Raw genomic sequence first — 242,800 nt, forward strand, 5'->3', positions numbered from 1 at the left:
TCAGGTTCTGAGATGGACACTGGTCCCAGCATCGGGCTAAACACTTGGCAGGCCAATAACCCAGCCTTGGAGATCCCAGTATCGGCCTTGACTCATGGCAGGCTCCCATGCCATCCATTGGCTCTCGTACCAGCCTAAAATCTCGGCAGATACTTATCTTGGCCTCGCAGGCCCCACAACTTGCCATGCCTCACAGCCGGCTCCGATCCTGGTTATTGGCCCCATCACTGCTTTAAGGCTTGGCAGGCTCTAATCCGGACTTCTGATACCACAGCTACGGCGCTGCCTCATGGCAGGCTCTGAGGCTGGACACTAGCCCCAGCATCGGCCTAAACCCTTGGCAGGCCCTATCCCAACCTCGGAGATTACAGTAGTGGCCCTGACTCATGGCATTCTACGATGCCTGCCATTGGCCCCACCACCGGCCTAACCCCTCGGCAGGCTCTAATCCTGGCCTCGAAAAACACAGCCCCGGCCTTGCCCTATGGCAGGTTCTGAGGCTGGACACTGGTCTCAGCTTCATCTTAAACACTTGGCAAGCCCCTATCCTAGCCTCAGATTTCCCAGTAGCGGCCTTGACTCATAGCAGGCTCCTATGCCATCCATTGGCCCTGGCAGAAGCCTAAAATCTCAGCAGATTCTTACTTAGCCTCGGAGGCCCCACCACTGGCCCTGCCTCACAGCCGGCTCCGATCCTGCTGATTGGCCCTGTCACCTGCTTTACCCCTCGTCATGCTCTAACCTGGGATTCTGAGACCACAGATTCAGCCCTGCCTCATGGCAGGCTCTGAGGCTTGACACTGGCCCCAGCATTGGCCTAATCCCCTGGCAGGCCCTATCCCAGCCTCCCAGATCACAGTAGCGTCCTTGCCTCATGGCATTCTCTGATGCAAGCGATTGGCTCCAACACTGGAACTAAACCCTTGACACACTCTTATCTTGGCTTCGGGGTCCCAACACGGGCCTTGCCACATGGCAAGCTTCGATTCTGGCCATTGGCCAGGCACCGCCCTAACCCTTTGGCAGGCTATAATCCTGGCCTCAGAAACACAACCGCGGCCTTGCCCAGTGGCAGGTTCTGAGGATGGATACTGTCCCCAGCATCGGCCTAAACACTTGGCAGGGCCCTATCCCAGCCTCAGAGATCCCAGTAGTGGCTATGTCTCATGGCAGGCTCCTATGCCATCCATTGGCCCTGGCACCAGCATGAAATATTGGCAGATTCTTATCTTGGCCTCGGAGGCCCCACCACTGTCCCTGCCTCACAGCAGGCTCCGACCCTGTCTATTGGCCCCGTCAGCGCTCTATTCCTCTGCAGGCTCTAATCCGGGCTTCTTAGACCACAGCTTCGACCCTGCCTCATGGAGGCTCTGAGGCTGGACACTTGCCCCAGCATTGGCATAAACCCTTGTCAGGCCCTATCCCAGCCTCGAAGATCACAGTAGCGGCCTTGACTCATGGCATTCTCCGATGCTGGCCATTGGCTCCAGCACTGGCCGAACTTCACGGCAGGCTCTTCTATTGGCTTTGGAGGCCCCAGGACGTACCTTGCCTCATGGCAGGCTCTGAGTCTGGCCATTGGCCTGGCACCGGCCTAACCCCTCGGCAGGCTCTAATCCTGGCCTTGGAAAACACAGCCCTGGCCCTGCCCTATGTCAGGTTCTGAGCTGGACACTGACCCCAGCATCGGCCCGAACACTTGGCAGGCCCCTATCCCAGCCTTGGAGATCCCAGTAGTGGCCTTGACTCATGGCAGGCTCCTATGCCATCCATTGGCTCTGGCACCATCCTAAAATCTCTGCCGATTCTTATCTTGGCCTCGCAGTCCCCCCCACTTGCCATGCTTCAGAGCTGGTTCCTATCCTGGTTTTTGGCCCCATCACCACCATAAGGCTTGGCATGCTCTAATCTGGGCTTCTTAATCCCCAGCTACGGCGTTGCCTCATGGCAGGCTCTGAGGCTGGACACTAGCCCCAGCCTCGGTCTAAACCCTTGGCAGGCCCTATCCAAGCCTCGGAGATTACAATAGATGCCTTGACTCATGGTTTGCTCCTGATGCCGTCCATTGGCCCCACCACTGGCCTAACCTCTCGGCAGGCTCTTAGTTTGGCTTAGGGGTCCCAGCACCGGCCTTTCCTCATGGCAGACTCTGATTCTGGCCATTGGCCTGGCACCGGCTTAATTTCTCAGCAGCTCTAAACTTGGCCTCGAAAAACAAAGCCCTGGCCTTTCCCTATGGCAGGATCTGAGGCTGGACACTGGCACCAGAATAGGCCTAACACTTGGCAGGCCCCTATCCCAGCCTCAGAGATCCCAGCAGCAGCATTGACTCATGTCAGGCTCCTAATATATACATTGGCCATGGCAGCAGCCTAAAATCTCGGCAGATCCTTATCTAGGGCTCGGAGGCCCCACATCTGGCCCTGCCTCACAGCCCGCTCCTATCCTGGTTATTGGCCCCGTCAGCGCCTTACCCCTCGACAGGCTCTAATTCGGGCTTGTGAGCCTACAGCTTCGGCCCTGCCTCAAGTCAGGCACCAAGGCTGGACACTGGCCCCAGCATCGGCCTAAACCCTTGTCAGACCCTATCCCAGCCTCGGAGATCACAGTAGCGGCCTTGACTCATGGCATTCTCCGATGCTGGCCATTGGCTCCAGCACTGGCCGAACTCCTCGGCAGGCTCTTCTATTGGCTTTGGAGACCCAAGACTTACCTTGCCTCATGGCATGCTCTAATTCTGGCCATTGGCCTGGCACTGGCCTAACCCCTCGGCAGGCTCTAATCCTGGCCTTGGAAAACACAGCCCTGGCCCTGCCCTATGTCAGGTTCTGAGATGGACACTGGTCCCAACATCGGCCTAAACACTTGGCAGGCCAATATCCCAGCCTTGGAGATCCCAGTATCGGCCTTGACTCATGGCTGCTCCCATGCCATCCATTGGCTCTCGTACCAGCCTAATATCTCAGCAGATACTTATCTTGGCCTCGCAGGCCCCACCACTTGCCATGCCTCACAGCTGGCTCTGATCCTGGTTATTGGCCCCGTCACCACCATAAGGCTTGGCATGCTTTAATCCGGGCTTCTGAAACCACAGCTACGGCGCTGCCTCATGGCAGGCTCAGAGGCTGGACACTAGCCCCAGCATCGGTCTAAACACTTAGCAGGCCCTACCCAAGCCTCGGAGATTACAATAGATGCCTTGACTCATGGTTTGCTCCGATGCCGTCCATTGGCCCCGCCACTGGCCTAACCCATTGGCAGGCTCTAATCCTGGCCTCGGAAAACACAGCCCCGGTCTTGCCCTATGGCAGGTTCCGAGGCTGGACACTGGTCCCAGCTTCATGTTAAACACTTGGCAGGCCCTTATCCCAGCCTCGGAGATCCCAGTAGCGGCCTTGACTCATGGCAGGCTCCTATGCCACCCATTGGCTCTGGCACCAGCCTAAAATCTCTGCCGATTCTTATCTTGGCCTCGCAGTCCCCCCCACTTGCCATTTCCTCAGAGCCGGCTCCTATCCTGGTTTTTGGCCCCGTCACCACCATAAGGCTTGGCATGCTCTAATCGGGCTTCTGAAACCACAGCTACGGCGTTGCCTCATGGCAGGCTCTGAGGCTGGACACTAGCCCCAGCCTCGGTCTAAACCCTTGGCAGGCCCTACCCAAGCCTCGGAGATTACAATAGATGCCTTGACTCATGGTTTGCTCCGATGCCGTCCATTGGCCCCACCACTGGCCTAACCCCTCGGCAGGCTCTTAGTTTGGCTTAGGGGTCCCAGCACCGGCCTTTCCTCATGGCAGGCTCTGATTCTGGCCATTGGCCTGGCACCGGCTTAATTTCTCAGCAGCTCTAAACTTGGCCTCGAAAAACAAAGCCCTGGCCTTTCCCTATGGCAGGATCTGAGGCTGGACACTGGCACCAGAATCGGCCTAACACTTGGCAGGCCCCTATCCCAGCCTCAGAGATCCCAGCAGCAGCATTGACTCATGTCAGGCTCCTAATATATACACTGGCCATGGCAGCAGCCTAAAATCTCGGCAGATCCTTATCTAGGGCTCGGAGGCCCCACATCTGGCCCTGCCTCATAGCCCGCTCCTATCCTGGTTATTGGCCCCGTCAGCGCCTTACCCCTCGACAGGCTCTAATTCGGGCTTGTGAGCCTACAGATTCGGCCCTGCCTCAAGTCAGGCACCAAGGCTGGACACTGGCCCCAGCATCTGCCTAAACCCTTGTCAGACCCTATCCCAGCCTCGGAGATCACAGTAGCAGCCTTGACTCATGGCATTCTCCGATGCTGGCCATTGGCTCCAGCACTGGCCAAACTCCACGGCAGGCACTCCTATTGGCTTTGGAGACCCAAGACCTACCTTGCCTCATGGCAGGCTCTGAGTCTGGCCACTGGCCTGGCACCGGCCTAACCCCTCGGCAGGCTCTAATCCTGGCCTTGGAAAACACAGCCCTGGCCCTGCCCTATGTCAGGTTCTGAGATGGACACTGGTCCCAACATCGGCCTAAACACTTGGCAGGCCAATATCCCAGCCTTGGAGATCCCAGTATTGGCCTTGACTCATGGCAGGCTCCCATGCCATCCATTGGCTCTCATACCAGCCTAAATTCTCGGCAGATACTTATCTTGGCCTCGCAGTCCCCCCCACTTGCCATGCCTCACAGCCAGCTCTGATCCTTGTTATTGGCCCCGTCACTGCCTTAAGGCTTGGCAGGCTCTAATCCGGGCCTCTGATACCACAGCTACGGCGCTGCCTCATGGTAGGCTCTGAGGCTGGACACTAGCCCCAGCATCGGCCTAAACCCTTGGCAGGCCCTATCCCAACCTCGGAGATTACAGTAGCAGCCCTGACTCATGGCATTCTCCGATGCCTGCCATTGGCCCCACCACCGGCCTAACCCCTCGGCAGGCTCTAATCCTGGCCTCAGAAAACACAGCCCCGGCCTTGCCCTATGGCAGGTTCCGAGGCTGGACACTGGTCCCAGCTTCATCTTAAACACTTGGCAAGCCCCTATCCTAGCCTCAGATTTCCCAGTAGCGGCCTTGACTCATGGCAGGCTCCTATGCCATCCATTGGCCCTGGCAGAAGCCAAAAATCTCGGCAGATTCTTACTTAGCCTCGGAGGCCCCACCACTGGCCCTGCCTCACAGCCGGCTCCGATCCTGATTATTGGCCCTGTCACCTGCTTTACCCCTCGTCATGCTCTAACCTGGGATTCTGAGACCACAGATTCAGCCCTGCCTCATGGCAGGCTCTGAGGCTTGACACTGGCCCCAGCATTGGCCTAATCCCCTGGCAGGCCCTATCCCAGCCTCCCAGATCACAGTAGCGTCCTTGCCTCATGGCATTCTCTGATGCCAGCCATTGGCTCCAACACTGGAACTAAACCCTTGACACACTCTTATCTTGGCTTCGGGGTCCCAACACGGGCCTTGCCACATGGCAAGCTTCGATTCTGGCCATTGGCCAGGCACCGCCCTAACCCTTTGGCAGGCTATAATCCTGGCCTCAGAAACACAACCGCGGCCTTGCCCTATGGCAGGTTCTGAGGATGGATACTGTCCCCATCATCGGCCTAAACACTTGGCAGGGCCCTATCCCAGCCTCAGAGATCCCAGTAGTGGCTATGTCTCATGGCAGGCTCCTATGCCATCCATTGGCCCTGGCACCAGCATGAAATATTGGCAGATTCTTATCTTGGCCTCGGAGGCCCCACCACTGTCCCTGCCTCACAGCAGGCTCCGACCCTGTCTATTGGCCCCGTCAGCGCTTTATTCCTCTGCAGGCTCTAATCCAGGCTTCTGAGACCACAGCTTCGACCCTGCCTCATGGAGGCTCTGAGGCTGGACACTTGCCCCAGCATTGGCATAAACCCTTGTCAGACCCTATCCCAGCCTCGGAGATCACAGTAGCGGCCTTGACACATGGCATTCTCTGATGCTGGCCATTGGCTCCAGCACTGGCCGAACTCTTTGGCAGGCTCTTCTATTGGCTTTGGAGGCCCCAGGATGTACCTTGCCTCATGGCAGGCTCTGATTCTGGCCATTGGCCTGGCACCTGCCTAACCCCTCGGCAGGCTCTAATCCTGGCCTTGGAAAACACAACCTTGGCCCTGCCCTATGTCAGGTTCTGAGATGGACACTGGTCCCAGCATCGGCCTAAACACTTGGCAGGCCAATATCCCAATTTTGGAGATCCCAGTATCGGCCTTGACTCATGGCAGGCTCCCATGCCATCCATTGGCTCTCGTACCAGCTTAAAATCTCAGCAGATACTTATCTTGGCCTCGCAGGCCCCACCACTTGCCATGCCTCACAGCCGGCTCCGATCCTGGTTATTGGCCCCATCACTGCTTTAAGGCTTGGCAGGCTCTAATCCGGACTTCTGATACCACAGCTACGGCGCTGCCTCATGGCAGGCTCTGAGGCTGGACACTAGCCCCAGCATCGGCCTAAACCCTTGGCAGGCCCTATCCCAACCTCGGAGATTACAGTAGTGGCCCTGACTCATGGCATTCTACGATGCCTGCCATTGGCCCCACCACCGGCCTAACCCCTCGGTAGGCTCTAATCCTGGCCTCAGAAAACACAGCCCCGGCCTTGCCCTATGGCAGGTTCCGAGGCTGGACACTGTTCCCAGCTTCATCTTAAACACTTGGCAAGCCCCTATCCTAGACGTGGCAGGCCGTCGTGAATGCTTTAAGAAGGACGCGGTCTTGGAGCTGGACGCCGTGGTGCGCACCTGTAATCCCAGGATTTGGGAGTGTGATGGCACACTCCTGTAATCATTCCCAGTATTTGGGAGGCTGAGACACGAGGATCACAGGTTCAAGATCAGCCTCAACAAGGTAGCAAGACTCCTCCGGCAACCTTAGTGAGACCTCGTTTCACAACAAAATTAAAAAACGGGGGTGGGGGGGCTGGGTGTAGAGTTTGGAGGTAGAACTTTCCTGGATTCAATCCCTAGTGCCACAGCAAAATGAAATACAGCTTTCTTGGTTGACATTTTCAGCTCCAAAATTGTGACACCGAGTAGCAGCTTCCTAAAAGACTCAAGGTAGGACGTGGCATCGTGAACTCCTGAGTCTCTGTCCTCTTCCTCCCTCTGCCTCTTTTCACTCCATTTCCCCCCCAGTTTCTTCATCTAGTGCTGGACACAGTGGCAGACTGTTAGCTATAAAGGGTGTGTGTGTGTGTGTGTGTGTGTGTGTGTGTGTGTGTGTGTGTGTGTGTTACTGGGGATGGAACCCAGAGACATTCTACCTCCAAGCTACACCCCCAATCCTACTTTATTTTACTTTATTTTTATTTTGAAATGGTCTCCCTGGGTGGATGAGAGTCTCATACTTGCTGAGCCTGTCCTCAAACCTGCGATCCTCCTGACTCAGCCTCCCAAGTACTGGGGTTACAGGTGTGGGCCACCACACCTGGCTGAAAGGTAAAATTTTAAATTCTTCCTAATGATGTAATTTCCTAAGTGGTGGGTCCCTGTGGCCTGGGATGCTGCCGCACCTCCGCCGTCTACTACAGAGACTTTCCCTAAAGCAGCACTTGTCTCTGGTCTGGTCCTGGTGTCCCTGGTGGGGAGTGGATCTCTGTGACCCTTTCCAGGAGGTCTGTAGCATCAAAACTATATTAACATCAAAACTATATTTATGCCGGGCATGGTGGCGCACGCTTGTAATACCCGCGCTTGGGAGGCAGAGACAGGAAGATCGCGCAGGTTCGAAGCCAGCCGCGCGCGCTGGCTTAGGAGACCCTGTTTCCAAATAAAAATGTAAAAATAGGTCTGGGAGAGTAGCCCGGAGGTAGAAGGGTTTCCAGGAACCCCAGTACCACCACCACCAACAACAACAAAAAAGGTTTGCAGAAGTTCCTGGTTTGGGGATAGATTCCCTAGGTCATGTGGGCAGGTGTTTGCCATCATAGGGACCTTAGGAAGGAAAGGGAGGACAGAAGAGGCTGCTGCCAACCTTGGGAGGAGGGACAGCCCTTAACTTTGGAGCAGAGGAGGGAAGGGGAAGAAGCTTCCCTAGAAGCTCTGGGCAAACCAGCCATGCCACCGACGCCCAGCAAAATGGTTCTGATTATTCCACTAGGTCTGTGTCAATTTGTGTGAACAGTAACAGAACTATGCACTAAAAGCCAGGCTGAGATGGGAGGATTGTAGTTTCAAAGCCAGCCTCAGCCATTAGTGAGGCCCTCAGCCATCTAGCAAACCCTATTTCAAAATTTAAAAATAGGGCTGGGAATTTAGCTCAGAAGTAGAATACCTCTGGGTTCAATCCCTAGTTCCCCCCTCCAAAAAAAAAAAAAACCCTATACAACAAAGTTGGTAATTTGCTTATTTTTTTGTGGTACTGGGGATTGAGCCTAGGAACCTTTCACCTCCAAGTTACACCCCCAGCCCTTTTTTAAAAAAATTTCTTTATTTTGAAACAGTGTCTCACTGAGTTGCAGACGACCTCCCTAAGTAGCTGAGGCTGTCCACGAACCACATCCTCCTGTCTCTGCCTCCCAAATGCTGGGATGACAGGGGTGCACCACCTCACTGGCAGTAGCCCTGGTGTTTGAGGTGTAGGGAAGCTGGGTGACAGCCTCGGCCGCTCACTCCATGCTCTCTGGCACCTAGGGAGGGAGCCTTAGCACTGCCAGGTGCTTGCAGAGCCTGCGACCCGCAGGGCTCAGTGAGAAGGGTGAGGAACAGCCCACCCCTTCCTCAGGGATGGAGACACTGGAGACGCTGAGGAGGGCGCGGACCTCGGGCCTTGGCTCATTATCTTGATCTTCGTGGTTTTATTATATGCCAACAGGTTTTTCTCCTCCTTTGACTCTAGACCAAAAAAAAAAAAAAAAAAGATGGCATCAAGAGATGGCGGTGTGATGATGCAGCCACACCCCTTGGGCACGTCTGCCTGCATGGGTGCCACCACGGCTTCCCGGAGGTACAGGAGCGAATTTCTCTTCACGTCACCTTTCCCCAAGGTATGATTACTCTTTCTCTACAGTAAAGAAAAATCATTGCAGTACTTTTTCCCCTGTGTTCTCATATACAAGATAGTATTCCAGGTTCGTTGTTTTGTTTTGTTTTTTGGTACTGGGGATGGAAACCAGGGGCATTGTACCTCCGAGCCACACCCCCAGCCCTATTTTTTAGTCTTTACATTTTTTTGTTTTTGTTTTTGTTTTTGGTGGTACTGGGGTTCCTGGAAGTCCTTCTACGTCCGGGCTACACTCCCAGACCTATTTTTATATATTTTTTATTTGGAAACAGGGTCTCTTAAGCCAGCAAGGATGGCTTCGAACAAGTGCGATCCTCCTGTCTCCACCTCCTAAGCACAGGGCTTACAAGCGTACGCCACCACGCCCGGCTAGTCTTTTCATTTTTGAAACTGGGTCTCACTGAGTTGCAAAGGGCCTCACTATTAGTAGCTGAGGCTGTCCGCGAACTGCGATTCTCCGAATGCTGGGATTGCAAGCATGTGCCCCCAAGCCAGGCTAATTATTTTGAAACGGGGTCTCACAAGTTGGAGAGGGCCTCATTAAATAGCTGAGGCTGACCACAAACCCGCAGCCCTCCTGTCTGGGCCTCCCAAGCCCTGGGATATCAAGAGCAGATGCTCTATGTATCGGGCTCGCACTCAGCCCAATAGTCCGCGTTTCTACTTGTGTTTAATAGGGGAAGGGGTAGAATCTTGGGTTGAGGAGGAAGGGAGAGGAAGGGGTTGGTAGAATCTGGTGGGTTGGGCGGGCAGGTGGGCGATGGTGCGGAAGGAATTGTAACTTGGGTAGCAGAACATTTTGATGTTAGCTGCCATGTAAGGAGCAACTGTGCTTTATATTTTGTTCAAAACTCATTAATCTAACGATCGAGCACCCTGGGGTCAATACCCAGTAACACACACAGAGAAAGAAAAAAGAAAAGGTACTGAGGCCCTCACAACTTAGACCTTGTTTAAAAACAAAGAATACAAAATAGGGTTGTGGGTGTAGCTCATCCATCCCCAGTACCACCAAAAAAAAAACACAAAAAGATAAATAGGGGCTGGGTGGGGGTGTAGTTTGGCAGTAGAATGCCCTTGGGCTCAATCCTCAGAACCACAAAAGGAAAACACACACACACACACACACACACACACACACACACACACACACACAAACTATCTTTTCTCTGTCTTGGCATCCTCAAAAATAATTTGACCATGTTCCCCAAAGATTATACTAAGTGACATCGTTACTGTACAGGGGGGTTGGGGACAAAATAAAGACAGCGCAGAAAAAGAAATGGCCTTAGATGTGAGGGTTTCTTTTCTCATATTTTTATACCAAGTACTAACTCCAGGGGCATTCTACCTCCAAGCTATGCCCCTCCACCCCAGCCATGTTATATCCTGTATCAGTTTTATTAGTCTTTCCAAGATTTTTTTTTTTGTACTGGGGTGGAACCCAGGGGCTTTTCTACCTCCGGGCTACACTCGCAGACCTATTTTATATTTTTTATTTGAAAACAGGGTCTCAGCCAGGCGTGGTGGCGCACGCTTGTAGTCCCCACGCTTGGGAGTCAGGGAGAGGAGGATCGCGCAGGTTCGAAGCCAGCCGCACACGCTGGCTTAGGAGACCCTGTTTCCAAATAAAAATGTAAAAATAGGTCTGGGAGTGTAGCCCAGAAGTAGAAGGGCTTCCAGGAACCCCAGTACCACCAAAAAAAAAAAAAAGAAAAGAAAAGAAAACAGGGTCTCAGACAGGCGTGGTGGCGCACGCTTGTAGTCCCCGCGCTTAGGAGGCAGAGACAGGAGGATGCGCAGGTTCGAAGCCAGCCGCACGCTCTGGCTTAGGAGACCCTGTTTCCAAATAAAAATGTAAAAATAGGTCTGGGAGTGTAGCCCGAAGGTAGAAGGGCTTCCAGGAACCCCAGTACCACCACCAAAACAAAACAAAACAAAACAGGGTCTCACTAAGTTGTTAAAGAGCCTGAGTAGCTGAGGCTGTCTTTGAGCCTGCGCCATCCTCCTATCTCGACCTCCCAAGTACTGGGTACTGGGATTACAAGCATGCACCACCACGCCTGGCTAGTCTTTCCAAGATTTTAATGGGCCTACTTTACTTTCAAATTCTGCTCTTCTGTTTCTTCCTACTGTCCCTTTTTCCTTTCTTTTCCTTTTTTTTTATTTTTTATTTGTTTTTGTGGTACTGATGATTGAACCCAGGGGCATTCTACCTCTGAGCTACACCCCCAGCCCTACTTTTTTTTTTTTTTTTGGTGGAGTAGGGAAGGAACCCAGGGGCCTTCTACCTCCGGGCTACACTCCCAGACCAATTTTATATTTAATTTGGAAACAGGGTCTCTTAAACTAGCTGAGGCTGGCTTTGAAAACCTCTGCGATCCTCCTGTCTCAGCCTCCCAAGCTCCGGGATTACAAGCGTGCATCACCACGCCCGGCCTCCCAGCCCTATTTTTTATTCTTTATTTTGAAATGGTCTCACAAGTTGTGGAGTCCTCACTAAATCTGAGGCTGGCCCCAAACCTGGATCTTCCTGTCTCAGCCTCCCAAGTACTGAGATTACAAGTGTATGCACTACCAAACCCCGCTGTTTCTTTTTCTGTTTCCTCCTTTTCTTGTTGAACATTTATTAATTTTTACTTTTTTTTTTTTGGTGGTACTGGGGTTCCTGGAAACCCTTCTACCTCCGGGCTACACCAGACCCATTTTATATTTTATATTTTTATTTGGACCCATTTTATATTTTTATTTGGAAACCGGGCCTCTTAAGCTAGTGAGGCTGGCTTTGAACCTGCGTGATCCTCCTGTCTCCCCCTCCCAAGTGCAGGGATTACAAGTGTGGGTCACCATGCCCAGCAATTTTTAGCTTTCTTTTTTTGTGCATGGTACTGGGGATTGAACGCAGGATTGATCATTCTGTCTTTGAGTTACAACCAACCCAGCCTTATTTATTTGTTTATTTATTTTTGCAGTACTGGGGATGGAACCCAGGGGCATTTGTTCTCTGAGCCACACCCCCCAGCCCTATTTATTCTTTATTTTGAAACAGGGTCTCACTCAGTTGCAAAGGGCCTCACTATGTAGCTGAGGCTGGCTGTGAACCTGTGATCCTCCTGTCTCAGCCTCCCAAATGCTGGGATTATAAGCATTTATACCATCTCTCCCGACTAACATATTCATTCTCTCTCTCTCTCTCTCTCTCTCTCTCTCTCTCTCTCTCTCTCTCTCTCTCTCTCTTTTTTTTTTTTTTTTTTTGGTGGTACTGGGGTTCCTGGAAACCCTTCTGCCTCCAGGCTATACTCCCAGACCTATTTTTATATTCTTATTTGGAAACAGGGTCTCTTAAGCCAGCAAGGCTGGCTTTGAAGCTGTGCGATCCTCCTGTCTCTGCCTCCCAAGCGCTGGGATTATAAGTGTGTGCCACCACGCCCGGCTGTTCTCTCATTTTAACACAAAAGTTTGGGTGCATAACCAAGCTGCTCCACAGCAGAGCCCTCTAGAGCTTTTCTGGAGGACCTTGGGAATCTTTGGCTTCCAAATTCAAATATGGTACTCTGTGTGGGTTGGTACCATATCTGCCACCTGGGAAAATTTCTTTGATGTCTTTGATGTTGAAACAATTTTTGCACACCAGGGGTCGCTGTTGTCTCACATGGGACACCAGGTTTGTGCTGTGTAGGAAGCACTGTAGCTTAGGGTATAAACTTTTTTTTGAACTAGGGGCATTCTACCCCTAAACTACACTGCCAGCCCCCTCTTCTTTTGGGGTCTGAAGGAGAACCCAGGGGCATTTGATCTCCAACCTACACCCCTTGCCCTATTTTTTTTTAATTCTTGATTTTTAAACAGGGCCTCATTAAGTAGCTCAGGCTGTCTGTCAACTGTGATCCTCCCGTCTCAGCCTCCCGAATGCTGGGATTCCAAGCGTGCGCCACCACCACGCCGGGCTTTTTTCTTTTCTTTCTTTCTTTTTTTTTCTTTTTTTTTTTTTTTTTTTTTTTGTGTGTGTGTGTGTGTGTGTGTGTGGCACTGGGATGGAATCGAGGGGCACTGTGTTTCTCCAGGAGGATAATGGGGCTCTCTGCCAATCTGAAGACTGACCCTCCCGGGCAGTACCTCTGTAGCCTAAAACCTGCTGTCTACCTGGACAGCACTGAGACAATGGATGGAATGGGATTTGGCCAAATACTTCTTGAAATTCCAGTTGTGGTGAAGGGTGGGGTTCCAGGCTCAGCATGTGTGTGAGAGACAGACAGACACAGTAGGGATGGAACCCAGGGCCCTGTTTTATTATTTAGACAGAGCCTCGCTAGGTTGAGAATCTCAGAACTTGGCAAGGCTGTCCCTGAACCATGATTCTGCTGTCCCAGCCTCCCAAGTACTAAGAGTGCATAGCTCGCAGTACCATGACTGGCTCTTATTCTTTTATTTTGAAACAAGGTCTTGCTAAGTTGCTAGGGTAGCTCGAGCTGGCTGTGAACCTGCGATCCTCCTGTCTCAGCCTTTAAGCACTGGGTTTACAAGCGTGCGCCCACGCCTGGCTATTTTGTGTGTGTGTGAAACTGGGGGTTAAACCCAGGGGCATTCTACTTCTGAGCTATACACCCAGCCCTATTTTAGTTTTATTTGGAAGGTTCTTTCTTGCAAGAGTCTTGTTACTTGTTGAGACTGTCTTGAAACCTGCAATCCTCTTATCTCAGCTTCCCAAGTACTGAGATTACAAGCATGCACTACTCGACCTGGCCTTTTCTTTCCTTCTTTCTTTCTTTCTTTCTTTCTTTCTTTCTTTCTTTCTGTCTGTCTGTCTGTCTACCTAGGAGCATTCGACCTCCAAGCTACACCCCCTGCCTTATTTTTTATTCTTTATTTTGAAGCCGGGTCTCACTGAGTTTCAGACAGCCTCACTAAGTAGCTGAAGCTGTCCATGAACCACGATCCTCTGGGTCTCAGCCTCCCGAATGCTGGGATGACAAGCGTGCCCACCACGCCCGGCTCTATTTTTTTTGTTTTGAAACAGCGTCTTACTGAGGGTCTTGCTAAGTTGCTGAGGGTGGCCTTGAACCTTCAATCCTCCCACCTCAGCCTCCCATGTACTGAGATTACAGGTATGTACCACCATGCCCAGCTCAAAGGATTTAAATTAAATCGCCAATAAATAATTTTATTGTATGGAATGCTAGAAATAAAATCTAGGGCCTTGTGCATGCCAGTCAAGTAAGTGCTCTACCTCTGAGCTTGGTCTCTTGCCTCTAACCTCCGGGCTCTACTCCCAGACCTATTTTATATTTTATTTGGAAACATGTCCCACTAAGTAGCTGAGGTTGGCTTCGAACCTGCACGATCCTCCTGTCTCAGCCTCCCAAGGGTGGGGATTATAAGCGTGCGCCACCACGCCCGGCTAACAAATTTTTAACAACTAAAAAAAGCTGAGCCTGGTGGCACATACTTGTAATCCCAGTACTTGGGAGGTTGAGGCTGGAGGGTCATAGGTTCAAGGACAATCTCAGCAAGAACATAAATCCGGGCTGGGTGTGTAGCTTGGAGGTAGAATGCCCCTGGATTCATTCCCAAGTAATAGACACACACAGCACCTCCTGTGGTAGCAAGTTCATGTAATCCCAGTACTTGGGAAGCTGAGACAACAGGATCACAGGTTCAAGGACAGTCTCAGCAATAATGAGACTCTCCTCAACCTCGTGAGACCCTGTTTCCAAATAAAATAGGGCTGGGGGCATAGCTCAGAGGTACCATGCCCCTGAGTTCAATCCTCAATGCCACAAAAAAAGAATGAGAGATAAATAGCTGGGTATGGTGGCGCACACTTGCGATCCCAGTATGTGGGAGGCTGAGACAGGAGGATTGCAGGTTCAGAGCCAGCCTTGGCAGCTGAGCAAAGCTCTTAGCAACTTTGTGAGACCCTGTTTCAAAAAATAAAATTAAATAAATAAAGCAGTTGGTGTGGCTTGATGGTAGAACGTCCCTGGGTTCCATCCCTAGTACCATAATTTTAAAAAACTGCTCTTTAAAAGCTTACTCCAGTTTTTTTTTTTTTTTTAATCTCCTTTTCATTTTCTCCAACAGAAAAAAAGCAGAACTTGCTAGTCTTCGGTTTTGGGAAATGAGTCACTCCTCTTTCTGCTTCTTAAGTCTATCTTCTTAAGTCTGGCCGGCGAGGGCAGAGCCGGCGCTCACAGGAAGCCGCACGCCCCGCAGAGGCACCTGCGCCTCGGAGCGCTCCGGGCACCGCCGCGCAGACCACGCCAGGAGCCACCGCACACGCAGGTAAGGGGCTTGGGCATCCCCAGCGCTCCCCACGCACCCCGCGGGACCTTGGCCGGCCGACACCCGTGCCTGCACACATCTGCACACGTCCCAAAGAAACATGCTTTGCACTACAAACACGAACATTCTGCTTCTTGCCTCTGTCCAGGCTCTCGGGCCAAGAAACAGCACAGAGACGCAGGCACATGTGCACGCAGCCTGCACGAGTCCAGCTCGCCGCCTGTCCTTCCCGTGTACTCTGCCGAAAACTTCCTAACTCTTCTGCTTGTGTCGTCCTTTCTCCCTGGGTATAGAGCGGAGAAAGAATGCCGGGGTGACCCATTTAACTAACGCTTTGGCAGACCCTGCTTTGCTACCGGTTTTTAGCATCCATTGGCAAGGTAGACCAAAATCTCCGAGAAACGCGCCGCTGGGTCGGTGTGTGGTAGGGAGAAGGGGGAGATTCAATGGCAGTTACCGAATGTGAATGAGGTTTGAGGAGACGTGGCAGGCCGTCGTGAATGCTTTAAGAAGGACGCGGTCTTGGAGCTGGGCGCCATGGTGCGCACCTGTAATCCCAGGATTTGGGAGGCTGAGACAGGAGGATTGCAGTTTGGAGAGCAGCCTCAGCAGTGTAGCAAAAACCTTGTTAGCAAATAAGAAAGCCGGGCATGGTGGTGCACATTTGTAATTCCAGCATTCGGGAGGCTGAGACAGGAGGATCGTGGTTTGAGGATAGCCTCAGCTATTTAGCGAGGCCTTTTGCAGTTCAGTGAGACCCTGTTTCAAAATAAAGAATAAAAAGTCAGGCTGAAGGTGTAGCTCAGAGGTAGAATGCCTCTGGATTCCATCCCCTGTACCGCAAAAATAGAAAAAGAGCAAGGGCTAGAGGTATAGCTCTGAGGAAGAATGCCCCTGGGCCCAATCTCTAGTACCACACACACACAAAAAGGAAGGGAACAACTTTGAATTAGAAAAAAGCCCTCATCTCTTTAAGTCACAGGTGAAGCCGGGCATTGTAGCGCACACTCATAACCCCAGCACTTGGGAGACTGAGACAGGAGGATCACAGATTTGCAGGCAGCCTCAGTAACTTAGTGAGGTCTTCTGCAATTTTGTGAGAACTTGTTTCAAAGTAAAAGAATAAAATAGGGCTGGGAGTGTAGCTTGGAGGTAGACTGCCCCTGGGTTCCATCCCCAGTAACACACACATACAAAATACTATTTCACTGGTGAGTGTGTATATCACTTTAAGAAGGGGTTAACCTCATCATTTGCTAATTTAGATAGGAAACCAGGTGGCTGGGGAGGTGAGATTTTCTTCCTGATTGTGGTATGACTTTTTTCTAGATCTTCAGGCTGGTTCCCCCTCTGATAGGATTTGGGGCCAAGGTTGATCTTTTACCAGTTACTGCAGCCTCTAGACAGGCTTTGTTTTTTGTTTTTTTGTTTTGTTTTTTTTCCTGGTGGTACCCAGGGTGGAACCCAGGGGCTTTCTACCTCCAGGCTACACTCCCAGACCTATTTTATATTTTATTTGGAAACAGGGTCTCACTAAGTTGCTGAGAGCCTCACTAAGTAGCTGAGGCTGTCTTCAAACCCGTGCGATCCTCCTGTCTCAGCCTCCCAAGCGCGGGGATTACAGGTGTGCGCCACCACGCCCAGCTTCCAGACAGGCTTTCAAAACACATTTGCTAGCCAGGCTTATTGATCTCAGTACTCAGGAGGCTGAGACAGGAGGACAGCATGGTTGAAGCCGGCCTCTACAGCTTGGCGAGACCCTGTTTCCAAATAAGAAAATCGGGCTGGAGTCTAACTTGGACGTAGGAGGCGCCTTCTGGGTTCAGTCCCCAGAACCACAGCACATTTGCAGCACTGCTGTAAAGTTGACCTGTGAGTGGCTAGTGATCCCGAGATCAGGCGGCTCCCCAGGGCAGACGCTGTGCTCCAGAGCAAATGCCTCCCTGGCGGTGGGGGTGCTCCAGCCCCCAAGAGCCACTGCTGTGGTCAGGAGTTTCGTGAGCCGGTCGGTAGCTTGGAGTTGGCCGGGGAGGCTAGTACACCACAGAACCGGGCAAGTCCACACCCGCCTCTGAGACCTGGCTTAGCAAATCGCTGGGTTCTGCACACAGCTGCGTGCTCTCCAGAAGTTGCTTACCCTTGGAATCCTTCATGAGTCTATTGCACAGGTCCTGTTTTTTACTCTTTTTTGGAAACAGGGTCTCACTTGAGTTGCTGAGAGCCTCACTAAGTAGCTGAAGCTGGCCACGAACCCACGATCCGCCTGTCCCCAGCCTCCCAAGTACTGAGTTATGAGCGTGTGCCACGACGCCCGGCTTTCATTTGTATATAAAGGCAAGTGACCAGCCTGGTTTCCTTCTAGCAGAATTAGGTTACTGAAGCTGTTACTGAAATGCTCCAGTCACAATCTGGAAAAAAAAAAAAAAAACACGTATAGAGCCAGGCATGAGGTGTAATGCCTGCAGTCTCAATCTCAGGACTTGGGAGGCTGAGGCAGGAAGGCCACGGGTTCAAGACCAGCGGCATCAACTCAGTAAGACTTTTGGCAACCTAGCAAGATTCTGCTTGAAAAAGGGGGCGGAGGTCTGGGGTTGTAGGGTGGAGGTAGAGTGCTTCGTGACTCAATCCCCAGTATCGCACACACACAGCATGTATATAGATGTTCTCTTTGGTGTTGGTTCCAGGGATGAAATCCAGGCTTTGTACCCATGGGCAGGCTCTACCACTGAAGGGTAGTCTCAGCCTCGCGTGTCGGTTTAGCTTTTGAGGTGGGGTTCTTCCTGTATTGCCTCCACTGGTCTTGAAGTCAGGCTCAAGCAAGCCTCAGCCTCCCGAGTAGCTGGAATCATAGGTGCACACCACCACATTCGGCTCTCCATATAGAGGTATTTAAATCCCCCCTTTGCCGGCCGTGGTGGCGCACGCTTGTCATCCCCGCGCTTGGGAGGCGGAGACAGGAGGATCGCACAGGTTCGAAGCCAGTCGCACTGGCTTAAGAGACTCTGTTTCCACATTTTTTAAAAAAATGTGGATAGAAGGGCTTCCAGGAACCCCAGTACCACCAAAAAAAAAAAATCCCCCCTTTTTTTGTTTTGAAACAGGGTCTTGCTAGGTTGCTGAGACTCGCTAAGTTGGAGTTCTTCATCTGAGATCTTGTCATCTCTGAAAGTGAATTTAGTAACCCACATTGCAAAATAATTTAAAAAAATTTTTTTTTTTTTGGTGGTACTGGGGTTCCTGGAAGCCCTTCTATCTCTGGCTACACTCCCACGGGCTACACTCCCAGACCTATTTTTATACTTTTTTATGTGGAAACAGGGTCTCTTAAACCAGAGAGGCTGGCTCCGAACCTGCGTGATCCTCCTGTCTCTGCCTCCCAAGCATGGGGATTACAAGTGTGTGCCACCACACCTGGCCTAAATTTTGTTTTAATTTTTTTTTTTTTTTTTTTTTGCGAGTCTGGGGATGGAACCCTAGGACATTTGATCTCCGAGCTACACCCCCTGCCCTATTTTTTATTCTTTATTTTGAAACCAGGTCTCACTGAGTTTCAGAGAGCCTCACTAACTAGCTGAGGCTGTCCAAAAACCACCATCCTCCTGAATGCTGGGATTACACGTGTGCACCACCACACCCAGCTCAGAATATCTTTTAGAAACAATTTTTTTGAGGGTGGCCTTGGGAATTGAACCTTTAAGCTATATCACCAACCTTTTTTTATTTTAAAACAGTCTAAGTTACCATGTGCTATCCTCCAATCTGCAGTCCTCTTGTCTAAGCCTCCAAGTACTAGATTACAGGTATGAGCCACATATCTTAAAATACACCTCCTCCCGGGCGTGGTGGCGCACGCTTGAAATCCCTGCACTTGGGAGGCTGAGACAGGAGGATCGCACGGGTTCGAAGCCAGCCTCAGCTACTTAGGCTTTTGGCAACTTAGACCCCGTTTCCAAATAAAATATAAAAATAGGTCTGCGAGTATAGCCCCGAGGTAGAAAGCCTCTGGGTTACACCCCCAGTACCACTAAAAAAAAAAAAAAACTCCTTGTAAAGGGGTTTACATTTAGGCACAGTGGTGCACGCTTGTAATCCCAGTACCTGGGAAGCTGAGTTAGGATAATCACTGGTTCAAGACCAGCCTCAGCCATTTAGCATGACTCTTAGGACCTAGGGAGACCCTGTTTCAAAATAAAATAGGACTGGGGGTATAGCTCGGAAGTAGAATGCCCCCGGGTACTATCCTGACTTAGAATTGAGAGAAGAGAGCTGGGCATGGTGGCACATGCTTACAATCCCAGCATTTGGGAGGCTGAGGCAGGAGGACCACGGTTCAAGGACAGCCTCAGCTACTTAGTGAGGCCCTTTGCAAGTCATTGAGGCTCTGTTGCATAATAAAGAATAAAAAAAAGTTCAGCAGAGGGGTAAATACTTGACCCTAATCCGTCCAACCCAAGGCCAAGATTAGGGCATCTGGCTGCTGGGCACATTATGTTCTGTCTGTGCTGCCACCATTTTGATCGCTTTTGGGTTCTTTGCAGCTACGGGAACCTGCCTTGAGGCGCCCGCAGAGTCGAGATGAACCCCACGGACATCGCCGACACGAGCCTGGACGAGAGCGTGTACAGCAACTACTACGCCTACGAGAGCGTGCCCCAGCCGTGCGCCAAGGCGGGCGTCAGGGCCTTCGGGGAGCTCTTCCTGCCCCCGCTCTACGCCCTGGTCTTCGCCCTCGGCCTGCTGGGCAATTCCGTGGTGGTTCTGGTCCTGTTCAAGTACAAGCGGCTCAAGTCCATGACCGACGTGTACCTGCTCAATCTCGCCATCTCGGACCTGCTCTTCGTGCTCTCCCTCCCGTTCTGGGGCTACTATGCCGCGGACCAGTGGGTGTTCGGCCTGGGCCTGTGCAAGCTCATCTCGTGGATGTACCTGGTGGGCTTCTACGGCGGCATCTTCTTCATCGTGCTCCTGAGCGTCGACCGCTACCTGGCCATCGTGCGCGCGGTGTTGTCCCTGCGTGCACGCACGCTCGCCTCCGGCGTCGTCACCAGCCTGGCCACCTGGGCCGTGGCGGTGTTCGCCTCCCTCCCCGGCTTGGCGTTCAGCACGTGCTACACGGAGCGCAACCACACGTACTGCAGGACCAGGTACCCCGCCAACTCCACGGCGTGGAAGGTCCTGAGCTCGCTGGAGGTCAACGTGCTGGGGCTGCTGGTGCCCTCGGGCATCATGCTCTTCTGCTATTCGCTCATCATCAAGACCCTGCAGCGCTGTAAGAACGAGAAGAGGAACAGGGCGGTGAGGATGATCTTAGCCGTGGTGGTCCTCTTCCTCGGCTTCTGGGCCCCTTATAACGTGGTGCTCTTCCTGGAGACCCTGGTCGAGCTGGAGGTCCTTCAGGACTGCACCTTCGAGAGGCACCTGGACTACGCCCTCCAGGCCACCGAGACCCTGGCTTTCGTGCACTGCTGCCTCAACCCGGTCATCTACTTTTTCCTGGGGGAGAAATTTCGCAAGTACATCGTGCAGCTCTTCAAAAGCTGCCGGGGCCTCTCCGTGCTCTGCCAGCCCTGCGGGCTCCGGCTCGACCCGGCCGATGCCTCCAGCTCCACGTACACGCAGTCTACCGCGGATCAGGACCTCCGGGACGCTTTGTAAAAACGGAAAGCCGGCTTCCACCTTGGGAGCTTATGGAAGCCGGTGATTTTTAGTAAGCGTCCACCGAGCAGGCAGCAGGAGGGAGCCTTAGAGCCGCAGCCAAGGCCCTTCTCTTACGGAAGCTAAGTCCCGCTCCACGAGGGGCCGCCCCGGCCGGGCAGCCGATCTGAGGATGCTGAGCAGTGTCTCCACAAAAGACTCTTCCCTCTAACCTAGACTGGCGGGCTTCTCCAGCCGGTGGGATAAATCGCTACCTCCTGCTGCGAAAAATGGACCCGCTACGTGGAGCAATCTAGAAAATTGTGACATGCTGTTTAAGTGCTTTCTTAATGATACAGCTGAAACGTGGCACAGCCCATGAAGCCAGATGTGTACAGAAACCATTACTGAAATCATAAGCCGGGTGCGGTGGCGCACGCTTGTCATCCCCGCACTTGGGAGGCAGAGACAGGAGGATCGCGCAGGTTCGAAGCCAGCCGCGCTGGCTTAAGAGACCCTGTTTCCAAATAAAAATATAAAAATAGTTCTGGGAGTGTAGCCCGGAGGTAAAAGGGTTTCCAGGAACCCCCAGTACCACAAAAAAAAGAAAAAAAAATCATGAGCCTCTGTCTTGATTCTTATATCGTGAAAGATTATTTGTTAATTGAAGCCAAACTTTCTCAAAGCTGACTAACATGTGTGAGGATTTGAAGGCATTAGCGTGGTCTGATGTCTAAGCTTGAAATACAAGGCATTTAAAATCTAAGCCGGGCATGATGGCACGCACTTGTAATCCCAGCATTTGGGAGGCAGGGACAGGAGGAGCACAGGTTTGTGGCCAGCCTCAGCTATTTGGTCCCTCCACAACTTACTGAGACCCTGTTTCAAATTAAAGAATAAAAAAATAGGGCTGGTAGTGTAGCTCAGAGGTAATGCAAATAAAGCATGTGATATAGCTCAGTGGTAGAATACTTGGTCAGCATGTGTGAGGTCCTGGGTTCTAGCCCCAGCTCTGCTAAATAACAGGCCTGAAATACAACATTTATCTGGGTTTTTTACTTGTTTACCAATATGGCCTTCAAAGTTAAGGGCTGGGCATGGTGGTGCACACTTATAATACCAGTACTTGAGAAGCCGAGAAAAGGATTACATGATCACTGCCAGCCTCAACAACTTAGTGAGGCTCTCGGCAACTTGGATGCATTTCAAAAATGAAAAGTAAAATGGGGCTGAGGGTGTGGCTCAGAGGTAGAATACCCCTGCGTTCAATCCTCAGTACTACTCATACACAAAAAAATCACAGGTGATTTAAAAATTTGGTAAATCATATCTTACAAATTATTTTAATTTTCTACTCATAGGATAAATCGCCCCGCCTGTCGGTATAACCTTAATTTAGTCAGAATTAAGAAAAGACTTCAAAGTTCGTGAGACTGCTCTACATGCCAAAAAGCTAATCTTACAAGCTATTAACTGGATTAAAATGTATCTGTTAAGTTTACAAAGTGTTGTGTGTTTTACATTGTAAAGAATATATCTCTAGAAACAAATTACTCTTTTCAGAAAGGGGTTAAGAGGGAAAGTTGGTAATTGCCTTTATGGAAAATAAACCTGTAAATGGTCTTCCAGAGCTTTTTCTTGTCTTTTTTGTTTGTTTGTTTTGTTGTTTCGTTACTGAGGATGGAACCCAGGAACATTCTATCTTTAAGCTACATCTCCAGACTTCTTTTTTTGAGCCCGGGTCTGGGTGTTGCTGAGGTGGTCCTCAAGGCTGTGATCCTCCCGCCTGTCTCACAGGTTCTGGGATTCCAGGCGTGCGCTGCTGCGCCTGGCTCATGGAGCCCTTTTCCCTGATCACGCCCGAGTGTGATCTTGGGTGGACAGGTCGACGCCGCGGCCGCCGCAGACTGGCCCAGACAGGCAGAGTTCACGGTTACACCACAGTGGAGCCAGGCTGTGGTGCGCGCCTGTGATCCCAGTGACTCAGGAGGCTGGGACGGGAGGATCGCAGCTTTGAAGCCAGCCTGGGCAACTTAGACCTTGTTTCAAAATAAAGAATAAGCCGAGCGTCGTGGCGCACGCTTTTAATCCCAGCATTTGGGAGGCTGAGACTGGAGGATCGCGGTTTGCGGACGGCCTCAGCTACTTAGGCCCTCTGCAACTCAGTGAGGCCCTGTTTCAAAATAAAGAATAAAAAATAGGGCAGGGGGTATAGCTTGGAGGTCAAATACCCCTGGGTTCCATCCCCAGACCCTATAAATAAATAAATAAATAAATAAATAAATAAATAAATAAATAAATAAAAACTGGGCATGGTGGCACATACTTGTAATCCCAGCATTTGGGAGGCTGAGACAGGAAGGTCATGGTTCACAGCCTCAGCTACTTAGCGAGGCCCTTTGCAACTCAGTGGACCCAGTTTCAAAATAAAAAATAGGGTTAGGGGTGTAGCTCAGAGGTTGAAAGTCCTGAGTTCAATCCTAAGTACTAGGGCTGGGCAAGATGGCACACGTTTGTAATCCCAGTACTTGGGAGGCTGAGAAAGGAGGATCACAGCTTTGAGGATGGCCTTACTTAGGCTCTCATCAACTGAGACCCTGTTTCCAAATTAAAAAAACAGGGCCGAATGTGGAGGATTGAACCCTGGGTTCAATCCCTGGTACCACAAACAAAACACTCCACTAAAACACAGAAGGGATGGGAAGTCAGTGGGCTGCGGCCCCAGGCAGTGATTCCTTAGAAGAACCTGTGTGAGCAGCTGGACCTGCTCCCCCAGCCCTGCGTCCACTGAGGTCCCCTCTTAACTTTGGTTTCCTCGAAAGAAAGATTATGCACCCAAAGATGAGGTCCCCAGGTCAGCATCTGTTCAACCAGAGCCCTCCTCTTTCCTGATACAGCTTGAGTTTGTTCACTTAACCACGATGCTACAGAAACCCAGGGCACCAAAGACTGGCCGACGGGGCTCGCTGTCCCTCTACCTCCCGGCACGGACAATATCCAGCAGTGGCGAGCCGGGCAAACCTCAGGACTTGGGAGGCTGAGACAGGAAGATCGGCAGATTCAAGGCCAGCCTCGGCAACTTAGGCCCTCCACAATTTAGCAAGACCCTGTTTCAAAACAAAAACTAAGCCAGGCATGGTGGTGCAACGCTTGTAATCCTAGCATTTGGGAGGTTGAGACAGGAGGATCGCGGTTTGTGGCTGGCCTCAGCTACTTAGGCCCTTTGCAACTCAGTGAGACCCTGTTTCAAAAACTAAAAAGAAGCCGGGTGTGGTGACACACACTTGTAATCCCAGCATTTGGTGGGAGGCCGAGACAGGAGGATTGCGGTTCACAGACAGCCTCAGCTACTCGGTGAGGTCCTGTACAATTTAGTGAGACCCTGTTTCAAAATAAAGAATAAAAAATAGCGCTGGAGCTTGGAGGTAGAATGGGTTCCAGACCCAGTACTGCTTTTTAAGCAACCTCTTCTCGAGTAGATAAAATTTATATTATTGCTTCAAGAAATTAAGGTTCAGGAGCTGGGAGTGGCATGGGAGTACTTGGGAGGCTGAGACAGGGGGGGTCACAGGTTCAAGGCCAGCCTCAGCTATTTAGGCCCTCCGCAACTTAGTGGGAACCTGTTTGAAAATAAAGAATAACCCGGCATGGTGGTGCACGCTTGTAATCCCCGCACTTGGGAGGCAGAGACAGGAGGATCGCGCAGGTTCAAAGCCATCCGCGCTGGCTTCAGAGACCCTGTTTCCAAATAAAAATATAAAAAAGGTCTGGGAGTATAGCCCGGAGGTAGAAGGGCTTCCAGGAACCCCAGTACCATCAAAAATAATAAATAAATAAATAAATAAATGAAAAATAAAATAGTTTGGGTGTAGCTCAAAAAAGGATAAAATAGGGCTGGGGGTGTAGCTCAGAGGTAGAATGAACATGACCAGTACTGCTAAAAAAAAAATAAAAAATAAAAAAGGTTCAGGAGCTGGGCGTGGTGGCATTTATTTGTATTCTCAGTACTTGGGAGGTTGAGACGCAGGTTCAAGGTCAGCCTCAGCAATGTAGCAAGACTGTCAGGGGACTCAGCGAGGTCCCGATTCAAAGGCTGGGGGTATAGTTCAGAGGTAGAATGCGCCTGAGCTCATTCCCCAGTGACACATACACACCGAAAAGAAATGAGGTTCAGAGCAAACGTTATTCTGTACATTAACTACAGTGGTCGCCACCTGACTGCACAGACCACCTAGCTCCTAGCTGAGAAAAGACTGCCTTTTACTGAATGAGTTTCCAGTCTCTCGTCGGGTACTCCACCCTGCGAGCGAAGTTTCTGTTTAAATACTCAAAGTTCACTAGTCATCCCTCAAAAATCCCCAGTGCTGCTTCTAATAAAACCTTACGTGCCGGAGTTCAAAGGTGGCCTGGGCTGTTCCAGAAACAGTGGGTGGGTTTGGGCTGGAAGATGACTGCGCTCCGCTTTTGCTATGAACATAACTGCGTTTCCGCCTCCACTGGGGAATTGTAAAGTAGCATGAAGAACGAATTTAAGAGCCCACAAACTGCCTTTTCAGTCAAACCTGGAGAGAGACTCCAGAATCTAAAGCTTAGTGGTACTGAGGATTGAACCCCAGGGCATTCTGCCTTTATGCTACACTCCCAGCTTTTATTTCCCCTTTTTTTCTTCGGTACTGGGGATGGAACCCAGGGGCATTCGACCTCCAAGCTACAGCCCCAGCCCTATTTTCTATTCTTTATTTTGAAATAGGGTCTCGCTAAGTAGCTGAGGCTGCCCTCGACAATCCGGTCTCAGACTCCCAAATGCTAGGATAACAAGCATGTGCCACCACGCCCGGCTTTCATTCTTTATTTTGAAACAGGGGCCTCACTAAGTAGCTGAGGCTGGCCATGAACCCGCAATTCTCCCATCTCAGCCTGCCCAAGTACTGAGACTACAGGCGTTCGCCACCATGCCTGATTCGTGTGTGTGTGTGTGTGCGTGTGTGTGTGTGTGTGTGTGTGTGTGTGTGTGTGTGTGTGTTACTGGGAATAATAGGATAAAACCTAGAGGTGTTTTATCCCTGAACCATTATTTATTTGTTTTCTTTTGAAACAGGTCTCACTAAGTTGCTGAGGCTGGCCTTGAGCCTGTGATCCTCCTGTCTCAGCCTCCCAAGTACTAGGATTACAGGTATGTGTCGGGAATCCAGCCCGACAGCTGGCGGGGCTTGGCGAGATGATGAGTACCGAGGACTCGAACACAAACCCGCGAGCCGGGAGTCAAGTCAAGCGAGATCTCATCTATTTCTCTCCAAGCAGTCCTACATATAGCACCAAGCCACGAGGGGAATTTCCATGAGGAATAGCCTGGCCTATCCGGGATAAAGATCACTAGCACGTAGTTTACAGCCAATCCCAGGCCAGTACATGAGCCATTCATGTGTGCGGAAAGCTCCTTTAAAGGTAGAAAGGGAAAAACCGCTCAGTCTCCCCACCCATAGTGAATGGGGAAACCACGCCTTCCTAGCTTCCTCCAGGCGCCATCTTTGCCCCTTTTCTGCTGAATGACTTTACTTAAAGTTTAGGCCAAGCCGGGCGTGGTGACACACGCTTGTAATCCCAGCATTCGGGAGGCTGAGACTTGGAGGATCGTGGTTCGCAGACAGCCTCAGCTACTTAGTGAGGCCCTCTGCAACTCAGTGAGACCCGGTTTCAAAATAAAGAATAAAAAATAGGGCAGGGGGTGTAGCTCGGAGGTCAAATGCCTCTGGGTTCCACCCCCAGACCCGCAAAAAAAAAAAAAAAAAAAAAAAAGTTTAGGCCGCTCAGGACGAATCTCCTTAGGCGCTGTATGGACACACCCCATCAGGTGTGCATCACCGCGCTCATGTGAGAGCAAGGTTTATAAACAATAAGCCAGGCCTGGTGGCACAGGCTTGCAATCCCAGTACTTGGGAGGCTAAGACAGGAGGATCGGAGTTCATGGCTGATAAGTAAAATAAAAAATTATGCGAGTAAAATAAAAAATAACGTGAGTACGGCGGAGTGTGGAAAGCACGAGAGGTCCGGTACACGTGGCATGTAAAGTTCTCGTTGCACGGCTCTCCCGGGGGTCAGGGCGAAGCACCGTGGGGCCCGCGCGCCTGTCCGAAGCTAGAGGACACGGGCTCTCCTTTTAAAGGCATGCATCTCGCGAGATGAGGGTTTACTCGTGGGAACGCCCAGTTCTCGCGGGGGTTTCGGCCCCTCCCTTGCCCTGCAGAGGTCATGTGACACAAAGTCACATGAGTGCAGGACCCAACTTAACATTCCGGCCTTTTGATGGTAGGGATAAGGGATGACGATTGGACCCTCTAGCTTCTTCCTGCTGTCAAGGGGCGTCGTCAGGGGCCCCAGGCCGGGAGGAGTCGGGAATCCAGTCCCCCAGAAGGGGGTGCAGGTGGGTGCATAGCTGCAGTGCGAATTGGAGGTTACCCTGGACAGCTTAGTGATGTGAGCTTGAGGAGGCTTGAACAGGCAAGGGCTATTAAAGAAAAAAACAAATCGTGAGATTGAGCAGGCGACCAAAAAGGAGACTGGCTTACTCACTACCTAGGTGGGAAATGGGTTTCAGTGGCCCAGGAATAGTTAGGAACTTTTATAAGCGATCTGGTATCCCTCCAATTGCTCTTCCCCATCAGCTGCTATTTATCTTCCCGCCAGCCACCATTTTGTGATGGCGCGCAGTCGCTGCCTGGGGTGACGTCACAGTCGCCATCTTGGCCCCCACCAGACTGCAATTTCGTTGGGCGGCTGCCCGGCCGCTCCGCACAGTCCTAAATGCGCTTGGCTTCTGGCTCCCTTTCCGGCCCGCTTGGACACGCCCTAGGTGCTGCAGGAAATGCCGGGGCCAGGCCGGGGCCAGGGCGACACCCTCTGTCTGCCCGTGGGGAGTCCACGTTGCCATTCTTGCAGGACACCCATCCCGGGACGCACTCTTTGTGTGTGCGTGTAGGGAACCCTCAACCTCCATCCTCCTTGCCAGCTCAGGGTAGCTCTCCAGGTAGTGAGTAAGCCAGTCTCCTTTTTGGTTGCCTGCTCAATCGTTCGGAAATGGAGGTTAAGAGATAGGGAGGAACGTCTTCATCCCTTCTCCAAACCGGAGGATGACCTGGTCAATGGCCAGCTTCAGCTACTTAGTAAGGACCTCAGCAACTTTGTAAGACCTCGTTTCAAAATAAAGAATAAAACCGGGATTGTGGCGCATGCTTGGAAACCCAGCATTCAGGAGGCTGAGACTGGAGGATCGCAGTTCTTGGACAGCCTCAGCTACTTAGTGAGGCCCTCTGCAACTCAGTGAGACTCGGTTTCAAAATAAAGAATAAAAAATAGGGCTGGGGGTATAGCTTGGAGGTAGAATGCCCCTGGGTTCCATCCCCAGTACTACAATAAATAATAAATAAACAAACAAATGAACAGAAACTCTTTCATGAAAAATGAGTGTATAAACCCAAATTCCATGGCCCAAGGAAGAAAAACAACCCCAAAAGAGTAAACAAGATAAAACAAGAGCTTCAACGAGATAAAAGTTAATATAATAAAACAGTGTGGAAATGCTGTTAAATACATATGTGGGTCTACCTTGAGAAAAATAGCACCCACTAAGAGAGAACAACAGACTATAAACACCGGCCATCCTCCCTCGAGGTGTGAGGAGATGCACACGGTGTCAACGCTAAACTTCCGTCGAGAGCTGAACTTGGCGCTTCTCTGAGACCTGTCCCCAGGAGGCAGTGAGTCGGCAGTCCAGCCGCTCCTCCTTTCCCGAGTGACATCTGGCCTGCGGTTTTGAGAGTGGCTCTGACCTTGTTGTTTCTGGATGTCACTCCCAGCCGACAGCTTCTCTCTCCTGTGTGGACCTCAGGCATGACGTCCACGCTAAGTCCATCTCCTCCCCTGCACAGGGCTCCTGCGGCTCGCTTTGTGTGTGTGTGTGTGGTAGTATTAGGGATGGAATCCGGGGCCATTCTATCTCTGAGCGACACCCCCAGCTGTATTTTTTATTCTTTTTTTTTTTTTTTTCTTTTGGTGGTACTGGGGTTCCTGGAAGCCCTTCTACCTCTGGGCTACACTCCCAGACCTATTTTCTGTATTTTTGAAACAGGGTCTCTTAAGCCAGCGCGGCTGGCCGTGATCCTCCCGTCTCTGCCTCCCAAGCGCGCAGGGATTACAAGCGTGCGCCACCACGCCCGCCCTTTATTCTTTATTTTGAAACAGGGTCTCACTGAGTTGCAAAGGGCCTCACTGAGTAGTTGAGGCTGTCCTTGAACTGTGATCCTCCTGTCTCAGCCTCCCGAATGCTGGGATTACAAGCGTGCCCCACCACGCCCAGTTCGCAGCCTGCTTCTTTTTTTTTTTTTTTTTTTTTTACTGTGTGTGGTACTGGGGGTGGAACCCAGGGGCTTTCTACCTCCGGGCTACACTCCCAGACCTATTTTATATTTTATTTGGAAACAGGGTCTCACTAAGTTGCTGAGAGCCTAAGTAGCTGAGGCTGGCTTCGAACCCGTGCGATCCTCCTGTCTCAGCCTCCCAAGCGCAATAGCCCGCTTCTTAATCAGATCTTTAGGCGCCCCTCATGTGGCGCTTATTCTGCTCCACTCTGCGGCCTCGGACGACTGAGTAGGGTTACTTAGGGCCTTTCTATTTCCTGTTCTTCCAGCTGTGGTGGGAAGCCAGCGTCCTGTCTCCATGTCCGGCTCAGGATCTTGGGAAGGCGGCCTTGGTCCACGTGCAGTGACAACCCCGCTTCTGCGCTATGACGGGGACTCGGGAACCTCACTTCCCCTCATGCTCAGCTCCCCAGCCCAGCAGAGTTAGCATTTTTCTCCCTACACCAAGTACGGAAGCGCTCCCGGGACTGTTCCCGACTGTGCCTCTAGCTGCCGACTCCTGCTTCCTTCCCCTCTCGCTCGCACAAGTCTCCTGCCTCTTAAGAAGTTGGACTTGGCCGGGCGTGGTGGCGCACACTTGTAATTCCTGCGCTTGGGAGGCTGAGAGGATCATGCATGTTCGAAGCCAGGCTCAGCTGGCTTAAGAGACCCTGTTTCCAAATAAAATATAAAAAGGTCTGGGAGTGTAGCCCATAGGTAGAAGGCCCCTGGGTTCCATCCCCAGTACCACAAAAAAAAAAAAAAAAAGTTGGACCTAGAAGGACAAAAGCAAGCATGTGTCGTTTCAGGAGTACAGAAGGGGCATGTTCAGTGTTTAAATGATTAGAAATTCAGAAGCCAGCCAGGCCCGTGGTGGTGCATGCTTGTAATCCCAGTACTTGGGAGCCTGAGACAGGAGAACTGCAGGTTCCTGGACAGTCTCAGCTACTTAGTGAGGCCCTCCACAACTTAGTGAGACCTTGTTTTGAAGGACCAAAGTGCCGCCATGACAGGCTTCAGTTAAAGCTTTAAGTAGAGTAGGCCTAAGTTTCTGTCTAAAATTAAGTTTCTGTTCCCTTGTAAGAGCTGCTCACTGCGCTAATCTGACCTTCCCTGAGCAACTGCCAATCCACGTCAAGCATATCTAGGTCTGGAATTTGCAGGTATCCCAGGCAAGGTCATTCTGTCCCACTCTGTCCTAGTAGAAGACCCCACCCATCCTGAACATTCCTGAGATACGCTAAGTGAGGGCCAGACCAATCAACTTAAAGGCCACCTAAAATGGCCAATACTTCCTTGGTGACAACCCCTTTCCAAGGCATGAAAGCTAAGCCAATGGTGGGGGTGGGAAGCAGACTTTTGTTTTTTTTTGTTTTGTTTTTTTTGGTGGTACTGGGGTTCCTGGAAGCCCGTCTATCTCCGGGCTACACTCCCAGACCTATTTTATTTTTGGAAACAGGGTCTCCTAAGCCAGCGCGGCTGGCTTCGAGCCTGCGCGATCCTCCTGTCTCCGCCTCCCAAGCGCGGGGATTACAAGCGTGCGCCACCACGCCCGGCGGAGACTTTTGTTTTAAAATAACCAATCGACGCAAAGGTGGGTTGGGCGGCCTTTCTAAAGGATAAAGGCTCTGTTCTCAGGGAACGCGCGCGCTGCCTCCGTGACCACTGCGTTGGTGCGCGTGGAGAGTCCAAGCTCGAGCTTGAATAAACAGCCCTTCTGCTTTTTGCGTCGGTCGGAACTTCGGCTCCTGGTGGTCATTGGCGGATAACGAACTGGCATTTCAGTTTCAAAATAAAGAATAAAAAACAAGCCGGGCGTGGTGGCGCACACTTGTGAGGCTCTCAGCAACTTAGTGAGACCCTGTTTCCAAATAAAGTATAAAATAGGTCTGGGAGTATAGCCCAGAGGTAGAAAGCCTCTGGGTTCCACCCCCAGTACCACAGAACAAAACAAAACATAAACAGAAAGAAGATAGCAGAGGAATTCATGAAAATTGAAGGGAAACCAGCGAAGGAGAGTGTGGGAGGAGGGGAAGAGGAGCTAATTGGGAAATGAAACTGACCACTGGCCAAATAATCCTATGTGCACGCACAAATGTATAACAATAAAGCCTGCCGTTTTGTACGATTCTAATGCATCGATTAAAAACACGAGCCAAGTCTCAGGTTTCCGGCGTTCGGCAGCACTGAGCAGTCTTGCAGTGTGGACCGCCCCTCCTCCTCCACCGCCTCAAAGCTCGGTGAGGCTCCTACAGGTTCAAAGAGGCCCCGTGCGGGTGACGTTTTGTGAAACTCCAGATCCTCTGTTCCACGTCTTAGTGAGTCAAGAGACTTCAGAGAAACGTGTAGGATGGTAAGATCATGAACCAGACTTGTTTGCCAGAAGAAGAGGCAGAAGATCTAGCCAGAAGAAGCCACAAGAAAGGAAGTCCCCCAGCGCCCACAGAAATCTCCAGAATGGTCTCAGACAAATCTTGGATTTATTTATTTATTCATTCATTCATTTATTCATTTATTTATTCATTTTGGTGGTACTGGGGGTGGAACCCAGGGGCTTTTCTACCTCTGGGTTATACTCCCAGACCTATTTTATCTTTTATTTGGAAACAGGTTCTCACTAAGTTGCTGAGAGCCTCACTAAGTAGCTGAGGCTGGCTTTGAACCCGTGCGTCCTCTTGTCTCAGCCTCCCAATGGCAGGGATTACAAGCATGCGCCACCATGCCCAACAAATCTTGGATTTTTAAAGAGGAGGGCAACCGGGTGTGGTGGCGCACGCTTGTAATCCCAGTGCTTGGGAGGCTGAGACAGGAGGATCGCGCAGGTATACTTAGTGAGGTTCTCAGCAACTTAGTGACACCCTGTTCCCAAATAAAGTATAAAATACGTCTGGGAGTATAGCCCGGAGGTAGAAAAGCCCCTGGGTTCCATAACCAGTACCACCAATAAATAAATAAATAAATAAATAAATAAATAAATAAATAAATAGGAGGGCACCACTGGGCGTGGTTGTGCACACCTGTCATCCCATTTCTTGAGAGGCAGAGACAGAGGATCGCAGTTCAAGGACAGCCTCAGCTACTTAGTGAGGTCTTCTGCAACTCAGTGAGACCCTGTTTCAAAATAAAGAATAAAAATAGAGCTGGGAGTGTAGCTCGGAGGTAGAATGCCCCTGGGTTCCATCCCCAGTACTGCAATAAATAAATAAATAGAAGCCACGCGCGGTGGAGCACACTTGTAATCCTGCACTTGGGAGGCTGAGACAGGTGGATGGCACAGGTTCGAAGCCAGCCTCAGTTACTTAGTGAAGCTAGTGAGACCCTGTTTCCAAATAAAGTATAAAATAGGTCTTGGAGTATAGCCCAGGGGTAGAAAAGCCCCTGGGTTCCACCCTCAGTACCACAAAATAAAAATAACAGCCAGGTATGGTGGACCATGCCTGTAATCCCAATACTCGGGAGACTGAAACAAGAGGATCGTAGGTTTGAGGTTAGTCTTAGCAAATAGTGAGACTTTCATGAACCTAGTAAGACCCTGTTTCAAAGTAAAAATTTAAAAATATAGGTAGGGGTATGGCTTAGAGGTAGAATGCCTCTGAGTTTAATTTCTAGTATCACAAAAAATAAAAAAATAAAAATAAAGTCTAGCCAGCTGTGATGGTGCACGCTTGTAATCCTAGTACCTGGGAGGCTGAGACAGGAGGATCACAGGTTCAAAGTCAGCTTCTGCAACTTAGCGTGGCTCTCAGCAACTTAGTGAGACCATGTTTGCAAGCAAGAAATAAAATCAGAGCCGAGTGTGGTGGTGCACACTTGTAATCCTAGCACTAGGGAAGCTGAGACAGGAGGAGCACAGAGGTTCGAAGCCAGCCTCAGCTACTTAGTGAGGCTCTCAGCAACTTAGCGAGACCCTGTTTCCAAATAAATTATAAAATTTGGGCTGGGGGTGTAGCCCAGAGGTAGAATGCCTCTGGGTTCCATCCCCAGGACCACAAAAAAAAAAAAGAAAGAAAGAAAGAAAGAAAGAAAGAAAGAAAGAAAGAAAGAAAGAAAGAAAAAAAAAATCAGGCTGGGGGTGTGGCTTGGAGGTAGAATGCCTCTGGTTTCAACCCCCAGTACCAATAGATAGATAGATGATAGATAGAGATAGACAGATAGATCCAAGATAAATAAAAATAAAATAGGGCTGGGAGTGTAGCTCAGAGGTAGAAAGCCCCTGGGCTCAATCTCAGGAACACACACACACACACACACACACACACACACACACACACAGGAGATATTAGGCATTTAGTTCCTGGGAATCACAATTTTGGAGAACAAAGACAGGAAGACCCACAGAGGTCTCTGGGAGGCCCTGGCAGCCTCTCAACTGCCTCTGGTCCAGGCACATAAACCCTTTGATGTGGCTTCTTAAGTCCTTTAGCATACTTGTTCTTTCTTTATTCTTTTCTTTTTAAAAATTGTGGTGCTAGTGAGGAGATAGAAAGGAAACAGGCAGATAGAAAAAAGGCCTCCGTAGAAAAAAGTTAATTTCCTGAGTTTCCTGAGGAGTGACAAATACCTGAAATTCCAAAGGCTCTGAGATAAGAAGGCCAGAGCTTCACAAAGCCATCTGTTTACTAATCAACAAACCCACCTAACAAGTCTGGCACTGCTGAAAGGAGATTCTTCAAGGACTTGCAAATTCCCTATGCAAATCCTGACAGCTGCTTCCCAGAATTCCCCAAAGTCACGCTAATCAAAAGAGGACTTGCAAGCGGTCAGGCCTTCGCCTTAGATGGCAAAATGGGGCTTTTCCCTCTCAGGACCCCCTCCCCTTTTGGGGCGCTGTTCTCTCACGCGCAGGTCGTGTTGGCCTGAGAGAAGGCAGAGTGCATCTGAGGTCACATGGCTCGGGCGACTCTCGAGTAGTGACCTGAAGGCCTCTGCTGGACATCAAGGCTGAGCAGGGCCCCTAGGGGTGACCTGTACCTCTTTTCTGGCAGATTGTGTGGACTCTGGGAGAAAGTAGTTTGTAATTGACACTCAGGTAATGACCTGAAGACAGATACTGGACAACAGAGACCCAGGACAGCCCCTTTGGGCTGGAAGAAAGCAGCCTGCACCTGAAGGCAATTTGGCTTGGGCTACTCTCAAGTATTTTCCTGAAGGCAGCTGCTGGACCCAGAGTTCCAGCCCCTTTGGGGTGTTCAGCCACCCTCCCCCCATTCCCTGCTGCTTCCAATAAACCTTTTACTCCCCTTCCTGAGGTCTGCGGGTGTCATTCTAGACCTAGACGTAGACAAGACATTGTCTACGTCATTCGTAGACGTAGACAAGAACCCGGTAGGAAACCCAGTAGGAAACGTCGAGTCCTTCTTAGGGAACTCCGTTTCATCTCGAGGGAACGCCGGGTTTCCTCTCAAGAAACCCCCGTCTCACTAGGAATTTGGGGGTTGAATACAGGGGCATTCTATCCCCGAGCTACACACCCAACCCAATTATTATTCTTTATTTCAAAACAGGGTCTCGCTGAGTTGCTGAGAGCCTCACTAAGTAGCTGAGAATCACTGCAAACCTGAGATTCTCCTGTCTCATCCTCCCCGGCGCCGGGATTACACGCGTGCAACACCACGCCCGGCTCCATACTTGTTCTTACGACTCCTGCAAGCGGCCGTGTCTGACAGTGGACAGGAACCCGGTAGCCTGCGAGAGGCGCCTCTGCTTGGGGCCTCCGCTGATACCGATCTGAGCGCCTGCCCACTCTCCTGGCTCCTGGGCCTCACCTCGGCGAGACGAGAGTTACCGTCTGACTGAGCCTCTGCAATTCCACGTAACTTCTCTCTGCCCACCTCTTTCAGAGAAACCCACTGCTCACGGTGCTCTAAAACCAGCCAAGTTCCTGAGGAATTTACTGAGTGCCAAAGAGCAAGTTAAAGCAGAGAGGGGCCGGGCTCTGGGACCGTGGGATTTGTCCAGGAGGGATGCTCAGCTGTCCCCTGGGACCAGGACCTCACTTCCTAACTGCACCCCGTGGGCTCCCTCACATGCAGGCCATTGGGCCTGATTGCCCGGCTATGAGGGCCTTGACTGGGATATTCTTTTTTTCTTTGTTTTCTTCTGGTGGTACTAGGGATTGAACCCAGAGGCATTCTACCTCTGAGCTACACCCCTAGCTCTATTTGTTATTTATTTGTTTGTTTGTTTACTGGGGACGGAACCCAGGGGGATTCTACCTCCGAGCTATACCCCACCCCTATTTTTTATTCGTTATTTTGAAACAGGGTCTCACTAAATTGCGGAGGGCCTTACTAAGTAAGCTAAGGCCTGTCTCGAACCAGTGATCCTCCTGTCTCAGCCTCCCAAGTACTGGGATTACAGGTGTGCACCACCATGCCCGGCTCAAAGTTTTCTAAGCACCATCAAGGTTTAAGACAGGAACCTAGAAAACTTCAGAAGGTAGCCGGGCGTGGTGGTGCACGCTTGGGATGCTAAGACAGAAGGATCGCACGGGTTCAAAGCCATCCTCAGCTACTTAGTGAGGCTCCTAGCAACTTAGTGAGACCCTGTCTCCACATGAAGTATAAAATAGGTCTGTGGAGCCGGGCGTGGTGGCGCACGCCTGTAACCCCAGCATTCGGGAGGTTGAGACCGAAGGATTGCAGTTCGCAGACAGACTCAGCTACTTAGTGAGGCCCTTTGCAACTTAGTGAGAGCTGCTTTCAAAATAAAGAATAAAAAATAGGGCAGGGGGTGTAGCTCGGAGGTCAAATGCTTCTGGGTTCCATCCCCAGATCTGCACACACACAAAAAAAAGTTCTGGGAGTATAGCCCAGAGGTAGAAAAGCCCCTGGGTTCCACCCCCAGTACCACACACACACACACACAAAGAAAAAGAAACTTCAGAGGGCACATTAGGTGTGAAAAGAACCCATTCTTCAGGATTGTATAACCCGGTGGAAGGAGCTGGGGCCGCCTCTCCTCTGTTCACCCCAGTATCTGGCCAGTGTGAGCGGCCCGAGGTCCTCTCCTAGAGTGCCCGTCCTCTCCAGACCCCGGGGCCTGGCATTCCACTCTCTCTGCTTCACTTCTTGCCCCCCCTACGGCACCTTTTCTCCTCCTCCTCTTCTCCATCTTGCTCAGCTGCAGGATGGTACCTGGCCCGGCCCCTTCACCTAAGTGGGAGAGGAATCCAGCAGGCCCTGGGCACCGGTCCCCTCCTGTCCACTAATGCGCCTGGGTGCTGCTCCCCGAGGGCCAAGAACCCAGCCTTGCTCACGAGCTCCGGTAAGCGCTGCGTGAGCATCTCCTGAGGCCACGGAGCAGCAGTGATAACAACTGCTCTCAGCAAAGCTGGGCGTGGCCGCGCACACTTGAAATTCCAGCATTCAGGAGGTTGAGACAGGAGGATCGCGGTTCACGGCCAGCCTCAGCTACTTAGTAAGGCCCTTTGCAACTCAGGGAGACCCGGTTTCAAAATAAAGAATAAAAAAGACGTTTGGGAGTGTAGCTCGGAGGTCGAATGCTCCTGGGTTCAATTCCCAGTACTGCAAAATAAATAAGTAAATAAAATAATAAAATAAAAGCTGAGAGCACACCTCCACTCAGGAGCAGTGAGACCTAAGCCCGCAGGATTCCTCGCTGGTGATCCTTGGACACGTCATGATTTTAGAGACCAGGAAAAAGACAATAAGTGAGTGAGCCACAGGGCCAGAGCATCATGGGAACAAGAGCACATGGCTAGCAGGGCATGGGGGCGCACGCTTGTAATCCTAGTACTTGGGAGGCTGAGACAGGAGGATCGCGCAGGTTCAAAGCCAGCCTCAGCTACTTAGTGAGGCTCTCGGCAACTTCGTGAGACCCTGTTTCCAAATAAAATATAAACTAGTCTGGGAGTGTAGCCTGGAGGTAGAAGGCCCCTGGGTTCCATCCCCCATACCACCAAATCCAAAACCAAACCCAAACAAAACAAAAACAAAAAACAAAACAAAAAAAAAAAAAAACACGTGGCTTAGTAAAAATTAAAGCAAAGCGGGGTGTGGTGGTGCATGCCTGGAATCCCATACTTGAGAGGGTGAGACAGGAGGATCGCAGATTCAAGGCCAGCCTCAGCCATTTAGAGAGACCCTCGGCAATCCAGTTGTCTCAAAATATAAAAATTTAAAAAAAGCCAAGACTCTGCTTCAAAATAAAAAAATAAAATGGGGCTGGGACTGTAGACGTAGCTGAGAAGTAGAATGCCCCTGGCTTCAGTTCCTAGTATCATAAACAAACAAATAGGCTGAGGGTATAGCTTGGAGGTTCAATGGCCCTTGGTTTAATCCCTAGTACCAATTAAAAAAATGCAATAATGCCGGGCGTGGTGGCGCACGCTTATAATTCCCCGGGCTTGGGAGGTGGAGACAGGAGGATTGCACGCAGGTTCAAGGCCAGCTGTGCTGACTTAGGAGACCCTGTTACCAAATTAAAAAGTATAAAAATATGTCTGGGAGTGTAGCCCGGAGGTAGAAGTGAAACGCCGGGTTTCTTTCCTTACCGGGTTCTTGTCTAGGGTGAGCGAAGAATGACACCCGCAGACCTCAGGAAGGGAGTAGAAGGTTGATTGGAAGCAGCAGGAAATGGGGCGAGGGTGGCTGAACACCCCCAAAGGGGCTGGGACTCTGGGTCCAGCAGCTGCCTTCAGGACAATACTTGAGAGTAGCCCAAGCTGAATTGCCTTCAGGTGCAGGCTGCTTTCTTCCAGAGTCCACGCGATCTGCCAGAAGGGAATAGAGAAAAGTGGCCGAACACCCTAAAGGGGCTGTCGGGTCTCCTGGTGTCCAGTAGTTGTCTTCAGGTCACTACCCGAGTGTCGCCCGAGCCAAGTGCCGTCAATTACAAACCACTTTCTCTCAGAGTCCACGCGATCAGCCAGAAAAGAGGTACAGGTCACCCCTAGGGGCCTGGTCAGCCTTGATGCCCAGCAGAGGCCTTCAGATCACTACTCGAGAGTCGCCCGAGCCACATGCCCTCAAATGCACTCTGCCTTCTCTCAGGGCCAACATGACTTGCGAGAGAGAGAGAAAGAGATGGGGGGGAGGAGAGGGGGAGGGAGGATAGCTCCCGAAAAGGGGAGGGGGTCCTGAGAGGGAAAATCCCAATTTGCCATTTGACTAAGGCGAAGGCCTGATTGTTTGTGACCTCTTTTGGTTAGGGTGACTTTGGGAATTCTGGGAAGCAGATCTCAGAATTTGCATAGGGTATTTGCAAGTCCTTTGAAGGATCTTCTTTTATTCAGTAGGCATGTCCAGACTTGCTCTGTGCTGGCTCCTGGGTTTGTTGATTAGTAAACAGATGGCTTTGTGAAGCTCTGGCCTTCTTATCTCTGAGCCTTTGGAGTTTCAGGTATTTGTTGTCCCTCAGGAAACTCAAGAAATTAACTTTTTTTCTACCGAGGCCTTTTCCCTATCTGCCTATTTCCTTTCTATCTCCTCAGAAGGGCTTCCAGGAACCCCAGTACCACCTAAATAAATAAATAAATACAATAAAACAAAAAAAGAAAGCTGGACATGGTGGCACATGCTTGTAATCCCAGCACTTGGGAGGCTGAGACAGGAGGATTGCCAGTTCAAAACCAGCTCGAAAACTTCATGAGGCTCTCAGCAACCTACTGAGACCCTGTTTCAAAATAAAAATAAAACAGAGCCAGGCATAGTGGCGCATGCTTGTAATCCCAGCACTTGGGAGGCTGAGACAGGAGGATCGCAGGTTCATGAACAGCCTCAGCAATTTATCCAGAATTTCAGCAGAGAGTCCCTGTTTCAAAAAATAAAAACTGTCCCTAGGTTCAATCTCCAGTACCTAAAATAAAATAAAATAAAATAGGGCTTTGGGTGTAGCTCAGAAGTAGAAGGCCCCTGGGTTTAATCCCCAGTACTGTGGGGGGTGGGGTGGGAAAGTGAGCCGGGCATGGTGGCACACACTTGTAATCCCAGTATTTGGGAGGCTGAGACGGGGATTGCTGTTTCACAGCCAGCCTCAGCTACCTAGTGAGGCCCTCAGCAATTTAAAGAATAACAAATAGAGCTGGGATGTAGCTTGGAGGTAGAATGCCCCTGGGTTCAATCCCCAGTAGTACTGGAAAAAAAATGTACCACAAGAAAAAGAAAAAGAATCATACTAGTGTTTAGTAAGTACCTTCTACCTGACAAGTGCTGTGCAGTGAATTTATGATGCTCTGTCTGCCTCTCTATTGGGGGGTGCTAGGGATGGAACCTGCGGCCTCACTCACGCTAGGCAAGTACTGTCCCCGGGCTGCACCCCAGCCCTCAATGACTTAAGAAAAGAGGTAACTGCAGCTCAGACGTGGATTGCTTTCCCTCCACGATGCCACCACAAGGGATGAAGTGAGAGCCAAGGTCTGGGGTCCTGTCCCCAAGCCCATCCTGAGCTTAGAAGTCTGGGGGGCTTTGGTTGTGGGAGGACTTCTCAGCCCTGGGAAAGCCCCTGGGGCGCTGGTCGACCAGCTGTCGCTCAGGATTCTCCCGGCCCCATGTATTTATACACAGCCTGAGAGCTGTCCAGCGCCAGCATCCAGCTCCAGCACAGCTCGGGCGGCTGGAGGGCAAGGGGCGGGCGCAGACTGCTGCTCAGGCCTCAGGGGCAGGTCACCCGCTCCCGCTACGAGGGCGCTGGCCTGCTGCTCATCACAGCCCACACCAGTGACATATCTGACCACAGGCCAGATGGACCCTTTGCCTTGACTAAAAAGTGACTTCAGAAAATGACTTTGTTTTTCATAAAGAGGAGAAACAAAGACCACGCAGGACTGCTTCCTATCTGTGTCATTTGACACAGGCACAAGGCTTGTTGGGGAAACAGTGGAAAAAAACCCAGCCTCAGACGAGAGCTAAACAATTTCATTCTGAATGCGCTGGGTTTACCGAGAAGCAAAGATGGAGAGATTGACAAGGATGGGCAGAGAAAGGCACTAAACAGACCAAAGTACAGAGAAAGAGAACAGACGAAAGGAATGAGAAATCCAGGAACATTTAATAGTGTGTGTGTGTGTGTGTGTGTGTGTGTGTGTGTTGCACTCTACCTCTGAGCTACACCTCCAGCCTTATTTTATTCTTTATTTTGAAATGGGTTCTCACTAACTTGCAGAGGGCCTCACAAGTTGCTGAGGCTGGCTGCGAACCTGTGATCCTCCTGTCCTAGGCTCTCAAATCCTGGGATTACAAGCGTGTGCCACCATACCTGTCTGAAATCCAGGAAATTTTTTTTTTTTTTTTGTTTGGTGCTGGGGTTCCTGGAAACCCTTCTACCTTTGTGCTACACTCCCGGACCTATTTTTTTAAATACATTTTAAATTTGGAAACAGGGTCTCTTAAACCAGCGTGGCTGGCTTCAAACCTGTGCAATCCTCCTTCTCTGCCTCCCAAGCGCAGGGATTACAAGTGTGTGCCACCACACCTGGCTAAAATCCAGAAATTTTAAGTCAGTGCACCTCTTCTTTATTACTAACCTGGCTTCAAAAAAGATGTTCTGAACTTGCTTGGCACTTTCTTTCTTTCTTTCTTTCTTTCTTTCTTTCTTTCTTTCTTTCTTTCTTCTTCTTCTTCTTCTTCTTCTTCTTCTTCTTCTTCTTCTTCTTCTTCTTCTTCTTTTCTCCTCTCTCTCTCTCTCTCTCTCTCTCTCTCTCTCTCTCTCTCTCTCTTTTGTGGTGTTAGGGATTGAACCCAGGGGCATTCTACTTCTGAGCTACATCTCCAGCCCTATTTTTTTCCTTTTGTGCACTCACATGTGCGTGCGTGTGTGTGTGTGTGTTACTGTGGGTGGGACCTAGGGGCTTTTCTATCTCTGGGCTATACTCCCAGACCTATTTTTTTTTAATACTTTATTTGGAAACAGGGTCTAAGTTGCTGAGAGCCTCACTAAGTAGCTGAGGCTGGCTTTGAATCTGTGCGATCCTTCTGTCTCAGCCTCCCATGCACTGGGATTACAAGTGTGCGCCACCATGCCTGGCTTGCAGTACTGGGAGTGGAACCCTGGGGCATTCTACCTCCAAGCTACACCTCCAGCACTATTTTTTTTTTAATTCTTTACTTTGAAACAGACTCTGAGTTGCAAAGGGCCTGAGTATCTGAGGCTGTCCACGGACCACGATCCCTGTCTCGGCCTCCCAAATGCTGCTATTACAAGTGTGTGCCATCATGCTGAGTTGCTGACTACAAACTTAAAATTCTCCTGTTTCAGCCTCTCACGTACTGGGAGCACAGACACGTGCTACCATGCCCAACCGTTTGGCAGTTTTAAAGTTAAACATACGACCACACAAAGAATTGACCAGGAAAGTCTACATCAGCACTATTTGTAATTGTCAAAACCTGGAAACAATTCAAATACTTGTCTGTTGGCCAATAGGCAAACAAGACCTGGTCCATTATCGTACTGGAATACTACACAGAAGTAAGAGTAACCAGTTCCTGACTGTGCTAAAACATGGGCGAGCCTCAAACACATTATGCTAAGTGTAAGAGACCAGAAGTACAAGATGGTGTATGGTACCCAGGCATATGATTTTTTTTTTTTTTTTTTTTGCAGTACTGGAGATGGAAACCAGGAGCATTCAACCTCTGAGCTACATGCCCAGCCCTACTTTTTATTCTTTTGAAACAGTCTCATTACATTGCAGAGGGCCTCCCTAAGTAGCTGAGGCTAGCCACGAACCCAGATCCTTCTGTCCCAGCCTTCCAAATGCTGGGATTACAAGTGTGTGCCATCACGCCCAGCTTTAAAATGTCTAATAATGGCATACCTATAGACAGAAAACAGACTACATGTAGTGGAAGGGGAGATTGCAAATGAGCAGGAGAAAACTTTCTGGGTAATTGAAGAAAGGAAGTGTTGTTTTTTTTTTTTAAGGCTTGTGTCAGGTCTTCTTTATTTTTTTTTTTATACTTTTATTGGTGCACTATAGTCCCATGCCAAAATGTAGTTCTGAGTGACAGTGACATCCTTGCACACAGCACTTGGGGGCTCCGTCCCCACTTCCCTTTCCCCATAGAGGGTATTGAGATCGACATAGGTATTCTCACATATGTATACCATGTCCATGGAAGTGTTTTCTTCATCCATTCTCCCTCTCCCTCCCCTTCCCCTAGACCACCTCCCTGGCTCCACTGCAGTTTCTCCTCCATTATCTGAAGTCCCTCTGGTTTCCTGATGACCCCCTAGCTTCTGCATATGAGAGAAAACATCTGACTCTTTCTGTGACTGGTTAATCTTAGTTATCATAATGTTCTCCAGATTCAACCACTGTCCTGCAAATGGCTTCAGCTCCTCCTCCTCCTCCTCCTCCTCCTCCTCCTCCTCCTCCTCCTACTTCTCCTCCTTCTCCTCCTCCTCCTCTTTTTTTGAGGCACTGGAGGAACCCAGGGGCTTTCTATCTCTGAGCAATACTCCCAGCCCTATTTTTTATTCTTTATTTTTATTTATTTTTGCGGTACTGGGGATGGAACCAATGGGCATTCATTCTACCTCCCAGCTGCACCCCAGCCCTATTTTTTATTCTTTATTTTGAAACAGGGTCTCACTGAGTTGCAGAAGGCCTCACTAAGTAGCTGAGGCTGGCCACAAACCGCGATCCTCTGGTCTCAGCCTCCTGAATGCTGGGATTCCAAGAGTGCGCCACCACGCCCGGCTTACTTTGTTGTTATTTTTTGCAGGTTTGGGGATAGAACCCAGGGGCATTCGACCTCTGAGCTACACCCCCTGCCCTATTTTTTATTCTTAATTTTGAAACTGGGTCTCATTGAGTTACAGAGGACCTCACTAAGTAGCTGAGACTGTCTGCAAACCGTGATCCTTCGGTCTCAGCCTCCCGAATGCTGGGATTACAAGTGTGTGCCACCATGCCCGGCTTGCTTTGTTCTTCTTAATTGCTGAGTAGAATTCCACTGTATGTCTATCCCATAATTTTGTAATCCATTCACCTGCTGATGGACACCTAGATTGCGTCCGTAACTTGGCTATCGTGCATTGTGCTGCTATGAACATGGATGCGCAGACGTCACTATGGTTTTCTGGCTTCAGTCCCTTTGGAAAGATGCCTGAGGTGCTATCACCAAGTAAAGGAAGTGTTCTAAGTGGACTGCGCATCAGTGAACACAGGTGCAGAAGGACGCGCATCTTAATTTGGGGGAATTTTATGATCCGCACGCCACATCTCCGTAAAACTGTTTAAGACAAGTTGTTCTGCAGGTCACATACACCCGCGTCACCTATAAACCCAGGGTTAGAGGACAAGGCCATAATGTGCCTCCGAAGAATGAAAGAGCCAGCGTGGGGAGTGCGCTCGTCATCCCAGCACTCGGGAGGCCGAGACGGGAGGATCCTGGTTCGCGGCCAGCCTCAGCTACTTAGTGAGGCCCTCTGAGACTCAGTGAGACCCTGTTTCAAAATAAAGAATAAAAAATAGAGCTGGGGGTGTAGCTCGGAGGTCGAATGCCCCTGGGTTTCATTCCCAGTACAACACACTAAATAAATAAATAAATAAATAAATAATTGCATGAAAGAAAGAAAAAATAAAAAAGGGGTTGAGGGTATATATAGCTCAGTGGTAGAAGGCCCCTGAGACCAATTCCCGATACCACACACACAATAATACAGAGAGAAAAGATTAAAAATAGTGAAGCATTGCTCAAATACTTGCTGCCCAGGTATCAATCATTAACATATTTTCCCGTGTTATCCCAAAGATTTCCTGTGCAACAGAAGCACCGATTATCATTCAACACATGCAGAATGCATCCCCAGTACTGCACACACACACACACACACACACACACACGCGCGCGCGGGAAAAAAAAACAGGATCACATACTATTCCATGAAAGTGTTTCACATAAATGTGTGTGTGTGTGTGTGTGTGTGTGTGTGTATGGGGATTAAACCCAGGGGCATACTTCAAGCTATGCCCCCAGCCCTTTTTTATTTTTATTTATTTATTTTTGCGGCTCTGGGGATGGAACCCAGGGGCATTCAACCTCCAAGTTATACCCCCAGCCCTATTTTTTATTCTTTATTTTGAAACAGGGTCTCACTGAGTTGCAGAGGACCTCACTAAGTAGCTGAGGCTGTCCACGAACCGCGATCCTCTAGTCTCCGCCTCCCAAATGCTGGGATGACAAGCGTGCCCACCACGCCCGGCTTATTTTTTTTTAATTTTGAAACATGGTCTAGCTCAGTTGCTGAGAGTCTTTGTGTGTGTGTGGTACTGGGGTTCCTGGAAGCCCTTCTACCTCCGGGCTACACTCCCAGACCTATTTTTTATATTTTCTTATTTGGAAACAGGGTCTCTTAGGCCAGCACGCGCAGCTGGCTTCAAACCAGCGCGATCCTCCCGTCTCCGCCTCCCAAGCGCGGGGATGACAAGCGTGCCCACCGCGCCGGCTTGCTGAGTCTTGCTAAATTGCTGAGGCTGGGCTTCAACCTGTGATCCTCCTGTCTCAGTCTCCCAGAGCCTGGGATTGCAGGCACGCACCACTACCTCCAGCTGCACCACCATTTTAATGGCTAAATACTATCCTCCTGGAGAGGTGAGTCACACTGAGCATGGGTGACAGGCGCTCATTCAGGTCGTTTGTTTCACTGGAGCTGTATTTATGGGTGACCTAGCAGATATCACAGAAATCAAAAGCAGTCAAATAAGACCATGAGATCAAACCCAAACTATTTTCTCTCTTTCTGGACCTCAGGCTGGTGAGCGGCTTTTCAGCCCACTCCAGTCTAGTTCCGACTTAAGTCAGACCTACTTTGATGGCTTCTCAGCATTAAAAACAGGCACCTCAGCTGGGCGTGGTGGCGCATGCTTGTAATCCCGGTACTGGGGAGCCTGAGACAGGAGGATCACAGGTTCGAGGATGCCCTCAGCAAGGAGTGAGACTCCCATCAACCTAGTGAGCCCCATTTCAAAATTTAAAAAAAGCCAACGTGGTGGCTCACCCTTGTGATCCCTGCGCTTGGGAGGCTGAGATAGGAGGATCGCGCAGGTTTGAAGCCAGCCTCAGCTACTTAGTGAGGCTCTCAGCAACTTAGTGAGACCCTGTTTCCAAATAAAATATAAAATGGGTCTGGGAGTATAGCCCGGAAGTAGAAAGCCCCTGGGTTCCACCCCCAGTACCACCAAAAATAATAATAATAATAATAATAATAATAATAATAATAATAGCAGCTGGGAGTGGTGGCGCATGCTTGTAATCCCAGCATCCAGGAGGCTGAGACTGGAGGACCACAGTTCGAGGACAGCCTCAGCTACTTAGTAAGACCCTGTTTCAAAATAAAGAATACAAAATAGGGCAGGGGGTGTAGCTCGGAGGTCAAATGTCCCTGGGTTCCATTCACAGACCCACACACAAAAAAATAGGGCTGAAGGTGTAGCTCAGAGGTGGAATGCCCCTGGATTCCATCCCCAGCACTACACATAGAATCAAAATAAAATAAAAGCAGGAGCGTCATCATTTGAGTACAAATTTTATTTAGCAAAAGGACAAGATGATCGTTCCAACATCAAGATGGACATCAGGACCAGCTCACAGCTCCCCCTCCAGCCCCACAGACTCCTCGACGCCTCAGTGCAGTCGGCTCCCGTGGACATCCAGGATGGTCCCCGAGGGCCCAGGGCGGACATCTCAGCGACCGCAAGGAAACCTCAGGTGTAAGACGCGCGCCCGGAGCTAAGATCCCAATGTAATTCTCCTGAGCATGTGGGCGCGCCGAGGAGACCCGCGGGTGTGCGCGGGGCGGCGGTGATCACAGGACGTGCCCCCATGGGTTCAGCCTGGGCAGGTCTGGGGAAGGATAGCCGCTGGTGGCCACCGCCTCCCCGATGACCGGCTTGTCCACCAGCTCCACGACACACGTGTCCAGCAAGGGGTCGTGGCAGGGCGCGCGCTCCAGCTCCAGCACCGTGATGTTGTTGGGCGCTGAGGTTGTCAGGATGTGCTTGGGCACAAACAGAGTCACCTGAGGGCCCTGTGCCGGCCAGTAGCGGCCGAGGTTGAAGCCGTTAATCCACACCTGGCCCTGGGGAGAGACACAAAAGCCGTCAACCAGAAGAACCGCAGGACCGTAGAGCGTAGGAGCCTGGTGCCATCAGAGGCAAGAAATGTCCCCATGAGCTGGGCCATGGTGGTCCATGCCTGTCATCCCAGTACTTGGGGGGCTGAGACAGGAGGATCACAGGTTCAAGACCAGCCTCAGCAATTTAGTGAGCCTCTCAGTAACCTATTGAGACCCTGTTTCCAAAACAAAACACACACACACAACACAACACACAAAAAATAGAGGAGCCGGGCATGGTGATGCATGCTTATAATCCCAGTATTTGGGAGGCTGAGTCAAGAGGACCGCAAGTTTAAGGGCTGCCTCAGCAAGTAGAGACTCTCATCAACCTAAAGAGAGCCGGTATCAAAATAAAAATAAAAGCTGGGAGGGTGGCACAAGCTTGTAATCTCCATGCTTGGGAGGTTGAGACAGGAGGATCACGCAGGTTCGAAGCCAGCCTTGCTGGCTTAAGAGACCCTGTTTCCAAAACACACACACACACACACACACACACACACACACACGTCTGGGAGTGTAGCCCAGAGGTAGAAGGCCCCTGGGTTCCATTCCCAGTATCACTAAAAAAATAAAATAAAAATAAATAAATAAATAAAAAAGGGCTGGGTAGAATGCCCCTGGGTTCAATCCCCAGTACCAAAAAAAAAAAAAAAAAAAAGGACCTAGAACCACAACCCCCCCCACACACACACACATAGACGCAGAATGACTGGGTGGGGATTGTGCTGGGGTCTGCTCCTAAGAGATGGCTGAATGCAGATGGAGAATTCGATTACAAGGAAACACACCTGCCAGAGAGGAAGAGAAAACCTGGGTGGGGGCGGAAGTAAGAAGGGAGAGGATGGGCGCAGAGCGGGAGGGAGGAGGGGAGAAGTCCTTACCCGCAATTATACCGTGTTATATTGTGGTCCAAATAACAGTGGGCCACACTACGCCCCAAGGCACGGGGCGGCCCCCCAGAGCCTCTTACCCTGGGCTCTTCTCAGCCTTCAAGTGTCCCCGTTAATCTAGCTCCTCCCCCACATCTGACCTTGGTGCATAGCTCGGTTCTGCCATGGGTTAGCTGTCTGGCATGGAACAGGTCTTGACTCAATTTTTTTTGGTACTAGGAATGGAACCCAGGGGCATTCTACCTCCAAGCTACACCTCTAGCCCTATTTTTTCATTCTTTATTTTGAAACAGGGTTTATTTTTTGCAGTACTGGGGATTGAACCCAGGGGCAGTCTACCTTCAAGTTATACCCCCATCCCTATTTTTTATTCTTGATTTTGTTTTTTCTGTGTGTGTGTGTGTGTGTGTGTGTGGTACTGAGGGTGGAACCCAGGGGCTTTTCTACCTCTGGGCTACACTCCTAGACCTATTTTATACTTTATTTGGAAAGGGGGTCTCACTAAGTTGCTGAGCGCCTAAGTAGTTGAGGCTGGCTTCGAGCCTGTGCAATCCTCCTGTCTCAGCCTCCCATATGCTGGGATTCCAAGCGTGCGCCACCACGCCTGGCTTCAATTTTTTTTTTTTTTTTATGGTATGAGGGATGGAACCCAGGGGCATTCTACCTCTGAGCTATACTCCCAGCTCTATTTTTCTTATTTGGAAAGAGGGTCTCGCTAGGTTGATGAGAGTCTCACTACTTGCTGAGGCTGGCCTCAAACCTGCAATCCTCCAGGCTTCACCTCCCAAGTATTTGGGATTCCATGTGCACGCCATCATGCCTGAGTTGACTCAATTTTTCATGCCAGTAATGGGAGAGCAATGACAGAGGAAAGTGTCCGTGTCCAGTGGTCAACACGGTGCCCAGGCGGGGGGCATGCTCCCTACGTACAGCTACCTCCTGTCACCAAGCTCTTGGGGCTCTCCACACACGGGAGACCAGTTTCTGCCTGTCTGCCGGGCGTGGTGGTGCACGCTTGTAATCCCCGCACTTGGGAGGCTGAGACAGGAGGATTGCACGGGTTCGAAGCCAGCCTCAGCTACTTAGTGAGGCTCTCAGCAACTTAGTTTAGTGAGACCCTGTTTCCAAATAAAATATATAAAAGGTCTTGGGAGTGTAGCCCGGAGGTAGAAAGCCTCTGGGTTCCACCCCCAGTACCACCAAAAAAATAAAAGTAAAATAAAATAAAACTGCCTGTCTGCCGGGTGTGATGGCGCACACCTGTAATCCCAGCACTTGGGAGGCTGAGACAGGAGGATTGCACAAATTCAAAGCCAGCCTCAGCTACTTAGTGAGGCTCTCGGCAACTTAGTGAGACCGTTTCCAAATAAAGTATAACACAGGTCTGTGAGTATAGCCCAGAGGTAGAAAAGCCCCTGAGTTCCACCCCCAGTACTACCAAAAACCAAAAAAAAAAAAAAAAAAAAAAAACCCAAAAAACAAAAAAACTGCTGTCTGTGGGGCATGGTGGTACATGGGACCACCATAGGAGGCTAAGACAGGAGGACTGCAGGTTCAAGGCCAGCCTCTGAAACTTAGTGAGGCCCTTTGTAATTTAGTGAGACCTTGTTTCAACATAAAATATAAAAAAAGGACTGAGAGCCTGGTGCGGTGGCACACACTTGTAATTCCAGCATTTTGGAGGCTCAGACTGGAGGATCATGGTTTGCAGACAGCCTCAGCTATTTAGTGAGGCCCTCTGTAACTTAGTGAGACCCTGTTTCAAAAAATAAAGAATAAAAATAGGGCAGAGGCTGTAGCTCGGAGGTTGAATGCCCCTGGGTTCCATCCCTAGACCTGTCCCCCAAAAAATAAAATAAAATAAAATAAAATAAAATAAAATAAAACAAAATTTAAAAATAGGGATGGGGATGCAGCTCAGAGTTAGAATGCCCCTGGGTTCCATCCCCAGTACCATACAAAACCAAACCAAAACAACAACAAAAAAATTCTACCTGTCTACCAGGTATGGTGGAGCACCCTTATAGTCCAAGTACTTGGGAGGCTGAGACAGGAGGATCGCAGGTTCAAAAACGGCCTCAGTAACTCAGCTAGGCCCTCCACAACTTACTAAGACCCTGTTTCAACATAAAAAATAAAATGGGGCTTGTGGTGTAGCTTGGGGGTAGAACACCTCTGGGTTCAATCCTCCAGTACCAAACCAAACCAAACAACCCCTCCCCACACCTGTCTGCTGGATTAAGTCATTTAGAAAAAGAACGAGACTTTCTCAGTTCTCAGAACGATTCTACTCTTGTTTTTACTGCGAGGTATGATACTCCCATCCATCCTAAAAGGTATATACCATGGCAACCATACCAGGTTTTTATCATCTTAAAATCTGCCCGGCCCTTATTTTCACAGCATTAGAGAACAGAGACACTTGATGTTTTTGCGGTCAAGGGAGAAGATGGCTTCGTGGCGGATGAGAGCGCTGTGTGAGAAGCAGGAGGATCACGGGTGCTGCACAGGCTACGTGCTGCGTCCACAGGCCAAGCCACACCGGGAGGGAAGGCGGCCATGCCCACAATCCCAGCTGCTCCAGAAGCTGAGGAAGGAGGTTTGTAGGTCTAAGGACAGCCTGGGCAACTTAGCAAGACTATGTCTCAGAAAAACAAAAGTCGGGCGTGGTGGCGCACACTTGTAATCCCCGCGCTTGGGAGGTGGAGACAGAAGGATCGCTCAGGTTCGAAGCCAGCCACGCTGGCTTAAGAGACCCTGTTTCCAAATAAAAATATAAAAATAGGTCTGGGAGTGTAGCCCGGAGGTAGAAGGGTTTCCAGGAACCCCAGTACCACACACACACACACACACAAAGAATAAAAAATAGAGGTGGGGGTGTAGCTCGGAGGTAGAATTAAAAAATAGGGGAGGGGTGTAGCTTAGAGGTAGAATGCCCCTGGGTTCTATCCCCCGACCCACAAAACAAACAAACAAATAAGTATTAAAATTAAAAATCAGTTGGGTGTGGTGGTGCACATTTATAATCCTAGTACTTGGGACACTGAGATAGGAGGATCACAGGTTTGTGACCAGCCTCAGCAATTTAGCGAGACTCTGCTTCAAAATAAAAAATAAAAAAGGCTGGGGTGGCTGGGTTTGGTGGCACACACGTACAGTCCCAGCATTCGGGAGGCTGAGACAGGAGGTTCATGGTTCGAGGACAGCCTCAGCTACTTAGTGAGGCCCTTTACAACTCAGTGAGATCCTGTTTCAAAATAAAGAATAAAAAATCAGGCTGGGGGTGTAGCTTGGAGGTAGATGCCCCTGGGTTCCATCCCCAGTACTGAAAAAAAAGGGGGGGCTGGGGTATAGCTCCAATGTAGGATGCCCTGGGTTCAATCCCCAGTAACAAACAAACAAACAGAATAAAACTCGAGCTTGGGTCTTTCCTGTCTCACACCTAAGTTTCTTTTCATAGGTACATAAAAGAATGTTCCTGATGTCTCTTGAGGTTGATTGAGTTGGAAACATTTCCCCGGAGTCCCCTCCTCGGGGTCTCTGGGTTAGGGGTGGGTGAGCGGGCTGAGACCGGGAAGGCAGCGGGAGCCATGGCATCACCGTGGTAGTCTGCCCAGGTCAGGTACAGCGGCGACCGGGACAGCTGCCCCTGTTTCTCCTCCACGCTGGCCCTGAGGACCAATCATCAGAGCCAACCGTCCCCAAAGGCCTTTCTATTTCCCCAAATCCCATGCCCGGATTTGCCTTTTAGATCCCCCTTCTTTTTTCGTTGGTGGTGGTACTGAGGATTGAACCCAGGGGTCATTCTACCTCTGAGCTATACCCCCAGCTCAATTTAATTTTCAGTTTTTCTTTTTGTCGTACTAGGGATTGAACCCAGAGGCATTCTACCTTCGAGCTATACCCCCAGCCCGATTTTATTTCTTATTTGGAAACAGGGTCTCACTAGGTTGATAAGAGTCTCACTACTTGCTGAGGCTGTCCTTGAACCTGTGATCCTCCTGTCTCAACCTCCCAAGTACCAGGATTATTTTCTATTTTGAAACAGAGTCTCACTAGGTTGCCAAGGGCCTCACTAAATTGCTGAAGCTGGTCTCGAACCTGCAACCTCCTGTCTCAGCCTCCCAAGTACTAGGATTACAGGCGTGCACCACCATGCCCGGCTCAGGTCCCCCTTGAGCTTCTGCAGGAGAGGAATGGAGCGCTGCCCCCCTGGCCCCCACTTGGCCAGCTCCTCCACATCTGTGGAAAGTGGAATTCCTAACGGTAAATACTTCCCAGAACAGAGATTTAGCCCCAGGACAGGTCTGTCTTCTGCAGGGGCTAGGGAGACTCTGAGAGCACGGACACACAGGGCGAGGAGTGCTGAGTTGCTGGGTTTGCTTCCTAACTACAGGAGCCCCCAGTCAGAGAGACCGTGTGCAGGCGAAGCTGGCCTGGGCTTGGAGACAGAGCAACGCAGGCCTGGCCCTTCCCGCCCAGTGCAGCCCAGTGCACTCGGCCCTGGGCAGAAAGTCACAGCCACCAAGGTGCCGCCGGCAATCAGAAGTGATTTTTTATCTCGTGGATCACCCTTATCAGTGACTTCATACACTACATCTAGCCTGTTCTTTCCTTCTTTCTTACTTTCTTTTTCTTTCTCCCTTCCTTCCTTCCTTCCTTCCTGCACTAGGGATCGAACTCAGGGGTGTTTTATAACTGAGATGCATCCCCAGCCCTATTATATTTTTATTTATATATTCATCTGTGTGCGTGTGTGTGATACTGGAGATGGAGCCCAGGGACATTCTACCTCTGAACTATACCCCCGACCTGATTTTAGTTTTATCTTGAAACAGAGCCTCACTAGGTCAATGACAGATTCACTGCTTGCTGAGGCTGTCCTCTAATCTGCAATCCTCCTGTCTCAGCTTCCCAAGTACTGGGATCACAAGTGTGAGCCCCCGTGCCCAGCCGTATTTTTTATTTTGAAACAGGGTCTTGCAAAGTTACTGAGGGGGTTTGGTCTCAAACGCGTGATACTCCTATCTTAACTTCTCAAGTACTGGGACTACAGGGTTGTGTCACCAAGCCAGATTTAACTAAAGTTTTTTTTTTTTAATTATTATTTTTGTGGTACTGAGGATAAAACCCAGGGGAGGGGAGCTCTACCTCTGAGCTACATCCACCAGCTATTTATTTATTTATTTATTTATTTATTTATTTATTTATTTATTGTGGTACTGAGGATTGAACTCAGGGGCATTCTACCTCTGAGCTACGCCCTAGCCATATTTTATTTTTTATTTTGAAACAGGGTCTCACCGAGTTGCTGAGGACCTCAGTAAGATGCTGAAGTTGGCTGCAAACCTGTAATCCTCCTGTCTCAGGCTTCCCAAGTGCTGGGATCACAGGCGTGCATCACCGTGCCTGGCTTTAACAGTCCTGATATCTATCCCTCGTGCCAAATCCTTATATCCGGTCCATCAACACCTCTTAGTTATCTCATTTCAAACATCTCTCAGACAGCTGATGTCGGATCCATCTTAGCCGCCACCATCCGGTCTCCTGGAGAAACTATGGTCCAGACTCCTAAAGAGTTTCCCTGTATCCGCAAGTCCATCGCCAGCCCACTCTGCATGCGTGGCCAGAGGGGCCTGTCGCCTCCAGTGGACCAGGTGACTCACCAACCTCAAAGCTCTTGTCATAGAAACACAATGTTACGGTGGCGGGTGAGGCCCGCCCCACTCTGGTCTGCCTTTTATTTTTATTTTTATTTTTTTGGTACTGGGGATAGAAGCCAGGGGCATTCGACCTCCCAGCTACACCCCCTGCCCTATTTTTATTCTTTATTTTGAAACAGGGTGTCACTGAATTGCAAAGGGCCTCACTAAGTAGCTGAGGCTGTCTGCGAACCTTGATCCTCCGATCTGAACCTCCCAAATGCTGGGATTACAAGTGTGCAACGCCATGCCTGGTTCCTAGGCCTTTTTATTTTGAAATAGGGTCTCGCTAAGTTGCTGAGGCTTAGTGTGAAACGGGGTCTCACTAAGTTGCTGAGGCTCAAGTCAAACCTGAGATCCTCCTTTCTCGGCCTCCCAAGTACTGAGATTATGGGTATGCATCACTATGCCTGGCTAAGCACCATTTTCTTAGATAATTTATTATTATTATTATTATTATTATTATTATTATTATTTTGTGGTACAGGGGATGGAACCCAGGGGCATTCTACCTCTGAGCTACATCCCCAGTCCTATTTTTTCTTATTTATTTTGAAACAGGGTCTCACTGAGTTGCAAAGGGCCTCAGTAAGTAGCTGAGGCTGCCCGTGAACTGCGATCCTCCTGTCTCAGCCTCCCAAATGCTGGGATTAAAAGTGTGTGCCACCATGCGTGGCTTCTTAGAGAATTAATGGAGCAAGGCGGGGGCACCTCTCAGCTGGCCACTGAACCCCTGAAGATCCACTGTAATCCACTCCTGAGGGGAGGAAATGAACCCAGAAAACTGCATCCCCCAAATGATGCAATATCTCATTCAGGGCCCCTTTTGGTTCTTTCTTAGCTGCTGAAAACCAGATGTCGGGCCTGAACCCAAGCTGTCTCCGTGAACATGCGCACCTTGGTCCACCCGGGGAAGTTGATGAAGGTATCCTGCGGCAAGTCTGGGATCCCCTCAGGGATGGAGAAGCTGCCCACATAGAAGGCCGGAGGCGTGTAGTTGATCGAGTCGTAAACCTCGTCTTCATCATGGAGGTTGTTGTGACAGCCACCCCGGCACCCCAGGTGCCTGCGCACCGCATCCTCTGTGTTGAGCGGGAAGATGGTCCAGTTTGTGAGGATCCTGAAGCCGAGGGTCAAGTTCTCAACCAGACCCTGCAAAGCAGAAACGGGGTCGATGAGCCGGGAAGAGAAGGGAAAGGGCTTCCGTGTCTCTGCCTTCAGCCTGGGTAAGGCAAACTGGGCTCCGACCCACCAAGAGGAAGGAAACTCAAACTGTGCATCCATCCAGGCAGTGGAGGCTGGGGTGTTACCTCCATACGCCTGTTCTTTTTGTGTGTGTGCGCCAAGGGGCATTTTACCTCTGAGCCACTTTCCCAGCAACCCCCTCCTTTTTTTATTTTTCTGTTTTGCAGTACTAGGGATCGAACCCAGGGGCATTCTACCTCCGAGCTACACTCCCAGCCTGATTTTTTATTCTTCACTTTGAAACAGGGTCTCCCTAAGTTGCAGAAGGCTTCACTAAGTAGCTGAGGCTGTCCTCAAGCTTGCAGTCCTCCTGTCTCAGCCTCCCAACTTGTAATCCTGCCTGAGCTTCCCAAGTGCTGGGATTTGTGCACCACCTCGCCTGGCTCAAGCCCAGGCTTTCTGCTTCCGCAGCGAGGCGGTTGAGCTGCAAGAGTGCCTGCCTTGGAGCCCCCCAAATCTTCTCAACTTGCTAGAAGAGGAGGAAAGGTGGAAACTGAGCAAAAGTGGGGTGAGTGAGCAGGAGAAGAGAGGTAGTGGGCACCCCACTGGGGACAGGAAGGCACAGAGGGGTGGATCAGAAGGACATTTTGACCTTGAGCCCCAAGGGTCCTCCAGGGGGTCACACCTGAGTCCGCTGGCCTGCTGAGGACCAAGCGAGTTGAGCAAGAATGCCTTGGTATCTGTAAGGAGACCTAAAGGGCCGGGCGTGGTGGCGCACGCTTGCAATCCTGGTACTAGGGAGGCTGAGACCAGGAGGACCACAGGCTGAAGACCAGCCTCCGCAACTCTGTGAGGCCCTATTTCTAAATCACAAATAAAATAGGGCTGGAGGGGCAGCACTGAGGTAGAGAACTCCTGGGTCCAATCTTCAGCACCATGAATGAATGAATGAATGAATGAATGAATGAATGAATGAAATAAAAGGGCTAGGGGTGTAGCTCAGAGGTAGAACGCCCCTGAGTTCAATTCTTCTAGCACCATAAATAAACAAACAAGCTGGCTGTGGTGGCGCAGGCTTGTAATCCCAGACAGGATCACAGGCTGGAGGCCAGCTTCAGCGAGTAGTGAGACTCTTAGCAACCTAGTGAGGCCCTGATTCAAAATAAAAATAAAATAGAACTGGGGGTGTAGCTCAGAGGTAGAATGCCCCTGGGTTTACCCAGTACCACAAACAAACAAGCAAACAAACAAGCAAATAGGCTAGAGTATAGCTAAGAGGTAAAATGTTCCCAATCCAATCTCCAGCATCATCAAGCCGGGCGCGGTGGCGCACACCTGTAACCCCAGTACTCGGGAGGCTGAGACAGGAGGATCGCAGGTTCATGGCCAGCCTCAGCTACTTAGTGAGGCTCTCCGCAACTTAGTGAGACCCTGTCTCAAAATAAAGAATAGAAAATAGGACAGGGACTGTAGCTTGGAGGTCGAATGCCCCTGGGTTCCATCTCCAAACCTGCAAAAAAACAAACAAAACAAAACAAGAGTTTTCCTCCTCTTGCAGATGGTGAACCCTGAGAAAGGCAGCCCGCATCCTCATATTTTGAGCCCCCAAAGCACCTGTGGGGCTTGTGCGAGCTTAACACATGTTCTGCTCACTAACAGTCTGAAAATATTGGTGGAAAAACATATGTATAAGTATGTACTGGGGATCGAATGGCAGGGTGGGGGAGAGGGAGTCTACCTCTGAGTTACACCCCCACGCTTTTTATTTTTTATATTAATTAATTTTGTGGCAATGGGGATGGAAACCAGGGGCAATGGACCTCTGAGCTACACCCCAGATCTATTTTTTTAGTCTTTTTATTTTTTATGATTATCATTATTGTTATTATTATTATTATCAGGTGGTACCGGGGATGGAACCCTTCTACCTCTGGGCTACACTCCCAGAACAATTTTATATTTTATTTGGAAACAGGGTCTCTTAAGCCAGCCTCGAACCTGTGTGTTCCTCCTGTCTCTGCCTCCCAAGCCCGGCTTCTCTTTATTTATTTATTTATTTATTTTTATTTTTATTTTTTGGTGGTACTGGGGTTCCTGGAAGCCCTTCTACCTCCGGCTACACTCCCAGACCTATTTTTACATTTTTATTTGGAAACAGGGTCTCCTAAGCCAGCGCATGGCTGGCTTCGAACCTGCGCGATCCTCCTGTCTCCGCCTCCCAAGCTCGGGGATGACAAGCCTGCACTACCACGCCCAGCTTCTCTTTATTTTTGAAACAGGGTCTCACTGAGTTGCAAAGGGCCTCGCTGAGTAGCTGAGGCTGGCCACGAACCATGATCCTCCAGTCTCAGCCTCCCTAATGAGGAGGTAGAAGGATATAGGCAGATAGGGAAAAGGCTTTGGTAGAAAAAAAGCTATTTCCTGAGTTTCCTGAGGGGCAACAAATGCTCAAAACTCCAAAGGTTCAGAGATAAGAAGGCCAGAGCTTCACAAAGCCATCCTGAGTTTCCTAATCAACAAACCCGAGCAAGTCTGGCATTCCTGAAAGGAGATCCTTCAAAGAACTTGCAAATGTCCTATGCAAATTCTCCTTAAAATCCTAAAGTCACCACAACCAAGAAACAATTCCCAGAAATTGACAAAGCCTTAGTCCCCCCTAGCAGAACGGTTACCCACTCTGGGACCCCCTCCCCTTTTGGGGAGCTGTTTTCTCTCTCGCAGGTCGTGTTGGCCTGAGAGAAGGCAGAGTGCATCTGAGGGCACGTGGCTCGGGCGACTCTCGAGTAGTGACCTGAAGGCCTCTGCTGGACATCATGGCTGACCAGGCCCCTAGGGGTGACCTGCTCCTCTTTTCTGGCTGATCGCGTGGACTCTGGGAGAAAGTGGTTTGTAATTGACGGCACTTGGCTCGGGCGACACTCGGGTAGTGACCTGAAGACAACTACTGGACACCAGGAGACCCGACAGCCCCTTTGGGGTGTTCGGCCACTTTTCTCTATTCCCTTCTGGCAGATCGCGTGGACTCCGGAAGAAAGCAGCCTGCACCCGAAGGCAATTCGGCTTGGGCCACTCTCAAGTATTGTCCTGAAGGCAGCTGCTGGACCAGAGTCCCAGCCCCTTTGGGGGTGTTCAGCCACCCTCGCCCCATTCCCTGCTGCTTCCAATCAACCTTCTGCTCCCTTCCTGAGGTCTGCGGTGTCATTCTTCGCTCACCCTAGACAAGAACTTGGGAGGAAACGTCGAGTCCCTCTTAGGGAACTCCGTTTCACCTCGAGGAGACGTCGGGTTTCCTCTCAAGAAGCCCCCGTCTCACTAATGCTGGGGTTACAAGCGTGCGCCACCGCGCCCGGCCTGCTTTTGATTTTTTAAAACGGGGTCTTGCTAAATGGCTGAGGTTCTCACTAAGTTGCTAAGGCTGGCCTCGAACCTGTGATCCTCCTGTCTCAGCCTCCCAAGTACTGAGATCACAGGCATGGAACACCATGCCCAGCCAAAAACACACCTTTGGGTTTGTCGTCTGGGCACAGAGCAGCCAACGGAGGTTAGAGGCAGCGCAGCCTCCAGCTGTGAGGAAAAGCTTGGCGTGGGCTGCCCGTGGGAGCCCAGGCTGGCTCTGTGGGCAAGGGGTGCCGTTTTAAAGCAGAGGCGCAGCTCGGCGGAGCAGCTCCCTCCTTCCGTTTCTTTCTGCAGGATGACTAAACTCAAATACAAGGGAAGTGACCTGTTTGCAAAGCTCAACCTTGTTAGCACCTGCAGAGGAAAAGAGCTGTTCAAAACAAGCCAGCTTCTGCAGCTCACACACCACGCGTGGAGAGTGCGTGTGCGCTTTATTTTTTTGGCGGTACTTTCTGGAGATTGAACCCAGGGGCATTTGACCTCTGACCTACACCCTCAGCCCTATTTTATTCTTTATTTTGAAACAAGGTCTTGCTAAGTTGCAGAGGGCCTCGCTAAGTAGCTGAGGCTGGCCATGAACCTGCGATCCGCCTGTCTCAGCCTCCCGAGTACTGGGATGACAAGCGTGCGCCACCACGCCCGGCTGTGTGTGTTCTGTTCTGTTTCAATGGCCAGGAGTGGCTACACACGCCTCTAATTCCAGTGCTTGGGAGGCTGAGAATGGAGGACTACATTTTCTAAGACAGCTTTAGCAATGTAGTGAGACTCTCGGCAACCTAGCAAGACCCTGTTTCAAAACAAAACAAAACATCTGCGGGCGTGGTGGCGCATGCTTGTATACCCCCCCCCCCCCGCCCCGCACTTGGGAGGCGGAGACAGGAGGATCCGCGCGCAGGTTCGAAGCCAGCCTCAGCTGGGTTAAGAGACCCTGTTTCCAAATAAAATATAAAATAGGTCTGGGAGTGTATCCTGGAAGTAGAAGGCACCTGGGTTCCATTCCCCAGTACCATAAAAAACAAAACAAAACAAAAAAACATAAACAGGGCTGAGACTTTAACTTGGAGATAGTGCACGCCTGGGTTCAATCCCTAGTACCAGCCAGGCGTGGTGGCGCACGCTTGTAATCCCCGTGCTTGGGAGGCGGAGACAGAAGGATCACGCAGATTCAAAGCCAGCCACGCTGGCTTAAGAGACCCTGTTTCCAAATTTAAAAAAGCATAAAATAGATCTGGGGGTGTAGCCCAGAGGCAGAAGGGTTTCCAGGAACCCCAGTACCACAAAAAAAAAAAAAAAAAAAAAAATCCCTAGTACAAAAATAAATAAATAAATACACAAATGAATAGTTTTCTACTATATTAACTAGGAAAATTGTGGGAGGTGGGAGGCATTTCTTTTCTTTTTTTTTCTTTTTTCTTTTTTGCTGTACTGGGGATTGAACCCAAGGGCATTCTACCTCTGAGCTACACTCCCAGCCCTATTTTTTATGCTTTATTTGGAAACAGGGTCTCACTAAATTATGGAGGGCCTCAGTAAGTAGCTGAGGCTGGCCGCGAACCTGCGATCCGCCTGTCCCTGTCTCCCAAATACTGGGATTACAAGCGTGCGCCAGTATGTCATAGTGCAGACATACGCCACCTGCCTCAGCTACTTAGTGAGGCCCTTTGCAACTCAGTGAGACCCTGTTTCAAAATAAAGAATGGAAAATAGGGTGGAGGTAGAATGCCCCTGGGTTCCATGCCTAGTATTGCAAAAAGAAAAAGAAAAAAAGAAAAGAAAAAATAAAAATATAAAATAGGGCTGGGAGTATAGCTCAGAAGTAGAATGCCCATGGGTTTACTCCCAAGTACCACACACACACACAAAATAAATATGCCAAAAATTCCCTCCAGCTGCTGAGACACAGCCGCGCCGATCCTGGTCCTGACAGCGCACAAGCCCCACCTTGAGGTCGCCGATGTGCGGGCCGTAGTTCACGCGTCCCATGTTCTCCACCAGGACGTCCAGGGCGTCCCCCTCCTTCCCCGAGATGTTCAGAAGGTTCTCTCTTTCTCGCTCAAGGATGCCTTGGGGGACCTGTGGGTCCCGAGCCAAAAGAATCACACAGAAGGTAAGAAAACCAGCAAATGGAGGCGGGTGCCGAGCGAACTCAACTCACGTCCTCGCCCCGCGCACCCTCACATGCCAGGGGCGCTCTGGCGGCCTCGCCCGCATCCCCGGCTGCTGGGCAGCTCCGGGTGCCCGCCTCCCAAACAGCACAGTAGCCACGCACAGCTCAGAGAAGAGGGTCTTAGAAAGACCTGCTGGGTTTCCCTTGCTGTGGACCACTAGGCTGCGCTCCTAATTGATCATCAGTTAATTAATTTGTGTAGCGATTGAACCCGGGAGCATTATCTTTCCAAGCTACACCCCCAAACCTATATTTAATTTTAATTATTTTTTATTGTTTTATTTTTTGGCGGTACTAGGGATTGAACTCTGGGGCATTCTACCTCTGAGCTATATCCCCAGCCCAATTTTTAAATTTTGAAACAGGGTTTCGCTAATTTGCTGACAGCCTCACTAAATCGCCGAGGCTGTCCTGGAATCTGTGATCCACCTGTGCCTGCCTCCCCTGAGATTATAAACCTGCAGCACTGTACATAGCTTCTATTTTTTATTTTATTTTATTTTATTTTGGGGTGGTACTGGGGTTCCTGGAAGCCCTTCTATCTCTGGGCTACACTCCCAGACCTATTTTATATTTTTATTTGGAAACAGGGTCTCCTAAGCCAGCGCGGCTGGCTTCGAACCTGCGCGATCCTCCTGTCTCCGCCTCCCAAGCGCGGGGATGACAAGCGTGCCCACCGCGCCCGGCTCTATTTTTTATTTTGAAGCAGGGTCACGCTAAGCTGCTGGGGGTCTTGCTAAATTGCTGAGGCTGGTCTCAAACCTGCGTTTCTCCTACCTCAGTGTACAAAGTACTGGGATTATACAGGTGTGTACCACTATGCCAGGCTATGCACCTTTTCATTTTATTATATTCTTAATTTTTGGCAGTACTAGGGATCGAACCCAGGGGCATTTTACTTCTGAGCTATACCTCCAGCCCTATTTCTTCGTGTGTGTGTGTGTGTGTGTGTGTGTGTGTGTGTGTGTGTGTGTGTTACTGAAGATTGAACCCAGGGGCATTCTGCTTCCTAAATCAAATCCCCAGCCCCATTTTTTATGCTTTACTTTGAAACAGGGTCTCAGTAAGTTGCAGAGCGTCTCACTAAGTAGCTGAGGCCCAATCCTCTTGTCTCAGCCTCCCAAGAACTAGGATTACAAGCCTGTGCCACTAAACCTGGCTCCATTCTTTATTTCGAAACAGAGTCTCACTAAGTTGCGGAGTGCCTCATTAAATAGCTGAGGCTGGCTGCGAACCCAGATCTTCCTGTCTCAGCCTCCCAAGTACTGGCATTACAAGCGTGCACCACCATGACAGCTTGCACTTGTTTTTTTTTTAAAGAAACAGAATAGTGGGAAATTTCAGGGATGATCTTCTCCTATTAAGAGAAATTGCTTTGTGCTCTCCAAACCCCAAAATAAGTTTCTGGCTGGGTGTGGTGGTACAGGCCTGTAATCTGTAGTACCTGGGAGGCTACAACAGGAAGATCACAGACGAGAAGACAGCTCAGCAACTAGTAAGTCTCAGCAACCTCGTGAGGCCCTCTTTCAAAACAAAAAATAAAAATAAAAAGGGACGGCTGAGTATGGTGGCATACCCTTGTCATCCCAGTACTTGGAAGGCCGAGACAGGAGGATTAGAGGTTCATGGTCAGCCTCAGGAATTTAGAGAGGTCCTCCAAAACTTAGTACTAAGAGACTCTGTTTCAAAATTAAAAATAAAATAGGGTTGGGAGTGTAGTTCAGAGGTAGTAATGCCCCTGGGTTCAATCTTCAGTAACATAAAAAATAAAATTAATGCTCCTGGGTTCCATCCCCAGTACCGCAAAAATAAAGTAAAAGAAAAGGAATAAAATAAATAAATATAAGTAAATAAAAAGGGCTGGGGGTAGAGAAGTAGAATGGCCCTGGGTTCACCAAAAAAAAAAAAAAAAAAAAAAAAGACAAATCACTTCTAAACAACGTGGAGAGATAAGACAAAATCAGATAATAGAGATAGAAATCAGAGTAAGGTGGAGTATTTTCACCTCACCTCAAAGTACCTGATATGATGCATTAACCACGAAAATTATATAACAAAACGAAGGAAAATAATGGGTATTTTTTTAATCAACAACATATACCTATTTTTTTTTTTTTTTTTTTTTTTTTGCGTGTCTGGGATGGAACCCAGAGGCATTCGACCTCTGAGCTACAGCCCCTGCCCAATTTTTATTCTTTATTTTGAAACAGGGTCTCACTGAGTTGCAGAGGGCCTCACTAAGTCGCTGAGGCTGTCCGCAAACCGCGATCCTCCGGTCTCAGCCTCCCGAATGCTGGGATTACAAGCGTGCGCCACCACACCCGGCTTATACCTAATTTTTTAAAAGGTTGTCAAAGTTAGGCATGGTGGTGTACACTTATAATCCCAGCACTTGGTTGGCTGAGACAGAAGGATTACAGGTTCAAAGCCAGCCTCAGCAACTTAGGCTCTCAGCAACCTAATGAGACCCTGTTTCCAAATAAAAAATTAAATCAAGCTTGGGGTGTAGTTTGGATGCAGACTGCCTCTGGGTTCAATCCCCAGTAGCAAACAAATGAACAAAAAACGGCTGTCAGATTTGTTATTAACTGATATTACAATGGTTTCAATTCATTAAGACAACTTCTAGCTGGGGTTGGTGGCGCGTGCTTGAAATCCCAGCATTTGGGAGGCTGAGGCAGGAGGATCACAGTCTGCGGCCAGCCTCAGCTACTAAGTGAGGCCCTCTGCAACTCAGTGAGATCCTGTTTCAAAATAAAGAATAAAAAAATAAGGCTGGGGATATAGCTTGGAGGTAGAATGTCCCTGGGTTCCATTCTCAGTACCGCAGGGAAAAATATATATATGTATAATATAAAAATAATTTTATAAGCCGGGCGTGGTGACACACACTTGTAATCCCAGCATTCGGGAGGCTGAGACAAGAGGATCCAGGTTCGCAGACAGCCTCAGCTACTTAGTGAGGCCCTTTGCAACTCATGAGACCCTGTTTCAAAATAAAGAATAAAAAATAGGGTTGGGAGTGTAGCTGGTGGCGGGGGGGAATGTAGCTCAGAGACAGAACACCTCTGGGCTCAATTCCTACTATAAAAAAGAATTTTTGAGCCAAGTACGGTGATGCATGCCTGTAATCCCAGGGCTTGAGAGGCTGAGACAGGAGGATCTCAGGTTCAACAAGTAGTGAGTGAGATTCTCATTAACGTAGCGAGACCTGGTAGAATGCCCCTGGGTTCAATCTCCAGTACAAAAAAAAAAATTGTTTTCTAAGCAAATTTTCTTGGTTAGGAAAATCTTTTCGTCGGATGTCTTCAATGAGTGGAATGGGCCTCCTGGAATGTATTTGCACTTTTTTTAAAAATTTCTCCCCGTGGTATATTTTCCCCCATGAAACCCAACAGCATTCTACCTTCGAGCTACACCCCCAGCCCTATTTTTAATTAATTAATTTTTTTTTTTTTTTTTTTTGCGGGTCTAGGGATGGAACCCAGGAACATTCAACCTCCGAGCTACACCTCCTGCCCTATTTTTTATTCTTTATTTTGAAACCGGGTCTCACTGAGTTGCAAAGAGCCTCACTAAGTAGCTGAGGCTGTCCGCAAACCGCGATCCTCCGGTCTCAGCCTCCCAAATGCTGGGATTACAAGCGTGCGCCACCATGCCCGGCTCTATTTTTTATTTTGAAACAGGCTCTCACTGCGTTGCAAAGAATCTCACTCTCACTATAGTAGCTGAGGCTGTCCATGAACGGCGATCCTCCTGTCTCAGCCTCCCAAATGCTGGGATTACAAGCATGTGCCACCACACCTGGCTATTCTTTATTTTGAAACAGGGTCTCACTGAGTTGCGGAGGGCCTCACTATCCTCCTCCGGTCTCAGCCTCCCAAGTACTGGGGTTACAAGCATGCGTCACCACGCCCGGCTGTGTTTTGTTACGAAGCCTAGCGTCAGGAGCTTTGCTCTTTTGGGCTGAGGCCCAAGTTCAACACACCCCGTGTGGCAGAAAGTGAACCAGGTCCTCACGACACAGAGCGGGCCTGGACAGCGTGTGGGTCAGGAGGGGAGGAGGACCTCAGGCTGAGAGGCCCAGCGGCTTCCTGGAACTGGGCCTTTGAGCACAGCCCTCAGGGTAAAGAGGGGCCTGGGGTACACTGCAGGCCGACGGAGGGAGCACGAGTCAGGACCCATCAGCTAGGGCCCAATGAGGGGCATGGAAGAGAGGGCCAGGGCGTAGTGGCGCAGGCCTGTAACCCAGTGCTTGGGAGGCTGAGGCAGGAGGACGCTGGCGCAAACTGTGATCCTCCTGTCTAAGCCTCCTGAATGCTGCTATTACAAGTGTGCGCCACCATGCCTGGCCCTAGCCTCAGAATTTTAGTGAGAAGGAGGAGGAGGAGGAGGAAGAGGAAGAGGAGGAGGATGGGGGGTGGGGAGGAAGAGGGCAGAGCCGCCTTCTTAGCAGGTGCACACCCCCCCACCCCAACTGGGGCAGAAGTGCAGGAGGCAGAGAGAATTCTTACCCCGTTCACAGAGACATAGGCCCGATCGTGGACCCCACTCAAGGGTGAACAGAGGCGCTCCGAGTTGCTGTAATTTTGAGGGAGTGTTGTTCGGTACAGCACAAATCCAAAATACTGGTTAGAAAGGGAGTAAAGAAAAATATAGCACTCTTAACTGTGCATTTAGAGGAAACTTGGTTTCCCTTGATCTGTATGCAAGGGAGGTTTTGAAAAGAAAAGCCTCCCCTACCCCCAGGCCAACTCCAATCGTTGAGAAGGGAATGGGCTTCGACTTCCAGATCTTAGAATAACTGTCCCAGTGGGAAGCAGCAGGGACCTTGAACGGTGCTCGCCGAGCTCCCCTCTCCCACGCGGGAGGCAGGGCCCTGGGCAGGTTAAGCCCTTTGTCCAGAGGGACTCAGGGATATCAGCTATGAGGATTGCAGGTTCAAGGACCACCTCAGCAAGTGATGAGACTCAGCAATCCAGCAAGACCCTGTTTCAAAATAAAAATAAGAAAGCCGGGCGTGGTGGTGCACGCTTGTAATCCCAGCATTTGGGAGGCTGAGACAGGAGGATCCGGGTTCGTGGCCAGCCTCAGCTACTCAGTAAGGCCCTTTGCAACTCGGCGAGACCCTGTTTCCAAAATAAAGAATAAAAAATAGGGCTGCGAGTGTAGCTCAGAGATAGAATGCCCCTGGGTTCTATTCCCAGTACCACAAAAAAAAAAAAAAAAAAAAAAAAAAAAAAAAATATATATATATATATATATATATATATATATATATATATGACTGGCTTCCCTAGTACCATAAATAAATAAATAAATAAATAAATAAATAAATAAAAATTAAATAGAGAGCTGGGGGTGTAGCTCAGAGGTAGAATGCCCCCGGGCTCAATCCCTAGCACCACAAAATATAAATAAAAATAAAAAGGATCGGTCAATGTACTCAACTTATAACTTGTGCAGGTTTTAACTGTTGAAGCAGGTCCAACCACCTCCTTTGGCACTGATAATAAGGTCGGAGGAAATTACAGAAAGACAGGAGCCCTGCAGAGAGGCCAGCCCACTGTGCGCCGGAGCCCAGGCTCGGCTCCCGGGCTCTGGGGCGCGTGCTTGGCTTTCTGGCATCTGTGCTCAGAATGGGGCGTGCAAGGCGGAGCAGGATGCACGCGTGTGCGGTGGGACGGAGGTGGCGCGCTTGCCTTGGAAGGCCTACCTGTTTCACCTGGATGAAAGTCAAGGGGTAAAGACTCTTTACCGGCCCTTTGGGACAGAGGACGTCCAGCGCTTCGTCCACAGTCTTTAGCTGAAAAGGAACAAAGGCAGTGCTGGTTTCCAGTTGCCCGTTACAAGTACTCGTGACGTCCAGACTGTCAAGGATGTTCATGGATTTGACCAAACCCCGGAGTAAAGCTGCACCATTCAAACGCCCTCCACTTTCGGTCCACTCCATCTTCTACCCAACTTTTTTTTTTTTTTTTGGTGGTACTGAGGATGGAACCCAGGGGTCTTCTACCTCCAGGTTACACTTCCAGACTTATTTATTTATTTTTTTGGTGGTACTAGGGGTGGAACCCAGAGGCTTTCTACCTCCGGGCTATACTCCCAGACCTTTTTTTTTTTAATATATATTTTATTTGGAAACAGGGTCTTGCTAAGTTGCTGAGAGCCTCACTAAGTAGCTGAGGCTGGCTTCGAACCCGTGCGATCCTCCTGTCTCAGACTCCCAAGCGTGGGGATCACAAGCGTGAGCCACCACGCCCGGCTCTTGCAGACCTATTTTATATTTCATTTGGAAACATGGTCTTTTAAGCCAGCTGAAGCTGGCTTCAAACCTGTGCTATCCTCTTGTCTCAGCCTCCCAAGTGTGGGGATTACAAGCGTGCGCCACCATGCCCAGCATGGTGAAAATATAAATATGAAAAATATAAATGATGCACGTGGTGGTGGATGCCGGCAATCCTTGTCCTTAGGAGGCTGAGACTGTAGGATTGCAGGTTCAAGGCCAGCCTCAGCCATTTAGCAAAACCTCAGCAACTTAGTGGGACCCTTAGTGGGGTGGTATATGCCTGTAATCCCAGTAATTGAGAGGCTGAAACAGGAGATTGCGGGTTGGAAGCCAGCCTCGGCAATTTATTGAGACCTTATTTCAAAATAAAAAGTAAAATAGGGATGGAGCTTGGAGGTAGAATACCATGGGTTGAATCCCTTGTACCACATACACAAAAAAATAAATAAAATATAGCAAATCATGTGCATCTTAAAAGGGTTTCAAAGAAGCCCACTCAAAAACACCACTTCCAGCTGGGCGTGGTGGCACAGGCTTGTAATCCCAGCATTCAGGAGGCGGAGACAGGGGACTGCGGTTCTCAGACAGCCTTAGCTATTTAGCGAGACCCTTCGCAACTCAGTGAGACCCCATTTCAAAAAATAAAAAGACCAAAAAATAGGATTGGGGGTGTAGCTCAGAGGTGCAATCCCCCTGGGTTCCATCTCCAAAAATAAATAAATAAAATAAAAAATCCACAACTTATTTTGCATTATTATATCAGCATCCATTTAATTCAGTCATATGTTGACTTTGTATCTTAAATTGCACACATTTAATTAACAGTGTAAAGCCGTTTTTAGGCAGGCATGGTAGCCCATGCTTGTAATCCCAGTACTTGGGAGGCTGAGACAGAAAGATTGCAGGTTCGTGGGCAGCCTCAGCAACCTAGCGAGACCCTCTACAACTTAGTGAGATCCTGTTTCAAAAATAAAGAAAAGGCATTTTTGCTCACATAAATTTTCCTTCATGGTAAACAGAATGTGCTTGTTTGGGTTGTTGGCACTGAAGATTGAAACAGCTCAGGGGCATTCTACCTCCCAGCTACACCCAAAGTCTTTTTTTTTTCTTTTTTCAGTACTGGGGATGGAACCTAGGGGCATTCTACCTCTGAGCTATAACCCCAGCCCTGTTTTATTCTTTATTTTGAAACAGGTCTCACTAAGTTGCAAAGGGCATCTGCAACCCTCTTGTCTCAGCCTCCCAAGTACTGGGATTACAGGTGAGTGCCATCATGCCGGGCTATACCATCCTTTTGTTGAAAGCCATGTTTTACACCATTTTCAGTTATTTCCTGCAGTATAATTTTCATGGTTTTAAAACAAGTCAGTCAACCTTTCCCTGAAGCAGCTGCAGTGATGAACAAGGACAAAATCCTCCCTTTACAAGCGATTTGAGTCTGATTGAGCTACAGAAAGATTCCTATCAGAGAGCGAGCGAGACCACACACGCTCTTAGCAGAACGGAGCACGTGTGTCTGACCCTGGGTGGAAAATGTTACCCTCATGTCAAAGGGCTGCTTGAGCGGAAAAATTATACAACCCCGTTTGGCATTTTCCTTGAAGATAAAAACTTAAGATGCTATTTTAGAATCTCAACTTTCTTAAGAAATAAGTAACCGTTCTTCTTTTTTTTCTTCTTCTTCTTTTTCTCGTGAGCAAATATATGTAGGAGTTAGGTGTTACAAGAGGGGAAAGCCTAAGGGCACTGATGGTCAAAACAAACCGACTTTGGCCTACGTCACGCCATCTAGTAAATATTTTTTTCTCTTTTCCTAGAACAGAATAGCTTTTTATTTTTATTTTTTGTACTGGGGATCAAACGCAGGTGCATTCTATACTCTGAGCTACACTCCTAGTTCTTTTTATATTTATTTATTTTGGGGTGGTAGTAGGGATTGAACCCAGAGCATTCTATCTCTGGGCTATAATCCCTAGCCCTATTTTATTTTAAAATTTTTTTCCAGTCCTGAGGATTGAACTTAGGGAAATTCTACCTCTCAGCTGCACCTCCAGCCCTATTTTTTATTCTTTATTTTAAACAAGGTCTCGCTAAGTTGCAGAGGGCCTTGCTAAGTAGCTGGGGTGTAGCTTGGAGGTGGAATGAATGCATCTGAGTTCGATCCCTAGTACCTGCTCCCCAAACAAACAAAAACAGGGTGAGTCGTGGGAAACAGTCACCCTGAATCACGAGGTGGTACGTTGCTTCCATAAAGCTTCCAGGCGTTGCTTCTGACGACTGATAATTGGCGCCAAACGACCTGCGTGACCCTCTCCTCCTGTTTACGCCTCCGTTGCACGTCCTGTTAACACGCACACGTGTTTTTCTTATCTTTAATCTCTCTGTTTCCCCAGAAACATCATCTATCCCGCTAGGCTGGCAGAAAACAATTCAGAGAAAGTACCAAATGCATCTCCCCACCCGGCTTTCGGCTTGCTTTCTCGAGGCGGCTGAATCCCACTCCCTCACTCCGCCTTCTGTCACTGTTTCTGGCCCCTTACCTTTTTCAGAGCAACTTTTCCATATGAAAACTTGGGTGTAGATGGAGGGATGGGACCTTCTGGTACTTTTTCGAACTATATACCAGAGCGAGGAGAGAGAAAACAGAAAGAAGTCATTAAACCTTCAGAAACCAATCCATCAGTCTATTTTCTAAACAAAGGTCAGCCAGGCGTGGTGGCGCACGCTTGTCATGCCGGCATTTGGGAGGCTGAGACTGGAGGATGGCGTTTTGGGGACAGCCTCCACTACTTAGCAAGGCCCTTTGCAACTTAAGAAGACTAAAATTTATGGCTGGGGGTGTGGCTCAGAGGTAGAATGCCCTTGGGTTCCATCCCCAATACTGAAAAAAAAAAAAAAAGGTTAAAAAACAAAACAACGAAGGCCAAACTGGGCATGGTGGCTCATGCCTATAATCCCAGTGCTTGGGAGGCCGAGACAGGAAGATTGCAGGTTCGATACTAGCTTCAGCAAGTAGTGAGATTCTCAGCAACCTAGCAAGACCCTGTTTCAAAAAAAAAAAAATAGCATAGGACTGAGGGTGTAGCTGGGAGGTAGAATGCTCTAGGGTTTGATTCCCAATAACACACACACACACACACACACACACACACACACACACACACACACACAATCTCTGAAGGCCAAACACACCAACAGCAGTGCTAGCGATTTGCGGGGAGGCACGGGGTCAAAGCACCTCTTTCCAAATGGTGAGCCCCAAAGCTTTTACTTCTAAATGTGCTTTATGCTCTGGGACTCTTTCAAATAGTTACTGAACAAAATTTCAAAACAAAATAAGCAAAAACAAGTAGAGAAAATGAGGGTAAATTGCAGAAGACTTAGCAAGACCCCGTTTCAAGATAAAAAATAAAATAGGAGCCAGGCGTGGTGGCACATGTCTGTAATCCCAGGACTTGGGAGGCCGAGATAGAAGGATCACAGGTTCGAGGCCAACGTTAGCGACCCAGTGAGACCCTGCTTAAAAATAGAGAGCTGGGGTGTAGCTCAGAGGCAGAATGAACCTGGGTTCAATACCTAGTCCCACAAAGACAAACAAAATAAATACATAAATAAATAAGGAGTGGGGCGTAGCTTGGAGCTAGAATGCTTCTGATTCAATCCCCAATAACCTGCCCACTCCCCCAAAAAGCAGAGGACCAGGGAGGGAGGGAGGGAGGAAGGAAAAAGGACCAAGATGTATGGCAAAACAGAACCTCAAGGGGGACTGTAGGAGCGGACAGCCTGCAGGAGGAAAATTATTCACCTTGTTGGTAGGCTGAAGTTTGGTATCAATGTCAAATATACTGCAGTTCTATAAGGGTATTTCTATAGATTTTTTTACAAAACATACACTGACATGTTTAGGGGTACAGGTTCACTGTGTATGCAGGCCTCCAACGGTTTAGAAAACACACGCACACAGGGCGAGGGGCAGGAGGGAATAAATAAGAAACCAGCAGGTGATGTGGCCGCCAGGTCTGGTGGGGAATATCCTGGTGCACGTGTAGTACTCTTGTTATGGTTAACTCTTTTTTGTAACTTTTCTTTAAATTTTATTATTATTATTATTATTATTTATTTTTATTATTATTATCATTATCATTATTTTCCTTTTGCAGTACTGGGGATTGAACCCAGGAGCGCATAATAGCCTTTTTATTCTGAATGTGCTAAAATTTTTACAAAAAAGAAGAGGAAAGAAAGACAAGAGGAAGACGAGAGGAGGGTGCTGAGTCCTGGAAAGCATCCTGACCCCTCAGTATTTTTTAAATTATTTTAATTTTTTTTGTAGTACTAGGGATGGAACCCAGGGGCATTCTGCCTCTGAGCTACACCCCAGCCCTATTTTTTTAGTCTTTTTTTAGTGTTTGAAACAGGGTCTCACTGAGTTGTGAAAGGCCTCGCTAAGCAGCTAAGGCTGGCCGCGAACTGCGATCCTCTTGCCTCTGCCTCCGGAATGCTGGGCTTACAAGGGTGCTCCACACGCCCACCCCCTTAGCGTTTTAGCAAAACCACTCTGGAAGATGGAAGATGGACTCCAAAAGCCAAGTCTGCAGGACAAGACCAGTGACACAGGGCACAGCCAGACCGTGAAAGGACTTCTGAAATTATTGGATATAAAATACCATGTTCCCATCAGCACCAGGGAGATAGCTTGCCTACCCACGGAGGCTCGGCCATTCCAGTTATAAACGAAGACTAACACATCAGTCAAAGAGACTGATCCTGGGCCAAGTTCCAAACTTCCAGAAGCTTCTGAGGCCTGACGATGACCAGGGCTCCAATCCCCACTCTCCCACCCAGCCCATTTCTACCTTTGGGAATCCCAGAATCCACTTTGGCTGCCAAGGACCTCAACTACCACTTGGTCAATTTCTAGAGAGACCCACCTCTGAGAAGCCAGCGGAACTCTTCCCTTTGATGGAACCCCTATGAAGCACTGCAAAAAACTCTCGAAAAGGATCTTACATGTACTCAAAAGCATACAAAAACACACACTGCAGCCCCGCCAGGAATCGATCCGGAGGAGGAGGGCGCTGCCCGTGGCTCTATGGTTCATCCCTGAGGTCAAAGTGTTAACCATGGTCTGGTTGAGTTTTACCCACACCAAACAGCCAACCTTAGGAACGCAAATGTCAGAAGCTCTGTCGAGCCTTGAAGGGGGGCCTTCGCCACCAGCAGACTCACGTGCTGGGAAATTATTAGTTCTTGAGTGCATTTCCACCATAATCTACTCTACCGTGTGTTCGTTTGTTTGTGTGTGTGTGTGTGTGTGTGTGTGTGTGTGTGTTCATGACTGTGGATTGAACCCAGCGGCATTCCACCTCTGGACTGTACCCCCAGCCCTATTTTATTCTTTATTTTGAAACAGGGTCTCACTAAGTTGCAGAGGGCCTAAGTTTCTGAGATTGGCCACAAACCTGTGATCCTCTTGTCTCAGCCTCCCAAGTACAGGGATTAGAAAAGCACGCGCCACCATGCCTGGCTCTGCTGTACTCTTGAATGGATTAAAAAGGAGATACTAGCCGGGCGTGGCGGCGCACGCCTGCAATCCCAGCATTTGGGAGGCTGAGACAGGAGGATCGCGGTTCGCAGACAGCCTCAGCTACTTAGCGAGGCCCTCTGCAACTCAGTGAGACCCTGTTTCAAAATAAAGAATAAAAGATAAGGGTGGGGATGTAGCTCGGAGGTCAAATGCCCCTGTGTTCCATCAGACCTGCCAAAAAAAAAAAAAAAAAAAAAAAAGATACTTTTTTGATCCTTAAGTCTTTGGCAGAAGGAGGCGACAGGTACAGCTATACATGGGAGTATATCCTATCCAATTTCCTTTCCTCAATGCAAACAAATATTTTGAATACCATATAAAAAATCAGCTACCTCAATGTCTGTAATATCTCATAAGGAAAATCCCACTAATTTTTTTTTTTGGTACTGGGGATAAAATCCACATGTATTCTACGTCTGAGCTATACCTCAGGCCCCCTCCCTCTCTCTGTCTCTCTCTATATTTTTTTCTTTTGGTGGTACTGGGGGTGGAACCCAGGGGCTTTCTACCTCTGAGCTATACTCCCAGATATATTTTATACTTTATTTATTTATTTATTTATTTAGCGGGTCTGAGAATGGAACCCAGAGGTATTTCACCTCCAAGCTACACCCTCTGCCCAATTTTTTTAAATTAATTTATTTTTTAAATTGGTGCATTGTAGTCATATATCAATCACATTGGAGTACAAGACTTGAGAGGATATACAAGCACACATCATCCAATTAGCCCTCCTCCAGCCCCCGTCCCATTCCCTCCCCCTCCCTCCATCCCACACTTCTTTGGTGATTTACTTTGATACATTTGTTTATGTACCTCCTGCGTTTTAAAGAGGCTCCGTCCTCCAGTATTACATACCCTCTGATTGGTCACATTAGTTGCTTCACTATAGGGTCCTTTCTATAGCTCAACCTCTTCCTGTTGCCCTTTTCCTCCTAGTTATTGCTGATTAAGAGAAGCGTCTGATTTATATTTTCTGCGATATTTCTCTGTGCATGCTGCGTTGCAAGTACCAATCCCACTCTTGATGGTCCCAGTAGTGGCCTGGCTACTCAGTGGACTGATCCAGACCTCGCTGGCTCAAGCAGCGGCCTTGCCTCATGTGAGGACCCAGTTCTGGTCTCGCTGGCCCCTGAACCGGTCAAACCGCTAAGCTGGCTTTGGTCCCGACCTTGGAGGCCCCAACACTGGTAATGTCTCACAGCAGGCTCCGATGACGGCCTCACTGGCCCCAGCACCGGCTTAACCCCTTGGCAGGCTCTTATCCTGGCCTCAGAGGCCCCAGTACCGGCCTTGCCTCAAGGCAGGCTCCGATGCCGGCCTAGCTGGCCCCAGCACCGGCCTAATCCCTAGGCAGGCTCCGATCCCGGCCTCGGAGACCCCAGCACTGGTCATGCCTCAAGGCAGGCTCCGATGCCGGCCTCGCTGGCCCCAGCACCGGCCTAACCCCTAGGCAGGCTCATATACTGGCCTGGGAGGCCCCAGTACCGGCCAGGCCTCACGGCAGGCTCCGATGCCGGCCTCGCTGGCCCCAGCACCGGCCTAACCCCTCAGCAGGCTCTTATCCTGGCCTCGGAGGCCCCAGTACCGGCCTTGCCTCATGGCAGGCTCCGATGCCGGCCTCGCTGGCCCCAGCACCGGCCTAACCCCTCGGCATTCTCCGATCCCGGCCTCGGAGGCCCCAGCACTGGTCATGCCTCACGGCAGGCTCCGCTGCCGGCCTCGTTGGCCCCAGCACCGGCCTAACCCCTCGGCAGGCTCTTATCCTGGCCTAGAGGCCCCAGTACCGGCCTTGCCTCAAGGCAGGCTCCGATGCCGACCTCACTGGCCCCAGCACTGGCCTAACCCCTCGGCAGGCTCTTATCCTGGCCTCGGAGGCTCCAGTACCGGCCTTGCCTCACGGCAGGCTCCGATGCCGGCCTCGCTGGCCCCAGCACCGGCCTAACCCCTCGGCAAGCTCTTATCCTGGCCTTGGCGGCCCCAGTACCGGCCTTGCCTCAAGGCAGGCTCCGATGCCGGCCTAGCTGGCCCCAGCACCGGCCTAATCCCTCGGCAGGCTCCGATCCCGGCCTCGGAGACCCCAGCACTGGTCATGCCTCAAGGCAGGCTCCGATGCCGGCCTCGCTGGCCCCAGCACCGGCCTAACCCCTAGGCAGGCTCATATACTGGCCTGGGAGGCCCCAGTACCGGCCAGGCCTCACGGCAGGCTCCGATGCCGGCCTCGCTGGCCCCAGCACCGGCCTAACCCCTCAGCAGGCTCTTATCCTGGCCTCGGAGGCCCCAGTACCGGCCTTGCCTCATGGCAGGCTCCGATGCCGGCCTCGCTGGCCCCAGCACCGGCCTAACCCCTCGGCATTCTCCGATCCCGGCCTCGGAGGCCCCAGCACTGGTCATGCCTCACGGCAGGCTCCGCTGCCGGCCTCGTTGGCCCCAGCACCGGCCTAACCCCTCGGCAGGCTCTTATCCTGGCCTAGAGGCCCCAGTACCGGCCTTGCCTCAAGGCAGGCTCCGATGCCGACCTCACTGGCCCCAGCACTGGCCTAACCCCTCGGCAGGCTCTTATCCTGGCCTCGGAGGCCCCAGTACCGGCCTTGCCTCAAGGCAGGCTCCGATGCCGGCCTCGCTGGCCCCAGCACCGGCCTAACCCCTTGGCAGGCTCCGATCCCGGCCTCGGAGGCCCCAGCACTGGTCATGCCTCAAGGCAGGCTCTGATGCCGGCCTCGCTGGCCCCAGCACCGGCCTAACCCCTCGGCAGGCTCTTATCCTGGCCTAGAGGCCCCAGTACCGGCCTTGCCTCAAGGCAGGCTCCGATGCCGGCCTCACTGGCCCCAGTACCGGCCTTGCCTCACGGCAGGCTCCGATGCCGGCCTCGCTGGCCCCAGCACCGGCCTAACCCCTTGACAGGCTCCGATCCCGGCCTCGGAGGCCCCAGCACTGGTCATGCCTCAAGGCAGGCTCCGATGCCGGCCTCGCTGGCCCAAGCACCGGCCTAACCCCTCAGCAGGCTCTTATCCTGGCCTCGGAGGCTCCAGTACCGGCCTTGCCTCACGGCAGGCTCCGATGCCGGCCTCGCTGGCCCCAGCACCGGCCTAACCCCTCGGCAAGCTCTTATCCTGGCCTTGGCGGCCCCAGTACCGGCCTTGCCTCACGGCAGGCTACGATGCCGGCCTCGCTGGCCCCAGCACCGGCCTAACCCCTCGGCAGGCTCTTATCCTGGCCTCGAGGCCCCAGTACCGGCCTTGCCTCAAGGCAGGCTCCGATGCCGGCCTCGCTGGCCCCAGCACCGGCCTAACCCCTCGGCAGACTCTTATCCTGGCCTCGGAGGCCCCAGTACCGGCCTTGCCTCACGGCAGGCTCCGATGCCGGCCTCACTGGCCCCAGCAGCGGCCTAACCCCTCGGCAGGCTCCGATCCCGGCCTCTGAGGCCCCAGTACCGGCCTTGCCTCAAGGCAGGCTCCGATTCCGGCCTCGCTGGCCCCAGCACCGGCCTAACCCCTCAGCAGGCTCCGATCCCGGCCTCAGAGGCCCCAGCACTGGTCATGCCTCAAGGCAGGCTCCGATGCCGGCCTCGCTGGCCCCAGCACCGGCCTAACCCCTCAGCAGGCTCTTATCCTGGCCTCGGAGGCCCCAGTACCGGCCTTGCCTCACGGCAGGCTCCGATGCCGGCCTCGCTGGCCCCAGCACCGGCCTAACCCCTCGGCATTCTCCGATCCCGGCCTCGGAGGCCCCAGCACTGGTCATGCCTCACGGCAGGCTCCGCTGCCGGCCTCGTTGGCCACAGCACTGGCCTAACCCCTCGGCAAGCTCTTATCCTGGCGTTGGAGGCCCCAGTAATGGCCTTGCCTCATGGCAGGCTCCGATGCCGGCCTCGCTGGCCCCAGCACCGGCCTAACCCCTCGGCAGGCTCTTATCCTGGCCTCGAGGCCCCAGTACCGGCCTTGCCTCAAGGCAGGCTCCGATGCCGGCCTCGCTGGACCCAGCACCGGCCTAACCCCTCGGCAAACTCTTATCCTGGCCTTGGAGGCCCCAGTACCGGCCTTGCCTCACGGCAGGCTCCGATGCTGGCCTCGCTGGCCCCAGCACCGGCCTAACCCCTCGGCAAGCTCTTATCCTGGCCTCGAGGCGCCAGTACCGGCCTTGCCTCAAGGCAGGCTCCGATGCCGGCCTCGCTGGCCCCAGCACCGGCCTAACCCCTCAGCAGGCTCCGATCCCGGCCTCGGAGGCCCCAGCACTGGTCATGCCTCAAGGCAGGCTCCGATGCCGGCCTCTCTGGCCCCAGCACCGGCCTAACCCCTCGGCAGGCTCTTATCCTGGCCTCGGAGGCCCCAGTACCGGCCTTGCCTCACGGCAGGCTCCGATGCCGGCCTCACTGGCCCCAGCAGCGGCCTAACCCCTCAGCAGGCTCTTATCCTGGCCTCGGAGGCCCCAGTACAAGCCTTGCCTCACGGCAGGCTCCGATGCCGGCCTCGCTGGCCCCAGCACCGGCCTAACCCCTCGGCATGCTCCGATCCCGGCCTCGGAGGCCCCAGCACTGGTCATGCCTCACGGCAGGCTCCGCTGCCAGCCTCGTTGGCCCCAGCACCGGCCTAACCCCTCGGCAAGCTCTTATCCTGGCCTTGGAGGCCCCAGTACCGGCCTTGCCTCACGGCAGGCTCCGATGCCGGCCTCGCTGGCCCCAGCACCGGCCTAACCCCTCGGCAGGCTCTTATCCTGGCCTCGAGGCCCCAGTACCGGCCTTGCCTCAAGGCAGGCTCCGATGCCGGCCTCACTGGCCCCAGCAGCGGCCTAACCCCTCGGCAGGCTCCGATCCCGGCCTCTGAGGCCCCAGTACCGGCCTTGCCTCAAGGCAGGCTCCGATGCCGGCCTCGCTGGCCCCAGCACCGGCCTAACCCCTTGGCAGGCTCCGATCCCGGCCTCGGATGCCCCAGCACTGGTCATGCCTCAAGGCAGGCTCCGATGCCGGCCTCTCTGGCCCCAGCACCGGCCTAACCCCTCGGCAGGCTCTTATCCTGGCCTCGGAGGCCCCAGTACCGGCCTTGCCTCACGGCAGGCTCCGATGCTGGCCTCACTGGCCCCAGCAGCGGCCTAACCCCTCAGCAGGCTCTTATCCTGGCCTCGGAGGCCCCAGTACCAGCCTTGCCTCACAGCAAGCTCTGATGTCGGCCACTGGCCCCGGCGCCCGCCTAACCCCTCAGCAGGTTCCGATCACTGTCTCTGTGGTTATTATTTCAAAGGTTCCAGTTGTAATGTATCAGATCTCTGCCTCCCCCGAATATTGGCCACTGGCATTGCCACTGCCTCCACCGTTTCAAATCCTTCTCAGGCTCTTTTTCCACTCTGAATGTTGTCCAGTGTTCCGAAGCATGCGTGATGGTAGCATTCGACATTTGGTGTAATTTCTCCAAAAAAATAAAGTTGGTAAGATCCGGTTTCTGCTTCTCCTGAATACAAGTCTCCACCACCATAGCGAAGAACTCTTTCAACACCGCATTTCTCCTTGGTCTCCGCTAAACTCTCTCCTTATATGTGATGTCTGAGATTCTTAACAATATAGAGAAATAGCAGTCCTCTTTCATGGCGAATTTTTCCATAAGTTCCAGTGCATTTAGATAAGTTTTTTCTGCATCTCCAGTGTCCTGGCATCCATGACGACTTTCTTACCACCTCTCCGATGTTTTTCTTTATCTTTTTCTGTTCTGGGCCCGGTTTCTCCAGGGGTCTGACGTGCTACTCGCAGTTCGGCCGGGACCCAGAGTCCCGCGATCCGGGCCCCAGCTGGCGTGCCCTGTGCTCGACCCCCCGCCCAGAACCCAGCATCTTACTGGGCCTGGTTTCTCCAGGGGTCTGGCGTGCTACTCGCAGTTCTGCCTGGGGCCCAGAGTCCCGCGACCCAGGCCCCATCTGGCGTGCCCCGCCCGCGACCCCCGCCCAGAACCCAGCGTCTTACTGGGCCTGGTTTCTCCAGGGGTCTGGCGTGCTACTCGCAGTTCTGCCTGGGGCCCAGAGTCCCGCGACCCGGGCCCCATCTGGCGTGCCCCGCCCGCGACCCCCGCCCAGAACCCAGCGTCTTACTGGGCCTGGTTTCTCCAGGGGTCTGGCGTGCTACTCGCAGTTCTGCCTGGGGCCCAGAGTCCCGCGACCCGGGCCCCATCTGGCGTGCCCAGCCCGCGACCCCCGCCCAGAACCCAGCGTCTTACTGGGCCTGGTTTCTCCAGGGGTCTGGTGTGCTATGCGCAGTTCGGCCGGGGCCGACCCGGGCCCCATCTGGCGTGCCCAGCCCGCGACCCCCGCCCAGAACCCAGCGTCTTACTGGGTCCGGTTTCTCCAGGGGTCTGGCGTGCTACGCGCAGTTCGGCCGGGGCCTCTGCCCAATTTTTTATTCTTTATTTTGAAACAGGGTCTCACTGAGTTGTGGAAGGCCTCACTAAGTAGCTGGGATGACAAGCGTGCGCCACTATGCCCTGCTACTATACTTTATTTTGAAACAGGGTCTCACTAAGTTGCTGAGAGCCTCACTAAATAGCTGAGGCTGGCTTTGAATCTGTGCGATCCTCCTGTCTCAGTCTCCTAAGCGTGGGGATTACAAGCGTGCGTCACCACGCGTGGCTCAGCCTTTTTATATTTTGAAACAGCCTAGAGTCTAAATTACCTGTTTTCTTTTTGTCTTAGTGGCTTCTGAATGAGGAAAAAAAAAAAAAAAAAAACAACATGTAGGCAAGAAACTTTATCTGATAAAAACTTAGTAAGGCTGGCGTGTTGCTCAGGTAGAGAACACTTGCCTTGAAGGCACAAGGCCCTGGGTTCATTCCCAGCACCGATTAAAAAAAGAAAAGAAAAGAAAAAAAAAAAACCAATGAAGCAGACAGTCCCATGAGGATTTCAACAAAGAATTAAACATATCTTTCTAAGCCAGGGGTGGTGGCGCCGCTTGTAATCTCCGTGCTTTGGGAGGCGGAGACAGGAGGATCGCGCTGGTTCGGAGCCAGCCTCTCTGGCTTAAGAGACCCTGTTTCCAAAAATATAAAAATAGGTCTGGGAGTGTAGCCCCGTGGTAGAAGGGCTTCCAGGAACCCCAGTACCACAAAAAAAAAAAAAAAAAAATCTTTCTGAAATCTAAAGGCTGCCGGGTGTGGTGGTGCACGCTTGTAATCCCCGCGCTTGGAAGGCAGAGACAGGAGGATCGCGCAGGTTTGAAGCTAGCCGCGCTGGCTTAAGAGAGGTAGAAGGGTTTCCAGGAACCCCAGTACCACCAAAAAATAAATAAATAAATAAATAAATAAATAAATAAATAAATAAATAAAATCTAAAGGCTGTAGGTACCCAGGATAAAGGCGGCAGGAATGCTAATGCCGGCAAGCAAACTGAAGCGGGTTGACGATCTCCAAAGGTCCCAGGCGTCAGCCACCGCATCTGACTCCACTCGGAGGGTTTCTGTGAGGGACAAGTTACTTGCTAAAGAGGTTGCAGAACTTCAGCTAATTTAGTTTGTCCTTGTATAGAGCAGTCTCCTGACCGCACAAGCTGACTGCTTTCAGCTAACTGGAACCCCAGACGAGGGTTCCTACCAGGGTGGAAAGTTGCCATTTGAAAATGAAGTTCCCGATGCGTACAACATGGTGCCTCCCAGAGTGAAATACTTGACCGGGACCTGGCACCCCAACATCACAGAGACCGGGGAGGCCGGCCTCAGTTTACTGAGAGAACATGCAACTGACAGCACTGGCTGGGCTCCCACAAGAACATTAAAGGATGTCATTTGGGGATTGAATTCTTTATTTACTCATCTCCTGGACTTTGATGACCCACTGAACACTGAAGGTGCTGAGCACCACTTGCGGGACAGGGAGGACTTCCGGAATAAAGTAGATGACTACATCAATGTTACGCCAGATGACAGGAGGAGAGCCCCGGGCCCAGGGACGTCACAGTCTCAGACCTGAAGCAGCCCGAGTCGCCCTCCTCCGTGTCCTCACGCTCCCACAGCCCCCGGGACCACCCTGCAGAAGGCCGCCCTCCCGCCTGCCCACTGTGGCTGGACACTGTGGCTGGAGAGCCACAGAGATCCAGCAAGAACGTGCGCTTGGGCCTCTAAGAGCTGTCTGCCTCCCCTAACATGTTTACTTTTATGAAACCATACTGGCCACGCGGTCAGTGAAATTCCTGAGAAGCTTTAATGAACTCAGCGTTGAGGCTGGCGCTTGCTTCCCTTTTCCCCAACAAAACTGGTGTCCTGCCTGCTACAAACTGTGAAAAAATAAATAAATAAATAAATAAATAAATAAATAAATAAATAAAATCTAAAGGCTGTTCTAGAACTGAAAAATGCAATCATTGAAATTAGGTCTATGATATATGGGTTTAATTCAGACACGGATGAAAAGCAGATTAGCAAATTAGAAGTTAGGTGAGAAAAAAATACCTAAAGTATGGCCAAGAGAAAAAAAAGGATAAAAAAGAGAAAATCTTCAGAGACCTATGAAATATAGTTTTAAAAAAAAAAAAGGTCTAACATGCATATGGCTGGTACTCCAAAAGGAGAGGTGTGAGGATGGGGTTAACATGACATGTTTTGTGTGTGTGTGGTACTGGGGATTGAACCCATGGATATTGTACCTGTGAACAACATCCCAAATCCTATTTTTTATTCCTTATTTTTTTATTTTTTATTTTTTTGCGGGTCTGAGGGTGGAACCCAGAGGCATTTGACCTCCGAGCTACACCCCCTGCCCTATTTTTTATTCTTTATTTTGAAACCTGGTCTCACTGAGTTGCAGAGGGCCTCACGAGGTAGCTGAAGTTGTCCGCGAACCGCGATCCTCCAGTCTCAGCCTCCTGAATGCTGGGATTACAAGCATGCCACCACGCCCGGCTTTTTATTCTTTATTTTGAAACAGGGTCTCACTAAGTTGCTGAGAACCTAACTAAGTAGCTGAGGCTGTCCGCGAACCTGTGACCCTCCTGTCTCAGACTCCCAAGTACTGGATTACAAGCATGCGCCACCACGTCCGGCTCAGCATAACATCTGATGTGAGAACGGCTGAGAATTTTCTAAAGCCAACAAAGGAAATAATGCCATAGACGGAGGAAGTTTAAAAATCCTCCAACAAGATGCATGTAAAAAAAAAAAATTATGTTTGGGTATATGATAGGAAAATTCCCCAAAATCAAAGATGAGAAAACCTTCAAAGCAGCTAGAGAAAAAAAGACCCAGGACCAAAGGGTCATAGTGCACAACTGCTTGTAAGAGCAGACAGATGACTTCTCAAAAGAAATGATGGAAGTCGTGCAACAGTGGACAGAGATCTTGAAAACGCTGATTAAAAATTACTATATAAGCCGGGCGTGGTGGCGCACGCTTTGTAATCCCCGCGCTTGGGAGGCGGAGACAGGAGGATCGCGCAGGTTTGAAGCCAGCCGCGCGCACTGGCTTGGGAGACCCTGTTTCCAAATAAAAATAATATAAAATAGGCTGGGAGTGTAGCCCGGAGGTAGAAGGGCTTCCAGGAACCCCAGTACCATCAAAAAAAAAATAATAATAATAATAATAATAATAATAATAATAATAATAATACGATATAAATGGATTTAAAGGGGTTGGGGTGTAGCTCAGAAGTAGAACGCATCTGGGTTCAAATTCTAGTATAAACACACAGTTAAATCTGGAATTTTTTTTTTTTTTTTTTTTTTGGTGGTACTGGGGTTCCTGGAAGCCCTTCTACCTCCGGGCTACACTCCCAGACCTGTTTTTACATTTTTATTTGGAAACAGGGTCTCCTAAGCCAGCGCGCGCGGCTGGCTTCGAACCTGTGCGATCCTCCTGTCTCTGCCTCCCAAGCGCGGGGATGACAAGCGTGCGCCACCACGCCCGGCCAAATCTGGAATTTTTTTATTGAACCCAAAGGCATTCTACCTCTGAACTACACCCCAACCTCATTTTATTTTTTATTATTTTCATTACTTTTGTGTTTGTGTGGCACTGGAGATGGAACCCAGGGGTTTCCTACCTCCAGGCTACACTCCTAGCCCTACTTTATTTTTTATTGGAAACAGGATTTCACTATGTTGCCGATAGCCTCAGTAAGTTGCCGAGGCTAGTATCAAATCTGCAATCCTCCTGTCTCAACCTCCCAAATACTAGGATTACAGTTGTGCATCACCATGTCTGGCTATTTATTTATTTATTTATTTATTTATTTATTTATCTTTTGCAGTAATGGAGATTGAACCCAGGGGCATTTTATCCCCAGCCCCATTTTTTTTCTTTATTTTGAAACCGTGTCTCACTGAGTTGCAAAGGGCCTCATTAAGTAACTGAGGCTGGCTGCGAACCTCAACCCTCCTGTCTTAGCCTTCCAAATGCTGGGATTACAAGCGTGCGCCACAACACTCAGCTTTTTTTTTTTTCCTTTTGGAAACGCGGTCTCGGGAAGTTGCAGAGGACCTCAGTAAGTTGCCAGGATCACAGGCATGCACCACCATACCTGCCTGGCATTCATCTACATACTCAAAATATTTTAGAAGATAAATTTTAATTCATGCGTACAAGATTGCATCACACTTAAAGCCTAAGGGGGAAAGAATCATTTAAGCAAAGTAGAAGCCTTTGTTTTTTTAACTTCAAAACTTCAGGTGACTGAGCAGAAAAACTGTGGGTTCTTTCTTCTTTTCTTTTTTTTCAACCCACCACAGAGACAGGAAACCCTACCTGGGAGTGTTAGGTGCCTCAGAAGGTGACAACGCTGGCAGAACTGAGCAGCTCAGAGCAGACGAAAGGAAGCAGCTAGCACTTGCCCCACATAGGAAAACGAAGCTTCGCTCACTTGTGGGGACCTCACATTGGCACTGAGCCATGGACTTTTTCTCGACATACTTAAGTGATTTTAAATGGACACACATTTTCCTGCCTTTAGTATAAGCCAAAGGAATGACTACTGCTTACTGGACATATACAGGTTAGGAGGGCTTACCTTTGTCTTTATGAATCCTTATATTATAGCTGGGAGTCTAATGCCAGCTTTCTTTTACATCTTTTTTTTCGGGGGGGGCTACAACCCCCACCCTGTTATTTATTTATTTATTTATTTATTTATTTATTTATTTATTTTGCTGTAGTAGGGATGGAACCCAGGGGCATTCAACCTTCGAGCTCCACCCCCCCAGCCCTATTTTTTTATTCTTTATTTTGAAACAGGGTCTCACTGAGTTGCAGGGGGCCTCACTAAGTAGCTGAGGCTGTCCACGAACCGCGATCCTCCGGTCTCAGCCTCCCGAATGCTGGGATTACAACCGTGCGCCACCAAGCTCGGCTCTTTTATTTTTTATTTGGAAATCAGGTCTTGATAAGTTGATGAGCCCCTCACTAAATTGATGAGATTGTGTTCCTTCTGTCTCCGCCTCCAAAGTACTGGGATTATAGGCATGTGCCACCATGCCTGGCTTTCACTATATGAATGTATACATACACATGTGTATATACATATACATACATATGTGCACATATATATGTACGTGCGTGCACGCACGTACACACACACACACACACACACATACACACACACACATACACACACACACACACACTTTTTTTCCTTTTCTTTCCAGGGTTGAGGATTGAATCCAGGGCTTTGTGCATGGTGTCAGGCAAGTGCTCTGCCACTGAGATAAATCCCCAGCTCCTGAATCCCAGTTTGCATACTAAAAGATCAGTAGAGTAAATAATTCATAGCTTAATCTTTTTTTTTTTTTTTTTTTTGCAGAACTGGGGATGGGACCCAGGGGCATTCTACCTCCATGCTACATTCCCAGCCCTATTTTTTATTCTTTATTTTTGAAACAGGGTCTCACTAGATTGTGGAGGGCCTCACTAAGCAGCTGAGGCTAGTCACGAACCTGTGATCCTCCTGTCTCAGTCTCCCAAGTACTGGGATTACAAGCATGCGCCACCACGCCCGGCTTGCAGCTTGCTCTTAACTGGGTAGGGCCAAGACTCAAACGCAAAGCCTTCCTTCATCCATTCTTTTTTTTTTTTTTTTGGTGGTACTGGGGTTCCTGGAAGCTCTTCTACCTCCGGGCTACACTCCCAGATCTATTTTTACATTTTTATTTGGAAACAGGGTCTCCTAAGCCAGCGCGCGGCTGGCTTCGAACCTGCGCAATCCTCCTGTCTCTGCCTCCCAAGCGCGGGGATTACAAGCGTGCGCCACCACACCCGGCCATCCATTCTTTTTATTATGGTTACAAATAATGTGTGTGTGTGGTACTGAGGATGGAATCCAGGGGCCTTCTACCTCTGGGCTACACTCCAAGACCTGTTTTTTATATTTTGTTTGGAAACAGGGTCTCACTAAGTTGCTGAAAGCTTCACTAAATAGCTGAGGCTGGCTTTGAACCTGTGTGATCCTCCTGTCTCAGCCTCTCTATTGTTATTAATTTTTTAAATAGGGTTTCACCATGTTGCTGAGGCTGTCCTTGAACCTGCGATCCTCCTGTCTCAGCCTCCCAAGCACTGGGATTACAGGCATGCACCATCACGCCCGGCTCATCCATCCTTTTATGCATGAAGGCTTCAGGCAGGAAGTCAGCTACAGAGCCCCGAGTTCCAGCAGGCTCTGCCCAAGCCCCCCACTCCACGACGCACTCACCTTCTGGATAACCTTTCGCAGAGCAAAATACTTCACGGTGAGGTCCCCTGCCTCGGTCAGCGGTGCGTCGTAGTCGTAGCTGGTGGGCTGGGCTCTGTAGGGCGTGTTGGCCCCTGGAAGACAGAGGTGTGCTGCTGGTTACTACTGGAGGCCAGCCCTGGGTCAAGTTCTTTGGGATTTGGAGGCAGAGGTGGCCCTCAAGATACAAATTTATTTATTTTTGCGATACTGGGGATGGAATCCAGGGGCATTACACCTCCGAGCTACACCCCCAGCCCTGTTTTTTATTCTTTATTAAAAAAAATTTTTTTAACCAGGGATATTTATTTATTTATTTGTACTGAGGGTGGAACCCAGGGACTTTCTACCTCCGGGCTATACTCCCAGACCTATTTTCTATTTTATTTGGAAACAGGGTCTCACTAAGTTGCTGAGAGCCTCACTAAGTAGCTGAGGCTGGCTTAGAACCTGTGCCATCCTGTCTCAGCCTCCCAAGCGCAGGGATTACAAGCATGCGCCACCACGCCCGGCTAGTTCCTATTTTTGAAACAGGGTCTCACTGAATTACAAGGGCCTTGCTAGGTACCTGAGGCTGTCCGTGAACTGCAATCCTCCAGTCTCTGCCTCCTAAATGCTGGGATTACAAGCGTGCGCCACCACGCCTGGCACAAGATACAAATTTAGAGGAACAAGTTTCTTCCAAGCATCCTAGAGTCTTCAAAGCATTTTCCCATCTTCCCACCACAGGCGCATAGCAGTGATTCTAACAGATATCATCCCATGGGCAGGCGGGGATCCGAAGCTCCCTAAGGCCCCACCCAGACCTGCTAACAACTCACAACCATTAATGGCTCACAACATGACCCATCTCTGTAAACCCTATAATCATCGGTGTGTGTGTGCGCACGTGCATGGAAATGTACCCAGGGGCATTCTACCTCAGAGCCACAGCCCGATTTATTCTTTATTTTTGAAACAGGGTCTCATTCAGTTGCAAAGGGCCTCACTAAGTAGCTGAGGCTGGCCATGAACTGGATCCTCCTGTCTCAGTCTTCCAAGTGCTGGGATTACAAGCGTGCGCCACCATGTCCAGCCCCATTTTATTTTAAAACAAGACCAAAGCCGGGCGTGGTGGCGCACGCTTGTGATCCCCGCGCTTGGGAGGCGGAGACAGGAGGATTGCGCTGGTTCGGAGCCAGCCTCGCTGGCTTAAGAGACCCTGTTTCCAAATTAAAAAAATATAAAATAGGTCTGGGAGTGTAGCCCGGAGGTAGAAGGGTTCCATCCCCAGTACCAAAAAAAAAAAAAAAAGACCTAAGTTGCTGAGGGCAGTCCTCGAACCTAAAGTTCTCCTGTCTCAGCCTCCCAAGTCCTGGAGATATTACACAGGCCTGCGCCACCATGCCCAGCTCTCCTGGACCTTTGTCATGTCTGCAAACTGTGTGGCTGAGAATGGTGGGGACTCAGGTGACCGGGTTGATTGAGGATTCCCAGGACACTGAGAGCTTATGGGAGGCGAGTAGTGACAGCAGAAACCCAGCAGCCAGAGATTCACTTACAACCTTGCGGCCCGTGTCGACCTCCAGAGAACAGAGGGACTGCTACGCGCCTCTGTGACCCACGTGAGGACAAAGGCACCCTCTCCTGCTCGCAGCAGGACCAGCTGCTGATGCTGCCCAGATGTGGCCCTCTCTGGGTGTTACCTGCTCCTCAGCTTCCGTATCTGTGGTTATGACTGACTCTCTGGGGATAGCCCGGATCCTACACATGGCCAGTGTGGGGACCTAACAGCCAGCTCCCCTTCCTCCAAGGGCCAGCCCAGCTCAGAGCTCCCTCGAAGGTGGGCTGCCTCCATTAGCGAGAACGCACCAATCCTGCCTCCCGGGCTCTCCTGAGAACGCAGGCAACGAACTTCCTGCCCGGCCATCTCGGAGTCCGTTTCTCTGGAGGAACCAGACCTCTAACAAAAGCCGGTGCACAGCTGTCAACACTGCGTGTACAAAAAGACCAGACAAGCAAAGGTCCTGGACACTGCAGTCCGAGGGGTGCAGTCTACACCAGGGTTTCCTGCTTTGTGCAATGATGCTCACAGGTGCCAGGGTGGTGTTCGCTGCTCTCTGCCACACTGGGCAGCCTTCAAAGACCTGCCGCTGCTTACAGGGAGAGCCTGTTAAACCACGACTGCCCGCCCCGCCCCAGGGCCTCATTCAGCAGGTCTGGGTGGGAGCTGCGGCTGTATTTCTGGCAGGATCCCTGGCGATGCTGAGGTTGCAGTCGTGGACCAGCAGGGCTGTGGGCATCCTCCACCTTCAGAGAGCCCTTTAGGATTAACCTTTTGTCTAACCTAATGTGTAAGTAGGAGAGGGACAAAATGTAACCGTTAACCTCTGACTAATAATACATTCCTTGGTTACAGTTCACGAATGATGGAGCCCAGGTGACCCTACCAGTGGTAGGGCTGACAGATGAGTAAGGCTAAGAATCAGGGCAGCCCCCGAAACACCTTTTCATTCATTCTATGCACAGAATCTCCATTCTGAAAGATGAGGTCAACCAAGTTGATCCCGGCATATGGCTTATCCTTTTTTCTAATACTGGGGATTAAACCCAGGGGCATTCTACTTCCGAGTTATATTTCCAGCTCTATTTTTATTTACTTATTTATTGGTATGGGGTTGAACCCAGAGGCATTCTACCTCTGAGATAAACCCCCAGCCCAATTTTATATCTTATTTGGAAACAGGGTCTCATTTGGTTGCTGAGAGCCTAAGTTACTGAGGCTGCCTTTGAACCTGTGACCCACCTGTCTCAGCCTCCCAAGTACTGGGATGACAAGCGTGTGGCACCACACCTCAGCTCCTCTTTTCCCTCCCTCCCTTTTTCTCTTTCTTTCTTTCTTTCTTTCTTTCTTTCTTTCTTTCTTTCTTTCTTTCTTTCCTTCTGCAGTATTGGGGATGGAGCCCAGGGGCATTCTACCTCCGAGCTATACCCCCAGCCCTATTTTTTATTCTTTATTTTGAAACAGGGTCTCATTCAGTTGCAAAGGGCCTCACTAAGTAGCTGAGGCTGACCACGAACTGTGATCCTTCTGTCTCAGCCTCCCAAATGCTGGGATGACAAGCATGCGCCACCACACCCAGCTATTCTTATTTATTTATTTATTTATTTATTTATTTATTTATTGGTGGTACTGGGGTTCCTGGAAGCCCTTCTACCTCCGGGTTACACTCCCAGACCTATTTTTACATTTTTATTTGGAAACAGGGTCTCCTAAGCCAGTGCGCATGGCTGGCTTCGAACCTGCGTGATCCTCCTGTCTCTTCCTCCCAAGCGCGGGGATTACAAGTGTGTGCCACCACGCCCGGCCCAGCTATTCTTTATTTTAAAAACAGGGTCTAAGTAGCAGAGGGCCTCACTAAGTAGCTGAGGCTGTCCGTGAACCTGCAATCCTCCTGTCTCAGCCTTCCAAGTGCATTATTTCTTCCTTCTCTCTGTCTCTCTTTCTTTCTTGTACTGGGGATTTAACCCAGAGGCATTCTACCTCTGAGACACACCCCTAGCCCTATCTTATTTTTATCTAGAAACAGCATCTAAGCTGTGGAAGGCCTTGTTGAGTTGCTGAGGCTGGCCACCAACCTGTGGTCCTCCTGTCTCAGCCTTCCTTCCAAGTACTCGGCTTACAGGCTTGTGCCACCACACTTTGGCTTCTCCCATTTCTTATTAATAAAAGACAGCTCAGGGCCAACAGGTCTCCTACCTCCAGGGGAAGCACAAGTTAAAACACATCTCTTCCCGTGAGACCTAAAGAAAAGTAAAACCACATCCTTGCTGCAGGAGCTCGCCTTCTCTGTAGCTCCTCTTCGGCCTTTATTGTGGCGAGGGCCGCGCTCTCCGTTTCTCACTTTTGTCTTATTCGGCAGAGCTGTGTGCACCTTGAGGGTGAACTGTGTCTCCTGACCCTTGAGTTCTTGGCCAGAGCCCCGCACAAGGGGGCAGTACAAGTGGAGTCTAGTTGAGTTGAGCGAGGGGGACTTCCCGAAGGAAACTGCGAGCCGAGGGAACCCGGGGAGGGAGCAGGCCCGTGGGCTCGAGGATGCACTGCAAGACCACGTCCCTGGTCCCTGAACTAATTCTATTAGCACAACTGGACCGAGGATGCTTTCAGACCAGGGTGGGGCGGCGTCAGAGAGAAGGGTGCGCAAACGGGCCTTCTCTGGCTATGGAGAGGGTGTGAGGCAGGAACGCCAAAAGAATGGATGGCAAAACAGCGCTCATCGGCGCCCAGGCTGTGCGTGAGCACAGTACGGCCCGGGGCTTGCAGGAGGTGGAGACGCGCTGCCAAACCATGTGCGCATGCGCCCGGGAAGCGTGGACGGTGAGCCCTGCTACAGATGCTTCCCACGGCTGTCCTGAAGAACAGCTGTCGAAGGTACACTGGTCTTCCCTCGCCTTCCCAAAGAAGTCAGGCCAAAGAGCAGGTCCTGATGGGGCTGGGGGACACAGACGGGGGCTGTCCTGGGGCTGGCTCAGGGGCTGCAAGGGCGCTACCCAAGGCGCCGGGGCTGGATGCAGGTTCTGCCCCCTGCCAGCCAACAGGAAACGCGTGGACGTTTTTTGTTTTTTTGGCACCCAGATTCTACTAACTGTGAAGTGGTGTCGATAATCCCTAGCTTAGATGAGACTCACATGAGGAGAACTCAGTGAGAAAATACAGGCAGAAAGTTCTATTGATTGTAGGAGAGGCAGGAGGAAGGATGGGGGGCACCTTCCTTCCTTCCTTCCTTCCTTCCTTCCTTCCTCTTTTTTATGGTTCTGGGGATTGAAGTGAGGGGCATTCTACTTCCAAGCTATATCCACTGTCCTTTTCTTTTCTTTTTTCAGTACTGGGGCTAAAACCCAGGGGCATTCTACCTCCCGGCTACACTCTCCGAGCCCTATTTTTTATTCTTTATTTTGAAACAGGGTCTCACTGAGTTTCCAGGGGCCTGAGTAGCTGAGGCTGCCCTCGGATCCCCGATCCTGTCTCTCTCTCAAGTACTGGGAAGACGGAGGCGCACGAACACACTTGGCTCCTTCCTTAAAAATTTTTTTAAAGTAAAATGATTATATAAAACAATTCGATTAGAGTTTTCGGAAGAAGATAAACGAAAAGAAAAAGTAATAAAATCATCTGTAGATCACCTCTCCCAAATTAAGCAGCAAAAACGTAGCATAAGCGTCTACAAACATGTCAAATGGCTCTTACCATTCCAATAGGCAAAATTGGTCCCACCTATAAACATGTACCTACAGGAGATAAAGAACAGAGAGTACTTCACCGGGGGCCGCGGCGCGCCAGCCCTCCCGCACGCCTGAGCCTTACATGTTCACATTTGCTCCATGGGCGAGTATTTCATAGAGGGAGGAAGCCACGTCTGCCGTCCTGACTGTCGAGTGGTTTTCACCCCAGTGATCTAACCAGCCAGTGTAGAATTCAGAATTGACCTAGAAAGAGGAAAGGGCGCGAGGGTCAGGAGAGACCAAGGTCCTTCAAGTTTCAAGGCGTCCCACCGAGAGAGTTGACGCGAGCCACCCAACCCAGAGCCAGGAACCAAGGAGTACTGAGTACTGTCTATGCTCAGTCCTCAGGAGCCAAGCAACCCTGCCATCTCAGGCACACAATTCAACTGTGGTCGGCCCTCCGGTTCCGCAGGGTCTGCATCCACGGATTCAATCTCAGCAGACCAAAAATTTGAGAAAATGTGTCTGTATTGAACATGTGCAGACTTTTTATTCTTCCCTGAACTCTACAGTATAATAACTATTTTATAATTTTACATTGTATTAGGTATCATGAATGAGTCAGTTAGATGTGTGTGTGTGTGTGTGTGTGTGTGTGTGTGTGTGTTACTGGGGGTGGAATCCAGGGGCTTTCTACCTCTGAGTTACACCTCCAGCCCTATTTTATTTTTTATTTTGAAACAGGATCTTACTGAGTTGCTGAGCCTGGCCACAAACCTCAGCCTCCCAAGTACTGGGATTACAGGTGTGCCACCATGCCTGGCTTTTATATTTTGTTTTGAAACAGGGTCTGCTAGGTTGCTAAGAGTCTCACTAAGTGGCTGAGGCTTTTCTCCAATCTGCAAACTTCCTGTCTCAGCCTCCTAGTACTAAGATTGTAGGCATATATTACCATGCCCAGCTGCTTTTTTTTTTTGTGTGTGTGTGTGGTACTGGGGATGGAACCCAGGGGCATTCTACCTCCAAGCTATACCCCTGGCCCTATTTTTTTTATTCTTTTTTATTTTGAAACAGGACAGGATCTCACTAGGTTACAAATGGCCTCACTAAGTAGCTGAGGCTGTCTGCAAACCACGATTCTCCTGCCTCAGCCTCCCAAATGCTGGGATTACAAAGTGTGCACCACCATGCCCAGCTCCCAGCTAATTTTAAATTTTTTATTTTTTGTGTGGTACTGGGGATGGAATACAGAGGCAGTCCTTAAACCTGAAATCCTCCTGTCTTAGCCTCCTAAGTACTGGGATAACAGGTATGTGCCACCATGCCCATCTGAATTTTGCATTTTAACCAGATGCTCAGATAAACTGTAAACACTTGAAAAGTGGAGAAGCTCGCCACCAAGCACTTTTTTTTTTTTTTTTTGGCGGTACTTGGGATGGAACCCAGGGGCATTCTACCTCCGAGCTACACCCCCAGCCCTATTTTTATTCTTTATTTTCAAACAGGGTCTCCCTAAATTGCAGAGGGCTTCATTAAGTAGTTGAGGCTGTTGGTGAACCACGACCCTCCTATCTCAGCCTCCCACACCAAACACTTTTAAGAAACACACCTGGCAGAGCGTGGCGGCGCACGCTTGTAATCCCAGTACTTGGGAGGCTGAGACAGGAGGATCACACGGGTTCGAAGCCAGTTTCAACTACTTAGTGAGGCTCTCGGCAACTTAGTAAGACCCTGTTTCCAAATAAAATATAAAATAGGTTTGGGAGTATAGCCCAGAGGTTGAAGGACCTTGGGTTCCATCCCCCAGCACCACACACACACAAAAAGAAATAAATAAAATAAAAAAAGAAACACCTGGATAGAACCCTAGCTCAGCCGCTTCCAGGTGGCACAACTTGACCCGGGGCAGGCGATTTAAGTTCTCTGACCCTCCATGAAAATGGAAATAGTAGGGCCACTTATGAGAATCGTGTAGGTCATTCAGGTCAATCCAGTGTGGGGTCCTGGTTTCAAACAAAGCACCATTTCTGCTTCCCATGGGTCTGGAAGGATTCTGTTCCCCAACCCCATTCCTTCTACAGCGTCGCCTCCCTCCCTCTCTTGACCCTGGCCCGGAGCTGGTTCGAGCCTACCGCCCCCACATCGCACCCCAGCGCTTACCAACGGTCCTCTGGGCTCGATGGCTTTCTGGAGTTCGAAAGCGGCTGTGACGTTTTCGCCTGACAATCACAAGAGGGAGAAGGAAAGATGCGTGTGGGAATCACAAGACATTAAATAACAAGAGCCCCTGCTGGACGTGCGGCGGGGAACCAGCTAGGGCCTGGATGCTGGTGTCTCCCCGAATTGTAAACTGGAATCCAATCGACCCCCAAGGTGATAGGACTGAGGTGGGACAACTGAGAACGACTAACTCATGAAGGTCCGCCCGGTGCCCACAGAGGAGGCTCCAGGGAGCGCCGCCCGCCGCCGCTACGGGCGGCACAGCAAGGAAGGCTGGCCGTGGTGCGCTGGTGGTCAAGCCTGATTCCAGCTCCTCAGGAGGCTGAGGCAGGAGCGTCACTCAGTGGAGGACAGCCTAAGCAACTTAACAAGACCCTGTCTCAAAGTGAAAAATAAAAAGGGCTAGGGATGTCCAGGCACAGCAGATGTCATTAATCCCACTACTTGGGAGGAGTTCAGGTTTCAGGCGGCTTCAGCAACTACCCTCAGCAACTTAGCAAGACTGTTTTTTTTTTAATTTATTTTTATTGGTGCATTGTAATCATATATCACATTGGAATACAAGACTTGAGAGGATATACAAGCACATATCTTCCAATTAGCCCTCATCCAGTCCCCATCCCATCCCCTCCCTCTCCCTCTATACCATGCTTGTTTGGTGATTAACTTTGATACATTTGTTTATGTACCTCCTGCATTTTAAAGAGCTCCGTCCTCCCCTATTCCATACCCTCTGATTGGTCACCTTAATTGCTTCACTATAGGGCCCTTTCTATAGCTCGACCTCTTCCTGTGGCTCCCCTTTCCTCCTAGTTATTGCTGATTAGGGGAAGCATCTGGTTTTTATTTTCTGCAATATTTCTCTGTGCATGCCACGCTGCAAGTACCAATCCAACTCTTGACGGCCCCAGTGGTGGCCTGGCTACCCGGTGGACTGATCCAGACCTCACTGGCTCAAGCAGCGGCCTTGCCTCATGGGAGGCCCCGATTCTGGTCTCGCTGGCCCCGACACTGGCCTAACCCCTCGGCTGGCTCTGATCCTGGCCTCGGTGGCCCCAGCACCAGCCTAGCCTCAAGGCAGGCTCCGATCCTGGCCTCGGAGGCCTCAGTAGCGACTTTGCCTCACGGCAGGCTCCGATGTCGGCTGCTGGCCCTGGCACCGGCCTAACGCCTCGGAGGCTGCAGCTCCAGTCTCGCCTCACGGCAGGCTCCAGTGCTGACCGCTGGCCCCGGCATCGGCCTAACACCTCGGCAGGCTCCGATCCCGGCCTCGGAGGCCCCAGCACCAGCCTTGCCTCACGGCAGGCTCCGATCCCGGCCTTGCTGGCCCCAGCACTGGCCTAACCCCTCAGCAGGCTCCGATCCCAGCCTCGTAGGCCCCAGAACCAGCCTTGCCTCATGGCAGGCTCTGATGCTGACTGCTGGCTCCGGCATTGGCCTAACCCCTCGGCAGGCTCTGATCCTGGCCTCAGAGGCCCCAGTAGCAGGCTTGCCTCACGGCTGGCTCCAATGCCAGCTGTTGGCCCCGGCACCAGCCTAACCCCTTGGCAGGCTCCTATCCCGGCCTCGGAGGCCCCAGCACTGGCCTCGCCTCACGGCAGGTTCCGATCCCAGCCTTGCTGGCCCTGGCACCAGCCTAACCCCTCAGCAGGCTCTGATCCTGGCTTGCCTCATGGTAGGCTCCGATCCTGGCCTCACTGGCCCCAGCACCGGCCTAACCCCTCGGCAGGCTCTGATCCCGGCCTCGGAGGCTCCAGCACCAGCCTTGCCTCACGGCAGGCTCCAATCCCAGCTTTGCTGTGTCCGTCACCGGCCTCACCCCTTGGCAGGCTCCAATCCGAGCACCCTCTTCGCCCAACCAATTGTCCCATGTTCTCGAGGGTGCGTGGTGGTAGTATTCTGCCTCTGGGGTTATTATTTCAAAGGTTCCAGGTGTAATGCATCAGATCTCTGCCTCCCCTGAGTACTGGCCACTGCCATTGCCGTTGCCTCCACCATTTCAAATCCTTCCCAAGCTCTTTTTCTACTCTGAATGTTGTCCAGTGTTCCTAAGTATGCGTGACGGTAGCATTCGACATTTGGTGTAATTTCTCAAAAAACAAATAAGGTTGGTAGGATCCGATTTTTGCTTCTCCTGAATACAAGTCTCCACTGCCATTGCGAAGACCACTTTCAACACCACATTTCTCCTAGGTCTCCACTAAACTCTCTCCGTACAGGTGATGTCCAAGATTCTTAAGAATGTAGAGAAGAAGCAGTCCTCCTTCGCGGGGAATTTTTCCAAAAGTTCCAGTTCATTTGGATAAGTTTTGTCTGCATCCCCAGTATCCTGGCATCCGCCCCGGCCTTCTTGACCCCTCTCCGATATTTTTCTTTTTTCTTTTTCTTTTCCTTTTTTTTTTTTTTTTTTAAATAAGAGAAGACAGTATGTGTGGTTTGAGGAGGTTGTGGGCTCAGGCACTCAGTAGCACTGTGACCTGGGCCCAGTTTCCCCAGGGGTCCAGCTTCACACGACTCTGCCTGTGGCCCAGAGTCCGGCAACCTGGGCCCCGGCTCTTCCAGGGGTCCAGCGTGCCCCATCTGACCCCCACCCAGGGCCCAGGGCACAGGGCCTTGCAACCAGGGCCCGGTTTCTCCAGGAGTCTGGCATGCTCCCCGCGGTCCGGCCCGGGGCCCAGAGTCCTGCGACCCGGGACTCTGCTCTTCCGTGGTCTGGCGTGCCCCTGCTGACCCCTGCCTGGGACCCAGGGTCTTACGACCGGGCCCCGGTTTCTCCAGGGGTCTGGCGTGCTCCACGCGATCCTGCCTGGGGCCCAGGGTCCTGCGGCCCGGGCCCCTGCTCTTCCGGGGTCTGGGTGCCCCGCCTGACCCCCACCCGGGACCCAGGGTCTTACAATCGGGCCCCGGTTTCTCCAGGGGTCTGGCATGCTCTGCGTGGTCTGGCCCGGGGCCCAGAGTCTTTTTTTTTTTTTTTTTTTTTAATCCTGGGGATTGAACCTAGAGGCATTCTACCTCCAAGTTACACTCCCAGCCCAATCTTATTTCTTATTTGCAAACAGAGTCTCACTAGGTTACGGAGTCTCTCTAAATTGGCTGAGGCTGGCTTTGAACCTGTGATCCTTCTGTCTCAGCCTCCCCAAGTACTGGGATTGCAAGTGTACACCACCATGCCCAGCAAGACCCTGTTTCAAATTAAAAGTAAATAGCTGGGCATGGTGCACACGCTTGTAATCCCAGCATTTGGGAGACTGAGACAGGAAGATGGCAGGTTCAAAGCCAGCCTCAGCTACTAGGTGAAGCCCTTTGTAACTCAGTGAGACCTTGTTTTCAAATAAAATATAAAAGAGGCCTGGGAATGTAGTCTGGAGGCAGAAGGCCCAGTGCCACAATAAAAATAAATAAATAAATATATATATATATATATATATATATATGGAGCCGGGCGTGGTGGCTCACGCTTATAACCTCAGCACTTGTGAGGCTGAGACAAGAGGATCGTAGGTTTGTGGCCAGCCTCAGCTACTTAGTAAGGCCCTTCACAACTTAATGAGACCCTGTTTCAAAATAAAGAATAAAAAATTAGGCTGGGGTGTAGCTCAGAGGTAGAATGCCCCTGGGTTCCATCCCCAGTACCTGGAATTGAACCCGGCAGTGCTCTACCACTGAACCATATTCCCAGTTCTTTTCTTTTCTTTTCTTTTCTTTTCTTTTCTTTTCTTTTTTGTGGTACTGAAGGTAGAACCCAGAGGCCCTCTACCTCCAGGCTATACTCCCAGACCTATTTTTTAAAATATATTTTATTTGGAAACAGGGGCTCACTAAGTTACCAAGAGCCTCACTAAGTAGGTGAGGCTGGCTTCGAACCTGTGAAATCCTCCTGTCTCAGCCTCCCAGTGCGGGGATTACAAGCGTGTGCCACCACGCCCCTTCCTAGTTCTTTTAATGTTTGATCTTGAGATAGGGTCTAAGTGGCCCAGGCTGGCCTTGAACCTGTGATCCTTCGCATCTACCTCCTGAGTAGTTGGGATTACAGGCATGTGCCAATGTGCCTAACAGTTTCAATCTTACAGAAAGTAGTAAGAATAGGACAAAGAAGTCCTCACGTTTGCTTCCCCAACGTGTCTCAATTATCCGGGCCTGGTGGCACATGCCTGTAGTCCCAGAACTTAGGAGGCTGAGGCAGGAGGACTGCAGGTTCGAGACCAGCCTCAGCAACTTAGCAAAACCCTGTTTCAAAATTTAAAAATAAGCCGGGCATGGCTTATTTTGGGCTTAAGTGTAATCCCTGCACTTGGGAGGCGGAGACAGGAGGATCGCGCTGGTTCGAAGCCAGAGACCCTGTTTCCAAATAAAAATATAAAAATGGGTCTGAGAGTGTAGCCCAGAGGTAGAAGGGTTTCCAGGAACCCCAGTACCACCACACACACAAAAAATCTCCTATTTTGTTGGCTCTCAGTTGAGGATGTGGAGAAGTGGGAACTCTAATACATTGTTGGTGGGATTGCAAATTAGTGCAACCACTTTGGAAAATAGTATGGAGGATCCTCAGAATAATGGGAATGAATTTACCATATAATCCAGCAATACCATTTCTGGGTATCTACCTAAAAGAATAGAAACCAAACTACCAAACTAATGCATGTGTATCTATGTTCATAGCTGCACAATTCACCATAGCCAAACTATGGAACCAGCCAAGATGTCCATCAACAGATGAATGGATTATAAAACTATGGGATATGTACACAATGGAATTTTACTCAGCCATAAAGAAAAACACGATCTAAAGAGAAAGAGACTTTTAGATTCTCTTTAGGTTCTCAGCCATGAAGTGAACAAGTCTCCTCTACCACGTATTCCGGCCATGACGTAGCACCCTGTCACAGGCCCCAAAGCCATGGGACTAACTGAACATGGACTGAAATCTCCAAAACTGTGAGCCAAGATAATCTTCTTTTTCAGTGAGTGCTGTCAGGCATTTTGTCATAGCAACGAAAAGATAACTAGATGCATACAGTGCATCAATAAAAATTAAAAAAAAAAAAAAGAAAAGGTAACTAGGACACCTGATAAAGGAAAACTGAGAAATCTCATTCCATCTGCACCTGTCCCTCAGAGCTGGAGCTGCTGCCCAATGTGACGGCCTGAGCCAAGGCTGACTTTAAGCTGCGTTTTCTGCACCCTCTGACCTGTTCCGAAGTCCACGGTAGCGTAGAGGCCCTGCAGGGTCCCGCATTCCAGGTATTTTTTAGCTGCGCCGTCAGTAGTAAACAGAAGTACATCGGTGCCCAGGTGCTTTCGGAAGCTCTTCTCCAGGAAACGCATGTATTCGTAATCACAGGCAAAGTAGGAGCCGTATTCATTTTCAACCTGCAAAGTTAAACAGGAGGGAGAAATCAGGAGATGCCAATGTAGCTATTTTTCCTGTATGTGCTGGTAGGGATACTCAGGATTGAACCCAGGGATGTCCTACTTCTAAGCTAAACCCCCAGCCTTATTTATTTTGAAATAAGGTCTCACTAAGTTACTGTGTGCTGGCCTCAAACCTGCGATCCTTCTGTCTCAGCCTCCCAAGTCCTGGGATCACAGGTGCGTGGCCAGTGCGGCCAGATGCCGTTATTACGCTTGGGTATGCAGTGTCATAGCCTGTAGGTTAGAGGCTTAGCACCAGCCCGTGTTGCGAGCGGGAAGGAGTTAGGTCATGGGAGGGGTGCCCTTGAAGGCGAGACTAGAACCCCTAGCCCTGCTTCTCTGTGCTTTCTTTTGTGCACCTGAGAAGTAAACGAGCCTACTCCACTCTGTGCTCCGGCCATGACGTACTGTGCGGCCACAGGCCCAGAGCAACAGCACCAAGTGATCATGGGCTGAAACTGCTGAGATCTTAAGCCCAAGGAAAGCTTTCTTCCTCATAAGTTGATTTTCTCCGGCATTTTGTTGCAGTGACAGAAAGCCGACTCAAGCAGCCACCGTTATTATGGGTCTTGCCTACAGGTAGTTTCCTGAACGATTATTTTCTCTGAGAAGACCCCTCTGCCGAGACCTGCGTGTTATGGGTTCCAGAAGCAAAACAGACTGTAGCAATCGCACCTGGTACCTGGGTCTTTGCTGGCTCTGAGGCCATCCTAAAACACAAAGCATCTGCTGCTCACACAGAGTGGAAAACTCCCAAAGGGGGATTCTTCCCTTATCCTTTGATACATCCTGTGAAAATTCATTTTGAAGTAATTGAGATCATACTAAGGGAAGCTTAGTAAATACTGGCGAAGTTCTCTTTTCCTCATTTTCTTCTTCTTTTTTTTTTTTTTTTTTTTTTTTGGTACTGTAGGTTGAACCCAGCGGCATTCTACCTCCCAAGCTACAGCTCCCAGCCCTACTTTTTATTCTTTATTTTGAAACTGGGTCTCATTAAGTTGCGGAGGGCCTCACTAAGTAGCTGAGGCTGGCTGTGAACCTGTGCGATCCTCCTGTCTCAGCCTCCCAAGTACTGGGATTACAAGTGTGGGCCACCACGCCTGGCTGGCTTGGAGTTGCATTTAAGGGTCTAGTAACTAAATAGGTTCAGAGACCCTGTAAGGTTCTGTTCTTTCCATACCCCAACTTTGATTTTATCCCATTAATTTCACTTTTCAATTCCTTTTTAATTAATTAATTAATTAATTAATTAATTTTTGCAGTACTGAGGATTGAACCCAAGGGCATTCTACCTCTCAGCTATATCCCCAGCCCTATTTCTTTTTTTTTTCTTTTTGCGGTACTGGGGATGGAACCCAAGGGCCATTGTACCTCTAAGCTACCCCTAGCCCTAGTTTTTAGTCTTTTATTTTTAAAAAATATGGAACGCTTCACGAATTTGCGTGTCATCCTTGCGCAGGGGCCATGCTAATCTTCTCTGTATCGTTCCAATTTTAGTATATGTGCTGCCGAAGCGAGCACTAGTCTTTTTATTTATTTTTATTTTTATTTTTATTTTTATTTTTATTTTTGGTGGTACTGGGGTCCCTGGAAGCCCTTCTATATCTGGGCTACACTCCCAGACCTATTTTTTTATTTTTGGAAACAGGGTCTCTTAAGCCAGCGCGGCTGGCTTCGAACCTGCGCGATCCTCCTGTCTCCACCTCCCAAGCGCGGGGATTACAAGCGTGCGCCACCACGCCCGGCAAGTCTTTTTATTTTTGAAACAGGGTCTCACTGAGTTGCAAAGAGCCTCGCTAAGTAGCTGAGGCTGGCTGTCTGAGAACTGCGATCCTCCAGTCTGTCTCCCAAATGCTGGGATTACAGGCATGCGCCACCACACCCGCCTTCCTATTTCTTATTCTTTATTTTGAAACAGGGTCTCATTAAAGGTGCAAAGGGCATCATTAAGTAGCTGAGGCTGGCCATGAACCTGCGCTCCTGCTGTCTCAGCCTCCCAAGTACTGGGATTACAAGTGTGCACCACTATGCCTGGCATCTCTGACTATTATCTTAAAACAGTGTCTTGCCAAGATGCTGAGGGCCTTCCTAAGTAGCTGAGGCTGGCTTTGAACCTGCCATCCTCCTGTCTCAGCCTCCCAACGATTGGAATTCCAGGTGTGCACCACCACAGCCGGCTCACATTTCAAGTCTTACTTATCCATTATGACCACTGCATGATATAGCTGAAAGCAAACAGATATGTAGTAAACGCATACATATATATATATATATATTTTTTTTTTTTTTTTTTTTTTTTTTTTTGCGGGTCTGGGGATGGAACCCAGGGGCATTTGACCTCCGAGCTACACCCCCTGCCCTATTTTTTATTATTTATTTTGAAACCGGGTCTCACTGAGTTGCAGAGGGCCTCACTAAGTAGCTGAGGCTGTCCGCGAACCGCGATCCTCCAGGTCTCAGCCTCCCAAATGCTGGGATTACAAGCGTGCGCCACCACGCCCGGCGCATACCTATAATTTGATTTATTTTTGTTTGTTGGTTTGTTTTGGAGATTTTTTGGTGGTACCGGGGTTCCTGGAAACCCTTCTACCTCCAGGCTACACTCCCAGACCTATTTTATTCTTTTTTATTTGGAAACAGGGTCTCTTAAGCCAGTGCCTCTGGCTTCAAACCTGAGTGGGCCTCCTGTCTCCGCCTCCCAAGCGTGGGGATTACAAGCATGCGCCACCACGCCCGGCGGGAGATTTTTTTTTTTGGGGGGGGGGGTTTGGTGCTAAGGATTGAACCTAGGGCCTCATGCATGCTAAGCACCTGCTCTACCAGTGAACTACACTGCAAGTTCCTGGTTAGGTTTATGTGTGTATGAGAGTATGAGTGTGAGAAGGTATGTGTGTGTGTGTGAGAGAGAGAGAGACAGACAGACAGACAAGCATATTTGCAAAAGAGCTTAGGGTCAAGCTCTGCCAAGGCCGACTGTCCATATGCAAATCTAGCTCGACCACTTCCTCTCCACGGGAATCCACCTGCAAAATGTTTGCTCAGCGTGGGAGGCTGCCGGTGCCTCCCTCCCAGGTAGTTATGAGGAGTAACCGAGTCACAGCATCTACTAAGTGCTTGAAAGCTAGCAAGTAAGCCAGGCGTGGTGGCGCACGCTTGCAACCCCAGCATTTGGGAGGCTGAGACAGGAGGATCGCGGTTCGTGGACAGCCTCAGCTACTTAGTGAGGCCCTCTGCAACTCAGTGAGACCTTGTTTCAAGATAAAGAATAGCTGGGCGTGGTGGCGCACACTTGTGATCCCAGCATTCGGGAGGCTGAGACCGGAGGGTCGCAGTTCACAGACAGCCTCAGCTACTTAGTGAAGCCCTCCGCAACTTAGTGAGACCCTGTTTCAAAATAAAGAATAAAAATAGCCGGGCGTGGTGGCGCACGCTTGTAATCCCCGCGCTTGGGAGGCAGAGACAGGAGGATCGCGCAGGTTCGAAGCCAGCTGCGCGCGCTGGTTTAGGAGACCCTGTTTCCAAAATGAAAATGTAAAAAATAGGTCTGGGAGTGTAGCCCGGAGGTAGAAGGGCTTCCAGGAACCCCAGTACCACCAAAAAAAAAAAAAAAAAAATAGGGCAGGGGTGTGGCTCGGAGGTAAAATGCCCCTGGGTTCCATCTCCATACCTGCAAAAAAATAAAAATAAAAAATAAAAAAGATAAAGAATAAAAGATAGGGCTGGGGGTGTAGCTCAGAGGTAGAATGCCCCTGGGTTCCATCCCCAGTACTGGAAAAAAAAAAAAAGCCAGCAAATGAGTGTTATCTTCGGGTTCTATACAACTGTCAATTAGAGGGGGAAGAAACCAGGTGTGTGGAGGTGGGGGGGTGGGGGCAGGAAAACCGCCAAACAGGAAAAAGGTTGGCAAGACCCCCCAGAAAAAGCCACACTGAGGTTCAAAGGACACTGATTTTTCTAGAGTAGAGGTCAGCAAGCTTTTTCAGTGAAAGGCCGGGGAGGAGGAGCTCATTGAGACGCTGGGACTGTGTGGGCTGCTGTCTCGGCCGCTCAACACTGCTTCTGTGGTTCACACGCAGCCTCACCCGGGTGAGATATAAACAGATGCCGTCACCACATTCCAAACGCTCTTATTTTAAAACAACTAACTGGCCAGTTTTGGCCCGTGGGCTGTGGTTTGTAGGCCCTTGTTATAGAGCACAGATTCCCAAGCTTACTGGTTTACCACTCCCATTGCAGGAAAAAAAGAACTCAGTGTCCTCCTGGGTCCTTCTACCACCCTCTTGTTTTTTATTCAATCCCCCAGTTGTGCCCAAAGCTACTACCAGCCCCTCCAGATGGGTCTAGCATCCCACCAGAGATTTGGGGCATCTATGTTCTGGAATAATTATGCCACTCAGGAAGCTCCTTACACGTGGAAACTTCTAAAGCTGTTGGCTTCTGAAACATACCATGAGGCCCACGGTGAATGCCTCATTGATTGGATGAAGAGAGGGAGCGGGTGGAACTCCTAATTATTTTGCACCTCTGATATTACCGACAGGTCTTTGTGGCTTTACATACCTGAGGTACAAATGGCGACACACAGTCACACGTGCAGACCCCCACAGATGGCACTAGTGAGGCTAAGCCCTCCAGAAGAGGAGTCCACAGAGCTGTGGGTCATGGGGATGCAGGAAGGCAGCGGGCGCAGCGTGGCGGCGACGCTGTCATCCCAGTGCTTGGGAGGCTGAGACAGGAGGATGGAGGCCAGCGCCCAGGAACTTAGCCAGACCCTGTTTCACAGTATGATGAAAGGAAAATAGGGCTGCGGTGTAGTTCAGAGGTAGAACGTCCCTGGGTTCGATCCCTAATATGGAGAGGGGGAGAGAGGGAGGACGGGAAGGGGAGAGGGAGAGAAAGAAAAGAGAGAGAGAGGGGAACAAGAAGAGGAAGAGAGGAAGAGGAGGAGGAAGAAGAGAAGGAAGAAGAGAAGGAAGGGAAGAGAAGGAGTAGGAAGAGGAGGAGAAAGAGGAGGAGGAGGAGGAGGAGGAGGAGCAGTAATGGCAGCGGAAGGAAACCAGCTTTCATAGAAACCTTTGCACACAGACACTGTCTCCTAATCCTCAAGACCAGTGTTCTCCAGCTCATTCCCCTCTGTTCAATTCCAGAACCATGTGGTGGATGTGTGACACACACACACACACACACACACACACACACACACACCCTGGCCTTGTGGCTGCCAGCCTGTTGCCTGCACAGCTGAGGAGCCTGGAGACGACGGGCCAGGGATGAAGCCAGATACACTGCCGTGAGCCTCGAGATACGAGTAGGGCGACTGTGAGAGGCTACACGATGTCTGCGGACATCAAGTGACGCCTCTGACACAGGAATGAAGTGGGAAAGCCACCCAGGAAATTTCTCACTCACTATCAACTCTGTAAAAAGAAGGAAAAAGAAACAAAGGCATTCGACTGCCGAGCTACACCCCCTGCTCCACTTGTTATTCTTTATTTTATTTTATTTTATTTTGCGGGTCTAGGGATGGAATCCAGGGGCATTCTATCTCCGAGCTACACCCCCTGCCCTGTTTTTTATTCTTTATTTTGAAACAGGGTCTCACTGAGTTGCAGAGGGCCTCACTAAGTAGCTGAGGCTGTCCGCGAACCGCGATCCTCCAGGTCTCAGCCTCCCGAATGCTGGGATTACAAGCGTATGCCACCACGCCCAGCTTGTTATTCTTTATTTTGAAACAGGGTCTCACTAAGTTGCGGAGGGCCTCATAAGGAGCTGAGGCTGGCGGGGAACCTGTGATCCTCCTGTCTCAGCCTGCCAAGTGCTGGGATTACATGTGCGCACCACCACACCGGGTTTGGAAACGTATTTTTTACAATAGCTAGACTCTTTTGAAAAAGGAAAAAGAGAAAGAAAGGAAAGAGAAATTGTAATGGCTTCTTCAAGTGCAATTTAAGTAGACACCACCTGTGGCATCACCCCTTAAAGGAACAGACTGAGGAGACGCATGTCTACACCAACGCCATCTTGTAGGTAATGCACAGGGATGGAGACCTTCCCCACCACCCACCCTCACACCACCCGGTGGTTACCTGCACTGTTATAATCGGTCCCCCTTTCTGGTATAGGAGCGGTCTCATCTTGGGCAGAAGGACTCCCAACCATTTATCCACAGCCTTGATGTAGTCTGAAAAACAAGACGGGTTTAACGCCATCACGCGCTGTGTGGTACAGAGCCTCCTTATATGGAAGCTGGCGGCGAAGCCCAGGAGGCACCAAGACTCAGCGCACGCCTGCAATCCCAGGACTTGGGAGGCTGAGACAAGGATCGCAGGTTCAAGGACAGCCTCAGCAACTTAGCGAGGCCCTCTGAACTTAGTGAAACCCTATTTCAAAAATAAAACATAAAGCCGGGCATGGTGGTGCACGCTTGTAATCCCGCTCTTGGGAGGCGGAGACAGGAGGATTGCACAGGTTTGAAGCCAGCTGTGTTGGCTTAAGAGACCCTGTTTCCAAAAATAAAAAAGTATAAAATAGGTCTGGGAGTGTAGCCCGGAGGTAGAAGGGCTTCCAGGAACCCCAGTACCATAAAACAAACAAACAAACAAACAACAACAACAACAAAAACATAAAATAGGGTTGGGAGTAGAGCTCATAAGTAGAACGCCAGCCAGGCATGGTGGCGCACACTTGTAATCCCAGTATTGGGGAGGCTGAGACAGGAGGATTGCAGGTTTGTGGCCAGCCTCAACTACTTAGTGAAGCCCTACACAACTTAGTGAGACCCTGTTTCAAAATAAAAAATAAAATGGGGCTGGGCGTGTAGCTCAGAGGTAGACTAGCCCTGGGTTTAATCCCCAGTACCCCCACCAAAAAAAAAAATCAACACCTCTCTCTAAATTGGGAATTGAATTCCTAGCTATACACTAGGAAATTCTGGCAAACACTGTCTGAAAGCTAGGGCCTCCTCAGTGAGCTAACCATGAATAAGGCTCAGCACGCCTGGACTCTGTCCTGGCCAGGGGTCCAGCAGGCATTAGGCGACATTCGCCTACTGAAGAGAAGGGCCACCCGAGCCCTATTTTTTATTCTTTATTTTGAAATAGGGTCTCACTGAGTTGTGAATGGCCTAAGTAGTTGAGGCTACTTTGCAAGACTACTTTTTTTTTTAAAAAGGGTCTTTTTTTTTTTTTTTTTTTTTTTTTTGCGGGTCTGGGGATGGAACCCAGGGGCATTTGACCTCCGAGCTACACCCCGTGCCCTATTTTTTATTCTTTATTTTGAAACCGGGTCTCACTGAGTTGCAGAGGGCCTCACTAAGTAGCTGAGGCTGTCCGCGAACCACGATCCTCCAGGTCTCAGCCTCCCAAATGCTGGGATTACAAGCGTGCGCCACCATGCCTGGCTTGAAACAGGGTCTTGCTAGGTTGATGAGAGTCTCACTATTGGCTGAAGCTGTCCTCAAACCTGCAATCTGATCTCAGTCTCCCAAGTGGTGGGAATACAGGCATGTGGACCACTCCCAGCTTGGCTTTTATACTTGAGACTTAATGGTAGCTTTTTAAGTAACAGGCTCCATAAATGATACCACCTCCATCATCCCCAAGAGAAATTGAAATCTTCAGAAAACAGAAATCCAGCTAAATGGGATCTTCTGATTGTTAGGGATAGAGCTGAAATAATTTTGCATGTGTTAAATAGACAAAAAAAAAAAGTCGTCATTCACAAATCACTCTGTAAAAGTAAAAGAAGCTGGGTGTGAGGGCAGACCCTTGTAATCCCAGCACTTGGGAGGCTGAGACAGGAGGATCGCAGGTTTGCTGCCAGCCTCAGCCACTTAGTGAGACTCTTAGCAACTTAGTGAGACTGTTTCCAGATAAAATATAAAATAGGTCTGGGAGTGTAGCCTGAAGGTAGAAAAAAAGAAGAAGAAGAAGAAAGACTAGGGGTATAGCTCAGAGGTAGAATGCCTTTGGTTCAATCCCCAGCTCCAGAAAGAAAAAAATAAACAAAACAAAACAAAACAAAAAATAGAAGACAACTCAGCTGCCAGGGACCCCATCCCAGAAACAACTCCCGCCAAATTGCTTAGTGAGGTGGGATGGCGGCTGTGTAACAGACTCAGCACTCAGGAAGAGAGGAGAGCTTCGAAGTCACTTGGTCAACCGCAAGCAGGGCTCGATGCCAGTTCAGGGCGGTACCAGTTTATCAGCAAGATCTGGTCAAGAAGCCTTGAACTACCTTCAACAGTGAATGGTAATTCACACAGACTTTCACTAAACTTTCACAAGGGTGTGTGCAGAGAGCTAAAAAATACCTGGCCTTTCTGATACAAGCTGTCTCATCTTTCCCTCCAGAGCATCTTAGAGATGCTTACCTGGGTCAGAGGAACGAAGAATAATGTGTTCTTTCTCTAACAGCCAAGCAGGTAATCCCCCCTAGGACAGGAGAAAGAAAAACAGAAAAGCCATTAGCCTATTTCATAAAAGGAATTCAGAGAGCTGGGCGTGGTGGCGCACTCTTATAATCCCAGTCCTTGGGAGGCTGAGACAGAAAGATTGCAAGTTCGCAGCCAGCTTCAGCTACTTAGTGAGACCCTGTTTCCAAATAAAGAATAAAAATAGGAGCCGGGCGTGGTGACACATGCTTGTAATCCCCGTGTTTGGGAGGCGGAGACAGGCAGATCGCGCTGGTTTAGGAGACCCTGTTTCCAAATAAAAAGTATAAGATAGGTCGCCGGGCGTGGTGGCGCACGCTTGTAATCCCCGCGCTTGGGAGGCGGAGACAGGAGGATCGCGCTGGTTCAGAGCCAACCTCGCTGGCTTAAGAGACTCTGTTTCCACATAAAAATGTTAAAAAATAGGTCTGGGAGTGTAGCCCGTGGGAATGTATACTGGAGGTAGAAGGGCTTCCAGGAACCCCAGTACCACCAAAAAAAAAAAAAAAAAAAAAAAGTATAAGATAGGTCTGGTAGTGTAGTCCAGAGATAGAAGGGTTTCCAGGAATCCCAGTACCACCAAGAAAAAAAAAAAAAAAGAATAAAAATAGGGCTGGGGGATGTAGCTTGGTCCTTAGTACTAAAAAAAAAAAAAAAAAGTGAGTTGAACTTTTTGGTTTGTGATTTTTCAGGGAAATTGGAAATTTGAATTAAGTTTTTTTTGTAATACTGGGGATGGAACCCTTCTACCTTGGGGCTAAACTCCCAGACCCATTTTATACTTTTTATTTGGAAACAGGGTCTCTTATAAGTCAGCAAGTCTGGCTTCAAATCTGCACAATCCTCCTGTCTCCACCTCCCAAGCGCGGGGATTACAAGTGTGCACCACCACGCCCGGCTAAATTAAGTAAATTTAAGTAAAATTAAGATAATTTTTGTGACGGGCCCCGCCCATCAGCCAGTAAGTCCGAGAGCTAAGATGGCGCTGAGCGGAAATCTTCCCCAGAGCACTTAGGTGGTAAACAGCTTTCAGGAAGTGACGACAAGAGCATGAGATACACGGGAACACCGCATGCCATAGGGCAACAGCCAATGGACTGGCTGTTGCCATGAGTTGTGCACGTGAACAGTCTGCTGATTGGCTGTTGGGCTCTATATAAGGGGAAGATTTCTGGGGGGAAAAGAGAGAGAGAAGAGAAGATTTATGGGAAGAAGATTTGCGGGAACTGTACAAGAACCTGGGGTAATAAAACTGCTTGAGGAAGATCGTGTAAGAGTCGTCACTGCGCGCGACAAGTGGTTGGCCCGTACGGGGACCTTCGCTTTGATCAGAACCTCGGCAGTCCAGGGCAGCCGGCTGGTAAGTACTCCTTGACTCCGAAAAGGGAGGAGGAGGCTCCGTTTACGGAGGGTTATTTTCCCCGATCAAAGGGGGCTCCATTAAGGAGGATATTTAGTAAATAAGGCTCGCGGATAAGCGAGGCTCGCGGAAAAGCGAGGAACAGCGCTGTATTTTCCCCGATCAAAGGGGGCTCCATTAAGGAGGATATTTTTTAGTGTAAGTAAGTTAGAGAATCGGGCTGGTCCTGATTCGACAAGATGGGAAATAGTCCATCTCACCCATTGCATAAAGCATTGAAAGCTTTGTTGAAAAGTAGAGGCCTAAAGCTTAGGGACAAGACAATACAAGATTTTCTCGAACAAATAGATAGGGTAGCGCCATGGTTTACAGTATCAGGGAATCTTTCTTTAGCAAGCTGGGATAAATTGGGAAGAGACGTAGAACGCGCCGAAGAACAAGGTATTGTCACAGGAGGGACTCGGCCGCTTTGTCGGCTGATTCGTGCCTGTTTGGAAGAAAGGCGCTTTAGAAAATTTGTGCAGGAGGGCCAGGCAGCTTTAGACGGTGTAAAAGAGGAACGTTCAACTTCCTCTAAAGTGGCCAGTGAGGAGGATTCAGAGTCAGAGGGGGAGGATGAATCTGAGGAGGAATTAGAGGCCATTTGTAAACAAGTGAAAGCTTTTGAACTGATTAAAGAGGAAATTTCGCCTCCTCCGTATAACCCTTCTGCGCCCAGAGCAGGAGAAGGTGTCTCTTTTAGTAGTCAGATGTGGAGAGATGCGGGAATTTTTTTAGCAAATCAAGCTTTCCCAGTTTTCCAGCTGCAGGAGGGGGGAAATCGTTATCATGAGCCTTTGGACTTTAAAATAGTTAAGCATCTCGCAGAGTCAGTTCGCACATATGGGTCGTCAGCTGCTTTCACTATAGCAATAATAGAGAGTTTACATCGCTATGCCATGACCCCAGGAGACTGGCAAAATTTGGTTAGGGCCACCTTAAATCCTGGCCAATATTTGGATTGGAAAGCTTATTATATAGAATATGCCACTGAACAAGCTGCACGTAATCGAGCAGCAGGAAATTCAGCCTGGGATATAGACATGCTGATGGGCCAAGGACGATTTGCTAATCAACAGCTTGGGTATCCACAACAGGTGTATGAACAAATCAACAGACTCGCTACCCAGGCCTGGAAGGCCCTCCCTAACAAAGGAGAGGTATCTGGTAACCTTACAAAGATTACTCAAGGATTGACTGAACCCTTTTCAGACTTCGTTGCCCGTCTAGTAGAGGCTGCGGGAAGAATTTTTGGGGATTCTGACGCGGCCATGCCGCTCATTAAACAATTGGTCTATGAGCAATGCACTAAAGAATGCAGACAGGCCATCACTCCTTACAAACATAAAGGCCTAGAGGTGTGGATGAAGGTGTGCAGGGAACTCGGAGGACCCTTAACCAATTCAGGACTTGCTGCAGCCATTATACAGGCCTCCGGACAACAAAGTAAGAATAGTACCAAAAATGGCAATTGTTTTTCCTGTGGAGCGACAGGACACTTAAAACGAGATTGTCCTAAGTGTAGGGCGTCCCAATCTTATCCTTCTCCTCCTGAGTATTGTCGTCGATGTAGAAAAGGAAGGCATCCTACTTTTGAGTGCCGTTCGGTTAAAGATATCGATGGCAACCCCTTGCCCTATACTGGAAAGCAATCATCAAATACTCAGACAAAAAACGGGAGGGCGGGCCCTCGTTCCCAGGGCCCACAAAAATATGGGAACCCTCAGGTGTATGGGGCCATGGAGACACAGCCACCTCAGTGGCCCAATTTACAGCCTCCGGAACAGTCCGGCGAGCCACTCCAGGTTCGGCAGGATTGGACCTCTGTGCCACCTCCAGGCTGGTATTAACGCCACAAATGGGGGTTCAAATTATTGAAACAGATTTTCAAGGTCCTCTGCCACCTAATTCTGTTGGCTTACTTTTTGGAAGGTCTTCCTCTACCGTGAAAGGACTTGTAGTCCATCCGGGGGTTATAGATGAGGATTATACCGGTATTATCAAAGTGATGGTTTCAGCGCCCCGGGGTATCGTTGCCATTTCCCCTGGGGATAGAGTGGCACAGTTACTTTTGCTTCCCAGTCTACATGGTATGTTTCCTTCAGCAGAGGGACGACGCGGTATTGGTGGGTTCGGTTCTTCAGGAAATGAGTTAATATCTCTTGCCTTTGATATGGGAACTCGTCCCTTGATAACCTTGGACGTGGAAGGCAAGCAAATCCTAGGACTTTTAGATACTGGGGCAGATAAAAGTGTCATCGCCTGTAAAGATTGGTCATCTTCATGGCCCACTCAAAAGGCTACCGGAGAACTTAGAGGTTTGGGTTATGCTAAAACCCCTGACCTCAGTGCTAGGGCTTTACATTGGAAAGATCAGGAGGGACATAAGGGGCAGTTTGAACCCTATGTGCTGGAGCTGCCAGTTTCCCTCTGGGGAAGAGATTTATTAGTGGACATGGGATATTCCTTACAAAATACATCTTATTTCCCCCAAGCCCATAATATTCTCCTTCGCCAGGGCTACCACCCTTCCTACGGGCTGGGAAAACACCTCCAGGGACGTAAAAGCCCAATTCCTACTAAAGAAAAGAGTGGTCGCGAGGAACTGGGTTTTGTGCAGTAGCCACTGAGGAGGCAATTCCCATTACCTGGAAGACGGGAGATCCAGTATGGGTTCCTCAGTGGCCTCTCTCCCGTGAAAAGCTTGAAGTAACAAGGAAATTAGTACAAGAGCAATTACAGTTAGGCCATATCCGGCCATCCACCTCTCCTTGGAATACCCCGATTTTTGTGATAAAGAAAAAATCTGGAAAATGGAGGTTATTACACGACCTCCGAGCCATAAATAGCCAAATGCAGATTATGGGGCCAGTCCAACGAGGGCTTCCACTCCTCTCTGCTATTCCGAAGGAGTGGCCACTTATCAGCATAGATATAAAAGATTGTTTTTTCTCCATCCCTTTAAATCCTGCGGATACTCCTCGTTTTGCTTTTACTGTTCCCTCTATTAATCAAGAGGAAATTGACAGTAGATATGAATGGGTGGTCCTCCCACAAGGAATGGCCAATAGCCCTACCCTCTGTCAATTACATGTAAATAGTGCTCTTGAGCCCGTAAAAACCAAATTTCCAGAAATTCGGTGTATTCATTACATGGATGACATTTTGTTAACCACAAAAAATCCCTCCATACTTGAGGAGGCTTATTGTCACCTTGTAAAGATTTTGGAAACTCATCAATTATTCATCGCCTCAGAAAAGGTACAAAGAGGAGAAAATATACACTTTCTTGGCAACATTGTTCTCCCCCATGCAGTCCTGCCTCAAAAATTAATCATCCGCACTGATCAATTAAAAACCCTCAATGATTTCCAAAAACTGTTGGGAGACATTAATTGGGTTCGACCCTTTTTACAAATTCCTAACCATGCCTTGAAACCTTTATATAATCTGCTCGTAGGCAATCCTCAATTAGATTCTCCTCGCGTCCTTACCGATGAGGCCCGCCATGCGTTACAATTAGTAGAACAAGCACTTACGAAAGCGTCTCTCCGTCGAGTGACCCCTGGACAGCCATTATGGGCTTGTATCCTGGCCACTGAAAAACAGCCTACTAGTGTTCTTTGGCAACAAGGACCCCTTCTTTGGATTCACCCCAAAGTCTCCCCTCAAAAGGTAGTTGAATATTATCCCACCAGTGTAGCAAGCCTTGCCCTTAAAGCCATTCAGCAGTGCATCCAACACTTTGGCAGAACGCCCGATAAGCTGGTGGTACCGTACACTGCTCTGCAAGTACAAACGCTGGTAGCCACTATTGATGATTGGGCTATACTTATGTGCTCTTTCAGTGGTGAAATAGACAATCATCTTCCCAAAGATCCATTGTTACATTTTGTTCTGGAACATCCTCTCATTTTCCCATTGGTCACTAAAAACAAACCTGTAGCTAATGCAATTAACATTTTTACTGATGGATCCAAAACTGGTGTGGGGGCCTACCTAATAGAGGGAAGCGATCCTGTTATCATCCAATATTCACATACCTCTCCACAACTGGTTGAATTAAATATTGTTTTAGAAATTTTTAAGAGAGTTTCTTCTCCTTTCAATTTATTATCAGATTCACAATATGTGGTTAATCTGGTTAGATCGCTTGAATGCGCGGGTCAACTCTCTTTACATACTCCTATTCATTCTATGGCTAGCCAAATCCAGATTTATATACATTTAAGAAAGACACCATTCTTTATCCAGCACGTTAGGGCACATACTGGATTACCTGGCCCTATTACATATGGAAATGATCTAGTAGATAAACTCACCAAGATACATATGATTTTTTCTCTTACTCAAATGCAACAGGCACAGGCATTTCACCGTCAATATCATGTAAATTCTAAAACATTACAACAGCGATTTAAAATCCCTCGACATCAGGCTCGGGAAATTGTAAAAACCTGTAATGCCTGTGCCCCTTTTTTACACCCCCCACATGTGGGCATTTGCCCACGAGGCTTGCTCCCTCTACATCTCTGGCAAATGGATGTAACTCACATATCTGAATTTGGAAAATTGAAATATATCCATGTTTCCATAGATACTGTCTCTGGAATTATTCATGCATCTGCTCATGCCGGGGAAAAGGCACATGACGTCGTCAATCATTGCCTTGAGGCCTGGGCAGCATGGAATATGCCTAAAGAAATAAAAACTGATAATGGCCCGGCTTATACTTCCCAAAAATTCACATCCTTTTGTTCACAGATGGGAATAACTCTAAAGCATGGCCTTCCGTACAACCCTCAGGGACAGGGTATTGTGGAACGCGCCCATCGTACTCTTAAAGAATGCTTGATAAAACAAAAAGAGGGAATTGGAACCAATATGAAACCGAAGCAGCGCCTATCCTTAGCCCTTTTTACTTTGAATTTTTTGCAATTAGATGTCAATGGCAAGACTGCTGCCGATCGTCATTTTGCCCCCTCGGGTACGAGCCAGGGTTTCGTGCGTTGGAAGGATGCCCTCACAGGGCAATGGAGGGGACCTGACCCAGTGCTCACATGGGCCAGAGGCTCTGTTTGTGTGTTTCCACAGAACGGCGCCGATCCTGTCTGGGTTCCAGAGCGGCTGACTCGTCTGGTGAAACAAAAGGATGATGAGCCATCGACTGATTCTTTTGGGGACCATGATACTGTGGAATTCCAAGGATAGGAAGTGATCCACAATGGGGGCTTTTGACTGCTTTTTCTTTTCTATTGCCTTTGAGTCATTCTGCTCAAGTTCTTCCCCGCTTAATCCTTTTACCTTTTCCCCTTAAAATTGGCACAGGAGCAAATTCTACTTTTGCAGGTTATAATTTTACTTATTAGAGCCTGACCATGGCCTTTCATTCTAACCTATTTGATCTGTGGCTTCTTTGTGGGATAAATGGCAGTTGCACGGATTTAGCTCCCCTTGTCATGATTAATGATAATGCGTTTATTGCCGCTAATCTTTCTTGCGAGCTTTCTGCATATCCTACAGATAACCGGTCATCGAAATTTGACAATTTGACAAGACGGTTGCGGTTGGAGATCATCAAAACCAATACTACTCAAGTTGACCCGGTGATGGCCCGCACCTTGATGTCCTGGATCCAACAAGCAGCTCGTCATTTAAAAGAGTGGGCTGGACTGGGTGCTCTTGGTCTTTGTCTGGTCTTACTGTGTATCTTATGTCTCTACTGTCTTAGAAAACTAATCCGTCAGCGCGCTACAGATCAAGTGCTCATAGCTCAGGCATTTGCAGCCATGGAGTTGGGACAATCCCCTCAAATATGGCTTGCGGCGATGGGAAAGTCTTAATGACAGGATGCCAGCTAGGACTGCACTCGGGACCCCGGGAGGGTGCATCCCGAGGAGGGCATGCTCAACTGCATACGGGTTGCCACTGATTCTTGTCCCGTCCCTGGCAAAAGGTGGTGGGCCTAGAAGCCCCTTCCAAACATACAGGGGTTGAGTCCTCTGTCCTCTCCTGTCTGAAAAAACAAAAAAGGGGGAACTGTGACGGGCCCCGCCCATCAGCCAGTAAGTCCGAGAGCTAAGATGGCGCTGAGCGGAAATCTTCCCCAGAGCACTTAGGTGGTAAACAGCTTTCAGGAAGTGACGACAAGAGCATGAGATACACGGGAACACCGCATGCCATAGGGCAACAGCCAATGGACTGGCTGTTGCCATGAGTTGTGCACGTGAACAGTCTGCTGATTGGCTGTTGGGCTCTATATAAGGGGAAGATTTCTGGGGGGAAAAGAGAGAGAGAAGAGAAGATTTATGGGAAGAAGATTTGCGGGAACTGTACAAGAACCTGGGGTAATAAAACTGCTTGAGGAAGATCGTGTAAGAGTCGTCACTGCGCGCGACAAATTTTGTATTAATGCCATGTTTTGAGAATCAAGCCCCTCCTTCACTGGTACTGGAGACTGAACCCAGGGGCACTCTATCTCTGAGCTACACCGTCAGCCCTTTTTACTTTGAAACAGGGTCTCACTAAGTTGCTGAGACGGGTCCTCAAACATGTAATCCTCCTGTCCCAGCCTCCTAAGTCCTGGGATTACAGGCGTGTGCTGCCATGAGTCCTGGGATTACAGGCGTGTGCTGCCATGAGTCCTGGGATTACAGGCGTGTGCTGCCATGCCTGGCCTGGAGGCCTTTCTGTAGAGATAATTCCACTGCGTTTCACAGCTTCCCCACAAAGTCAACCCAACGGGTACTGTTAGCTGCTTTTAAAAGCAGAAAGAAAAAAAGAAGAGGAAGCCACGATCATATCTATTTAATAAAAGGAATTTAGAAGAGATAGAAAATTAAAAGGAAGGAGGGAAGGAAGGAAGGATGGATGGAAGGAGGAACAGTCTTCAGGGAGAAGTATCTGAGTCGAACTTTTTGGCTTGTGATTTTCAGGGAAATTGGAACTTGCAAGGTAGAAAAAGTAAGACCGTGTTGAGCGGTCACCGACGGCCGGGCTTTGACCTGGCCTGCGCCTTCCACCTGGGCCTTCCCATGGGGCCAGACACCTGTGCTGGGCATCGTCACAGGCCCCACGGCAAGCGGGATTACCGTCCTAAGGGCTTTAGGCCACTTTGGCCCAGGCCTGCTACCTGCCCGCCACCCCGCCCCTGCATGCAGAGCCCGTCTAGCTACTCACCATGTCCCACTCTGCACAGATGTAGGGTCCAGGCCTCAGGATGACCAGCAGTCCCAGCTTGTGGGCCAGCCGAAGGAAATACTCCACATCGTGGTCCCCAGAAAACTGATATTGTCCTGGCCGGGGCTCGTGAAAGTTCCAGGGTATATACCTGCCAAAGACACACAGCTCAAAGAGCCAAGAAGAGGGAGGGTGGGGCGAAGGGGTGCCCCGAAACTACTGCTAAGACACGAACAAGAGACAGTGGGAAGAGTGATGAGAAAAATTATCCCATGCCAGGCATGGTGACACACGCCTGCAACCCAGAAATTGGGAGGCTGAGACAGGAGGATCAAAGGTTCAAGGACAGCCTTACTGTGGCCCTCTGCAACTTAGTGAGAACCTGTTTCAAAATAAAGTATAAAAAATACGGGGTGTAGCTCGGAGGTAGAATGCATTTCATTGCTTTTTATGGTATTAATAGGTGTGTGTGTGTGTGTGTGTGTGTATGTTTCTCTCTCTCTCTCACTGGGGACTGAATCCAGACACATTCTTCCTCTAACCTACCCCCTTCCCCAGCCCTATTTTATTTGTGAAATAAGGTTTCACTAGGTTGATGAGTCCCACTACTTGCTGAGGCTGTTCTGTGATTCTCCTGTTTCAGCCTCCAAAGTCCTGGGATTACAGGTGTGTGTCACCATGCTCAGCTGGGATTAACCAATTTTATCTCTAAATACAAATTTATCTCAGCAGGGGCTTGTTGAATGACTGGATAAAATACTCTTCCTCAAAATTTCCTTGGATTTTATTTTATCATCTGGTTCGTTTTCTTAGTCATGAGTTTTGTTTTTGTTTTTGTTTTGTTTTGTTGGTACTAGGGATTGAGCCCAGGGGCATTCTACCTCCAAGTTATGTCCCCAGACCTAATTTATCTGGAAACAGGTCTCTCTAGCTTGCTGAGTCTCACTACTTTGCTGAGGCTGTCCTGGAGCCTGCAATCCTCCCGTCTCAGCCTCCCAAGCTGAGATTACAAGCATGTGCCACCACACTGGTCCCAATTTTAGATCTGAAGCCACCCGTGCCCATCGCAAAGGCCTCTCTGGTGACCCTGGCTTCTGTCCTTCAGAAACTACTAACAGCCGGGCGTGGTGACGCACGCTTGTAATCCCAGCATTTGGGAGACTGAGACCTGGAGGATCGCGGTTCGTGGACAGCCTCAGCTACTTAGTGAGTTCCTCTGCAACTCAGTGAGACCCGGTTTCAAAATAAAGAATAAAAAATAGGGCCGGAGGTGCAACTTGGAGGTCAAATGCCCCTGGGTTCCATCCCCAGACCTGCAAATAAATAAATAAATAAATAATAAAAAATTTAAAAAATTTTAAAAAAGAAACTACTAACAGATGAACTTGGGGTCAGATGAACCTGGGGTTGCCGTCAGTGGCCTTAGACCCAGAATAATGAGCGGGACTCATTTACCAAGCTATCTAAAGTCACTGAAAAGTTATCAGCAATCCACATCAGCGCTGCAAAAACCAGAGTGGCCAGCCTCTGCCACCTTCTTCCCCTATAGTCAGCAGATGAGGAATAGATAAAGGTAATTTTCTACAGCCTGGGCTCCTAGAAGTACTGGGGGAGAACAAACACCAGCAGGGCTTCGGGAATCTATCTAAACACAGGCGTATTCCCCTAAGCGCCGAGAGGAGCAGAGGCTGCCTACAAACACGCCTGTGCTCAGGCCCTCTCTGGACTTTTAGCTACAGATGTGGCCTTGGTCAGTTTTCCGTTCCAAGCCAGGCACGGTGGTGCACGCTTATAATCCCAGTACTCGGGAGGCTGAGACAGGAGGATCGCAGGTTCACGGCCAGCCTTGGCTACTTAGTGAGGCTCTCCGCAACTTAGTGAGACCCTGTCTCAAAATAAAGAATGAAAAATTAGGGCAGAGGGTGTAGCTCAGAGATAGAATGCCCCTGGGTTCAACCCCCAGTACCACACACACACACACACACACACACACACACACACACACACACTTCAGCTCCAGCAGTGTAAATGAGAATGGTAAAGTCAACCTTGGAGACCTGGAATCACTTGTACAAAATGGACTGCACCTAGCCGGTGGTGGCGCACGCCTGTAATCCCCACTCCTGTGGAGACAGGAGGATCGCGCAGGTTCGAAGCCAGCCGCGCTGGCTTAAGAGACCCTGTTTCCAAATAAAAAGTATAAAATAGGTCTGGAGTGTAGCCTGGAGGTAGAAGGGTTTCCAGGAACCCCAGTACCACCTAAATAAATAAATAAATAAATAAATAAATAAATAAATAAATAAATAAATAAATATAAAGTGGCCTGCACCTGCAAAGTGCTCATCCGTGTGTGTGTGTGTGTGTGTGTGTGTATGTAGGGGGGAGAGGGTTCTGGGGAATGAACCCAGGGGCATTCTACTTTTGAGCTACACCCTAAATCCTTTTTATTTATTTTCTGAAACATGGTAAAAGTTGCTGAGGCTGTCCTCGAACCTGCGTTTCTCCTAGTTCAGCCTCCCAAGTACTGGGATTACTGGCGAGCGCTGCCATGCCCAGTTTATTTATGTATTCATTTTTATGGTTTCTACTGGGGATTGAACTCAGAAGCATTCTAACTCTGAGCTACACCCCAGCCTTATTTTAATTAATTAATTAATTAATTAAAAATTTTTGCAGGTCTGGGGATGGAACCCAGGGGCATTCTACCTCCGAGCTACACCCCCTGCCCTATTTTTTTTTTTATTCTTTATTTTGAAACCGGGTCTCAATGGGTTGCAGAGGGTCTCACTAAGTAGCTGAGGCTGTCCGCGAACCGCGATCCTCCAGGTCTCAGCCTCCCGAATGCTGGGATTACAGGCGTGACCCACCACGCCCGGCTTATTTTATATTTATTTTGTAAAAGCGTCTCTCTAAGCTGCAGAGGACCTCACTAAATTGCGGATGCTGTCCTCAAACCTGCCATCCTTCCAAATCAGCCACCCAAGTACTGAGATTACAGGTGTGGGCTGCCACACCTGGATTACCTTTGTCCTTTTTTTTTTGGCGGGTCTAGGGATGGAACCCGGGGCATTTGACCTCTGAGCTACACCCTCTGCCCTATTTTTTATTCTTTATTTTGAAACCAGGTCTCACCGAGTTGCAGAGGGCCTCACTAAGTAGCTGAGGCTGTCCACGAACCACTTCCGAATGCTGGGATTACAAGCGTGCGCCACCACACCCAGCTTTTCTTTTCTTTTCTTTTTTTTTTGCAGTACTGGAGATGTAACCCAGGGGCATTCTACCTCGGAGTTACACCCCCGGCCCCATTTTTTATTCTTTATTTTGAAACCGGGTCTCACTGAGTTGCAAAGGGCCTCACTAAGTAGCTGAGGCTGTGTGTGAACCATGATCCTCCTGTCTCAGCCTCCCGAATGCTGGGATTTAACTTTAGTCTTTTTAAGCTGATATTTATTTTGTGATTGCTGGTGACAAGGTTCACAGTTGGAAGAGGTGGCTAGTTATCTGCAATAGGGGCCTGCCAGCCCGTGACAAGCCCTCCCCGCCACACTGGCTCCTTGGCCACCTGGGAAAGGCGGCTGTCCCCTCTCCCGGCACGGGCGCGGCCCGGGCGGCGCCGGGCCCCTCCTCACGTCTGGATGGCGTTCAGCCCAGCCATCTTCATCTTTAGCAGCCGGTCCATCCAGTAGAAGCGAGGCACGCGGAAGTAATGGATGCTCCCCGAGATGTAGCGGAACGGCTGGCCATCCTTGAGGAAACAGTTCTGCTTGTAGTCGATCTCAAATGTCCTCCGGGTGGCATTCTGCAGAGGAAGGAAAGGGGCGCATGAGGTAGGAGAGGAGAAAGGGGGATGGGTAGGAAGCAGCTGCGAGGGGCGGAACAAGCGTGGTGGGCATTCCAAGTCCACGTTCAGAGCCGCCATGGGGGCCCACTCCTGTCGTGTCAGTACCTGGGAGGCCGAGATGGGAGGATCGTGGGTCTGAGCCCAGCCTCAGCAGTTTATTTTTTTTGTGGTACTGGGAATGGAACTCTGGGGCATTCTACCTCCAAGCTACACACCCAGTCCTATATTTTATTCTTTATTTGGAAACAGGGTTTCACTAAGTTGCAGAGGACCTCCCTAAGTAGCTGAGGCTGGCCTTGAACCTGTGATCCTCCTGTCTCAGCCTCGTGAATCCTGGGATTAAAAGCGCAAGCCACCACACCTGGCTTTTATTCTTTTTTATTTTTATTTTTGGGGGAGTATGGGGGATGGAACCCAGGGGCTTTCTACCTCCGGGCTATACTCTCAGACCTATTTTATACTTTATTTGGAGACAGGGTCTCACTAAGTTGCTGAGCGCCTCACTAAGTAACTGAGGCTGGCTTCGAACCTGTGCGATCCTCCTGTCTCAGCCTCCCAAGTGCTGGGATTACTATGCCCAGCTACCTCAGCAATTTAGCAAAATAAAAAAATAAAGGCTGAGATAGGAGGATCGTGGGAATGTCCCTGGGTTCAATCCCCAGCACCATAAATAAATAAATAAATAAATAAATAAATAAATAAATATAAATGTGGGGTGTGGTTTGGAGGTACAATACCCCTCCCCTGAGTTCAATCCCCAGTGTTAAAACACAAAAACTAAAAATGGGGTAGTGCAGCTGAAAGGGAGAATGCTCCTGGGCTCAACCCTCAGTACCAAGAAAAAAAGTCCAGATTCAAAGTTCACCGTCACACACTCTGATCACAACCAGCCCTACTAATTATTAGACCTTCTCCCCAGGCCACGCGACCACTTCATCAGTGTATCTGCCTTCAGTCAAACCCTCGGTACAGCCAGGCGTGGTGGTGCACGCCTGTCATCCCCGCGCTTGGGAGGCAGAGACAGGAGGATCGCGCAGGTTCGAAGCCAGCCGCGCGCACTCGCTTAGGAGACCCTGTTTCCAAATAAAAATGTAAAAATAGGTCTGGGAGTGTAGCCCGGAGGTAGAAGGGCTTCCGGGAACCCCAGTACCACCAAAAAAAAAAAACCCTCGGTACCACGTCAACATGGTACTTAGGTTCACATAACACCCTGATGGAGAAGTTATTGGAGGTTTTTTTTTTTTTTTTCTTTCATATAAAAGCTTCCAGTAGGTAATAATTAATATATCCAGTGTCCAACACAAAGGAGAAGAAAAAACATCTTAGGTCATTCCCCTGTACTATATATAGAGTGAGTGAGTGAGTGTGCATGTACATTTGTGTGTGTATGTGTGGCTGGGAATGGAACCCAGGGGCATTCTACCTCCAAGCTACACCCTCCAGCCCTATTTTTTATTGTTTATTTTGAAATAGGACCTTAGTTGCAGAAGGCCTAAGAAGTTGAGGCTCTCCCCGAACCTGTGACCCTCCTGTCTCAGCCTCCCCAGTGCTGGGATTGCAAGTGTGCGCCACCACGCCCAGCTCTCCTGTAACTTTTATTCTATGTGCAGATGCAGTTACACAGGTGTGATGCAGAGTTGCATACAAGTATGTGTGTCACCACTGGGTCGCAACAAGATTCACTTCTGGTGATGAATAGAATTTTGAGAAATGCCGTTTGGGGTTATTTCAAGTGCTAGGATTGGACAGAAAAGGGCTCAAAGATGGGGCCTGACTGTGAGGCAGAGTGAACAGCGCACCCTGGTGGACGGAAAAAGCAACAACAGGCAACAGGTGCCACAGAAGAGGGTTATAAGAAACGAACTCATTTTTTAAAGGTACCTAGGCAAATGCAAATCAAAACCACACTGGGATCCCATCTAACCCCAATCAGAGTGGCAATTAAAAAGAAGTAAAATAGGGGCTGGGGTGTAGCTCAGTGGCAAAGTGCCTGCTTTGCGGGTGTGGCGTTCTGGGTTCGATCCCCGGTTCCAAAAAGACAAAAATAAATAAATAAGCTAAGAACAAACAAAAAAGGTAAAATAACAATAAATGTCGGCAAGGCTGTGGGGAAATAGGAACTCTTCTACGTTGTTGGTGGGATTGCAAACTAGTTCAGCCACTCTGGAGATGAGTGCAGAGTCCTTAGAAAACTGGGAACGAAGCCGGGTGTGGTGGCGCACGCTTGTAATCCCAGCATTTGGGAGGCTGAGACAGGAGGCTGAGGACAGCCTCAGCTATTTGTTGAGGCTCTTTGCAGTTTAGTGACACCCTGTTTCCAAATAAAGAACAGAAAATAGGGCTGGGGTGGAGCTCGGAGGTAGAATGCCCCTGGGTTCCATCCCCAGTACCAGAAAGAAAAAGAAAGAAAGAAAGAAAGAAAGAAAGAAAGAGAGAGAGAAAGAAAGAAAAGAAAAAAAGAAAGAAAGAATAAAATAAAGAAAAAAGAAAACTGGGAGTGTATCCACCATATGATCCAGCCATACAACTACTGGGTATTTTTCCAAAAACGCTGAAACCCGAGAACTACGGTAACTACCCGTGTTCATAGCAGCCAATTCCCAACAGCCAAACCATGGAACCAACCTAGGTGTCCATCAACAGACGAAGGGATTACAAAGCCATGGGAAACCCACACAATGGAGTTCTACTCAGCAATAAAGAAAAATAATGTCATTTGGAAAAAAATGGAAGACTCGGAGAACATTATGTTAGGTGAGGTCAGCCAGTCACAGAGGGTGGAGGCCATACGTTTTCTTTAATACATACAGGACAGGGAGTGACTGGGAAACGAGACTCCAGATAAAAGAGGGGAGACCTCCGGGGAGCCGGGGAGGAGGTCTAAAGGTAGGGGAGGAGGAAGACTGAGGTTCATTAATGGAAACACTAACATGGATTACGTGTATACCTGTCTATCTATACCAGCACCAATCTGGGTACCCTGTATTGGGAGGGAGGAAAATGGGGAGGCGGGGGGGGGGGGTACCAAGAGCCCTGTGCATGTATGTTACTGTCAATACGGTTTACATCATGATGTGAGACTGTCACGCACCAATAAAAGCACAAAAATGGTATCTATTCATTTTTTTTTAGTTTACAGTACTGAAGACTGAACCCAGGAACATTCTACCTTTTAGATACACCCCTAGCCCTCCTTTAAAAAACAAAAAACAAAAACAAGGTCTCACTGGGTTGATGAGAGTCTTACTACTTATTGAGGCTGTCCTCACACTTGCAATCCTATTTCAGCCTCCCAAGTACTGGGATTACACCAGGCGTGGTGGCGCACGCTTGTAATCCCTGCGCTTGGGAGGCTGAGACAGGAGGATCGCACGGGTTCGAAGCCAGCCTCAGCTACTTAGTGAGGCTTTCAACAACTTAGTGAGACCCTGTTTCCAAATAAAATATTAAAAAAAAGGTCTGGGAGTATAGCCTGGAGGTAGAAAGCCTCTGGGTTCCACCCCAAGTACCACGAAAAAAAAAAAAAAAGTACTGGGATTACAGTCATGTATAACCACACCTGGTTTAAGTATTAATTTATTACCACTATTCTCTTAGCAAATAAGGTACTGACTTCCGTTCAAAGGCTAAGGAAGCCCACAAAAAGCCAGGTGTGGCAGCACATGCCTGTAATCTTACTACTTGGGGAGCAGAGCGGAGGATCACAGTTGTGTGTGTGTGTGTGTGTGTGTGTGGTACTGGGGATTGAACCCAGGGCATTCTATCTCCGAGCTACACCCCCAGCCCTATAAGTTGCAAAAGGCCTTACTACATTTTTTTTTTTTTTTTTTGCAGGGTTATTCTACCTGTGAGCTACACCCCAAACCCATTTTTTGTTCTTTATTTTTGAAACAGGGTCTCACTAAGTTGTAGAGGGCCTCACTAAGTAGCTAAGGCTGACCATGAACCTGTGATCCTCCAGTCTCAGCCCCCCAAGTACTGGGATTACACCTATACCAAGCTTTTGTGTGTGTGTATGATAGTAGGGGTAGAACCCAGAGGCTTTTCTACCTCCGGGCTATACTCCCAGACCTATTTTATACCTTATTTGGAAACAGGGTCTCACTAAATTCCTGAGAGCCTAAGTAGCTGAGGCTGGCTTCGAACCTGTGCAATCCTCCTGTCTCAGCCTCCCAAGTGCTGGGATTACAAGCGTGCACCACCATGCCCGGTTTGTTATTTTGTTTTGAAACAGGGTCTCACTAAGTTGCTAAGGCTGGCCATGAACCTGTGATCCTCCTGTCTCAGTTTCCCAGATACTGAGATTACAAGCACGTGCCTCTACACCCAGCATAGATTGCAGGTTGAAGCCAGTCCCAGACCTGATTTAAAGTAAGATATAAAAAGCCCTAGGGGTGGCTGGGCGTGGTGGCGCACGCTTGTAATCCCCGCGCTTGGGAAGCGGAGACAGGAGGATCGTGCTGGTTCAAAGCCTACTTCTCTGTCTTAAGAGACCCTGTTTCCAAATTAAAAAATATATAAAATAGGTCTGGGAGTATAGGCCGGAGGTAGAAGGGTTCTATCCCAGTACCACCCCCCCCCAAAAAAAAGGGCTTGGGGTGTAGCTCAGAGGTAGACTGTTCCTGGGTTCAATCTGTAAGACTGAAAAATCAAAATGAAAAATGAACATGAAAGGAAACTCACATCAACATAAAAATTATTCCTTATAGGTGGTTTCAAAAGCATTGTTAAAGTGTGCGTGACTAAGGGCCAGGTAAGGGTTTTCCGCAAGTCCCACGAGGTTGAAGGCAGACGCTGGCCCGGGAACCAGTTTGGGCAGGAAGAAAAGGAACAGAGCAGGTTCAGGCCTGGCAGGGAGAGGGGCAGCTGGAGGCCAGGTGTCTAGGGAGGGCTCAGGGGGCGGGCTCTGTGCCACACATCACCGTCCCTGCCTTCCGGTGACCTCACAGTGCAGCCCCAATACTGCCCCACACCCGCTTATCAACACTGCCGAGCGCCTGTGGGCAGGCAGCCACAGTGGGGAACCCCAGACACGGCCACACTCCAACCAGCTTCCGTCTGGCCTGGTGGAAACCCGAGGGCCAGCACTTAGAGGTCTTGGGGGTGGTAAGGTCAGGGCTAGAGAGGGGAGCACCAGGGCCAACCCCTAGTACCACAAAAACAAAATAGTGTGTAGTAAGTAACCGTGTGTTAGCGCACGCTTGTAATCCCAGCATTTGGGAGGCTGAGACAGGAGGATTGCGGTTCGTGGACAGCCTCAGCTACTTAGTGAGGCCCTTTGCAACTCAGTGAGACCCTGTTTCAAAATAAAGAATAAAAATATCCGGCTGGTGGTATAGCTCAGAGGTAGAATGCCCCTGGGTTCCATTCCCAGCACCGAGAGAGAGAGAGAGGAGAGAGAGAGAGAGAGAGAGAGAGAGAGAGAGAGAGAGAGAGAGAGAGGGAGGGAGGGAGATATGGAGATGTAAAAATGGCCACCAGCAAACCCACCATTAGACTATGTTCCCCAGAGAGCATCCTGGGTGAGGCGCCCACCAGCACGGAGCGCCCCTTGCCCTAGAGAAGCCTGGGGCGCCGTCCTCAGCCGGCCAAGTAGCCAGAGATGCTGCCGTGGTCCCAGGCTCCACATGCAGCAGGGTGAGGAGATCCTGGCGCCATCAGGGTGGGGCCACCAGAGCCACCAGGAGGTGGTGGCCACAGTTGCCATAGTGACCCAAAGACCACGGCGCAGCGAGGCGACCTCAGTGGGGTCCTGGACCACCGCCCTCCCATGGGGTGAGGGCACTGCATAATGTGTTTAAAAAAATAAGTCAAGGACTCGTCAGCCGAGTGATGGAGTCTCATGATGACTTTGTTCAGGTTCCTGATTTGTGCTGGTTTTGACACAGCCAGCTGGCCGAGGGCGAGTTGGATGGATCTCCTGGGAAAGGACCCTAGGATACCCGCAAGTACACGTGAGAAACATTCCCCCAATCCTTCCCTAGTGGGACTTTGGGCACCTGTGTCCTAAGGAAAGAGGTGCCCCAGGGCCTTTTGTGGGCTGCTGGACAGTCTGAGCCGATGCTGATACCAAAGTGGGTGTGTCGCCATCCCTCTACTAAAGTACTTGGGAGGCTGGACAGGAGGGCTGCAGGTTTGAGACCAGCCTCAGCAACTTAGTTGAGACCGTGTTTCAAAATTAAGAAATTAAGCCAGGCGTGATGGCACATGCTTGTGGTCCCAGTACTTGGGAGGTGGAGACAGGAGGATCGCAGGTTCACAGCCAGGTTTAGCAACTTAGCGACCCTGTTTCAAAATAAAGAATAAGAAATAGGAATGGATTATGTAGCTTGGAGTTTCAATCCCCAGTACGGTAAAAACAAAACAAAAAATAGAACTGGGGATGTAGGGCAGAGGGAGAATGCCCCGGGTTTAATCGCCAGTAATAGAAAGGAAGGAAGGGGAAAAAAGAAAAGAGAAGGAAAGGAGGACGGAAAGTGATTTAGAGTTTCTTCCTCCCACAGTAACCCAAAATGTTCCCCATGTGCAAATCCTGCCCGTTCCAAATGAACTGTCACCACAACGGAATACGGAAGAGATACGCTTTTATTTCACACTTGCAGGGCGGGACAGTAGCAGTACTTACGGTGGACAAGGCCACAGAAAACGTACAAACGAAAAAGCGATTCCAGAGCAAAGCAAAAGGCGGCCTCGCGGAGCCGGCACCGCGCCGCTGCAGACGCACACGACGTCTGATGCCCGAGGAGTGAAAACGGCCATCCACGCGAATGCCCTGGGGCCCAACACACGCCAGGGACCAAGGCTGACCAAGCTTATCTTTAAAGTTATTTATTTCAGTGGCAAATGAACATTTTTTTTTAAAAAAAAAAGCATTAAACAATATAGAATTCATATCATCAGAGAATGTGAATACCCCCCCAAGCTGCCTAATCTTCAGGATTAAAAGTAACCACATGGTATTCTGTGTGCACTTTCCCTTGTAAGTGGACGGCAGCTCAGTGCAGTCGTGGGTCACGGGTCATGCGGGTTCATATACCTCGGGGTACCTGGTACGCATCTATTAGGTAGACCTCCGTTCCTGGCCCCCAGGCACCCCAGAAACCCAAGAGTCTGGGAATCGCTGGCATAAGCCGTTTGGCTCCAGGGTGGCCAGTCCCCTTTCTCTGCCACCGCCTGACGGCTAAGGGGAGAGGACTGAGGTGGAGGACAAGGGCCAGAGGGTTTTGCACTCCATGGGCTTCTCAGACCTCTGTTTACGGGCTGAAGAGGAAGAACAATATTGCAGGGATGATAAAACAAGTTCTGACCACGCTCGTCATCCCAGCACTCGGGAGGCTGAGACAGGAGGATCGTGGTTCGCGGACAGCCTCAGCTGCTTACGGAGGCCCTTTGCAGCTCAGTGAGACCCTGTTTCAAAATAAAGAACGAAAAGTAGGGCTGCGGAGGGTGTGGCTTGGAGACAATATCCTTGGGTTCCATTGCCAGTAACACACACACACACACACACACACACACACACACACACACACACAAACAGCCAACAACCAGAAGCAAAAAACAAAACAAACCACTTGCACAGAAGTTTGTAACCCCAAGAGAGGAGGGTCACAGGTTTGAAATGTGCCTCAACAATTTAGCGAAACTCTCAGCAAACTTGCAGACCCTTTTTAAAAAAAAAAAAAAAATTAAAAAGGTTAGGGTGGTAGAATGCCTCTGGGTTCAATCCCCAGTACTACAAACAAAACCAAAACAAAATAACAACAAAAAACCCGTTAGTGGCACACGCTTGTAATCCCAGCGCTTGGGAGGCTGAGATAGGAGAACTGCACAAGTTCGAAGCCAGCCTCAGCTACTTAATGAGGCTCTCAGCAACTTAGTGAGACCCTGTTTCCAAATAAAGTATAAAATAGGTCTGGGAGTATAGCCCGGAGGTAGAAAACCTCTGTATTCCACCCTCAGTACCACCAAAAAAAAAAAAAAAGTTAGTAATTTTCCATTTGAGTTAGAAATACTAGTGTACACCTAACACTGGCTTTTTCCTGCCTCTTAAGAAGTGTCTCATTCCTAGCAACACCTGCTGTAAGAGCTAGAAACAGTACGAGGTGGCACGATCTAATCTAAGCGATCTAACCCAGCACCATTGGACCTTCATGCTCAGACAGCACCTAAACTATGGCCTCTAAATATTTCTCACTATAAGAAACCAGGGCTGCTTCTTCACAAACTTAATCTAAGACGGTGACAGAACAAAATAAGCCCAGAACCATGTAAAAAAAATTATGGTCACATCAAAATAACATAGAAGTCAACTTGAAGAAGTTTTAACTGGCCAAAGGTGGGATATTTTGTACATCAAAAGAGTTATTACTTCAGTGAATAAAAAAATCATATATACGAAAATACTCAAATTCCTAATAGTCCCACCCACCCCAAACAAAGCTTATTGGTCATCCTAAAAGGCTTCTGGGATATCAGCTCATAATTCTAACAACTAATAATTAAGGTGAGCCGGGTGTGGTGGCGTACACTTGTAACCCCCATGCTTGGGAGGCCGAGACAGGAGGATCGCACAGGTTCGAAGCCAGCCATGCTAGCTTAACAGACCCTGTTTCCAAATAAATAAAAAAGTAAAAATAAAATAGGTCTGGGAATGTAGCCTGGAGGTAGAAGGGTTTCCAGAAACCCCAGTACCACCAAACAACAACAACAAAAAGGTGAAATAATCTAGTATCCATCCCACCTTTGCTCTGGACTTTTTCCAGAGTAACCAACTAATGAAGGGAATTCTTGATAGAAGAACCATAGTTAGGAAATGTACAATAAATGACAGAATTCAAAAGACAGCATTTTGTGATGATCTCTGGTGAAATAACGGCTTTAGGCAACCATCACCAACAACGGATAAACAGTAGTTGAAAAGATGCTGTAGAAAGCTGGGTGTGGTGGCGCTGCTTGTGATCCCAGCGTTCGGGAGGCTGAGACAAGAGGACTGTTGTCTGGTTCCTGGACAGCCTCAGCTACTTAGTGAGGCTCTTTGCAACTCAGTGAGACACTGTTTCAAAATAAAGAATAAGAGCCTGGCACGGGCACATGCTTGTCATCCTAGCATTCCGGAAGGGAATGTTGAGACAGGAGGATCACGGTTCATGGACAGCCTCAGCTACTTAGTGAGGCCCTCCAAAATTTAGTGAGACCCTGTTTTAAATTAAAGAATAAAAAATAGTGCGGGGGGGGGGGGTAGCTTGGAGGCCAAATGCCCCTGGGTTCCATCCTCAGAGCCACAAAAAATAAAAATAAAATTAAAAAATAGGGCTGGAGTGTAGCTTGGAGTTAGAATATCCCTGGGTTCCACCCTCAGGACCACACACGCAAAAAAAGAAAATTAAAAAGACTAAAAATAGGGCTGGGGGTATAGCTCGAAAGTACAATGGCCCTGGGTTCCATCCTCAGTACCACAAAAAGAAAGGAAGGAAGGAAGGAAGGAAGGAAGGAAGGAAGGAAGGAAGGAAAGGGAAGAAAGGAAAAAAATAGGGCTAGGGGTGTAGCTTGAAGGTGGAATGCCCCTGAGTTCATCCCCAGTGCCACGAAAAAAAAAAAAAAAAAAAAAAAAGATGTGGCATTGTCTGGCGGAGAGGCCAAGCTGAGGACACGTGGGCCACAGGTCAATCTAAGCATCACTGAGCCCATGATTCCTTCCCGCCCCAAATAAGGGACAAGATGAACCTGAATGTACCTAGCCTCTAGCTCTAAGCTTTACAGAAGGCTAGCTCTGCTGGTCTCCCGACAGCACGAGGGAACACCTTAAACACCACCGCAAGCCCAAGGTGGAGGAGATTCTCGGACACAACCCAGATGGCTTGGACGAAGACATACTGTACAAGGAGAGACGCGTGTTACAGGCTTAAAGACGCTTAAGAAATAGACCGCACACAGGAAAAGGAACTTGTTTTTAGATACTGAGTCAAACAAACAAACTATAAAAATACTGTCGTTTCTCAAGAATTAGACAAAGAACCAGCCCCAAAGCTAGCAGAAGGCAGGGCATAAAAGCCTAGAGCAGAGGTATAATTAAACAGGAAAGACAAAACAGGGTGAGAGCTGGGCTGGCGGTGCACCCTCGTAATCCCAGTACTGGGGAGGCTGAGACAGGAGGATCGCAGGCTGGCGGCCAGCCTCAGCAACTTGGGAGGCCCTCCGCAACTGAGTAAGACCCTTCAAAACAGAAAATAAAATCAGGATAGGGGTGTATCTCGGGGGAAGAATGCCCCTGGGTTCAATCCCCAGTACCTCAAACAAACAAAGAACAGGATGAGGAAATGGACTTAAAAAAAATCAAGAAAATTAACAACCCTTCAGCTAGATGAAGAAAAACAAGAAAATACTCAAATGACTCCAGAACTGAGAAAGGGGACATTACAAATGGTGTCAAAGAAATTAAAAGGTCACACAAGAATATCACGAACAACTCTCTGCCAACATACTGGGTAACCGAGAAGAGATGAAGTGATTTCTAGAAAACCAAGACTGAGTCATGAAGAAACAAAAAACCCGAAGAGACCAATAATTAGTAAGGAGACTGACTAATGAGACACCTTCAAGAAAACCCAGGGCCAGATGATTTCACTGGGGGAATTCCAGCAAACATACATTTATTTATTTATTTATTTATTTATTTATTTATTTATTGGTGCTACTGGGGGTGGAACCCAGGGGCTTTCTACCTCCGGGCTATACTCCCAGACCTTTTTTATATTTAATTGGAAACAGGGTCTCACTAAGTTGCTGAGCGCCTCACTAAGTAGCTGAGGCTGGCTTCGAACCTGTGCGATCCTCCTGTGTCAGCCTCCCAAGCGCAGGGATTACAAGCGTGCGCCACCACGCCCGGCATCCAGCAAACATTTAAAGAAACAATCCCAATCTTTCTGATACTCTTCAAAAGAAAATTCCTATAGGAGGGAACATGTCTAAGCTTTATTCTGTGGGGTTAATTTTATCCTAACACTTAAGATCAGAAAAAGACACTACAAGAAAATCTCCCCAGGGAGTACTAAGACAAATCCTCAACAAAATACTAGTAAACCGAACTTGACAACATATGAAAAGGATTATGTGCCACGATCAACCAAACACCAGTAACCAAACTGGACAACAGGTTAAAAGCATTAAACAACGGTCAACAAATACCAGCAAGCTGAACTCAACAACATTAAAAGTCAGGTGTGGTGGCGCACTCTTGTAATCCCAGCATTTGGGAGGCTAAAACAGGAGGATCATGGTTTGAGGACAGCCTCAGCTACTTAGTGAGGCCCTTTGCAACCCAGTGAGACCTTGCTTCAAAAATAAAGAATAAAAATTAGGTCTGGGAGGGTAGGTCAGAGGTAAAATGCCCCTGGGTTCCATCCCAGTACTGCCAAAAAAAAAAAAAAAAAAGGATTAGACATTATGGTCAAGTGTGGCTTATTCCTGGAATTCAAAAATAGCTCAATATAGAAAAAAATAAAATTAAGCCAGGCGTGGTGGTGCACACTTGTAATCCCAGGATTCGGGAGGCTGAGACAGGAGGATGGCGGTTCGCAGACAGCCTCCGCTACTTAGTGAGGCTCTCTGCAACTCAGTGAGACCCTGTTTCAAAATAAAAGAATAAAAAAAAAAAGGGCAGGGGGTGTAACTCAGAGGTCAAATGCCCCTGGGTTTCATCCCAGACCCGCAAATAAATAAATAAAATAACATAACATAAAATAAAACAATGTAACACAACCACGTTAACAGGACAGAGGGTAAAACCCAAATATCTCTCCACCAATGCGGAAGAAGCGCTGGACGAAGATCCAATGCCCTTTCGAGATTAAAAAATAACAGACTTGGAATAGAAAAAAACTACCTGGACGGAATGCTGGTCATGTATAAAATCCCCGTGGCTAATACACGCTCATGCTGAGAGACTGCAGTCTTCTCTAAGTTCAGGATCCAGGCAAGGACCCCTTTTGCCATTTCTACTCAACCCAATACTGGAAGTTCTATCAGAGAACCGGGACAAGACAGAAATGAAACACATCCAAACTTGGAAGGAAGAAATAAAAGTTGCTGTTTGCAGGTGGCCCAGTCTTATCTGCAGAAAACCCTAAAGATTCCACCAAAAAAAGCTGTTAAAGCCGGGCATGGTGGTGCACCCTTGTAATCCCAGTACTTGGGAGGCTGAGATAGGAGGATGGCAGGTTTGAGGACAGCCTCAGCAAGTGGTGAGACTTTCATCAACCTAGCAAGACCCTGTCTCAAAATAGAAAAATAAAATAGGGCTGGGGGTATAGACTGGAGATAGAATCCCCTTGGGTTCATTCCCCAGTAGAAACACAAGCACATACACACACTATACTCCAGTCTTCATAGTTCAGGAGACTTAACACTGTTAAGACATCTACACCACCCAAAGTGATCTACAGAATCAGCCCAGTCTCTGTTAGGTCTCAAAGTTTGCAGAAGTAGAAAAACTCATCCTAAAATTCATAAGGAATCTCAAAGAACCGGAATAGTCAAATTAATATTGAGGCTGGGCATGAGGATCGCGGTTCGCGGCCAGCCTCAGCTACTTAGTGAGGCCCTCTGCAACTCAGGGAGACCCTGATTCAAAATAATATCTGTATATATTGAAAAGAAGCCAGAATATTCATAGTTCCTGATTTCAAAACATATTCCAAAGCTACAGGAACCCAAACAGTGTGGTAACAGTGGATAGATCAAAAAGAGGCCGGACAGCCCAAAATAAACCTTCGTGGACATGGTCACATCAATTTCAACTAAGGTGCCTTCTTAAGAAAGGACAGCCTCTTAAACACAGGCTGCTGTGAGAGCTGGGTATCCGGAGGTAAACGGGTCAAGTTGGACCCTAATTTTACATCATAGGCAAAAAATTAATTCAAAGAGGGCCGGAGGCGTAGCTTAGTGGAATGGCACTTGCTTAGCGTGTGTGAGGTCCACAAAAATAAAAATGAAGAAAATTAAAGTGGGCTAAAGATCCACCGGGCATGGTAGCACATGCCTGTACGAGTGCTTAGGCTGAGTGAGACAGAAGGATCACGGGTTCAAGGCCAGCACAGGCTCACTTAGACTAAGTTTGGTTTTTTTTGTTTTTTGTTTTTTGTTTTTTGTTTTTTTTTGGTGGTACTGGGGTTCCTGGAAGCCCGTCTATCTCCGGGCTACACTCCTAGACCTATTTTTACATTTTTATTTGGAAACAGGGTCTCCTAAGCCAGCGCGGCTGGCTTGGAACCTGCGCGATCCTCCTGTCTCCGCCTCCCAAGCGCGGGGATTACAAGCGTGCGCCACCACGCCCGGCCCTATTTTATTTTGAAACAGGGTCTAAGCTGCTGAGAGGCTGGCCTTAAGCCTGCAATCCTCTTGTCTCAGCCTCTCAAGCACTCAGATTACAGTCATGTGCCGCTGCCACCACCACTTTTACTGGAGGAAGAAGATTGGCTTCTGCTCCAAGTCTCCTAACTAGGTATTAAGTGCCATTAAGAATCAGTTAATTTTACTGGATATTATAATGACATCTGGTCATGCTTTTTTTTTTTTTTTTTTTTTTTTTGGTTGTACTGGGGTTCCTGAAAGCCCTTCTACCTCTGGGCTACACTCCCAGACCTACTTGTACATTTTTATTCGGAAACAGGGTCTCCTAAGCCAGCACGTGCGGCTGGCTTCGAACCTGCGCGATCCTGTCTCTGCCTCCCAAGCGCAGGGATGACAAGCGTGCCCACCACTCCCGGCTGGTCATGCTTTTTAAGGAAAGGGTTCATATGGAAGTATTTGGGGGGTAAAGTCATGTTTCCCAAGGTTTGCCTTAATATATTCCAGCATAAAGTGATGTGTGTGTATGCCTCTAACATCTTGTACTTTATTAAAGTTTATAACTACAATATTTTATATATATATATATATATATATATATATATATATATATATAATTTTATTGTTGTTGTTGTTGGTGGTGGTGTGGTGGTACTGGGGTTCCTGGGAGCCCTTCTACCTCTGGGCTACACTCCCAGACTTATTTTATATTTTTTAATTTTGGAAACAGGGTCTCTTAAGCCAGCGCGACTTAAACCTGCACGATCCTCCTGTCTCCGCCTCCCAAGCGCGGGGATGACAAGCGTGCGCCACCACGCCCGGCTCTGGGAGGCCCTTTGAAAGAGGAGTGTTTATTGCTGTTGAAGGTCTAAGGCTCTCTTGCCCCCCACAGGGGCTGGGCCAAGTCCTGAGCAGTCACCCCTGACAGTTTTTCCATGGGGGCAGCAAGGGGTGACCCTTTTGTGCTGGGGCCAAAGTCTGGGGGCAGCTAGTAAAGGGTGAGTCAGGTGGATTGGAATCTGCCCAGCAAAGGTACTTTCCAAAGCCCAGCATGGGGAAGTCATCAGAGCCCTGCCCCGCCCCATCCAAGCTTCCCTTCCACACAGTGAACCTCAGTTTTCCACGGTGAGTCAGACCTGAGCCTGGGCGAGGGCTCCTTTCCTTATTTCAGTTATCAGGCAGCCTACAGTAAGACTAGCGACTCGCCCAGAGGCTCCGCTCCCTGTTGCTCTAAGTCAGACTGAAACAAACAACCCTGAAGGGAGGTGGGGTTCTACCGTACTCACTTGCCACCACCAAAGCTACTTAACCATCACCCATGGGAAGACTTTTCAGTGGGAGGCAGAACTGGCTTCCAGCCCCAAGTTTCGGGTTTCGCAATGCTGGGGATCGATCCCGGGTCAAGTGCTCAACGTCCCCAGCCCTCCGGACATAACTTACGGTCCTCCCTGCCTGCCTCATCTCTATACAGGGAAGCTACCCTCCCTAAACACCTCGCAAGGGAGCTTGGCAAAACTACCCCGAGTTCCTAAGCAGCAGCGTCACCCTCAGCTGTCCCAGCATTATTTCCCCCACTTCCCGGAGCCCTGGGACACAGATAAAATCACTCAAAGCTTGAACAGGGGAGGCCCCGGGTTCCAGAGGTTTTTGCAGATTCCCTCCATAAAGGGGAATCCAACAGAATCCGGAAAGAAAACTCCTCCAGCAATCACCCGGCTTCCGACCTGGCCTGTCCTCTCTGTGATACCACCTCTTGGCCAGACAGGCTCTAGAATCTAAAGCCTGTCTAGAATCTACAGCCATAGATTCCCAAATTTATTGGCCCCCTTTTCATGGAAAAAAAAAATTACTCAACACCCCCGTGGAGCCTTCCACTGACCTTTTATTCTTATTCGATGCCCCCCCCATAGAACCTGAGGCTACTACCGCCTCCCACCACCCATGGTTCCAGCACAGACTTTGGGAATTTATATTCTAGAATAAAATAGCAATTCTAGAAACCACCCAAACCCCAAGTGGGGCTCCTGCCCCCTCCCCTGACTCTGTACTTTAAAGGTGTCCCTTCCCAGGAACCCTGGGTCACAGTCTCGCCTCCCTTACGCGCATCTGAAAGAGAGATCTGTGCTGTGTGTTACCTTTGTGGCTTCCCAAGCGCACATTAAAAAGGTAACTGGCCATGAACAAGTTAAATTGGCCTGGACTTGCCAGGCAGCTCCACCGGAAATCACCATTTATGGCAGGCAGCAGTCAAGGGAGTGTCGGCGGCTGCGGGCCAGGCGAGGGAGTGTCAGGGCAAAGCAGGCGGGTTATGTGTTCCATGAGCAGGGCAGAGGGTGAAGGCCGGGCGCCCAGGGGTGGGCCGTCAGGGAGCCCGCTGCAGAATGAGCTCTGTGATCTCCGCCCTGCTCCCCAGTCTCATGGGGATCCCATAGTAGGCCGTGCCCGGGCTCACATAGACAAATGTGGTGGGGGCCACTTGGTAGAGACCAGCAAAGAAAGGGTTCAGGAGATACGCCGCCACATTCAAGGGGAAGATTTGCCCAGCGTGCGTGTGCCCAGAAAGGATCAGGTTGATATCTGGCCGTTCCTGGAGCGCTCTCTTGGCAGCCAGGGGCTGGTGAGCGAGCAAGATGGTGGTGTGGTCCGGGCTGCAGCCCGCCAGGGCCTTGCCAAGATCCATGCCGTGGCCGGCATAGTGCAGGATGTCGGCTTCGATGTCGTCCACCCCGGCTAGGCAGATCCAGTCTCCGTCTCGGCCGGCGCCCTCAGGCTGGGCCCCCGTGGCAGAAATCTTCACGTTCTCATTGTGGAGCGGCCGGACGCGCAGGGATTCCAGCAGGGCGAACCAGTTGCTCACGTCCGAAGTGTAGTACTCGTGATTGCCCGTGACGAAGTAGGTGCCCAGGCGAGAACGCAGCTGGCCCAGAGGTGCGACGGCCGTCCGCAGGACCGAGGCTTCCGAGTCGGAGAGGTCCCCCACGATGACGGTGACATCCGGCTCCAGCGCGTTCACCATCCTGACAAACGTCTCCATCTTGGTCCTGCCCACCGTGGGCCCCAGGTGAATGTCCGACAGCAGCACGATCTTGAGGCGGTTCATGGAGGGGGGCAGCTGGTGCACCGGCACCTCCACGGTTTTCACAGCCGGCGGCTGGGCGGCATTGAGGAGCCCCACCACGCTGAGGACGGCGGTCACCGCCACGGCCAGCATGGGCCTGAGCACCGGCTTCCGCATCTTGTCCAGGCCGCCGGCCACCCGGCCACCACGCCAGGCCACGAGCTGCAGGGCCTGCTCCACGGCGCTCAGGGTGCACAAAAAGAAAAGCATGATGACATAGGCGCCCAGGCAGGCGTAGGCGGCCAGGGAGAAGAGGTAGGGCTCCTCGGCCACCAGAAAGAGCATCGTAAAGAAGCTGGCATGGGCCAAGGCTAGAAACACCAGGACCACCAGCTTCCAGAGGCGGAAACAGGGGGACTCTGGGCCCGTGGAGTGGCCCGGGCTGCTCACAAGGCTCCGCCAGATGTAGAGGGAGCCAATGAGCATTAGCGAGTTGACAAAGAGGGCGAGTTGCAGGCGGAAGAGCCACCGCCAGGCCCCGATTTCCAGGCTCCCGGCCAGACAGGAGCGGGACACTATCATGGACACGAAGACAGTGAGAGCGGCCAGGGCGGCTTTGGAGCCCAGGGACAGCTGCCTGCAGAGTACCATTTCCTCGGTTCCTATGAGAGTCCCTGCCGGTCCTGTGCAGGTGCGCTATGGAAGGCGAGTTTCATAGAAAGGACAGTGGCCAACGAGAGGCTTCCAGGTTTCCAGCTCCGCCTGCAACCAGGAACCGGCATCAGCTTTGTGGGATAGAAAGAGCGTCCTTGTCCCCATTCCAAAACCCGAAGGCCGCTTCAGTCTGCCCGACCCACCTGGACTTCAAGCCACTCGAATAATAGAGGCAGGTGCCACACTTTATTATCAAAATACAAACACACGGAAGCCGGACGCGGTGGCGCAAGCCCGTGATCGTAGTGCTTGGGAAGCAGAGGCAGGAGAATCGCAGGTTCAAGGCCAGCCTCAGCAAGTCAGCGAGACCCTGTCTCAAAATAAAAAATAAAAATAAAGGGCTGGAGGTGTAGCTCGGTGGTAGCACGCCCATAGATTCAATCTGATACCACACAGACGGGCAGTTTTCACTGATAGAGTGTTCTGTAGGTCTCCACAACCAGCTTGCACTGCTTTCATAACAAGAAAAACATTCGTTCTCAGCCGGGCGTGGTGGCGCACGCTTGTAATCCCAGCATTTGGGAGGCTGAGGCAGGAGGATCGCGGTTCAGGGACAGCCTCAACTACTTAGTGAGGCCCTCTGCAACTCATGAGACCCTGTTTCAAAACAAAGAATAAAAACTAGGGCTGGGGTGTAGTTCAGAGGTAGAATGGCCCTGCATCCCCACTACTGCAATAAATAAATAAGTAAATAAATAGTCTCAAAATGTGGTACAGGGACACTCTCAGAGGGTCTATTGAGTCACAGCTATTTTCATAATAATACTAAGTTGTCACCGTCTTTTCCACTCTTACTCCATCGTGAGTGTATGGTGTTTCCAGACACTACATATCATGTGATCCCGCAACAAATGGAACACAGAAGTAGATATAAAAGCTGTCTCCTGTGCTGGGTCAGGTGACATGCCTGTAATCCCAATTGGGAGGCTGAGATAAGAGGATTACAGGTTTGACAACCTGTCATCAACTTAGCAACTGTTTTAAAATAAATAAAAATAGGGCTGGGAGGGTGGCTCAGAGGTAGAAGTTTCACAAGTTCAATCTCCAGTACACACCCACATAATACGTGTGTGTGTGTGTGTGTGTGTGTGTGTGTGTATATATATATATATATATATATATATATATATATATATATATATAATTTTTTTGGGTAGTACTAGGGTTCCTAGAAACACTTCTACCTCTGGGCTACACTCCCAGACCTATTTTATATTTTTTTAAAATTTGGAAACAGGGTCTCTTAAGCCAGCGAGGCTGGCTTCGAACCTGCGCGATCCTCCTGTCTCCGCCTCCCAAGCGCGGGGATTACAAGCGTGCGCCACCACGCTCAACTAAATGTATTTTTTTGCAGCACTGGGTATGGAACCCAGGAACATTCTACTTCCAAGTGACACCGTCAGCCCTATTTTTTTTTTTAATTCTTTATTTTGAAACGAAGTCTCACTGAGTTGCCAAGGGCCTCACTAAGTAGCTGAGGCTGTCCGCAAACTGCCATCCTCCTGCCTCAGCCTCCCGAATGCTGAGCTTATAAGCATGCGCCACCACGTCCGGCTACCAAAGTATATTTAAAAACAAATAGAAATCTGTCTACTATTAAGACAGGCGCAGAATGTAGAACATGTGACTGTACCCTAAAATTGTGGGAGAAATTCTGGTTATCATGAAAATATTGGTTACCATAAAAAGATCTTTCTCATTAACATGTAATAGATTTGTTACTCCTGAAGGAAATTAACTCCCCCTGCCCCCTTTGGCAATACTGGGGATTGAATCAAGAGTCAGTCCACCTTCAAGCTATACTTCAGCGATCCTCCTTTTACTTGGTCCTGGGGATTGGAGCAAAGCACATTCTACCTCTGAGCTACACCCCTGGGTCTATTTTACTCTTTTATTTTGAAACAGGGTTGCCGAGCGTGATGGTGCACGCTTGTAATCCCAGTATTTGGGAGGCTGAGACCAAAGGATTGCGGTTCGAGGCCAGCCTCAGCTACTTAGTGAGGCCCTCTGTAACTTAGTGAGACCTTTTTTTAAACTAAAGAAAAAAAAAAATAGGGCTGGGGGTGTAGCTCAGAGGTCGAATGCCACTGGGTTCCATTCCCAGACCTGCAAGGAAGGAAGGAAGGAAGGAAGGAAGGAAGGAAGGAAGAAAGAAAGAAAGAAAGAAAGAAAGAAAGAAAGAAAGAGGGTCTAAGTTGTATAGGCTCTTGCTAAGTTGCTGAGTCTGGCCTTGAACCCGTGATTCTCCTCTCATGCTCCCAAGTTTTGAAATTACAGACATGTGACACTGAGCTTGGCTAAAAAATAACAATGATCTTAAAATATTGTCTAGGACATTTAAAGCTGTAGAACTACTGTTCTAGCTGGGTGTGGTGGCACACACCTGTAATCCCTATAACCTGGGACGCTAAGGCAGGAGGATCGCAGGTTCGAGGACAGCTTCAGCAAGGAGTGACGCTCATCAACTTAGTGAGGCCCTGTTCCCAAATAAATAAAGTCGGGCTGGGGTAGAGCTTGAAGCCTCTGGGTTCAACCTCTAGTACCACAACAAACAAACAAAAAACAGAAGAACCACTGTTCTAAACAAACGCAAACCAAGAAATGACAAGAAGCTAGCCTCCAGAGGTTTTTCTGAAAGCCAAGGTACACGAGCGTAGGAAGATACTACACACCTAGGAATTCTGGGGGCGAGTGCCAGCCTCCTGTGTGGGTCTCAGACACGGTGGCACATGCACCCCAGAGTCATGGGGCACAAGACTGTGACCTTTCACCCAGAGGAGCCTATAAATCTTTATCTCTCACCCCACACTTTTAGATACTGGTGACGATCTCCCTTCTCAGGCCGGGCGTGATGGCACATGGCTATAATCCCAGCACTCAGAGGCTAAGATAGGAGGAATGCCCCTGGTTCCATCCCCAGTGCCCCCAAATAAATAAATAAATAAATAAATAAATAAATGACAAGTGGAGTGGGTTGAGGCGGCACAGACTTGTAATCCCAGTTCTTGGGAGGCTGAGACAGGAGGATCACGGGTTCAAAGCCAGCATAGGCAACTTAGCGAGGCGCTCAGCAACCTAGTGAGACCCTGTTTCCAAACAAGAAATCAAATCGGGCTGGCGGTGTAGCGTGGAGGTAAAATGCCTCTATATTCAACCCCCAAGTACCACAATAAAACAAAATAAGAAAGGGAGGGAGAAGTAACTACAGACAGGTGGAGAGGGCCTTTCCCCAAGATGCAAACATTTGAACAGTAGCTGTTTTTCAAATACTTGATGTTTCCAATTTCGGTTTTATTTATTTATTTATTTATTTATTTATTTATTTTTGTTAGCGGGTCTGGAGATGGAACCCAGGGACATGTGACCTCCGAGCTACACCCCCTGCCCTATTTTTTATTCTTTATTTTGAAACCGGGTCTCACTGAGTGAGTTGCAGAGGGCCTCACTAAGTAGCTGAGGCTGTCCGCGAATCGCAATCCTCCAGGTCTCAGCCTCCCGAATGCTGGGATTACAAGCCCACCCTGGCTTTTTTTTTTTTTTTTTTTTTTTTTTTGTGGTACTGGGGTTCCTGGAAGCCCCTCTACCTCCGGGCTACACTCCCAGACCTATTTTATATTTTTATTTGGAAACAGGGTCTCTTAAGCCAGCGAGGCTGGCTCCGAACCAGCGCGATCCTCCTGTCTCTGCCTCCCAAGTGCAGGGATTACAGGCGTGCGCCACCACGCCCAGCCCAATTTGGGTTTTAAAAGGATATAATTTTTCCCTGTCTGTGGCACACAGCTGTAGCCTGTTACCGGAACGCAGGAACTTTTAAATCAATGGGTTCGGCCAGCCTTGAAGTTGACAACTCCCCTGCACTCTGGAGCCAGCTAAGCTGATGCAGGGGGGTTAAACCCTGTCACCTGCACAGCCGGCCTCCCCAGGGGGCGCCCCACCACCCAAGCTCCATCCAGGCTGGGCCCACCCCCAGCCCAGATGCGGAGCCCCCAAGGAAAAGGGCCCCACAAGAAAGCGAGGAAAATCCCAACCCCCAAAAAGCAGGTGGCGGAGACTCTGGCCTGTTGGGATTGAGAGTTTGGAAAATGACAATCAAGCCAGGTGTGCTGGGGCACGCTTATAATCCCACCCCCCTAGTACTTGGAAGGCTGAGATGGGAGGATCGCGGGTTCGAGGACAGCCTCGGCAAGTGCTGAGACTCATCAACCTAGAGAGACTGTTTCAAAATTAAAAATAAATAAAATAGGGCTGGGAGGGCCGGGTGTGGTGGCGCACGCTTGTAATCCCCGCACTTGGGAGGCAGAGACAGGAGGATCTCGCTGGCTTAAGACACCCTATTTCCAAATAAAGAAGATATTAAAAATAGGTCTGGGAGTGAAGCCCGGAGGTAGAAGGGCTTCCAGGAACCCCAGTACCACCAAAAATAAAAAATAAAAAAATAAAGTAGGGCTGGGAGGGGGTGTAGCTCAGAGGTAGAATGCCCGAGTTCAATCCCCAGTGCCAAAAAAAAAAAAACAGACGATCACCCCAATGTTCCCTTTACGGGGGGGGGCTCTCCTGACGCCTATTTTTCTCCTCCGGATCTCGGTGGAGCGCAGAACTAAGCAAAGGAGGGCGTCCTCTGGTCCCCCGCGCACCCTGGACCCCCCCAGGTTTCCGCAAAACCGAAGCTGGACAGATTCGCGCACCTGGTCTCCCCACCTCCGTGCACGAACCGGGAAGCAGGTCCCCAGGAAGGAGCGGCCGGGGCGGAACTCACCGCGACCCGGCTGCCGGGAAGGACGCGCCCAGCCCTGCCCGCCCCCGACGGAGGCCGGGCCACCGCCTGCGCCAAGGGCCTGGGGCCACCGGACCCCGCGCTGCGCAGCCCGCCTGGGCCGCCCGGGCTCGGCCTGGCCCGCAGCGCGCCCGGGGAACCTACCTGCCAGCAATGCGCAGACCCCAGCGGCGCCAGCAGCAGCGGCAGCAGCAGGGGGAGGCGGGGAGCCAGGACCCGGGGCATGGCGGCGCTCCAGCCGGTGCGCTGCGCGATGGGCCCGGCTCTGCGGAGCGCACGCCGCCCCTCCCGGCCTCCGCCGGCTCCGCCCCGAGGGCGGGGAGCCAGGCCCTGGTGATGGCTGGCCGCCTTATCTGGCTTTTGTCTGCGCTCCCTGGAGGAGCGAGGGCCCTTAGGCAAAGCCCCGGGAGGCCCAGCTGTCGGCGGCTGGCGACGGCCGAGGCCTGGACGCGGACGAGGATCTCCCGGTTCCCTGGATGCCCGGAGCTGAGAGCTGCTAAACTCAAATGCGACGTGCGATAGCTAGACTCCCCCGCCCTGGTCTCCTAAGACTCAGGCAGAGATGCACCCAGCGTGGACATCAGGCCCGATCCACAGCACCTGCAACTCATTAGAACGCAAATTCTTAAAGCCCGGCGTCGTGGCGCACGCTCCTAATCCCAGCATGTGGGAGGCCGAGGCAGGAGGATCGTGGTTGTGGACGGTCTCTACTTCGTGAGGCCCTTTGCAACTCAGTGAGACCCTGTTTCAAAATGAAGAATAAAGCCGGGCGTGGTGGCGCACGCCTGTAATCCCCGCGCTTGGGAGGCGGAGACAGGAGGATCGCGCTGGTTCCAAGCCAGCCGTGCTGTCTTAAGAGACCCTGTTTCCAAATAAAAATATAAAAATAGGTCTGGGAGTGTAGCCTGGAGTAGATGGGTTTCCAGGACCCCCAGTACTACAAAATAAATAAATAAATAGAATAGAATAAAGAATAAAAAATAGGGCTGGGGTGTAGCTCAGAGGTAGAATACCCCTGGGTTCAATTCCCAACAACAACACACACACACACACACACACACACACACACACACACCAGAGCAGTTACTTACGGGGGTGTAGACATCATTAGGAGCGGCCCCCTCAAGAAGAGGTTGTTCGGGCTCAGGAAAAGTGGTTACAAGGGTGTTTGCCACAATGTAACTCATGAAGCCATTTGTTTATGTTACATTTTGTATCTGAGTTTTTAAAAATAAGCCCACCCAGCTTCTAACAAACTTTTTTTTGTGTGTGTGTGGTACTGGGGATGGAACCCAGGGGCACCCTCTGCCCTATTTTTTATTCTTTATTTTGAAACTGCGTCTCCCTGAGTTGCAGAGGGCCTCACTAAGTAGCTGAAGCTGTTGGCGATCCTCCTCTCAGCCTCCCGAATGCTGGGATTACAAGGGTGCCACCATGACTGGTTGGCTCTAACAAACTGTTAAGTTGGGTCCTGCACTCATGTGACTTTGTGTCACATGACCTCTGCAGGGCAAGGGAGGGGCTGAAACCCCCCGCGAGAATTGGGCGTTCCCACGAGTAAAACCCCCATCTCGCGAGATGCATGCCTTTAAAAGGAGAGCCCGCGTCCTCTAGCTTCGGACAGGCGCGCGGGCCCCACGGTGCCTCGCCCTGATCCCCGGGAGAGCCGTGCCATTAAAACTTTACATGCCATGTGTACCGGACCTCTCTCGTGTTTTTCACACTCCGCTGTACGCACATTATTTTTATTTTACTCGCATTTAATTTTTTATTTTACTTATCATTTGGTGCCGAACCGGGAGAACTCTTGGGTCCCTCCCCATTTTTTTTTCCTTTTTTTTTTCTTTGTTTTCTCTTTTTATTTTTACTCTCTTTTTGAGCCCCGGACTCTCCGACCCGCCAGCAGCTCGACTGTGAGGTCCCACACCAGCGCTCCGCTTGCAGGCGTTGCTCCCACCACTGCCGCCGCTGCTGCCCCGTGCCTGCCCGGACCGTAGGCCATCTTTTCAGCCCCGCGCTCTGCTGAGAGCTCAAGGCCGTCTTTCTGGCCCCGCGCTCTCCGGGAGAGCTGGCGGCCTTCTTCCCGCCCCGGGCTCTGCTGAGAGCTCGCGGCCATCTTTCCAGCCACGAGCTCTGCTGAGAGCTCGCGGCCATCTTTCCAGCCACGAGCTCTGCTGAGAGCTCACGGCCATCTTTTCGGCCCCAAGCTCTGCTGAGAGCCGGTGGCCATCTTTTCCCGCCCATGTGCTCTCTTCCGGAGCGCCGGCGGCCATCTTCCGCGGCCACCACCGCCGGGGCGTGCAGGCTCCACCGGCCGCCAGGCTGCTAGTTCCACCCGCCCGGAGCCAGGCTCCTTGGGTGATGCTGGCACCTGTTCTACTTGCTGACCTCCTGCATGGGCCAGGACCTCTGCCTGCTGCTTGGACCTCCTAAAACCGCCGTTCCCGCCTGCCCACGCCGCCCGCCGCTGGAATGGGACCATGCCGCCCACGGACTGCGCCACACTGCGCGCCTATGTCTTCTCCGCGCCTGGCGTTGCTTAGACCCGCCTGCCGAGGCCGCCTGCCTCCTCCATCTAGGTGGCCGCCACTCTGCTAAACAGCCCCCAGCCCGCCAAGTCCAGCCCGCGCTCCAGCTGGTTCCTCCACTCGGACTCGCGCCCTGGCGCCCTTCACCCTGTGCCTGCCCACCCCTGCTGCCTGGGCCTGGCCATTCCGGTAAGCAGCCACATGGAATTACTGGGGGGGGGTCGCCAGCTTTGGCCCGCCATCTTGGACACGTGGAATCACTGGGGGGCCGCCATCTTGGCCCCACCATCTTTAACCCCTCCCACCTCATGGCCTCACTGGAGGCCTCGCCATCCTTAACCCCTCCCACCTCGTGGCCTCACTGGAGGCCTCGCCATCCTTAACCCCTCCCACCTCATGGCCTCACTGGAGGCCCCCATCCTTAACCCCTCCCACCTCATGGCCTCACTGGAGGCCTCGCCATCCTTAACCCCTCCCACCTCATGGCCTCACTGGAGGCCCCCATCCTTAACCCCTCCCACCTCATGGCCTCACTGGAGGCCTCGCCATCCTTAACCCCTCCCACCTCATGGCCTCACTGGAGGCCTCGCCATCCTTAACCCCTCCCACCTCATGGCCTCACTGGAGGCCTCGCCATCCTTAACCCCTCCCACCTCATGGCCTCACTGGAGGCCTCGCCATCCTTAACCCCTCCCACCTCATGGCCTCACTGGAGGCCTCACAATCTTTAATCCCTCCCACTTTCCACTCCTAACCAATCCTAGGAGTCGGCGGCCATCTTTCCGGCCCGAGCCAGGCAGCTTGGCACTTGCTCTGCCTGCCAACTGCCTGCGCGGGCCAGGACCTCTGCTTGCCGCTTGGACCTCCTAAAGCACCATTCCAGCTTGGTTCTCCGGTCACCGCCGGGACCTCTGGCCGGTTTGCCCCACCCGCCCCGAGCCAGGCTCACTGGCAGTGCTCCTCGGGGCCCAGCCTCAGCGTCTGGCGCGTGCCTGGAAGCCATTTTGTCTCCACGCCGCGGGCCCGGCAAGCCATGCCGCCTGCGCGCCCCCACTGATCCCACCAGCCGCCAGTGCCGTCCACACCAGCCACCGGCATCCGCGCGCCCTGGCTCCACTGCGCCCCCAGCAGCTTCTCAGCGCTTCTGTCACAGCCAGCGCTGGCCGACATCACTATACTCCGGTAAACTGCCTCCTTCCCTTGGTTAGCGGGTTCCGGACTTGGGTCTTCCGGTCCACTGGGACCTAAAAATCCAAGCGCTTGGTGACCCATTGTCCCCCGGTCCACTGGGACCACGCTGCGGATGACCAGGTCATCCTCCGGTTTTGAGAAGGAATGAAGACGTTCTTCCCTATCTCTTAACCTCTGTTTCCGAACGATTGAGCAGGGAAATCGGGGACGCCCATTTCCTGTTCTTCGTTTCCGCCCGCGAACCAATTATGGGGAGTCGAACCTTTATACTAGCAGATGCCCTGAGAGCCTGTCTGCCTTGATACGAGTTGGGAAATAGGTTGCGGTGGCCCAGGAATAGTTAGGAACTTTTATAAGCGGTCTGGTATCCTTCCAAATGCTCTCCCCCATCAGCTTCCATTTATTTTCCCGCCAGCTGCCATTTTGTGATGGCGCGTAGTCACTGCCTGGTGATGTCACAGTCGCCATCTTGGCCCGCGCCAGACTGCAATTTTGCTGGGCGGCCCGCGTGGGCGCGCCCTAGGTGCTGTGGGAAACGCCGGGGCTGGGGCGACACCCTCTGCCCGTGAGGAGTCTGCGTTGCCATTCTTGCCGGACACCAGCCCCGGGACGCGCTCTTTGTGAGTATAGGTCCGTCATAGCTGACAGAACCTTAACATAGCATCTAAGTTTTAATTCCAGAGAGAAACAGGCGGAAATGGAGCATACACTCCGACTTTGCCAAAAAGCAGATCCCTGGTAGCTGCCCTTTGGCTGGCGGTGGCGGCTCAGCCCCCTGGAGCGCCACCTAGGTGTGGAGGACTGCAACAACAACTACCTCCAGGAGCCTGCCTCAAGTGGGGCAAAGCCACGCCTACCAATCAGACTGCTCGGCGTGTGGCCAGGAGGGCCACTGGAACAGTGCCCTTGGAAAAGGGTGAGCCCCAGGTGCCTCAACACAGGGGGAGCACCTTTCCAGACCAGGCCCCGCCGCTGGCCCTACTCAGCCTGGCTGAAGACTGATGGCTCCTGGATCCCTCAACCTCCATCCTCTTTGCCAGCTCAGGGTAGCTCTCCAGGTACTGAGTAAACCAGTCTCCTTTTTGGTCGCCTGCTCAATCTCATGATTTGTTTTTTTCTTTAATAGCCCTTGCCTGTTCAAGCCTCCTCAAGCGCACATCACTAAGCTGTCCAGGGTAACCTCCAATTCGCACTGCAGCTATGCACCCACCTGCACCCCCTTCTGGGGGACTGAACTCCCTACTCCTCCCGGCCTGGGGCCCCTGACGACGCCCCTTGACAGCAGGAAGAAGCTAGAGGGTCCAATCGTCATCCATTATCCCTACCATCAAAAGGCCGGAATGTTAAGTTGGGTCCTGCACTCATGTGACTTTGTGTCACATGACCTCTGCAGGGCAAGGGAGGGGCTGAAACCCCCCCGCGAGAATTGGGCGTTCCCACGAGTAAAACCCCCATCTCGCGAGATGCATGCCTTTAAAAGGAGAGCCCGCGTCCTCTAGCTTCGGACAGGCGCGCGGGCCCCACGGTGCCTCGCCCTGATCCCCGGGAGAGCCGTGCCATTAAAACTTTACATGCCATGTGTACCGGACCTCTCTCGTGTTTTTCACACTCCGCCGTACGCACATTATTTTTATTTTACTCGCATTTAATTTTTTATTTTACTTATCACAAACCTTTTTACATTGTATAAGAAAGTAACTCAAGTCCCACAGGACTCCTCATTGAGGGTCCCAGAAAGCATCTTCGCTGGCTTCTCTTCTGTTTCCTGATAAAGTCCAGTACTGACTGCAAGGGCTCCCGCAGGGGTGGTGGTGCACACCTGTAATCCCAATACCTGGAGCCTGAGACAGGATTGCAGATTTGAGGACAGCCTCAACAACTTAATGAGAACCTTCACAATTTAGCGAGATCCCATTTCAAATAAAATAAAATAAAATGGCTGTGGGTGTGGCTCAAAGGTAGAATGCCCCTGGATTCAAGCCCCAGTTAAAAAATAAAAAAGAGCCGGGTGTGGTGGGGCACGCTTGTAATCCCCGCGCTTGGGAGGCGGAGACAGGAGGATCTCGTAGGTTTGAAGCCAGCCTCAGCTACTTAGTGAGGCTCTCAGCTACTTAGTGAGACCCTGTTTCCAAATAAAATATAAAATAGGTCTGGGAGTATAGCCCGGAGGTAGAAGGCCTCTGGGTTCCACCCCCAGTACCACCAAAATAAATAAATAAATAAATAAATAAATAAATAAATAAAATAATAATAATAAAATTTAAAAAATAAAAAAGAGGCAGACAGTTGTGAATTGGAATTCTCGCTTCACCACTTACTCTTGGGCAAGTCGCCACACAATTTCTGGGAGTCTTAGGTTCTGCATTGGTAAAACTGATATAATAATATCAAATTAACTGAGTAACGAGGGAGAATTAGTAGAGACAATGACTATGAGGGTTGGGAGAGGCGGGCGTGGTGGCGCACGCTGGTAATAACAGTACTTGGGAGGCTGAGACAGGAGGATCGCAGATTTGTGGACAGCCTCAGGTACTTAGTGAGGTCCTCCAAAACTTAAGTGAGACCCTGTTTCAAAATAAATAATAAAAAATAAGGCTGGGGTGTAGCTCAGAGGTAGAATGCCCCTAGGTTCCATCCCCAGTACTGCAAAAAATAAATAAAATAAAGAAGGCTGAGGGTATAGCTCTGAGGTAGAATGCCCTTGGCTTCAATCCCCACTACCCCCTCCACACATACACAGTAAATAGGCAGAATGTTAACAATTGATGAAATGGGTGAAGGGCATATAAGAATTCTTATATCAAAATTAAAATCAGGGGTGGTGGCTCATAGTTGTAATCCTAGTACTTGGGAGGCTAAAACGGGAGGATCGTAGGTTCAAAGTCAGCCTCAGTGGCTTAGTGAGGCTCTCAGCAACTTACTGAGACCCCGTTTCCAAATAAAAATAAAATAGGGTAGGCGCATAGCGCAGATGGGAGAATGCCCCTGGTTTCTATCCCCAGTTTTCACTCACACACACACACACACACACACACACACACACACACACACCCCTCAGCAACTTAGACTCTCATCAACCTAACAAGATTCTGTTTCAAAACAAAAAATCAAAAGGACTGAGGGTGTAGCTCAGAGGCAGAATGTCCCTGGGTTCCATCCCCAGTACTACCAAAAGAAAAGAAAAGGAAAAAAGTGTTTGTAAAGTGTAAAAAATAAAATCCAGGATCTCCAGAGAGGAAAGCCCTGTACCCGTAAGCTGTGCTCGGCCCCTACCTCGCTGCAGGTCCTCAACTTCCTGGTGCAGTCTTGAGCCCCATGTCTTGGGGCTCAGTTGGGCAATCAGCTGACAGGTATGCACTCTAAAACATGATCAAAGTTAAAACTGTGAAACTGCCAAACAGTCGGTCCCCAGGTCCTCATAAAAGTTACAGCTGTGCACCAGGAACTGGACCGTGCCATTTGGCAGTCATGGGTTTAGACAAATGGATTCCAGTTTTTTGTTTGTTTGTTTGTTTGGTTGGTTGGTTTTTTGGTACTGGGGATGGAACCTAGGAGCATTCTACTTCTGAGCTACACCCCCAACCCTATTTTAATTTTTTAATTTATTTTTTATTTTTTTGCGGCACTGGGGATGGAGCCCAGGGGCATTCTACCCTCCCAGCTCCACCCCCTGCCCTATTTTTTATTCCTTATTTTGAAACCGGGTCTCACTGGGTTGCAGAGGGCCTCGCTGAGTAGCTGAGGCTGGCCGCGAACCCGGATCCTCCGGCCTCAGCCTCTGAATGCGGGGATGACAGGCGTGCGCCCGGCTCTATTTTAATTTTTGAACAGGGTCTCCTTAGGTTGCTGACAGTCACCCTAAGTCTCTGAGGCTGGCCTTGAACCTGTGATCCTCCAGTCTCAGCCTCCCAACCACTGGGATTTCAAGTGTGCACCACCATGCCCCAGCTAGCTCCTTTTTTAAAAATTGAAACGGGGTCTTGCTTTGTTCTTGAGGGTCTTACTAAGTTACTGAGGCTGGCCTCAAACCTGTGACTTTCCTGTCTCAACCTCCCAAGTACTGAGATTATAGGCAGGGCCCATCATGCCTAGCTTGACATTGTTTCAAAATAAAATAGTAGCTGGGCGTGGTGGCGCACGCTTGTAATCCCCATGCTTGGGAGGCTGAGACAGGAGGATTGCAGGTTCAAGGACAGCCTCAACAAGTAGTGAAACTCTCGTCAACCTAAGGAGACCTTGTTTCAAAATAAAAATAAAATAAAATAATGAAACGGGGGTTTCTTCTGAGCCTCCCCCCCCCAGATGAAAAGGGGGGTTTCCTGAGAAGAAACCTGGAGTTTCATCATAGAAGAAACGGACTTTCTTAGAAGAAACTCATTATCTCCGTACAGGGTTCTTGTCTACGGTGAGCGAAGAATGACACCGCAGACCTCAGGAAGGGAAGTAAAAGGTTTATTGGAAGCAGCAGGGAATGGGGAAGGGGGGCCGAACACCCCCAAAGGGGCTGGAACTCTGGTCCAGCAGCTGCCTTCAGGACAATACTTGAGAGTGGCCCAAGCCGAATTGCCTTTAGTTGCAGGCTGCTTTCTTCCAGCGTCCACACGATCTGCCAGAAGGGAATAGGAAAAGAGGCCGAACACCCTAAAGGGGCTGTCGGGTCTCCTGGTGTCCAGTAGTTGTCTTCAGGTCGCTACCCGAGTGTCGCCCAAGCCAAGTGCCGTCAGTTGCAAACTACTTTCTCCCAGAGTCCACACAATCTGCCAGAAAAGAGGAGCAGGTCACTCCTAGGGGCCTGGTCAGCCATGATGTCCAGCAGAGGCCTTCAGGTCACTACTCGAGAGTAGCCCTAGCCACGTGCCCTCAGATGCACTCTGCCTTCTCTCAGGGCCAACACGACCTGCTAGAGAGAAAACAGCTCCCCAAAAGGGGAGGGGGTCCCGAGAGGGAAAAGCCCCATTTGCCATCCGACTAAGGCAAAGGCCTGACCGTTTGCGACCTCTTTTGGTTAGGGTAACTTTGGGAATTCTGGGAAGCAGCTTTCAGGATTTGCATAGGGTATTTGCAAGTCCTTGAAGAATTTCCTTTCAGCAGTGCCAGACTTGTTAGGTGGGTTTGTTGATTAGTAAACAAGATGGCTTTTGTGAAGCTCTGGTCATTATCCCTGAGCCTTTGGAATTTCAGGTATTTGTCGCCCCTCAGGAAACTCAGGAAATTAACTTTTTTCTATGGAAAAAACTTTTTTCTAGGCCTTTTCCCTATCTGCCTATCTCCTTTCTAACTCCTCAATAGGACTGGGCCTGTAGCTCGGAGGTAGAATGTTCTGGGTTCAATCCCCAGTACAGAGAGAGAGAGAGAGAGAGAGGGAGAGAGAGAGAGACTTTGTCACTAAAGTCACTGGAGAAAACACTGCCTCCTGCCCCTGGGTTCCATCCCCAGTACCACCCAAAAAGAAAAAAAAATTTGTATATATATGTGTATATATATATATATATATATATATATATATGTGTGTGTGTGTGTGTGTGTGTGTGTGTGTGTGTGTGTGTGTGTGTATTTTTTGGTTCTGGAGATTGAATTCAGGGGCATTCTACTTCCAAGCTATATCCCCAGCCCAATTTTATTTATTATTTGGAAACAGGGTCTCACTAAGTTGTAGAAAGCCTTGCTAAGTTGCAGAGGCTGGCTAAATATATCTTATTTCTTTGAAACATGGTCTTACTAGTCACAAGGAAACTGGAAAAATCTTAAATGAGGAAGTTTTTTTTTTTTAAATAACTGGCCTGTACTTTTTTTTTTTTTTTTTTTTTTTTTCCGGTGGTACTAGGGATTGAACCCTGGGACATTCTACCTCTGAGCTACACCCTCAGCCCTATTGTATTTTTAAAACTTATTATTATTTTGTGTTCAGTTCTGGGGATTGAACTCAAGGGCATTCTACCTCTGAGCTACACCCCCTGCCCTATTTTTTATTCTTTATTTTGAAACCAGGTCTCACTGAGTTGCAGAGGGCCTCACTAAGTAACTGAGGCTGTCCTCTGGCCTCAGCTTCCCGAATGCCGGGATTACAAGCATGCGCCACCACGCCCGGTATAGGTCTCACTTTTTAAGAAGCTTCTAGACTGACATCCACATTCTTACCAGCAACAAACAAGCGTTTCTGTTCCTCCACATCCTTGCCAGCACTCAATAATATCAGCATTTTGGATTTTGGCTATTCTAACAGATGGGTAGTGGTATCTCATTTCTGTTTCTTTCCCTTTTTTCTTAAAAAAAAAAAAAAAGGCAACAGCACAACAAGACACCTTGAGGAACCAGTGTAAATTACAGAATGTAATGGAAGAAAGGTGACAATTAGATATCACAGCGAGACTGAACTGCATCCAGCCAGCCCAAGGGAAAAAATGCTAGAAAAGATTTCACTGGGAAAAAGTGCCAGTAAGGATAGTGTTGATTAAAAAAAAAAAGTGCTAGAAAAGATATTGCAGGACAGTCTAGACAAGACTAGAATAGGGAACTGATAGGCCGGGTCCCTCTCCCTCCTCTCACAGGATGGGAAGCAGAACCTCGGAAGCCAGAGTGGAGATGTCACGAGACGCCAGACATCGCTGGGCAGACTCCAGGTGCTGTGAGATTCCAGAGGTCACAAGACTCCAGAGGTCATGAGACTCTAGGTGTCCTGAGACTCCAGATGGTGCAGGGCGCACTCCAGATGCCATCAGACTCCAGATGTCACGAGAGGACTGGCATTCCCACGCCGCTAGCCCCTCCCTAACCCCAGCTACGTAAACACCCTCACTTCTCTGCAGTGTGACCCTGCTGACCGTGACTCTGCTGCCTGGTCATTGGTTCCTTCCCTACGGTTGGCAGACCTTGCCCAAAGGTGCCAGTTTAATTAAAGAGGCTTTGTCTCACACAAAAACTTGGCTGGTTTTGGCCTCTTTTGCAACCCTTGCCTCAATGTCAACATTACAGGAACATATGTTAAAATCTTCTGTACTGTACATGTTCTGGTTCCTGAACATTGGATTATGTTCAAATGTTCACGATCCAACTTGATCATCTGTGTAGTCTCTTTTAGATGGCGGGCCAGAGAAGAAGAAGAAGCTCCACTTTATAAAGGCTTTCCATGTACTGGAAAAGTCCCCACTTTTTGTTTACTGGCACTTCCCCATATCTTGTTTGGCATACACCACAAGGAACCTTTAGGCAATTCTTTGCCTGTTTCAAGAACTCCTGCTTTCCTGCCTTGAGAAGACCCACCAGAAATTGAATTTCCCTCCTGACTAACCTATATCAACTCTCAGCCTGTAAACAGAAACAAGCTCCATCCCTGGAGACCTTGTCCCCAGGTTTTATCTCAATAGAACCTGTTCTTTCAGTTTTTTGTTTGTTTGTTTGTTTTGTTACTGGGGATTAACCAGGGACATTCTCCCTCCAAGCTACATCCCAGCCCTATTTTATTTTATTTTTTTAAATTTTGAAACAGAGTCCCCATGTTTGGGCACATGATTGTAATCTCAGTACTTGGGAGGCTGAGACAGGAGGATCACAGGCTCCAGGACAGCCTCAGCAAGTAGGAAGACTCATCAACCCAGGGAGACCTGTTTAAAAAAAAAAAAAATAGGAGGGTTCAAAATAGACAGGAGGGTTGCAAATTTGAGGCCAGTCTCAGCAATTGGGCAAAACCCTCAGTACCTTAGGGAGACTCTGTTTCTAAATAAAAACTAAAATAGAACTGGGGTGTAGCTCGGGAGTAGAACACCCCTGGGTTCAATTCCAGAGACAGAGAAAGAAAAATGTCAGTGGTTTGTGAATCTTACTAAGGACATGTAAAAAAAAAATTTTCTAGCCTTACTGTGAATTATTTCAAATTTAGTTTATTACTTTTTTTTTTTTCCAGCATTGGGGATTGAACCCAGAGGGTGCTACTACTAAACCGTAGCCTCTAAACCGCAGAGCTTGGCCCTGGAGTTGTGATCTCCCTGCATCAGCCGCCAGAGTTGCTGGGGTTACAGGCATGCGCCACCGCCCCCAGCAGTTTTAAAAAATTTTCCCCCAAAAGTGCTGCTTTTTAACATTCCATTCATATTTTTCGAGCACACCCGCAAGTTGTGCCACAAATCCTCAAACGTGGAGTCACAGTCCTGGGAAGACGTGTGCATCTGCACCTTGGTTCTTTACACGGTTTTCAAGGTGCCACGTCGCCCGGGTCAATTTTATCGATTCCTTCTTTCTCTAAAAACCGACTATCTTTGGCCGCACTATTAGAAGTGTGGCCTCTAGCCGGGCGTGGTGGCGCACGCTTGTAATCCCTGCTCTTGGGAGGCTGAGACAGGAGGATGGCACGGGTTCGAAGCCAGCCTCAGCCACTTAGTGAGACCCTGTTTCCAAATAAAATATAAAATAGGTCTGGGAGTATAGCCCGGAGGTAGAAAGCCTCTGGGTTCCACCGCCAGCACCACCACCAAAAAAAAAAAAAAGTGTGGCCTCTAGGGCTGGAGATGTAGCTCAGTGGTCCATCACGTGCCCCCCACTGCAAAAATGCAAAAAAAAAGAAAAAAAGAAAAAAGAAAAGAAAAAAGGCTAACCTCTAAACCTGCAGCACCAGCCTCAGCGGGGTGCTTCTTGGAAGTGCAAATCCTCAGTCCCCTCCCAGGGCGGGACCCAGGAATTCGCGAGCTCAAGCGTTCAAGTGATGAATAGTAAATAGCGTGCAGAAGCACCCTCGGGGAGCCTGGCCCGGGCGCCGACGCCGCCTCCATCCGCGCTGGGCGGGGCGGCCCGGAGCCGGGGTCCGCCTCCTCCTCCTCCTCCCCTCCTCCTCGGCCCCTCCTCCTCCTCCTCCTCCCCACCCTCCTCCTTCCCTCCTCCTCCTCCTCCCCACCCTCCTCCTCCTCCCCTCCTCCTCCTCGGCCCCTCCTCCTCGGCCCCTCCTCCTCCTCCCCTCCTCCTCCTACTCCTCCCCACCCTCCTCCTCCTCCCCTCCTCCTCGGCCCCTCCTCCTCCTCCCCTCCTCCTCCCCACCCTCCTCCTTCCCTCCTCCTCCCCACCCCCCTCCTCCTCCCCTCCTCCTCGGCCCCTCCTTCCGCCGCGATGGAGCCGGGCCGGGCGGCCGCGCTGCTGGCGCTGCTGAGCCTGGGCTGCGCGCGGGCGCAGTACGAGCACTACAGCTTCCGCAGCTTCCCGCGGGACGAGCTGATGCCGCTCGAGTCGGCCTACCGCCACGCGCTGGACCAGTACAGCGGCGAGCGCTGGGCCGAGAGCGCGGGCTACCTGGAGATCAGCCTGCGGCTGCACCGCCTGCTGCGCGACAGCGAGGCCTTCTGCCACCGCAACTGCAGCGCGGCGCCCGCGCCCGCCGCCGGCCCGGCCCGCCTCGCCGAGCTGCGCCTCTTCGGGGCCCTGCTGCGCCGCGCGCACTGCCTCAAGCGCTGCAAGCAGGGCCTGCCCGCCTTCCGCCAGTCGCAGCCCAGCCGCGAGGTGCTGGCCGAATTCCAGCGCCGCGAGCCCTACAAGTTCCTGCAGTTCGCCTACTTCAAGGCAAGTCGGCCCCGCCCCCGAGCCCGGGCCACGCCCCTCGCCTTCCTAGACCACGCCCCGGGATTCCTGGCCACGCCCATCCACTCAGAACCCCGCCGCGCTGGGCCACGCCCCATACTAGACCACGCCCTCAACACTCACAGGCCACGCCCAGGTTCTGCCCCAGGGTGCCGAGGTCACGCTCAGTCCCCGCCCAAATCCCCAGGCCCCGCCCCGGAACCCAGGGCACACCCCAGGCTGGTCCGGGACCAGATCCCATAGGCCCCGCCTCTCTCCCTGGGGCCACCAACCTTTCTCGCCCCGCTCCTCCGCCACGTGGCGCTGCCGCGGGTCACCTCCAAATCCTGCCCCTCCTTCATCTCAAAAGATGAAAGGGAACAGGGCCTGGTGGCTCTCGCCTGTAATCCCAGCATTTGGGAGGCTGGGACCGGAGGATCGCGGTTCGTGGACAGCTTCGGCTACTTAGTGAGGCCCTTTGGAACTCAGTGAGACCCTGTTTCCAAATAAAGAATAAAAAAATAGGGCTGGGGGTGGAGCTCTGAAGTAGAATGCCCCTGGGTTCCATCCCCAGTACCGCAATAGAAAAAGAAGAAGAAAGGAAGCCGGGTTTGGTGCAGTACGCCATTAATCCAGTAGTCAGGGAGGCTGAGACAGGTGTAAGGACAATTTCTGTAATCTAGCGAGACTCTCGGCGGCATAGCGAGCCCCTGTTTCAAAACAAGAAATAAAAATGGGCTGGGGGTGTGAGGGTGTATGTAGGTTGGACGTAGGCGCCGCACGCTTGTAATCCCGGCGCTTGGGAGGCTGAGTCAGGAGGATCGCGCAGGTTCAAAGCCAGCCTCAACTGGCTTAAGAGACCCTGTTTCCGAATAAAATATAAAGTAGGTCTGGGAGTGTAGCCCGGAGGTAGAAGACCCCTGGGTTCCATCCTCAGTACCACACACACACAAAAAAGAAGTGTTCTGGAAGAGTTTTTCTAAGATAGAAACTAGGTACATAAAACACAGGGTGGTGTCTGGCACCTACCAAACTGGTTACCTGTTATTTGAGCCCAGATCTCTCTTTTCTGTACCTACCTTGAAAATCGCCTTTTGAGCCGGCCGGCAGTGGTGCAGAGCTGTAATATTAGTACTTTGGAGCCCCAAACAGGAGGATCAGATTCGAGGCTAGCCTCAGAAACTTAGACTCTCAACAGTCTGGCGAAACCCTGTTTCCAAACAAAAATAAAAAGAACTGAAGGTGTAGAGCAGAGGTGAAAGGCCCCTGTGCTCAGTCGCTAGCACCCTCAAAAAGGAAAAGACTTGCCTTTTGAGTTAGACTCGCTTTAATAGAGCCAGCAAGTTCGTCTTAGAGGACGACATCTGGGCCCCGGGGGGCCAGGGATTGTGTGAGGGCCCGTGTCTGCATCTTGGGCCGGGGCTCGTCAGGATTGACCCTCTCAGCCTCCTGTGTTCTCATGTAGAATTTAACACAGTTCACCGCCTCCTTTTCAGGGCTGCTTCAGTTCTGTGATTGCAGGCTAAAAATAAAAATAGCCCCAAATTGCAGCTCTCTGTCCTTGGCGGCCTTGCTGCTACGCACCCATCAAGTTTTAAGAACGGGCTGAAGTCCCTGTCGCGGGACACACGCTCTGGCTTGGCGGGTCTCTGGGGTTTGGCCCCGAGGGCCCCTTGCACAGCCCAGTCCCTGCTTTCTCTGGTTGAAAACGATTTCTCAGGGACTCTATTGCATTTATTCTGATGACCACAGAAACAGATTCTTGGCATATCCCACATTCTGGAGGTAGAAGTGCTTTGGGCTTTGTTTTTCAACTTTGTCTTTGTGGATCATAAATTCTGTTTTTCATATTTCCGCTGAGACAGCAGAGCCACAGGTCTGTGTGTTGGTTCATCTGAGTAAAAAAAAAATAATACATCCCTTTCCCAAGAAAAGCTGGGGGAGTTCTATGCTTACAGTTTTATATAAAGTATCAGTTTTGTGGAAGTTTGTTCAGACAGTAATAAAGAAACAATTTCAGAATAGAACTTGGGGATGATGATAATAATATTCTAGAATATGGAAAATAACAGGTGGCTTATATAAGTGCTATTTCTCTCTCCCTCCACCATTCCGTGTGTGTGTGTGTGTGTGTGTGTGTGTGTGTGTGTGTGTTACTGGGGATTGAACTCAGAGGCATTCTCCCTCTGACCTGTCCCAGCCCTGTTTTTATTTTATTTTATTTTTTGTGGTGCCGGGGCATTCTACCCCCGAGCTCTACCCCCAACCCTAATTTTTATTCTTTATTTTGAAACAGGGTCTAAGTAGCTGAGGCTGTTTGCTAACCGCGATCCTCTTGTCTCAGCCTCCCAAATGCTGGGATTACAAGCATGCGCCACCACGCCCGGCCTTACTAAGTTGTGGAGGGCCTCACGAGGTTGCGGAGGCTGGCCTCCAAACTGCAATCCTGTCTCAGCCTCCCAAATACTGGGATTACAGGCAAGTGCCATGCAACTGGCCACAAACACTGTTTTTCAAGCTAGAAAAGACTTGTCTAACTGTTTTGTGTAGCTTGTAAAGTTTATACCAAGATTAAGACACACAATCAAGGGGTAAACTTGTTGTTGTGTGTGTGTCAGGGAGGTGCTGGGGCTAGAACCCAGGGGCATTCTACCTCTGAGCTGCATCCCAAGCCTTATTTTTTATTTTTATTTTGAAATAGGATCTCACTAGGTTGATGAGAGTCTCACTACTGTGAAGGCTGTTCTCGAACCTGGGATCTTCCTGTCTCAACCTCCCAAGTACTGGGATTACAAGTGTGTGCCACCACGGTTGGCCTAAACATTTTTTTTTTAATTTTTATTATTCAGCCAGGCATAGTGGCGCACGCTTGTAATTCCAGAATTTGGGAGGCTGAGACTGGAGGATCATGCTTTGTGGACAGCCTCAGCTACTTAGTGAGGCCCTTTGCAACTCAGTGAGACCCTGTTTCAAAATAAAGAATAAAAAATAGGGCTGCAAGTATAGCTCAGAGATAGAATGCCCCTGGGTTCCATCTCCAGTACAATGCAAAAAAAAAAAAAAAAAAAAGAAAAGAAGTCTGGTTTTGCAGAACTCAGTGCTCAGCAGCCAGCTGAGTGGTGGCCATCTTTTTCTTTGCCCTTAGGCCAACAACCTCCCCAAGGCCATTGCGGCTGCCCACACCTTTCTACTGAAGCATCCCAACGATGACATGATGAAGAGGAATATGGCGTACTACCAGAGCCTGCCCGGCGCCGAGGACCACATCAGAGACCTGGAAACCAAGTCTTATGAGGTGCGTCTGGACGTCCGCAGCGGATCCACAGGATGCAATGTTCCAGGAGCTCAGCGGGGCGTGGTGGTGCCGGCCTGTAATCCCGGCACTTGGGAGGCTGAGACAGGAGGGTCGCAGGTTCAAACCAGCCTCAGCTACTTAGTGAGAGCCTCTGCAACTCAGTGAGACCCTGTTTCAAAATTAAGAATAAAAAATTGGGCCGGGGGTATAGCTCGGAGGTCAAATGCCCCTGGGTTCCATCCCCAGACCTGCAAAAAAAAAAAAAAAAAGACCTCTAGTGATTCTGGGGACAATGTGTAATGAACATTGCAATCATACAATGCTGTGCTTCTAGCACAGATGAAGTTTTCAGGAGCCGGGCGTGGTGGCGCACGCCTGTAACCTCAGCATTCGGGAGGCTGAGACGGGAGGATCTGGGTTCCCAGCCAGCCTCAGCCTCTTAGTGAGGCCCTTTGCAACTCAGTGAGACCCTGCTTCCAAATAAAGAATAAAAATAGGGCAGGGGGTATAGCTGGGAGGTCAAATGCCTCTGGCTTCATCCCCAGTACCGCAAAAAAAAAAAAAAAAAAAAAAAAAAAAAAAAAAACCAGAGTTTTTATATTACATGATGATTTTTATTTATTTATTTATTTTTGGTGGTACTGGGGGTGGAACCCAGAGGCTTTCTACCTCCGGGCTATACTCCCAGACCTATTTTATATTTTGTTTGGAAACAGGGTCTCACTAAGTTGCTGAGAGCCTCACTAAGTAGCTGAGGCTGGCTTCGAACCTGAGTGATCCTCCTGTCTCAGCCTCCCAAGTGTGGGGATTACAAGTGTGTGCCACCATGCCCGGCTTACATGATGATTTTAAAACTACCTTCCCTTTATTTTTTTTCCAATTTTTCAATTACATATTACATAATTATATATTCTATTACTATATTTAAGTCTTTATAGGTGTTTCACCTCTGGGATGATATGCAAAACAGGCTAAGAGTCAGGGTGGCTTCATTAAGTTTAGGGAGAAGCCAGGTGGGGTGGCACATGCCTGTAATCCCAGTATTTAGGAGACTGAGACAGTGGGATTGAAGGTTCAAGGCCAGCCTCAGCAATGTAGTGAGACTCTCATTAATCTAATGAGACCCTGCTTCAAGAATAAAAATTAGCCAGGCGTGGTGGCACACGCTTGTAATTCCAGCGTTTGGGAGGCTGAGACAGGAGGATTGCAGTTCGCTGACAGCCTCAGCTACTAAGTGAGGCCCTTTACAACTCAGTGAGACCCTGTTTCAAAATAAAGAATAAAAATTAAGAGCTGGGCATGGTGGTGCATGCTTGTAATCCCATCTTAGAAGGCTGAGACAGGAGGATTACGCAGGTTCGAAGTCAGCCTCAGCAGCTTAGTGACACTCTCAGCAACTTAGTGAGACCTTGTTTCCAAATAAAATATAAAATAAGTCTGGGGTATAGCCCAGAGGTTGAAGGCCCCTGGGTTCCATCCCCAGTATCACACACACACACACACACACACACACACACACACACACATACAGAATAAAAAACAGGGCAGGGGCTGTAGCTTGGAGGTTGAATGCCCCTGGCTTTCATCCCCAGACATGCAAAATAAATAAATAAATTAATTAATTAAAATTAAAAAAAAAAATATATATATATATATAAAGTAAGTAAGTAAAAATTAAAAGGGCAGGGGGTGTAGCTCAGAGGTAGACTGCTCCTGGGTTCAATCACACACCCCCGCACGCACGCAGAAGCAGAACGTGGGGATGGTCTCGGTTCCTTCTGCAGGCACCCGTCCCCTCTCCCTCCGCCCTGGGGAAGGGGCCGTCAGGGCTTCTCTTTGCCTTTCAGAGCCTGTTCGTCCGCGCAGTGCGAGCCTACAATGGCGAGAACTGGAGGACCTCCATCACCGACATGGAGCTGGCCCTGCCCGACTTCTTCAAAGCCTTTTATGAGTGCCTGGCCGCCTGCGAGGGCTCCAGGGAGATCAGAGACTTCAAGGACTTCTACCTGTCCATAGCAGGTGGGTGCCGGCGGTGTGCTGGAGTGGGCGGCACCCCTCATGCCACTCTGGGTGGGCCTGAGCCTTCCAGGGGCTGAGTGGCCTCTGAGCACCTTGTGTGCCTTCATACGGATGAGTAACCACGCGTCGCCCACACTTCCCAGGTGCCTTTGGAAAAGCTGATAGAACATTCTAGCACACACTTGCTGAGGGGCCTCCTGGTCAGCCCTGCTCCGTCACGTTGCACCAAGGCTACTGGAAAAATAAAACCTGGCCAGGCATGGTGGCGCATGCTTCTAAGACCAGTAGTCGGGAGGCTGAAACAGGAGGATCAGCTTTGCAGCCAGCCTCAGCTACTTAGTGAGGACCTTTGCAATTCAGTTACACCCTGTTTCAAAATAAAGAATAAAAAATAGGGCTGGGGGTGTAGCTCGGAGGCAGGATATGCCCCTGGGATCCATTCCCAATACAGCAATAAATAAATAAATAAATAAATAAATAAATAAATAAATAAATAAAAAAATAAAAAATATAAAAAAAAATTGGGCTGGTAACTCTGAGGTAGAATGCCTCCAGGTTCAATCCCCAGCACCACAAAAAAAGAAAAAGAAAACCAACCAACCAGCCAACGAACAAAGGCAACTTTGTAGCTCCTATTACAGAGATCTCGCATATAGAGAATTTTAGTGGGCCTTGAGTGATCATTACTAAGGTAACATTTTAAAATTTCCTTTTCTTATTATAAAACAATGTATACTTTCTCTAGGAAGTGTAGAAAACACAAGAATGACCCAAGGCAGGGCGTGGTGGAACAGCCTTGTAATCCCAGCATTCGGGAGGCTGAAACTGGAGGATCATGGGTTCACGGACAGCCTCAGCTACTTAGTGAGTCCCTCCGCAACTTAGTGACACCCTGTGTCAAAATAAAGAATAAAAAATAGGGCAGGGGGTGTAGCTCGGAGGTCGAATGCCCTTGGGTTCCATCCGCAGACCTGCAAAATAAATAAATAAATAAATAAATAAAATAAAATTAAGAAAAATAAATTAGCAAGACCCTGTTTCAAAATAAAAATAAAAATAGGGCTGGGGTGTCCTTTAGAGGTTAGAATGCCCCTGGATTCAAACCCCAATACCACAAAAGAAAAAGAAAAAAAAAAAAAGAAAGTAATGGACGTGCTATTCTGAAAACTTTTGTCCGTGTGTGTGTGTGTGTTTCAGATCATTATATAGAAGTTCTAGAATGCAAACTGCAGTGTGAAGAGAACCTCACCCCGGTCATCGGCGGCTATCCCGTGGAGAAATTCGTCGCCACCATGTACCACTACTTGCAGTTTGCTTATTATAAGTGTAAGTAATCGGTGGGGTCTGGGGCGAGGCGTTTCATCCCCCAAAGACTCAGGTAGGAACCCACACCTGCGGTTGCTGAGAGCCCAGGGTCCCCTTGACAGCCCGTGAGCAGTACCGGCGCCTGGCCTGGGGCTCAGAGGCAGCCTGGAGCCTGAGCGGGCTGAACGCAGGGTGTCGCTCTCTGACTTCCCTACGTTTGAGTTTCCTCCTCTGGGAAGGAGAGATCGTCGCTCCCTCTTGGGGTCGTCCCGAGGAATAAAGGAGCTACTGGATCTGAGACAGGATAATAGCCACGCATTGGCCCCTGGCAGCCCGTACGCACCAGGGCTGGTTTTCATGATCAGCGTCTCTCCCTCCCCATCTTCAGCTCACCTTTCAGACCGCAAGAGCCTCCTTCCAGCTGCTCCTCGCTCTGCCCCAACCCGGAGCGTGTGTACGACACACTGGTGAACCCGGGAGGCCAGTGGGAGAGCCTAGCTCAGAGGGAGCGGCGCTGCTCAGGCTCCTCTCAGGAGGGTCATCGTGGGCAGAGGCAGCAGCCTCTAGTGGGGATGGCTGGTGTCTGGGAGCCCGGCCTGCCTGCCTGCCTTCCTCCCTCCCTCCCTCCCTCTCTCCCTTCCTTCCTTCCTCCCTTTTTTGCGGTACTGGGGATGGAACCCAGGGACATTCTGCCTCCGAGCTATACCTCCAGCCCTATTTTTACTTTTTATTTGGAAACAGGATCTCAGTAAGTTGCGGGGGGCCTTATTAAGTAGCTGGGGCTGTCCATGAACAGCAATCCTCGCGTCTCAGCCTCCCAAATGCTGGGATTACAAGGGTGAGCCACCATTCCCAGCTAGTTTGGGTTTTTAAGCGTCATTACAGGAGGTAGTCACTAGAGGGCACAATTTACTCACGTGAGAGCCCCGGTGACTCCTGCCAACCAGAGCTTGGGCATAAAGGTTCTTCCTTATTAAGTCAAAGTGGAATGTGCCGGAATCAGTACCTAAGGGCTCCAGTCTCATCATCGTCTCCAACTCTTTGCCACATTCCTCTTGTCCCCAAGACAAACCCCAAGCCCTGCAGATGGCTGTGATGGAGGTGGGTCCATCCTAAGGAGGAAGCTAGAGGTCTGGGTGGCTTCCCGTCTCTGCCTCCCCCGAGGGCCCACCGTCCTTTATGTCTTCCAAGACTGGTTTAGTTGTAGATGGCTATCTGTCTGGAGAAATTGGTCCCATCTGGATGGGACCCAGGAATTACAGGCTCCAAATGGGAAGCCTGCTTGTTTTTTGTTGTTGTTGTTGTTGTTTTTTTTGCGGGTCTGGGGATGGAACCCAGGAGCATTCTACCTCCGAACTACACCCCCAGACCTACTTTTTTTAATTCTTTATTTTGAAACAAGGTCTCACTAAGTTGTGGAGGGCCTCACTAAATAGCTGAGGCTGGCCGAGAACCTGTGATCTTCCTGTCTCAGCCTTCCAAGTACTGGGATTACAAGCGTGCACCACCACACCTGGCTTTTGTTTTATTTATTTATTTTTGAAACGGGGTCTTTCTAGGTTGCTGTCCTTTTTTTTTTTTTTTTTTTTTTTTTTTTTGCGGGTCTGGGGATGGAACCCAGGGGGTATTTGACCTCCAAGCTACTCCCCCTGCCCTACTTTTTATTCTTTATTTTGAAAATGGGTCTCACTGAGTTGTAGAGGGCCTAAGTAGCTGAGGCTGTCCGCGAACCGCGGTCCTCCTGTCTCAGCCTCCTACATGCTGGGATGACGAGCGTGCACCGCCACGCCTGGCTTGCTAAGGCATCTTTCCAACAGGGAACCTCTGTGTTTCAAATCTGGCCTCGGGGCTGCCACTCTGATTCCGACTGATGACCGGAGTTCTGGGGGAGGGCTGCAGAGACGGGGCTCCTCCAGGACGGTGTTCTCCAGGAAGCTGGGCTTCAGGGCTTGCGGGCACGGCTGGCTCACGTGCCTGTCTGTCCTCTTCTCTCCCGCACCCAGTGAGCGACCTGCAGAACGCGGCCCCCTGTGCGGTCAGCTACCTGCTCTTCGACCCGGACGACAAAGTCATGCGGCAGAACCTGGTGTACTATCAGTTCCACAGGGACAAGTGGGGCCTCTCGGACGAGCACTTCCAGCCCAGGCCTGTGAGTTCCAGGCCCCGAGCCCCGCTCTTCTTTCCCCTTCTTTTCTTTACTGTTTGGAGACTACCTGGCCTCTTAGGGGAAAGGGCAGGAGGGCTCACACCTGCCATCCCAGGGCTTGGGAAGCCGAGACAGGAGGATGGCAGGTTTGTGGTCAGCCTCAGTAACTTAGCAAAACTCTCTTTCATGGCTCCCAAGGTACTGCCGGGTATGACGGCACATGCCTGTAATCCCAGTATTTGGGAGGCCGAGACAGGAGGATTGCAGGCTCAAGGACAGCCTCAGCAACTTAGTGAGGCCCTCTGTTTTATTTGTTTTTATTTGTTTTTTTATATTTTTTTGGTGGTACTGGGGTTCCTAGAAGCCCTTCTACTGCTGGGCTATACTCCCAGACCTATTTTATATTTTTATTTGGAAACAGGGTCTCTTAAGCCAGTGCAGCTGGCCTCAAACCTATGTGATCCTCCTGTCTCCGCCTCCCAAGCGAGGGGATTACAAGCATGCGCCACCACGCCTGGCTAGGCCCTCTGTTTTAAAATTAAAAACTACACGCCAGGCGTGGTGGTGCACGCTTGTAATCCCCGCGCTTGGGAGGCAGAGACAGGAGGATCGCGCAGGTTTGAAGTCAGCCACACGCGCTGGCTTAGGAGACCCTGTTTCCAAATAAAAATGTAAAAATAGGTCTGGGAGTGTAGCCCGGAGGTAGAAGGGCTTCCAGGAACCCCAGTACCACCAAAAAATAAATAAATAAATAAATTAATTAATTAATTTAATTAAATTTAAAAATACAAAAGGCAGCCGGGCGTGGTGGCGCACGCTTGTAATCCCAGCATTCGGGAGGCTGAGACCGGAGGATCGCGGTTCACGGACAGCCTCAGCTACTTAGTAAGGCTCTCTGCAACTCAGTGAGACCCGGTTTCAAAATAAAGAATAAAAAATAGGGCAGGGGGTGTAGCTCACAGGTCAAGTGTCCCTGGGTTCCATCCCCAGACTCGCAAAAAAAAAAAAAAAAAAAAAAAAAAAAGCTGGGGTATAGCTTGGAAGTAGAATGCCCCTTACCCGAGCGTGGTGGCACATGTTTGTAATCCCAGCATTTGGGAGGCTGAGACAGGAGGATCATGGTTCACAGACAGCCTCAGCTACTTTGTGAGGCCCTTTGCAACTTAGTGAGACCCTGTATCAAAATAAAGAATAAGAGCCGGGCGTGGTGGCGCACACTTGTGATCCCCACGCTTGGGAGGCTGAGACAGGAGAATCGCGCAGGTTCGAAGCCAGCCTCAGCTACTTAGTGAGGCTCTCAGCAACTTAGTGAGACCCTGTTTCCAAATAAAATATAAAATAGGTCTGGGAGTATAGCCTGGAGGTAGAAAGCCTTTGGGTTCCACCCCCAGTACCACAAAAAATAAAAATAAAATAAATAAAATAAATTAAGAATAAGAAATAGGGCTGGGGGTGTAGCTTGGAGGTAGAAGGTCCCTGGATTCTATTCCCAGTACTGAAAAAAAAAAGAAAAAGAATGCCCCTAGATTCAAGTCCAAGTACTGACAGAGAGAGAGAGAGAGAGGGAGAGAGAGAGAGGAAGAGAGAAAAAAGAGAAACAGAGACAGAGGGGGAGGGAGGGTTCAAAAACGAAGGAATCTCATTGGTTTTCATTGTTTTTGTTTTGACATTTTGCTGCTTTATTCTGGTTTCCGAAAACCATGAACACTGCAAATGTCAAACACTGCAAAAATATTTTCCTTGGAAAGTGAAATTTCCCCATTATGTCATGCCTTCTCTTTATCCCTCGCTTTATAACCTTAAGCACAGAGACAGCCTGTACTTGCTCATTTCTACAAAAGCAAAGCCATACTTCACACATGTCTGGCAGCTTTATGCAACTCGTGTAGTCTTTCTAACAACCCCAGAAAGATTTCTCCGTTCCGCACTCCTATACCTACTTTATGATATTTTTCTTTCTTTCTTTCTTTTTTTTTTTTACAATACTGGGGATTGAACCGAAAGGCATTCTACCTCTAAGCTACACCCCCAGCCCTCTATCTTTTTTTTATTATTTTTTTTTTTTCAGTACTGGGGATGGAACCCAGGGACATTCAACCTCTGAGCTACACCCCCAGCCCTATTTTTGATTCTTTATTTTGAAACAGGGTCTCACTGAGTTGCAAAGGGCCTCACTAAGTAGCTGAGGCTGTCCACGAACTGCGATCCTTCGATCTCAGCCTCTTTCCAAATGCTGGGATTACAAGCGTGTACCACCACGCCCGGCTTTTATTCTTTATTTTGAAACAGGGTCTTACTAAGTTATAGAGGGCCTCACTAAGTAGCTGAGGCTGGCCGCGAACTGTGATCCTCCTGTCTCAGCCTCCCGAATACTAGAATTATAGGCGTGTACCACTGGGCCCCACTGGAATTCACCATCTTAAACTATATAACTCAGTGGCTGTACGTTCATAGCATCGTGCCACCATTGCCACTATCTACTTTTAAACATTTCTATAAGCTAGGCATGGAGACGCACGTTCATAATCCCAGAATTTGAGCCCTTGAGATAGGAGAAGGTTTGAGGACAGCTTCACCAAACAGTGAGACTCTTAGCAACCTAGCGAGACAATGTTTCAAAAATAAAAATAAGAGCAGGTTGTGGTGGCTGGTGGCACACGCTCGTCATCCCAGCATTTGGGAGGCTGAGACAGGAGGATTGGGATCATAGTTCACGGACAGTCTCAGCTACTTAGTGAGGCCCTCTGCAGCTCAGTGAGACCCTGTTTCAAAATAAAAAATAAAAAATAGGGCTGAAAGTATAGCTTGGAGGTAGAATGCCCCAGGATTCCATCCCCAGTACCACAAAAAATAAAATAAAAAATAAAATAAAGCTGGGGTTGTAGCCTGGAGGTAGAATGCCCCCGAATTCAATTTCCCAGTACCTAAATAAATAAATAAATTAATTAATTTTCATCACCCCAGAGAGAAATACCATTCCCTGTTACCCCTTCCCAATTCTGACATCAAAAGCTCAGTCATAAATCGGGTGTGGTGGCACACACTTGTAATCCCAGCATTTGGGAGGCTGAGACAGGAGGATTACAGTTTCTGGACAGCCCGAGCTACTTAGCGAGGCCCTCCGTAACTTAATGAGACCCTGTTTCAAAATAAAGGATAAAAAATAGGGCTGGGGGTGTGGCTCGGAGGTCATATGCCCCTGGGTTCCATCGCTAGACCTGCAAAAAAAAAAAAAAAAAAAGCCCAGTCATCTTAGCTGTTCCCTGTTGGTGTCCGACAGGAAGCCGTTCAGTTCTTCAATGTGACCACACTCCAGAAAGAGCTGTATGACTTTGCTAAGGAACACGTCATGGACGACGACGAGGTAAGTGTGCTCAGTACACCTTTGGTGGAGAGAAAATACTACTCGCGTCTTAGCTGAAGGTGCGGGAGAAGGGGGGAATTGTCCCTGGAATAAGAATCAGGAGGGAACTATGCCGGGCGTGGTGGCACACGCTTGTAATCCCCATACTTTGGAGGCTGAGACAGGAGGATCGCGCAGGCTCGAAGCCAGCCTCAGCTACTTAGTGAGACCCTGTTTCCAAATAAAATATAAAACAGGTCTGGGAGTGTAGCCCGGAGGTAGAAAGCCTCTGGGTTCCACCCCTAGTACCACACACACACACACACACACACACACACACACACACACACACACAAAGAATCAGGAGGGACCTGGAGGCAGATGGTTGCGCGGTGGTTTCATGAGAGTCAGAGCCCGGGCTGTGGCGCCTTATTTCCTCATGGTGAAGTATATTTGGGGAGATGCTGGAGGAATCCACTATAATCAGCCATCGTGTGTGCGTGCATGCGTGGGTGTGTGCGTGTGTGCGTACGTGCGTGCGTGCATGTGTGTGTGTGGTACTAGGGATAAAACCCAGGAGCATTCTACCTCCTAGCCACACCCCAGCCCTACTTTTATTCTTTATTTTGAAGCAGGGTCTCACTGAGTTGCTGAGGCTGGCCGTGAACCTGTGACTCTCTTGTTTCAGTTACCCCAGTACTGGGATTACAAGTGTGCACCACCATGCCTGGCTTCAGTATTTGACTTTATTTATTTTATTTTTATTTATTTATTTATTTTTGGTGATACTGGGGGTGGAACCCAGGGGCTTTTCTACCTCCGGGCTATACTCCCAGACATATTTTTTACTTTATTTGGAAACAGGGTCTCACTAAGTTGCTGAGAGCCTCACTAAGTAGCTGAGGCTGGCTTCGAACCTGTGCAATCCTCCTGTCTCAGCCTCCCAAGCGCTGGGATTGCAAGCGTGCTCCACCACGCCCAGCCTACTTTTTTTTTTAACCAGACTATTAGCCGGGCGTGGTGGCGCACGCTTGCAATCCCCGCGCTTGGGAGGCTGAGACAGGAGGATCGTGCAGGTTCGAAGCCAGCCGCGTGTGCTGGCTTAGGAGACCCTGTTTCCAAATAAAAATGTAAAAATAGGTCTGGGAGTGTAGCCCGGAGGTAGAAGGGTTTCCAGGAACCCCAGTACCACCAAAAAAAAAAAAAAAAAGGACTATTATATTTATTTATTTGTAAATTACATACTGCTATATGCATTTTTTTTTGTTCTCTGGACTTCCTTGAAATTCCAGATTAAGTCTCTCCTGGACAACTCTATTTTTTTTTTTTTTTTTTTTTTGGTGGTACTGGGGTTCCTGGAAGCCCTTCTACCTCCGGGCTACACTCCCAGACCTATTTTTTATATTTTATTTATTTGGAAACAGGGTCTCTTAAGCCAGTGCGGCTGGCTTCGAACCTGCGCGATCCTCCTGTCTCTGCCTCCCAAGCGCGGGGATTACAAGCGTGCGCCACCACGCCCGGCTCCCAGGCCTGTTTTTTATTTTTACTTTGAAACAGGGTCACTCTAGTTTGATGAGGGTCTCACTACTTGCTGAGGCTATCCTCGAGCCTGGGATCCTCCTGTCTCCGCCTCCCAAGTACTGGGCTTACAAGCGCGCATCGCTCCACTCTGCTCTCAGCTGGTTATGAAGTTGTCTTTTTGTGGAGGAGCGGCTGAGCCATAGCAAAGCTGTCATTAGGGTGTTGCGTAGAGAGGTGTTTGGAACAAACCAAAAGGATCCTTCTGGAAGGACCTGGAGCTGTGCCACGTTGGGGCTGCTAGAGCCCCGTGGGCGTGTTCTGTTCTGACCCTTCGTGTCCCGGACGGGAAGCCTGGGGGCAGAGTGCTGTGGGCTGCTGGGCCGTCTGAGGAGACCTCAGCCTCAGGACTGGTTTTCCCACGGTGCTGGTCTCAGGTGAGGCTCCTCTGAATACGCCATTGTTGGAACTGTTTCTGCGTACACATTCCCAAGGGACAGAGTTGTTGGCAGTAAGGAACCAAGCCCCAGTTCTTTATCTATGAAACAGGAAAAAATCCAGGCCTGGCAGGGTACACCTGTAATCTCAGTACTTGGGAGGCTGAGACAGGAGGATTACAAGTCTGAGGCCAGTCTCAGCAACTTGGCAAGACCCTGTCTGAAAATAAAGACATAAAATGGGCTGGGGGTATAGCTCAGTGGTAGAGCGCCTTGGGTTCAATCCCCGGTATTGCAAAAAACAAAAAACAAAAATAAATACAAGAAAAGAGAGATTGAGACTATAACATCAGCTTCCCAGCCGTGCTCGTGTGCACCTTACAAGCTAGGAAGCAATGCTCGGGCCCGTGTCTCGGGCCAGGTCTCCTTAAAGCAAAGCCAGACAGGATGGCGGGTGCCGTGGCCAGTCCCCAGAGGCCGGCACGCTACTGGATGGCGACAGGTTGGCTGCTGCGTTTCAATAGTGTGGTGCAGGTAGAGAGGACGTGATGGGCCGTGCCCCGTGGGGGAATGGCCAATGAGAGGGAGGAGGGACAGGCGCTAGGTGGGCCGTCAGAGGGTGTTGGGCTGTGTGCTCACACAGGCCATCTATGGGGTGGCAGGGCACTCGGCACGGAGTCCACATGGAGTGGGCACTGAGTTCTCTTCTGCAGGGAGAGAGGAAACCCGGTCCTCTGGGCCCCAGGCAGTGGAGGAAACCTGCTTTGGTCCAGGCAGACGTCTGGCCAGCAGGCCTCTGCCCACCGCACCTTGAAAGTCAGCTCACCACCTCACCAGGCATCCTGTTGTCTCTTACAGGGGGAGGTCGTGGAATACGTGGACGACCTGTTGGATCTGGAGGAGGCCAGCTAGACTGCGGCGGCCAAGGAGACTTCCCCTCGACGTTTAGGAAACATTCTTGGTCCTCCTTTTCCCCAAAGCCCAGATTTTCGATACCTCAAAGCCTTCCCTTTACTCTATAAAGCGAAAGGGAAGCCCCATCTCTCACTACATGTGGCCAGGGGTAAGCCTACCTTCACTAAGGTCCAGCTGTCCCCGTGTTCACACCTGTCCCCCATCTCCCCATCTCTACACCAGTCACACCTGCCTTCCTGTGTTCACACCTGTCAGTCATCCCTGTCCACCCTGTCTTCCCATCTACACACCGGTCTTCCCTGTTCACACCTGTCATCCCTGTCCACCCCTGTCTTCCCATCTATACACCTGTCTTCCCATCTACACACCTGCCTTCCCTGTTCACACCTGTCTTCTCTGTTCACACCTGTCTTCTCTGTTCACACCTGTCTTCTCTGTTCACACCTGTCTTCCATATGTTTGCGCCTGTCTTTCCCATATCCATGCATGCCTTCCTCACCATTTTGGTTGGAAAGTCACTTTTCCATGGATTGTTTTCCCTCTTCCCCCTAAAAATAAAATCAGTATTATTTTTTAAATAAGAAAAAAATATACTCCTAAAAGAGAAGTGTGAAAACTTCCTTTGATTCTCTGCTCTTCTGCATGACAGGCCCTTTTCTCCCACCAGGGACGGATGGGGGAGATAAAGCCTGAGCTTCTGCAAGCCTCACGGTGGTCTTCCCTTGCTCTGACCTGGATCATCTCTTATGCCCTTTGACAAACAAGTTAGAATGCTGAGCATGGGAGCAGGCCTGCAATCCCAATACATGGGAGGCTGAGACAGGAGGGTCTCAGGTTTGAGTCCAGCTTCAGCAACTCAGCGAGGTTTGAAGCAACTTAGCAAGACCCTGTTTCAAAATAAGAATTAAAATAGGCTGGGAGTGTAGCTTGGCGGTAGCTTGGAGCAACACACACACACACACACACACACACACACACACACACACACGTTAGCCAGGTGTGGTGGTACACACTATAATCCCAGCAACTTGGGAGGCTAAAGTAGTAGGATCACAATTTTGAGGCTACCCTGGGTAACTTAGGGAGACCCTATCGCAAAGTTTGAAGTAATAAATAACAATAATAATAACAATAATAAGAATAAATAAAGAGCTGGGGATGTGGATTAGCCAATCTCATTTGAAGTCTCAGAGTCTGAGATGGAAGTCCTAGAAGAAGTCTGGTTTAATTCAGTCTTTCAATGAATATCGTTTTTTGTTTGTTTTGTGGTACTAGGGATTGAACCCAGGGGCATACTCCCTCTGAGCTACACCCCCAGCCCTATTTATTTATTTATTTATTTATTTATTTTCTTTGGTGGTACTGGGTTTCCTGGAAGCCCTTCTACCTCCGGGCTACACTCCCAGACCTATTTTATTTTTATTTGGAAACATGGTCTCTTAAGCCAGCGTGGCTGGCTTCGAAATAGCGCGATCTTCCTGTCTCCGCCTCCCAAGCGCGGGGATTACAAGCGTGTACCACCACGCCCGGCAATATATTTATTTTGAAACAAGATCTTGCCCCGTTGAGGAGAATCTCCCTACTTGCTGGCCTTCAAGCTGCGGGGCCTCCTGTCTCAGCCTCCCGAGTACTGGGATCAGGGGCGTGCAGCACCACGCCTGGCTCCATGGGTTGCTAGGCGTTGACCTGGGCACTAGTGACACTGCACAGAATAACAGAAAGAAAAGGAAAAAGAGAAAAAGGAAAGAAGGAAGAAAGGAAGGTAGGAAGAAAGAGAAAGAAAGCCCTGCTCTCGCGGGCCACCCGCCTACAGGCCGAGAAAGACAAGGCACTAACCCGAAGGAATAGGCAGCAGGCGCCACACTGATCGCTGCTTGCAGGCACCTTGGGCAGGGGCGTGCCGGGTCCTGGGACCAGGCCGCGGTGGGTTCTGGGTGGCTCTCGGAGATGGTGAATTTGGAGCAGGTCTCCGGTGACGCCTTCCAGGCAGGGGTGCCGGGGACCCGCAGGGCGGCCAGGCAGAGAGCAGACAGGGGGGAAGCACCGCCGGCCTGCGTGTGGGTGGGAGGCCTCGACGGCCATGGAAGGCCTTGGGCTCGGACTGGGCGAGCAGGCTTCGTGGCAAAGTCCAGCCGAGGAACGCGCCGTCTGACCCCCAGTGTCAACGCCGCTGCTGTGCTGTGGAAAACCTGAGGGTGAGCGGGTGGAAACGGGGCTTGTGAAGAGGCCCTGCAGGGTCCCGGGAGTGCCGGCAGGAGGGACCACTGGGAAGGTCCAGGGCCGCTGGACCTGGGGTCACAACACTAGCAGTGGAGGGCAGCTGCCTTATTTATTTATTTATTTATTTATTTACTTACTTACTTACTTACTTACTTACTTTTGGTGGTACCGGGGATGGAACCCTTCTACATCCAGGCTACACTCCCAGGCCTATTTTACAGTTTTTATTTGGAAACAGGGTCTCTTAAGCCAGCGCAGCTGGCTTCGAACCTGCGCGATCCTCCTGTCTCTGCCTCCCAAGCGCGGGGATGACAAGCGTGCGCCACCACGCCCGGCTAGATGTGTGTGTGTGTGTGTGTGTGTGTGTGTGTGTGTGTGTGTGTGTGTGTATTTTTTTTCAATACTAGGGATGGAACCCAGGGGTGTTCCAACTCCAAGCCCCACCCGCAGCCCTATTTTATTCTTTATAAAAAAATTTGTGTGTGTGTGGTACTGGGGGTGGAACCCAGAGGCTTTTTACCTCCGGGCTATATTTTCAGCCCTATTTTTTATACTTTATTTGGAAACAGGGTCTAAGTTGCTGAGAGCCTCACTAAGTAGCTGAGGCTGGCTTTGAACCTGCACCATCCTCCTGTCTCAGCCTCCCAAGTGTGGGGATTACAAGTGTGTGCCACCGTGCCTGGCTATTTTTATAAATTTTGAAACAGGGTCTCACTGAGTTGCAGAAGAGGGCCTCCCTAAGGCCCCGAACCTGCGATCCTCCTGTCTCTGCCTCCCAAGTCCTGGGAGGACAAGTATGTGTTACCATTCGCAGTTCTGACATATTTTAGAAGCAAAGCAGCAGGACTGGCTAACAGGTTAGAGGTGGTGGGTAAGCAGAAGGCGAGCTGAGGAGGACCTCAGGGTTTGGGCCTGTGTGGCTGGAAGGACAGAGTCGCCATGTCCCGAGATGGGGACGAGGGACCTGGGTGCCGAGCTGACGGGCCGAGGTTGGGAGGAGGCTCAGGCTGCCCCTGGATGCACAGTCTCTTGAAGCCAGGTACCCCGCAGAGCATGAGTACTCCTGCGGGGAGGTGGGCGCACGTGGTTTATTTGGGGGTGCTCTCTGGAGGAGGTGGTGGGAAGTGCCCTGGGGGCGAGAGAGCCTTTGAGGGCCAGCACTTCAGCCAAGGTCCTCAGGTAGCCAGCACAGTCCAGGGGCGGCTGTTGACTGACGTATCCTTGTATCCATGGCACCGGGAGCCAGGGGCGGCAGGCACGCCCTAGAGCCTGTGTCTGTACTGAGGCTTGAGGGGAGCCCCGGAGAATGAGGGCGCAGCCAGCGAGGCTGAGAGGGGCCGACCTCTGAGGTCAGGGAAACCGGGGGACTGGGGGCCTCTGGGAGCCGAGTGTCTTTACTCAAACTGATTCCCTCCTTGGCTGCTTGGGATTGTCCTCTGAGAGAGATGGGCGATGGGCAGGGGTTTGGGGGGACAAGTTCTGGGGTAACAGGCATGTATGGGCCACCATACCTGGCTCGCTCTCGCGCGCTCTCTCTCTCCCTCTCTCCCTCTTTCTCTACTTCTCTATTTCTTTCTTTCTCCCTCTTTGTTTCTTTCTCTTTTTAATTACAAAGGAAACCAAACCAACCTAAATAAAGGGGAAAAAAAAGTAGGCCAGTTCCTCCTAACCACCAGGATGGGGCGATGGGGCGTCTGTGCAGCCTGGCTGCCACCCGGGGAAGTGCTGGCAGGAGGCGCCACTGGGAAGGTCATGGCCACTGCCATGGTGACTGCTAACATTCATACATCACTTCTGGGGAAGGGAAAGGCCCAGGGAGTCTGTGTATACATGTATTTAAAAGTGACCAGTGGCCAGGCGTGGTGGCGCACGCTTGTAATCCCCGCGCTTGGGAGGCAGAGACAGGAGGATTGCATAGGTTCAAAGCCAGGTGCGCTGGCTTAAGAGACCCTGTTTCCAAAAAAAAAAAAAAAAAAAAAGTATAAAATAGGTCTGGGAGTGTGGCCCAGAAGTAGAAGGGCTTCCAGGAACCCCAGTACCACCAGAAAAAATAAATAAATAAAATAAAATAAAAGTGACCAATGAGGCCGGGCATGGTGGCACACAATTATAATCCCAGGATTTGGGAGGCTGAGACCGGAGAATCATGGTTTGCAAATAGCCTCAGCTACTTAGTGAGGCCCTCTGCAACTCAGTGAGACCCTGTTTCAAAATAAAGAATAAAGCCAGGCGTGGTGGCACACGCTTGTAATCCCCACAGTTGGGAGGCAGAGACAGGAGGATTGCGCTGGTTCGAAGCCAGTCTTGCTGGCTTAAGAGAATTTGTTTCCAAATAAAAAAAATATAAAAATAGGTCTGGGAGTGTAGCCCAGAGGTAGAAGGGTTCCATCCCCAGTACCACCAAAAAAAAAAAAAAAAAATTAAAAAAATAAAAAATAAATAAAAGGAGCCCGGGCTTGGTGGCACACACTTGTAATCCCAGCATTCAGGAGGCTGAGGCTGGAGGATCGGGGTTAGCAGACAGCCTTGGCTATTTAGTGAGGCCCTTCACAACTCAGTGAGACCCTATTTCAAAATAAAAAGACTAAAAAATAAGGCGGAGGTGTAGCTTGGAGGTACAATGCCCCTTGGATTCCATCCCCGGTAACCCCCCCCCCACACACCCACACACACACAATAGAGCTGAAGGTGTAGTTTGGAGGTAGAATGCCCCTGGGTTCAATCCCCAGTATCATAAAACAGTAATAATAAAAGTAGAGATGGTCATGGTGGCTCACGCTTGTAATCCAGTACTTGGGAGGCTGAGACAGGAGGGTTGCAAGTTGGAGGCCTGCCTCATCAACCTGGTGACCTTGTTTCAAAATGAAATATAAAGTCAGGCTGAGGATGTAGCTTGGAAGTAGAAAGCCCTGGATTCAATTCCCAATACCCCCCCCAAAGTGACTAACCAACAGAAATGAATCATCACATTTGACATACAAGTACCTTTCTGAGTTCCGAGGTGTTCTGCTAACCGTCGCTTACCTGCCGTGCACAAAGGCGGCCTTAGGAAGAAAACGCGTGCTCGTCGGAGTTTTTATTAGGGGAATTTCAAGAGCACAAAAATTTTAGTGAGCCCAGCTCCGTGGCAAACAGAAAATGATTTGTGAGGTTGTCAGCGGGGAAGGCTTTATTATGACTGCCGGTGTTATAAACAGCGGCCGGTTTCTGCCAACAGTTATGGAAATAACGTTTTCAAGTTTTAAATGTGAGCCGTCCATCGAAGCTACTTCAGTTAAAAAAAAAAATTCAATACCTAAACTGTGGGGAAGAGGTGGACCGGCGCCAGAGAAAACATTCTCATTTAATAGTGTTTGAACATGGGACTGCACCACACTTGGTAGGGAGGCTCTGAGCAAACCCACAACTAACCCTTCATCGCAGCTGTCTGAGCTCTTGATCATCTGCCATCCTCCAGACAGTGACTTCTTTTTTTCTGGGGACTCCAGGCTTGAATGACCCAGTGTGGAGCGCTTAGACCGTGTCCAAGGGGTGGGCGCGGGGAGGAGGGGAGATTTATGGCGCCTCAGGCAAAGGTTGTCTGTGCTGTTCTTCCTGCGTCTATAGCCCGGGGCAAGATCGGTCCCCACGCCGGTCCCCGTGGCATCTCCCTGCAAGAGAAGACACCACAGCAGCCCAGTTTTGTCTTGACTGACCCACTGCTGCCCAGAAATGTCGGGAGAAGGGATGGTCATAGGTAGAATGCTTTTCTTGTGAGGTACGCACGTGAGCAGGCGTGTGCTAGCACTTAACACCATCTCTCAGCACTTAATACTAGACCTTCGCAAATAACTGGCTTTGGTTACTTGTTGAATAAATGATCTGCTCCAGCATCTTCTTAGAGCTGGTAGGTAAGATGCTTCTGCTTTATTTTACAAGAAAAGAATAGGAAGGCTGGGCATGATTGCACGTGCCTGCGATCCCAGTGCTTAAGAGGCTGAGACAGGAGGAGCACAGGCTTGAAGCCAGCCTCAGCTACTTAGCAAGAAACTCATCAACTTAGTGAGACCCTATTTCAAAATAAAAAGGGCTGAGATGTCACTCAGTTGTAGAATGCCCCTGGATTTAATCTCCAGTACTCCACCATCCCCCTGAAAAAGAATAAGAAGGAATTAAGCAATATGGCTAATAGAGTCCGTCCATCCATCCATCCATCCATCCATACTGGGAATTGCAACAGGGACATCTACCTCCGAGCTACACCCTCAGCCCTGTTTTATGTTTTACTCAGAAACAGGGTCTCACTAAATCAAGAAGTCCTCACAGGTTGCTGAGGCAGGCCCCGAACTCGTGACCCTCCTGTCTCAACCTCCCAAGTTCTAGGATTACAGGTGCGCACCACCACACCTGGCAGCTGGTGTCTTTTTCCACCTCCCCTCTCTGAGTTAGGGTGGTACCTACAGTCTCACTCAAATTAGAACTTGGAAAATAGCTAAACACAGAAACTTTGGGGAAAAAAATCACTTGAAATATTTTATTTTGCTTCTTCCTGCTGTTTTCTACCCACTGGCTGGGGAAATTTTTAGCCACACCCAATTGTTTCAGGGCACATGTTGTAAGGAGTGGATTTTCTTGGGTCTATGAGATTTCTGACATTCACCTAAGAAAGCAGAACGCTTAGACCAAGGACTCCTGGGTGTCCAGAAGTGGAGGCCGTTCTTGGTAGCCATGAGCTGGCTGGAGTCTGGCAAGAGTAGAGACTCATCACTCTATCTGGAAGTTTTCTTTCAGAGATGGCCTGCGGTCCCACTAGGAAAGCATCTTATTTCTAATGAGGAGAGCATCTTCAGGCATGACTGCCAAGAACAACCTCTCCACGTATGTTACCAAAGAAAAAGAAAAGAGAAAGGCCCAGCTAGAACCCTCCTGGACATCTTTCCAAAGGGCCTGAAATCAGACTACTATAGTAATATCTGCACATCCATGTTTATAGTGGCACAAATCACAAGAGTCAAATTATGGCACCAACCTAGGTCTCCTCAACTAATGAATGGATTATAAAATTATGGGATATGCACACAATGGAATTCTACTCAGCAATAAAGAACCACATGATGTCATCTGCAGGAAAGTGGATGGACCTGGAGAATTGTGTTCAGCGGGATTAGCCAGTCACAGAAAGGGAAGAGCCAGGCATTTTCTCTCATAGGTGGAAGCGAGGGGGTAAGCGGGAGACCAGAGGGACCTCAGATAATGGAGGAGAAACTCCAGTGGAGCCCAGGAGGTGGTCTAGGGGAAGGGGGTGGGAAGAGAGAGGCTCGATAGAGAAATCACTTCCACTGACATGCACATACATGAGAACACCTGTGTCGATCTTAATGTCCCACGCGGGGACGGCGTGGGGGGGATGGGAGGGAGCTGGGCGAGCCCGCCCAGTGCTGTGTGCGTGTGTATCACTGTCTGAACCAACCTCATTATGATGTGAGGCTAATGCACCAAGAAGAGTACAAAAAAAGAGAAGAAGGGTCAGGTAGAAGGGTCGAGAAACCAGCAGAGAAACACGGTCACCAGATGTGGTGACGCATGCCTGTAATCCCAGTACTTGGAGGCTGAGACAGGAGGATCACAGATCCAAGGGTGGCCTCAGCAATTTGGTGAGTCCCTTGACAACCTAGCGACACCCTGTTTCAAAATAAACGTGGGCTGGTGGGTGCCGTCTGGAGGTAGAATGCCCCTGGGTTCAATCCCTAGTACAAGCCCCAAACAAAACCCAAACCAAGCGCACAGAAGCCGCTTCGTGGAGAGTGCAAGCATCAGCTCTGGAAGAAGACCCGGAGAACACGGGAATGTGTTGGTGTTATTAGCTCCGGAGTTCCAGTGGGTATGGTGAGAGTATGGATGGAGGGGTGGAGAGAATCGGAGTCTGAGTGTCTGCGGCTGTCCACGCCTGGATCCCCAGAAACAAAGCCGTATGTCAGGGAGAGTGCTCAAGGGCAGGGGGAGGGAAGCAGGAAGGAGCTAGCCATGGTGTGTTCGCAGTTGGACCAGCTTCATCCTGACCTCCTGAGAGCCCCGGAGCCCGAATTCCCTCTCAAGATGAAGAGGCTGCCTTTGGCACCCCTGGACCCAAGGCGCTCACTTCAGTTCCACGCTTAGGAGCCTCTTAGCGGCAGATACAGCAGCTGCAGGAGGGTAACGCGGTGGCCTCAGAGGCATAAAGGGACAGACGGCTTTGGGATTGGTGCTGACTGGTGCTGAGGACTCTCAGCTGGAATTTACTTGTGTTTCCCCAGAACTCTTTTCCACCCTTCTACGCCCCTGTGGCCTCTCCGCCCAGCTCCCTCACCCTCTGGCTTTTGCCAATGGGACCCGGCTGCTGGAGATCAAAAGGCCTGCCTTCTTCCGGCTGCAGGTGGACGGCTGCATCCTCCTGGAAGCCCGCGGCGTGTCTGTCATGCGATGTCTCCTGTTGCTGAAGCCCCGGTTGGGCTGCCTACGGGCTTCCCATCATGTCTTTGGGCGTGGTCCCTTCCCCTACATCTCTTTCATTATTTCTTTGAGTGTCCGATCAGCTGAGAGAGGGGGTGGTTGGTGCTGGTCTCTTAAATTCCTGCCACTGTACCCGGGGATTCTGTTACTTACAAGCTTGTAGGGATATCTGTGCTCCTGGAGCAGTACTGCAAAAAACAAACAAACAACAGTAACCTAGAAATGATAACAGTAACCTAGAAATGGTAACAGTAACCTAGAAATAAAATACACTCAGCAGCAGTTTGGGGAAATAATTATTTATTTTAAATATATCGGAAGCTCTATGTTAATGACCCCCCGCTCTTCCCAACCATTTGCCAGCCTCACATCATACATAGGACACACATTGAATTTGCCAGTGTTTTCTGATAGGCATTTTAGCTCCTATAAAATTAATTTCAGTGACATCAAATCAGTAAAAACTTAAGTATCGATACATTGCATGTGCTTCCCAGTCCATGTCGACACAGTAACACACTTAGATGTATTAATAACATGTGATAAATTTATGAATACATTCGTATTAATGATACCTACTTGGGTGTGGCCGTAAAGGTGAGATTCTGGGTTATTACATAACAGTAGTTACTAAGACGGTCCAAGGACTGAGACGGGGGTTATTTTATAGAGTTAAAAATGGAAGTGTTATCTTGCCGTAGAATCAGACTCTAAACATACGTACAGCCTCAGGGTTTTACGCCGTGTTCTGCTTTGGCAGCGTGCCCAAGCGTTTCACGCCTCTGGTTCTAGATTCAGCGGACGCATAGGTTTTCCAGTTGGTAACTAAGGCCTTCATTTCACCCAGGTATGAGGGTTAGGATCTTCGATTGTGCTGTGCTGTCTTGTAGCTACGTGGCCTGTTAATTCTGCAAAGCTTGTGCTAAAAAGAGGTGGCAGAGTGGAGAACAGGTTCTGCGATTTTTCCCCCTTAGAGGAAATCCCACCACTGGTTTTTCGATTGCTCAAAAGAAAAGTTAGGATCTCCCTCCTGCCACACAAAAGTAGACTCCCATGGCTTTTCAAAAGGGATGCATCACCTTTGTCACTTTTTGCCATTGAAAACTATTTCCAAGCTGGTGATTAATTTTAGAGAAATATGATGCCTTTAGTTTTTGTCCAGCATGCAGAGACTGGTGGAGATGGCTTTTTTTTTTTTTTTTTTTTTTTTTTTTTTTGTGGTACTGGGGATGGAACCCAGGGGCCTTCTACCTCCGGGCTACACTCCCAGACCTATTTTATATTTTTTATTTGGAAACAGGGTCTCTAAAGCCAGTGGAGGCTGGCTTCAAACCTGTATGATCCTCCTGTCTCAGCCTCCCAAGCGCGGGGATTTCAAGCGTGCGCCACCACGCCTGGCTGAGATAGCTTTTAAAAACTTTTTTTGGGTGCTGGGGATTAAAGCCAGGGGTTCTCTACCTCCAAGCTACACCCCCTGCCCTATTTTATTTTTTATTTGGAAACAGAGTCTTGCTAAATTGCCGAGAGTCTAGCTAAATTGCTGAGGCTGGCTTTGAACCCACGACCCTCTTGTCTTGGCCTCCCAAATACTGGGGTTACAAGTGTGTGCCACCATACCCGGCAGCAGGTGGCATTCTGGCAGCTTGAAACACTGCTTCCCGTGCAAATGGCGGTGCCTGGCTTCAGTGCAAGAGGGACCATGGGTGTTCATCTCCTGTCCCTCTGGACTTCACTGACCTTCAGGCTCACAGTTATTTATTTTTAGTACTGGGGATCAAACCCAGGGGCATTATATCTCTGAGCTACATCCCTAGCCCTTTTTATTTTTATTTTTTAAAAATTTGAAACAGGGTCTCACTAAGTTGCTAAGGCTGTTCTCAAACCTGTGATCCTTCTGTCTCAGCCACCACGTGGCGTGCCACCACGCCCTGACAAAGTTCACATTTTATGAAATAAATCCATGGGTCTTAAACGTGCACGCAGACCAGAGTCACCCGTGACTCCTGAACCTCAGAGAGCTAGGCCCAGCTCCTCAGGGTTTCTGTTTCCTGAATCCGGGGATGGGGCCAGAGGACTGGCATCCCCAACCGCTTTCCAAGAAACGCTGGTGCTTCGGGTCTGCGGACCAGCCTCTGAGAAGCGCCGTCCTAATCAATGCTTGCTGAGGCGCCGTAAGATTAGAGCCGATCGCTGTGGCTCACAGCTATAATTCCAGCACTCGGTAGGCTGAGACAGGAGGATCACAGGTTGGCAGCCAGCAACTTCGCGAGGCCCTTAACAACTTAGGGAGACCCTGTTTCGAAGTATAAAGTAAAATAGGGCTGGGGGTATGGCTGAGAGGTAGGACACCCCTCAGTTCAATCCGCAGTAGCACCTCTAACCCTCCCCAAGATGTTCTAGGAGCTATGAAGTGGGCCCCTCAGTAGCCAGATGGGCGCTCCCGTAAGTGTGGGACAGGTCAGCACAGATAACTCCATCTCCCTCTTGAATTCCTCTTCTTCTCCCTCAAGGAAGTTCTCATCGGGCATATCCTGGCCTCTGGCCTCCTGCAAATCATTTGTCTCTTAATTTTCTGGACCTGGGGTCCAGAAAAATGGTTATTCCTGAGAGAAGAAACTAAGGATGGAGTTGTGTGAGTCCTGGCAAAAAATTCCAAGATGTTCCTGGGCACAGACCGGTCAAGGACACCTGGAAGGAAGAGTCCTTACTGGTACAAAGCTCGCCTTGTCTTTAGAAAACCAGGGGCCGCCGCCCCAAAATGAGTGGACGGAGGCGGACGCCTGGCTCTTCACGCCTCACCCCGCCCCGCAGCAAAACGTCAGCCTTCAACTCTCTCCGTGCGTGCAACCTGGAACTTTCTGGCCCGCGTCCTGGTTCTCGGCTCATTTGCCCCCAGCCACATTACAACGTTAAGAGGAAACACCCCATTACTGTTCCCGGCCCACTCTTGGCCCTCGGACATCTGTGTCTTAAGTGACACTGGCTTCAAATTCTTGGTCTAGTGCTTATTTTTAATATGGAGTCAGTGATTTTCTTTCTAAATAAAAAAAGGAAGACAACGGTTTGATGAAGAAAGACATTTTCTTTCTGTGTGTGTGTGGTACTGGGGATTGAACCCAGAGGCATTCTACCTTCAAACTATATATCTCTACTTCTTTCTTTCTTTCCTTCCTTCCTTCCCTCCCTCCCTTCTTTCTTTCTTTCTTTCCTTTCTTTCTTTCTTTCATGGTACTGGAGATTGAACCCAGGGACATTCTACCTCCAATCAACACCCCCAGACCTATTTTTTATTCCTTATTTTGAAACAGGGTCTCACTAAATTACAGAGAGAGGCTCACTAAGTAGCCAAGGCTGGCCACAAACCTGCAAACCTGTGATCCTCCTGTCTCAGCCTCCCAAGTATTAGGATTATAAGCATGTGCCACCATACCCAGCTTCTGATTTTATTTCTTTTTTGGAACAGGGTCTCACTGGGTTGATGAAAATCTCACTACTTGCTGAGGTTGTCCTCGAACCCAAGATCCTCCTATCTCAGCCTCCCAAGTACTGAGATTACAGGCGTGTACCACCATGCCCAGCTTGCAAGAGGATGTTTGACCTCGTGTTGGAATTGGGGTCACAGGCCTGGGATTAGTGTAGTTAGTGCGATTTCAGGGCAGGTGGGTGAGGAGCCGTCGACATAGGATCCGATCCTGCCCTGCCTGAGATACTTCTCAGCCTACGGACCAAAGACCTGAGGGGACAAAGACAAGTCCTGTTGCACCTACGCGTCTGTGAATGATCGGTGTTTCTCTGTGACGTGTCACTGTTAATTTCCTCTGGGTGGCGCCCTTCCGACGGGGGCTAGACCTTCTCCATCTCGATGTGCTGGTGGTAGTGCCGCGCCTGCCGCTGGCCAACGTTCAGCTTGTACACGGAGCTCTTGTGCTGGCACCTGCGGTACCCCCACACGGCCCCCACGCTGGCCAGGAGCAGCAGCAGACACAAGACCGTGACAACGGTGGCGATCACAGGGCCTTTGCCGAGGTTGGGACACTCACCCCCCGGACAGGACTCTGAGGTTGGGAGCAGCTGCTCCTCGCCCACACCTGGCCCGGGGCCCTCTTGTCCCAAGAAGTCCTCAGACAGCAGGTACGGGAAGCTCTCCTGGCCCCCGGGAGTGCTGGTTTCCTTTGGAAGCCGGGTGGCCGCCATGCTGGTTGAGGGGGGATGGTTTGGCATCTGCTGGACAGCGGTCGTTGGTACAGTTTCCAGGGTGGTGCGGATGACTTGGTCGGGCCGGGTGGCCGCAGGGGACTTCTCGGTGGCAAATCTCCAAGGCACGGTTGACAGGGACTCGGTCAAGTCGCCAGCCTCATAGCGAGGACCGTCGGGCTCAGACACATTCATGGGTCTGAAAGCCAAAGTCTTCATGTCTAGCGCTTGGGATGGGAGACCTGACGTCCGGGCTGTGTCCTCACTGGGCGTGGTGGGGGTACTCCTGGGCCTCTGAGCCTCCATGAAGATGGGCTGCTCAGGGGTCACCGGGACACTTTCATCCAGCCCTACTGACCCGTCCCCCTTGTCCTCATCCCCCTCGTCCGCCTCCACCTTCCTCCAGGCCCCGTCGGTCACAGGGTACCCGTCTAACCAGGAGTCGTCGCTGCTGCTCACCACGGGGTCCCCCGCCCGGCTGTCGTTCCTGTCCACAAACGGCTCCGGGGGACTGTCGGTGCTGCCGTACGTCCCCCTGGCTTCTGGTTCCTTGGGGACCCATTTGGCCCCGCTGTGGTTGTCCCCAGCAGGAAACCGCTTTTTGGTATCATCGTCTGTCTCTTTCTCCAAGTCGGGTTTGTGGAAAGTCTCCGCAGGAAGCCAGAAGGAGTGCTTCTGTGGGATTCGGGATCCTGGCACGGCTGTGGGGATGCTGTGTCCCGTGCCCTGCGGGCCTGTGGTTGGCACAAAGCCCTCGTCCTGGGCCGTGTGGGCTCTCCCCGTGGAAGGGGAGAGTGGACGGTCTTGCTTTGGTTCATCCTTGGCGGTTTCTCCCTCATCTTCTGCCTCTGTCCGGGAATCTTCTGTGAGTTCTTTGAATGACACAGATCGGTCATCGGGGAAATTATCTTCATAGTCGATATGTGCCTCAGCATCCTCTGGAAAGAGAGAGGGAAAGAGCTCATGACGCCCCAAGACACACAGTCAGCGCGGAACACCAGCCAACGAGAAGCACGTGGACGGAAGAGAGTAATACTGACATCGCTCACGGGGATGCGACTGTGAGTCACAGACAACCCCAGGGGTCTGCCTGTAAGCCACCGCAATTAAGCTGGGTGTGGTGGCGTGCACCTGTAATCCCAGTATTGTGAGAGCAGCGGATCGCAGGTTTGAGGACAGCCTCAGCGAGTAGTGAGACTCTCACCAACCTAGTGAGACCCTGTTTCAAAACAAAAATAAAAATAGGGCTGTGGGTGTAGCTTGGAGGTAGAATGCCCCTGGGTTCAATCCCCAGCACTGCAGAAAATGAAAAATAAAAACCCATTGCAATTAATATGGGAGTTTATCAAGGACATGGGGGTCTATGTTAAATCTAAAACATCAATTAAGTCAGATGTGGTGGCACATGTTTATAATCCCAGTACTTGGGAAACTGTGATAGAAGGTTTTTGGTTTGAGCCTCAGCAACTTAGAGAGACTCTCATCGTTGTAGTAAGACCCTATTTCAAAAGTAAAGAAAAATGAAAAGGGCTAAGAATATAGATCGAAAGTAGAATACCCCTGGGTTCAATCCCTAGTACCAACTAAACAAACAAACAAAAACCACATCAATTCTATGTCAATTCTATATCAATTCTATGTCTATTACTAGCAATAAGCAAAAAAAAAACCCAAAAATTCAATGGATGCCATTTATAATAGTATAAAATAATCCAGTGCCTAAGTATAAACCTAAGAAAAAAGTTTGTAAGACCAATCGTTGGAGATGTAAGGCTCCTGGAACTCTGTGCATTGCTGGTGGAAGTGTATTTGTACAACCATCTTGAAAACTGGTTGTGTATTATCTATGAAATCGAGCATAAACATACCCTATAATCCAGCAATGTAGCACCTAAGTGTGTAAACACAATTCTAGAGGCATGCACGTACATGAGCAATAAAAGATTGTACAAGAATATTCTCGTGATAACCCCAAACCTGAATCCATGAAGAGGGTCACTGCCAGGTGCTGCAGCATACGCCTATGATCCTAGCTACTAGGGAGGCTAAAGCAGGAGGCTAGCAAGTTTGAGGCCAGCCTGGGTAGCTTAGTGAGATCCTTTTTTTCTTTAAAAAAAATTTTTTTGTAGTACTGGCAATGGAACCCAGGGGCATTCTACCTTAGAGCTTCACCCCCAGCCCTATTTTTATTTTTTATTTTGAAACAGGGTCTCACTGAGTTGCAAAGGGCCTCACTAAGTAGCTGAGGCTGTCTGCGAACCGCGATCCTCCTGTCTCAGCCTCCCGAATGCTGGGATTACAAGCGTGCGCCACCATGTCTAGCTGAGATACTTTCTCAAAATAAAAAATTAAAAGGGCTGGGGATGAGCTCAAGGGTAGACAGAGTACCACTGGAGCTCAATCCCCTACACTGAACAACAACCAGAGAAGGCTACCAAGAGAAGAATGAAATATGTCATAGCAAAGAAAAAGAATGATTACTGCTTTGTGGAACATGGATACGCCTCACAGACACAATATTGGGCAAAAGAAGCCGTGTGCGAGTGTGCACTGTAGGCTTCCGCTTGAAGTTCAAGCAGAGAATATAATTTATAGTTTTAGAAGTGTGGAGCCGGGCGTGGTGGCGCACACTTGTAATCCCCGCGCTTGGGAGGCGGAGACAGGAGGATCGTGCAGGTTCGAAGCCAGCCTCACTGCCTTAAGAGACCCTGTTTCCAAATAAAAATATAAAATAGGTCTGGGAGTGTAGAAGGGTTTCCAGGAACCCCAGGACCACCAAAAAAAAAAAGTGTGGAAAGTGGTTATTCTCCAGGAGGCATCGTGCTGGGGGGAATGTCCTTGGATCGCTGGTCACGTTCTGCGTTTTAACCTGGGTGACAATTTTACGATTGGATCTGTATCCGTTGATGTTTTGAAACAGTCCCTGTTTATGTTACCCTTAAATAGCAACTTAAATAAACAATCACAAGCATGCACCGTGTTCCAAGAAAAACTGGTGCAGAATTTGGCCACTGAATACCAGGTTTCGAGAAATCATTCAACCGATACCCAGGCAGCAAAGGCCATTCGCAGAGGAATATGGGAACGGAACCGGCTTTGCTTGGGTTTCTTCTCAGCAAGTCCAGTGGCAGGAGAGAAAAGAACAATGTCTTTGAGGGGCAAATGCAACACATCAACGTTGTGCTTTGAGCCAGGCATGGCGGCGGTGCATGTCTGTAAACCCAGAACTTGGGAGGCTGAGACAGGAAAATCACAGAAGTACAGCCTCAGCTTTTTTTTTTTTTTTTTTTTTTTTTTTTGCAGTACTGGGGATGGAACCCAGGGGCATTCGACCTCCGAGCTACACCCCAGCCCTATTTTTTATTCTTTATTTTGAAGCAGGGTCTCACTAAGTTGCAGAGGGCCTAAGTAGCTGAGGCTGTCCTTGAACCAAGGATTACAAGCGTGCGCCACCACACCCAGCTTTCATCTATATAATAATAATAATAATAAATAATTATTATTATTAAAATATTATTATTATTATTATTATTATTATTATTATTATTTTGTGGTACTGCTGGCAGATCCCAGGGGCTTTTCTACCTCCAGGCTATACTCCCAGGCCTATTTTATATTTTATTTGGAAACAGGGTCTCACTAAGTTGCTGAGAGCCTCACTAAGTAGCTGAGGCTGGCTTCGAACCTGCGCGATCCTCCTGTCTCAGCCTCCCAAGTGCAGCTATCACAAGTGTGCACCACCACATGCGACTCAGCCTCAGCAAATTTTGCAGGACTCTTGTCAACTTAACAAGGCCCTCAGCAACTTAGTGAGATCCTGTTTCTGTTCTTTTCTTTTTGTGATACCGGGGATGGAACCCAGAGATATTCTGCCTCTGAGCGACACTCCCCAGCCCTATTATTTATTTAATTATTTGTTTGTTTGTTTGTTTGTTTGTTTGTTTGTTTTGTGGTACTGGGGATGGAACCCAGAGGCTTTCTACCTCTGGGCTACACTCTCAGACCTATTTTATATTTTATTTGGAAACAGGGTCTCACTAAGTTGCTGAGGCTAGTTTTGAACCTGTGTGATCCTCCTGTCTCAGCCTCCCAAGTACTGGGATTACAAGCAAGTGCCACCACGCCCGGCTTTTTATTCTTTATTTTGAAACAGGGTCTCACAGAGTTGCAAAGGACCTCACTAAGTAGCTGAGGCTGACTTCGAACCACGATCCTTCTGCCTCAGCCTCCCGAATGCTGGGCTCATAAGCGTGAGCCACTACACCTGGTTTTGTTTTTAACTTTTTAAAAAAATCTATTTATTTTGTGATACTGGAGATTGAACCCAGGGATGTTCTACCTCCAAACTATACCCACAACCCTTTTTATCTTTTGTTTGAAACAGGGTCTGGCTAGGTTGCTGAGAGCCTCACTAAGTTGCTGAGGCTGTTCTTGAACCTGCGATCCTCTTGTCTTGGCATGACAAGTACTGGGATCAAAGGCATGGGCCACTACCCCAAATACCTTTTTTTTTTTTTTTTTTTTTGCAATACTGAGGCTGGAATCCAGGAGTATTCTATCTCTGAGCTACACCCCCAGCCCTATGTTTTATTCTTTATTTTAAAACAGGGTCTCAGCTGGGTGTGGTGGCGCACGCTTGTAATCCTTGCGCTTGGGAGGCGGAGACAGTAGGATTGCGCTGGTTCGAAGACAGCCTCTCTGGCTTAAGAGACCCTGTTTCCAAATTATAAAATAGGTCTGGGAGTGTAGCCCAGTGGTAGAAGGGCTTCCAGGAACCCCAGTACCACCAAAAAAAAAAAAAAAAAAAAAAAAAGTGAAACAGGGTCTCTTTCAGTTGCAAAGGGCTTCACTAAGTAGCTGAGGCTGTCTGCGAACCACGATCCTCTTGTCTCAGCCTCCCAAATGCTGGGATTACAAGTGCGCGCCACCACGCCCAGCTCCCAAATTTTTTTTCTTAAAGTAAGTTTTAGCCGAGCATAATGGCAGATGTTTGTAATCCCAGTACTTAGGATGCTGAGACAGGAAGATCGCAGTTCGTGGCCAGCCTCAGCAACTTAGTGAGGCCCTGTTTCAAAATAAAAAAATATCGAGGCCCTCTGCAACTCAGTGAGACCTTGTTTCAAAATAAAAAATTAAAAAATTGAAACCATGCATGGTGGCGCACGCTTATAACCCCAGTACTTGGGAGGCTGAGACAGGAGGATCACACAGGTTCTAAGCCAGCCTCAGCTACTTAGTGAGGCCTCTACAACTGAATGAGACCCTGTTTCAAAACTAGGAATAAAAAATAGTGCTGGGGGCATAGCTCAGAGGTAGAATGCTCCTGAGTTGCATTCCCGGTACCAAAAAAATAAAAGTAAATTTTTCTGTGTATATGTAAAGCATACAACATGATATACATAGAGATAGTCAAAAGTTTACTTGGTAAAGCAAATTAACATTTTCAACCCCTTACATAGTTACCCATTTTTCTGTTGTTTTGCAGCGAGAGCAGCTACAATTTATTTACTTTGCGTGAATATAGGATATAATCATATTACTTCGAGTTACCAGGACAGAATCTGTAGCCTTGGGTGCAGGGCGGTGTGCCCCTGCTACCAGGGAGGCTGAGGCAGGAAGGGCCCAGGAGCCAGGAGTTTGAGGCCAGCCTGGTCAACATAGTGTGTGCCTCTGTCTCAAAACAAACCAAGAAGCAAATTAAAATCTCTAGACCCATCAGCCTAGATGTCTGCCATTTTGTGTCCTCTGACCTACTTTCTCACCTGCCTTCCACTTCTCACAGGCCCCGTTTTGCTCTCTGTCTGCAGTTCTTACTGGCGTGCGGCAGGATCGGGGGTTAAGCCAGAGTTCGGAACCCGGGGGTCCCCCTACTGCTTCCTCTTGCCATCTTTTCTCTGCTGTTGCATTTCGGGAAGCCCATATATATCTTCTTTTTTTCCCCCTGTTTGTGGCTACCTGGCTTTTAAAAATAGTAATTTTATTTATTTTTTTTATTTTTATTTATTTATTTTTCTGGTACTGGGGATGGAACCCAGGGACATTCGACCTTCCATATACACCCTCAGCCCTACTTTTTAGTGTTTATTTAGAAACAGGGTCTCACTGAGTTATCAAGGGCCTCCACTAAGTAGCTGAGGCTGGCCGCAAACCCAGTCCTCCTGTCTCGGCCTCCCAAGCGCCGGGGTTACAAGCGTGCACCACCACGCCCGGCTGGCCATCTCTTCTCTGTTGTTGCGTTTCGGGAAGCCCACACATACCTTCTTTTTTCCTCTGGTTTTGGCTAGCCGGCTTTTAAAAATAGTAATTTTAAAAAAGACAACCAGACATGCCAGAAATAACCAGTGGTTCAATGAAGCTCTGAACAAATATGGTAATATTGACAAGGAAATTCTAAATTCAGGTTTAGGCTCATGTTTGGTTCTATGAAGAAAATGAAGTTCCAAAAGAAGGAGCAAAATAGAAACTAAGGTTAATTTAAGAAAATAAAGGAAGACTTTCAGAATGGAGGAGCAGGCCTCTAGTACCTGGGAGGCTGAGACAGGAGGAGCGCAGGTTCAAGGCCAGCCTCAGCTACTTAGCCTGACTTTCAGCAGGCTAGCAGGACCCTGTTATAAAATAAAATAAAATATTAAAGAAGGGATGAGGGTGTAGCTCAGAGGTAGAATGCCCATGGGTTTAATTCCTAGCACCAAAAAAAGAAAAAAGTAAATAAAAAGAAAAGAAAAGAAACGAGAGGGCGGAGGAACTCACTGAGAGGACACCTCGCTTGAAAGCGAGCGGCTCCAAGCCTTGCTGTCCTGGGAGTTTTGAGGTCCCCAGAGGAAGCACGCCCATGACACTGGCATGAGACCTGTCAAGTTTAAACCCCACTATGTGTGGAATCCCAGGACTCGGGAGGCTGAGATAGGAGGATCGCAGGATCGCGGCCAACCTCAGCTACGGAGTGAGCCCTCCGTAACTTACTGAGACCCTGTTTTGAAATAAAAGAAATAGCCGGGCGTGGTGGCGCACGCTTGTAATCCCCGCGCTTGGGAGGCTGAGACGGGAGGATCGCGCAGGTTCGAAGCCAGCCTTAGCTGGCTTAAGAGACCCTGTTTCCAAATAAAATATAAAATAGGTCTGGGAGTGTAGCCCGGAGGTAGAAGGCCCCTGGGTTCTATCCCCAGTACCACCAAAAATAATAATAATAATAATAATAATAATAATAATAATAATAATAATAAAAGAAATAAAATAAAAGAAATAAAACCAAGCTGGTAGTGTAGCTTCAAGGTAGAATTCCCCTGGGTTTAACCTTCAGTACCAAAAAAGAAAGAAAGGAAGAAGAAAGGAAGAAAGAAAGAAAGAAAGAAAGAAAAGGAGGAGGAGGAGGAGGAGAAGGAAGAGAAAAAGAAGGAAGGGAGGGAGGGAAGGAGGACACCGGAGGCTGGGGATGGTGCAAATGCCCTGTGCCTTGGTTGTGGAGGTGATTTTGTGGGTGTGTACACTTGTGATAGCTCAGATCATTTTATGCCTTAGAGGATATAGGTTAGCGTATAAAATGGAACTTTAAGCAAAGGTTTGAAGACAACAACAACATTAAGAACAGTTCCCAGGAGAGAAGCTCTTGCTCCCGCAACATGGAACCAGCACTTGTTGGTACTTGAAGTTGAGGGCATTCTACCGCTCAGCTACAGCCCCAGCCCCATTTTATTTTATTTTATTTTGAAGCAGGATCTCACTAATTGCTGAGGCTGGCCCACAAACCAGTAACCCTCCTGTTTAGTCTCCTAGTACTGGGATTACATGTAATGCTATTTATTATTATTATTCTGTGGATAGAATCCAGGGGCATTCTACCTCTGAGCTACATCACCAGCCCTACTTCTTGTTTATTATTATTATTATTATTATTATTACTATTACTATTACCAGCCCTACTTCTTGTTTATTATTATTATTATTATTATTATTATTATTATTACTAGCCCTACTTCTTGTATTATTATTATTATTACTTTTACTATTATCATTATTGGAATTGAATCTGGGGGTACTCTATTACTGAACAACATCCTAGCCCATTTATTTATTTATTTATCTATACTTTTCATTTTTTTGTGGTACTGGGGGTAGGACCCCGGGGCATTCTACCTCCGAGCTACACCCCAAGCCCTATTTTTTTATTCTTTATTTTGAAACAGGATCTCACTAAGTTGCGGAGAGTCTTACTAAGTTGCTGAGGCTGGCCGCGAACCTGCGATCCTCTGGTCTCAGCCTCTCAAGTGCTGGGATTCCAAGAGTGCATCAGCACGCCCGGCTCTAGCGGACTTTTGTGGGTGGCACACACTTTTGCAAAAAGTAAGTTTGTCTTGCTGAGCCCCCGCTGAATTTGTTTCTACGGTCGGTCCACATTTCCCACACAAGGTTAGAGGTCTCCTCCTCTTCCTCCTCCTTCCTCTTCTTTTGCCCACGGCTCACACCAGCTAGGGAAGCACTCTACCACCGCGCTCCGTCCCAGCCCGGCTGGCTGTCTTCTACTCGCCTGGCCAGCCCTGTTCGCTCCCACTCCAACCACAAAGACAGGATACCTGGCCTCACCCGGGGCCAGGGTGGAGGACACAGCCCCCGGTACTGCAGAGAGGAGAGAGCGAGGGGCGGTGGGTGAGGCCTGGAAGCAGGGCGAGCAGACCTGGGGAACCAGGAAGGCGCCTTAGGTCGTGTGGCCAGGGACAGAGCCGGTTCTTAGGGTCCTAGTGGCCAAGGAGAAAACACAGGTTTGAGGAGGGACATGGGATGTGCCACTGGATTAGAAGGAAACCGGATCTAGCATGAAAGTCTGCGTTCTATAAACTTACGGCACAAAGTACCAGGGCTTTTCTGTAATGAGGGCAGCCCTCGGCGATTTTAGCTAGATACTGAATACATCGAGAAGTATGCCAGGCATTTCCTGCTGCCAAGCTGGGCGTGGAAACCGAGAAGAAGTGTGGCTATGGATGGGAGGATGGAAGACTAAATGGCCCGACCAGACCAGGATTCTAGAAGCCAGAGAAATACCAAGAGGGGAGAAAATGGCAGGCAAAATAAGTCCTCATGCAAGGTGCAGTGGTGCACACCTGTAATCCCAGTACTTGGGAGGCTGAGATGGGAGGATCGTGGGTTTGAGACTAGCCTCAGCAATTTAGGGAGACTTTGGTACCCTAGTGAGACCTTGTTTTGGAATTTAAAAAAAAAAAAAAAAAGGGTTGAGAGTGTAGCTCAGAGGAGGTAAAATGCCCCTGGGTTCAGTCTCTTGTCTCTCACACACACACACACCTTCACCAAATAAGATTAATGGTTAAAGGTATAGGAACCCCGCAGAGTAACTCTATGTGTCAACAATACTGGTTTTCTCCTAAGAGCAGGTTAGGGTTCAGGAAGGGCAGGAAAATTGTTCAGTCTCCCCTCCTCTTCCACTTCTTTCCATCATCATTCAAAGAAGCTCAAGTCTCTTAAAAATAAATCAACAAAAGTAAGCCAGGAAGGCGGCACACGTCTGCAATCCCAGTACTTGGGAGGCGGAGACAGGAGGATCGCGCAGGTTCGAAGCCAGCCACGTGCGCTGGCTTAGGAGACCCTGTTTCCAAATAGAAAAAATGTAAGAATGGGTCTGGGAGTGTAGCCCGGAGGTAGAAGGGCTTCCAGGAACCCCAGTACCACCAAAAAAAAAAAAAAAAAAAAAAAAAATATATATATATATATATATATATATATATATATATATAAAGTATAAAATAGGTCTGGGGGTGTAGCCCTGAGATAGAAGGGTTTTCAGGAACCCCAGTACCACCAAAAGTAAATAAATAGATAAATAAATGGATAATAAATAAATAAAATACAATATCACCAGCACCACCACCTCCAAGGCCATTACAAACATACAGCCTTTCTTTTTCCCCTCCCTTGTCTGGTTCAGCAATGGAAACAAGACATATCCTCCAGTCAGGTACTAAGAAAAGGTAAAGCAAATATCCCGGCGTGGTCGCCCCATCTCTAATCTCAAGGTACTCCAAAGGCTGAGGTAGGGCGATCACAATTTTGAGGCCAGTCTGGCCAACTTAGCCAGACTCTGTCTGAAAATAAAAAATAAAAGGGAAGCCAGGCATGGTGGCGCACGCTTGTAATCCCAGTACTGGGGAGGCTGAGACAGGAGGATCGCCGGTTCAAGGCCAGGCTCAGCTACTTAGGCTTTCTGCAGTTTAGTGAGTCCCTGTTTCAAAATAAAGAATAAAAAAATAGGGCTAGAGGTATAGCTCGGAGGTAGAATGCCTTGGGTTCAATCCCTAGTACCGCAAAGAAAGAAAGAGAGAAAGAAAGAAAGAAAGAAAGGAAGAAAGAAAGAAAGAAAGTCTAAGTTGCTAAAGCTGGCCTCGAACCTGCGATTCTCCTGTCTTAGCCTCCCAAGTTCTGGGATTCCAAGTGTGTGCTACCACACGTAGCTTCTTCAAATTCAAGCAGTTCCCTAAACAAAAATATATAAATAAATAAATAAATAAAATATAAATAAATTGATGCTCACTGAAAAAAATAAATTTGTAAAATACTTGGTGAAGACACTCCTATAGCACTCACATAGAGACCTCTTATAATGACGCAGATACTTCAAGTGTTCCATCTCCAGGGTAATGAGCGCTGGGCTGGGCTGTGCAGCCAGCCAAGTGGAGAAGCCAGAATTCCTGCCCAGCAGCTAAAAGTGCTAAGAACTCTGCACCACAGTGAGAAAATAAACACCCGTTAGAGCGCACAGACCTCCATTTAGTTCTCACTCCGCTGGGACCAGTCCGCAACCACGTGGCTGCCGGGTGTGGCTCCTGGGCTGGTGTGACCTGGAAGCCTCCATGGAGGACCCCGGGTGGGCCCGGTGCTGGAGGATGGCTCACGACCTGCCCCAGCCCGTGACTCTCTGTTACCAGTATGCAAGAAGGCAAGTAGAGGCCAGGCGTGGTGGCGCACGCTGTAATCCCAGCACTCGGGAGGCTGAGGCAGGAGGATCGAGGTTCGCGGACAGCCTCAGCTACTTAGTGAGGCCCTCAGCTACTCAGTGAGACCCGGTTTCAAAATAAAGAATAAGAAATAGGTCTGGGGGTGTAGCTTGGAGGTAGAATGCAGCTGGGTTCCTTCCCCACTAGGGGTGGGGGAGAAGGCAAGTAGATACACTACTATTGTGCCTAGGAGATTTTTGTAACAAAGCTGACAAGGAGAATTTTATGTCCATTTACTTTGTTTTTAAATTGTGTTTATATTTGGAATTGATTTTTGTTTTTATGGTGCTTCATTTTTAGTGCATTTTACTAAAGTATTTTATCGACGACTAGAAAAAATTGTAACGCTCAGTTGTAATACATAGAGTTTAAAAGTCTTCAGACAGATGTGGGTGTGGTGACGCATGCCTGCAATCTCAGGACTCAGGAGGCTGAGACAGGAGGCTCTCAACTTAGTGAAGCCTTATTTCAAAAATAAAAAATAAGTGGCTGAGGGAATAGTTCAGAGCTAAATCGCCCCTAGGTCCAACCACCAGTACAAAAACAAAACAATCCAACTAAACCAGCCACTAAAGAACAACAGGGATAAAGTGGAATAAATAATAATAACAACAAGAACTATCACTAAAAGATACTCCAATTATGATGTGAGGCTGTCGTGCACCACTAAAAGCACTTAAAAAAGAGACTCCAAGAATAAGGAGGAATAAGTGCTGGGTGGGAAGAAATAGTTGTAGCACATTAGTTATGAACATTTTATATAAAAACCTTCTATTGTAGATAGAAAATAAATTCAGATCAATTAGAAAAAATGGGCAAAAGAGAGACATTTTACATGAAGTTGTTTGTTTGTTTGTTTTGGTACTAGATATCAAACCCAGGAGCACTCTGCCTCTGAGTTATACTTCCAGCTCTCTTAATTTTTTTTGTTTTGAAACAGATCTAGCTAAGTTGCTGAGGGTCTCAGGTAGATGCTAAAGCTTCCCTCAAACCTATGATCCTCCTATCTCAGGCTCCCAAGAACTAGGATTGCAGGCATGCACCACCACGCCTGGCTGATATCTCCTACAGCGATCCACCGTGTAGCTCTTGGGGTCCCCACGAGGCTCATGCCCAGACACAAGAATTGTGCACCAGGGAGGTCCAGCAGTGAGCTTCTTTTGTGTATTAATTCCACTCCTCCCAGTGCACTTTACTCCTCGAGGGTCACTTTTGTCAAAAGTGGTGTTACTTGGGATGCCAGTTATGGTTTGAATCTGGAATGTCCCCCAAAGTCTCATGTGTTCAGGGGTGGGGCTTTTGTGAGGGGACTGGAATGGGAAGGCTTTTTACATCCTCAGTCCACTGATGGCTGAATGGGCTACTGGGAGGTGAAGCCTACTTGGAGGAGCAGGCTTTATCTACTCTTCGGCCCCTTCCTCCCTCTCCCCCCCTCTTTCCTTGGCTGCCATGAGCGGAGCATCTCTCCTCCACCACGGCCTTCTGCCATGATATTCTACCTCGCCTCAGGTCCAGAGCAATGGAGCCAGCCCACCCTGGACGGAACCTCTGAAACCTAAGCCCCACTAAACATTTCTTCCTCTAAGTTGTGTACATCAGGTATTTAGTCACAGCGATGAAAAGCTGATTAACACAGTACTACCTTGACTGGTTTTTCAGGGACATAAGAAAGTGAACTCACAGTCAGTTTATCCTTAGAGATGAAGAGAGGGCTGATACACTACCCTGAAATGCTGCGGGGCCTCCCAGGCAGAGATGTTGCCATACTGAGAACTCTGAATGGTCTGGAAGCCTATGAAAGGCACCTTGGTGGAGAAGGGCCGTGGAGGGGCCTGGCCCTGCTTACCTTTCCCGCAGGCCTGCACCAGGCCATACCACTCCCCGCAGCTGTTACACAGCAGGGTGAAGGCGGTGTCCCGATGGCCGGCCCCCGGCCCTGGGGCGCACACGTACAGCAATTCGTCCCCCATCTCCAAGCCGGTGCGGCCCTGCAGGACGGTGTGAGGGAATGAAGGCGGGTCTCCACATGGCTTCTCTGTGGAAAAGAAATCAGTCAGCTTTCTCAGACTGGGTGGAACTTTTCCAGCCTGGTAATGCAAGGTTAAAACAAAAAAAGCGTCCATTCTGAAATCAGGCATGGTGGTGCGGGTCTGTAATCCTAGTACTTGGGCGGTTGAGACAGGAGGATCACAGGTTCAAGGCCCAGCCTCAGAAACTTAGTGACCCCTTCAGCATCTTTGTAAGATAATGTTTCCAAATTAAAAAGAAGCCGGGCATGGTGGTGCACGCTTGTAATCCCAGTATTTGGAAGGCTGAGGCAGGAAGATCATGGTTTGCAGCCAGCCTCGGCTACTTAGTGAGACCCTGTTTCAAGATAAAGAATAAAATATCAGGCTAAGCCGGGCGTGGTGGCGCACGCTTGTAATCCCTGCGCTTGGGAGGCTGAGACAGGAGGATCGCGCAGGTTCGAAGCCAGCCTCAGCTACTTAGTGAGGCTCTCAGCAACTTAGTGAGACCCTGTTTCCAAGTAAAATATAAAATAGGTCTGGGAGTATAGCCCGGAGGTAGAAAAGCCCCTGGGTTCCACCCCCAGTACCACCAAAAAAAAAAAAAAAATGAGGCTAGGAGTGTAGCTTGCAGGTAGAATGGAGGTAGAATGCCCCCTGGTTTCAATCTCCAGCACTACACACACACACAAATAGGGCTGGGCGTGTAGCTCAGAGGTAGATGTCCCTGGGTTCATTCCACTAGGGGACACACACAAACACCCCCCCCACACACTCCCCTCAAACCCAGCCCTGTGGTTACCAGCTGTACCCTGAATGGGGATCACAAGGTCTGTTTCTTGTTCACCCCATGGGCCCAGGGCTTGGCAGAATCCTGCAGCAGGAAGTGCTACATCTTTGTACTTCAAAAGCACCAGGTGAAGCCACCTTCTGAGGTCTCTGAGAGAAGGACCCAGGGCCGCCGCCTCGCAGGGTTCCTCTCTGCCTTATTTACGTCCGTGATTAGGCAAAGCTGTCAAACGCTAAAATGTCGCAGGTGATAGGGAAGGAACAGGTCCCCTCCCTCAGCCTCAAGGCCAATAGTGACATGACTGCCAGGATGACTATACAAAAGGAAAAATATGCCAGGCGTGGTGGCGCACACTTGTCATCCCCGCGCTTGGGAGGCAGAGACAGGAGGATCGCGCAGGTTCGAAGCCAGCTGCGCGCGCTGGCTTAGGAGACCCTGTTTCCAAATAAAAAAATGTAAAAATAGGTCTGGGAGTGTAGCCCCGAGGTAGAAGGGCTTCCAGGAACCCCAGTACCACCAAAAAAAAAAAAAAAAAGGAAAAACTGTGATTACATCCTGGGTATGACTGAGCCATACATGTATTTATTTTGTTTATTTATTTTTTGTGGTACTGGGGATTGAACCCAGGGGGATTGTACTTCCAAGCTACACCCTCAGCCCTATTTTATTTTTTTGTTTTGAAACAGGGTCTCACTAAGTTGTTAAGAGCCTCACTAAATTGCCGAGGCTGGCCGCGAACCTGTGATCTGCTTGTCTCAGTCTCCCAAGTACTGGGATTACAAGCGTGCTCCACCACGCCCAGCGTGTAATACATGTTTTTAAATTGTTAGTTAATATTCTTTTGTTGGTGAAGTTGTTTTCCCTCTCTCTCTCTCTCTCTCCCTCTCTCTTTCTCTCTCTCTCACTGTGAATTAAATCCAGGGATATTCTACCTCCTCATAAACTATTGTTTTTAAGATTTAAAGTTTATTAGAGAGATAGAAATACAGAAAATAGAAATACAGCCCCATGCCAAAATGGCACGGGGGGGGGGTGACCCGAAATGAATACACCCTCATAAACTAGTTTTTAGAAAAGTTTTAAGTTTGCAGCAAAGTTGAAAGCAAAGAGATGCCATATACCCCCTCCCCTCCCCATAGGTCTCCCCAAACTCCCCATCCCCTACCCCACGGGGATGTCACTCACAACTGATGACTCTACACACACCTCATCACCAGTGTCCACAGCTCACCTCACAGGGGGCTCTTTATTTATTTACTTACTTACTTACTTATTTTTATTTTTGTGAAACTGGATATGGAACCCAGGGGCATTGTACCTCTGAGCTACACCTCCAGCCCTATTTTTAGTCTTTTTTTTTTTTTTTTTTTTTTTTTTTTTTTTTTACTTTTTGAAACAAGGTCTCACTGAGTTGCGGAGGGCCTCACTAAGTAGCTGAAGTTGTTCGTGAACCGCGATCCTCCGGTCTCTGCCTCCCAAATGCTGGGATTGCAGGCGTGTGGGATCACGCCTGGCTTCAGGGGGCTCTTTCAGTGTGTGTGATATTGGGATTGAAGCCAGGGGCTTTCTACCTCCATTCAGAGGCCCTATATTTTTTTATTCTTTATTTTTATTTTTTATTTTTGGTACTAGGAGTAGAACCCAGGGGCTTTTCTACCTCTGGGCTATCCTCCCAAACATATTTTATGCTTTATTTGGAAATGAGGTCTCACTAAGTTGCTGAGAGCCTCACTAAGTAGTTGAGGCTGGCTTCAAAACTATGTGATCCTCCTGTCTCAGCCTCCCAAGCGCGGGGATTACAAGTGTGCGCCACCACGCCCGGCTATTCTTTATATTTGAAACAGGGTCTCACTAAGTTGCAGAGGGCCTCACTAAGTAGCTGAGGCTAACCTGAGATCCTCCTATCTCAGCCTCCCAAGTACTGGGATTCCAGGCGTGTACCATCATGCCCAGCTGGAAACAAATTTTAATTCAGATTTCTTCTTCTAATTTTACATGCTACTTTCCTTTAGTTCTTATGCAGTCAAAAAGTACCCAGGAAGCACAGAACTTAAAAGGAGAAATGCTGAGAATAGATGAAAATAGAAAAGAGAAAATACAACTTGTGCTTTAAGCCGCCCTGAGTACTCTGACAGCCTGTCGGTTTGGCGGAACTTTCTCAGAGACGCTCATTCTTATGCACGTTAACACAAGAGAGATTTTCGCATTAAAAAATGTGGAATATATATGTATATATTCATATATAAAAATATGTGGGCTATACATCACACACACACACACACACACACACACACACACACACACACACACACACCAGGAATATAGGACAGAATGACTTCTTTATTTTGTCCCAAGCCACCTTGATTATATTTCACTTATGTAATCAGCAGGAACAAAAGCCACGCAGAAGCCGCCACAAGCCAGGCGTGGTGGCCCATGCCTGTCATCCCAGTACTTGGGAGGCTGAGACAGGAGGATCGCAGGTTCAAAGCTAGTCTTGGCAACTTAGCGGGGCTCTCATCAACCTAGGGAGACCCTGTTTCAAAAATTAAAAAAAAGAAATAGAAGCTGGGCTTGGTGGCGCAGGCTTGTAATTCCAGCATTTGGGAGGCTGAGACAGGAGGAGTGCGTTTCGTGGCCAGCCTCAGCTACTTAGTGAGGGCCTTTGCAACTCAGTGAGACCCTGTTTCAAAATAAAGAATAAAAGCCGGGTGTGGTGGTACACGCTTGTAATCCCAGCATTCGGGAGGCTGAGACCAGAGGATCGCAGTTCACGGACAGCCTGAGCTACTTAGTGAGGCCCTCTGCAACTCAGTGAGACCCAGTTTCAAAATAAAGAATAAAAAATAGGGCAGGGGGTGTTGCTTGGAGATCGAATGCCCCTGGGTTCCATCCCTAGACCCGCAAAAAAAAAAAAAAAAGAAGAAAAAATTAGAAAAAAAAAAAAAAGAATATAAAGTAGGGCTGGGGGTATAGTTAGAAGGTAGAATGTGCCTGGGTTCCATACCCCCAGTACCACAAAATAAATAAATAAATAAATAAATAAACAAACAAACAAATAGATAAAAAATTAAAAATAAGGCTGGGGGTACAGTTTGGAGGTAGAATGCTCTTGGGTCCAATCTCCAGTGACACACACACTCACACACCCCAAAACATAGGCCACAAATCTACAGACACTCTTAAGGGTGTGGCGGGTGGGGCATCCTGTCTGGGAAGAATGACCTAAACCATTAGCATCAACAAGTCAGGCCAGCTGAATTCTAGCTGGTATCTCAGGGACAAAGGCTTGACCTTTCCCTTAGCCATCCTCAGCTACCAAGGACTTTCTTGAGTGCCCACTGTCTTCTCCCGCTCTATCAAAGGACCGACACATGCTTTCAGCCTCAGCCAGCTCTATCTACACAACACAGCACCGGTTCTTTGGAAGGAAAGTCCAGATGCAGGGCAACTGTTCTGAAAGCTTAAAGAGGAACTTCTGAGCCAGGCGTGGTGGTCATGATCCCAGCTTGGGAGACTGAAACAGGAGGATCACAGGTTCGCAGCCAGCCTCAAAAATTTAGCAAGACCCTCTGCAATTTAGTAAGACCTTGTTTTGAAATAAAAAATAAAATAGAGCCAGATATGGCCGTGCATGCCTGTAATCCTAGTACTTGGGAGGCTGAGGCAGGAGGCTTGCAGGTTCGAAGACAGCCTCAGCAAATAGTGAGACTTTCATCAATCTAGTAAGACCCTGTTTCAAAATAAGAACAAAACAGGCCTGGGGATAGAGCTTGCCCCTGATGGTCTGTACTGCCTCTGGCTCCCCACCCCCTCCCGCAGACACTTCACTCCCCAATGCCAACACTACAGACTCCTCCCAGCAGCCAGGTGAGTTCCAGATGGGCTGTGGTACCGGCAATCAGTGGCTGACGTCCTCGACAAGAATGATCAAATGACTTATAACAACATTATTTGGGTGCATTCTACCCATTGCTCCTTCCCAGGAAAGGCTCCTGAAGTTCATAAATCAGGCCATCTCCAGGACTTCCCAGCATCCCCTCCACCAGCGATTTCTCCATGGTTGGTGGAATCAGTCACACTAATAAATTCCACAACCGGAGGGAGAGGAGTGTGGTTGGAATTGCCTCAAATGTACCAAACCAGGCCTTCCTCAGTCTCAAGTTGTGGTTGAGTGTTGCTTCTTCTGTTAAACATTCCTTCCTTCCTTCCCTCCCTCCCTCCTTTCTTTCTTTCTTTTGTTTTTTCTTCCTTCCTTCCTTCCTTCCTTCCTTCCTTCCTTCCTCCCTTCCTCCCTTCTTTTGGTCCTAGGGATTGAACCCAGGGGCACCCTACCTCCAAGCTACACCCCCAGCCCTATTTTTATTTTTATTTTTAAACAGGGTCTTGCAGGTTGATGAGAGTCTCACTACTTGCTGAGGCTGTCCTTGAACCCGTGATCCTCTTGCCTCAGCCTCCCAAATACTGGGATTATAGGCATGCACCACCACGCCAGGCTCCATTAAACATTTTTTATCTGTAAAGTAGGCCTGCAGCTCTCAGCCTTCACTGCGAAGAACATCCCCTGTGCCCTATCCAAAGGAAATGTTTGGAGGAAGAGTCCAAACGTGTTCTGCGGTCGGATGGATGCCAGGCGCCTAGGAGACGTAGCTGTAGACTTGAGTCCCCATAGCTGGAAAACCGGGCTTTAGGTGACCTTACTACTGAAACTGAGGCAGGCCAGGTCTCAACGGACCTGGGGACATGCCCAGAAGACACAGGGAAGAAGGCAGCTCTGTATCTTGTTATTTTGGGGGGAGGGGCAATGGGGATAGAACCCAGGGCATTCTACCTCCAGGCTACACTCCCAGCCCTATTTTTTTATTTTTTTACTTTGAACAGGGTCTCACTAAGTTGCAAAGGGCCTCACCAAGTAGCTAAGGCTGGCCATGAACAACGATCCTCCTGTTTCAGCCTCCCAAAGGCTGGGGTTACAAGCGTGCACCACCATGCCGAGCTGGCTCTGTGTCAGAAGCCCTGGTAGCTTTGATCGCGGGCCCCCAAGGAGGCGCGGACCTGGGTGAGGACCCCGCATCACAGGCGGGGGCATTCTGCCCATCACCGTGAGAGGCCCAGCCCATCTCCCTAGCCTGCCGTGTATTGTCCCCTTCGGCACTGGGCTTCCTCCCGCACCCCTGATGCTTCTCTCAGCTCCTCTTCGCCAAGGAGAGATGAGACGGGAGGGGTTAGAAGACTGGCCTTATCATGCATGGACACAAGAGCAGCTGGAAACCAGAGGCCCCAGCAAATGCGAGGCACCTGCTTCTGGGGGAGCCCTGCAGCTACTTAGGGGCTTATGCCCACCAGGCCCAGAGAGCAGCTGGCTCCCAGGGGATGCAAGTAAGGGGCAGAAAGCCTGGCTCCGGAGCGAGAACGTCCGCATCCTAGTCACCTGCTGGCTGGCTTTGGGCATCTCGTCTCTCTGAGCCTACATAGGGTACTAGGGATTGACCCCAAGGGCGAACTACCTCCTATCCACATCCACAGCCCTACTTTGTTTTTTATTTTGAAACAGGGTCTCAACCAGGTGGAGTGGCGCACATCTGTAATCCCAGCACTTGGGAGGCTGAGACAGGAGGACCGCAGGTTCACAGCCAGCCTCAGCTACTTAGTGAGACCCTGTTTCCAAATAAAATATAAAATAGGCCTGGGAGTGTAGCCCGGAGGTAGAGACCCCTGAGTTCCATCCCCAGCACTATATAAAATAAAAACAAAAATAAAAACAAAATAGGTCTGAGGGTATAGCCTGAAGGTCAAAGGCTCCTGGGTTCCACCTCCAGTACCACAAAAAAAAAAAAAAAAAAAAAAAGGAAGAAAGAAAAGAAAAAGAAACAGGGTCTTGCACAATTGCTAAGAAATTGTTGAGGCTGGCCTTGCATTGCGATCCTCCTGTCTCAGCCTCCCAAGAACTTGGGTTACAGGGATGCACCACCTCGCCCAGGCCGTTTCTAATTTTGAGGGAAATCAGGCACCCCTAAAGTATGCAGGGGAGGAGGGGTCAGTCCTGGGAAGGCGAGCAGGGCTGGTGGGGAGGTGCACAGCCCACCCTGCCTCGGTGGAGAGAGACAGGAGCACAGAGCGGGGCCCAGCCGAAGAGGAGGCCGGAAGCCTCCAGACCTCAAGCCACCAACCCCGCGGAGCTGGGCCAAGAAGCAAAGCCAGGGCGCTGGGGAGGCCGTCAGCATCCGGCTGCCTAAAAATAGCCCGACTTATTAGTGTAAGTGAGATCACCACAGGGCTGGAAAGTCTGTGGGCAAAACGAAAATCCTGGAGGGAAAGCAAGCGACGTCGACGGGCTACGGGACTTCACTGCAGTCAAGAGACCCAGGAGGCAGCTTCCAGAACCTTCCACAGGCCCCGTGGGCATATCTTATACTTTTCTTTACTTTTCTTTTCTTTCTTTTTTTTTTTTTTTGCGGTACTGGGGATGGGCCCAGGGGCATTCTCCTATGACCTACACCCCCAGCCCCATTTTTCATTCTTTATTTTGAAATAGGGTCTCAGTGAGTTGTAAAGGGCCTCACTAAGTAGCTGAGGCTGTCCGCGAACCGCGATCCTCCAGTCTCAGCCTCCCGAATGCTGTGATGACAAGCGTGCGCCACCACGCCCGGTTTATAATTCTTTTCTGAGCCATTTGAGAGTAAGTTATAGATATGGTGTCTCTTGTCCCTAAAAACCTTGGTGTGCATTTCCTAAGAACAAAGACGCTAACATAACTGCAGTAGCGTCACCTAAATCAGGAACTTTAAATATTGATGCCATCCTATCATTTAATGCATAATCCATATTCAAATGCCATCAAATATAGCTATTCTTTTTCCTGGTCCCGGATATAATCCAGGATCACAAACTGCATTTCCTTGTCAAGTCTTTTTATTCTATTTTAATCTAGGACAGTTGCCAGCCCTTCTCTGTCTTTTCCATCCTCAACATCTTTTTAAGAGTTGGATGCGCCGGGAGTGGTGGCGCACGCTTATCATCCCAGCCTTCGGGAGGCTGAGACAGGAGGATCGTGGTTCGCGGACAGCCTCAGCTACTTAGTGAGGCCCTCTGCAACTCAGTGAGACCCTGTTTCAAAACCAACAATAAAAAAATAGAGCTGGGTGTGTAGTCTGGAGGTAGAATGCCCCTGGGTTTCATCCCCAGACCCGCAAAAAAATAAAATAAAATAAAATAAATTGGATGCACCTCATTCTGAGTTTGGTTGGGGCTTCCTCGTGCTTAGGTTCAAATTGTACATTTTGGGGACACTGAATCTGTAAGCATCTGATTGCATCGCATTAGGAAGCACAACCTGTAAATTTGTCCAGGACTCAAATTTGGAGTCACCTATCAGGGCTTTGTTTTTTGTGCAGTACAGGACGTGAATGGATGGATGCTGCCCGCCTCTGGCTATGCTGGGTAAAAGGAGCCCACGCCTGCGCGCGTGCACCCGTGAAGCAGGAATGCCAGGCTCGCCTGCTGGATGACGAAGAGCACAGGGCTTGGTGTTCACCTCACCGTCACCAAGAACCGGCCGACTGCCCGAAGCCCGTCCCTAGCAAACGCCTGATGAGCATCAGGCCTCTGGGCCACGAACCAAGGCCTCTGAGCAGCCTGGAGTCGAGGGCCTGGTGCATCTGGGATGCAGCCCGAGGATGTGGATTTTCATGAACTCATCTGGTGTTGCTAAGGATCAGAAGAGTCTGGGAAACCCTGCATTAGACAAGTGGTTCTCAACACAGTCCACACATTAAAATCACTAGGGTGGTTTGAAAACAAACAACAAAAACAATAACAACAAAAAACCCTCAATGTCCAGAACACGGAAATCAGAATTTCCAGGGCTGGTACTCAGGCATCAATTTTTTTTTTTTTTTTTTTTTTGGTGGTACTGGGGGTGGAACCCAGGGGCTTTCTACCTCCGGGCTACACTCCCAGACCTATTTTATATTTTATTTGGAAACAGGGTCTCACTAAATTGCCGAGAGCCTCACTAAGTAGCTGAGGCTGGCTTCGAACCTGTGTGATCCTCCTGTCTCAGCCTCCCAAGCACGGGGATTACAAGTGTGTGCCACCACGCCCGGCTTCGGGCATCAATTTTTATTTATTTATTTGTTTATTTATTTATTGTTTATTTATTTATTTTTGTGGTACTGGGGATGGTACCCAGGGGTATTTTACCTACAAGCTATACCTCTACTCCTATATTTTATTCTTTATTTTGAAACAGGGCCTCACTAAGTTGCAGAGACTTCCTGCAAACCTGCGATCCTCCTGTCTCAGCCTCCCAAGCACTGGGATAACAAGTGTGCGCCACCATGCCTGGCAGGCATTAGTATTTTTGAAAATACTTCCCACATGAGGCCGGGCGGAACCTGTTAATTTCTGCCAAGCAGAACCTGTGTTAATTTGATGATCAATCAGGAAGCTAGACTTCCTCTGGTCCCATGAACAGGCCCCATCAGTCCCCATCAGCGATGTGTTTTCTGATAAAGAAGGAATACACTTTGATGCCCGTGTAGTGCTACCCTGGAGACTGCTTTCTGGTTGACTCTCCACCATTCAGCTGATTTCCCAGAAGGAAGTTGAATTTTTTCCTCCCTGAGAGCAGTTTCCTACATCCTATAAATGTCCTTTTGGGGATTTTTTTTTTTTTAAGCATGCTGTTCACGAGGAAGAGAGACTGATGTCCAAGCAGGGACCATTAGCAACTGCAGCAGATGCTACTGATGCCCACATCCGTCCTCGTTCCCACAGACCAAACCATGGCCATGCACAGGGGCTCCTGGGCCAGATGAGCCTCTCTGCGGAAGGGTAACACTCAGGCTACAGGAGCCTTTGGCCTTTGCAAACAAACAAAAATGAACCAGAAGAACCTTGGCCTTCACATTTCAGTTGTTCAGCCCGTCTCCACCAGCCAGCAGGTGCAGGGGTATAAATACCCCAGCTCCCTCATGGCAGGTGGGGGAAATCACAGTTACGTGCTCCATCCCCGGAGATCCCGGGAGACTGGGCTAACGCTACCCCCTCCTCTCCACCACTGTGAACTTTGCTTAGCATTTCACTGCTTGGCCGCTTTCCCCGCCCAATTGGAAGACGTCTTGGTGACGGATGCCCAGGGAATCCTCGCCTTAAGGCCTTTTGCCCGACAGCCCAGCCTATGACAGTGAGTACCAAGATCACAGCCTCCAGACTGTTACAAAGATGGCGGCACCGACCTTCGTCCTTAATACAGAGGGCGTTGTGCATGCCACCGGGCGCTGGGCTGCGCTCAATTTCCACGTCTACAGTCCTCATGGTCTGCTGCTCACCGCTCCCTTTGCTACACACGGTTGTCCTGAAACAGATGAAGCAGACACAGGGTTAGGAGAACTATTCTAGGTTGAGAAAACTGGGGAAGAACAATTCTTTCTTGCTATGGGCTCTGAAGCAGCCGAGATCTTTCTGATTCATGATCTGTGCTGAAAGCGTCAATATGGAAACATTCTCCCCAAGCAAAGTCCTACGTGCAGGGAGACCGGGGGGGGGGGGGGGTGTGCTTGAGTTAGAGCCATAGGGATTCATTCCACTGTCAGAGGCAAAACATTGTTGATCTCTTCTCTTCTAGTGTGTGTGTGTGTGTGTGTGTGTGTGTGTGTGTGTGTGTGTGTGGTGCTGGAGATTAAACCCAGGGGCGCTCTACCTCTAAGATATACACCTCCACCTCTCTCTCTCTCTCTCTCTCTCTCTCTCTCTCTCTCTCTCTTTGTGGTACTGGGGATGGAACCCAGGGAAATTCTACCTCTGAGCTACACCCCCTCCAATATTTTTTATTCTTTCTTTTGAAACAGGGTCCCTCTTAGTTGCAAAGGGCCTCACTAAGTAGCTGAGGCTGGCTGCGAACCGTGATCCTCCTGTCTCAGCCTCCTGAATGCTGGGATTACAAGCGTGTACCACCACGCCTGGCCCCCTATCTCTTATTTTTTTATTTTGTAACAAGGTCTCAGCCAAGTTGCTGAGGGCCTCGCTAAGTTGCTGAGACTGTCCTTGAACCTGTGATCTTCCTATCTCAGCCTCCCAAGCACTGTGATTACAGGTATGCATCACTGTACCTGGCTTAACACAAACATTTAGTTTGGAGACTGAGACAGGAGGATCACAGATTTGTGGCCAGTCTCAACAACTCAGCAAGGCCCTCAGCAACTTAGCGAGACCCCATTTCAAAAATAAAATGATAAAATCGAAGCCGGGTATGGTGGCACACGCTCGTAATCCCTGCATTTGGGAGGCTGAGACCTGAGAATCGCAGTTTGCGGATGGCCTCAGCTACTTAGTGAAGCCCTCCACAACTCAGTGAGGCCCTGTTTCAAAGTAAAGATATAAAAAAAAAAAAAAAAGAAATAGGGCAGGGGGTGTAGCTCAGATGTCAAATGCCTCTGAGTTCCATCCCCAGACCCACACACACACACAAAGATAAAATCGGGCTGGAGGTGTAGCTCAGGGGTAGAACATCCCTGGGCTCAATCCCCAGTACCACAAAAAGAAAAATAGAAGAAACAGCATCTCAGCCAGGGGCAGTGGCACACACCTGTCATCCCTGAACTTGGGAGGCTGAGACAGGAGGATCACAGGCTCAGGAGGATCACAGGAGGTCAGCCTCAGTGATTTAGCGAGGTCCTCCTCAATTTAGTGAGACCTGTTTCAAAAAAATAAAATAGGCAGGGGGTTGTAGCTCAGAGGTAGAATGCCCTGGGTTCAAATCCCAGTACCACAATAGAGAAATAAATTCATAAGCCGGGCGTGGTGGCGCACGCTTGTAATCCCTGCGCTTGGGAGGCGGAGACAGGAGGATCGTGCAGGTTCAAAGCCAGCCTCTCTGGTAAGAGACCCTGTTTCTAAATAAAAATATAAAATAGGTCTGGGAGTGTAGCTGGAGGTAGAAGGGTTTCCAGGAATCCCAGTACCACAAAAAAAAAAGAAAGAGATTCATCATTCATTCACTCATTAGTTAATTCCTACGCACATATGTACAGATGGAAATCCACAGAGCAAAGGAGATTAAGATATATGAGCTGGGCGTGGTGGCGCACACCTGTAACCCCAGCATTGGGAGGCAGAGACAGGAGGATCGTGGTTCGTGGTTCGTGGACAACCTTAGCTACTACTTAGTGAGGCCCTTTGCAACTCAGTGAGATCCTGTTTCAAAATAAAGAATAAATTGGCGTGGTGGCACACACTTGTAATCCCAGTACTTGAGAGAGAGGCTGAGACAGGAGGATCGCGTAGGTTTGAAGCCAGCCTCAGCTACTTAGTGAGACCCTATTTCCAAATAAAATATACAAAAAAAATAATAAAAAATATGTCTGGACGCCGGGTGTGGTGGCGCACGCTTATAATCCCCGCGCTTGGGAGGCTGAGACAGGAGGATCGCGCAGGTTTGAAGCCAGCCTCAGCTACTTAGTGAGGCTCTCAGCAACTTAGTGAGACCCTGTTTCCAAATAAAATATAAAATAGGTCTGGGAATATAGTCCCAAGGTAGAAAAGCCCCTGGGTTCCACCCCCAGTACCACTAAATAAATAAATAAATAAGGCTGAGGGTGTATCTCGGAGGTAGACTGTCCCTAGGTTCCATCCCCAGCACCACCAAAAAAGAAAAAAGAATATATATATATATATATATATATATATATATATATAATTTTTTTTTTGGTGGTACTGGGGTTCCTGGAAGCCCTTCTACCTCTGGGCTACACTCCCAGACCTATTTTAGATTTTTGAAACAGGGTCTCTTATGCCAGCGCAGCTGGCTTCGAAGCTGCGCGATCCTCCTGTCTCCTCCGCCTCCCAAGCCGGGGATTACAAGTGTGCGCCACCACGCCCGGCTAAGAATATATATTAAATGATTAACAGACATTACCTAATAAGGTAGGGAAGAAAAGAGTCTCGTTTCTTACTAGCAATATGTGTGTGTGTACTATATGTGTGTGTACTATATATATGTGTATATCTTTTGACATTTTTACAACAAAAATGTACTCGTTTTGGAACTTAAAGGGAAATTTCAAAATAATAGAGGAAAAAAGACTGACACTGCTCCAGAAAAATGCTTTTATGTGAGAATTCAAACAAGAGCACTCTGGAATCCGCTGCCTGAGGCACTTTACCTGTCCCAGAGCCTCGCAGAACAGATACTGAGCCCCGTAGAGCGTCCTCGGGATGCTTGGGGTGACCCACAAAGCAGAGCCCCCCGGCTGCCCCGACCTACCCGAGGGTGCCGTCTGCCAGCCAGCCGGTGGTGCACACGGCGAAGGCGCAGTCCTGGACCACTCTACGCAGCTCCTCCGCGGACGCCAGGTGAGCGCCCCTGCTCTTGCAGGCCAGCGGAGCCGCCTGCAGGTCCAGGCCCTGTGAGCCGTTCTGAGACTCCAGCACGAAGAGCTTCCCTGTGTGGGCACAAGCACAAACCGGGTGGACTCTGATCTATGGGGATCATTTGCAGAAAACTGCAGACACCGGCCAGCACTGAAGCTCCGCAGTGGACCGAGCCCAAATGCCCTTGGACGCTGAGGACCACGACACTGGTAGGTTTTAGTGTTGTTTGTTTTTGCTTTTTGTTTTTGGTACTGGGGATGGGACCCAGGGACATTCTACCTTTGAATTACATCCCAGCCCTATTTTTCTTTTCTTTTCTTTTTATTTTGAAAAAGGGTCTCACTAAATTGAGAAGCATCTCACTAGGTTGCTGAAGCTGGCCATGAACCTGCGATCCTCTGTCCCAGCCTCCCAAGTTTTGGGACTACAAACGTGGGACACTGTGCATGGCTTACTCTTGTGTTTTTAAGTTGCTGGCCTGGAACCTGTGATCCTCCAGTCTCAGCCTCCCAAGTACTGGGATTACAGGCATCACACTATGCAAACTTTACACTAGTGCTTTTTAAAAATGTAGCCGGGCGTGGTGGCGCACATTCAGCATTTGGGAGGCTGAGACAGGAGGATCACCGTTTGCAGACAGACTCAGCTATTTAATGAGGCCCTTTGCAACTCAGTGAGACCCTGTTTCAAAAATAAAGAATAAAAAATAGGGCTGGGGGTGTTGCCTGGAGGTAGAATGCCCCTGGGTTCCATCTCTAGTACAACACACACACACACACACACACACACACACACACACACACACACGCACGAGAACCTCTTTACAAAGCCCACTGCAGAGCTGGCCTTGAACTTGCGATCCTTCTGCCTCAGCCTCCACAGCACCTGGGGTTACAGGCATCCCCCCCCCCCCCCCGAGCTAGATGGGGCCTTGCTATTTAGGATTTAGGCAGGTCCTAAACTTGTGGGCTCAAAGGAGCCAATGTTCCTGGTTTGTTCTTTTCTTATTTTCTTTCTCTTTACCTTTCTTTCCTCCTCCTCTTTTCTCCTTTGTATACTGGAGACTGAATCCCAGGTCATTCGCCCTCCAAGCTGTATACCTGGCCCTTTTTTTTGTTTTGAAACAGGGTTTCACTTGGCTGCTGGGTGTGTCACTAAGCTCCTTAGGCTGTCCTCGAACCTGCAATCCTCCTGTCTCAACTGCCCAAGGGCTGGAATTACAGGTGTGCACCACCGCACCTGGCTTGCTCTTGTCTTCTTAAAAATAAATAATAAATAAATAATAACCGACTGCATGTTATCTGGTTAAGCCTTTCAAATCTTTTTTTTTTTTTTTTAGTACTGGAGGTGGAACCCAGGTGCGTTCTACCTCAGAGCTACAACAACCCCAGACCTACTTCTTTTTATTCTTCATTTTGAAAGAGTCTCACTGAGCTGCAGAGGCCTCACTACGTAGCTGAGGCTGTCCGTGAACGATCCTCCAGTCTCAGCCTCCCGAATGCTGGGATTACACGTGTGCGCCACCACGCATGGTTTCTTTCATTCTTGATATAATTTGTATTCATTCTCATTCTCTCTCTCTCTCTCTCTCTCTCTCTCTCCCTCCCTCCCTCCCTCCCTCCCTCTCTCTGTGTGTGTGTGTGTGTGTGTGTGTGTGTGTGTGTGTGTGTGCTACATTTTTTTTCCTTTTGTGGTACTGGGGATGAAACCCAGGGGCATTCTACTTCTGAGCTACTTTCTCAGCCTCCCAAATGCTGGGATTACAAGCCTGCGCCATCACCTCCGGCTCAAATCTTTCTTTTAAAAAGGTCAAATCTTACTTTTAAAAAGCTATTTTACATAGCCGGGTATGGTGGCGCAGGCTTGTAATCCTAGTATTCAGGAGGCTGAGACCTGAGGATCGCGGTTCGCAGACAGCCTCAGCTACTTAGTGAGGCCCTCTGCAACTTAGTGAGACCCTGTTTCAAAATAAAGAATAAAAAAGAATAGGGCTGAGGCTGTAGCTCGAAGGTCGAATGCCCCTGGGTTCCATCCCCAGACCCACAAAAAAAAAAAGAAAGAAAGAAAGAAAGAAAGAAAAAGAAAAAAAAGGTATTTTTATAGCTGGGTGTGGTGGCACATGCTTATAATCCCAGTACATGGGAGGCTGAGACAGGAGGATTGCAGGTTCAAAGCCAGCCTCAGCAGCTTACTGAGGCTCTCAGCAACTTAGTGAGACCCTATTACCAAATAAAATATAAAATAGGGCTGGGGGTGTAGCCTGGAGGTAGAAGGCCCCTGGGTTCCATCCCCAGTACCCCCCACACACACACACATAATAAAATAAAAATAAAAAGATATTTTGCAAACACCATGTGGAGGGCTCCCTGAGCTGGGCTCCCTGACCTGGGGCGCTTGGTGTCCAGGGTGAGTGAGGACTCAGCTCCACTCCTCTGCCGCCCTAAGTGGTCCCTACAGAACACGTGGCTCCCTTCACTCTGTCCTGGATTTAGGGCATCATGGGGCCCTTCCCGCAACAGATTCCCTGGTGCGTGCCGTGTCTCTCTCCCCCTGGACAGGTCGGCAGGCCCATGTCTGCCCTGGCTTCCCGCCCCTCATCAATATGGCAGGTGGGAGCCTGGAAGAAGGTATGTGGACGTAGGGATGGGAGCGTGATTCAGGCGGAGGTGTGAGCCCAGGCAGAGAGCTCCAGGCAAGGACACCATGGTGTAGGAGAAGCCCTGTGGTCCCTGGGAGTCTCCTGGGGAGAAAAAGCAATGCTCCAGGCAGCCCTAGGGAGTTTAAGGTAAAGGCCAGGAAGAAAAACCCCAGTTAGAACAGAACACTTTACTCCCATCTCTTAGCAAAACATTCTTTTTTTTTTTTTTTTTTTTGTACTGGGGATGGAACCCTTCTACCTCCAGGCTACACTCCCAGACCTATTTTTTATTTTTATTTGGAACCAGGGTCTCTTAAACCAGCCAGGCTCTCTCTGCCTCCCAAGCACAGGGATTACAAGTGTGCACTACCATACCTGGCTAAAACTTTCTTTTTAAAAAACAATTATTTTTGGTACTGGAGATTGAACCCAGGGGCATTCTACCTCTAAGCTACACCCCCAGCCTGATTTTATATCTTATTTGGAAACAGGGTCTCACTAGGTTGATGAGAGTCTCACTACTTGCTGACGCTGTCCATGAACCTGCGATCCTCCTGTCTCAGCCTCCCAAGTACTGGGTTACAAGTTTGTACCACCATGCTTAGCGCAAAACTTTCATAATACATTGATTTGTGTGTATGAGGGGGTACTGGGGATTGAATCCAGGTCTGTTCTATTCTATCTCTGAGCTACAGCCCCAACCCTTTTATTTATTTTTTTTTAATTTGGAAACAGAGTCTTGCTAAGGTGCTCAGGCTGGCCTTGAAATTTCCATCCTCCCAGCTCAGCTTGTGTGTACTCCGGTGCTCAGCCTGTCAGTGATCTCTCAATGATAAAATAATAGTAACAAGGAGGCCAGGCGCGGTGGCGCACGCTTGTAATCCTCACACTTGGGAGGCGGAGACAGGAGGATCGTGCAGGTTCGAAGCCAGCCTTGCTGGCTTAAGAGACCCTGTTTCCAAATTTTAAAAAAAGTATAAAATAGGTCTGGGAGTGTAGTCCGGAGGTAGAAGGGTTTCCAGGAACCCCAGAACCACCAAAATAACAACAACAACAACAACGACAACGACGACGACGAGAATTTCCTCCTGCCTGGAAATCACAACGTATCTTTCTAAATGAGCCAGGGGCTCAAAGAAGCGACTGCAATTTTAACTTAAGGGACACAAACTTGTGAAGAAACTAGACTTAAGGGAAATGTATGGCCTCCAAGTCTCAGATTCCAAAAGCATAGAGCTGAAATCTCAACAATCGAAGATTCTCTCTGTAAAACCTAAAAAGAAATCATAAAAATCAAAGTGTCTAAAGAAGTAGAAAGGAAATAATAGAGAACAGAAATCAATAAAATGGCTGGGCGTGGTGGCGCACACTTGTAATCCCCGCGCTTGGGAGGCGGAGACAGGAGGATCGCGCAAGTTCGAAGCCAGCCGTGCTGGCTTAAGAGAACCTGTTTCCAAATAAAATATAAAATAGGTCTGGGAGTGTAACCCGGAGATAGAAGGGTTTCCAGGAACCCCAGTACCAAGAAAAAAAAGAAATCAATAAAATGAAAAAGAAGACATAGAGAAATAAATAAAGCCAAAATTTGAAGCTTTTTTTATTTTTCGGGTCTGGGGATTGAACCCAGGGCACTCTCTTTGAGCTACAACCCAAGCCCTATTTTTTATTCCTTATTTTGAAACAGGATCACAGTAAGTTGCAGGGGGCCTCACTAAGCAGCTGAGTCTGGCAGTAAACTTGAAATCCTCTTGTCTCTGCCTCCCAAATATTGAGATTACAAGCCTGTGCCGCCACGCCCAGCTTGTTTTTTGGTTTTTAAGATGACCCAGGCATGGTGGTACGCACCTGTAATCCCAGCACTTGGGAGGCTGAGACAGGAGGATCACACATTCAAAGCCAACCTCAGTAATTTGGCGAGGTTCTCAGCAACTTAGTGAGACTATTTCCAAATAAGAAATAAAATCAGTCTAGGGGTATAGCTTGGAGGCAGAATTTCTCTGGGTTCAATGCCCAGTACCAAAAAAAAAAAAAAAAAAAAAAATCCAGTTCCATGATACATTTTTGTCTTTGGTCCAGACCTTCTGCTTCCACTCCTGTACCAACTCCTTGTACACCCCCACCCTGCTCCTGTCTCTTGCTTGGATAACTGAGATGATCTGGCCTCTCTGCATCCAATTGTGTCCTCAGCCACACCTACTCTCCATCCCCATAGCAAGGATGAGCTTTTTTCTTAAAGTTACTTTTTTGGTTGAATTAGCCTTTTTTGGTTTTTTCTTTTTGTTTTGTTTTTTTTGGTATGGAGATTTTTGGTACAGAGGCATTCTACTTCCGAGCTCTATTCCCAGCCCTATTCTTATTTCTATTTGCAAACAGGATCTCACTAGGTTGATGAAAGTCTCACTACTTGCTGAGACTGTCTTCGAACCTTCGATCCTCCTGTCTCAGCCTCCCAAGTATTGGGATTACAGGCGTGTGCCTGCATACCTGGCTGAGGGTGAGCTTTTCAAAATGCAATCTGCAGCCGGGCGTGGTGGCGCATGCTTGTAATCCCAGCATTCGGGAGGCTGAGACTGGAGGATCGCAGTTTGCAGACAGCCTCAGCTACTTAGCGAGGCCCTTTTCAACTCAGTGAGACCCTGTTTCAAAATAAAGAATAAAAAATAGGGCTGGGGTGTAGCTCGGAGGTAGAATGGCCTGATCAGTGGCTCTACTACTTGAAGTCATTCGATCGCTCCGGTCCTCTGAGGTTCCAAGATGCGGAGCCCTCCGTATCCCTAGCATCACCTCCAGCCACTCCTGTGTGGACTCAGCTCCAGCCACGCCTTCCATTGTCACAGGTCCTACTTTCTTCCCACGCACAGCCCAGTTTCTTTGAATGCTATTCTCCCAGGACATTCTTTCTGCACCGTCTTTTGCCTACTTGATTCTTACTTCTCTTTCTGATTCTCCTGCACCAAGTCGAAATCTCCCAGGACAAGCTCTCAGAGCACCTCCAGCCTTTGAATTCTATCAATTGCCCACGTTACAGTTTTCTATTTCATTCACACCATTATCTGAGTAAGTGATTCCCTCGCCCCTGGGATCTGAAAGCTCCCAGCAGAAAGGACCCGGTTCCCCATCATCCCGTCTTCATCAGCAGCAACAACGCCCACTATGGAGTAGATTCTCAGGAAGTATCTGTGGCGTTAATAAATCTCTCCCTATAACCATTACCCAAACCGTTCATTTGCATTTAATTAACATTAAGATTTTTTTTCCATTTTGAAAGTAATTAAAAGAACCATAATTGGTCTTTTTACTATATGTCTAATTAGTCAAAGGTAAACTAAGCACTTTTTATTTGAATGTTTCCTTTTGTGTGTGTGGGTCTGGGGATGGAAGCCAGGGGCATTCGACCTCTGGGCTACACCCCCAGTCCTAATTTTTTTCCCTTTATTTTGAAACAGGGTCTCACTGAGTTGCAAAGGGCCTCACTAAGTAGTGAAAGGTTTGAGTCGCCCCTGGCCCGCAGGGGCAGGGCCGGAAGCTAGGAGGTGGAGCTCTGCGATTCCGCGAGGGGACCAGGAAGAAGAGAGTGCAGAGTTCAGAGAGGAGCCCGAGAGGGGGGGAGGCACTCTCCCGCCCGCCACCAGCCCCCCACGCGGGCTGGAGGCCGATCTCCCACGAATAAAGGCATCCATAATGTCTGCTATGGATCTGCGCGTGTCTCTATGCGCCAGTGGGACTCGCTTAATATATTATCATTCAAGTAGTAGCTGAGGCTGTTTGTGAACCACAATCCTTCCGTCTCAGCCTCCCGAATGCTGGGATTGCAAGCGTGCGGCACCACACCAGCACTGAATGTTTCTTATTGACTTATTATTTTTTTGTGGTACTGGGGATGGAACCCAGGGGCCTTCTACCTCCGGGCTACACTCCCAGACCTATTTTATATTTTATTTGGAAACAGGGTCTCTTAAGCCAGCTGAGGCTGGCTTCGAACCTTCATGATCCTCCTGTCTCAGCCTCCCAAACACAGGGATTATAAGCGGGGATTATAAGCGTGTGCCACCACACCCGGCTATTGACTTATTTTTTTAAAAAATAGTTTCCAAGCTGGGCGTGGTGGCGCGCTTGTAATCCCAGCATTCGGGAGGCTGAGACTGGAGGATCACGGTTTGCAGACAGCCTCAGCTACTTAGTGAGGCCCTCTGCAACTCAGTGAGACCCTGTTTCAAAATAAAGAATAAAAAATAGGGCAGGGGTGTAGCTCGGATGTCAAATGCCTCTGGGTTCCATCCCCAGACCCACAAAAAAAAAAAAAAAAAAAAAAAAAAAAAAAAAAAAAGGAATAGTTTCTGTCCAAACTGGGTATAATGATCAAAGGCTCGAGGCCAGCCTCAGCAACTTAGCAGGACAGTTTCAAGATAAAGTAAAAAGAGCCAGAGGGCATGAGCCACAGAGGTAGAATGCCCCCAAGTTCAATTCCCAGTACCAAACAACAACTACAACATCAACAACAACACCTTTCTGGCCAAATCTATCTCTTCAAATATCTGCCCAGTGCCACAGCTCAGCTGAACAATTATTTTTCCTCCTTCCGCCACGATGTACACACGTAACCAGGTGTGGGAGATCGCGGTAGTTAAACATGCATTTAGTAAAGAATCCTTTTATAATACTTCAATGGCTCTATTATAAAAGCTGGAGCCCAGCACACGGAATTTTTAGAAAGGAAGTATACTTATAATGCTCTATTGGGGAAATGGAGACAGAAAAGGGAGAAGGGGGAGGAAACCTTTGTGGCAGGTAGTGAGGAGGCGACCCTGGGTGGCTGTCCTCATCTCGCTGGTCCAGGGACATCTGCCTTGGATGTCCTATGACCCGCCTCCAACCAGACAGGTGCAAAATAATCCATCCTTATCCACGTGGCATTCTATGGAAGTTGTCATGCTAAGGGGAAGCCCTAAAAGCTCATGGGTATTTCTTTCAAAGGAATTAGAATTGCTACACAAGTCTGCATTGTCCAAAAGCCAATACTGGCTCCGACTCACTCTATTGCATTCCTTAAAATCAGCTTGTTTTCCCCAAGTCTCCATAAGGCCCAAAGTACTACAAGATCATCAGTGGACTGGCCGCTGACAGGTGGGAGGAGATTTCATTTAGGGGTGATGGAAATACTCTAGACTTAGATCCCAAGCATGATTTATGCAACATGACTATGTTTAAAAGTATTGAACTAGCCAGGCGTGGTGGCGCACGCTTGTAATCCCCGCGCTTGGGAGGCTGAGACGGGAGGATCGCACAGGTTTGAAGCCAGCCTCAGCTACTTAGTGAGGCTCTCGGCAACTTAGTGAGACCCTGTTTCCAAATAAAATAGAAAATAGGTCTGGGAGTATAGCCCGGAGGTAGAAAGCCTCTGGGTTCCACCCCTAGTACCATCAAAAATAAATTAAAAAAAATAAAAGTATTGAACTGTATATTTATTTATTTATTTTGGTATTGGAGAGCCACAAGGGGAAGCAAGCCCTTTACCACTGAGCTACATGTGTCTGGTAGTAAGTTTTATGTGGCTTACATCTCAGTTTAATACGTTATCAGCGGCCACCAGTAGCTTCAAAGTTAAAAATGATTTGCCTCTAATTCTGAAGACGTGGAGAAATAAAGACGTCCACTCTCAATGAGAAAGAACTCCTCAAGCCTGCACTTCCAACAGAGAGCATAAACATTTTCAGATAGCCCCTGCAGTATTTATTTTTTCCTTAACCACCATGTTGCTTTTTGCGAGTGCCTTCTCGGTTCACCCATGAAGGCTTGCTAGGTAAGAGTGACCTTTTAAAATACACAGGGCATCCTAAATCCACGGAGGGCCTTTCTCTGTGGATCCAGACTGGCCGCTGTGTGGACTTACTAGCAACCACACACCCCCACCCCCGCCCCCGGCATTGGGGACTGCGGGCTTCTACACTGGCTTCCTTCAGATCGGTCTTCAAGTTCACAGGGGGTTTGTTCTAACATCAAAACACAGATGAATCAGCTTTTCACATGGGAATTGATACAGGGCTCCAAACCTGCTAACTTAGGGGAAGTATTACAAACTGGATCCGGGTTCAAAAAACAAAGAGGGTGCATTTTCTAGAGAATCTGCTGTCTTCGGGCCCCACCTATTTGTCCTGTGTCTCCTGTCTGGACACCGCCTTGGGCTCTGGCCCCAGCCCCAGAGGCTCGCTTCACCATCACCATTTACCATCTTCCTGGCTACTCAGACACGCTTCGTGGGAGCTCTCCCTCTCCCCAGGACGCTCCCTCTCCCGCGGTTCAGCAGGTTCCCCCCTCATCTTTCAGATCTTCTGGGGAGCCAAAGCCTCCCAGCTAGTTTCTAACCACTCATGGTCGTTGGCACACATGTCACAGACGCTGAGAAACTGAGGGTCGGTGGAAAACTGATCTCAGCGGGAAGAGGTTCCCGGGCACCTAGACGTGATTTCATTCTAAAGAACTTTCCTGGAGACCTTGGGAAAGCCCGGGCGGGATCACAGGACCCACACTCAGTTAACAAGGGAGGGAGGGTCTGGAGCCCAGGCTGGCATTAGGGACGGGAGAGGGATGTTGGGTGCCCAGGTGCCCAGGGAGGGACGCTGGGTATCAAGGTGGCTGAGAGCAGGATTCTGGGTACCGGGGTGTCCCAGAGGGGGAAGGGGATGCTGAGTGTCAGTGTGGCCCCAGAAGGGACGCTGGGTGTCCGGGAGCTGGACACTGGGTATCAGGGGGGTCGGGGGACGGACGCTGGGTATTGGCGTGGGTCGTGGGTTGGGAGGGGGATTTTAGGTATTGGTGTGGTCCGGAGAGGGATGCTGGGGGTCAGGATGTCCAAGAGAGGAACAATGGGTATCAGGGCGGCAGAGGAGGGATGCTGGGTGTCGGGGGTGCCCGGGGGAAGGACCCTGGGTGGTGGGGTTTGGGGGAGAGGGACGCTGGGAATTGGGGTGTCAGAGGAGGGGACTGCTGGGTATCAGGGCAGCCAGAAGAGGGACACTGGGTGCCAGGGTGTCCGGGGAAGGGACGCTGGGTGCCGGGGTGTCCGGAGGAGGGACGCTAGGCTGGGAAAGGGATGCTGAGTACCAGAGCGGCCCGGGGAAGGATGCTGGGAGTCGGAGTGCCAGGGGAGGGATGCTGGGAATCTGGATGTCCGGGGAGAGGAACGATGGGGGGGTGCCTGAGGAGGGACGCTGGGTGTCTGTCGGGGTAGGGACCCTGGGTGTCTGGGCGACGGAGGGAGGGATCTGGGAGTCGGGGTGCCCGGGGAGGGAGCCTGGGAGTCGGGGTGCCCGGGGAGGGAGCCTGGGAGTCGGGGTGCCCGTGGAGGGAGCTTGGGAGTTGGGATGCCCGGAGAAGAGAGCTTGAGTGTCGGGGTGCCCGGGGAGGGATCCTGGGAGTCGGGGTGCCCGGGGAGGGATCCTGGGAGTCGGGGTGCCCGGGGAGGGAGCCTGGGAGTCGGGGTGCCCGGGGAGGGAGCCTGGGAGTCGGGGTGCCTGGGGAGGGATCCTGGGAGTCGGGGTGCCCGGGGAGGGATCCTGGGAGTCGGGGTGCCCGGGGAGGGAGCCTGGGAGTCGGGGTGCCCGGGGAGGGATCCTGGGAGTCGGGGTGCCCGGGGAGGGATCCTGGGAGTCGGGGTGCCCGGGGAGGGAGCCTGGGAGTCGGGGTGCCCGGGGAGGGAGCCCGGGTACCAGGGCGGCCGCGGGCCCCCTCCCTCCCGGCTGGCCGCCCCCCGCTTGGCCTCGGCCCCGCCGCCCGGGAGCACTCACCGTCGGCCGGGCACGGGCGCGGCAGCCCGAGCAGGAGCAGCGCGGCGGCCCAGAGCCCGGGGGCGCGCGGCCGGGCTCCCCGGGCGCTCATGGTCCAGGCGGCGGCCGGGTCGGGGGTCTGGGGTCTGGGGTCTTAGCCGCGCGGCTCCCGGGGTCTCCTCCGTGGCGCCGCCTTCGCGCCGGGCACCTGGAGGCCGCTGGACGGCGCGGACGGGCGGAGGCGGGAGCATCCCCGCCCGCCTGGGAGACCCGAGACGGGGAGGCGCCCAGAGGACGGCCCGCCCTCCAGGAGCCGCGGGCTGGGCGACCCTCTGACGGCGAGGAACTTAGGTTTTATTTATGTATTTATTTATTTTAATGAAAGAGGAAGGCTGATCTGCAAGCCTCCATCTAAAGAGTGACCCGCAAAGAACAGCCAAGCTTCATGCCCACTTTATCATTTTTATTATAGTTTATTATCATCATCATCATCATCATCATCATCAATGTGTGTGTGTGGCACCCGGGGATTGGACCCAGAGGCATTTTACCTCTGAGCGAAACCCCCAGCCCGATTTTATTTTATTATGTGGAAACAGAATCTCACTAAATTACTGAGGGCCTCGCTAAATTGTCTAGGCTGGCCACAAACCTGCGATCCTCCTGTCGCAACCTCCCAAGTACACACCTGGCTTTTTTTTTTTTTTTTTTTTTTTTTTTTTTAAATTCCAGTGCTGAGGATTGAACCCAGGGGCATTTCTACCTCCAAGCTATATCCCCGGCCCTATTTTTATCCTTTCTTTAATTAATTTTTTGTGGTACCTGGGATTGAACCCAGGGGCATTCTACCTCCAAGCTACACCCCCGCTCTATTTTTTTTTTATCCTTTATTTATTTATTTTTTGCAGTACTGGGATGGAACCCAGGGCATTCTACCTCCGAGCTACACCCCCAGCTCTATTTTTTGTTGTTGTTGTTGTTGTTGTTGTTGTTGTTCTTTATTTTGAAACAGGGTCTCAGTGAGTTGCAAAGGGCCTCACTAAGTAGCTGAGGCTAACCACGAACCGTGGTCCTCCTGTCTCAGCCTCCCAAATGCTGAGATTACAAGCGTGCAGCACCACACCTGGCTCCTTTATTTTGAAACAGGATCTCAATTAGTTGCAGATGCCCTCACTAAATAGCTGAGGCTGGCCAAGAGCCTGCCCTCCTCCTGTCTCAGCCTCCTGAGTACTGCGATTACAAGCATGCGCCACCACGTGGGGCTGGCACCCTTTTCCCACTTTGAGAGGGCATCTGCAGGTGTGCTTCCTTCAAGACTCTTCCCAGGCAACCCAGCATCGCTCAAAGGGCACCGGGAGCCCTGGTTCAGTTGTTGCAGATCTCGCCCACCTCCCAACTCGGGCTCCTGGACCTCAGGAAGGCCGCCAGTTGAAGGCTTTTGTTTCAGTCTGGAAGTCTACACTGACATCAAGGTCTCAATGAATTCTGCTGCCCTGGCGGGCCCCAGCCCTGGATTTCTTCTTCCTGCACATCCCCAGAGCTGCCTCTCCAGCATCAGCTGTGCTTGGTCGAGGGAGGAAGGTGTTTCTCATAGGCAGAGGAATAAAGACCAGTGCTGTCAGTGCCTGGCCATACCCACACCTGTAATCCTAGTACTTGGGAGGCTGAGACAAGAGCAACTCAGGTTGGAGGTCGGGGGAGGGGCAGGGAAGTAATTTAGCTGAGATCCCTTTCAAAATAAAAAGGGCTGGGAAGCCCAGTAAGGTGGCACACACCTGTACTTGGGAGGCTGAAAAGGGAGGATCGCAGGTTCGAGGACAGCCTCAGCAAGAGATAAGACTCCCATCAGTCTAGAGAGACCCTATTTCAAAATAAGAATGGTGGCGCACGCTCATAATCTCAGCATTTGGGAGGCTGAGACAGGTTGGAGGGAGAATGCCCTTGAGTTCAATCACCAGTACAATAAATTAATTAATTAATTAATAGAGCTAGGGGTGTAACTCAGTGGTAGAAAAACCTTGGGTTCAAGCTGGGCGTGGTGGCGCACGCTTGTAATCCCCGAGCTTGGGAGGCAGAGACAGGAAGATCGCACAGGTTCGAAGCCAGCCTCAGCTACTTAGTGAGGCTCTCAGCAACTTAGTGAGACCCTGTTTCCAAATAAACTATTTTTAAAAAAAATAGGTCTGGGAGTATAGCCCAGAGGTAGAAAAGCCCCTGGGTTCCACCCCCAGTACCACCAAAACCAAACAAATAAAAAAACCCTGGGCTCAATCCCCAGTAACACACACACCAGCACCATGGGAACTGGGCCCAGAGGCCTCTACAGTGTACAGATCCCTGCCGTACACGCACGTGTCTGCTTCTGTGCTAGCTAAGAAGGCCCTTATTTGTCCCAAGAATACTGCTGCTTAAAGAAGACAAATATAAAAGACGGAGCAAATGTCTGGTGCTAAGATGGACAGATAATGCTTCCTAGTTAGTGAACTGAGACATAGACATCAAAAGACTTACTGTGTTTTCACAGTAAGAACTAGGATTTGAACCCACATCTGATTTACTACAAACGCCAGATTTCAGCTCATAGAACTTGAGAAGTGCACGGAGAGGAGCTCCTCCTCTCTCCTCGTTTCTACCAATCAACGACAAGGCTACTACTTGAGATTAATTCCTTTACATAATTAAACTTTTTCTGTGGTACTGGGGATTAAGCCTAGGGGCATAGTATCCTTCTGAGCTGCACTCCCAGCCCTGTTTCATTTTTATTTTGAAACAGGGTCTTGCTAGGTTGATGAAAATCTCACTACTTGCTGAGGCTGTTCTCGAACCTGGGATCCTCCTATCTCAGCCTCCTAAGTACTGGGATTACAGGCATGCACCACCACACAGTGCTAGGTTTTACTTTTGTGTGTGTGTGTGGGGGGTACTGGGGATAGAACCCAGGGACCTTCTACCTCGGGGCTATACTCCCAGACTTTTTTTTATATTTTATTTGAAAAAAGGGTCTCACTAAGTTGCTGAGAGCCTCACTAAGTAGCCGAGGCTGGCTTTGAACCTGTGCGATCCTCCTGTCTCAGCCTCCTAAGCACTGGGATCACAGGTGTGCGCCACCACACCCGGCTAGGTTTTGCTTTTACAGCACAGGTCTTCTAGGGCGTCGATCACAAGTGCTTGACAGTCATTCACATGTGAGTGTAGATGAACTTACCCAGCTATGCTCCTTCTAACAGTGAGCTGGAAACCAAAGGAGTTTGATGAGACATTCTAAGGCTTAGTGCTGAAAGCCAGGCGTGGCACACGTCTGTAATCCCAGTTCTTGGGAGGCTGAGACGGGAAGATTGAGGATTACAGGTTTAAAACCAGCCTCTACAACTTAGTGAGACCCTGTTTCAAAATAAAAAATAAAAGAGCCGAGCATGGTGGCGCACGCTTGTAATCCCAAGGCTTGGGAGGCTGAAACAGGAGGGTCACACAGGTTCGAAGCCAGCCTCAGCTACTTAGTGAGGCTCTCGGCAATTTAGTGAGACCCTGTTTCCAAATAAAGTATAAAGTAGGTCTGGGAGTATAGCTCGGAGGTAGAAAGCCTCTGGGTTCCACCCCCAGTACCACCAAAAATAAATAAAAAATAAAAGTAAAAAGTAAATAAAATAAGGCTGAATGTATAGCTTAGAAGTAGAATGTCCCTGAGTACAAAGAAAAAAAGAAAGAAAGAAAAAGGAAAAGGAAAAGAAAAATAAGGAAAGAAAGAAAAAAAGAAAGAAAGAAAAGCTTGGGTGTGATGGCAAAGGCTTCTTGTAATCCCAGTACTTGGGAGACTGAGACAGGAGGGTCAGAGGTTTGAGGACAGCCTCAGGAAATTAGTGAGACCTTGTTTAAAATAAAATAGGAGCCAGGCGTGGTGGCACACACTTTTAATCCCAGCATTTCAGAGGCTGAGACAGGAGGATCGCGGTTCACGGCCAGCCTCAGCTACTTAGCGAGGCCCTCTGCAACTCAGTGAGACCCTGTTTCCAAATAAAGAATAAAAAAAAATAGGGCTGGGGGTGTAGCTCGGAGGTAGAATGCCCCTGGGTTCCAATCCCAGTACCACAGAAATAAATGAAATGAAATGAAATAGAGGTAGAGATGTAGCTCAGAGGTCGAATGCCCCGGGTTCAATCCCTGTGTCTCACACACACACACACACACACACACACACACACACACACACACACACTGCTGAGAATTGGAGGAGCTAGGAGGCCCTAAAGGTGCCACCCTCTGGCTGCCGGGAGCTGAGCCAGGAGTGTTTTCACGCAGGCTTTTGGATAGCGCTATAGTGCTACCAATCCTGATGGTATTTTAAGCAGTATCTCTCTTCAGATCTGCCTTGACCTGTCCTGATTTGGGGAGGTAGCGTGTTCTAAAGTTATCATTGGTATTAACTGCTTGCGAACACCCTTCGGCTGTCTCATAGAAAGTTAAGCATGTTCTCACCTTATGCTCCAGATCTTCTTTCTCATCCTGGGTGTATATCCAAAACAGAAAAAGAAGCCAGGAGTGGTGGGCACGCTTGGAATCCCAGCATTTTGGGGGCTGAGACCAGAGGATCGAGGTTCGTGGCCAGCCTCAGCTACTTAGTGAGGCCCTCTGCAACTCAGTGAGACCCTGTTTCAAAATAAAGAATAAAAAATAGGGCTGGAAAGCCGGGCGTGGTGGCGCACGCTTGTAATCCCTGCTCTTGGGAGGTGGAGACAGGAGAATTGCGGTTCGAAGCCAGCTGTGCTGACTTAAGAGACCCTGTTTCCAAATAAAATATAAAAAGGTCTGGGAATGTAGCCCGGAGGTAGAAGGGTTTCCAGGAACCCCAGTACCACAAAAAAAAAAAAAAAAAAAAAAAAAAAAAGGCTGGGAGCCAGTTGGGCATGGTGGCGCACGCTTGTAATCCCAGAATTCCAAAGGCTGAGACTGGAGGATCATGGGTTCACGGACAGCCTCAGCTACTTAGGCCCTCCGCAACTTACTGAGACCCGGTTTCAAATTAAAGAATAAAAAATAGAGCCGGGCGTGGTGGCGCACGCTTGTCATCCCCGCGCTTGGGAGGCAGAGACAGGAGGATCGCGCAGGTTCAAAGCCAGCCGTGCACGCTGGCTTAGGAGACCCTGTTTCCAAATAAAAATGTAAAAATAGGTCTGGGAGTGGAGCCCCGAGGTAGAAGGGCTTCCAGGAACCCCAGTACCACCAAAAAAAAAAAAAAAAAAGAAAAGAAAAGAAAAAATATGGCCAGAGGTGTAGCTCAGAGGTAGAATGCCCCTGGGTTCCATCCCCAAACCCACAAACAAAACAAAACAACAACCACAACAAATAGTAGCTGGAAGTAACTCAGTTGTCATCAGAGGATGAATAAAAGACAACCATCAGCCAAGCTGCTGCTGCACCTGATCCGGCACTTGGAGGCTGAGGTAGGAGGGTCGCAGGTGCAAAGCCCAACAGTGTAGCAAGACGCTCAGCCATCTGAGATACTGTTAAAGAAAAACAGAAGCGGGTGTAGCTCAGAGGTGGGCCGCCCCTGGGTTCAGTCCTCGCTACCAAAAACAAAGCAACAATAATCATCGTAATCGATCATGTTCACACGGTGCAAACGTTGCCAGCAATAAAAGGAATAAACTACTTAATTATTTGACAATCTGGGTGTATTTCAACAATGCTGTACTGATAGAAACCTACGTGAAAGGGGTTTCTAATGCATGATTCCATTTCATATGAAGTTCAAGGAGGGGAAAATTAAGCCGCGTGAGTTGTACACACCTGTAATCCCAGTACCTGGGAGGCTGAGACAGGAAGAAGAATCACAGGTCTGAGGCCAGCCTCAGCAACTCAGCAAGGCCCTCCACAACTTAATGAGCCCTTGTTGAAAAAAAAGAAGTACTGATAATATAGCTTAAAGTAGAATGCCCTTGGGTTCAATCCTCAGCACAAAGTAAGAGGGGGAGAAAAGGGGGAAGGAAGGAAAGAAAGAAAGACTTGCTAAGTTACTGAGGGCCTCACTAACTTGAGGCTGGCCTTGAACCTGTGATCCTCCTGCCTCAGCCTCCCAAGTACTGGGATCAAAGGCATGTGCCACCAAAGCTGGCTGGACCCGAACTTTGACTTATTATTTTCCATGGTTTCTCAGAGACCATAATTACTGGGTCCTGGGATTTGGGCAGAGTCATCCAGTCCTCATCATGGGAAAGCAGCCCTCTGACCCCCTTGGTCATCAGGATCCATCATCCCAGCCAGTAAGGTAATCTTCTTATGTGATAGGAAAACACTGCCCTAGGTGGGTTTTATTTAAGATCAGTGGACCTACCACTGCCATCGATGACTCTCCTGCCGGGCCCTCCACAACTTAATGAGGTCCTGTTTCAAAATAAAAGGTCTGGAGGTGTAGCTCAGAGGTACAACGACTGGGTCCAGTTCCCAGTACAAGAATTAAATAATAAATAGATCCTGCTGTTATGGTTTGGGTCTGGAAGCTCCTCCAAAACTCACATGCTACAAGCATGGTCCTCGATGCAGCAAGGTCCAGAGGTGCCGGGTGGCAGGAGGACTTGGTCACTGGGCTGCGGCTTTGAGGACCGCATCTGTTCCTGACTGACCGTCTCTTCTTTCTCTCCTCCTCCTCCTCCTCCTCCTCTTCCTTTCTTCTTCCTCTTCTTCCTTTCTCTCTCACCCCCCTTCTGGCTGCCATGAGCTGAGCATCTTACATCCCCCTTTTGCCCGGATGCTTCTGTCTTGGAGCCAGCCAACCATGGATGGAACCTCAAAAACCATGAGCGAAATAAACCTTTCCTCCTCTACGGTGTTCTTTTGTTGTGGCAGTGACAAAAAAAAAAAAAAAAAGTGAAGACACTCATCCTCGAAATATCCCCATGTTTTATTTATTTGCATATTATCAGATAAAGTCTTCCTGTCTTACAAGGTTGAAATAGAATCAGCTCAAATATTCATCAAGTCCTACACAAACTCCAAAGTCTGTCCGAAGGTTCCTGAGACATTTAAGTTCTCAGAATCACCTCTGGATTCTTTTCTTTCTTTCTTCCTTCCTCCCTCCCTTTCTTTCTTTCTTTCTCTCTTTCTTCTTTTGTGGGGATTGAACCCAGGGGAATTCTACCTCCGATCTATACCCCCAGCCCTATTTTATTGTTTACTTTGAAACAGGTCTCACTAAGTTGCAGAGGGCCTCACAAGCTGCTGAGGTTGGCTGCGAACCTGCGATCCTCCTGTCTCAGCCTCTCAAGTACTGGGATTACAAGCGTGCACCACTATGCCCGGCCTCACCTCTGGTTTCTAATTGCACCTGTTTTCTAGTTCCCCAGCAAGTAGCTATCCTTTTTCTCCACCCTGGCCTTAACCCAAATGTGAAATTTATTTTGGGATACTTTTTCTTTCCTTTCATCCAATATCCTATTCACTGAAAGCTTTTACTTCTGATGTCACCTGATCAAAGATTTTAGAAAAGGGGTGGAAGTTTTCATTACTTATCTTTACATAAATGTAAACAAGTTAACCTGAGTGTGGGATGTCCCTGACCATAAGACTCCTTGGCCCACTCTGACCCTCTTCCTTCATTGTGGCTCCGTGTCCACCCCCTCTCTTCTCTCTCCCATCCCCAAATTCTTCCCCTTCCTGGGCCCTTGATTCCCCTACCTTCCCATCATTGTTGTACTGCCCGTAGCCGGGCGTGGTGGCGCACACCTGCAATCCCAGTGCTTAGGAGGCTGAGCCAGGAGGACGGAAGGTTCGTAGCCAGCCTCAGCGACTTAGTGAGGCCTTGTTTTATTTTTTATTTTTATTTATTTTTTATTTTTTGGTGGTACTGGGGATGGAACCCAGGGGCCCTCTACCTCTGGGTTATACTCTCAGACCTATTTTATATTTTATTTGGAGACAGGGTCTCATAAGCCAGCTGAGGCTGGCTTCGAACCTGCATGATCCTCCTGTCTCAGCCTCCCAAGCGCAGGGATTACAAGCGTGGGCCACCACGCCTGGCTGAGGCCTTGTTTTAAATATGAAATAAAAAGTCAGGTGTAGTGGTGCACACTTGTAATCCCATTACTTGGGAAGCTGAGACAGGAGGATCACAGGTTTGCAACCAGCCTCAGCTGCTTAGTGAGGCTCTCCACAACTCAGTGAGATCCTGTTTTAGAATAAAAAATAAAAACCAGGAAGCCAGGCGTGGTGGCGCACGCTTGTAATCCCAGCATTTGGGAGGCTGAGACAAGAGGACTGTGGTTCACAGACAGCCTCAGCTACTTAGTGAGGCCCTTTGCAACTCAGTGAGACCCTGTTTCAAAATTAGGAATAAAAAACAGGGCTGGGGATATTGCTTGGAGGTAGAATCCCACTGGGTTCCATCCCTAGTACTGAAAAAAAAAAAAAAAAAAGAAAAGGGCTGGGAGTGTAGCTTGGAGGTAGAATGCCCCGGGGTTCAATCCCCAGTTCCGGGGTGGGGGGGGAATGGAAAGTAAAACAAAGTTAAAAACGGGCTGGGGACATAACTCAGAGGTAGAATGTCCTTGGTTTCAACCCCCAGCAATAAAATAGAAAGAGAGAGAGAGAGAGAGAGAGAGAGAGGATGAAAATAAAATAGGAACAAGGGTAGAGCTTAGAGATGGAACACCCCTGGTTCAATCCCCAGTATCACCAAAAATAAATAAATGAATGGGTTAAAGGACCCAGGGAGAAAGCAAGGGTCAGAACAATGCTTTTGGTAAAATAAGGAACTTGCCAAGGGGTCTCATGGGACTCAGCACCTTCTCCGTAAGACAGCCACCACGGCCTGCAAGTTCCTCTATCCTCGGTGGCTACTACGACGCCTACAGACTAGGCATTGGCTTGCGCTTTGCCGAATAGAAGGAGGACTGCAAGCCACGTGTGCCAGGCAATGCCGAATTTTAAAACCTGTCGGGTCACAAATCATCTGCTACCAGCCCGAAGCCACTGGAGCAACTGAAAAAACCCAGCGAACAATGTGGCATTTACACGCAGCCTGCCTCTGAGGCTCCGGCTCGCGGGCTGGTCCTGGGTAAACACGGCTGCACTGAAGCGCCATTGTGGGCGCTGCCAGCCCCGGTAGGTCCCTCCGGGGTCTGAAGTTGGTTTGCAGTTGGAGCCAAGTTCCTGCCATGGATCCCCCAACCCTCAGCTTGCTTTTTTATTTTTTTCATTTTTCTAATCAGCTAAAAGAAAATCATCCTGGGTGGAGCAGTTGGCAGCAGGCTGCCAGTGGTAAAGAAAAAAAAAATGTTGTCTATTCAGTCTGTTTGTACCTAATCTACTGAAGAGGTGGAATGAGCCCCCAGAAAGCAGATTAGAAGCCCTGCCCCAAAGGAAGATGGGCTGCGGGCTCGGCAGGAAGGCAGCGGGGCAGCCACTGGCTCAGCATGTGGATAGGCGGGTGCTGTTCACAGAGTCCTCCCTGCTGGCGTCTCAGGGGCCCTGGGACACCCCCCCCCCCAGCGCCTCCTCAGTCCCCAGAGAGAATCCTGCCGCTCCGATGTCTGCTGAAACCCAACTGGCACAGAGACAGAGATGGAGAAGTCCGGAAAGGCGTCAGACGGGCCGTGTCTAATGCTGGCTCCCTCAGCTGAATTCTAAAAAACAGGGGAGCAGCACTTGGCATCTCTGGGCGTCGGGTGTTTTCTCTATAAAAAAAAAAGATAATGCCACCTAACACCCAGGGTTGGTTTGTTTGTTTGTTGTTGTTGTTTTTTGTGGTACTGGGGGTGAAACCCAGGGGCTTTCTACCTCCAGGCTATACCCCCAGACCTATTTTCTATTTTATTTGGAAACAGGGTCTCACTAAGTTGCTGAGAGCCTCACTAAGTAGCTGAGGCTGGCTTCGAACCTGTGCGATCCTCCTGTCTCAGCCTCCCAAGTACGAGCTGCGCCACCATGCCCAGCCACCCAGGGGTTTTGAGACTAGAATAATCTGCAAATTGAAACAAAACCAAAAAATGATTTTTACAGATTAAAGTCATCAAATATATATATATATATATATATATATATATATATATATATATATATAGTGTGTGTGTGTGTGTGTGTGTGTGTGTGTGTGTGTGTGTGTGTGATTGGACCCAGGAGCATTTCACCACCTCCAATCTATTCCCTAGGCCTATTTTATTTTCTTTTTGGAAACAAGGTCTCACTAAGTTGCTGAAAGCCTTGCTAAATTGCTGAGGCCAACTTCAGACCTGGGATCCTCTTGTCTCAGCCTCCCAAGTACAGGGATTACAGGCATGCGCCATCACACCCAGTTTAGCAATAACAATTTCTACATGCGTGGCACCTTAGCACGCTGCATTGCTCTGTAAAGTCTTTGAAGGCCAGGACCATCTTGCCCTGTACCCACAGCAACTTGCTTATTACATGATGCAGACAGACCAGGTACCTAATAAGAAACGGGTGGATTGGGCAAGGCTGATTTACAGCAGCGGGAAGGATTAGTATAGTCCAACTTTCTACAAGACCTAACATCAAGATCCTTACTTCTGAGCCAAGTATAGTGGTACATACTCATAATCCCCGTACTTGGACGGCTGAGACTGGAGGATCAGAGATTTGAGGCCAGTCTCAACAACTTAGTGAGACTCTGTTTCAAAAATAAAAACATAGCCAGGTGTGGTAGCACATGCTTGTAATCCCAGCGCATGTTTGTAATCCCCGCGCTTGGGAGGCTGAGACAGGAGGATCGCACGGGTTTGAAGCCAGCCTCAGCTACTTAGTGAGGCTTTCAGCAACTTAGTGAGACCCTGTTTCCAAATAAAATATAAAATAGGTCTGGGAGTATAGCCCAGAGGTAGAAAAGCCCCTGGGTTCCACCCCCAGTACCACAAAATAAATAAATAAATAAATAAAATAAAAACATAAAATAGGGCGGGCCAGGGGTATATCGCAGAGGTGGAACGCCCCTGAACTCGGTGGAGTGGGTAAAGGCCCACCTCCGCTGAATTCCCAGCCGATCCCCTAAATACAATTACTACTATTCTACAGATCGTTCGGCCTGTAATCTCCCTCAATCTTTATATTAATAGACCCTCTATTCGCACTCCTTTTTGTGGTTCCAGGGATCAAGCCCAGAGGCATTCTACCTCTGAGTTATATCCCCACCCCTATTTTATTCTTTTATTCTGAAACACGGCCTCAGCAAGTTGCGGAAGACCTTGCTAAATTGTTGAGTCTGACTGCGAACCTGCAATCCTCCTGTCTCAGCCTCCCAAGTACTGGGACTACAGGTGTGTGCCACCATGCCCAGCTTTCTTTATTGTTTTTATATATTTAGTTTTTTATTTTGCGGTACTAGGGATGGAACCCAGGGGTATTCTACCTTCAAGGTACACCCCCAGCCCTAGTTTTTTTATGCTTTATTTTAAAACAGAGTCTCACTGAGTTGCAAAGGGCCTCACTAAGTAGCTGAGGCTGGCTGGCTGGCTGCGAACCGTGATCCTCCTATCTCAGCCTCCCAAATGCTGGGACTACAAGCGTGTGCCACCAGGCCCAGCTCTTTAGTATCAATGTTGGGAAAATCCAATCTAATAATGCACCATGTTAAAATCGCATATCTGAGCCTATGTGGTCATTTTTATTTATTTATTTGCTGTTTGTTATGTGTGTGTGTGTTACTAGACACCGAAACCAGAGGCATTTTACCTCCAAGCTACATCCCCAGCTGCCTCCTCCTCCTTCTCCTCCTCTTCTTCCTCCTCCTCCTTCTTTATTATTATTATTATTATTTATTAATTATTATTATTTTAGTAGTGGGGATTGAACCCAGGGGTATTCTATCTCTGAGTTATACCCTCAGACCTAATTTTTATTTTTTATTTTTTTTAGTACTGGAGATGGAACCCAGGGCCATCCTACCTCCGAGCTATGCCCTCCAGGTCTATTTTTATTTTTTATTTTGAAACAGAGTCTCACTGAGTTGTAGAGGGTCTCACCTAAGTAGCTGAGGCTGGCCACGAACCGCGATCCTCCTGTCTCAGGCTCCCAAGTACTGGAAATTACAAGCATGTGCCACCACGCCCGGCTCTATTTTTTGTTTTGAAACAGGGTCTCATTAACTTGCTGAGACTGTCATAGATAACCTGTGATCCTCAGTTCTCAGCCCCCCAGGTACCGTGATTATAGTTCTGCGCCATCACGCTCAGCTGACTTGGGCTTTTTACTGAAGTTTAGCAAAGGCATGGGTGTTTCCTTTTCTCTTTGTTTTTGTGTTGTGATGCTGGGAATTGAACACACATGCTCGGCAAGTGCTCTACCACTGAGCTATACTTCCAGCGTGGACACAGGTGTTTTGCAACTTACTTTGAGGAATGGTGTGGTAGAAGGGCCCAATGCTGGCCGCCATAAAAGTGAAATCTACTCTTAGTCTACCGCCGACTTACAGTTGATTTCATTATTCCTCTGCTGTAATTTCTCACTCCAGCATCTGCTGGACACGGTGGCGCACGCTTGTAATCCCAGCATTTGGGAGGCTCAGACAGGAGGATCGCGGTTCGCGGACAGCCTCAGCTACTTAGTGAGGCCCTCTGCAACTCAGTGAGACCCTGTTTCAAAATAAAGAATAAAAAACAGGGTTGAGGGTGTAGCTTGGAGGTAGAATGCCCCTGGGTTCTATCCCCAGTACTGAAAAAAAAAAAAAAAATAGGGCTGGAGGGTGTGGATTGGAGGAAGTACTGAGTTCAATCCCCAGTAACACACACACACACACACACACACTCACACACACGAAATAGTTGGAGGTAAAAATTAACTTCTTTGATAATAATTCACTTATCACTATTGTTCAACATATCCACTCATGTGCTTTAAACATTTGTGTTCAGTTAGAACCTCGGTTGACTGTCTAACTATATATATCAAACTGGGTAAAATGTTTTCACCATTTTGGTGTGTGGCACTGGGGATCGAAGCCAGGAGCATTCCACTTCCGAGTTACACTCCCTGCCCTATTTTATTTTTTTATTTGGGAACAGGGTCCCACCAAGTTGCTGAGGCTGTCCTTAAACCTGCAATCCTCCTGTCTCAGCCTTCCAAGTACTGGGATTGCAGGCGTGCATCGTCACGCCTGGCTTTATTTTTACCTTTTAATATTCTGCACTGGCAGCTAAAATCACTCACTGAACAAGTTAACAACAATTAGGTTGATTTTTTTTTGCGTGTGTGTGTGGTACTGGGGGTGGAAACCAGGGGCTTTCTACCTCCGGGCTTATACTCCCAGACTTATTTTATATTTTATTTGGGAACAGGGACTCACTAAATTGCAGAGAGCCTCACTAAGTAGCTGAGGCTGGCTTCGAACCTGTGTGGTCCTCCTGTCTCAGCCTCCTAAGCCCTGGGGCTACAATTAGGTTGTTGATCTATAAACAACAGAATGCACGTACCTATGGAAACACGCACACAGGACCATTTTCTAGGTCATTAGCTAGAACTGCCTTGGACCCAGAGAGTGAATGGGGGAAAGGGGAGAGATGTATTCTGTGTTTCCCTTCACAATGGGTAGCAGAGTGCTCATCAGAGAAACAGTGGGTTTGCCAGCTGTTGGGCAGCACTGGGGCTGTGAGCAAAGCACTTAGCTCCCATTCATTCATTCATTCATTCATGTGTTCAGTAAACAAGTAATAGAAAAACAAGAAGCGGAGAAGGCCTCAAGGAACATTCAAGTTGGAGGAGGTTGGCTGCCAAAGCCTAGTGCTGAAGCTAGTTTGGACTCAAGAGGGGGCACCAGGAGCCGCAGAGGGGAGCTGCTGCAGAAGCAGGGCCTCTGAGGACCCCAGCAGTGAAGCCTGCGGAACAGCATCGCCGCCCTGGGACTAACTGCCTATCAGATGGCCGGGTGTGTCGGCTGCCGTCTCCGTCCCTGTTTACTTTTTATGCCATCCACCGAAAGGTGGCCAAGCTCGCACCGATTTATCAGAAAGGGTAGGAACAGCCTTGGGAGTATGATTAGAAGCCTACTGTCTTTTTTATTACATTATATTTTAAGACAGCATATTTTCCTGTCTACTGACTTTTAAGAGGATCCTGCCAAAGAGTCTGTGAGAGAGTAAATTGGCAAATAAAAGAATTGCTTTGTGGCTATTTGGACTCGGTTTTTAAGGAACTTTATCTTTGTTCACATGAAAAAATAAACAGACTCTAACTTCAGCGTCTCCATGTTCCACAAAAATGCTCGCTGTGTGCCTCCAGAAGCAAGAGGGGGTGGAAAAAATGCTTCGGTTTTCAGTGGGAAAGAATCCTGTATTTTATTAAGAATCAGAGGGCATTGAGTACATCAGTTAGGTGGTGCTAGTGACCAAAGTTTTGGGGGAATTGGAGAAGCTGTAGGATCATTTGAAATGCTTCAGGGGAGAAAGTGACTCATCATAGTGCATTAAAAGTAATCATCAGCCGGGCGCGGTGGCGCACGCTTATCATCCCCGCGCTTGAGAGGCAGAGACAGGAGGATCGCGCAGGTTCGAAGCCAGCCGCACGCGCTGGCTTAGGAGACCCTGTTTCCAAAAAAAAAAAAAAAAAAAAAAAGGTCTGGGAGTGTAGCCCGGAGGTAGAAGGGCTTCCAGGAACCCCAGTACCACCCAAAAAAAAAAAAAAAGTAATCATCAAGATGGCGTGGTGGCGCACGCTTATAATCCCAGTACTTGGGAGGCTGAGAGGGAGGATCGCAGGTTGAGGACAGCCTCAGCTACTTAGAGAGTCCCTCCCCAACTTAGTGACACTGTTTCAAAATAAAGAACAAAAAAAGGGCTGGGGGTGTATCTTGAAAGTAGAATGTCCCTTCAAACCCCAGTACTGTAAAAAAAAAAATATAATAATAATAATAATCAGCCTTGGCGTGGTGCATACCTGCAATCGCAGTACTTGGGAGGCCGAAACAGAAGGATCATAAGTTCAAGGCCAGCCTCAGGAACTTAGCAGACCCTCAGCAACTTGTTTTTTTAAAAAAGCGGATGAGAGAGCCGGGCGTGGTGGCGCACGCTTGTGATCTCAGCATTCGGGAGGCTGAGACTGGAGGATCGCGGTTCGCGGACAGCCTCAGCTACATAGTGAGGCCCTCTGCAACTCAGTGAGACCCGGTTTCAAAATAAAAAATAGGGCAGAGGGTGTAGCTCGGAGGTTGAATGCCCCTGGGTTCCATCCCCAGACCCGCAAAAATAAATAAATAAATAAAAATAAAAATAAAAAGAGGATGAGAGTGTAGCTCAGAGGTAGAATGCTCCTGGGTTTGATCTGGGTACCAAAATCAGCATCAGCATCAGCATCATCTGCTAAAAAGCTACCTGGCAAAATGAGACTCTCTGACCCAAAGGTCTTCTGTTATTACTCCAAACGCCTCTTTTTGTGATACTGGGTGGGGGGTTGAACCCAGAAGTTCCTTCAGCCCTTTTTTCCTTTTTTTTTTTTTTTTGTTTGAGAAAGGGTCTCAGTAAGTGGCCGGGGCTGTCCTCAAACCTGCAATCCTCCTGTCTCAGACTTCCAGTTCTGGGATAAAAGCCATGTACCAGCACACCCAGATTTGCTTTATTTATTTATTTATTTATTTATTTATTTATTTATTTATTTATTATTGGTGGTACTGGGGATTGGAACCAGAGGTGTTTTATCTCTGAGCTACATCTCCAGCCCTTTTTATTTTTATTAATAATTTATTTTATGGTACTGGGGATTGAACCCAGGGGCATTCTCCTCCCAGCTATACCCCCAGACCTATTTTTTTATTCTTTATTTTGAAACAGAGTCTCAGTAAATTGTGGAGGGCCTAAGTACCTGAGGCTGGCCATCAACCTACCATCCTCCTGTCTCAGCCTCCCAAGCACTGGGAGTACAAGCGTGCATCCGAGCTTATTATTTTTATTTTGAAACAAGGTCTCACTAAGTTGCTGAGGGCCTCACGAGGTTGCAGAGGCTGGCTACGAACCTGAGATCTTCCTGTCTCAGCCTCCCAAGCACTGGGATTAAAAGTGTGCGCCACTACTCTTGGCTTTTGCCTCCACTTTTTAAGAAATCAACATATTATAAGTTTTACTGGAAGCCTAGAAACAGGTAGACAGGGATATGTACGGTGTCCACCTCAGGTACTGGGATTCAGCGGGGTCTTACTCTTAATTCTTATAGGTCATTTTATTTTATTTTATTTTATTTTATTTTATTTTATTTTATTTTATTTTATTTTATTTTTTGTGGTACTGGGGGTGAAACCCAGAGGCTTTCTACCTCCAGGCTATACTCCCAGACCTATTTTATATTTTATTTGGAAACAGGGTCTCACTAAGTTGCTGAGTGCCTCACTAAGTAGCTGAGGCTGGCTTCGAACCAGCGTGATCCTCCTGTCTCAGCCTCCCAAGCGCGGGGATTACAAGCGTGTGCCACCACGCCCGGCTTATGAGTCATTTTAAATGTCCCCAACAATCATGTATTACCTTTTTTTTATTGGTGCACTGTATTCATACATCATATTGGGGTAAAAAACTTGTGTGTACATACATGTACTCATCGCTGATTTAACCCCTACCCAATTCCCACCCCATTCCCTCCCCGTCCCTCCCTCCCTTGCTTGGCTTAGTGATTGACTTCCATATGTTTAAGTACATTGTGTGTTTTAGAGATTTTCCTCTTCCCCCCTCCTTTCTCCTCCTTTAGGTTGTCTTGTTTGCTCCTCTATAGGATTTCCTTTTTCAAGAGTTCCTCCTATGACCCATTTCTCCCTAACTCTCACATATTAGGGAAAGCATCTGCTTTCTTATTTTTTGTGACTGACTAATCTCACTTAGCATAATGTCCTCCAGTTCCATCCATTTCCCTGAAAATGATGTAATTGAGATTTTTTAATGGCTGAGTAAAATTCCATTGTGTACATATCCCACAGTTTTGTAATCCATTCATCTGTTGATGGACATCTTGGCTGGTTCCATAGTTTGGCTATGGTGAATTGTGCAGCTATGAACATAGATACACATGCATTAGTTTGGTAGTTTGGTTTCCTGTCTTTTGGGTAGATACCCAGAAGTGGTATTGCTGGATCAATGATAGATTTGTTCCCATTCTTCTGAGGATTCTCCATACTGTTTTCCAAAGTGGTTGCACTAATTTACAGTCCCACCAACAATGTCTTAGAGTTCCCACTTCTCCACATCCTCGCCAGCATCTGTTGTTGTTTGTGTTTTGAATGATGGCCATTCTATTTGGAGTTAGGTGAAATCTCAGGGTAGTTTTGATTTGCATCTCTCTGATTGCCAGTGATGTTGAGCATTTTTTCATGCATTTATTGGCCATTTGAATTTCTTCTTTGGTGAAGTGTCTATTTAGTTCATTTGCCCATTTTGTTATTGGATGCTTTGTTTTCTTAGTGTTGAGTTTCTTGAGTTCTCTGTATATCCTAGATATTAGTCCTCTATCAGTGGTGTAGGTGGCAAAAATCTTCTCCCATTCTGTTGGCTCTCGATTGAGGTTCTTGACAGTTTCCTTTGCTGAACAGAAGCTCTTCAGTTTCATGCAATCCCATGTATTGATTTGCCTTTTAATTTGTTGTGTCTTTGGGGTCTTGTTGAGGAAATGTTTGTCTGTGCCTATGTGGTGCAGTGTTGGACCTATGCCCTCTTCAAGGAGCTTCAAGGTCTCTGGTTTAATTTCCAAGTCTTTGATCCATCTTGAATTGACTTTTGTACAGGGTGAGAAAGTGGGATTAATTTCCAATTTTCTGCATACGGTTAACCAGTTTTGCCAACACCATTTGTCGAACAGGCTATCTTCTTTCCAGTGTATATTTTTGGCCCCTTTGTCAAAAATCAATTGGCTGAAAGTGTGTGGACTTGTTTCTGGGTCTTCTAACTTTTTTTTTTTAATTAAGAAAATTCGTGAAGGCTTTCAGCAAGGCGGTTTGCGGCTGGCTCACCTGTCAGGTGAGGGGCGTCAAGGTGACCAGGCTGAGGATGCTCGGGATACCCAGCGAGCCGGCCAAGAGGCCCTGCCCACGAGCCGCGTGGGGCGAGAGGTAGGCGGTCCGAAGGGCACCGCCCCTGGGGTCACGTGCTATCCTGCAGCCAATGGGCGCCTCGGAGCCCACCTTGAGGACGGGGCGGGGCGCCGGGCTGGCGTCACCAGGACAACGGGCGTCGCCGCCGCCGTGTGACTCGGGGCTGTGGGCGCGCTCGCGGCTTTCGGCCATGGTGAGTCTGGGTCCCGCGTCGCCCGACAGCCTCGCCCTGCCCCGCGGGGCGCGACCCTCGAGCGGCGGGCCCTGGGGGCGGGCGGGCGGCGCTGGGGGAGCGCAGAGGCCGGGCCGCGGCCTGCGGAGGGCAGGGCAGGGCAGGGCGGACGGGAGGGGACACCCGGGGATCCCTTGGGCCTGCCTGTCGGGGCGATCGCGAGGCCCTGCTCTCCGCCCGGGGGTGTCTGGGTTGCAGCCGAGACCCCCACCCAGCGGGCCGCCGGACACCGTGACGCTGGGTGGCCCGAGCTAGCCCGGGAGCCACCCAGAGAGGGCGTGGCTTAAAAAGAGTCCATGTGAATGTCATCTGTATTTCCACTATATTTCAATCGGTGTGCTTCCAGTCTTAGGTTCATGCAGTTATATAAATAACACACGAATTGCTTTCAAAGCCATCGTTCAGATAGGCTTTCTAGCTTCTGGAAATTTAAGTGTTTGGTTCTCGAGATACCCTTTCCTTCTTTTTTATAAAAATGCAGTGTGTGTGTGTGTGTGTGTGTGTGTGTGTGTGTGTGTGTGTGTACGCTGGTGTTTCTCTCCTGAGTATAGCTCCCTCACTAAGGGATTCAGTTAATCCATAGTTAGCACATTGGAAATGTCTTAAGTCATCAGCTTTGTTCAATAATTTTGAGAGGCCGGCGGGGTGTGGTGGCGCACGCCTGTAATCCTAGTTACTTGAGGAAGTTGAGACGTGAGGATCACAGGTCAGAGGGCATCCTCAGCAATGTAGTGAGGGTCTCAGCAACCTAGGGAGACCTTTACTCAAAATAAAAAAGAAAATAGGGCTGGGCGTATAGCTCAGAGACAGAACGCCCCCCCACCCCCTTCAGTCATCAGTAAACCCCCCTTCCCCCAACAAAACAAAACAAAAAAAAGTTGGAGAGGTCATGGGGATACCATCGGCCTCCACCAAGCTCAAGTCTTGAAGTCTTGTCCCAGCCTGGTGTGTTGATGCACACGTATAGACCCAGGATTTGGGAGGCTGAGACAGTAGGATCTCAGGTTCAAGGACAGCCTCAACAATGTAACGAGGTCCTCAGCAACTGTGAGGCCTTGTCTCAAAATCAGAAAATAAAATAGGACTAGGGGTGTAGCTCAGAGTAGAAGAGCCCTGGATTCAGTCCCCAGTAACACACACACACACACACACACACACACACACACACACACTTGCCTAAAGTATTGGCTTGAATAGATAAAGTATTGCCCAGTCAAAGGTGGGATTCTGCAGGGGTCTCCATTTTGTTTTTATTTTGAAACAGGATCTTGATAGGCTGATGAGAATCTCAGTCTTTGCTGAGACTGCCCTGGAACTTGAGCTCCTTCTGTCTCAGCCTCCCAAGTACTGGGATTACAAGTGTGGGCCACTACGCTCGATCGCTTTTTTTCTTAATAAACAAGCAGGCCGGGCGTGGTGGCGCACGCTTGTGATCCCCGCGCTTGGGAGGCAGAGACAGGAGGATCGCGCAGGTTCGAAGCCAGCCGCGCTGGCTTAGGAGACCCTGTTTCCAAATAAAAATGTAAAAATAGGTCTGGGAGTGTAGCCCGGAGGTAGAAGGGCTTCCAGGAACCCCAGTACCACAAAAACAAAACAAACAAACAAACAAACAATAAACAAGCAGAGGCTATTGGTAAGGGAACATGGGTAGTCTGTGTCTCTGATCGTCTCTGGAGAAACAGCTCCACGTGTGGCTTGTTGATAGGCAAAGAAAATGCTGAAGTGCCCAGGCCATCCGGCTGATAACGGAGCCAAGTCTCCAAAGCGAGCGGTTTCCTAATCTGCTTACGTGATCTTTGAATTGCACTCTAACAGGTAGTATATCGTGTTATATTCTTTAATATATGTGTGCCATCTACGTTAGGATGTTGGTTTTCTTTCTTACGTGGACCTTTAGATCTTGAGCAGTTAGGAACGACGTGTATTCTGTCATTTCTGGCCCTGGACTATATGCTATAGAACAGGGTGGGCACGACTAGTGTTCTCTGCTTCGTCCTTTCTCTCTTTCACACAAAATTGCAATGAAAAGGGATTAGTGAATACAGATGACTAGCCCAGGGTTCATGCGTACTCAGAGCTTTAACAGCGATGACAATTTCTCTTGTCACTCCAGTTCCTGTTCAGAATTTGGCATTTCCTTTTTATGAATCACAGAACAGTGTTTTATGTAAAACCTTTTAGATGTGGGGACTTAAACAGTGTGTGTGTGTGTTGCTGAGGATGGAACCCAGGAACATTCTACCTCCGGGCTATTCCCCCAGCCCAATTTTTTATTCTTTATTTTAAAACAGGTCTCACTAAGTTGTGGAGGGCCTCACTAAGCACCTGAGGCTGGCTGCGAACCTGGGATTCAAGTCCTGGGGTTATGGTGCCACCATGCCTGGCTCAAACAGTGTTGTTGTTGTTTTTTAACTTGATTCTCTGGTTTTCACTTGTAGCTTACTGGTAGAGCACCTGCCTAGCATGCTTGAGGACCTGAGTTGGAGCCCCAGGATAGCCAAAAATAAAACAAAATAACAAAAAAAGTATTTTCTGAACTTTTTCCTAGTAACTTTTTTTGTGGCTTTGGGAATTGAACCCCAAGGTGTTCTATCTCTGGGCTACACCCAGAAATCAGTCCACACATCTTCAGCCAACCAATTGTCAACAAAAGTGCCAAAAACATAGGTTGGAGAAAGTACAGCCATTTCAACAAATGAACACTGGATATCCACATTTAGAAGACTGAGAGTCAGCCCCTACTTCACACCCTATACCCCAAACCAGTTCTAAATCTATCACTGAGCATAATGGAAGACCTGGAACTTTGAAGCTGTCAGAAGAGAACATCTAGGACTCTAAGATATTGGCACAGGGAATGTCTTCAGCAGTTCAGGGGATGAAACCAAGAACTGACAAACGGGACATCAAATTCAAGAAGATTCTGTGTAGTCAGGGAAACAATCACCAGAGTAAAGACGCAAGGCGGAGTGCCAGAGGGACCTTTTCTGGCCCTTCATTTGACCGAGGATTAGTATACAGGATATATAAAGAACACACATAAAGAGCTTAACGTAAAAGATGAACAGTCCAGTCAGTGGGTGGGCAAATAATGTGAATAGGCATTTCCCAAAAGGAATATAAACTGGGTGTGGAGGTGCACCCCTGTAGTCTCCCAGTACTTGGGAGGCTGGGATAGGAGGGCCGCAGGTTCAAGGCCAGCCTCAGCATCTTATTGAGGCCCTCATTCTAAAAAAAAAAAAAAACCTAAGAAATTGGTCTGTTTAGGACTGTAGCTCAGAGGTAAGATGCCCATGGGTTCAAACACCAGCAAAAAACAAACAAAAATAAACCAGAGAGAGAAAGAGAGAGAGAGAGAGAGAGAGAGAGAGAGAGAGAAAACAAATGGCCAATGATAAAACACTCAATAGCGCTTGTCATCGGAGGAGTGCAAATCAAACTACATTGATATTTAGAATAGCTATTATGAAAAACCATCCCCTCCATAAATGTTGCAAGGTCGTAGAGAAGAACTCTTGCGCACAGTTGGTGGGAATGTTAATGAGTATATCCCCTCTGGAAATGAGTATGGAGATTCCCCAGAACACTAAAAGTAGAGCCTGCCATGTGATCCCCCTGAAGGAAATGGAGCACAACAAAGATACCCACATGCGGGTCCTGCTGTGGCACCATTCAGAAGACCAAGACACGGAATCGGCCCAGGTGCCCGCCAACAGAGGAATGAAGGAAATGGGGTACTGATGAACAATGGGTATCAGTGCATCCTAAAGAAAGATGAAGCCCTGTCATCTGCAGGAAAACGGGCGGAGCTGGAAGACATCATGTTAAGCCAGATAAGCCAGGCACAGAAAGACAGGATCGCATGATTTCTCTCATATGCGAAAAGCTAAAAAGGGGGTCAGGGGAGAAGCCAGGTGCGGTGGCACATGCCTGTAATCCAAGTAGGAGGCTGAGACAGGAGGACCGAAGGTTTGAGGCCAGCCTTAAGGACTCAGTCAGACCCTGTTTCAAAACCTAAAAATAGAGCTAGGGTGTAGCTCAGAGGTAGAATGTACCTGGATTCAATCCCTAGTACCTCAAAAAAAGATAAGGTGCTGGGATATAGCTCAGTAGAAGAGCTCTTGTCTGACACACTCCAGGTCCTGGGTTTAATCCGCAGCAGCCCCCCCCCCCCCCAGTAATAGAAGAGAACAGCAGGGACACTTAGGGACTGGGAAAGGGGCCAAGGATGGGGGGCAGGAGAAGGCCGGGGGTGGGGGGCACGACCAAGCACGATGCAAGTATATGGAAATGCCCCGGCGAAGCCTATTAATTTGTACAATCAATGTGTTAATAAGTATGCTAAGAATCTCAATCTATTTGTAAAAAAAAAAAAAAAGTACGTACTAGCCAGGCGTGGTGGCGCACGCTTGTAATCCCAGCATTCGGGAGGCTGAGACTGGAGGATCGCGGTTCGCGGACAGCCTCAGCTACTTAGTGAGGCCCTCTGCAACTCAGTGAGACCCGGTTTCAAAATAAAGAATAAAAAATTGGGCTGCGGGTGTAACTCAGACGTCCAATGCCCCTGGGTTCCATCCCCACACCCGCAAAAAAAAAAAAAAAAAAGAAAGTACTTCATAATTTCAGTTTTCTTAGACTACCTTTTGTTTTTGCTCACAATTTTCTATTTGCTCTTTGAAAGTATGTTTGAATTGTGGAGTTTTTAAAAAGTAACATGCTTTTCAAATTCACATGTAGATTTCTTGTACAAACATTGGGCAATTTAATATGTTCCAAGCATTTTCCTCAGTATTTTGTCTTTTTAGTGTTGGTATATGAAATTGTACAAATAAATGAAGTTAATGTTTGAAGTTTTTTCTTTTATATATTTGTTTGTTTGTTTGTTTGTTTGTTTATTTATTGGTGGTACTGGGGGTGGAACCCAGAGGCTTTCTACCTCCGGGCTATACTCCCAGACCTATTTTCTATTTTATTTGGAAACAGGGTCTCACTCAGTTGCTGAGAGCCTCACTAAGTAGCTGAGGCTGGCTTTGAACCTGTGCGATCCTCCCGTCTCAGCCTCCCAAGCGCGGGGATTACAAGCGTGCGCCACCACGCCCGGCTTATATATTTATTTTGAGACAAGGTCTCACTAAGTTGATTGTGTAGACCTTGAACTTGGGCCCCTCCTGCCTCAGTCTTCCAAGTAGCTGGGGTCACAGTCACTGCTGTGACTAGCTCACAATGTCTTTGTAACTTTCCAGGATGAAGTCTTACATTACTTTTGTCACATTTATTCCTAAGGATTTTATGCATTTTGGTGCTATTATAAATAGGGTATGTGAGCAGGGCATGATGGTACACATTTGTAATCTCAGCATTTGGGAGGCTGAGACAGGAGGATCGCGGTTTGCGGCCAGCCTTAGCCACTTAGTGAGGCCCTTTGCAGCTCAGTAAGAACCTGTTTCAAAATAAAGAATAAAGCCGGGCGTGGTGGCGCACGCTTGTAATCCCCGTGCTTGGGAGGCTGAGACAGGAGGATCGCACGGGTTCGAAGCCAGCCTCAGCAACTTAGTGAGACCCTGTTTCCAAATAAAATATAAAATAGGTCTGGGATTATAGCCCGGAGGTAGAAAGTCCCTGGGTTCCACCCTTAGTGCCAATAAATAAATAAATAAATAAATATCCCTGGTTAAAATTTGTTTTTTTAAATAAAAAATAAAAAACAGGGCTAGGGGTGTAGCTCAGAGGTAGAATGCCCCTGGGTTCCATCCCCAGTACCACAAAAAATAAAATAAAATAAATTGTATGTGTGTGTGAGAGAGAGACAGACAGACAGACAGACACATACAACAGATTGAACATTGAGCTCAGGGCATTCTATCTTCAAGCTACACTTCCAGGCCTCACTAAGTCGCCGAGGCTGGCTTTGAACCTGTGATTTTCCTGTCTCAGCTTCCTAAATCCTGGGATTAAAAGTGTGCACCACTATGTCTGGCCAGCTGAGATTTTTTAAAATTCATTTTCAGGTTGTTCATTACTATTATGTGGAGACAGTTTTATTTCCATACCAGTGTGTTATCATTTGTGTATTGCATCCTGCAACCTTGACGAACTCCTTGACTAGTTCTAATTGCCTTTTTGGTGAAATTTGAGAATTTTCTGTATAGAGGTTGTTTTCCTTTCCCATCTGTATGCCTCTGTTTCTCTTTCTTGTCTAATGGCCTTGGACAGAACCTCCAGTACAGTTAGCACACAAGGGCTGGGCTGTATGTTGCCGTTTTTGTGAGCGTGTGACAGAGTATAAACACCTTTTATCCCTCAGTATTGGAATATGCTGGCCTCGTGAAATAAGTATCATAGTATTTATCTCTATCTCTGTATATCTGTGTGTGTGTGTGTGTGTGTGTGTGTGTGACTGAGGATTGAATCCAGGGGCATTCTACCTCTGCGCTACTTCCCCAGCCCTATTTTTTATTTATTTATTTATTTATTTATTTATTGGTGCTACTGGGGTTCCTGGAAGCCTGTATACCTCCAGGCTACACTCCCAGACCTATTTTATTTTTATTTGGAAACAGGGTCACCTAAGCCAGCGTGGCTGACTTCGAACCTGCGCGATCCTCCTGTCTCCGCCTCCCAAGCGCAGGGATGACAAGCGTGCGCCACCACGCCCGGCCCCAGCCCTATTTTTTTTTTTAATTTTAAGACAGTGTCTCTCTTAAGTTGCAAAGGGCCTCACTAAGTTACTGAGGTGGCTGCAAACCTGTGATTATCCGTCTCAGCCTCCCCAGTCCTGGGATCACAAGTGTGCGCCACCCCACCTGGCTCGCGCGCCTCTCCCTCCCTCTCCCTCCCTCCCTCCCTCCCTCTCTCTCTCTCTCTCTCTATATATGTTAGTACTAGGAATCGAATGCAGAGAGAGTCTACCTCCCGGGTACACCTTTAGCCCTATTTTATTTGGAAGCAGGACCTTGCTAAGTCGCTGAGAGTCCCCCTAAATTGCTGAGGCTATCCTCGAAGCTGCCAGCCTCCAGTCTCAGCCTTCTAAGTACC

The 242,800-nt window shown here is 49.3% G+C and overlaps 6 protein-coding genes across 9 annotated transcripts; 3 read left to right on the plus strand and 3 right to left on the minus strand.

The window, feature by feature from the left end:
* Positions 1-19,864: 19,864 nt before the first annotated feature.
* CCR4 (C-C motif chemokine receptor 4) lies at positions 19,865-20,944 on the plus strand (the record flags this gene model as incomplete). Its single annotated transcript, XM_080715219.1, has 1 exon — positions 19,865-20,944. The coding sequence occupies one exon, from the start codon at positions 19,865-19,867 to the stop codon at positions 20,942-20,944; it is 1,080 nt and encodes a 359-aa protein (XP_080571345.1).
* An 18,863-nt stretch (positions 20,945-39,807) lies between these two features.
* GLB1 (galactosidase beta 1) lies at positions 39,808-130,737 on the minus strand (the record flags this gene model as incomplete). Its single annotated transcript, XM_080715861.1, has 22 exons — positions 39,808-39,891; positions 46,156-46,362; positions 53,891-54,145; positions 59,516-59,647; positions 64,256-64,369; positions 65,458-65,547; positions 68,571-68,645; positions 84,259-84,371; positions 89,504-89,544; positions 89,621-89,742; positions 91,639-91,697; positions 96,888-97,068; positions 103,197-103,291; positions 105,482-105,542; positions 114,120-114,270; positions 117,749-117,918; positions 122,738-122,807; positions 122,908-122,957; positions 124,586-124,732; positions 125,007-125,140; positions 127,718-127,832; positions 130,726-130,737. 22 exons carry the CDS (start codon positions 130,735-130,737, stop codon positions 39,808-39,810), a joined length of 2,478 nt encoding a protein of 825 aa, XP_080571987.1.
* On the plus strand, positions 78,958-79,678 carry LOC308276815 (NEDD8-conjugating enzyme UBE2F-like; the record flags this gene model as incomplete). The annotated part of the gene is made up of 2 exons (XM_080715710.1): positions 78,958-79,077; positions 79,171-79,678. The coding sequence occupies 2 exons, from the start codon at positions 78,958-78,960 to the stop codon at positions 79,555-79,557; spliced, it is 507 nt and encodes a 168-aa protein (XP_080571836.1). The 3' UTR covers positions 79,558-79,678.
* A 2,929-nt stretch (positions 130,738-133,666) lies between the features above and the next one.
* TMPPE (transmembrane protein with metallophosphoesterase domain) lies at positions 133,667-135,013 on the minus strand (the record flags this gene model as incomplete). The annotated part of the gene is made up of 1 exon (XM_080714946.1): positions 133,667-135,013. The coding sequence occupies one exon, from the start codon at positions 135,011-135,013 to the stop codon at positions 133,667-133,669; it is 1,347 nt and encodes a 448-aa protein (XP_080571072.1).
* A 17,649-nt stretch (positions 135,014-152,662) lies between these two features.
* CRTAP (cartilage associated protein) lies at positions 152,663-168,081 on the plus strand (the record flags this gene model as incomplete). Of its 4 annotated transcripts, XM_080715916.1 has the most annotated exons (7): positions 152,663-153,109; positions 156,252-156,401; positions 158,249-158,420; positions 159,618-159,746; positions 161,729-161,874; positions 165,152-165,235; positions 168,028-168,081. In XM_080715916.1, 7 exons carry the CDS (start codon positions 152,663-152,665, stop codon positions 168,079-168,081), a joined length of 1,182 nt encoding a protein of 393 aa, XP_080572042.1. The 4 variants fall into 4 exon arrangements, with proteins under 4 accessions (XP_080572042.1, XP_080572043.1, XP_080572044.1 ...); XM_080715917.1 differs by lacking the exon at positions 165,152-165,235; XM_080715918.1 differs by lacking the exon at positions 159,618-159,746.
* Positions 168,082-180,615: 12,534 nt separating this feature from the next.
* SUSD5 (sushi domain containing 5) lies at positions 180,616-217,647 on the minus strand (the record flags this gene model as incomplete). Its single annotated transcript, XM_080715162.1, has 5 exons — positions 180,616-181,904; positions 193,813-194,001; positions 204,002-204,120; positions 207,028-207,205; positions 217,557-217,647. 5 exons carry the CDS (start codon positions 217,645-217,647, stop codon positions 180,616-180,618), a joined length of 1,866 nt encoding a protein of 621 aa, XP_080571288.1.
* Between the last annotated feature and the right edge of the window lie 25,153 nt (positions 217,648-242,800).

Source organism: Muscardinus avellanarius (assembly GCF_963383645.1).
Source record: "Muscardinus avellanarius genome assembly, chromosome: 18".
Classification (NCBI taxonomy): domain Eukaryota; kingdom Metazoa; phylum Chordata; class Mammalia; order Rodentia; family Gliridae; genus Muscardinus; species Muscardinus avellanarius.